Source organism: Delphinapterus leucas, chromosome 10 (genome assembly GCF_059928025.1).
Source record: "Delphinapterus leucas isolate spDelLeu-1000000601 "Yukka" chromosome 10, BTC_Dleu_Yukka2, whole genome shotgun sequence".
Taxonomy (NCBI): Eukaryota; Metazoa; Chordata; class Mammalia; order Artiodactyla; family Monodontidae; genus Delphinapterus; species Delphinapterus leucas.
Window position 1 is genome coordinate 5,100,467 of NC_143138.1, and position 286,839 is coordinate 5,387,305.

At 44.1% G+C, this 286,839-nt stretch overlaps 7 protein-coding genes, 3 long non-coding RNA genes and 1 other non-coding gene across 18 annotated transcripts; 5 read left to right on the plus strand and 6 right to left on the minus strand.

Moving 5' to 3' along the window:
• Positions 1-2,213: 2,213 nt before the first annotated feature.
• On the minus strand, positions 2,214-4,555 carry LOC149748122 (uncharacterized). The gene is made up of 3 exons (XR_016394525.1): positions 3,495-4,555; positions 2,936-3,028; positions 2,214-2,734 (listed from the first exon to the last, which is right to left on the minus strand). It is a non-coding gene; the product is annotated as an uncharacterized LOC149748122 (long non-coding RNA).
• Positions 4,556-5,208: 653 nt separating this feature from the next.
• LOC115802034 (uncharacterized) lies at positions 5,209-33,078 on the plus strand. Of its 2 annotated transcripts, none has more exons than XR_016394524.1 (5): positions 5,209-5,261; positions 18,625-18,737; positions 18,855-19,018; positions 20,367-20,474; positions 27,776-33,078. It is a non-coding gene; the product is annotated as an uncharacterized LOC115802034 (long non-coding RNA). The 2 variants fall into 2 exon arrangements; XR_004022396.2 differs by lacking the exon at positions 5,209-5,261 and adding an exon at positions 5,320-5,589.
• SSR1 (signal sequence receptor subunit 1) lies at positions 19,778-41,708 on the minus strand. 2 transcript variants are annotated; one of them, XM_022586615.3, is made up of 8 exons: positions 41,522-41,706; positions 38,712-38,824; positions 35,456-35,543; positions 33,891-34,153; positions 31,898-31,974; positions 31,058-31,136; positions 28,707-28,800; positions 19,778-23,000 (listed from the first exon to the last, which is right to left on the minus strand). In XM_022586615.3, the coding sequence occupies exons 1-8, from the start codon at positions 41,598-41,600 to the stop codon at positions 22,933-22,935; spliced, it is 861 nt and encodes a 286-aa protein (XP_022442323.1). In that variant the 5' UTR covers positions 41,601-41,706; the 3' UTR covers positions 19,778-22,932. The 2 variants fall into 2 exon arrangements, with proteins under 2 accessions (XP_022442323.1, XP_089774396.1); XM_089918270.1 differs by lacking the exon at positions 19,778-23,000 and adding an exon at positions 23,007-25,167 and having other exon boundaries at positions 41,522-41,708.
• Positions 41,709-48,944: 7,236 nt separating this feature from the next.
• Positions 48,945-92,460, minus strand: LOC111181340 (cancer-associated gene 1 protein homolog). Its single transcript, XM_089918271.1, has 7 exons — positions 92,380-92,460; positions 74,230-74,379; positions 72,248-72,358; positions 70,247-70,327; positions 69,927-70,034; positions 53,499-53,603; positions 48,945-52,423 (listed from the first exon to the last, which is right to left on the minus strand). Exons 2-7 carry the CDS (start codon positions 74,368-74,370, stop codon positions 52,379-52,381), a joined length of 591 nt encoding a protein of 196 aa, XP_089774397.1. The 5' UTR covers positions 74,371-74,379; positions 92,380-92,460; the 3' UTR covers positions 48,945-52,378.
• CAGE1 (cancer antigen 1) lies at positions 76,405-77,325 on the minus strand. Its single transcript, XM_089918172.1, has one exon. It carries the CDS (start codon positions 77,323-77,325, stop codon positions 76,405-76,407), a length of 921 nt encoding a protein of 306 aa, XP_089774298.1.
• LOC149748124 (cancer-associated gene 1 protein-like) lies at positions 77,500-92,205 on the minus strand. Its single transcript, XM_089918168.1, has 2 exons — positions 92,085-92,205; positions 77,500-88,396 (listed from the first exon to the last, which is right to left on the minus strand). Exons 1-2 carry the CDS (start codon positions 92,203-92,205, stop codon positions 87,816-87,818), a joined length of 702 nt encoding a protein of 233 aa, XP_089774294.1. The 3' UTR covers positions 77,500-87,815.
• A 9-nt stretch (positions 92,461-92,469) lies between the features above and the next one.
• Positions 92,470-124,586, plus strand: RIOK1 (RIO kinase 1). 4 transcript variants are annotated; one of them, XM_022586610.3, is made up of 17 exons: positions 92,472-92,762; positions 96,149-96,353; positions 97,886-97,976; positions 98,857-98,926; positions 100,101-100,143; positions 102,741-102,833; positions 104,182-104,294; positions 104,406-104,486; positions 105,560-105,646; positions 106,061-106,198; positions 106,614-106,717; positions 106,935-107,041; positions 109,735-109,800; positions 110,807-110,926; positions 111,740-111,793; positions 113,647-113,814; positions 114,886-124,586. In XM_022586610.3, exons 1-17 carry the CDS (start codon positions 92,692-92,694, stop codon positions 114,994-114,996), a joined length of 1,722 nt encoding a protein of 573 aa, XP_022442318.2. In that variant the 5' UTR covers positions 92,472-92,691; the 3' UTR covers positions 114,997-124,586. The 4 variants fall into 4 exon arrangements, with proteins under 4 accessions (XP_022442319.1, XP_022442318.2, XP_089774394.1 ...); XM_089918268.1 differs by having other exon boundaries at positions 92,475-92,762; positions 96,149-96,237; positions 114,886-124,585; XM_022586611.3 differs by lacking the exon at positions 114,886-124,586 and having other exon boundaries at positions 92,470-92,762; positions 110,807-110,952; positions 113,647-113,815.
• Positions 124,587-125,022: 436 nt separating this feature from the next.
• On the minus strand, positions 125,023-133,377 carry LOC149748125 (uncharacterized). The gene is made up of 3 exons (XR_016394526.1): positions 130,349-133,377; positions 129,843-130,087; positions 125,023-129,224 (listed from the first exon to the last, which is right to left on the minus strand). It is a non-coding gene; the product is annotated as an uncharacterized LOC149748125 (long non-coding RNA).
• A 56,011-nt stretch (positions 133,378-189,388) lies between these two features.
• On the plus strand, positions 189,389-231,950 carry DSP (desmoplakin). Of its 3 annotated transcripts, none has more exons than XM_022586617.3 (24): positions 189,389-189,926; positions 201,886-201,985; positions 203,320-203,468; positions 204,176-204,350; positions 207,329-207,457; positions 209,227-209,277; positions 210,175-210,336; positions 210,852-210,956; positions 212,813-212,908; positions 213,237-213,362; positions 213,904-214,056; positions 215,249-215,403; positions 216,207-216,333; positions 217,112-217,313; positions 217,567-217,793; positions 218,460-218,626; positions 219,309-219,447; positions 219,966-220,159; positions 221,292-221,454; positions 222,537-222,620; positions 223,181-223,288; positions 223,868-223,966; positions 224,736-227,030; positions 228,031-231,950. In XM_022586617.3, exons 1-24 carry the CDS (start codon positions 189,733-189,735, stop codon positions 231,253-231,255), a joined length of 8,625 nt encoding a protein of 2,874 aa, XP_022442325.2. In that variant the 5' UTR covers positions 189,389-189,732; the 3' UTR covers positions 231,256-231,950. The 3 variants fall into 3 exon arrangements, with proteins under 3 accessions (XP_022442325.2, XP_030616144.1, XP_022442327.1); XM_030760284.2 differs by having other exon boundaries at positions 189,392-189,926; positions 224,736-225,701; XM_022586619.3 differs by having other exon boundaries at positions 189,698-189,926; positions 224,736-225,233.
• Positions 222,673-222,776, plus strand: LOC115802119 (U6 spliceosomal RNA). The gene has a single exon (XR_004022511.2). It is a non-coding gene; the product is annotated as a U6 spliceosomal RNA (small nuclear RNA).
• Positions 231,951-232,037: 87 nt separating the features above from the next.
• SNRNP48 (small nuclear ribonucleoprotein U11/U12 subunit 48) lies at positions 232,038-257,681 on the plus strand. Its single transcript, XM_022586620.2, has 9 exons — positions 232,038-235,751; positions 238,514-238,627; positions 238,877-238,937; positions 240,303-240,377; positions 245,021-245,209; positions 245,669-245,790; positions 247,639-247,727; positions 248,043-248,207; positions 251,100-257,681. Exons 1-9 carry the CDS (start codon positions 235,596-235,598, stop codon positions 251,146-251,148), a joined length of 1,020 nt encoding a protein of 339 aa, XP_022442328.1. The 5' UTR covers positions 232,038-235,595; the 3' UTR covers positions 251,149-257,681.
• The last annotated feature ends 29,158 nt before the right edge of the window (positions 257,682-286,839 follow it).

The window sequence follows — 286,839 nt, forward strand, 5'->3', positions numbered from 1 at the left end:
AACTGCTTGTAACTCAGAGGAGTCCTGAGTTAGTCTGGACAGGCGAGTGGCCTGGAAAGGATGGTGACCCCAGGGCTGGGGGACAGAGCAGGTCAGAACCCATGTTTGGGGGATCTGCCATCGTAAAGCAGCAAAAGGGCAAAGTCCCGAATCCTCTAAGCTGGGAGTGCATCTCAAAGCAGCCCTGGAGGAACGGGGAGCTGATTGCAGAAAATGCTTCCAGCGAGTTGACCCTGTTACAGTTCTGAGCGCCAGCAGGACAAGAGTTGATTGCTCCGGCCCTTAAGGCCTCCGGGCCCCCCATACACACAGCAGCCCCAGGAGACAGACTGGCTTTGGTGAGGTCCAGTGAGGGGTCCTGACCGGTGTTAATAAAACAACCAAATAACTCAGGAATGGTTGTAACATAAACAGGCAGCTCACAGGAGACAAGCCCTCGTGGGCGTGGGGTTGCCACTAGCCACTGAGGAGCCACACTTAAGAGCCCCTCCCCTTCCCCGTGGATGGGGTCGTTCCTGGCAGGGAACTGGGACTGCGCGTGGTCAGTGTGAAGGGCAAAGGGGCAGCCCCTGTGGAATAGGATGCCAAAGACGCAGGGTGCAGACCCCAGGGAAATGCCCCTCTGCCCACCAATGTCTGCGTGTGTTGGGTACAACCCCTGGGGGTCTGGGTGATGCTGGAAGAAGGATAGAGGAGGTGAAAGATGGAATTTATCAAAAGAGTAATAAGCCTGTTACTTAGGAAGAGGAGATGAAGTTCATCTGCCCTGTCACCTCCCGTGCTTGGAGTTGTGAGCCAACCGGGGCCCCCTCCCCCTGGGGAATGAGCTGCGGGGCCCTTCCTCCCAGGCCACCTCACCCCCAGGCACCCACCCCCGCCCCAGGCTGAGTCTCCCGTGCTGCTAACCCCGGGCAGACGGGGAGGACTCTCAGGCTGGCTGGCATCCGCTCGCCCAGGCAGCTGTCCTAGAAGAGGGAGGCCGTGGGCACATGCAGAGTGGGCGTTTCTGGCAGAGTTTATATTTTGGCTCTGATGGCGAGTTACATAAGGAGCCTTAGCATCAAGAATGATGGGCGGTGGGGGGGGGGGGGCGCTGGTCTTCCTTTTTTGTTGTTTTTTAAGATTTTTTTTTGATGTGGACCATTTTTAAAGTCTTTATTTAATTTGTTACAATATCGCTTCTGTTTTAGGTTTCGATTTTTTTGGCCACGAGGCATGGGGGATCTTAGCTCCCCGACAAGGGATCGAACCCGCACCCCCTGCAGTGGAAGGTGACGTCTTAACCGCTGGACCACCAGGGAAGTCCCAAGAGTCATGCGTTTATCAGGTAAACACGTGGGCTTGGGTTTTCTCTTCTGTTGTCTCTTCAAAGAATCCCAGTCAAGCACAGGTGACCCCAGAGAACCACGGGCCATCTCCCCCAAGGCCGTGCTTCACCTTCGGCTTGCTCCCGTTAGAAACCCCCTTCGCGATTTACCATCCCTATTAGAAGATGGGGAAATGAAAGGAGTTTATGTTTAAAAATTAGTTTTACTTTTGTAGCTGTCAAAACATGGATAAGGCCTTGAACTGGATGGAGCTTTGGGGGTGTTTTGCTTGTTTTTTCCCAGGATCCAGTTACCCCGACGGTGCCTTTACTCAACAAGGTGTAGCCTGGGCCGCTGCTGTGCACCTGGCACTGTCCTCAGCATGGAGAACACAGTGAGGAAAAAGACAGAAGACTCCTTTCCCTGCGGAACGAAGGTTTGTAACAGTGGGAGACAAACGGACTAGACCAGGAAGATACGGAATCAAGGCAAGTCCAAGGGAAGAGGAGCCACGAGGGGGCGCAGTGACCTGACAGGTCTCAGGACATCCAGCACTAAGAAAGTCACTCTCCCAGACCTGCCGAGTCAGACACCTGCGTGGGAGGGTGTGAGGGTCTGGTCCCCACCTCAGCGGGAGGGAGGCGAAGCCCAGGCCGGGTGTTGGACTGTGTGGATTCTGGGCCCTTCTGGCGTCTCCTCCCACCAGGCACTGCTCCAGCCACAGCCTGAACACGAGCCACCCAGAAATCTCGCTTGAGTTTCTGCATTGGTGCCCGACTCTCAGATTCCAAAGGCTCCTTGAAGCGGCCGAGGAGTGAGAAGGGCCCTCCAGCGCACGGCCCCGCCGCCAGCTCCTCGCCTGGGTGCCAGGCCGCCTGGGCCCCCTTTCCACCAGCAGCTCCCGGGGAGGCTGGGACCCGGGGAGAGGACCGGGTTTATTTTAAACTTGAAATTGAAGGTTACTCTTTAACGATGACAAAACAGGCCCCTCCAATTCTCGGCTGCCAAGTCAGTGTCCTAAATAAGAAACCAGCGGGCACTCCTTTCCCGTTTTGCTTTTCGGGGAAGGAAGCCACAGCCCAAGGAGGGAGGGAGGTACCTGCCTGGCTGCGGGCAGCCTCCACCTCGCCCGCAAGAGTCAGGGAGGCCAGCGAGGCTGCAGCAGCTCCCCAGCCTGCCTTGGTCCAGGGCCGGGGGCGGCTCTTTTAAGTAAAAGTTTGGAAAATTTGGGAGCTGCAGGAAAATATGAAGAAAAAAGTGAAAGCGGTCATCTTGCCTCTCAGCACTGTATTTATTGAATGCTGCCGTTTTAGTCGGGCCCGACTTCCATTCCTTCCTCGCTCTCGGACATGTTTATACAGCACGTTGCATGTTGCAACTTGTTTTCCTGTGGGTTTTGTCTCTCATCTTCACCCACGTCCAGTGAACTGGGAAGGAAAAAAAAATCCTTATCGCCTTGGAGCAGAGACGAGGGTGAAATGACTTGCCCAGGTCAGCTGGCTAATGGGTGGCCTTGTTAGAATGAAATTGCCCACCAGAAAAATGTTAAAACGGAAGGTGGGTGCCGTGGGGGTCTGTGATGCTGTGCGGTGTCCACTGAAACGGCAGTTACAGAAAACTGGGAGCACCTGCTTCTCAGACGTGGAAGAAGATGCGATGTGGGTGCTGCCCATGTGTTCCCAAGGTTACTCAGTGCATTCCTGACTGTTCCAGCTTCTTTGCTGCAAAGCAAGTGACACCAGAACTTAGGGGCAGGATTCTGTGGGTGGCAGGGCTCTGCAGGTCTGGCTCATCTCTGCTCCACAAGGCGTCTGCCGGGGCAGAACCTCCAATACGGGAGGCCCTTCAGCTCCTCGGTGTGGACAACCCACGCCCACTAAAGAGAGTTCCTGGGTCGCTCGTTAAAAATTCCGGACCTACTGATTCAGAAATTTTTCTCAGGAGGGAATTCCCAGAGAATTCTGAAGCCCAGGAAAGTTCGAAAACCACTGTCCCAGGAATGACAGACAGTCCCGGGCTCCTGCCCGTCGGCTGTGCCGTCAGGAACACCAAGGCCGTCGTCTGGGCTGGAATAACTCTGAAATCTAGGAAATGCGCCAGGACCTTCCTTCCAACACCCCGCCTGCCCTCTTCTCTAGCCCGTGTAGCTACCCACCCACCTGTAGCGGCACAAGGACCCCACCTCACCCGGGAACCAGGCCCCGGCCCAGGAAGCGAAGCTGCGTGAGTGCTGCATGGGCCCGACCGCAGCTCTGAGTTCTGAGAGCAGGCGCCTCCCTCCTGGACCTCCGGGTCCCTGTCTTCTGATACCTGCTTGTCCCTTCGCCAGAGCTGGCCGGCAATTGCGGGACCCGGAGCAAAACGAAGACGTGGGGTTGTGGGGGGCCTTGTTCGAAATGCAGGGAGAGCCTTTCTCCTTTCCTCTCTCTCTCTCCTCCCCACCTCCGTGGTGTTTCTTGTTTGCTGTTTAAGATGGGCTCTCTCGGGCACGGGGACCCTGGCGGGGGGCAGGTGCGCCCAGGCGCCCGGGGCCTCACCGCAGCCCCTGGGCGGACCATACACACACCCCGCGTCCCGACCAGGCCTCCCCCAGGACCAAGGGGCCGCGGCCTCCGGGGGACGGTGGGGAGCCGGCGTCCACCGGGACGGCGGGAGTTGGCTAGAGGCATCCCCAGAGCTGCCCAGTCCCGCTGCCCTAAAGCAACACCTGCCTAAGCACCCCCCACCCCTCCCCAGGGGCCCAGAACCCAGGGCTGTGTGTCAGCCGACTGGCCGCGGGTCGCTGGCAGCTGTCCCACAGCCTCAAGCGCCCACTTATTTCTCCCCGGGCTCTGCACAGTCGCAGTGGCCGGGGGCTGCCCGCCGTCCTGCCGTGTCCTCCACAGCCCAGCCCCACCCCTGGTGACAGCCGGGCTCTGCCCCGGGTGGCCTGTGCCCTGTCCCCCGGGACGCCGTCCTCCCAGCTCTGGGCCTCAGGGCCCTACCAGGCAGCAGCAGGGCCGGCGGCCTGGCCCACGTCCTTCTGGAATCTTCCAGATCATTCCCACCTGCTTTCCCTCCCCGCTCACCAGCACCAGGGCCCAGCCCTGCTCCCCCTGAGGTTAAGTGCTGACTCTCCAGAGTTTGGATCCTGCCGGAGAAGGTGGGGCTAAAGGTGCCCACATGGTGACCCTGAGTGAAGGGACAAGGGGCCCGTCAGCCTCAGTGGGACTGGAGCCTGGAAGCAGAGGCAGCGGGCTGTGGGCAGAGGTGGGTGGAGGCGTGGCGTGAACAGGAAAGGAGGGAAGCACCTCATCTTTACTGAAACTGAATTGCACCCGAGCCAGTTTTTCCTGTTTTTTTTTTTTTCCTTAAGACTAGTTTTAGGTTCACAGCAAAACGGAGAGGAAGGTTTTACTCTCTGTCCCCACCGGCCCCATCCTCACATCCGCAGCACGCCGGGGCGGGGGGCGTCCACTACAGCGGATGAGCCTGCACGGCCCCTGTCCCTGTCCCCCGGAGGCCGCGGTTGGCACGAGGGCTCCCTCTCGGTGGCGGACGTCCTGTGGGTTTGGACAAACGTCCACGACGTGGATCCGCCATCACAGTAGGTGACAGACTAGTTTCACTCCCCCCAAGTCCTTGGTGCTCCACCTTGTCATCCCCCCCATACCGCAGGGGTTTTTTAAGATTTTGTTTAATTGGGGGAGAAAGAAAGGAGCCAGAAAGGCGTGCGGATTGGCTTCCAGGAGGTGAGCTTCCCGACGATATCACGCTGATCTCCAGCCCCGGAGGGAGGCTGGAAGCGGGGCGGGGCGGGGCGGTATCACGCTGATCTCCAGCCCCGGAGGGAGGCTGGAAGCGGGGCGGGGCGGGGCGGGCGGGGTGGGGAGGGCCCGGGAGGCACGTGGTGGGTGGGTCCCTCCTTCCTTCGCTCAGGCATCACCTGCGGGCGTCCGGGGCCTGCGGAGCCAGGTAGGAAGCCGCAGGGTGAGGGAGGCGCAGACTCCGCTGCCCCGGGGTCTGGGGGGCCCGGGGGGGACGGAGGCGCAGGCCAGTCGCCTTCGGAGGGGACGACGCCGTTGAGTGGCCCGGGCCGGGGCGCTGGCGGGGACAGCGAGAAGCGCACGTGAGCCCGCGGATTAGAGCCCGTGGTCGAGAGCGCGGTCCTGGAGGCAGGAGGGGGTCGATGAAGGTCGATTGTCGGATCAGAGCTGGTTCTAGAAACATCCCGCGGCGGAGCGCAGGGCGGAGCGGAGCTGGGAGGCCCAGGGAGGAAATGGCTGAAGTCGTCCGGACCCAGGTGAGGGGGTTGGAGGGGGATGGAGGGGTGCAGCGGGGCGCGGGCGCCGCGGGGGGACGAGGCGCCGGGGTGCGGGTCGGGGCGGCCACCATGGCAGCCGGGGGGCCGGCCAGGTGCTGGTCGCTTGGAGGCCGTGGGCTCATCTTGTTCGAGGAGCCTTTGATGGCAAAAAGGGACAGAAGCCAGCTCGGATCGGCTCATGCAGACATGGGACAGTGTTAGTGGCTGCACCGGGAGGCCGGGAGGGCTCCTGGCGCTTGGCGGTGCAGGCGCCCCAGGGCCGGTGCTAGAGCCGCCTTCTCCGCGCTCTGACCCCCGTCCGCCCCCCTCCTGTTCCCCAGCTCAGCCACTCCGCTGCTCCTTTTCACCAGGGACCCGGGAGTGACCCGTTCTGGCCGGAGCCTCATGCCCACCTCTGGCTCACATGCCAGTATTGGAGCAGAGGGCCAGTCGGCTGTCCCTGAGCTGCCCGGATGGAAAGTTCCGCAGAGGAGGACTTGGGGGTGGGGCTGTCGCCAGGAGCAGGGGGAGTTTGCGGGGCCCACTGCGGGCGTCCAGTGGGCAGGCATCCAGGTGGGGCGTCTGCAGCTCAAGGCACAGGGGAGCGCTGCAGCCGGATCTGAGTTGTGTAGGAGCTGAAGCTCTGGGGATCACTGAGGTCATTGGGGAGGGGGAGAGAGAGAAGAAAGGGGGTTCCAAGCAGCTTTATGGGGTTACCCCTGGGGCAAAGAAACCACGCCCCGTGTGCCAGCAGAGCCGCGAAACCTGGCCGTGCAAAAAGGTTAAACTACTTCACGCTGAAGCCTGGTGGGGGTGGGGGTGGTGTGTGTGTGTGCGCGCGCGCGCGTGCGTGCGTGCGTGCGTGTGTGTGTGTGTGTGTGAGTGTGATCAGGAAGGGCTCACAATCAGCCCGTCTCTCGATAGCAAACACCTGTCTCTTCCTCCCTGTGCCCACCGTCGCTCGGGCCCACACACCCGATGGGGCACCCCCAGTTGGGCACTTGCTTGGTTCTTTTTATATGGTGGAATGTATTTGTCCTTTTTCCCCATTTCTTTTGTTTAGCTGAGCTGTGTCTCCTCAGCTAGACTGGAGGACGCGTGGGGCAGTTATCCTGTGTCCCCTCCAAACCTCAACCCGGCGCCTGCACGTTGGGGTGTGCGTTTTGCAGATGGGGACAGAGCCCGGGTGGGCAGGCCCTGTGGCCATATTGTCTGGGACACAGTTTTGGGTCTCATCCGTCAAGCAGGTCAGCAGCGCCAGGACTGGGGCTTCTGCCCGGGCCACGTGAACATGCGAGTTCTCAGTGAATGAGCCCACCCACTGGCGGGGGGCAGGGGGCATATGCTGTGGCTCCGACCTTCGCAGGTGCTGCGCGTGGCAGGCCGGGCTTCTCCCTGGGCGGCTCATTACGGTCACCTGGGGACTGTTCCAGCTGGTGATGGGGCCTCACCTGAGGCCCATTAAACGGTCTCTGGGGGTGGGGCTCCACGCGGAGAGTTTTTAAAGCTCCCCGGAGCTTCCTACTGTGCCGAAGGCTGGACCTGCCCAGCCTAGGGTGTCCTGAGGGCGACACAGGGACAGCTGATGGGATTCGGAGCCAGACAGACCTGGGTTCAAATCCCAGCCCCACGGTGACTCGGCTTCTCTCGATATGATGTCTTTATCTCCAGAATGGGTGTTAAGTGCCCATTTCCCAAAACATCAGGTACCTACAGAGCTTCAAGTACATAGAAGCCACCTAAAATAATAGTCCCCACGCCTCCCTGAGACCTGAGGCCTTCACCGAGTAGACCCTCAGCTTCTGTACCAGGGACATGTGGGGAGAGGGAGGCCCCTTCAAGGGTGCCATGACCGGGGCAGTGGCAGCCGTAGTCACACGGAGCTGGGGACGGAAAAGCCTTCCTCCTCCTTTTAATTATAGAGGAAAGGATTCATAGTCTCCCGGACGTGACCTCTGTGAGTGCTTCCACACACTACACAAAATTGTCATCCATCATCTATTCGTTTGGAGACTTTCCATTTTCTGAAAGGCAGCGGGGACCCTGAGTCGGGGAGGGGGCATCGCAGCTGGCACTGCTGCTGCCAAGCCTGCGCCGCGTCCCTCCCTCCGACAGTGGCTCCCCACCTAAGCGCTGGCCTGGCGGGGCCTGGCCTCCTCTGCGGTCCGCGAAGAGCCATCGAGGGAGGCGGGAGACGCAAGAGGCCCAGTGCGTGGGTGGGGGGCGCTCGCTGATGAGGGTCCTGGTTTGCCTTTGGAGTCCCAGGGGTGCTGGGCAAGGCCTTCTGCATTGTCACACTGCAAGGTTGGCGTCGGCTGGGAAGCTCTGGGCCCAGGGTTTAATTTTGTGTTGATACTAGAGTTAGAGGCTCACCAAAAAGCTGCTTAGAAATCTAAAAATTTCTGCAAATGCTACATGTTTATCTGAAGATAAAGCTAATTGGACCACGAGGAAAGGAAGGGCAGCTTCAACTTGAGAGATGGTACTTAGACGATCAAAGCCCTTAACCATGTATATGATCAAGGTCATAGCTAAGGAAATACTGCCTGTTATGGGCTGAATTGTGTCCCCCCCAGCGCCTTGGAATGTGACCGTATTTGGAGAGGGGCCTTTCAAAGGGTGATTAAGTTAGGGTGACCCTAATCTGATCTGACTGGTCTTCTTATAAGAAGGGGAAGTTTGGACCCAGACACCAGGGATGTGTGTGCACGGTCCGTGTGAGGACACGGGGAGAAGATGCCCATCTATGTGCCAAGGAGGGGGAGGCCTCGGGAGGAACCAACCCTGCTGACGCCTGGATCTCAGACCTCCAGCCTGCCCGGCTGGGACCCCTGGGCAGCGTGGCTCGGGTGCCTCACTTTCAGATCCGGGAGCACCAGGTATTTCGTGATTGTATTAAGCACCGTGCTCCTGGGCCTGAGACCTAGGATGGGTGTGGAGAGAAGGAAGGTGCATCTGGTCATATCCGAGTGCCCCAAAGATCACGACTGTCTGCTCCCCAGAGCCTGAGAAGAGCCATGGGGCTTCCTTCGCTCTGGCTGGAATCTTCCAAACCTGTGTCCCAGCAGCAGCCTCACCCACCGGGGAGCTTATCAGCAAAGCAAACACCTAGACTCCAGGGCGGAGGCGCAGTGTGGGAGAGAGTTAGCAGGTCAGGGGGGCCGACGTGCTCTGAAGTGTCTCTTGGCTCCTGAATGACCCCGACTCACCCACCCCCTGAAAAGCACTGCCTGGCCCCCTGTCACCCCCTCCCCTCAGCGAGTCTCAAACTTTGAATCCACCTGTAGAGTTTGTTTGAAAATGCAGATCCCTGGGCCAAGCTCCCCGAGACTCTGCTGTAGGTCTGGGGGATGTTCCAGGTGATTCCACACGTGAGGTTTACGGGCCACCCCTGAGATGCGCTTCCTCCGTGCGAGTGTGTCTCTGCACGTCCCCCCTGCTCTGCTATTGCAGGCTCAGCTCAGAGCATCTCCCCCGACAGTCCCACGTCTCTCGTGCCCCCCTCCCAGCCCACCCCCGGCCCGGCATGCTCTTGCCACACAGTTACGGCCTGGTCGGTGCAAAGACAGGAACCAGGGACGGTCCTGTGCATCCCTGACCCCCGGGGCCTGGCACTCAGCAAGAGGTGGATGCTTGTCGGTAGCCTTTCAGTTCAATTTATTTCCATCCAATTCGATTCAGTGCAGTTCAACTCAATTCACGTCAGCATAAGAGCCTGTTGTGAGCCCAACACACAGACGCGGGCCTCCGCTTGGGGGAAGGGCCCCGTCACCTGGATGCGTGCCCACACGAAGCATCACTCATCTCTAGGCACCAAGCCCTCCCCGCCCGGCTCGTCTCTGAACATCCGCTAAGTCGACACCGGCGGCCGCTAAGGTGTGTGTTCCAGCCACCACGTCACGGGCTGGCATCCTGCCCGGGTCACCGTCCCCATGACGGGGAAGCGCAGGCCAAACGGAGGACCCGGCGGCGTGGGTCCGCGGGTTCACGCGTCCTCGCCGGTGGGGACGGTGGCCCATCCTCCCGCGGGCAGAGGCCGCTGAGCCCTGCCACGCAGCCAGCCCGGCGGTGACTCCTCCGCAGATCCCACCGAGGGGCCAGCGCCGTCCCAACCTTCACAAGGAGCAGAACGGGGCAGGAGGGAGGCCGGCGTCTTTCTGCAGCAAGCAGCTTCGGTGGCGGGGCCCTGCCCGCATGGCAAGGGATGGCAGCACTGCGGGAGGGCTGGTGACATCAGTGCGCCTCCCCCTTCCTGCGTCTGAAACAACAAAGGGAGATGGTCAGCTTCTGGGCGGCCTCCCTGCGGGGTCGGGGGCGCCGGGAGGCCGGGGCGAATGACACTTCGTGCTGCTTTTTCGGGTCCAGATGCCTCTCAAGAAAAATGCTCCAGAAAATCCCCTTCCTCCCACCCCGCCCCCCATGAAGAAACAAATGGAAAAGTCTCGGATTGGGGTCCAGTTTCTAAAATTATCTATTCTGCGACTCCCAGAAGAAATCTTTATTGGGATTTAGTCAGACTTTCATGCTCTGAGTGAGAATCCGGCATGAAACGAAGCCCGAAGCGTAGCCATGCTCCAGGCGTAAAGCAGAAACGCACCCAGGCTCGTCCGGAGATTTGGAGGGCTCTGCTTTGTAACTAGAGCGGCTCCCGGAGAGCCTCACTCATTCTTTCATTCACTCAGCGGACCTTTGTGGAGCACCCGCTCTGTGCCAGGTCTGGACTGGGAGCCCGAGGGAGGGCAGGGCGGCCGGTACCCGGGGCGTGATGGTCCAGGCCGCTGACCTAGCCCCGGTGCCGGGCGTGGGGAAGCTTCCCTCGAGGAGGAGGGGCCGGGAAAGCACGCAGGGCCCCACCTTTGCCCACGGTCCGCACCCACGTCCCAGGGACGGACAGGAAGGGCCGGGAGCCCTGCCGCGTGGCTCCTGCCGAAAGGGCGTGACCTGAGCCCAGTCACGAGGACGCAGCACACAAGGCCCAGCCGCGGACACGCGGAGTTACCGGCCCGCACTGCCTCAAGGTGCCCGTGTCCTGAAAGGCCGAGGAATCGTCCAGACCCAAGGGGACCACGGACACGTGACAAGTGCACGGAACGCGTGAACCCGGACGGGCTCCCGAGGCAGGAGGACGGGCCGGGGGCGGTGCTGGGCCAGGTGCTGAGCGCTGGCCGTGGCCTGTGGCTTGGCAGTCACTGCAGCAGTGTGGCTTTTCCCCCGGTCAGAGAGCGTGCCTGTTCCCGGGAGGGGTCAGGGACGGTGCGCGTCTCATGCAGGTGTGTCCGTAGCGAAAGTCAGCAGTTGAGGGTCTGGGTGAAGGCGGAGGGTGTGGGGGAATTCCTTTGCAGTGTTTCGCAGCTTCTCTCCAAGTTCCAAACTATGAAAGTTAAAGGCAGCTCCCAGACTCGGTGCCGACAGGCAGGTGAGGGCAGGGCACTGGTGCCCCCGTGTAGGCGGAGGGCGGGCGTGCGAGGCTGGGGGCGGAGACGGACCGAGCAGCTCAGCGGGGGCGGTGCGGGCTTGCGTTCAGAGGTGGGACGGAGACGCGCAACAGAGGTTTGGGTCCGGCTCCTGCAGGCCGTGGGAGGGACCGGGCCATCGCTGAGGGTCCCGGTGGCGCCTCGTGGCCGGGGTTCGGGGAACTGGACCAGCGGTGGCACCGCGGGCACGGCCACCACGTGGGCGCCGCGTGTGTCCCCTGCTCACCGACCGTGGGGAGCCCACCCATTGGGGGCCAGTGGCAGGGCCGCGTCCCACCACCATTTTCAGTTGGCCTCAGGCATCCAACACGAGAGGAGACAACGGTGGGGGGGGCAGTGAAGCAGCCCCATTTCTGTACAAGGACGGGGGGCCACTCAACACGAGAGGAGACAACGGTGGGGGGGGCGGTGAAGCAGCCCCATTTCTGTACAAGGACGGAGGGGCCACTCAACACGAGAGGAGACAACGGTGGGGGGGGCGGTGATGCAGCCCCATTTCTGTACAAGGACGGGGGGGCCACTCAACACGAGAGGAGACAACGGTGGGGGGGGCGGTGATGCAGCCCCATTTCTGTACAAGGACGGGGGGCCACTCAACACGAGAGGAGACAACGGTGGGGGGGGCGGTGATGCAGCCCCATTTCTGTACAAGGACGGGGGGGCCACTCAGATCCAGCCTGACAACACTGGCTGTGGCGCGTGCACTGTCCTGCCACAAGCTAGTCCGGGGCTTCCCGAGGGCAAGCAGGGCAGGCCGGCTCACCGCTCTGCAGCCAGCAGGACCATCAGGCGAGACCCAGACTCTCCTGGCGACTGTTTTGCAGTGCAGTTGTGGGAGCACCGGTGGCTGGTATTAAAATGCAGATTCCTGGGCGCCGGCCCGGAGCGGAAATCGGCCGCTCTGGCCACGGCGCCCTAAGCAAACCCCCCCTCCTCCACTCCCAATCCTATGGGCAGCAAGGTTGGTGACGCCGCCTAAGAGCAAGAAATAACTGTTGAAGTGGCTCGTTTGGAGGGAGAAGGAATGGCAATGATTTCATCCTTTATCTCAAGCAATCATTTTGGACCCTTTAATTTCCATTATTCAATAAAATAGGTAAAGATTTAAGTGGGCAGACAATTCCCATCATTTTAATAAAGGCACTGTTTCCTTGGGAAAAAATTAGGTTGAGGTAGTTGTTATTACTTTGTACTTGAGCCTGGATAAGAGATTTTTGACAAAGGAAGGAGTGATAGAGGTCTTCACATACACACACACACACACACACACACACACACACACACACACACACGAGACAGTTGTAAGGGAGAGAAAGCAGATTTTTTAAAGATGATCTGGAAGGCAGAACTAGGACACAGACCACAAGGCAGTCGATCTGGGCTCCAGCGAGAACTGTCTGCTAGCTGAGCTGTCCAAAGATGGGATAGGCCACCTGGCCAGGTGGCCAGAAAGCTGGCCTAGATGACTCTGGATTCTTTCCAGCTCGAATATTATATGAGGCTCTATTAAGTACAGGAAAAATATCAGGACCACACCTTTTAAACAGAATTTCACAGTTCTAGGGAAAAAAAGTTGATAATGATGGTGTTCAGTTGGCTGACAAATGAACATTGTTTATGGAATGAGGAAAAAAATACATTCCTAGTAGTGAAAATTAGGTTACTCTGGGCCAGGCACTGGGATCAGCTTTCTTTTCGCATGCAGTATCTTTAACAAATCCAACCAAACACTTGGCGTATAGTGAGGGCTTTACTTTCATTGAACGTTAATAACTAATAATTTTAGTTACAATTATCCCCATTTTAGAGAAGAAGAAACAGGTGGGACCAATTAGGTGACTTGTGTAAGATTGCTAAGTGGGTGAGTCTGGATTCAAACAAGGGCTGTTAACCATCATACTCCTGTCCAATGAGAGAAAGTATTTCACGAGTGCATCCGAAGTAAACACGTATGTGTGTGGACATGACGCAGGCAGAGCAGACGGGCAGTGGCTTTGTCTGAGACCAAGTTTCTCTTGGGAGACAAGGCTCCAGAGAGCACGTGCTGTGTGTGGCCAGCTCTCCAGGTGACATCACTCAGCTGAATCCAAGTCACTTCACTGACGTCTTAGCAAAAGCAGTTATTTTCACTTTAGTCCCACGTTTGGTTTGGGGCGGGGGTGGAGCACAGGATGCCCAGGCCGGTGGGTTGCAGTGTCTGGAGTAGTTGGCTTGCTTTAGGGGAGGACAACTCCTAAGTCTTTCTGGCGATGCCTTGGGAGTGAACCGTCGCGGCTGTACCACCCGTGTGCAGCAGAGGGCAGCAGAACACACCCGCGCAGGCAGGTTTCGGGGGCCTGGGAGTTAGGGTTCTGCTTTAAAATGTTTCCCTGTCATTTGGAGGATTCTTGCAGAGGAGGAATACTACTGATTTAAAGTTATGATGCAAATAGTGAACTATTCCCTTATAAGAAAATTAGCAACATTTTTTTTTTAAGTCTTAATGACATAGCTAGCCTCCTGACTTGAAACTCTCCTTTTGGAGCTGTCACCTCTGATAGCTTATCTCATTGTCTCAACTTGACATAATTTGCCAAGCTTGGATTATACGTTTAACGAAAACTATTTAAGGTTACAGTTCAGTCACGATTGGGGAACTAACTTGACTGTGTGAAGCTCGGCTGTGACACCCCTATTGTTTCACTTCCTTGTTCTGGAACTCGCCCACGGGATTTCACTTGAGCCACCTTCCCGGCAACTCCTGGGCACTCGCTCGCTTGCCAGTTTCCTTGGCTCTGTTTGGTAAATGCCTCCTGGTGGAGCTGCAGCCCCGGTCCCTCCCTAGAATCCTCACTGCGCACATGAGGCCGGCAAGTCGACCTCCTTTCTCCAGGGTTTTCAGTGAATGGGGACTGGGCGGCCACCAAGAGAACCTCTGTATTACGAGGGAGGCAACAGAATTCTGTGAAGGCTCTGGACACAGACCAGCCTGCGTTCCAGTCTCAGCTTTGCCACTTCAGTCAACCGCGTCTCAGTACGTCATTGGACTCGTACATTGTTTCCTCATCTGTAAGACGGGGGTGTTACCTACGTCACTGCAGGGCTGTGAGGTTAGCTCGTATTTATTAAACACCTACCACATGCCAGGTACCATCCCAAGGCTTGGGGACCCAGTAACTGGAAATTCTTGCTGTCACGAAGCTTAAGCTTCGAAAAGGGGGTGACGGGCAGCAGAAGGGCCAGGGAGCGGGGAGGGATGAGGCCGACGCCCAGGGTGGTGCGAGGCGTCGGGAGGCAGGCGCCCTTGACGACGGAAGGCTGCGGGGAGCGCCGATGCAGGGGGGCGTCTGGGCAGAGGGAGTCACTGCCACGGCGGGGGGTGGGGCCGTGTGGGCACCAGGGCTGGGAGGGCCGGCAGTGCCGAGCACAGGCTGGCACAGGCCCAGATGGAGATGCAGGTGGTTTATTAATGTGAAGGCGTAACAGATGAGAAGCAAACCTGGGTGCCGTCCAAGGAAACATCTTTTGAGGATTTTCTACCAATCTGTCTTGATTTTCTCTGAGTATGTAAAGCGACAGAAACATCTTAAGTTTTCGAATGGGCTCACTTTCTTTCTGGGCTACAGCCAAGCTGCCCACAGCCATCGCGATTATTATACTCATCGTAGGAGGCTCAAATAAATTTAACACTTATATTTCTTCCATTCTAAAATATAAGCACATTACAAACACTTTGAAAAGGAAAAAAAAATCCACCACTCTACCACAAAAGCTGCTCTAGCATTTTGTGTATTTCTTTTCAGACTCTGGACTAATCTGAAATTTACTGAATACTGAGTGTTTCAAGCATATTGTAGAGGAGAAATTAAAATGCTGGTTCTCACTGCCCTAATATTTTTTGATTCATTTCCTTTCAGCAAAGACTAAAAATATTACATAGTTATGCACAGATAATGCACAGAGTATGCACAGACTATGCACAGCTTCTAATCCAAAGTTCCTGTTTCTATGAAGAACACATTAATTCAGCTCTACCACTTACAACAAAATCATGAAAAGAAGGAAATGTTCGGTACTGACTCAGTGATATACTGATGAAGTTAAATCAAAGAGGCATCTCTGCCTACTTAAAAACGTTTAAACGGTCAGAGTATGCAGTCTCTAATTACTGGGAACCGAAACTTAATATGCGCACACGTGTGTGTGTGTATGTATGTGTGTCGGGGGGGTGTCTTATGACCATCATTTGAAAAGTCTAAAGAGCTCACAGCCAAACAGCACATGTAAAGCTCATCTTAAATCTTCTTCATTCTAAGACAAAACTTGTTACTTGAAATGTCTAAATACAAATTCCAGAGGGAAATTAAGATCAAGATCGTAGCTTCCTTTCTTTGCTTAATATTTTAGATGCACTTTGTGCTTCGCAAAGACGAAGACGTAGCAGTAAAATGCACTGGCGCTTTACAAATCTTTTTGTATTGAACGCAAATCCTTTCAAGATCAGCCTTAATTAGGGATATGCAAATAAAGAGATGCGTTTAGGGGCTTCCCTGGTGGCGCAGTGGTTAGGAATCCGCCTGCCAATGCAGGGGACACGGGTTTGAGCCCTGGTTCAGGAAGATCCCACGTGCCGTGGAGCAGCTAAGCCCGTGCGCCACAGCTACTGAACCTGCGCTCTAGAGCCCGCGCACCTAGAGCCGGTGCTCCAAGGCGAGAGAGGCCACCGCTGTGAGAGGCCCGCAAACGGCAATGAAGAGTAGCCCCCGCTCACCGCAACTAAAAAGAAAGCCCACGCACAGCAACGAAGACCCAACGCAGCCAAAAATAAATTTTTTTTAAAAAAAGATGCGTCTGAAGACGAGTTTAGGCAGTAGGTTGGACCAATGGAAATAACCAAGAAAAAAGGGTGTTCTTGGGTTTACCAAACTGGAAAAACTGATTTCCAGATAACTCACTGAGCAGGAACTTTTCTCAAATGTTTCATTAACTAGTCAGTCCTAAAGGTGGCCAGATAACTTTCTCACAGTCACCAGATAAAACCCACACTGCAGAAGAACGTTTTGTCATAAACAGCCTGACTAAAATACACTGCCCGCTAGAATTAAAATAGCAAACACCCAAGACCTCTTGCAGCGCAGTAGAAGATGTAAAAAGAAGGGAGGCTTTTGAACCAGCGGTATTTTTGCCTATACTGAATAGATTCGGACTTCTTTAAAGTTCTTAAGTTGTTAAGATTTTGAAATGGAGAGAACTGAAATCTAATTTAATTCATAGCAGAGGTGAATTAGTAAGAATGTATTAAATACTTAAAGGGCAAATCACTGTACCTGGTGGGCCTCTTGAAGATTTAATGTTGGATAAACAGGAGTCATGTTACTGAAGAAGGACAAGAAGTCAGATGGAGAGATTCATGGAGGAAATAAACCTATCTGTGCCTTGTCGGTTTGGGGTTACGGTAAAACATTTAAGTGAAAGTGAATCACGGGCAGTTAGAAGGGCAGGGGGGATCCAAGGGCCGGCGTCCAGGGGCTAGACGCACAGCTCAAGGCCCGGGGAGCGGACACGCACAGGCTGGCGAGGAGGGAGCAGGGATCCCAGGAGAGGCCTTTGGGGCAGAAGCTGGGTTGAAAAGCAGAAGACTGAAGGCCCAGTGAAGGGGAAGCCAGCAGAAGACTGAAGGCCCAGTGAAGGGGAAGCCCGAAGCCCAGGAGGACCGGAACCGGAACAGCCAGAGGGGCAAGAGGACACGCCGGACTCTGGACGGGAAGGTCTCCGCCCAGGGGCACGGGAGGACAGAAGCCGGGACGAGGGAACGGAGGCCAGGCCGGGAGTCTCCCGAGGAGCTGCAGACGGGACTTGGTGCCAGGAACAGAGGCGCCCCGGGCAGCGGGCGCGGGAAAGCCCTCGAGGCACAGACACGGCGGGGCGGCCACGGCCTCTCGCCGCTGGTCCCTGAAAGGAGAGTCTTCAGGCGCCACCAGGTGTGCTGTCCGGGAGGAATGGGACGAAGGCAGGTCCCCCACTGGAGCCACCCTCGCGCCACCGTGCACCCTGCAGCTTCAGGATGGCAGCCTCAGCTGCTCCGGGTCAAGCTTCCACTCCGTGGGGACAGAGGCCACCCCTCGCAGGGGCACATTTTAAAAACGTAGCGGTGCTTTAACTGTGAGACGGTCACTCGGTCATGAGCAGGATGAGAAAGTCACGCAAGACTGGAAAGTACTGCAACTCTGACACTGAAGTGCCCGGCGCCACAGGGGCCGCAGGCCTGCTGCCTGCTGCCCGCTCTCCGGGGCGCCGAGGACCCTGCCCCGCGGGCAATGGCGGCGCGTACTCGGGAGACCCGAGCCGGCGGCCGGGCGGTCCCGTACGCTTGACAGGTACCCTGACTTCCCCCGAAGGGACCTACCTCAGAGAGGAACTACCAAGCAAATCCTACGTGGCGCGACCAGAACCCGGTAAGGTACCTTGTGCGTCCCCCCACGGTGCAGCCCATCTGCAGGATCCGGACTGGAGCCGGCGGGCTGGGCGGATGAACAAGAAGGCGTGCGGAAGAGGAAGCGTGGCGACCTGACGCGCATCCGCTCCCCAAGCGCCGCTCCCCGCCAGCACGTTCTCACACTCCTTCCTAATGTGCTTTTAGAGCCTGAGCACCTATTTTGACAAATGTGATTCAGATGGATGATCGGACCAATGGGTTTCTGAAAAAACGTCCAGACCGATTATCTTTGGGTGGCTCAGTCTGAGGCTGTAAGAAATTCTGACAGGCGTTTCATAAATGTTGTTTGAACGGCGGGCGATGGCATCACTGGAACGTGGGCAGCCCCCCCAAGTGTTCGGGGAGCTGCGTGTGCAGGCTCTAACGCCCCGGGCAGCCCCGTAACGCTGGTTCATTAGTAGACCCATTATTAGAGCTGGCCCCCTTACATGTCCATCTTAAGGTGTTTACTCTTTCATTAAAGACGAATACTGTTTCACTTTTCTATTCGGTCCGGTTTAACCATCACCCCACAACGAAGCCCGGAAGGCACCACCCGCACCTGCCTTGCGCGCTGCACAGGCTGTTCCCGCAACACGGCGTTCGTGGCAGCACTCACCCAACGTGCCAGGCCGTGTCCTCGGCACCTGGTAACCCCGGGGGTCAGGCACCCCAGGCTGAAGCCCAGTGCCTCCAACTCAGAAGAGGGAGCTGGGATTTGAACCCAAGCAGACCGACACGAGTCCATTCGACACCTCGGTCCTATTTCTTTTTGCTAAGTAAACTAGATTTAAGAAGAAAAATCACTTAACGTTGTATTAGGCAAAGGTACGAATCAAACTGGGACTTCCAGGTATTTCTCAATGTAAAAAAACACACCGAGACGCCAGAGATGAGCTGCCTTCTCACCGTCACCACTGGTTCCTGGCCAGGGCCGACTCCGTCCTGATCCCCAGGCCAGCACACCACACACGACCCCAGCTCTCTCTGTTCAACCTCACAGAACTGCCAACAGTAGATACTGGGTTATCAGGAGTCCAGTCCTCTGGAAGAGGGCCAGTGAACACTGGCCCACGTTTTCTTGTCTTCTTCAAACCCTTGCGTTAGGTTTCCACGTGAGGGCTGTGAGCTAGAAGCCGGGGACAAAAGGCCAGCAAGACAAAGATCACGGCCCAGCAGACAGGCCAACGAGACGGGATGAGGTGATCAATCGTTCACAGGTACCGTAACAGAAACCTATGTGAGGGGCAGCAGGGGATCAAGAAGGGCCCAGCCAAATCATCTCTGGCTGTGATTTCTGAACTTTAAATAAGGGCTGTCCTTCCTGTGTTCTCCAGGTGATGCTAGGTTTCCTTTTCAATGCTCCACTCTGCCCTACTGAGGGAAACCGCTGTCTGAACAGGAAGACTCGACAGATGCCTAACCCGCTTCCCAGCTCCATCCCCCTGTGTGTGTGTAGCCCAAGAACAGGGAGCTCATCCCTCTCACCTCTAACACGAAGGTGAGTCTTTCAGTCCTTGAAAATTCAATCAAACTAGAAAAGCCACCTTGAAGAAAATGTTTTTAACCGTGATTTTGAAATAACCATGCGGTTATTTGAACTTGCTAGTTGCTGGATTCTAGAAAACCAAGTGTTTGTTTAAGCTGCCCGAATGCCTGGTTTCATAAAGTCTCCATCTTAAACCTGGTGCAGGGAAGAGAGTGTGTAAGATCCAGAGTAAGACGGGTCTGAGTCCAGTCAGTACGAAACCTCGCACAAGCTTCTTAAACTCAGAGGTTTCGGGTTTTCCCACGTGTATAAAATGAACAGTATCACCTTCTTTCAGTGGTTGTTGTGAAGGTTTGTGAGCCGATAGGTGGAAAGGCCCAGTGGAACACAGTACATGGCTGACGTTTAATAAATGAGTTCCTTTCCTACTGCCTTAAAAAAAATAAAAAAGCAGCTAAATGGTACCCAAACCCTGATCATATTCCTTTATGATTCCAAAATCTCAAAGAAAAAAAACTCTAAAACTTCAGGTTATGTAATTAACTACTATTTAAGTCCAGCCTTTTGTGGACATGAAAAAGGAGTAAGAGTCCTGAAGAAATTATTTAGATGTTCAGTCCCCAAGTTTTGTTCTTCCCTCCTTTTCTCTTCTAAGGATGATGATCTTACAGATACAGATCAGCCTGACAACAGAACCTACATTCCACTCACTTGAATAACCAGGGTCTTGTTTATGTGTCAGGTTGCTCTTCACTAAGCTGGAGATACTAGTCCAAAGAAAAGTAAGATTTTATTTAATAAAATTAGAGCAAATTTATTCATTTTACAGCTTATAAATGATGCCATCCAAAACTGTGGTAAATTACTTCAAGTGTATCTGGAAATGTCTTCAAATGCAACGGTGTAATTTATCAAAATCTTGCAGAAATGATGTGTACTGCCAAGCTCATTGGTTAAAAAACAAATTACGTTATTTAAATGCTCTAGCCAAATAAATTTTCCTTCATCCCAAGGGTATGGATATCATTGTACCACTAAAGATGAATGCTATATAAGGGCCTCACATACTGTTAACATTTGTGTAGTCCTGTACCTCCAAAATAGCACCAGTCATTAAGGAGAGGCCTCAACATCACATCACCACCGTCTGCTTCTTCCCAACAGAGCCAAAACACACTTCCAGGCTCATGAACTGCAAATACACCTTCAGGGCAGTGGCTTTTTAAATTTTTTTTTTTTTAAGATCTAAATTTGCCTTTTCCTCCTATCAAAGTCACTATTCTCTGAAGTGTATTTAAAATGAAAAACTTCACTAGAGTCAAGTCAATGATCCTTTCCTTCTGATTTCTGTTTTCCTCAGGCTTCTACTTTGGAGGTACCATTTCCCTCTTCAAGGGGGCAGGAACAGTCTTACAAAGTCACTTACTACGTAAGACCATGGAATGAATGATGCAGCTGCACAACCAAGGTGAGATCCATGCTTTATGAACACATTATTCTCACATGTCCCAGTGACAGGTTTAATACACAAGATTCTCAGTTCATTTTACAGACTCTGGAACCAAGTTGTTCAGAAGATGAATTCTGAAACCATAGTTGGTGTAGCAAATTAATATATCAAAACAAATAAAAACTTCAAATATTTACATTTAAAAAAGACATTTAAAAAACAGGCTACTTATTAAGTAAGTGTGCTTGAACAAACCATGTGTGGAATTGAATTCCATTCATTATGGAGTTAGTTTCTGTTAAACACTGACACTACAGAGACCCCTGGCATCTGAGGACTCAAGAATTTAAGTGTTCCCAATCTATGCTAAAAAACAAAACATGACAGATGATTTCCGTGCGCTAATTTGAACCTCAGATATGGAAGGTCTAGTACATATAAGGCAGATTACTCAGGAGTCAGAAGGCCTGGCACTTGTAACTCAGCGTGGCTTTCCCATTGCCTAAGTATCACCAGGAATTCAATAAAATGCTCTGTAGAGGTCATTTAAATTTTTTGATTACACCTTACTTCATTATGTCCTAGTAATTTCACAAATTTGGACATTCACAAAAATGTTTTGAAATATATCGATATTCCTTGAGAAGGTGGAGGGTCTCCTATATTACATCAAATAAAAACCATGCAGTTTCTTAGAGCTCACAGAGCTTTCCAAAATAAACTACTGATCATACAGCCCAATTAAAAACTCAAAACACTTTATATTACAGGTATAGAAAGCTTCTTTAGCTCAGCATTGCCAATATAGTTAATTTGACACCTTAGCCCTACTTCCAAAGCGGTTAACAGCTTTACAGTGACTTTTTTTTTTTTTTTTTTTTTTTGCGGTACGCGGGCCTCTCCCGCTGCGGAGCGCAGGCTCCAGACGTGCAGGCTCAGCGGCCATGGCTCACGGGCCCAGCCGCTCTGCGGCATGTGGGATCCTCCCGGACCGGGACACGAACCCGTGTCCCCTGCATCGGCAGGCGGACTCTCAACCACTGCGCCACCAGGGAAGCCCTACAGTAACTTGTTTTTATTGTCATTGTCTTTGGCTCAGATGAGGACTTAAGCAACTTGGAAAGGTTTTTCACTTGTGTTGCTTCATTGTTTTTTGTGTGGGCGGGGGTGCAGGTGGGGATTATAGCAAAGAGGGATCAGTTCATTATAATGAAGACAGATCAGGAATTACACAGCTACTAAAATTTCATTTACCATTATTCCCTTACAGAATGTATGTGGGAGAATATGACTTGCAGACAGAGGGAGAAGCCTTGGATGTGTGCGTACTGTTTACTCTGCTGCTTATCCAGCCTGACAGTAGCGCCAAACTTCATTTACTACCGAGGGCAAGGGCAACTAAGAGGGATTTTATGAAGCCCAGTTAATTTTGGTTCTGATATCTTAAGTGCTTAAAATTTTGGAGTTCTTCAGATTAACTTGAAAAAAAATCAACAACCAAAATACCCCAAAGATTAGATAAAAATCGGTTAACAACTGGTTAACCATTAAAAGTTATCCAACTCTTTAACAGGTTTAGGATTAGTTGGAATTTCGCTTAGTCTGTAGACCAAGGCAACGCTTCTAAAGCAAGATGCTTCTATTAAGGAGAGGAAAATGCTCTCTTAAACAAACAGAGTGGTCTAAAAATCCCAGAGCTTTATCTCTTGGGTCAGAAATAGAACAGTGGACAACTCTTGGGTCAGAACAGTGGACAACTCAAGTTTCCACATATGTACCTTTTTTCTTATAAAAAAAGAGAGTGAAGTTGGTTTTACATATCAAAACCAGAATTTTCATGTTTCACACTTTTGGTGCTAGAGATCCCCAAATTCCTTGAACTTATTTGGGAAGGTTTCGGAAGGTGCGCATTATAGTAAACAGCAGCAAAATACCAAAACAGTTCTACTGCCAAAAAGCAGCTAGGCCGGCTCGTGCCTTTAGAATACTAGTTGTAGAACAGCAACAACATGCAAATTTGTGCCATCAAGCGGGATTTGCGCTATTCTAAAGAAGAAACATTGTTTTCTTTAAAAACAGTCCAAGGCAGGACGTCTACAGTCATACCGGGCAAATGCTGAGTTTTGGGGGAAAATGCCAGAAAATGTCCAAAAGGAAGAGACAAGAGCATTGTATTTAGTGTTCTAAAGGCACGCTTCAGATAGTTCAACAAGGATTCTGGGGAGACCAACTGCTCACATACATACACACACACTCACACAGATTTTAATGGTTTTAAAAAAACCAAATTTGTTACTTTAGAAAAATAAATGCAGTGCATTTTCAGCAATGTTACCGCCACAGACTCTGATTGCTCAGTCCACACATAAGTAGGAGTTGCCTTCTATGGTGATATGGCTTCTCTGCACTAATTCCCATCAGGCCGTAAAACATTAGGGCGGGTTAAGTAAAGACCGAATTGTTGCACAAAGAACATTTACTCATCAGATCCCACCGATCTCTTCTGTGCCCGTTTCCGGGGCAGCCTTCTGGGTGAAGCTTTATCTGGAAGAAAAGAGAAAGTTCTGACTTGCCTGGCTGTCATGTACGTGTTCAATTCAAAAGCATTTTCCTTCAACTTTACCATTAAGAAAACGACGCACATGCAAGAAGACCACCTAATAATAAATGCCTCTTACCTAGCATAGGTTTTTTAACTAACCTTTAAAATAATCCTTCAAGAGGTAACTCAAAATGAAACTCTACATACTTGTAAGCTGCTAAGTAAATCTTAAAAGTTCTCATCACACACAAAACTATTTTTGGTAACTCTGTATGGTGACAGATGACTTACCGTGGTGACCACTTTCCAATGTGTACAAGTTATCTATCATTATGTTGTATACCTGGAACTCATGTGTCATTCATTATATGTCAATTAAATCTTTTTGCAATTAGGGTGGGAAAAGATCTAATCTTGATCACTGTAATGTTGAAGCTACCATACAAAATGTTCCTGAATTCTACAGCTCAGCATGTTTATACATGATACATGCGTAAGTAAACTCTTTACAAATAGCATAAAAATTTTATATTGGTTACAAATTAAATTAAAGACTTAATATTTATAAAGGCAGCACCATGTAGTTTGCATAATTTTTGGTAATTTCATAAATTTACCTGAAATGAGCAGCAGGTTAAAAGAAATTATACAGTACATCAATATTAAAAGCATCCTACACACGTAAGCAGTATCTTTTTACTTTTTTCTCTTATGTTAGAGTCTTAGTGTGGTCCATTAAGCAAAAAATAAACTGGTGGTGAGTTTCTTCCACTTCTATCCAGTAAGGAGTCATCTAGAAGTTTCTTTAAAAAGTGAAAGACTGTCTTCTCTCTGACCATTGTCTTTTTCATATTTTCTAGGAGCACCTAACCTATTAGGAACGTTAAGTTCCTTGCGGAATAAGTTACACATTACAATTATTTTTCCAGCTTAAAAAAATATAGAGTAAATGTTTACAAAGAATATTTAGAAGCTAAAAATTCTTTTTAAAAAACTGCTTAAGACTTAATGACTGAAATATCACGTGAGAGCCGGCCTCAGCGCTTTATTAAGTAGGTTGGTAATGATGTGTTTTGGGGGCTCCAGTGCCTAAAGCTGAGCAAAGAAGCACTGTTCTGACAAAGAAAGCCTACAACTTTCATCAAATTTTCAGAAAGGTTCGCCTACGAATTACTGCGTCTTCTACTCCTAAATAATTTTTAAATATAAGCAGCAGCTGAATAATCTTTTTTTCTTTTTTTTTCAAAAAATGCTTCACAATCTAACAGCCACCTGTGTGGACACAGCTGTTACTATGGATGTGAAATGGTCATTACTGACTCCCAACAATGTCAACCCCCTGCAGCAGGGTTTTAAATACAGGAATATACAAAAAAGAGCCTCGGAGAACCTGCAAAGCCTGTTCGTCCAACACACATGAATTTCACTCCATCAGGAAGACAGCCGATCCAACTTACCTTAACAGTGAGCCTAAAACCTTCCCCTCCCACATGTCTAGCTCATCAGAGTTAAGCAGCAGACAAACGAGACAGAGAGCAGCCTGGAGTCATCCAGCTTTGGGGAAAATGGCTCCAAATGCCTCAACAGCCTAGAAAGTGGCATTTCATTTCAGCAAAGAACAACGAAATGTGTATAATGGTGCTCTCAGTCATCAAAGGAAACCACCTCCTTCTGACCCCCCCAAAACCCTAAAAAACTTAAAAAAAAAAACAAAACAAAACAGAAAACCTTAAACATGATGTCTCATATTGAATAAATAGGGCGGATCCGAAAATGCCTCCCTGCCCATTTAAAAAAAGACTAAATTGTAGTAAAATGGTAACTCACTGCAACTTTTTTCATATTAGAAAAGAGAAAGTTAAACTGGTCCCTTTCCACTTTCTCGGACTGCATAATCTAATTTCCTACCTCACCTGTGGGGAAATATTATATAAATAACTTTCAGATGGATTTCTTTTTACTTAATGAGATACATGTCACAGTTTTCTAACAGATCCCTGAGTTAAAGTCACATTACACAGAAGACTTCATAGTTATAGCTTCTGATGAAGGTTTCCCTATGTACACATATGAAACAACATTTAGCGAAGATCCTATAATTTTTCTATTAAAATCAGCTAACCTGTCACTTACAGTTAAAAGACCTCAGGGAAGTTGAAGCACCCTACTCTGAAATGCAAAACATACAAGAAAAAACTTCTTAGTAATGGGCTCAAATTGTTTCAAACCACCCTTCTTCCTTTACACTCCGAACGAGACTCATCACCTGAGACACGTGATATTCTCTCCTTCAACAAGACTTCCTTTGACTCTAAATACGATCCCCCTTTCCTAACTTTTAAGTTGTCCACATTATTCATTCTAGCACATAATCACATACTATTTCACATATGTGCTTTACTTTCCTCAAGCAGAAATGTAAACTCTGAAAAACAGTAATACATATATTCTTAGCTTCTTTTTAACATACCGCTCAGGACCTAGCAGTGTTATGACACTGTGGGTAATACTTACTGAATGAAAGCACAGTTATACGTGATTGGAATTTTGCTCAGCTTTTAAGTTCCTGAATAACAGGTCAGGGAGAGAGATACTATGAAACCAGTCTCCCAGTCTACACAAGCAATCCTGCTGCACTGTAGAGGCCGTGGTCTACACTTCCGCCCAACTCCATGTCCCGCCACACGGAATGCCGGATGGTGTGGGAAGCCTGTCCTTGCAGAAACCCTCCGCTGTCGCCAAGGCTCTGCGCCAGTGTCTCCGCATCCTGGCCCGCCTGTGCTCCGAACACGCTTCCACACGCTCACTGGGGTTGCACGGGCTCCTGGCACCCAGCACATCCAGCGCACACCCCTCTCTCCTTGTGCACAGACACTCCTCCTCCTAGAGTCCCTGCTGTTAATGGGACCACCTTCCATCCAGCTGCCCAAACTCAGAGCAGCCTGACTCCTCCCTTCCTGCAACTACCAAAATGCCACTGAAAGCCCAACCAGCTCCACTTCTGAAATATCTTTCTCTTCCCTTTTATTCCCATTCACTTCTGCCTTAGCTTAGGCCCTAATGGTTCCTCATACGCTTGGCTGAAATCACCTAGCTGGTATCCCTGGGTCCACTAGCTCCCACTTGTTAGCCAGCCTCCGTGAGACTATCACATAGTTTTAAAAAAAAAAAACATGAATTTGTTATTTCTCTGCTTTAAAGTATCTGATGGCTGCCATTTGGCTAGAAGGAAAGTCAGAATGCTGTAGCAGAGCACATAAAAAAGACTCCCCCTCACAGAACTCAAGAATCGGCCAATGTCAACCCTTTCTGTGAATGATCTCCCTACCCTCCTACCTGGAGAAGGCCCCTCCTATGCTCTTATACTAAAGAACCTACCAGACTGCACCTGCATTTCAACATAGAAAGACAAGTCAATTTATAAACCTGGAAAGAACATGAACAGCCAATTCACAGGAAAAGAAATAATAAGTAGCCAATAAATATGCATAAAGAAGCCAAACCTCATTCTTAACTGTAAATGAAAATGAGATACCATTTTGTAACATACTGGCAGATTAAAACATTTTATTATACTTAACACGTGAGAATGATTAGTAAGAGGGGAGGAGAAACAGGCAATATTATACATTACTGAGAATGTAAGTTGGCACCACCTTTCAGGAAGGAAATGAAACACTTTCCATAAAAATTAAAATGTGCATAATCTTAGACCTAGCTATTCTACTTTTAAAAAATTATCCTAGGGACTTCCCTGGTGGCACAGTGGTTAAGAATCCACCTGCCAGTGCAGGGGACACAGTTTCCAGCCCTGTTCCAGGAAGATCCCACATGCCACGGAGCAGCTAAGCCCGTGCGCCACAACTACTGAGCCTGCGCTCTAGAGCCTGCAAGCCACAACTACTGAAGCCCGTGTGCCTAGAGCCTGTGCTCCCCAACAAGAGAAGCCACCGCAATGAGAAGCCCGCGCACCGCCATGAAGAGTAGCCCCCGCTCGCCACAACTAGAGAAAGCCCACACACAGCAACGAAGACCCAACGCAGCCAAAAATAAATTAATTTTTAAAAAGTTATCCCGGGTAGGAGAGTGGGCAAAATAGGAGTAGGGGGTCAAAACTGATAACTTCTAGTTATAAGTCACAAGTATTTAATATACAACATGGTGATTATAGTTAACAACACTGTCCTGTATATCTGCAAGTTGCTAAGAGAACAGATCTTAAGAGTTCTCATCGCAAGAAAAATAAAATTTGTAACTGTGGGGTGCTGTTGGCTAGACGATGTGGTAATCATTTCACATTTTACACGAATATCAAATCATTATGTTGTACATGCAAAACTAATGTTATATGTCAATTACATCTTAATTTTTTAAATTAGCCCATAATTTTATATATTAATAATATTCATTAGAGTATTAATCTTAAGAGCAAAAAACTGGAAATAACAAACATCCTTCAATATAGAATAGGCTTAATCCTGACACATTTATGTAAAAGAGTTGTAAAAGAATACTATGTAGTTATTAAAAAGAATAAGATAAATATATAGTTATCAAAAAAAGACATCCAAGGCACAAGAACTCAGGTTGTAGAACTGTGTGTCACATGATGCCATCTGTGTAAACACACAAAGACACAATAGACATATGAGCTGGTACACGTATAGAAAACACTTAGACTAACATGTAAGTACCAATTATTTATGGAAAATGGGACTCGTGGAGCCAGGAGGTTATCTCTGAACTTTTTTTCTTCCCCCCACCGCCCCAAAAAAAGGACAGGACCTCCTGGTGGTGCAGTGGTTAAGAATGCACCTGCCAATGCAGGGGACACGGGTTTGAGCCCTGGTCCAGGAAGATCCCACATGCCGCGGAGCAAGTAAGCCCCTGGGGCACAACTACTGAGCCCGTGTGCCACAACTACTGAAGCCCGTGCACCTAGAGCCCGTGCTCCACAACAAGAGATGCCACTGCAATGAGAAGCCCAAGCACCGCAACGAAGAGTAGCCCACGCTCACCGCAACTAGAGAAAGCCCACGTGCAGCAACGAAGACCCAACGCAGCCAAAAATAAATAAATAAATTTTTTAAAGTTGTTTAAAAAAAAGCAATGAAGCCATACTGCTTTTATGGTAAATGTTTTTAAAAAGTCCAATTACAACTGGAGAAAAAAATCTATATTCTTCTATAAAGATTAATATTTAACCAACTGCATATATAATAAAAACTGAAATATACGTTAGGTAAACTATCAGGCAGTACTGTAGGTTATTCTTTCAAAAATGGTGGGTAGGTGGCAGTTTTTCTAATAAATATGGTGATAGAAAACTGTTCCCTTATTCAATAAATTTACTGTAAAGTATTCACAAACAACAGCTCCCAACACCACAACAAACACCATTAAAAAGATGAATTGCCTCACCTCTCCTACTCTGCACTGAAGCAACAGGAAAGAAGAGAGACAGGAAAAAGGTTAGGAATATAGAGAATTCACACATTTGTATACAAAATGCAGATGTGGAAGCATTTCTAAATTAAAGCATAAATATAGTGCACAGAATAAAAATGTGATGCATTCATTGCTCATCATATTAGATTCGTACAAGCCATGAAAAGATGAGTGTTGACCAAGCATTTTTTGCCAAATCTAAGATACTTAATTTCCATTTAAGAGAAAAGCTTCCCAGGCGAGCCTGTAAGCGTACTTACTGATCTGATTCAAAGTTTCCTGAGGAATCCAGCTCATGTCAACATCACTCTGACTCGAGGTACCCGTCTCTACCTTCTGTATGGGTCTCTTGCGCTAAGAGAACATAAAAACATTATTGTAAAGGAGTTCCATTATATTATTTACTATAATATTAAAACCGCCCATCAAGCTACCCACTTAAATATATTAATAAACATGTTCTCTTTTAGTCCTAAAACATATTCCTCAAATATTTTTTTAACGAGATGGGAAAATCATGTCTACACGAATTATAAAGAATAAGGAATAAATCTGCACAATTACTTATTTTCAGTCTCTAACGGCCTTTTCCTCTGCTATAAAGCTTCATATGTTATTATACAATTGGTAGACCAAGTAAGAACTTCTCCTTTTACAATGATTTTCATTTGGGGAATCAAATCTTAAAGAATAAACTTATTTCCACATTAAACAAAAGTTGGGATAATTACTGAAATGTTGCATGCAGGCAGATCCCTGCATTATTAGCTAAATACACTTAAACAGCTGGCATAAATAAAACAGAAACATACAATCCCATTTAAGCTAACAACCTCAAACTTTGTTCCTTGAGTATTTGCAGCCAAACTGCTAGAAAGTAAGAAGGTGATTCAATTCCACTGGTCCTATTCTTTAAAAAAACAAAACAAAACAAAAAAACCCATCTAATTATTTACATAAGAAACAGAATATTAATTTTACAGTCCAAAAATTGGACTCTGAATACACAGAGATAACTGAAAAACTGGCTTATACCTAATACATAAACTTATAGCAAAAATGCTGATTATTATGAAAACAAGGTAAAGAAAGTTATGAAAATTAACATTCAAGCACTAAGTATTTTTCTTTTAAAAAGGATTTATTAATAACATTTACTGCTAATTTTACATAGATTTGATTGCCTGACTTACTGCTTAATAAATAAAGATTAACCAAAATGTCCAGCAATTGTTTAGGGTCTAGTACACATCAGTGTATTTGACACAAATCACGTTATATACTGAGAGCAATAGTATGGGTTATTTTGTTTGGGGGTTGGTTTTTTTTTTTGGCAGGGTAGGGGAGAAGAGGGACATGAGGATACAGTGACAGGATTAGCTACCGAGTTCAGAGACAGGAAACCATGATTACACCAGGTGCTTCAATGTTGCCACTCCACAACTCTAACATGAAACAGAATTCTGACTTAAATACAGCCAAATTCATTCATTCTTTTTCAAATGAAGACTCATTTAATTGCTAATGAGAAGTCAGCCCTATAGTCAAGAGTATTAAAGCAAATACATAAAAGCTGCATTACTTATAGATAAAATACATATCCATGAAAGAGTATGATAAACAGAAGAATGAAATTTAATGTCTGAGTTTTAGGAATAAAAAATCTAGACTATAGAGTTACGTAACAGTGAGAAGGTAAGTGTCATCCTGGAGAATGCAGACAAAGGACACCAAGTGCACGCGGCAGCAGAGTCTAAACAAATCCGAATCAGACACCCAAGGTCTCCTCTTCAGGCTTTTATTTATTTACTTATTTTTTGCGGTACGCGGGCCTCTCACTGCTGTGGCCTCTCCCGTCGCGGAGCACAGGCTCCGGACGCGCAGGCTCAGCGGCCATGGCTCACGGGCCCAGCCGCTCCGCGGCATGTGGGATCTTCCCGGACCGGGGCACGCACCCGCGTCCCCTGCACCGGCAGGCGGACTCTCAACCCCTGCGCCACCAGGGAACAGGCTTTTATTTTTATTGTTGTTATTATTTTTAAAATAGGTCTTCGCTGGAGTGCAACCGCTTCACAATAGCGTGCCAGTTTCTGCTGCACAACAAAGCGAATCAGCCACATGCCCACACAGCCCCGACCCCCCGGGCCCCCACCCTCCAGGTCATCGCAAAGCACGGAGCCCATCTCCCTGGGCTATGCTGATGCCCCCACCAGCCAACCACTCTGCACTCGGTAGCGTATACATGTCCGTGCTACTCTCACTTCATTCAGGCTTTATTTTAAGAAGGTGCAACAGGGCTCCCCTGGTGGCGCAGTGGTTGAGAGTCCGCCTGCCGATGCAGGGGACGCGGGTTCGTGCCCCGGTCCGGGAGGATCCCACATGCCGCGGAGCGGCTGGGCCCGTGAGCCATGGCCGCTGAGCCTGCGTGTCCGGAGCCTGTGCTCCGCAACAGGAGAGGCCACAACAGTGAGAGGCCCGCGTACCGCAAAGAAAAAAAAAAAAAGGTACTACAAACCCACAGTGAGAGCAAAAAGCCACAAATAACTAGACTGTACTCGGTACTGTAACCATTTTTGAAGTAAGGCTATAAGAGCTGTTTATCGATATTTACCTTTCTAGATTCTAGGAGTTGATGAAGGCCAACCACCACCAAAAGCCCAAGACCAGCAAGGAACATATACATAAAGATTCTGATATAAAAGGAGAAAATATAAACTGGCTTTAGTTCATAAGAAATAACACAGCTAATTAAAACTATAATTGTGCTTAAACTCCTAACAGGTATGAGTTAATTACAATGATTCTAACAAAATATAATTTTTCCAAATAATTTGTGGGGAAAAGGAACAAAATATTTTAAATTCAACGTAGAGCCAGGTAACAGTTTTATAAATTTACCTTTAACAACAGTCAGTCCCCACCCCCCAAAAAAGGCATATGACCTACAATGAATTACTTCATAATTTGTTATAGTCAAAGCTCAGTTAAACAGCTGCATTAGGCGCTGTCTTCCTCAAATATTAGACTTTGCACGATTTTATTTGAAAGTTACTTTTAGTGAATTATATAAGTATATAGTGAAAAGTGATTCATCATTCGCAAAGGACACATTTTTCAAGATAAAATCTTATGGTTTATGTTTTCAATAGTAATTTTGGAGCCATGCAACTTAGATGAGGCTGATGACCAACTTAAGAGGGCGGGGTGGAAAACAATTTAAAGACGGGAAGAACAAAACGCAAACTTTCTAAAACAATTTTTTGTTAGTTTTAACTATCTTTCCTAACTTGGTATTAATAGTTGTAAGAATCATCTAAAGTATGAATTTAAGTAGTCAGGATTCCACCCAATCTACACCTAATCTTGCATCATTAAAAGCTACAGTGACGGAAGCAAGCCTCCCAGCCCTACCTTCTGAGACCAAGACCTACACACTGTGACTTTCACTTACGTCTCTCCATCTAGCCCATCTTCTCTCTCAATAACTGTAACTGTTTGATTGAAGACAGCATCTTGGAAAACATTGCCCTGTTAAAAAAATAAATCACAAAAATCGGAAATGTGTTGAAAGAATGAAAGCTTAAAAGATTTCTTAAAACTGTTACCCTACAGATACCCTACCGATACCATACCGCTTTCTCATCACTTAGAACATCAGTAAGACTCAACAGGGTCATACGTAAGTGCACCAATTCAATGTCAGGGACTCAACGTTATGATGTTACTTTCTCCTCAAAAATAAAAAAGGCCTCCAACTTTGCTAAAGTTGTCCCCACTTTCTTTGACGGGGATGAGAGGTGTGAGAAACCAGGGAAGTGAAGTAAAAACAGGATAACTTGCAGAAAGAAACAGAGCCCACAGAACACTCTTCAGCTAGAAGCCCTGGCTTCTGTTGTAGGTAATCCTCCAAACGAGAAAGGAAGACCATGAACATGCACACAGGAGCTCCAGAGAACATCATTTTAAGAACTAGACTTGAACAAAAGTCAAATTCATGTTCTAAATTGGCAATGGATTGGAAATCAGTTTATATTAAATGGGTTAATGACTTTCAGTATCAAAATCTTTTTCTGTGGTGGTCTCCAAATAATTCTGTCAGCTCAACACAATTTCAGTTTTCAAATACATGACAATCACTGGGACAACACACAGCTGTATTGTGTTTTGTGTGAAGCATCGAGGTAGTACTTTTTCAAAACTGTCACCACTTATTGCTGAACTGTGACGATTTAAGTCTTATTCCAAGATCTTTCAATTAGCATTCCTCTAGTGACAATTCCAAGATGAAACAAACATTCAAAATGGAACTGAAGCTATATATATGCTTGTTGGATTAAGTTTAATTCTCCTTGAAAACTTGATGAAATATACAATCCTTCAAGCTACTAAACTATAACGTTGAGGAGGCTTAATACATTGTTCTGAAAATAAGGACGGGGACTTCCCTGGTGGTCCAGTGGTTATAGGACTCGGCGCCCTCACTGCAGGGGCCTGGGTTCAACCCCTGGTCGGGGAACTGAGATCCCACAAGCAGTGCAGTATGCACCGCCCCCCCTCAAAAAAAAAGAAAAAAGATGAAAACTCTTTCCCACTTTCCACTAAGTAGTTTTAAAAAAAGACACAAAAGGAAAACTTAAATGCAGCATGAGAAATTTAACTCAGATGTAAATATGTTGATACTGGGGTGATGAAAAGGTTGAATAAACTTCCAAGAGAGGATGAAATTTCCTTCTCAGAAAACTTTTTCAACAGGGAATGGTTTACATGTGCTTTCTATCTGAAGGAGGACGTGATAGTTGGCATCTAGAGGTCAACTCCCAGCAGTAAAATTCTAGTAGGCTTCTCTCATTCATTCACTGGATATATGTATCCTATAGAAAGATAGTAAAATATCCTAAGAAAGACAGCAGAGCTTATATTAGGCTATTTGGTTCTCATAAACCATAAGCCTTACTAACATCCTAAAAATAATTTGGTTACATTTTCTCTATGAGTGTATAAAATGACATAAAAATAGTCACAGAAAGTCCTTAAAACTTACCAACAGAAGCAGTAAAACGGGCAAAATGCAAGCAACAAAAGGAGGTACAAAAATTACTTTATATTAACATCTGAAGAAGTAGCAGATTCCACTGTGCGGCTTACCGTTCCTTTTCAAGATCCAGCTGGAGTCACTTTCACTTTCCTACCCCCGCACTTACTTGTCCCTAGTATGTATCACTTATGCTGTGATGTTGTCTGTCTACAACCATCTGCCCCACTGGATTATAGACTTGAAGACAGAGGTGTACAATTTATCTTTGCCTCCCTGCTGCCTATTTTCAACCACAAAATAGGCACCTGAATGAATAAATATAAGAATATTCATTAAACAATGTCAACTGTCCTCATCCATTCTTAACTTAAAAAAAAAAAGAAGAAGAAGAAGGTTTAGAGAGCCTTACGTTCAAATCTTTGTAGTTCAGATTGATGACTAGACCAAAGGGCCGGCCACCCATGGGCTCTGCGGGAATGAAGGAGTACTCAAAAGTTGCCTGTCTCTGGGGCGGCACTACAGTGTTCAGAGGAAGAGCCGTGAAATTCTGGATGTAAAACTGGTAGTCCTGAGGATAACGGAATGAGGCATCTAGAGATTCAACGACAAAATCTTCTGTACCCTTGTTTGTAAAGCCTACCAGGAACTTCACAATGTTATTTGCTGGAAAATCTAAGAAACAAAAAAGAGACAGGAAGATTAGAAAACATTCACAGGGTACAAAATAAGCAGACATTACAAATGGATTCTGGCACCCTTTCCTGCTATGTATGGATTTGGTTTCAGAACCCTTTTCAGTAGAGCACTCCAGCCATCCACTAACCAGCAACTTGGGAGTTCGTGTGTAAGCTGAAACCCTTGTCCCCATGGCAGCATTCCAACTTAAGAGTTGAACTGAGCACCTCAATTTCAGACCAGATCACTTCCAAGTTGTATGTATACTGGAAGGAGCTGTATACTTCCAGGAGTGAGATTATCTTGCAGGGGGGCTACGTGTCTTGGTGAAGTCACCTTCACCTCCAACTCAGTATCTGCAACCTGTGCAGGTAACGGAGAGGAAAATGACAGAAAGGTAAAGTCTCAGAGGTTCACCTGAAAACTGTACTATCTATTAAAACATAACAGAGAAAAAAATCAATCAGGCAATCCTTATTTGCAGTTAGTCAAAATGCAAACAAACGTGACCCAAGGAGGCAGCTACAAAAATAAACGGGAAAAACCAACAACAACAAAAACCTCCCAAATCATACTTTCTGTAGGCACAGAGCCAGAATGTATGTGGGAATAAAACAGAAAGCTTGAGAAGACCTAGAGAATGCATAATCTCAAATAATAAGTCTTCGATAATTATCCTGTGGTCTACAGGGCTGCTTCATCCAGTAAGTACAGGTTCTGGAGTCGGACACATCTGGGTCTGAATCCTGTCTTCAGAATCTGTTTATTAACTGAGTAACCCTGTTCAAGTCGTAACCTCTCTAAACCTCAGTTCAACAACAATAACTCTCCTCTTAGGGTTCCTACTAGGATTGAATAATACATGCAAAATACTGAAAACAGTGCCTGCCACATAGTTCTCAATAAATATAAGCCATTAGTTAATTTTCTTCTAATGCAACACAGGCTCTAATCAAGGCCTAACTGTAAAGATATAATATTTCACTAATGTTTACACTCAAAATATGAATGTTATTTTACTGTGGCAGTTTGAAAAAAGTTTAAAAATAGTATCTTTCAAAAGGACGTTTGATTTCTAGTTAAAATAGATAGTATTTATTTTTTCCCCGTAGTTTAAATGCCAGAAATGCTACCTTACAGATATGGGTATTCATACATGTAAGTGGGTTTTTCCCCAAAATGTGTCTACCCTATACTTGTAAAATAAAGACCTTAATCATTATTAATGCTTCCCCCAAAACTGAGCTAGCCATTTATAAAATTCCTGTATTTGAATTACAACCAACATTCCCCTCTCACCTTCTCCTTTCACAAACAGGATGGTTGTATCTGCACTTGGTGAAGCTTCAGGTTCACCAGATACATCTTCTTCCTCTTTATCTTCAGCCTAAGAAAAATGTTAAAAGCAGATTACTATGGAAGAAAAACAACATCGTTTAAGAATAATGACTTCACTAGATTTGGGACAATATATACATTGCTTCTCCAAGGCTGTGTTGGGATTAGTAGTGGAATGAATTTCATTGTAACTCATCGGTGAAAATAAAACTTGAAGAGCAGTGCATCTCAAAGAGTAATGTGCATGCTGATCCCCTGGGGATTCTGCAGCTGTGACTCAGGTATAGGGTGAAGCCTGAGATTCAGTATGTATCTGAAATGCCCATGCCAGGAAATGCCCATGAAGCTGGTACTTAGATAACACTTTGAACTGCGAGGTTCTAGACTGTGGGTTGGTAAATTTTCTGTAAAGTTTGAAAGAAGTTTAAAAACAGTATTTTTCAAAGGGACATTTAGTTTCTAGTTAAAATGGGTAGTACTTACTTTTCCCCTTAGTTTAAATGCCAGGAATACTACCTTCCCGGAAAAGAAGAATTCTCATACTACTTTTCATGCCACCCCTCCCCGACAAAGGGCAAAGGGAAGGAGACTCCAAAGGAGTCGCTGGCCTGAGGACGCAGGTAGCAAGTGTCTTCCGCTTTCGGGACCACAGGTCCCTGCTGCAACTATGCAACTGCGGGGGCAGCACAAAAGCAGCCAGGGACAACACGGGGCGGGGCAGAGCTGGCTCTGTCCCGCATCCACATTCTGCCGAGCCGTGCTAGGGCCTGGTTATTGGTCTTTCCATTCCAATTAAGAATTGCCCCATGGGCTTCCCTGGTGGCGCAGTGGTTGAGAGTGCGCCTGCCGATGCAGGGGACACGGGTTCGTGCCCTGGTCCAGGAAGATCCCACATGCCGCGGAGCAGCTGGGCCCGTGAACCATGGCCGCTGAGCCTGCGCGTCCAGAGCCTGTGCTCCGCAACGGGAGAGGCCACAGCAGTGAGATGCCCACATACCGCAAAAAAAAAAAAAAAAAAAAAGTCAACAAACTTTAACTAAAAATTTTAAACCCCAGTGCAGCATTTCTCCAGGCATCAATGAGAATTACAGATACTCTTGTATTTGAAATGTCCAGGCCCTTAATAAATCGAGATGCTTAAGGGCACCACTGTTTACTGGCATTTAACTTTTCATTTATGTAAATACTCTCTCTCCCAATACAGACCTCTCAAGAGCAAAGCCTGTCTTACATTTTAAAAATTCTCCACACCCACCTCATATGCTTAAGGCACTCAAAACATTTCTTCAGTGACTGTTGTACAATTCGTTCAATTGTATTATAAGTTATATTTTAAGTATCTTTAATGATACCTTCATTTACAAAAACTTAGTGAATTTCTACTTTTGGGAAAAGAGACCCACAAACAGGAAAAGAGACCAGAAACAGGAAGGTAGGAACCATAAGCTGTCAAATAAGGAGAAAAGGATATACTTGAGAAACAAGAGAAAACATCCCTAAGATTTGATTAACAGGTTGTGTAATAAAAAGAAATGAAAGCAACAAGGTAAAAGCTTGAAGCACCGGAGCCTTATCAAAACAGAATTAATTTATGGAAGTAAGATGGATGGTAAATGCTGAATTCCATTTTGGACAGATAAAATTTGAGGTACTTATGGAACATCCAGATGTGCTATCCCATAAAGAGCTAGAAACAGAGGAATGGAGCTCGGTAAGGTAGGCGGCTAGAAACGAGATCTGGAAGTCATCAACGTAAGGTGGTGGTTGTTAAAACCACAGGTGTCATCAACATTAAGGGAGTGAGCAGGGGGAGAGAAGGCAGTAGAGACCAGGCAGCAGCCGCTGAACAGAGAGAACCGATGGGGGTGCCACAGAGGTCAACGAGGGGACTCAAGGAAGGGGTACTCAGGAAATGCTAAAGAGGTCAAACAGGGGAGGAATGGTAATTCCAGGCCAGGAATTTGGCAGTTAGGTCACTGGTGAGTTAGCGAGAACAGTTTTACTAGATACATGGGACCAGACCAAGCACTGTTAGAGAACAAATGTGAAATGAGCAGAAGAGAAAGTGGTACAATTTCCTCTTTCAAGAACTGTGCTGGTAAAAAGAAAAGAAAACGTGTAGCAACTTCAGATGGAGGAACACAAAGTGGAGGATGTGAGCACATCTGCAGCTTAACAGAATTAAGTCACCGAGAAGGATCAATGCTTAAAGTTACAGAAAGAAAGAGGATAATAAACAAGATCTCACAAGACCAGATGGGGAGACGGTGGTGGTGGTAGGGCCGGCCTTAGAAGAGAGTAAAGACAACTCACTGTTAAAGGAGAGATGGAGAAAAGATGAGTAAATAATATATTCCAGAAGTAGAATGCAGAAAATCTGACAGAGTCCACACTCGATGGCCTTCACCTTCTGATATCAAAGACAATAATACTGTTGCTTAGATTTCACAGAGGACTGATTTTGGAGTTTAAAAGTGGTTAAAAACCAATTCTATGTAGGATAAATTACAGTAGTCTAAGAGAGAAAATAAAATTAGCTAGAAGCATGCCACAATGATCTTGATTCTAGCCCAATATTCTTACTGTCATACTATAATTTTATAGTAAAAGTCTCAGTGTTAGCTTCTAAGAGATCTTCTCCAAGCCCTCCTTCTAAGCGGAATCTTCACAGAACATACTTTATATATTGTTTATTGTCCGCTCCTCACCCCCTGCCACCAAAATGCATACACACTGTCCCAAGAACATAAACTCCATGAGAGCAGAGAGAATCTCTGGTTTGTTCACCAGGGAAATCTAAAACAGTGCCTGGCACACAGTAGGAACTCAATAAATACTTGCTTATTGAGTGAAGGAAAAAAAGAAGAGGAAACTGACCCAGAAAGATAAGTTGCCCAAGACCAGAAAGCAAAGTAGTCATTATCCCAAACCCAACAACAAATGGTCCAGTGGTCCTACTATAATGCTACCCTCACAGACTCACGTTCATATCACCTTGAACTGTTATTTGTTTCACGTCTCCCTCCTTGGCGCCAGAAAATACTTACGGATCATCCTCAATGACTGGCCCCATTCTCCCAAATTCAATCCACTTTGATCCCAGTAATAAACCTCTAAAAGCAAGAATTTTAATACCAAATTTGTCTATATAAGGGCTAAATACATATATATATATAGATACACTATACATATGTATTAAATCAAATACGGCACTAACCAAATCTGTGGGTTCATCTTCTTCCACTTCTGCTTCATCATCTTCATCTTCAATTACAGAATCTTCCACCGTTTCTTCATCTTCTGTAAGATCTTGAGCCGCTGCCAATGAGCCTAACAATAAAATAAAGAACAAGCAGTTAACCTTTACCCTGGAATACCAATGTTTCTAAATCTCAGGTATATAGGCAACGAAAATTTTCCCTCGGAATAACTCAATCTCCCAGCTCACTCAAGTGATGCCAAATTACAACGTGTCTAAGAATACTCATATGATTTTATCTTACTGCTAGTCTTACCAATTGCACATTAATTTTAGTGAGAAATGCTGTTTAATTTTAAAAAGCAACTGGAAAAATGAACTGCTAAAACTAAAGATGCCTTAAAGCCCAAATAAAGAAAGTCAAGCAACTCTGTTAAGCATATTAAAGAAAGTAAGTTTGTTTTAAAAGTAAGAAACTCCAGAATTTAATCTATCATTAACCACATAAAACAAACCAAAAAAATCCAGGTCTAAAGGAAAAGAGCAATCTAAATATCTAGGCAAGAAATCCTGTTATTAGAGTTGACTACAGCTCAAAACTCTTAGTACTCGATAGCATGTAATTCCAAGGAACAAATATCTGTATGACATCCATAGTGAAAACTAGCTCTCATAAAACACATTTGGTTTAGTAAAAACTATATTGGTAATTTCAAGTTTGAGAGCTGAGAAAGCATGCATTTATTTTTGCATACAACTTCAAACATGTTTTAGGATACTTTTTATTTCCCCTACACTTAACATCATAGTGAAAGTAAGCATAACTATAACGCCAAGAAACTATACATCATAATTTTATAGGCAAAAGTACATGTCACATTAAATCTATTTCAGGCAAGACCCTCAAAAGAAATTTCAAAGTTCTAGTGACTCTTCCAACATTTCTCAGAAAGAATGATGATGTGGCAATTAAGTAGAGGGAAAAAAAATATGGGAAAGGAAGCACGTGCACACGCTGTAATGCTCAGGAGAAACAGTATATACTAAAGGGACTGCATTTTAAGTCTTTCCCACTTCCTTGAGTTCTTACTGCCCGTTAAGACTTATGCCAAATATTAAAGAACACTGAACCACACTTTATGAACTGAAAATCAGCTTCAGCTGCTGGCTGAACAGACTAAACAGTGCATTTATAATTTACAAATCATTTTGTAAAACCGGTAAGAATACCTACAACTGACATAATAAAGTTGTACTCAGTTAAATTTCAAGACTTCTCAATATATACAATGGCTTTCACCCTACATTTATAAAACAATGTTTTAATGCTAACCAGTAACAATTTTGTGCGTAAAAAAAAACTTACACTTTTACATTGGAAAAATTAAGAGAAAACATCTGTTGAAAGACAGGCCATTCTGCACAAAGTGTTCAAAGATACCCAGTTAGATACTGATGTTTCTTAAGGAAAGCAAGCCTGAAAAAATATACTTTAGATTCTAGACAAGTACGATTACCAAATTTTCTTAAAGAAAATGAAAACATCGACCAGCAAGCAACTCCTAAAGGAAAAGCATTCCTATTTAAACCTGCAAATGAATTAACGGTTTTGGTTAATTCTCCCACTTGGTTTTCTATCCGTTAAACAGAAGCCAGTCAGTTCACTTTTCTTTGCAAAAGAACTCGTGGATACCTGTCACTATCGTTCATTTTGCCACACAGCTTGCTTAAAGTTACAGAATAAAAGGAACTCGAGCGATCATTTAGTCAGACTGAATTCCACAGAGGAGAAAATGGAAGTTCACGATAGAACCAGGGTAAGAAGCCAAGTTTCCACATTTCTGACGTCCTGCTACCTATTCTCACACCAGGTTAACTGTTGGAATAAACCTAGATAAAACACGTACAGCTCGGGCTTCCCTGGTGGCGCAGCGCTTGAGAGTCCGCCTGCCGATGCAGGGGACGCGAGTTCGTGCCCCGGTCCGGGAAGATTCCACATGCCGCGGAGCGGCTGGGCCCGTGAGCCATGGCCGCTGAGCCTGCGCTCCGCGACGGGAGAGGCCACAGCGGTGAGAGGCCCGCGTACCGCAAAAAAACCAAACAAACAAGCACGTACAGTTCGAAGGAGACTACATTTTTTTCAGGACAATGCGATGCTTCCACAAAACAAAACGGGAAAAATAATTACAAAAAAAGGAGGGCAAAAGGAGGGCTCAAGTACCGGACATGCCCAGGGATTCTTCAGCCCGCCTGGGAGCAAGGCTAGACAGACGGGTGAGTTCTGGGGAAATCAACACACCTGGGAGCACAGAGGGATGTGCTGATAATCGGGGAGAGGACCAGCAGCACGGCTCAGAGTTCAGGCTAACAGAAAACAAGGCTTTCAGCAAATGAATGGAGAACTCCTGGCGCGGACGCTAAAGACACGTCAGCCCAGCGCCGAGGGGCGGGGACGGGGTGGAGCGGCGGCCGCTGGAGCGCCAGGGGCCGCAGCGCCCTCGGGCACAGCCTGTCCGCCGCCCCTCGTTCCTCGCTCCGGCCGAGGCCGCGGCTGCAGGCGCGAGCCCGAGCCGCCCGCCGCCCGCCGCCCCCGAGCAAGCTCGCCGGCAGCGTCCAGCGCTCGCGTGCAGGAGGCGGGGGCCAGGCAGGCTCTGGCGCGCTGGGGGCCGCCCTGCGAGCCGGGGGTCGGGGGCCGCGGAGAGAGGCCGGCGAGGCGGACGCCGGACCCAGGAGCCGGAGCCGCCGCCGCGGCCTCCAGCTTCAAACCTGCGGTCGCGGCGTCTCCCACCCACCCGCCCGAGCCCTGCCACCCACTCCCCTCGCCTCACCTCCAGGGTGGCCTCGGAGCAAGAGAGTGGCGGGTAACACCAGCAGGAGAAGCAGCAGCAGGCGGGAGAAGGGCTTCATGGCGCGGCCGGTCCGGCGTCCAGTCCCCGTCCGCAACGACTCTCGGCGGCTCCGGCGGTAATGGCGTTACTCTTCATCCGGGCTTCGGGCGGGGAGGAATGGGGCACGTACCACGCACGGCCTTCGCCACGCCCCCTCCCCTGGCAGACAAACGCCGCCAACGTGGCTGCTGGGCTCGGAGCCTGGGGAAGCTGGGCGGCCCCGGGAGTCACGTGGCCGGCCCCGGGAGTCACGTGGCCGGCCCCGGGAGTCACGTGGCCGGTTGCTAGGGCCTCTGAGATTCCCGCGAGAGTCCGCCTCAGTTACAGTCGCGCGCTGGTGACCTGCCGTTTGCCGCTCGCCCCGCCCTCCGTCCCTCCCTTCCAATTAATTAGCGTCGTTAGTGTTTACTTTATTTGAATGACGATCCGCCGGGTGACCGGCGCAATAAAGTCTTCGTGTAATTTTAAATTGTGGCCTTATAAGGAGCATGAACTGCCAGTGTGTGGCACTGAAAAGCAAGCATATGTTTTGGAATATATATAACAGTTAAAGAAAAAAAAACCAAAGCATAAAAAATATACAGTGGAAACTCTTGTCCCCCCTCTGGAGACACCCTCACCCACAGTTAAACAGTGACAGTTCTTAACTTCTTACCTGACATTCCAGAGCTATAAGTCACCTAGAACAGGGCCTGGAATAGAGTAAGCATTTAGGAAACACAGAATGGGGTCGGCAATGGCTGGACACTTTCCTTCTCATCTAATGTGCATTTCGGGTTGCTGCCAGTAACCTGGCATGTCATGCAATTAAACAATGTGAATTCCAGGTACTGTTGCGCTAGACCAGCGTGAGATGTCATACGAATGATGAAACAAATAAGCTAACACGTGGTGTGCTTACTATTGCCAATTCCTGTCATTTAATCTCTGAAAATCCTTATGAGCTGGGTATTATTTACTGGGAAGAAAACGGAGAGACAGAAAGTTTTGTAACTTCCCCAAGGCTTAAAAGCTAGTCTATGACAGATGCAAGATTCGAACCTGGCAGTCTGATTCCAGACTGCGTGCTCCACTGGCCTAGGACCTCTGCTGCTCTACTCCTGCACGGGCTCTGCTCAAGGCCTCCTTGCCCCGGGGCCCCTGGAGAGGCAGCTTGTGGCTGCTGCAGGCACCATCTAATTCTGTCTGCTAACCCTGACAGTGCTGGGCTGAACCAACGCAGCTCCACTCCACCAGTGCCGCCAGGGCTGCGGCTCCTAAGGCACCTGGCAGAAGGGGAGGGTCTCCCTGAGAAGGCTCCTCCCAGTTAGCTGCTGCCTCCACGCTTGCGCATGGCTATCAAAGCTGCCACTCTGTGCGAAAAGACATCACGACTGCGCACACCACTTTGATGTGGCTGAGCCTTGCTGAGTTCTCTACAGGCGTGGGAAGACTCTCCCTCCCCAACTTTGAGGCACCTTCTTTTCCATGAGTTTCAAATCAGACCTGCTCTGAGCTCCTGATGCCTGACAGGGTTTTTTTGAAAAACACGTCCTACTATTTAACTTGCTGCTGTCTCCCAGCACCGGGAAGAATCTGCTGTGGACTGCAGTAGGAGACATATACATGTAATCATGCTGTACACTCAGAATCACCTCTTCTCTCTTTCACTGGACCAGGGCTGTCTCCCTCTTCCCTTCAGAGGGCTAGTTTCTGGCAGAGAAGATCCTCATTCCTTATGTTAAAGAGATTCCTAGTAGGCCTGTCTCTTCAGTTCTCAGAACATGTTTAGATAGAGCCTGAACATATGAGGATAATCCAGTTTAGGCTTAAACTGGGACTTCCATTCCAGTTTTATTATTAAATGATTACTAATAGATTTTATTTGGGACTTGAATTTTAGACAGCCAGCCACTAAAGGGGCAACAGGAACAAAGTGTGCCTGCTCAGGACGGGACTGATGTGAAAATGAAAACGTACAAACAGAAAACAGAGAGAGACCTGTGTGACTGTCCAATTAGTACAAAAATCAAAAGCGGTAGCCCAGGGAAGTAAAACCCTTGCCCTGGTCTTGGTGCCCACTCTGCACTACTGTGATCTCCATTCTCCCTGTAATGAGCAGCGTTCCCTGGGTGCCCACCGAGAGCTCTCCCCCTTGCTGCCCCTCTCCATGTTTTTTTCTCTCTCACCTCTGCATTTATCTCCTTGTAGATCTGTGTTTTCCAGAAATATACTACATCCCAGTTATTCTCATTCTTACAGCTCAGGCAAACCCACACTTGATTCTCCACTTCTGTCATTTTACTTCCTTGGAATTTGTAAGAGCAGAGCTTTCTTTCCTTGAATTTCTCAAGGTTTCCCTCAGCATCATTAGCAAATGTGTCTATTAAGCCCCAGTTTTTGTTCTGGGTGTTCCCCCAGGTAACCCAGTAGATAAGGAACTTCCTCATGTCCTTAAAACCTTGCTCAACAGTCACCTCCTCAATGAGGCTCACCCTCACTCCCAGTTTAAAATTACAACCCCCAGCCCCTCCCTTGTACTCTCTATTCTCTTTTTTATAGCACTTTTTATCTTCTAACACAATATATAGTTTATTACATCTCCTGTCTGTCACACTTCAGGGATCTTTGTGCCTTTAGTCAATGTTATAGAACAGCGCCTGACACCAGTGGTAACTCAGAATATGTTGAATTTGTTATAAGTTACATCTTTCCCCACAAATTTGCAGTCTAACTTCATTTGTAGACCTAATAAGAAATGAAAAACTGTCAAGCAAAAAAAAAAAAGTTGTGTTTATTATATGCCAGCAAAGACTTCTGTGTTCTTTCACCTAGCAAGGGCTAAAAAAAGAGTTATGGTTTTTGCTTTACTTCCGAAAGAAAAAAATTCTTTTGTGATCTTTATGTAAAAGGAATACTATGGGGGGGGGGGAGACTGTCCCCAACCTGGTCCTCTTCCTTCACAACTCACAGACTCCCCTGCCCACCCTTGCTCAGCTCCTGGAAAAGAACAGACAAAATCACATTCACTGCTTTCCTCCAACTGTACACTCATGCTCTGCCCTCCTTTCCGTTCCAAGAAAAAACTTATATGGGCCTATCAAAGGTCAGCCATCATTTGTGGTTTGGATCTCATCTCCTGCTCAAAACCGTGTGATTTTGAAAATAGCCATCTCTCCTCTACCTCATATGAATTTCTACTTCTCCGATTCATCGCTCCCGTCCACATACAAATATACTATAATATTGCCCATCTTAAAAAACAAAATTCTGGGACTTCCCTGGCGGTCCAGCAGTTAAGACTCAGCGCTCCCACTGCAGGGGGCGTGGGTTCAATTTCTGTTTGGGGAACTAAGATCACACATGCTTGGCGGTGCGGCCAAAAAGTAAAAAAAAAAAAAAAAAATTCTCCGTGGCCGCTGGTACCCTCAGCAACAGCCTCGCTTGTCTGCCTCAGACACGGTAAAACTTCCCTATCTCACCTCTCGATTTTCTTCTCCACTTATTCCACTGGGCTGTTATTTTCACCACTGCACTAACATATCTCATCTTGCTGAATCGGAAAGTCCTCATCTGGGCCTCCCTCCCCACTTTTAAAAGTTTTTTTTTTTTTAATATTTATTTATTTTGGCTGCATCGGGTCTTAGTTGCAGCATGCAGGATCTTAGTTGCGGTGTGCATGCGAGATCTAATTCCCCGACCACAGATCGAACCTGAGCCCCCTGAATTGGGAGCGTGGAGCCTTATCCCCTGGACCCCCAGGGAAGTCCCTCCACCCCCTTTTTTAACACCTGTTTCTGGAGGCTGGAGGACAACATACTCTCCTGGTTTTCCTTCCACCTCACCGGAAGGAAATTTCATCCCCACCCTCCATTCTCCAGAGAGGGTAGAGAGGCTGGAAATGAAGTTAATGCTTAATCATGATGATGTCAGGAAGCCTCCGTAGAAATTCTCAAAGTACAGGATTCAGGGGGCTTCTAGGTTGGTGAACAGAATCCAAGTACTGGAAGGGGGACACACCCCAACTCCAGGGGGACAGAAGATCCTGTCCTCAGGACCCTCCCAGACCTCGCCTTATGTCTCCCTTTATCTGGCTGTTCATCTGTATCCTTTAATAAACTGTTAAATGTCTGTGTTTCCCTGAGCTCTGTGAGCTGCTCTAGCAAATTAATGGACTCGGAGGAAGGGGTCATGGGAGCCTCTGATTTACAGCTGATCGATTAGAGGCACAGGTGACAACCAGGACTTGCTGAAGTGGGTGGGAGCGGTCTTGTGGGATCTGGTGCTACCTTCAGGTAGCGTCCGGACCGAGTTAAATCGTGGGACCCCCAGCTGGTGTCGTAGAGAACAGCGTGTGGGGACCCAGCGCGCTCCCGCGTCAGACGCGCTGTGAATGTGGTCGGGGAGTGAGAGTAGGGACACAGGAGGGAGAAAACGGAGTTTCCCGAAACACTATTCTTCCAGCACCAGGGTCTTCGATTAGGGATGTTCAATTCCTCGAGTCCAAACTGAAGCAGAACCCATCAGCGGGGTAGCTGTGCTGTGAAATCTTGAAAATTCTCTTCTTGTAACATATTTGACCTTGGCCCTATAGGAATCCCCAACTGTGCTACAGAACCGTCGAGTTTCCACCATAGGGTGCTCGCTAGGATTTCTTAAACGTGTATTCTAGTTGCTGTTGCAAGCTTGCGCTTCCGAAATACGGGAAGACCCCTGTCCAGTTTCACAGCTTACCTCTCACTCACTCGTCCCAAGAGTTATATTTACACAGGCAAATGTTACAGTCTTTTAACTACAGACATAATGTACAAAATACTGACATTTTGACATTGATATAAGCGCAGTCCTGTAATTCTTCTTAAAATGCTGTGACAGTGAACTCAGTTCTCACAGCAGCTAGCATGGAGGAGCCTGGAAACTAAGTCATTTTTTTTTTTAATTTTATTTTTGGCTGCGTTGGGTCTTCGTTGCTGAGCGTGGGCTTTCTCTAGTTGCGGGGAGCGGGGGCTACTCTTCGTTGCGGTGCGCGGGCTTTTCATTGCAGTCGCTTCTGTTGCAGAGCACGGGGTCTAGGCACACGGGCTTCAGTAGTTGTGGCACATGGGCTTCAGTAGTTGTAGCATGCAGACTCAGTAGTTGTGGCGCGCGGGCTCTACAGCACAGGCTCTGTTGTTGTGGTGCATAGTCCCAGTCGCTCCGTGGCATGTGGGATCTTCCCGGACCAGGGTTCACACCCGTGTCCCCTGCTTTGGCAGGTGGACTCAACCACTGAACCACCAGGGAAGCCCTGGAACCTAAGTCTTACGATTCCGTGTCGAGTGCTCTTTGTGCTGTGGCCTGATATCACCCACGAGCTATAATTTAGGGAAGAACGTGCTAAGAACCCTTAGAAAGTCACAGATAGAGGAGATACGTATTACTTTCAGATAAGGATGAAGGTGACATTTCAATTAAGCCTTGAAAGATGCACATGTTTCAAATATGAGGAGCTGGGTGGTGGAGGTGGAGAAGAGAGTTTAGTTGGGGCAGGAAAGGGCATTCTAGGACAAGGAAACCACGTGGGCAAAGGCAAATGCACCTAACTTGGGGCCAAAGCATGTAAGGCAGTGACTTCTGGGCTACCAGTAAGAACTGGAAACCCTGTCCACAAAATATAATTCAATAAGTTATTTCAATTATATATAATGAAATATCACGCAGCCTTTAAAAATGAGAGCAGCAAGTTGAGACCGGCAATATTGAAAAATATTTATCAGAAACACTATGAATCACAGGACTCCCCTGGTGGTCCAGTGGTTGGGACTCACCTTCCAGTGCAGTGGGTGCCGGTTGGATCCCTGGTCGGGGAGCTAAGATCCCACAAGACTCCGGGCCATAAAACCAAAACTTAAAACAGAAGTGATATTGTAACAAATTCAATAAAGACTTGGTTAAGATAAGACATGATAGCTTTAGAGGAAAAGAGGGTTGCAGGAAGGATTCTTTTAAGGCTAGGGTAAGAATTCAACAAAGAGTTGTAAATTAAAGGTGTGAGAGAGTAAGAATGATCAACGGAGCAAGTCCTCAAAAAGATGCAATGGGTCACAGTCAGGGAAACAAGGAACAAGGTGGGAGGAGAAGAAAGTGGATAAAAATAGAGGAACGGTGAGGTGGAGAGGAAACTGCACCTCCTCCTAGTACCCCGTGGCAAGAGCCCACGCTCTGCTCCCTGAGAGCAGGGGCTGCAGCTATTTCAGACCCTCGCCTCTCCCGCCACGCCAGCCTCCTCCTGCAGGAAGAGGGCCAAGCTTTCCGCCGGGGTCTCCAACACCGTGCACAGCTCAGAGCTGCCTTCCTAACCTCCAGTCTCAGAGGGAGGGGTGTCTGAGCCTACGCTTCTGGGGACCCGAGGCCCTCTTTCTGCCTCTGAGACCTCAGTCATCAATGACCCTTCTCTCCTCCTTGTCTTCAGAACCTCCCTGACCACTGGATCCTTCTCAGCATATATTTAACTGCTTATTAAATATGTCCCAGGTGTTTCACAGCAACCTCATCCTCATCCTATCTTTCCCGCAAACTAGTGGTCCCTCCTGTGTTCTCTACCTCCGTGAAGACGACCACCCAGACCCGTGCCAGGCTTCCTAGACCCCTCCCCCTTCACTCCCAGACTCCTTGCCCTTCACTCCCATAGCTAACAGTTACCTGTCCTTTTCACTTTGCCTCTGAAATCACTGTGCATCCATAACTTCCTCATTATTTCCTCTGTCACTATTTTAGTTTCTGGCCTTGGTTTTTCTTGCACGGAGCACTGTAGTAGTATCTTATCTGGTACTTTTGATTCTAGCATCACCCACCATCAACCTACCCTTTATATCACTATTAGGGTGATCTTTCAAGACGCATACTTTTTTAAAATTTATTTATTTATTTTGGCCGCGTTGGGTCTTCATTGCTGCACGCTGGCTTTCTCTAGTTGCGGTGAGCGGGGTCTACTCTTCGTTGTGGTGTGTGGGCTTCTCATTGTGGTGGCTTCTCGTTGTGGAGCACGGACTCTAGGTGCGCGGGCTTCAGCAGTTGTGACACACGGACTCAGTAGTTGTGGCACACAGGCTTAGTTGCTCCGCGGCATGTGGGATCTTCCCGGACCAGGGCTCGAACCCGTGTCCCCTGCATTGGCAGGCAGATTCTCAACCACTGCGCTACCAGGGAAGTCCCATAATTTTTTTTTGGCCACGTGGCTTGCAGGATCTCAGTTCTCTGACCAGGGATGGAACCCAGGTCCCCGGCAGTGAAAATTTGGAATCCTAACCACTGGACTGCCAGGGAATTCCCTCAAAATGCATAATGGACCCCATCATTCCTCCACTTAAAAGCCTTCAGAGCTTCTCAGGACAAAGTTGGCACTTCTTCACAAAGCACATGAGACAATTCACGATCACCTTCATCTCCTGCCATATGAAGAACATGGGTTTTAGATTTTACTTGTGGTTCAGAGAGTATCACAGGATACCTCAGGCCTCTGTGCTGTGTGGGAAGAGCTTCCCCTTCTATCTACCTGGGGAACACCTAGTCAGTGATGAAGATCTGGCTCAGGTGTCATTATTTCTGTAAAATCTGCCCTGAGGTTTTCTCCCCTAGTCCAGGGCCATTTCATCTATGCTTCTAGAGCACCCCCGACAGTTAGACCCATGCACCAATCTAGGAAAGAGTCACTAATCTATCTCCCCCACTAGATTACATGGTCCTTGGTGATCTCTGCCTGGTTTTTCGTTGTACCTTTGGCCTCTAACACAGAGGCTGTCACGTGGCTTATTGAACGTCACTAAATGTTTATTCCAAGAAGCACTGACTTAGATGCTGCATCCTTGAGCTGTGCACCAAAGGAGGTACGTTCACTGTGAGACAACTTGTAGGTAAAAGATCATAAACGTCTAATAGCGCACATGGCAAATGTAGCACTTATGCACACAGCCCTGCTTGTGGACAAACTGTGTTAATCCTTCCAGTCCAACGATTTCACCATGTTCGTGTGCAGATTCCAGACGCTGCACTATCCATCTTTTTTGTTTGTTTCTTTCTGGCGTGGGGGCTGTGTCAGGTCTTAGATGCAGCACGCAGGATCTTCATTGCGGTATGTGGGATCCTTCGTTGCGGGACACGGGCTCTTCGTTGTGGTACGCGGGCTTCTCTCTAGTTGTGGCGCGTAGGCTTAGCTGCCCCGCGGCATGTAGGATCTTAGTTCCCCAACCAGGGATCGAACCCGCGTCCCCTGCATTGGACGGTGGATTTTTAACAACTGGAACACCAGGGAATTCCCCCCGCATTAACCATCTTAATGTTTGTCTTTCTCCTATCATATCTTAACTTTCCCTAGAGAATTCCGTGAAACTAATAATAATGTCTCTTTTTAAAACCTGAATCACTTCCAAAGCTCTCAGGGCTTAATTTTTCAAATGAAACACTATTATAGCTGTAATTTACTGTGCATTTCTCATGGTTTGTCTTAAACCGTATCGCAACTTTTTGAATTTGAGAAATTAACAAATTTTGCTTCAAAATTCATAATAAAATGTATCTTATAGAATTCCTCAACAAAAATAACATCAATAGTAATAGCTTTTACTTATTCAGCACTTCCTTTGGGGCCAGATATAGATTCTCCAATATTTCCCTCTTGCACTTACCTGACTAATTTAAGTGAGATAGAATAATTTCTTCCCTTCCATTCAAGGTATATCTTGATTCAATAATTATACTTTCATCCTGGCTCTGGGATTTATCAAAAGGATAATATGTTATGTACATTCATTTTTCTGATACATCTTACAAAATTAGCTATCTCTGGTTCCTTTGTTTAAACTCAGAACTAATTCCTCAAAACTATGTTAAGGTGGAAGTTATAAGGGCAAAACCTCCTTTCACCTGGGTTTTAATTCCAAGGGATTTCAGTGTTAGTGTCTTTTTAAATTTGGTTGATGGTAGGAAGAGCCTGCCTGCCCAGAGAGGAAAAAAGAGTTGGGGTGAGACACAGGAAATTTTCATATGTTACTAAAGGCCTGGCAATACAAGAGTGGTATTCTGTGAGAATGAAAATTGACAGATATTTGGAAAAGAAGCCACTGCATTCGCTTGTTTATGTTATGTTAGAATATGTTTGATTGTTCACAGGAAGAAATTAGAAGAATAGTAATCACATTTTTTGGAATGTAAAATTTCACCACTTATACAGATTTTAACGTATCACTTGTATGGACGGATCTGGGTGCTATACTTAGTAATGACTCTGTTCCTGGAGTGGTTAACAAAAATGGTTTAATTGTTAATCTTCAGTCCTGTTTAATCTAAATCATTTCTATTTCCTTCTAAGATATCTGGCATATAAAAATGGAAGGAAAAAATTGTTTCTTCAGTTTTCAGGAAAGACATTCAGGGACAGAAGAGCTGACTCTTGATTACATATGGAATTCCTATTCCATAAGCAGCGAGTTCTCGACTACATATGGAAAAGGGGCACAAGGAAAACCTACAGATAAACTCCACAGATAATACTAATACTATATTTTAATCAATATTTTTGTTTGTTTCAACCTTTTTCCTATTAAGGAATATGACAAGGAGCAAGGTTGGTTGAGTTTCATCTTCCTTGGTTTGGTTGCCAGCCGGCAGAATGAAGAAGAAGGACCAGAAGCAAGGATCTGAACAATTCATGAAGTGACTCAGCAGCGCAGCATAACTAAGAATTCGCAGTGTTAAGGAGTCCTCATAACTCAACTATTACAACAGCTGGGTCTCAGTGGGACAGATAGAGACAGGCCCTTTGACTGTACCCCCTCTTCTGCAAAGCTGTGTCACAAATGGGCCATGGTATTCATGAACCCATACCCATGGCCTGGCGTGGGACAGGGCAGCAGCAGGTGTATCTTCTACTAGGAATTACTCCAGCAAGGATAGCATTGGGCCTGGGTCCCGAGTCTGTCTAATATTTGACTCCTATTTAGTACCGATTATGGGATAGGTGCTTGGGGCATGCCAAAATGAATATGAGAATTCCTGCACTAGAAGAGTTCTAGTGAGGTCAGGGGACGTGCAAGCAGAGAACTGTAATGACATACCATAGGTGCTATTTTATCAGAGGGTGCAATGAGGACACATGGGAGGAAGCAAGTCAGCTCCACCTGGGTGGGAAAGGCTTCGTGGAGCAGATGGAGCTCCAGCTGGCAGGTGTCTGTGAGGCGGGGACTGAAGTAACGGGGAGAAAAGGACTTGAGAGCGAGCATTCCAGGTGGGGGAGCTACCCGGGCAGTAGCCAGCAGGCACAAAGGTAACACGGCACGTGCAAAACATTGCAAGTGTTAGATGTGGTTGGGGTGTATGATGAGAAGGAGGAAGCAGTGAGCGAGAAGCCTGTATAGGAAGGCAAGGGCTAGACCACAGAGGACCTGGATGCCAGCTGAGGAGTTGCATTTGATTCTGAATGCAACTGGGAAGCACTGAAGGGTCTCATGTAGCGGGGGAGTATAACCAGATTTTGTTTCTGAACAGTCACTCTGTCTACTCTGTGGAGGGTGGAGCAGAACTGGAGGCACAGCCACGAGTAAGGAGATGACTGTGACAGGTCAGATGAAAACGATGAGGCCTTGACATGAAGCAGGAGCTGTGGGGATGAAATTAAGGCTCCCGATTACAGAACCAACTACAATCAGGGGCAAAAGAGGCCCTCATCTGAGGGCAGAGGGGAAAGCTAAGCTGAACATGACTGAAGCGTAACTTTAGGAACTCATCTTTAATTTTGTGTAATTTGACAATTACATGGTAATACAGCATTCTTTATAATGATCATCAGTATGATCTACCACAGTCATGGGCTTCGGATGCCTTCTCAGTCTGCAGGAAACAGAAGGAGAATAATGTGAAACAAACAAACAAACAAGTGGGGGGTGGTGAGGACTAAAATAGCAACATAGTGAACAAGGATGCCATTATTTAAAGTTTTCTCCTCCTCACTTTTCAAAGAGAAATTGTCATTTGCGATAGAACTAAGAGACCCTAAAAGATTAAGATAAAGCTTCTCAGTATGTAGAATATGGATCATTCTCAACTGCAATTAAATAAAAATATTGAGCCTCAGCCTTGTTACGTTTTAACATTCTCCTAGATTTACTTAGGATAAGATTCTGGCTATGACTTGAAAACCTAATGAATCTCCTTGAAGCGATAAAGAACTAGAGGACAAAAAAAAAAAGGAACTAGAGGCCCAAACAAGACATGAGACTATTAAAGTGCTCACTTTTCTCTCCTTATTTCTCACTGTTTCCACTTCTGAAGACAACTGGCAAAAGCAGCACCAGAATTCTGAGACGATGCAGAGGTGGTCTAAAGAGTGTTTGCATGCTGAATTGACTGAGGCCCATCGGTCAAGGGGAGGCTCATGGATGGTGCGGGGCTGAAGGCTGATGCAAGCCTGAAGTTCTCTAAGAAACGGTCTTCTCAGCTAGAAAGGGCCTGAGAGCTCTTCCTCTCCACCTCACTCCTTTGCTTCAAGGCCACTCTAAATCTATATAAACGGGCCTCAAATCTACTGTGAAGATAGGCCAAGTATAAGTAAACAAATATCTGAACTAGTAAAATGTGTGAATTTAGAAGCAAAGTTTCTTATTGTAAAATAATTCCAGAAAAAAATATTCCACAGTTTCTTTCACCAACTCAGAGAAGATTCGCATTCAGTTTAAACTAGCAATTACTGAGCATCTGTAATATGCCAGGCATCAGATCATACTCTTTCATATTAGGGAGAAAATCATAGTTAAACTATCACTTTGCAAATAATGGTGTAAACCTTCTAAAGGCATCAATACAAATGTATTACATCATCCCTCAGATCCTTTTCAGCACCAAAATTCTACCGTTTTAATATTTCACCATTTTAAAGAGACAAATATTTATGTAAGAAAATTTGTACCTTATTTATTAAGTTGCCTAAATGTCTTTGATACTTGTCATTTTCTTCAATGAGTCTGTTGCGGTGGTCTTCCTTTAACTCTAGAAGATTTCCCAATTTTGCAATCTATGGAGAAACACCAGTAAAAATACTAACCTGGAAACTTCCATGGAAACCACGTGTGGATGCTAAGAACAAATCAGAACAGTGAGCTATACTTTATTCCAATATTCTCTTAACCTAATTTGTACCATAGGTGAATCAAGAGATGCTATGAACCAGGTCCTAGTTTGATTGCACTTAGAACTGATGAGCAGAAATTAAAACGATGTTTCAGCTTTTCTACAATTTAATACCATCAAACAGCTTTGCAAATAATTAAACGCCTGTTAGTGAATACAAATACTTATTAGCCCCAAATTTTCATTACCTTCTTTCCATATATAAACAATGTAGACATATTTGATTCTCTCTGAAGCAAAGCACTGATGTTGGGCTTGATGATGCATTTTCAGGTTTGATAAATATTCTCAAATATGCATAAATGAGAGGTGTTTTTTTTAAGGTTCTGCTCAATGTATGTCACATTCTGACTTATGGTCCAATTTTTATTTGCAAAAAAAATTTTAACAATTTAAAAATTGTATTTCTAAAAGTGACATCTAGGATTAATAATCAGGAAAAGGTATTCACAAGTCCCTGAACAGTTACCTTAATTTTCAAAGCAATTGTAGAAAAGGACAGAAATGTTCCCATTAAATAACAATGATAATAATGGCCATCAATCTTCTAATGCTTATTTAAATATTCTTATTTACACATGCTTACATGTCTGTAGTGAGATACCCTGGAGGAAGCAATGGCAAAACAAATTTGCTGCAGACACAGCAGCTTTCTTGTTCTTTCTCTTTACATAAATATATTAATGGGGACAGTATCAAATCAGGGGTCCCAGTCCTCTGACAACACACATTATTTAAGGGAGGGAGTATAGATGTCACCTCAGTTTAACAGACCCAAGGTGAAGAGAATTTTTAAAAGATTTTTTAAAGGACGTGTCTAGAAGTAGAAAAGACTAAAATCTCTACTTATCAACTATTAGCATTGGGCTTTTCCCATTCCATTCCTTTGCATCTCCTCACGGCATCCTGGAGGGTGGGGCTCCTCTCTCAGCTTTACATACATACCTCATGACAGCTTACTGAAGCAACATGGAATCCCTTCTCACTTCTGTTGGTTTTTTTGTTTGGTTGTTGTTGTTTCTTTTAATTACAGACTTAATGGCACATCTTGAATTTCGTTACTGGCTTTCAAGATCAAAGTAATAACCCTTTTAAGTCCTCAGATTGATTTTTTTTTTTTTTTTTTTTTTTGCGGTACGCGGGCCTCTCACTGTTGTGGCCTCTCCCGTTGCGGAGCACAGGCTCCGGACGCGCAGGCCCAGCGGCCATGGCTCACGGGCCCAGCCGCTCCGCGGCATGTGGGATCTTCCCGGACCGGGGCACGAACCCGTGTCCCCTGCATCGGCAGGCAGACTCTCAACCACTGCGCCACCAGGGAAGCCCTGTTTATTTTTAATTTATATTTTATTGCATATATTCAATCTCAAAACCTTTGTGTAAAGAATTGGGGAATCAATCAATCGGCCAGCCTTCAGATATCCCAGTCTCCAGGACTGTTCATAATGATGACTGATGCATCGCTGTCATGGTATTATTTCTACCTTGACACACTTTTTCTTTTCTTTTAATTAGAGTATAATTGCTTTACAATGTTGTGTTAGTTTCTGCTGTACAGTGAAGCGAATCAGCTATATGTATACATGTATCCCCTCCCTCTTGGACCTCCCTCCCCACCCCATCCCACCCATCTAGGTCATCACGGAGCACCAAGCTGAGCTCCCTGTGCTATACAGTAGGTTCCCCCTAGCTACCCTGACACACTTTCTCTGTGAGTTGACACTAGCAGAGTGTAAGACAAGCAAAAGCCTCTTAGGAAACATGGAATCATGAACTAGGTAGAGCCAGATACCCTGACTGTATAGGCCAGGCTGTTGTACCTCAGGTCACAGCAGCCCTCAGTGCCCCTCTCAGGGCACAGTGATGGCCTCCCAAGATGTCCATGCCCTATTCTGGGAACATGCAAAAGAGACTTTGCATCCCTTAATGAAACAAGGAAGCTAGCAATTATGGCTAAAGGGACGTTGTAGGCATGATGAAATCAAGGACCTTTAGGTGTGAAGATAGACTATCCTGGATTATCAGGATGTGCCCAGTCTAATCACAACTACCCTTAAAAGTGGAGAAATCTTCCCAGCAATGTCATAGAGAGACATAGCATTGCTGGCTTTGAAGACAGGGAGGGACCCAAGCTGAGGAAATGTGTGCAGCCTTTGGAAGCTGGAAAGTCTCCCCTAAAGCCTCAGAAAGGGACCAGCCCTGCCGACGCTTTGACTTTAGCCAAGTGAGACACCTGTCAGACCTCTAAGCAACAGAACTATAACATAATAAATGTGAATTGTTTTAAGCCACTGAGTTTGTGATCATTTGTTACAGCAGCAGCAGGAAACTAATACATGATATGCTGACCTCATTTTCTTTAGTGATTTGGATTTCAGTGTCCCATAATATATTGGGGCAAGTCCATATATTATCAACATGGAACTATGTCCACAAATCTATAATACGGGGGACCACAGAGGGGACCCAACCTAAGAACTCCTCCTCTACAGGAATTCACATCTGAGCAGCCCGCCTGGACCCAGCAGACCTCCTCCCAAACCAGCAGCCACTGCTCTGCTGCCTCTCAGTGCCTGCTGTTCTCACAGTGCAGGGGGGCAGCTTTCCAAGAGGACTTCCTCCACTACGGTCAAGTGCATGTTGCTTTGGGCAGGGCCAGGCACGGAGCTCTTCCTCCACCAAACTCCACCCTGCCCTTGGAACCCGCTTCTCCTAGATGACTGACAAGGCCCATCCCAACTTCTGTGGGTCTGCATCTGCACCACGGCCCCGGCACTCACGGGCAGACCCCTCAGGAAAGGGGACCAGAGGGGCTGGGAGAGAGTGCTGCCACACCTGCTCTCAGCCCTCAGGCACCCCAGGGTTGGAGGTGGTCTTGTTAGACCTTGTTTATTAAAAAGTGCCTTTTTTTGTTAATAGATCTTTATTGGAGTACAATTGCTTCACAATACTGTGTTAGTTTCTGTTGTACACCGAAGTGAATCAGCCATATGCATACATAGGTCCCCATATCCTCCCTCCCACCCTCCCTATCCCACCCCTCTAGGCAATCGCAAAGCACTCAGCTGATCTCCCTGTGCTATGCAGCTGCTTCCCACTAGCTATTTTACATTCGGTGGTGTATATATGTCAATGCTACTCTCACTTTGCCCCAGCTTCCCCCTCCCACCCCGTGTCTTCAAGTCCATTCTCTATGTCTACATTAAAAAGTGCCTTTTGATATGCTTTCAGAAAAATGTTTTAGACTTTTCCAGTGATTTGATTTTAATAGACTGTCTTACAAAACTTCTATTTTGAAATACTTTTTTTAACTTTAAAATAATGAGCTCTTAATGAAAAGACAAGTCATGGACTGTGGGAAAATATTTGCAAATCACAGATCTGATAAAGGACTTGTATCTGGAATATATAAAGACTCCTTGAAAACAAACAACCAAATTTTATAAATGGGCAAAAAGGTTTTAATAGACACTTCACTAAGAAGATACATGAATGGCAAATGAGCCCATGAAAAGAAACTCAGCATCATTAAGAGGCAAATTAAAACCACAGTGAATACCACTACACCCCTGTTAGAATGTCTGTTAAAAAGACTGGCCATACCAAGGATTGGTGAGAATACAGAGCAACTGAAGGTCTCATCCACTGCTGTTGGGAATGTAAAATGCTACAGCCACTTCGGAAAACGTTTCGGTGGTTTCTTAAAAAGTTAAACATGTACTTAACCATCATTCTACTCCTAGGTGTTTTATTTACCCAAGAGAAATGAAAGCCTATGTTTATACAAAGGTTCCTAGCTGCTGTATTTATAATAGCCAAAAACTGAAGGCAACTCAAATGTCTATCAACAGATAAATGGATAAACAAATTGTGGTACATCCATACACTGAAATACTACTCAGTAATGAAAAAGGGGTGAGTTGGAGATTGGTTCAAGATGACGGAGTAGAAGGATGTGCCCTCACTCCCTCTTGCGAGAGCACCGGAATCACAACTAACTGCTGAACAATCATCAAAAGGAAGACACTGGAACTCACCAAAAAAGATATGCAACATCCAAAGGCACAGGAGAAGCTGCAGTGAGATGGTACAAGGGGCGCAATCACAAGAAAATCCTAAAACTGCTGGGTGGGTGACTCACAAACTGGAGAACACTTATATACCACAGAAGTCCATCCACTGGAGTGAAGGTTCTGAGCCCCACGTCAAGCTTCCCAACCTGGGGGTCCAGCAACGGGAGGAGGAATTCCTAGAGAATCAGACATTGAAGGCTAGCGGGATTTGATTGCAGGACTTCGACAGGACTGGGGGAAACAGAGAGTCCACTCTTGGAGGGCACACACAAAGTACTGTGTGCATCGGGACCCAGGGGAAGGAGCAGTGAACCTGGGGGAGACTGAACCAGACCTACCTGCTAGTGTTGGAGGGTCTCCTGCAGAGGTGGGGAGTGGCTGTAGCTCACTATGGGGACAAGGACACTGGCAGCAGAAATTCTGGGAAGTACTCCTTGGTGTGAGCCCTCCCTGAGTCCGCCATTAGCCCAGCCAAAGAGCCGGGTAGGCTCCAGTGCTGGGTCACCTCAGGCCAAACAACCAACAGGGAGGGAACCCAGCCCCACCCATCAGCAGACAAGCAGATTAAAGTTTTACTGAGCTCTGCCCACCAGAGCAACACCCAGCTCTACCCACCACCAGTCCCTCCCATGAGGAAGCTTGCACAAGCCTCTTAGATAGCCTCACCCACCAGAGGGCAGACAGCAGAAGCAAGAAGAACTACAATTCTGCAGCCTGTGGAACGAAAACCACATTCACAGAAAGATAGACAAAATGAAAAGGCAGAGGACATTCTACCAGATGAAGGAACAAGATTAAACCCCAGAAAAACAACTAAATGAAGTGGAGATAGGCAACCTTCCAGAAAAGGAATTCAGAATAATGATAGTGAAGATGATCCAGGACATCGGAAAAAGAATGGAGGCAAAGGTCGAGAAGATGCAAGAAATGTTTAACAAAGACCTAGAAGAATTAAAGAACAAAGACCTAGAAGAATTAAAGAACAAACAAACAGAGATGAACAATACAATAACTGAAATGAAAAATGCACTAGCAGGAATCAGTAGCAGAATAACTGAGGCAGAAGAATGGATAAGTGACCTGGAAGACAAAATGGTGGAATTCACAGCCGCGAAACAGAATAAAGAAAAAAGAATGAACAACAAGAACATCTGCATTATAGGGGTCCCAGAAGGAGAGGAGAGATAGAAAGGACCTAAGAAAATATTTGAAGAGATTATAGTCAAAAACTTCCCTAACATGGGAAAGGAAATATCCAACCAAGTCCAGGAAGTGCAGAGAGTCCCAGGCAGGAAAAACCCAAGGAGAAACACACTGAGACACATAGTAATCAAATTGACAAAAATTAAAGACAAAGAAAAATTATTGAAAGCAACAAGGGAAAAATGACAAATCACATACAAGGGAACTCCCATAAGGTTAACAGCTGATTTCTCAGCAGAAACTCTACAGGCCAGAAGGAAGTGGCATGATATACTTAAAGTGATGAAAGGGAAGAACCTAAAACCAAGATTACTCTACCAGTGAAGGATCTCATTCAGATTCGACGGAGAAATCAAAAGCTTTACAGACAAGCAAAAGCTAGGAGAATTCAGCACTACCAAACCAGTTCTACAACAAATGCTGAAGGAACCTCTCTAAGTGGGAAACACAAGAGAAGAAAAAGACCTACAAAAAACAAACCCATAACAATTAAGAAAATGGTTAATAGGAACATACATATCAATAATTACCTTAAACATGAATGGACTAAGTGCTCCAACCAAAAGGCACAGGTGCACTGAATGGATACAAAAACAAGACCCACGTGCATGCTGTCTACAAGAGACCCACTTCAGACCTAGGGACACATACAGACTGAAAGTGAGGGGATGGAAAAAGATATTCCATGCAAGTGGAAATCAAAGGAAAGCTGGAGTAGCAATACTCATATCAGATAAAATAGACTATAAAATAAAGAATATTACAAGAGACAAGGAAGGACACTACATAATGGTTAAGGGATCAATCCAAGAAGAAGATATAACAATTATAAGTATATATGCACCCAACATAGGAGCACTTCAATACATAAGGCAACTGCTAACAGCTATAAAAGAGGAAATCGACAGTAACAAAATAATAGTGGGGGACTTTAACAACTCACTTACACCAATGGACAGATCATCCAAACAAAATTAATAAGGAAACACAAGCTTTAAATGACACAATAGATCAGATAGATTTAATTGATATTTATAAGACATTCCATCCCAAAACAGCAGATTACACTTTCTTCTCAAGTGTGCATGGAGCATTCTCCAGGATAGATTACATCCTGGGTCATAAATCAAGCCTTGATAAATTTAAGAAAATTGAAATCATATCAAGCATCTTTTCTGACCATGAGGCTATGAGACTTTGAAATCAATTACAGGGAAAAAAATGTAAAAAACACAAACACGTGGAGGGTAAACAATACATTACTAAATAACCAAGAGATCACTGAAGAAATCAAGGAGGAAATCAAAAAATACCTAGAGAAAAATTACAATGAAAACATGACTATCCAAAACCTATGGGATGCAGCAGTTCTAAGAGGGAAGTTTATAGCAATACAAGCCTACCTCAAGAAACAAGAAAAATCTCAAATAAAGAATCTAACCTTACACAGAAAGGAACTAGAGAAAGAAGAACAAACAAAACCCAAAGTTAGTAGAAGGAAAGAAATCATAAAGAGAGCAGAAATAAATGAAAAAGAAACAAAACAATAGCAAAGATCAATAAAACTAAAAGCTGGTTCTTTGAGAAGATAAACAAAATTGATAAAACTTTAGCCAGACTCATGAAGAAAAAGAGGGAGAGGACCCAAGCCAATAAAATTAGAAATAAAAAGGAGAAGTTACAATGGACACCACAGAAGTACAAAGCATCATTGACTATTACAAGCAACTCTATGCCAATAAAATGGACAACCTGGAAGAAATGGAAAAATTCTTAGAAAGGTATAAGCTTCCAAGACTGAACCAGGAAGAAATAGAAAATATGAACAGACCAATCACAAGTAATGAAATTGAAACTGTGATTAAAAATCTTCCAACAAACAAAAGTCCAGGACCAAATGGCTTCACAGGTGAATTCTATCAAACATTTAGAGAAGAGCTAACACCTGTCCACCTCAAACTCTTCCACAAAAGTGCAGAGGAAGGAACACTCCCAAACTCATTCTACGAGGCCACCATCACCCTGATACCAAAACCAGACAAGGATGTCACAAAGAAAGAAAACTACAGGCCAATATCACTGATGAACATAGATGCAAAAATCCTCAACAAAATACTAGCAAACCGAATCCAACAACGCATTAAAAGGATCATACACCATGATCAAGTGGGGTTTATCCCAGGAATGCAAGGATTCTTCAATATACGCAAATCAATCAATGTGATATACCGTATTAACAAATTGAAGAAGAAAAACCATATGATCATCTCAGTAGATGCAGAAAAAGCTTTTGACAAATCAACACTCATTTATGATTAAAACCCTCCAGAAAGTAAGCATAAAGGGAAATTACCTCAACATAATAAAGGCCATGACAACCCACAGCCAACATCGTTCTCAATGGTGAAAAACTGAAACCATTTCCTCTAAGATAAGGAACAAGACAAGGTTGCCCACTCTCACCACTCTTATTCAGCATAATTTTGGAAGTCCTAGCCATGGTAATCAGAGAAGAAAAAGAAATAAAAGGAATACAAATTAGAAAAGAAGAAGCTAACTGTCACTGTTAGCAGATGACATGATACTATACATAGAGAATCCTAAAGATGCCACCAGAAAACTACAAGAGCTAATCAATGAATTTAGTAAAGTAGCAGGATACAAAATTAATATACAGAAACCTCTTGCATTCCTATACACTGACAACAAAATATCAGAAGGAGAAATTAAGGAAAGAATCCCATTCACCACTGCAGCAAAAAGAATAAAATACCTAGGAATAAACCTATCTAAGGAGGTAAAAGACCTGTACTCAGAAAACTGTAAGACACTGATGAAAGAAATCAAAGATGACACAAACAGATGGAGAAATATACCATATTCTTGGATTGGAAGAATCATATTGTGAAGATGGCTATACTACCCAAGGCAATCTACAGATTCAATGCAATCCCTATCAAATTACCAGTGGCATTTTTTACAGAACTAGAACAAAAAATCTTAGAATGTGGATGGAGACACAAAAGACCCCAAATAGCCAAAGAAGTCTTGAGGGAAAAAAATGGAGCTGGAGGAATCAGACTCCCTGACTTCAGACTATACCACAAAGCTACAGTAATCAAGACAATATGGTACTGGCACAAAAACAGAAATATCAATGGAACAGGCTAGAAAGCCCAGAGATAAACGCACGCACCTATGGTCAACTAATCTATAATAAAGGAGGCAAGGATATATAATGGAGAAAAGACAGTCTCTTCAATAAGTGGTGCTGGGAAAACTGGACAGCTACATGTAAAAGAATGAAATTAGAACACTCCCTAACACCACACACAAAAACAAACTCAAAATGGATTAGAGACCTAAATGTAAGACCGGACACTACAAAACTCTTAGAGGAAAACATAGGAAGAACATTCTTTGACATAAATCACAGCAAGATCTTTTTTGATCCACCTCCCAGAGTAATGGAAATAAAAACAAAAATAAACAAATGGGAGCTAATGAAACTTAAAAGCTTTTGCAAAGCAAAGGAAACTAGAAACAAGATGAAAAGACAACCCTCAGAATGGGAGAAAATATTTGCAAATGAATCAATGGACAAAGGATTAACCTCCAAAATATATAAACGGCTCATGCAGCTCAATATTAAAAAAAAAACCAACCCAATCAGAAAATGGGCAGAAGACCTGAATAGACATTTCTCCAGAGAAAACATACAGATGGCCAAGAAGCACATGAAAAGCTGCTCAACATCACTAATTATCAGAGAAATGCAAATCAAAACTACAATGAGCTATCACCTCACACCAGTGAGAATGGGTATCATCTGAAAATCTACAAACAAATAAATGCTGGAGAGGGTGTGGAGAAAAGGGGAGCCTCTTGCACTGTTGGTGGGAATGTAAATTGATACAGCCACTTTGGAGAACAGTATGGAGGTTCCTTAAAAAACTAAAAATAGAATTACCATATGACCCAGCAATCCCACTACTGGGCATATACCCAGAGAAAACCATAATTCAAAAAGACACATGCACCCCAATGTTCATTGCAGCACTGTTTACAATAGCCAGGTCATGGAAGCAACCTAAATGCCCATTGACAGACGAATGGATAAAGAAGATGTGGTACATGTATACAATGGAATATTAGCCATAAAAAGGAACGAAATTGGGTCATTTGTAGAGACATGGATGGATCTAGAGACTGTCATACAGAGTGAAGTAAGTCAGAAAGAGAAAAACAAATATATTTTAATGCATGTATGTGGAACCTAGAAAAATGGTACGGATGAACCAGTTTGCAGGGCAGAAACAGAAACACACATGTAGAGAACAAACATAGGGACAGCAAGGGGGAAAGTGGCGTGGGGTGGTGGTGGTGGGATGAACTGGGAGTTTGGGATTGACATGTATACACTAATATGTATAAAATAGAAAACTAATAACCTGCTGTATAAAAAAATAAAATTTAAATGATAAAAAATAAAAAGAAAAGAAAAAAGAGAAGAAGGCGTGAGTTACTGTTACATGTGCAGCTAGATGAATCTCAAAATAATTATGCTGACTGAAAAGAGCCAGATAAGAGTAAATACCCGTTGGTCCAGTTACATAAAATTCTAGAAAATACAAATACCCGTTGGTCCAGTTACATAAAATTCTAGAAAATACAAACTAATCAGTCATGACAGAAAGCAGATGGGTGTTTGCCTGGGGCCGGCATAGAGTATGGGAGTGAGGGAAGGACAGACAGGCAGGAGGGAGGGGTATCTAGAGGCAAGAGGAAACTGTGGTGGCGGAGGGTGGGGGTGGGGCAGGTGGATATGTTCATTATGGTGATGGTTTCACAGTTGTATTCATAGATAAAAACATATCAAACTGCATACTTTATAAATATATGCAGTTTATTGTATGACAGTTATGTTCTTAAAATGGTTAAACCCTATACTCTTTAGCAGAAACTTAAAATTTTGGATTACTTTTCACTGTAATCCCCAAAACTGGCTTTTACGGAGCAATTCTTTTATCGCTAAAATAAACAATCTTTAAGAATTCCTTTGCCCTTATTTCTTTAATCTGAGGCTAGCAAATTTTTAAAAATCAATCTGAGGGGGCTTCCCTGGTGGCGCAGTGGTTGAGAGTCCGCCTGCCGATGCAAGGGACACGGGTTCGTGCCCCGGTCCGGGAGGATCCCACGTGCCGCGGAGCGGCTGGGCCCGTGAGCCATGGCCGCTGGGCCTGCGCGTCCAGAGCCTGTGCTCCGCAACAGGAGAGGCCACAGCGGTGAGAGGCATGCGTACCTCAAAAAAAAAAAAACCAATTAAACCAGAATGTACGGAACAGACGGATATGAAGCCAGTTAAGCACCGAGCTACAGCACCATGCTTTTGGAACTAAACTTCCTGGTAGCCAAAGCAAACAGGAACCTGGTCAGTTACATGATTTTCATTTTCATGCAATGAAAACACACCTGTTTCTAAGAAAAGCTTTTCCTAGTATGCCTGAAGTCTCAAAGGACGCTCTCATCCAAGTGGCACTAAGGGAAGCAGCAATCTTTTTAGAACAAATGGAAAAAGATGTTTCCTAGGATTGTTGAGGGCATAAAACACCAAAACACAACTCAGTAAAAGCAGTTCTCTGAGGGCCAAGATAGCGTGTTCCAAGCCGCAGCTTTCTGGTAACAAACATGATCCAGGTTGTGACTCGATAAGTATTGAAATGAATATATGAACAACACGCACACAAAAAATGGAATAGAACATGATAGAATATGAAACTGGTGTTACTTCTGTGTGTGGGCATATAGGTATCTGATCAAGATGTAAAATGTGTTTTTACTGCGGGTTACTGCTAGAGGAATGACAGGATGGCACACATAACCCTTCAGAGATACAGCAGTCCTTACACACGCTCCTCCTAAGAGCTGGTCGGCAGATAGATTGAGGTTATATCCTCTGAAAAGGGTCTGCAGCGCAAATATTGTTTCTTGCACTGGCTTTAGAATAGGATTTAGGGAAATCAGAACCAGGAAGGTGAGGAATAGGGTCAGAGCATCAGAGGAATGCCCAGGGAGCTTGGGAAAACAAGGAAATAGGTGGTAAGGTTGACATCTTCTCTGGAAACCAAGGAGCTGGGGTTCCACCTGGTGGGACAGCCCTCTCACCTGTATGACCTGAATCCTAGTGAACCCAGACCCTTCCTCAGGAGATTGGTCAGTAACACCAATGTAAAGTATACTCAAGGTGATACTGTGCCCAAATCCAGGAGCTGACAGGTATGGTTCATAGTTCAGAGGGATCATGAGACAAGGGACTACAGTTCTTTTCTTTTGGAATACTTAGAAAAATTTTCCTAGAGTAGTAATTTTCTGCTTTACCTAATTGTTGTTTTCTTATTTTTATGGCTATAGGACATAACATGAAAACAAAAATAATTATATATATATATATATGATGCTTCCTTCTGAGTATTTCTTTTTAAGTTAACAAACTTCTAATTTCAAAGGCTACCAAAAGAATAAATTAGGTAAATGGGTTTTTTGTTTTTTGCTTTTGGCTGTGCTGGGTCTCCGTTGCTGCGTGCGGGCTTTCTCTAGTTGCGGCGAGCAGAGGCTACTCTTTTCTGTGGTGCACAGGCTCTAGATGCGTGGGCTTCAGTAGTTGTGGCACACGGGCTCAGCAGTTGCAGCTCACAGGCTATAGAGCACAGGCTCAGTAGTTTTGACGCACAGGCTTAGTTGCTCTGCGGCATGTGGGATCTTCCCGGACCAGGGCTTGAACCCGTGTCCTTTGCATTGGCAGGCGGATTCTTAACCACTGCACCACCAGGGAAGCCCAAATTAGGTAAATGTTTTACGTAATATATAGAGTGCTAAAGTGAAGTGGTATATTTTAGGATAGTATTTTAGTTTTTTGGTTTTTTCTTTTTCGGTACGCGGGCCTCTCACTGTTGTGGCCTCTCCCATTGCGGAGCACAGGCTCCAGATGCGCAGGCTCACTGGCCGTGACTCACGGGCCCAGCTGCTCCGTGGCATGTGGGATCTTCCCAGACCGGGGCACGAACCTGCGTCCCCTGCATCGGCAGGCAGACTCTCAACCACTGTGCCACCAGGGAATCCAGTATTTTAGTTTTTAATCTTCAACTATTCTACAATAATGGTTAAAGGATATCTTCTATAATACTGGTTAGAGAATAGATTTTTTAAAAAAATATATTTATTTATTTGGCTGCGTTGGGTCTTCGTTGCTGCACGCAGGCTTTCTCTAGTTGCGGTGCACGGGCTTTCTCTAGTTGCGGTGAGCAGGGGCTTCTCGTTGTGGTGGCTTCCCTTGTTGCAGTGGCTTCTCTTGTTGCAGAGCACAGGCTCTAGGTGCACGGGCTCAGCAGCTGTGGCACACGGGCTTAATTGCTCCACAGCACATGGGATCTTCCCGGACCAGGGCTCGAACCCGTGTCCCCTGCATTGGCAGGCAGATTCTTAACCACTGCACCACCAGGGAAGTCCAAATTAGGTAAATGTTTTATGTAATATATCTAGTGTTATAGTGAAGTGGTATATTTTAGGATAGTATTTTAGTTTTTAATCTTCAACTATTCTACAATAATGGTTAAAGGATATCTTCTATAATACTGGTTAAAGAATATCTTATTTTTTACGTGTATACGTATAACTGAATCACTTTGCTGTTCACCTGAAACTAACACACTGTTAATCAACTATAGTCCAATATAAAATAAAAATTAAAAAAAGAATATCTTATTTTTATAAAAAGGTTCCTATTTTACAGAAGATGGGATCTAGGAGGAACTTGAGGGGTCAATCTTATTAGCCCCCCTTGAACCCGGAATGTCAGCAGTGTTAACTGGACTCTTGCCTCTTCCCTCTGACCAAATCCCTGACTTTGGTGTACCTTACCAAGGCCTTATAGGACCAGGAGACAGTCTGCACTTGAAAGTTAAACATCCAGCTGGCTAGAGCCAGCAGGAAGGCAAAGCTGGGGTCCTGTCTCAGGATGGAGGAGGTCAGGAGGTTCCTGGAACAGCCAACAAGATCAGAAATTGTGAGGGAGAACCAAAGGCAAGGGGTCAGAAGGACCACAGGAGCAGTACCTGAGAAAGCATGAGAGGAGGTGCAAGCCACCAAATTTAACTCTGGCAGACCCAGTCTTCCTGGCCTAGAGTTCCTTGGAGAATGAGGAGTGAGCCTTCTAGAGCACACTTCGGCATTTCAAAACCAAAGAACAAAACTAAAGCCCTTTTTCCTTTGGAAAATTCCAGAACACATACAAAAGTAGAGACAGTAGTATAACGAACCTCCATGTACCCATCACTTAACTTCAACAATTATCAACATTTTTCCAGTATTTTTTCATCTGTCTCCACCTTCCCACCCCCCACTCTCACTCTGCCACCTTTTAAATTTCTTGGAGTATTTTAAAGCAAAGCTAGCCATCATGTCAGTTCACTCATAAACACTTCTCAGTATGTATCACTAACAGACAAGGGCTTTTAAAAACACAATGATACCACTATCACATCTATTAAAATGTGTCCCCTGCATTAGCGGTTTTCTGCTGCTGTCTCACGAATATCTTTGTGAAGTGGGTGTGTTCAAGCCAGGAGCTACACACAATGCGTCTGCTTGATTTGTCTCAAGTCTCTAACCTCTGAGTCTAGAACGGCTCTTCCTCTCCTCTCCCTCCCCTTCCTTGTGCCAATTGTTATGGATTAGAATTTCTCACGTTCCGGATTTTTATCATGGTCAACTTAATATGGTTCTTTATCCTGTCAGCTGGTCCTGTGGTCTAGAAGCTTGCTTTAAGAACAGGTGGTTCAGGTGAGAACACCTCACGTACAGTGCCCCGTTCCCTCCTGCATCCCGTCAGGGGCATGTCTCACCTTTCGTGCGGTTGAGGCAGACGAGGGGGCTCTGGTGTTGGTCATTAACGGGTTCCTATGAGCCTTGAACTTACAGGTTTTGGCAGCCATTGTAATTGCCTGGATTCCTTATTTTATTCAGGGATGCAAAATGTAATTTTCTGCAGGTGTGTCTTCTCTTGCTTTTAATAGCTTACATTCTTCCATGAAGACCTCTCCCTCATCAATTATTTGGTTTCTCTGAGATACGGTTTGTACAAGAAAGTCTGCAGCACGTGCTAAAAGCGACACAGTGTGTCTGAGCGCTTCCGTTTGTGTCCTTTTCCTCACTCCAGCTTCCCACCCGGGGAAGATCAAGGTCCACTCCCATCCTTTTTATGCCTGAAGCACTGAAACTGGTGATGGAGCCAGAGCTTACTGCGTGCCCTCCTCTCATCCACCAACAGTCCGGTCACCGTCCTCTGTGCTTCTCCCACCAGGACGCCATCGGTTCCTCCTCTGATCTCCTCTGACGGATGCTTGTCACTGTATATCTCTTTTTAAAAAATGTTCCCTTTAGTCCTCGTAAATAATTACCTATATATTGCATCTACTTTTCTAGATTCCTTGGAAGCAGGACTCATGTTATTTTTTTAATAAATTTATTTTATTTTTGGCTGCATTGGGTCTTCTTTGCTGTGCGTGGGCTTTCTCTACTGCTGCGTGGTGAGCGGGGGCTACTCTTCATTGAGGTGGCTTCTCTTGTTGCGGAGCATGGGCTCCAAGCGTGTGGGCTTCAGTAGTTGTGGCTCACGGGCTCTAGCGCGCAGGGTCAGCAGCTGTGACTCACGGGCTCTAGAATGCAGGCTCAGCAGCTGTGGTGCAAGGGGCTTAGTTGCTCCGTGGCACGTGGGATCTTCCCGGACCAGGGTTCGAACCCGTGTCCCCTGCATTGGCAGGCGGATTCCCAACCACTGCGCCACCAGGGAAGCCCAGAGCTCATTTTAATCTTTCTATCTTCATAGTGACTAGCCCTGCTTAACCTTTCGTGGGAAGTCAACAATTACTTATTTAATTAAAAAAATGAACAAATTAGAAAAGAAGAAACCTTTAAGCCCTCACCACGTTGGACTTTTTTTTCTCTCTTAAAGATGAATGGGTATGTAATGAATTTAGTACAGAATGCCGATTTTAATGAATCATTAATTATTAATTAATTTTAATTATTTATTTAGTTTGCCAGACTGCTCGGCTCGCAGGATCTTCGTTCCCCGACCAGGGATTGAACCCGAGTCCTTGGCAGTGAAAGCACTGAGTCCCAACCACTGGTCTGCCAGGGAATTCCCTGATTTTTAATAATTCAGAAATATGATAGACTTCTCTATTTAAAAATAAATTATGTTAACCACTTTTTAATTAAGGTGGGATCCAAATGGGCTGTAACTCTCTAGATACCAAGATATTTTTATGTTCTTCCCACGTATTTTTCCTGTTTTATCTGCCTTTATCTGAAATTTTCCAGCTTTATTGAGATATAGTTGATATAACACTGTGTAAGTTTAAGGTATACAACGTGTTGATTTGATACACTTATATATTGCAAAATGATTACCACTATAGCTTAGCTAACACCTCCATCCCCTCACATAATTACCATTTTCCTTGTGATGCCTTTATCTTTAGATGCCATCTAAAGTATGAGTGCCATTTTCCAAAGCACATCCCTTAATCATGATTGCTGTAGATACCTGCTGCTATAAGAATAGTGGTAGCACATACAACAATATAAATGTGCTCCATGCACTATGAAAAACTGCACATATTTGAAAATTTCTGCATTTTGAAAGAAAAAAAAATCTGATTAAACAGAAATCAGGTGGGACAATATTTAAAATTTCAAAACCTGAAAATGCAAACTTCAATTGTATATTTTTGTGGGTGAATAATGCTGCTACTATGCCAGTGTGTGACCATTTCAATGAGCAAAATTTTTGAAGGTTGATAATTTCCTGAACTTGTTAATAAAATGGTGTTGTATATAAAAATGCTAGCAAAGCAACAAAAGGTGTTTCTTACCAAGAAATCAAGCTCTTCATTTAGGTGGTGGTACTGATCCAGTTTGGCTCCCAGTAAGACAGGTACCTCTCCGGCATTCTTGGCTTCATTTGAATCCAAGTCTGTAACCTGAGATGAAACATATTTGTACTCACTTCCAGTATGTTCACACTCCTTGGAACATTTGACAATGAGTATGTTATTAGTTTAACCATCAGAGAGATCTCCAGTGGTTTCAATAACAGATGTGTAGAACTTGGAGTCAGAATGACTTCAATGTTAAGTATCTAAAATTGTATTTTTGTATGTTAAAGACAGTACATAGTGAATGTTTAACTCACCTCTGTAACCTGATCTTGAAATGATTTTTCATTAGCAATTAACTCTCTGAAAGCTGTGATTCTGTCTTTATGTTTCAGTAGCTAAGGAAAAAAGCATTTTCTATTTCAGAGAAGGAGAGGAAATAAAACTACATTCCGTAACATTTATAATAAAATCACCAAACCATGCACAGTCCAATCCCTGGTCTCCAAAGGTGTCGTTTTTAAAGCTCTTGTGTAGCAGAGAGTTCACACAGCAGGCCTGAGACTGCTGTCCTTAGAAAGGCCTGCTCGCCAGACTGCCCTCTGACTGGCATCTAGGAACTTGGATTGTGGGAGGGTTTCCATCATTTCCTGATATGAAGGCTCACTGTGCCTAACCTATTTGTACAAAGAACATTTATACTGAACACCCCTTTCCTTCGGGAGGGTCTGGAATTTTGGTACGTGGCAGGCAGAGGGCACCTACCCAACCAGCCTCCAATCAAAACCCTGGACACTCAGTCTCCAATAAGCATCCCCGGGAACATTTCATGCATGCTGCACAGGTCACTGCTGGCGAAAGGAAGTGCACCCTGTGTGACTCACTGGGAAAGGACTCTTGGAAGCTTGGATCTGGTTTCCTCTGGACTTCGCCCTACGTGCTTTTTCCCTTTACTGATTTTGCTCTGTATCCTCTCACGGTGATAATACATCATAGCTATGAGAACAACTATGTGCTGAGTCCTGTGAGTCCAGTAAATCATTAAACCTGAGCGTGGGCTTGGGATCTCCAGAGAGCTTATCCTAATATTCAATTGTTTTTACAGCCAGGCTATTAAAATTCTTCTTTAAAGAAAAAAAATTAGCCAACTTTTTCTAGATGCAATTTATAGTCATTTCTTCTTTGTTCATTTGTTTGTTTCATGTAATAACAATAAATTGTAACATTCAATATTCTAACTCCTCCAAATATTAGTGAGGGCTGCACAGAATATTTTTGTTTTTACTATGAACACTTTCCAAAAAAGAGGAAAAACTTTAATGGATGCCCATGTAACTATTATCCAGTTTCAACTACTAACAGTTAACGGTCAGCCTTGTATCGTTAATACCCCAGCCACTTCCTCCTCCCTGGAACTCCCTTCACTGAATCAAATTACACGCATCATATTATTTCATCTGCCAGTATTACAGGAATGACACAGAAATTTACCAAGAGAACATAAATATCTGAAATGGTATTTTTGTAACATCCTGCTCGAATCCTCAACTGGGCTTATTTCTGAAGACTAGTTTAAGAAGTGGAGGCCAGTAATTTCTCTGCATGTCTGTTTATTCCTTAGTCCTTTTCTCTAGAGGTTAGCTAAGAGACAGAGATTCCGCAGAATACCTGCAACAAATTTTCTAGCCACCTCAGTTCAGAGAAGTCATTTCCTGATAATGCAGCACTGAAATTGAATCCCAGATTTAAATACGTTTTTATTCCTTTAGCCAGATAAATTAGTCACTTCTGTATTCCTTTCAGATTAAAAGCACACACCTTCACGACCTGCTACCACTTTCTCTGTATAACTGACTCTCTTCATTCTCTCTCTCCATCTCTGCACCACTACATCAAGAAAAGAATGATTGAAGAAATTCCAAGAGCCTCTTCCCTTACCTTTGTCCCACTTGAGAAATAAAATTTGTTTCCAATGTATTCATTATTCCAAGTGATAAAGTCTGTAATCACTATAGAAATGTCAAAATACTCTCTTCTTCAGGAATCAGTAGTACCATACAAAAGTGAAAAAATAATCATACCAGTTTTTTGGTAGATGAATGAGATTTTCTAATACACACTTACGTTATAAAACAAGTCAAATGTTGAACAGTGTATCTCCTTAGTGAGGGCCAAAGTAAAGCTAATCTTGTCCCCAAAAATAATTTTTAAAAAATCCAAAATTTTAGGAGCCTCTGTATACTTTTACATGACCTTTTTCTTTGTCTTTTTTTCACTAAAAATGATACAATTTTTAGAATGAAGAATACATACAGTACCTCTTTATCTAATTTTCTCTTTTTAAGATGAAAACTCTTCAATTTTTGTAGCGTGATACCATTAACTTTCTCACTCTCTTTGAAATGTCTGGCATCGGGATTGGTGATGTCCTAAGGGTGACATTTTGAGAAGCTATATTAAAAAGTTATCGGTAAAGCTAAAAGGAGGAAGGAAAGAACACAAATGAAATAAATCTCCCTTCCAAAATAAGTGGCTGAACAAAAGGAAATAGAATCATATTGAGCTCAATTCTTCAGTTACTCGTCATAAGCCATCTAATAAAGGGTTAATGTGGAAAGAATTCATATAGATTCACACTTATATGTAAATCGTCATCAGGACAGATTAGTATAATCACTGGGAAGTTAATAACTACACGTGCTTATACACTTATACGTACATCTGCTCTTAGCCTAGTCAGTTTACAAATCCAAACTTTAGACAAATTGTTATACCTGACACCGGAACAATCAGACATCCTCAACAATACTGAAACTCTAGATATTTCAGTGGCACCCACATTCCACAAGAATGAAGATACTTGTGCCAATATAACCCAAGGGTCAAAAGTGCGTGCATTACAGTCAGACTACTTGGGTTTGTATCTGAGCTGTCTGTCACTTGACCATCTGAGTTCTGTCACTTAACCACTTGACTTTGGACAAGAAACTCAGTAATTCTGAGCCTCGGTTTGTTTTTCCATGTTAGAAAAAAAAAAGTCTGATAATGTAAAAAATGGTGTAAGAATTGAATGAGATAACCCATGAAAAGCAGGGTCAACTTAAATGCCTCCAAGGACAGGTTGGGAAGTCAGCAAATAGTTTTTGAGTGCCTGGTAAGGGCTTACCCTGCATTAGGCAGAGGGCCTCTGACATATCGAGTCTCTGATCTTGAAGGCTTAAGCAAACAGATATTTGTTTGGCCTGGGATGAGATCTACTAAGAAGAGGGCTGATGACTCACTCCCTGACTGAGAGGTCTTGTAGAGAAGCAGCAGCCAGCAAATAAGCCTGAGAAAGAACAGCAGCCTCCAGTGAGACGAGAAAAGCCAAGCAAATATGATAAGAAAGCAGATGTCTGAAGGGGCAAGGTGGGGTGGAAAAGGTTACAGCAGAGAGTTTGTGCCATACTCAAATTCAAATATTAAAGACAAAACTTCAGGCGGATACAGTCTATGGGCCACCACTTTGTGATCACTGCTAAAAATGCTTAGCTTGGTTTCCAGCATTCAATAAATGCTAGTGCGCAGCAAATTTTAGCTAAAAGAAAGTAGGAATAAAGGTTGTGTTGGACCAGGAACATCGCAAACTCATGTCCCCAAATTTTGGCTCAGAGGAGTGCACTGAAGCTCAAAGAAATGTACAACGATCAGAGGGAAGAGGAAGAAACACAGCTCAATAACTGAGAAGCTATCAAGCGTCATATATGCCCTTAAAAGGTTCTCTCATTCAAATACAGTGTTTGCAACCTCCCAGGGCAGCAGCAAATATCATTTCAGCTAAGGCTGAGAAAGGAAAATTTACTTGGCCAGGTCACACAGCAGTGAGGAGGTGAAGCCATGCCTTCAATTCACCAGACACTAACTTCATTTTTCATTCTACTAATTAATGTACACAGCTCTGGACTGCCCGACCCCTGCCCCAAAGCTGTATTTTTAGATCGGGTAAACAGCTCATTTGTGTGAACAATCTCTCATCACAGGCTGCCCTGAAGCACAAGACTATTACTCTGAGGGAGTTTTCCTGAAATGTGGAAAGCACTGAGGGAAGGGTTTTGCCTCAAGTTTTTATTTTTTTAATCTTATCATCTTACTATAGATTTGTGAGAATTAGGTGTTGAAGAAAGAAGCAGTGGGAAGAAGGAAGGGCTGATTGGTTGGTTTAAGGATCTGTATTTTTACTTCCATTTTTTTTCTTTCACAACTTAATTGTCCAACCTTGATATTTCTTCTCCCAGTAAAAAATATGATTTTTTATAATTACCTGGCACATGAGAAGTCGTACCATCAGAGCCAGAAGACTGCGAATTTTGGAAGTCAGCTGTGAAGTTCTTTTCACGTCTGGGGGATTCGGGCTCTCTCCTTCACAAGGTGAGTGATTCAGGAACAAATTAGAATGTATCATCTTTGCATCCTACATGTACACAATTCAGATTTGTCACAATAAAGACAAAGAAGCTGGATTACTTTTTAGGTAAAATGCTGAATAAAATACCACTCTTAAAAACTCAGAGCAGTGGGGTTCTCAAACTTTTTGATTCTCAGGATGCCTTCATACTCTTAAAAATTATTGAGGATCCCCAAAACTTTTTGTTTACTAGGTTATAACTATCAATACTTATTGTATTAGAAATTACAATATTTATATTTATCAGTTATATCAATATTTATTGTACTGAAATTACAACTGAGAACATTCAAAAATATTTGTTTACTAATTCAAGTAACATTAAATCTATTATGTGTCAATGTAAGTCACAATTTAATACAAAGTTGGCACATTTTCCAAAATGAAAAATTAGTGAAAAGAGTGGCAGTGTTTACACTTTTTGCAAAGATTTTTAATGCTAGCTTAATAGATGATAGCTGGATTCTCATATGTGCTTCCCACATTTCAGCAGCCATGAAAAGCAATTACACCACCACATGTCACATAGCTTCTGGAAAACTCCACTGTACACTTGTGAAAGAATGAGAGTGAAAAAGGCATTAATGTCTTCGTATTTATTACCATGAAAATGCTTTTGACCTCAAAGATACTCCCAGAACACACTTTGGGAAAGTGGACCTAAAGGTAATGAAAAGCAAAACTAAAAGCAGAGTAAAGAAATTGATTAGTCAAGATAGAACAAGGAACTTCGTTGCTTTTTAAAGAAGAAAGCTCAAGAAAAAAATTGTATGCTGGATAAACTTCTGCACAGTTACAGTAATTTACTCAGCGTTTACTAATTCAAAACTTGCCATGATTTGGCTAACAGCTAAACTTAAGGTCATCTTTGTTTAGGTTAGTGGTTCTCAAAGTGTGATCCCTGGACCAGAAGCATCAGTGAGATCCAGGATCTTCTTAGAAATGCACATTCTCAGGCCCCGCCGCACACCTACTGAATCAGAAAATCTGGGTGGACCCCAGCAATCTGCATTTTCACAGCTGATGCTGATGAATGCTAAAGTTTGAGAACCACACTGGCTTAGATAGTCCTTCCTTCTTTCTGGAGAAAAGATCACAGAGAGAATTTTTTAATAAGAGAACAATATTTTTCTGAGTCATTAAAAATAATAGAATTATTTACTTGCAAGCAATACTTATACTGATTACAGATTCATGAAAGAGAGTCCCCTAAGGACATCTTCAAGCAACAGATCAGCTCAGCCTAAGTTATTACGACAAATATAAAAATAAACATACATTTTTGTAGTTTAGATTAGCCTTCTTTCTAAGTAGTCAGAGTTAATAGGATTGCATACTATAAATACTTTAAGGCAGGCCTACAAAACTGAAATAGAACAGATATGCTCTGGCTTGTGAAGATTATCACTACCAGGCCATGCTTCCAGGCTGTCTGCCAAAAATTACATTTGAACTGCAAATACAAAATTACAGCCTTTCCAAACACATTGATATGAGGCTCTCATGTTGTTTTTAACAAATGTTAAGTAGATATATCATGATGATCATTTTGCTATACAAATATCAAATCTTTATGTTGTATACCTGAAACTAATATAATGTTATATGTCAACTACATCTCAATAAAAATGTTTATAACTTTACAAAATTACTATGTGATACAATACAGGTTTGTTTTACCTTGTAAACCAAATATTCAATTGTATTATTTAGTTTGTTGAATAGGTAGATGTGGTATGAAAAGATTGCGACCCCCACTTAGAAAATCTTTTCTCAAAGGATGCTCCGGATGATTGGTCATAGGAACCCACAAAATTCCCACATTAATTTTCACCACTACCAAAATCATCACGAGAGGCCAGGAATGGCTGTTCTTTAATGTGAGTACCCGAGAACCAAAGAAACTTCTCCAAACTTGTGGTGCATTTTCCTTTCTCTCTTTTTCGTTAATGACTCTCTGCCAACAAATTTGTATGTGGGCCATGCCCAAATATGCATCAGAAGACTACTAGAAACTCCTGAAATTCTGCATTAGAGATTCTGAATTTGTGATAATACCTTTGCCATATCTGACTCTGTTCCTTCCTCTAAGTTCTCCTTGAGTTGAGCTGTCTCACATTGAGGAACATAATTTTGCTCCTCACTCCTTGCAACCTGCTGCTGAAGTTTTGAGTTTTCATTTTTTACTTTGTTGATCTGCTGCTGGAGTTCTGTATTCTTAGCCTTTTCATTGTCGGATATGAACTGCAAAATTTGAACTTGAGCGACCAATTTCTCAAGTCTAGATTTCAGTTTCTGTCTTTCACCCAGGTTTTCCTTTTCATGTTTCTGAAATTCCTCCTGTAAAGACAGGAACTCTTGTTCTCGGGTCTCTTTTTCCTTTTTCAACAAGTCCAGAGCAGAAGTGGTGGCCTTTTCCAGTTCTCCTTTGAGTTGCTGCAGCCTCTCTACCTCTTCTTCTTTCTTGCTTAAGGCTCTGTCCATCTCCATGCACTGATTTGCAGCTTTATTTTTTTGTTGCATTTCAGTCATGTACCTTTCCTGTAGACTAACATAATTGCCCTTGATCTTCTTAAACTCTAGCTGTAAGGTTTCCTTTTCATTCCTGGATTCCTGAAGATGTTTTTGGGTGTTAACTAAAATCTCATGCAAATTCTGCAATGTCTTCTGTGTATCATTCTTCTCTAGCATTACTCTGTATTTGTCTTCAATTAATTCTTCAACATTCTCCTTTAGCTTATTGATGATGTCCACGAACACGTGCTCTTTAGTTGTCTTCTTCTGCAGTTCTTCAACCTTCTTCTCTAAATACATGTTACGACGCTGTAGGTCTTGGATCAGAGTTTGCTGTTCTTTGTTAGTACGCTTTAATTTTCGTAGGACTTCGTTTAAAGCCATGTCCTCTTCCAGAGGCTGTGGGCTTTCCAAGCTCTGCTCTCTGTCGGGTGTCATGCAGTCCTCCCAAGATGCTCCACCGCTCCAAGAAATGCCTGTTGGAGACCAAGTTGAGACAATCTCTGGACTCTCCCTCCCCTCCACTGCAACTTCCTTTTGGTGCCTGACTGACATCTCAGGAATATCCGTAGAATTCTGTATTCCTTTTGAAGAATGTGCAATCTGTAAATTATAGTAAATAAAATAAGTATGAAAGAGTAGAAAGGTCATGAGCTTTGAGGTCTGGCCTTGAATCCAAGATCCCTAGTTTGGTATTCTCTGTTCTGAAATAACAATGACAACATCTACTTCCAATACTGATGTCTAATTAACAAAAATACTTAAGTATTAATTGCTGAATGTATGTACAGCACCTAATAGCACAGCAGAGCACAAACAGTAGGTATATGATAGAGATATGTATTACACTTACTTTTACAGAGGAAAAATTAAACTTGGGTACTCTCACCATTTTCTATGACACAAACTTTTCTGAATACATATAACTTTCTTTGACTTCAAATGAATTAAAACAGATTTGTCCATCACCTTAGTCTGCAAAGTCTTTTTTAAAAGTTTATTTTCTATTGAGGTAACACTGGTTTATAACATTATGTAAGTTTCATGTGTACAACATTATATTTCTACTTCTGTATACCCTACAGCATACTCACCACCAAATATTTAGTTTCCATTCATCACCATACAGTTCATCCCCTTTACCCATTTCACTTATTCTGTTCATTTATTTTGAGTTTTTTCCATGTATGAGTGAAATCATATATTTGTCTTTCCCCATCTGACTTACTTCACTTAGCATAACACCCTCAAGATCCACCCATCCATGTTGCTGCACATGGCAAGATTTCATCTTGTTTATATGACAGTAGTATTCTATTGTAAACATATAAAACATTCTCTTTATCCATTCATCCATTCACAGGCACTTAGGTTGCTTCCATATCTTGGTTATTGTAAATAATGCTGTGATGAACATAGGGGTGCATGTATCTTTTCAAATTAGTGTTTTCGTATTCTTTGGGTAAATACCCAGAAGTGGACTAGCTGGACCGTATGGTAGTTTTATTCTTTATTTTTGAGGAATCTTCATACTGTTTTCCATAGTGGCTGCACCAATTTACATTCCCACCAAAGTATAGGAGGGTTCCCTTTTCTCCACATCCTCTCCAGCATTTGTTTTTTGAATTTTTGAATTTATTTTTTTGTACAGCAGGTTCTTATTAGTCATCCATTTTATGCACATCAGTGTATACACGTCAATCCCAATCACCCAGTTCATCCCACCACCCCCACCACTTTCCCCCTTGGTGTCCATATGTTTGCTCTCTACATCTGTGTCTCAATTTCTGCCCTGCAAACCGGTTCACCTGTACCATTTTTCTAGGTTCCACATATATGCATTAATATACGATATTTGTTTTTCTCTTTCTGACTTACTTCACTCTGTATGACAGTCTCTAGATCCATCCACGTCTCTACAAATGACCCAGTTTCGTTCCTTTTTATGGCTGAGTAATATTCCATTGTATCTATGTACCATATCTTCTTTATCCATTCGTCTGTTGATGGGCATTTAGGTTGCTTCCATGACCTTGCTATTGTAAATAGTGCTGCAATGACCATTGGGGTGCATGTGTCTTTTTGAATTATGGTTTTCTCTGGGTATATGCCCAGTGGTGGGATTGCTGGGCCATATCTCTCCAGCATTTATTATCTGTAGACTTTTTGATGATGGCCATTCTGACTGGTGTTAGGTGATAACCTTGTTGTGGTTTTGATTTGCATTTCTCTAACAATTAACAATGTTGAGCATATTTTCATGTGCCTGTTGGCCACCTGCACGTCTTCTTTGGAAAAATGTCTATTCAGCTTCTCTGCCCATTTTTTAATTGGATTTTTTTGTTGTTGAGTTGTATGAGCTCTGTATATATTTTGCATATTAACCCCTTATTGGATATATGATTTGCAAATATCTTCTCCCATTCGTCAGGTTGTCTTTGTATTTTGTGGATAGTTTCCTTCACTGTGCAAAAGCTTTTTAGTTTGATGAGGTCCCATTTGTTTGTTTTTGCTTTTGTTTCCCTTGCCTGAGGACACATATCCAGAAAGATGTTGCTAAGGCCAATGTCAAGGAGTATACTGCCTATGATTTGTTCTACAAGTTTTATGGTTTCAGGTCTAACATTCAAGTCTTTAATGCATTTTGAGTTTTGTGTATGGTGTGACATAGTGGTTTCTTTTTTTCTTTTCTTTTTTTTTTTTTTTTTTGCATGTGGCTATTCAGTTTTCCCAACACCATTTATTTTTATTTTTTTGCGGTATGCAGGCCTCTCACTGTTGTGGCCTCTCCCATTGTGGAGCACAGGCTCCGGACGCACAGGCTCAGTGGCCACGGCTCACTGGCCCAGCCACTCTGCGGCATGTGGGATCTTCCCGGACCGGGGCATGAACCCGTGTCCCCTGCATTGGCAGGTGGACTCTCAACCACTGTGCCACCAGGGAAGCCCCAACACCATTTATTGAAGAGATTATTGTTTCTCTATTGTACATTCTTCACTCCTTTGTTATAAATTAATTGTCCATACATGTGTGGGTTTATTTCTGGGCTCTGGATTCTGTTCCATTGATCTATGTAACTATTTTTCTGCCAATATCATGCTGTTTTGATTACTATAGCTTTGTAATATAGTTTGAAATCTGGGAGTGTGATACCTCTATCTTTGTTCTTTTTTCTTAGGATTGCTTTGGTTCTTTGGGGTCTTTTGAGATTCCACATAAATTTTAGAATTGTTTGACCTATTTCTGTATAAATATCCTTGGGATTTAATAGGGACTGCATATTTGATAGGGACTGAATAATAGGCATTGAATATGTAGATTGTTCTAGGTAAATGTTAATTTTTCTGATCTATTAGCATGGAGTATCTTTCCATTTATGTCTTCTTCAGTCTCTTTCAACAATGTCATAGTTTTCAGTGTACAGATCTTTCACCTCCTTGGTTAAATTTATTCCTAGGTAGTTAATCTTTTTGTTGCAATTGTAAGTGAGATTTTCTTAATTTCCCTTTCTGTTAGCTGATTGTTAGCATATATAGGTACACCACAGATTTTTGTATGTTGATTTTGTACCCTGTAACTGTATTCATTTATTATTTGACAGGTTTCTTTGTGAAGTCTTTAGAATTTTCTATCTATAAAATCATGTAATTTGCAAATAGTGAGAGTTTTACTTCTTCCTTTCCAATTTGAATGCTTTTCATTTCTTTTTCTTGCCTAATTGCTCTGGCTAGGATTTCCAATACTATGTTGAATAAGAGTGGCAAGAGTGGGCATTCTCATCTTGTTCCTGATTTTAGGGGGATAGCTTTCAGGTTTTCAAATTTGAGTATGATGTTAGCTGTGGGTTTATATAGCTTTTATTATATTGAGGTATGTTCCTTCTATAGTAATTTTATTGAGAGTTTTTATCATAAATGGGGGTTGAATGTTGTTAAATGCTTGTCTGCATCTATTGAGATGATCATACAGTTTTTATCCTCCATTTTGCTAATGTGATGTATCACGTTGATTGATTTGCAGATGATGAACCGTCCTTGCATCCCTGGAATAAATCCCACTTGATCATGGTGTATGATTCTTTTCCTGTATTGTTGTATTTGGTTTGCTAATATTTTGTTGAGGATTTTTGCATCTATGTTCATCAAAAATATTGGCTTGCAATTTCTTTTTCTGTGTGTTGTCTTTGTCTGACTTTGTTATCAGAGTAATGTTGGCCTCATAGATTGAGTTAGGAAATGTTCTCTCCTCTTCAAGTTTTTTGAAGAGTTTGAGAAGAATAGGTATCAAATCTTCTTTGAATGTTTAATAGAATATATCAGTGAAGCCACCTGGTCCTGAACTTTTTTTGGGGGGGAAGGTTTTGATTACTGTTTCAATCTCTTTACTAGTGATTTGTCTATTCGGATTTTCTAGTTCCTTTTTTAAAAATTTATTTATTTTTATTAATTTATTTTTTGGCTGGATTGGGTCTTCGTTGCTGCACACAGGCTTTCTCTAGGGGCGGCGAGCAGGGGCCACTCTTTGCTGCGGTGTGCGGGCCCCTCACTGCAGTGGCTTCTCCTGTTGTGTAGCTTGGGCTCTAGGTGTGCGGGCTTCAGTAGTTGTGGCATGCAGGCTCAGCAGTTGTGAATCGCGGGCTCCAGAGTGCAGGCTAATAGATGCTCCACAGCATGTGGGACCCTCCCAGACCAGGGATCAAACCCATGTCCCCTGCATTGGCAGGCGGACTCCCAACCACTGTACCACCAGGGAAGTCCTTCTATTTCTTCTTGATTCGTCTTCGAAGGTTGTATGATTCTAAGAATTTGTCCGTGTCTCCTAGGTTGCTGATGTATAGCTGTTCTTAGTATTCTCTTATAATCATTTGTATTTCTGTGATATCTGCTGTTAATAGTCTCTTTTGTTTCTGATTTTATTTAGCAGAGTGCTCTCTCTTTTTTTCTTAGTGAGTCTAGCTAAAGGTTTGTCAATTTTGTTTATCTTTTCAAAGAACCAGCTCTTAGTTTCATTGATCTTTTCCATTGTCTTTTTAGTCTATTTCATTTACTTCCACTCTGATCTTTACTTTTTCCTTCTACTGACTTTGGGCTTTGTTTGTTCTTCTTTTTCTTTTTCCTTTACGTGTAAGTTTGGATTGTTTGAGGGCTTTTTTTTTTCTTTCTTTTTTTGGCTGCACCATGCAGCTTGTTGGATCTTAGTTCCCGAACCAGAGATTGAACCCGAGATCAAACCCATGCCCTCTGCAATTAAAGCATGGAGTCCTAAACACTGGACCGCCAGGGAATTCCCTGAGATTTTTCTTTTGTCTTGAGGTAGGCCTGCATTGCTATAAACTTCTTTTAAGAGCTGCATCCCTATATGCAGTATTTTTATCTTCATTTGTCTTCAGGTAACTTTTTATTTCTCCATTGATTTTTTCATTGACCCAATAGTTGTTCATAGCATGTTGTTCAGTCATGAACATTATCTGTGATTTTTCCAGCTTTCTTCTCCTAGTTGATTCCTAGTTTTATACCATTGTGCTCGATATGATTTCAATCTTCTTCCATTTATTGAGACTTTCTTTGTACCAACATATGGTGTATCCTTGAGAAAACTTCATGTGCACTTGAGAATGTGTACTCTGTTGCATTTAGACAGCATGTTCTGTACAAATTTATCAAATACATCTGGTCTAATGTTTCATTTAAGGCTGATGTTTCTTTGTTGACTTTCTGTCTGGATGATCTATCCATTGGTGTAAGTGGGTGTTAAAGTCCCCTACTATTATTGTGTTGCTGTCAATTTCTCCCTTAGGTCCATTAATAATTGCTTTATATATTTTGGTGCTCCTATGTTAGGTGCATACCTATGAATAAATGTTACATCTTCTTCATGAATTGTCCCCTTTATTATTTTTATATGTCCATCTTTGTCTCTTGTTACCTTTTTTGGCTTGGAGTCTATTGTCAGATATGAATATAGATACACTTTCTTTTAGCTCCCATTTGCTTGGAGTATCAGCTTCCATCCCTTCATTTTGAGCCTATGTTTATCTTTAAAGCTGAGGTGAGTCTCCTGGAGGGAGTATATAGTTGGGTCTTGTTTTTCATATATATATTTTTTGGGGGGGAGGTTCTTGTCTTTTAATCCATCCAAACACTCTATGTCTTTTGATTGGTGAATTAAATCCATTTACTTTTAGGATGATTATTGACAGATGAGGACTTAGTACTGCCATTTTATCTTTTGTTTTCTGATTGCTCTCTATCTCCACTGTTTCTTTTTCGTGTTTCTGTCTGCTATTTTTTTTTGGTGGTTTTCTATGATGTTTCTCTTTTTTATGTCTCATGTATTTGCTCTGGATTTATGTTTTGTGGTTACCATGAGGTTTGTATAAAACATCTCATAGATAAGACAGTCTTTTTTCTGCTGATAGCATCTTATCTTCATTTGCCTATACAGGTTCTGTCCTTTTCCTCTTCCCCTCTTGTTTTTGTCTCAAATTATCCCTATTTATGTTGTGAGTCTGTTACCAAATTGAAGTAGGTATCGTTATTTTTTTCTCCCTTGATATTTCTGCTATATTACAGTGTTAACAATCTATTCTAACATAGAGTTGCAATTTTCTGATTCTATTTATCACCTTACTCGAAATTTTGTGTACTTTTCCTTTTTGTTTTTGGCATAAGAGCCCCTTTCAACATCTCTTGTAAAGCACGTCTAGTGTTGATGAACTCCTTCAGCTTTTGTCTGAGAAAGCCTTTATTTCTCCTTCATATGTGAATAATAACTTTGCTGGATAAAGTATTTTTGGCTGACAGTTTTTAATCTTTCAGTATTTTGAGAATGTTATTCCACTCCCTCGTGGCCTATAGAGTTTCAGCTGAAAAATCTGCTGATAGCCTAATGGGGGTTCCTTTGTAGGTAACCATCCTTTTTTCCCTAGTTGCCTTTAAAATTCTTTGCCATTGACTATTTTTTTTGCATTTTTGATAAAATTTTTATTAGTTTCCCTTAATGTTAACATCTTACATACCATGGCACATTGTTAAAATTAAAACAAAACAACACAAATGCATTGCTATTAACTAAACTCTAGATTTTACCAGTTTTCCCACTAATGTCCTTTTTCTGTTCCAAGATCCAATCCAGGGTATCACATTGTATTTAGTACCTCTTTGTCATTGACTTTTGACAGTTTTAATATAATGTGTCTTAGAGAAGACCTTTCTGCAATGAGGTGATTAGATGTTCTCTTGGCTTCATGGATTTGTATGTACAGTTCCTTCCTCAGGCTTGGAAAATTCTCAGCTATTATTATTATTTTTTAAACCTTAATCTTTTTACATCCCTGATATGCTGTTGGTTTCAGTAATCTTTATTTTTATTTATTTTTTTCTGAAAAAATCTTTATTCCAACAGGGCTCTTTATAACAGTTAATTTTAGAATTAAAATGAGCAAAAATTCAAAGAGTCATGCTCCAATTATAAATCTCTGTTGTCCTCACAATTTGGTCATGATTAATATTTTGAAAAATGAAAAATCTTTATCTCCAAGAAAATTAAGCCAGGTAAAGAAAATTAACTTGAAGTGTTCTTTGAACTTCCTATTCACTTGAAGACATCATCTTATTTTTTTCCACTTAGTTTTGTTTTATTGTGACAGATACCTTATATACAGAAGCATGCACAAAACACTGGAGTTTACTTTAAAGAACAGTAATTAAGTACCTGTGTAGCCGCCATCTTTCTCCCCCTGTGCCTTTTCCCAAAGGGAAAAGGCCCACGGGTATATATATGTTTTTTAATTTATTTTTTGACCGCCCTGAACAGCATGTGGGATCTTAGTTCCCTGAGCAGGAATCAAACCCATGCCCCCTGCAGTGGAAGGTCAGAATCTTAACCACTGAACCATCAGGGAAGTCACTCAGCTATTCTTTCTTTAGGTAAACTCCCTGCTCCCTTCTTCAACTCTTCTTCTTCTGGGATAACCCATTACCCTACTGTTGTCCCTCCTAAGAGTTGTATAGCTCTCATAGAATTTCCTTATTTTTTAAAGACTAACTCTCCTTTTCTACCTGTATCATTTCTCGATTTCTATCCTCAAGCTCGCTAATCCTGTCTTCCATAGGGTCTGCTCTATTTCCAAGGCTTTCTAATGCATTCTTCATCTTGTTTATTAAGTCCTTCAGCTCCAGAATTTGTTTGATTCTTTTTTAGAGTTTCAATATTTTGGTAAAATATTCCTTCTGTTAATTAATTTGATTCCTTAGCTCATTGAACTGCCTGATTTTCTCATAGCTCCTTGGGTTTCTTTATGACAGCTATTTTGAATTCTCTATCAGTTAGATCTCAATATTCCATGACTCTAAGTTTGGTTTCTGGAGAATTATCATTTTCTTTTTGTGATACAGTGTTACTGTGGCTCTTCTCTTCCTTGGTGCTTGATGAGTTGCTCCTCTGCCAGTGCATCTGAAGTAGCAAATACCTTTCTTCTTTAGATAAAGTGTTTTTTCCCTCTCTTGATTCTAATGATTCAATAGGTTAGCAATTAGAGGTCTTTCGTTTTCCAGCAGGTGGCATACATAACACAAGTTTTTGGTTTCTCTTACCTGTGCTACCTCTGGTTACATTTGAGAGCTGGCCCTTTCCACCCTCCAGGGCCTCTGACAGGTGCCCTTGCTATTGCTGCTTGTGCCTCTAGGGTGGTTGGTGCCTTGTTGCTGCTGGTGCTGCTGGGGCACTGGGACGGTGGTGGGTGCTTCTGCCACATCCAAGATCCCCTGAGTCGCAGGCTCTGCCAACATGGGGGGAGGGGAAGACAGTGGGGATCACAGGCACCCTGTTGTGCCTGGTGGTGTCAAGTTCGTGGGTGCTGCCATTGCGGGCTGGATTTGGGGGGGCAGAGTTATGGGTGCCTCTGCAGCTGGAGAGATGAGGTTGTGGGCCCCACTGCCACTGCTGCCTAGTCACCTATGGTTGGCTAGTGCTACTGTGGCCAGGAGGCTTGAGTCACGTGTGCCGCCTCTCCTGCTGCTACTGGGTTCTCTGAGGCCGTGGGCTCAGCCACCATGGCTGGGGGACCAGGACTGCAGGCACCACCTCCACTGTTCCCCCAGTTCTGCCTCCTCTATGCATTCCAGTCCACCCTCCTTTAGATGTACAGCTGCGTGGAATTCTCCAGCACCCTGGTATGTTCAGCAGATGCATGTTTGTTGAGCTGTGGATGTTTTACTAGTTGTAGATTGAAGGGCTCCATCCACCATGATGTGGACGACACTCTCTTGTGAGGCCTCTTTTGAATAAAGACTTTTTTATTCCTCATTAAACGATTACCTCACTATGCTATGACTCCTGTGAACATGAGAAAGTCAGACAAACATACCTCATGATTGACTTTCTGCCTACAATACAGTTTGGGGGGTTTAAAAAAGGACAGTAAGTTGTAGTAAGAAAACACTGAAATGAACATGACGTAACAACCCAGTAAAAGATCTCTGAAGAGGTGGGCTAAATAACTTTCTAGAATTTAGGGATACTGGAACCTTATATTTAGTGTTTTTTTCATTGTTCTGAGATAAAAACAACTATCCTTACTGAGGCCTACAAGGTCCTGATATTGACCTTGATATCTAATCCATGTTACCTTTCCATCCTCATCAACAACATCCCTCTTCTCCCTCCAACCCAGCAACATTAAGCTTCCTTCAGATCCATGAATGAAGGTACCATGCTCCCTGCAGCCACAGGGTTTTTGCACTTGTTGTTACTTCTGCATGGAATGCTCTCCCACCCATTGTTACCTAACTACTCCCACTCATCCTTCAGAGCTGAGCTCAATTACCACTACACTTCAGGGAAGCCCTACCCAAACTCCCCGACCAGGACAGGAAGACTCCCATCTTACTTTTAGTCACAGCACCTATCATAGTTGCAAGTTTATATGTAATTTTATATAACATTATATACAATTTATGTGTAGCTTTTATTCACAGCACTTACCACAGTTGAAAGTTTACATTTACTTATGTGATTATTTAAGTCTATCTCCTCTACTAGGGTGTTCTTTTCATGAGGACAAAACCCACATCCTTTTGGCTTTGGTTTTCTTTTTCAGCCATTTTATAACCAACACATAGCACAGGGCCTAGGACATGATAGATGCCTGAAAGTTTTTATTGACTGACTGAATGGCTAAATGCAATGGGAAATAGGCAGAACTCAAAACAGGTAAATAAAGTTCTCTTGTAAATGCTCCTTCCAAATAAATGAACAAAAAACCTGCTTATACTTGTAAATGATACATAACAGCCATAGCCTTCTCACCAAACTCACAATGGTAAGGCATTGGTTATGCTATTCTTGGATTGTTATCTACTTGCCCACACAAATTCTTAAGTTTTTTATTTTTTTATTCAGAGCGTACATAGACTTTATACTGTTGGCATCTTCAGTGCTCCTAGGATACTACATACCCAGAATCAACAATTCAAAGACAAATTAATGTTTTCACTTTTGCAGAAAGATAAACATTTTTTGCTTGTCAGTAGAAATCCCACATGATAGAAAAACCATAAACTTTTCTTGTCAAATAATTTAATTAATACCTCGGTGCTTCTTCCTCTTCTAACCTTTTCCTTAGTGTAAACTCTGAGTTCCAATCAATATGATTCACCAAATATAAAAGCTTAGTATATTCAAGGCATCATGCAGATGCTAGGGTGCATAAAAGGATAAGTAAGACAGAGCCCTGACCCTCAAAGAAATTATCATTTGGTAGAACTAATCCCCAAGTATGTACTTGATTTTATTAGAAAAAATTGTTTCTAAATTGAGTAAGATCTCAGAAGGCATTTTCCCCAGAGAAGCAATGTCCCTCATGCTGATCAGATGATTTAGCACTACTTACAAAAATCTCAGATTACATACAGTGTTTTTTGTTTGTTTTATAAAAACACATCCTTTAATACCCTACAGGCTGTACTAACCATTAAAAATCTTACCTCCTCTGTTTTATAATTAACTCTCAGATCAAGCAGGTTAAAGCTATTCTCCTTATAAAGTGCTTGTTCAACATCACTGTGTAAATTTTCCTCACACAAGAAGCCTTGAGGTTGACTAGGGTTGAGGGAATATTCCATGGCAGTACTATCAGCCAGTGATATTTCCATGAATTTCAGCATCTCTCCACTGCAGTGGATTAGAGGTGGCCTTCTAGGAGGCTGTCTGACACACTTAAGAACAAGTTGATCTTTATTTGTGGAAGTGCTAGTTCCCTTTGGATTTTCTTCCTTAAATGAATCTTCCTGTATATTGGTGTCTTCTACATAATTATATACATGACGTTGGAATTCTGGCTCCTCTGTATAAGATAAGCCTTCTGTCAGATTTTGAAATGTTACCATTTCATTATTAAATGCTTCTGGCTGATGAAATTTGCAAAGGGGTTCAAATTGTCTGAAGGAAGAAATGCTGGTGTCAACTGGCTGAGTTAGTACATTCTGTGAGTAATTTCCAATGTTGACATCTCATTAGAAAGAGAAAGATGAAAATAAGAATTAGCTGACCTGAAATTTATGACTTAACAGTTACATTTACATTTATGAAATCAACTGTTGGAGGCTTTTATGAATTATATATATTTCAACCTTTTTCATTGAGTATACTTGTGCTAGCGGATACAACAAAACTTTTCTACGTGGAGGAAAAAGTCATCAAGGGACTGCTACAAAAAAGCTTGTTATATATGATTCTTGTCAAATACCACTGCAACAAATTCCAAGGCATTTTCAAAATTCTTTCGTTGTACTGTAATTTTAAAATGTTTCAAAAAACAATACACACACACAGCACATAGTATAATAGCAAACACACATAAACTCATTTAATCTCACAACAATCTCATGAGCTAGGTACTGCTTTTACCCCTGTTTTACAGATAAGAAAACTGAAACATAAGAGATGTTAAGTCGCTTGCCTAAGGTCACAGAGCTGGTAAGCAGTGCATCTGGGATTCCAGAATACTATTTCTAAATGCTATGCTACACTGTTTCTCAATATGACAAATTACCCAGATTTAATACATTTTAAAAAATCAGAAGCAAATAAAGACAAAATGGAAAGAAGTGTTACAAAATTAATAAATGACCCTTCCCTTCTACCTAAATTCCCTCCTTTTCCCCTCCCCCGAGAGAACTACTATACTGAAGCTGGTAGGTATTAATTCTTCCCATCCACATTTTTCTAATTTTACTACTCATTTAAGTACCCTAAATAACACATATCAAGTTCACAGACTTTCTCATTTTGTGACACCTTAAAGTCTGTAATTTTTTCACAGCACCCCTAGACCAAAAGAAATACTTCACAGTTCCATTTATTAAGTAGTTGAGCTCAAACAACTTAACTATTTTTCCTAACAACTTAGTAGCTGTTTAAAAATACACATAAGCTGAAAGAGAAAAATATTTTATTTCATTCTTAAACAACCAAACTTGCCTGCTAGTTGGGTACACGACTAAGCACAGCACAATGTCTCAAACCTTGGAATTAAGCTGGAATCCAACCCTCACTTCCGACTTCACACTGATTTTCAGGAAGTACTTGCTTTCTATCACAGCAACCTCCAAAAACCCATGTTTGCAAACAAGGCAGTATAGAAAGGATTATAGTATGGTTTTTATACTGAAATAGTGAACTATCTTAAGCTAGTAGCTTGTGGGGTCCAACAGATGTCCAGTATCACTGTTTTCTTCAAATTTCAAAATATCCTGCAGCACCCTGGGCAAATTGTGGGTATATACACCATTATTTTGTTTTAAATTTTTATATAAATAACATATTTTATATATATCCATATAAATGTCTATTTCACTTAAATTTTTGCTTTTCAGACTTAGCCATGTAAATACATGTAGATCTAGTTCATTCTAAAGGATTACACTTTATTCCCTTTCTGTTAGATATTTGTTTCTAATTTTGCTATTAAAAACAGCACTGCAGTAAACATCTTTATACACATATCCTTGTACACTAATTTAAGAATTTTGGGGGGTTCCCTGGTGGCGCAGTGGTTAAGAATCCACCTGCCAATGCAGGAGACACAGGTTTGAACCCTGGTCCGGGAAGATCCCACATGCCGCAGAGCAACTAAGCCCACGTGCCAAAACTACTGAGCCTGAGCTCTAGAGCCTGCAAGCCACAACTACTGAGCCCATGTGCCACAACTACTAAGCCCGTGCCTAGAGCCCATGCTCCGCAACAAGAGAAGCCACCGCAATGAGAAGTGTGCGCACCGCAACGAAGAGTAGCCCCAGCTTGCCACAACTAGAGAAAGCCCGCACACGGCAACAAAGATATACAAACAAAAAGCTGTTTTCCGTTTCCCTCCTCATATTAAGAAGGCAACAAAGTTCACTACCCTAAATTTTAAAATATCATTTGTGAAGTCATTGGAAAAATATAAAATTAGTCTGAGTATGTTACAAAGTCATGGTAACTTTACATGGTAGTAAATACTAATTTGGACAAAAAGAAGTCAGTATGTGTGGCTACCATCCAGTGATTCCCTAAAAGGTTTGGGACCCAGAAGGTGAAGGGATCTCTCAATTAATCAAAAGATATTTACAAAATATTATCAGAGACCTATTAGGGTCCACAAAACACTGTATTTCTACTTACCTGATACTTTCTATTCTAATACCTCATTATCAAGTCAAATCCAACACTGAACATCAGTTTTCCCTCCCTTCCCTATGCCACACTTATTCTCTCAGGCACCTGGGTTTGAAAACCAGGAGACATCTTTGGCATCCTTCTACCTCATCACCCATGAGCTACTCAGTTACCAAGTCCTGTCCAACTCTCCTTTAAAAAACGTTCTTCATAACACATGCTTTCTTTCCCTCCCTACGGCATCATACTGGTCCATATTCTCATGACCTCCTCAGGTCCATCAGGGGATGGGAGTAGAAAACAGGTCCAAACACAGAGTCCAGATTCTTCTGCTTGACTTCCTAGGTCTTCCATAGCCTGAACCCACATTACCTCCCCAGTCCTCCTCTGCTCAAGTCAGATCAGGCTTCCTTCCCTGCAAATAGATCATGCTCCTTACCATCTCAGTAGTCTGCCCTGGTTAGTGCTTCTCCCTCCTAAAACTTTCCTATCTACCTATTCACCCAGTTTTTAAATTCCTACAACGTCTTTAGTCTAAACTTCCATCTCACAAGTCAGCACCTATTCATTGACTGTTTTAGTCTTCACCATTCTTTCAAGGGTGTTAGTGTCTGCACTCACACACTATGCAGACCTCAGGAGGAGCCCATTTACAGTTTTTCAATATCCCCTACAGCAAACCAACCAGTGTTGTTCAGAGAATATATCGAATAAATCCTGCACTTAAATGATTTATTTCTATTAAAACTTTTCAATCTGCAGTCACTTAACCACTCCCCTGGAGTATTTTATTGAGTTACCAAATTAATAAGTAATTCACCGAGGTTTAATTTTTTTTTCAAACCTGTCATCGTTTGCTTAAGGATCAATATAAAAAAAGTCAGGGAGCCAAGCCAGCTGGGCAGGATTGGTGAGAGGCCAGACTTTATGCTCGCCTTTTCCTCTGTCTTCCAAATACATAAATACTGCCTGGGCTGTGGTGAAGGGGATCTGAAACATCCTTCTTTTGTTTTCCAAATACAAAAAAATCGCCAGGGCCTTATTCCTTCAAAATTTTTTGTTTGCAAACCTATAACTCCCAATTATAACACTCTTACAACTTTGTTCATATGGCATAATCTACCAATTTCCTTTTTTTTTTTTTAAGTTAGGCTTCCTTTTTTCATCTTTCATTCTGTCCTGACCCGATTTAGGCTAGACTTAAAAACAACAACAACGAAAAACTTGTTCCAATGTTTGGACAGATATTCCAGAGACACTCCTAAGCTGTTTTAGAATGGGTGTTAAAAGAGGTGTCACTGGGGGTACTGGCAAAAATTCTCAAATTTTTTTTTCCTTAAATTTTCAGTCGTATGTCAAATTTTAAACTTCTGAAAAGCAACTGTCTTATTTTCACCTCACAACAACGCAACAAACTTTTCAGGTCGCACAAGTGTGCTCACTTCCAGGGACCATAGTTGCTCAGCTCCACAGTAAGGATTTCGGGCGGCCTCCCTCCGCACTGGGTAACGAGAGAGGGGGAAGAACGCTTTCAACCTTGCCCACGCACGGCTTTTCACACCTCGCAGCGGGGATGCGGCAGCGCTGGAACGTCCCAGTGTGACGTCGGCCCGGCCGCGCCCGCCCGGCTCCGGCGCTCTCTGACCCTCTCGAAGTTTCCATGCGCAGAGCTGGGAGGTTACACGGTGTGAGACCCTCACGTCCAGCAGCCCCGGGCTAGCTGACGACTCCTTCCAAGGGAGGACACAAAGCGGGGAGCAGACTCGAAAAGCTCCGGAAGGAACAGTCAGCCCAGCCTCGGCGGGGAACGACGGGATACACGAACCTCCCACATACCTCGATTCCCTCTCGCGTCCTCCGGGACGCGAGCTTCCGGCGCTCAGCCCGGCGCGGGGGCGGGGCTTCCGGTGGGAAGACGAATTCCGTTCGGGGCGGGGCTTCCTGTCCGGGTGGCTCGGTTGCTAGGCTTGGAATTCCATCCCCCGCACGTGGCGCGCGCTTTGGGCGCGGGGGCTTCTGAGCGGTTTGCTAGGCGGACGTCACGCGCAGAGGCCGTTGGATCGGCGGATAAAACTGTCCCTGTGCCGTTCCTGCCCCGGCGCAGGGCGAGCGGCCGCCGGTGGCGCTGAGGCTCGGCGCGCTTCCGTCATGGACTACCGGCGGCTGCTGATGAGTCGGGTGGTTCCGGGGCAGTTTGACGACGCTGACTCCTCGGACAGGTAGGCAGCCGTGAGTACACCGACGCTGTGCGCACGGTGCTCTCTCTTCCGCCGCCGCGGTCCCTTTGGGGAGTTGACGCTTGTTTGTGGTTTGGAGGGAGACTGGTAATTCATCACTCGGGGCCTCTTTTCACAGCCTTTTGCTGCCTTCTCCATCCCAGCCAGGTCTTTCTGTTCAGGTGCCGGCAGATTTAATGAAAGCCGCTTGTCTGTCCGGGGAGTCCGGGGTTCCCAGATTGTTAGCATCGCTGAAAGGCAGAGTTGGAGAGAGCGATTGGGTAACAGGTGTTTGCGCTTTAACTACATTTAGCGTTCAAAAAATATTGGAGCACCTATCGTGTGCCTATTTCTGTCCTCGGCGCTAAAGATAGCGATGAACAAGACAAACCAAGGCCCTGCTGCCATTGAGTTCTGCCTTCTACTTGGGAGGGAGGGCACACCATTAGGTACATAGAGATATATTTTTTTTAAAAACCCAGATGACATATTTACCATGCAAACAATTAAAATCAGTTGATAGACCTAAGTAGTGGCTTAGTTGTAAGGGAAGGGCTAAGTCCAAATCTGGGGACTTAACTTTGTGGTCCAGCGGTTAAGACTCCGAGCTCCCAATGCAGGGGACCTGGGTTGGATCCCTGGTCAGGGAACTAGATCCCGCATGCTGCAACTAACGATCCTGTGCGCAGCAACAAAGATCCCTCGTGCAGCAACCAAGACCCGGTGCAGCCAAAATGAGTGAATGAATAAATAAATAGTCCAGATCTAAAGGACTCAGGAAGAGCAGCGGGAACAGCAATTCAGGACAGGGGACAGCAGGTGCAGAGGCCCTACGGTGGGATCCCTTTTGGCTGTGAAAGGAAGATCTAGAAGCCATTGTGCCTAGAGCACAGTGCTTGTAGTTGAGGAGATTGGTTGGTAATGATACAGAAGTGAGAAGGGGCCAGAGCATGAAGAGCGTTACAAGTGATGGTAAGGTTTTGAGATATTATTCTAGGTCTTATAGAAAGCCACAGGAGGGCTTTTAGCAGGGCAGTGACATCACCTGATGTATGATTTAAAGGAATCATTCTGCTCTGGAGGAGATGGTTTTGGAGGGCAAAGGTAGACACAGTTCAAAAGTACTTCAGGTAATTGAGTTCAGAGATGATGGGATCAAGCTAGGGATGTTTTGGAGGGCGAAGGGACAGGGTGTAATGGTAGGTTAGATGTGAAGTGAGAGGCAAAAGGAATTAAGGATAACTCCTACCTGAGAGCAAAATGAAACATAGAGTTCATTTTGGAATTCCAAGAAAATGGTTTTTACTTTATAGTAAGGATTCACTACACATAGATTTTATTAATTTCAGTAAATATAGGTTGGTCACTTTCTGTGCGTCAGATCTCTCTTTTTTTTTTAAAGCACATTCTCTGCATTCAAAGACCTTATTCTTTTTTTATTATTGTTATTAATTTATTTATTTTTGCAATGTTGGGTCTTCGTTTCTGTGCGAGGGCTTTCTCTAATTGTGGCAAGTGGGGGCCACTCTTCATCGTGGTGCACGGACCTCTCACTATCGTGGCCTCTCTTGCTGGGGAGCACAGGCTCCAGACGCGCAGGCTCAGTACTTGTGGCTCATGGGCCTAGTTGCTCCGCGGCATGTGGAATCCTCCCAGACCAGGGCTCGAACCTGTGTCCCCTGCATTAGCAGGCAGATTCTCAACCACTGCGCCACCAGGGAGGCCCTGTCAGATCTCGTTAGTTGATCGTGATACATTGGTAAATACTCCCCTGAATGACACAGAACTTGCACTCTACCAGGGGAAGCATATTGAATAATTAGACAAATTATTTGTATTAGATTTGGGTAAGTAGTACAAAGGAGAAGTGGGTAAAGAACAGGGCAGACTTTCCTGAGCAAAGATAGTAGGTCAATACTGGAAGAATACGTAGGATTTAGCCAGAGAAATGAGAAGGGCATCCAGAACCACGTTTTCAGATGAGCGTACAGAAGGCCTTAGGAACTAAGTTAAGTGGGAAGAAGAAACACAGCCAGTGTGGCTGGTGAGTAGTTAACGGTCATGAGTATACACTAGACATTGTGAAGATAGAAACCGGTGGATTTTGCCCACTCCTGGGACTCTGGAGACATTTTTGTTTGTCATAGCTGGCGGGGCGGGGGGTGGGGGGTGTGCGCTGGTGGCGTCTGGAAGGCAGGGACCAGAGATGCTGCTGAACATCCTTGAGGCACAGGACAACCGCCCTCAACAAGGGATTGTCCAGCCGAGGTGGGTAAGCCGTGGCACAAATGAAGGTATAGCTTTATCATGCCACTCTGGGTTATTGGCAATTGAAGGATCGACTTACGGATTGTGTTTATGAAATCCTAGTCAACAACAGGGGTTTACTGATTATTTGTTCTCTTCCCACCCATATCCGTGGAGATTTGGAGCCCTCTAAGCCATGGCTGGTTAATGAGTCAGGATCGATCATCTGAATTTACTTAAACCACTGTCTGACCGTGTTTAATCTGGTAGGGCATATCATCGTGTGTTTTATGTGGTTTCTGTACTCGTTCTCCACCTGAGGGCTCAAAACTGGTGGTACTGCCTCTGGAATCTGACCTGCAGACATGTTGTGTTTGGTGTGCCCCGTGGTTTGTTCAAATTGAATATACCAGGTAAGTGGGAGATTTTACACAAAAACCCAGAGATCTGGCTTCTCTTGAAAAACTAAGAAGATACAGTAACACTCGTCTGAATTCTCACGTGGCATAAAAAGACCCTGTTAGTTGTGCTCCCTTTACTCTGGGCCAGTTCTCTGGGTTTGACAGTCTCCGCTTCTCCTCTTTAATTATACCCAGCTTTCTTCTCTCATTTGTGCTGCTTCTCTTCACCGTCCTTCCCTTCATGAGCAAGGGTGATTTGAAGTTCTTTGTGTAACACAAGTCTTGATACGGCTCCTTTTGTTGCAGAATGATAATTGAGTTCAAGGTAAGGCTTGAAATAAGGCTTTAGACTTATTCCCAAGTTTGGTCAGAAAGTTTCCCCCACCCCCTCTTAAAGCAGCTCTGTGAATGGTTTTCCTGAAGTTCAGGTCTGGTGTACACCTCAGAGTTAGTTCATTCAGCAGAGAAGATAATAATATAAATTCTAACTTCATTAAGGCAGGGGTGGATTTAACCACCTTATGTACTTCTTCCATGGTAGGACCTGGAGAATAAGTGAACAGCTGGAACAGAAACCTGAGAAACAGGAGAACTTGGTGTTAGGTTTGAGTTTATTGGGAGATGTTGTAAGGGAACCTTTTAGATTTATTGGTATAGATGTAGCCTACTATATCATAAATAAATACATATGCAAGTCCAATTAGAGTATGTGTAAACATGCCAAAACATTGTTATTTCCAGTGAAAACATTGACTTGAAGACTGTCAAAGAGGAAGGTGATATTCTGTTTGAAGACCTTCAGAATAACGTGGATGAGAAGATGGGTGAAGGTGAGATGGAAAGGGAGGAAGAGGAGGATTATGACGACGATGATGACTGGGACTACGATGATGGATTTGGAAAACTGGTCAGGTGCTCAGCCTCAGGTGGAGGGAGTAACCTGCAGGTATCTGATGAACCATCCTGTACATCTTTGCATTGTTTGCTTATGTCTTCTTTTTTTTTTTTTTTTTTTTTTTTTGCGGTACGCGGGCCTCTCACTGTTGTGGCCTCTCCCGTTGCGGAGCACAGGCTCCGGATGCGCAGGCTCAGCGGCCATGGCTCACGGGCCCAGCCGCTCCGCGGCATGCGGGATCTTCCCGGACCGGGGCACGAACCCGTGTCCCCTGCATCGGCAGGCGGACTCTCAACCACTGCGCCACCAGGGAAGCCCAATGACAGGCCCTTTTAATCTCTCTTCTCTTATTTACAGGTTCTGGATATTGTCTCCCCTCTCTTCCCTTTTTTTCCCATTACTTCAGTTTGTGCATTGCACCAGTCTAAGTGCTAAGCCTTGTACTTAATCTTTCCCTCTCTTGAGACGCTAAGCCCAAAATGAAATTCCTGGAACCAGTTTAACGTTGGTCTTAGCTCTTTATTATACACTTGGGGGTAAATGAACATTCTCACATTTTAAATCTAGAAACCAGTCAAATTAGAAAAATGCATTTAATTTTAATTTGTTATTTATAATAATGAAAAATATGTTGTAGAGAGGTTAGAAACAAAAGCAAAAATGCAGATTATATAGACTTTATTTTAGCCAGTGACTTTGTCCTATTTCAAATGCCTTTTTAAAAAAAATAAATTTATTTTTTTATTTACTTTATTTATTTTTGGCTGCATTGGGTCTTCGTTGCTGCACGCGGTCTTTTCTCTAGTTGCGGCGAGCGGGGGCTACTCTTCGTTGTGGTGTGCAGGCTTATTTCTGTGGCTTCTCATTGCAGAGCACGGGCTCTAGGCGCACGGACTTCAGTGGTTGTGGCTCGTAGGCTCTAGAGCGCAGGCTCAGTAGTTGTGGCGCACAGGCTGAGTTGCTCCGCGGCATGTGGGATCTTCCTGGACCAGGGCCCGAACCCTTGTCTCTCCTGCATTGACAGGTGGATTCTTAACCACTGTGCCACCAGGGAAACCCTCAAATGCCTTTTTAAAAAACTTCTTGGGCAAATTTGATTGATCCTTCCCTTGCCTTATGGTACTCCCCTAAGTATCGATACTTTAATAGTTAACTATGGGACTTCCTTGGTGGCGCAGTGGTTAAGAATCCATCTGCCAATGCAGGGGATCTGGGTTTGATCCCTGGTCAGGGAAGATCCCACATGCCTCAGAGCAATCCCACATGCCCATGCGCCACAACTACTGAGCCTGTGCTCTAGAGCCCGCAAGCCACAACTACTGAGCTCACGTGCCACAACTACTGAAGCCTGTGTGCCTAGAGCCTGTGCTCCGCAACAAGAGAAGCCACCGCAATGAGTCCACGCACTGCAACGAAGAGTAGCCCTGCTCACCGCAACTAGAGAAAGCCGCCACGCAGCAACGAAGACCCAGCGCAGCCATAAATTAATTAATTAACTAATTAATACTAAGGGAGAAAACGTTATGAACCTTAGGCTTGTACTTATAATTAGAGCTTTAGTCTCTGGAACTCATTTCTTCCAGGCAAATCGACAGACTCCCAGTTGCAATTCAGCCAAAATGTCTACTCCATCAGACAAGGTCTTACGGAAATTTGAGAACAAAATTAATCTAGGTGAGTTTTTAAGATACATTTCCTCGCTGGGCTATGAGAAAATTCTTCAAAAACCACAAAGTGTTATAACATTTTATTAGATTAGGCAATGGATATGTTCTGTGTTACTGACTAAATACCAATGCTTAGAGAAACTTAGAAACTTAGTCATTTAAAAACATGGCTTCAAGGAAAGACTTTAACGTATACATTTTTAGTTGTGTTTTCTCTCCCGTTGTAGAAATACGAAGTTACAGATACCCATTCAAGTTATTGTCTGTTTTGTATTCGATTTTGTCGTAAGATTATCTCGTGGTAGGGTGTTGAAAACGCTAGGTATAACTGCGTTTTGTTTTACGCGAAACTTTCTGTGTGGCATTAATCATTTAGTGAGATGTTGAAAGCAAGGAATCAGAATGTGGATTTGAAGCCACTTGGGAAATGCAGGGTCATCTTTCTCTCGTAGACGCTGACTATTACAGACCTGGTACAGCATCTCTCATATCTCATCGTTGCCTATCATAGGCCCGTAATTTGAAATGAAACTGACATTTTTAGAATTAACCTGGAATACAGGCAGTTATATTATGTTAGTCGTACAAAACATTAAAAAAATGTCTGAACTTCAACATACGCAGGTAAAGTAGTTTTGAGAGATTTCTGGATCTAGATTTTTATGGCTCAGAAATGACGGCTGTGGTGATGAAAGTGACAACTCTTGATAGTAAGGAAGCACAACTTAGCGCTTGCCCTGAAAAACATTAAACACTTTTTTCATTACTACAATAGATACTATGTATAATAAAATATTTAGAAAATGGAGAAGGCGGAAAGTATGCTAGTCAGAAACTTTTGTCTTACATGTTGTTTATGTTGTGGGGTTTTTTTGTTTTTTTTTTAGAAAAACTAAACGTTACTGATTCTGTCATAAACAAAGTCACGGGAAAGTTTAGACAAAAGGAAGCAGATATGTAAGTAATATTTCAAGTATATAAAATAAATAAATAAATAAAACAAAACCTGGCTGGTAGGAACTAATTCTAGACAAAGTAGTAGCATCTTTGTCATAATTCTTTTGCAAAGGATGTTCCCTTGTGTACCTGAACCAATTCTTTTTTTTTTTATTTTTTTAAGTTTAAATGAGGGTATCCTGTGCCTTTGTAGGTTGAAAATATTAAATGAGTTTTCTTAAGAAATCTGTGCTAAAACTATAATCTTGTGAAATTCACAAATGTGCTCTCAGGAGGGGAACAGTGTTTGTACATTACAGTTTGAACTAGAATGTTAGAGTATAAAAATGTTCCCTTTTTAGAACTTATTAAGAATTGTTCCCTTCCGTGGAATATTTTTAAAAATGTAAGGGCAGATTTAAAACTAAATAGTGATACAACAGAGAACAGTTTTCATTTACAACTCTGTTCCCAAAGCCAAATGTTTAAGATCTGGCTAACCTCCTATTGCTAATGGCTCTAAGGCATTAACAATATATTATAGAAAGTGACACTAAGGTCATATAAATGGCAGTGTTAGAACTGAACTTAACCAGTTTTCTTCTAGTTTATTGTTATGCCCAAGGGATACCGGCTTTTTGAGAAACAGCATTTCTTATTTCATTCAAGTGTCTGTTTCAATCTTTGTTAATAGTTTAGGTTAGTCTGTGAATTGAGTCACTTAGTGTGAGCCGAAGCCATCAGAGCCTGCGTTTTAATGCAGTAACTGTCCTGAAATGATAAAAACTTGTGTCTTTGTTGAAAAGGACTCTGAAGAGAAAGCCTTGTATATGACTTTAATTCTATACTAATATAATCATTAAAGGTCTAAGGACAGTAGTTAGACTTGATGTTTTCTTTTTTCTGACATAGTTCAGTTTATCCCACTGCTCTACTTATTTAATGCTTCTGAAACATGGATGGCGTTTTTTTTTTTCTTACTGCAGATATGCTCCTTTTGCCCCTAGGGAACTGAATTGCTTATTAAGGGGAAATGAAGTTTCACAAAGTGATGAAACTATGATGAGGTCGTGAAGCGTGTTATTGAAGGAACTACCTGCTTAGGAATTTCATGGAACGATGTACATTTAGAAACTTTTGATTTTGGCTTCTCTGAATTTTGAATGTCACTTCTGTTCTTTTGGTTCTGCCTTAGGTATCGCATCAAAGATAAGTCGGACAGAGCAACTGTAGAACAGGTACAGTTGAAATGTGTTGCAAGCTCTTATTTTAAAGTAGCATTTCTTCTGTCTTTGAGTTGTAATTTGCTTTCATTCTTCTTGCTTAAGGCTAATGTCACCTAGAACTGCTTCTATGTAAAATTGCTCCTTCTTTGAGTTTAGAGAGCTACATTTTGCTTTATTTCTAATAGGACTATTAATAGATAAATTAGAATCATGCCACCCTTCTGTGGCCCTGTGAAGCCAGCACGCAATGCTTTCATCTTCTGGGGGGAAGCAGAATTGACTATAAGACCAGAAATCTTTTCTTTTGTCTTAAACAAGGTCTGCAGGGATTTTGTGAGCCTTTCCAGGTGGTGAGTCAGGTATCACCCACAAAGCGTGTGTGTGTGAGAGAGAGGGGGGTAGACAGATAATGCCTTCAGATTTTCAATTAGAATCCCTTACTTGGTTTAGAAGTTATGCTTGTTTTATTCTTTATTCACGAATGGGGAAAAATCAGCCCCTGATTTTCCCACAGGTAGAGGGTTGTAATTGGGTATTAGGATTGGCCCAGATTTTGGTTGTGAAGAGCGTGATAAAAGAGGTCAGAACGTTGCTGCTGCTGCCTACCACGCTCCCCGACCCGTACATATATGCACAAACACGTTTCGAATGGTAGCCTCTTTGCCCTACAGGTTCTTGGTTTAAGACACAAGCACGCATTCTCTCCACCTCCATCCCAAGGGAGTCACACCCAGCCTGAGCTCCAACCCATTTGTGCAAATGAAGAATTCCACCCTCAGTCTGGCAGGAGCAGGTCAGGTCTGGGATCTGTGTCTTTGTTTTCCTCTGATTTATTTATTTTGTGTATTTTGTGACTGAGAACAAAGTGTGGTCCAACTCAGAGAGATGAGGCAGCTTTCATTTTCAAAGACCCTGAAATCCTTTTTCTCTTGGGAAATTAATTTTGAACAAGAGTGTGTATCTTGAGCCTTAAACTGTCTTTTAAAAATCTATATTTGTAAGTTGACTTGCCTCTCCTGTGTCTCTTCCCCTATTTTGTTTTCAGCTCTTTGGGCCCATTGCTCCTTCCTGGGCCTCTCCCCTGGCTCCCCAGCGATCTTGCAGAAGCCCAGGTCTCTGCACAGACTCCCGCTCACCCAGCTTACATGCCCTCTGTCTACCTGCGCGCAGAGGAGCAGCGGCAGCTACTGCCTCTTTACGCACTTTCCTCTCATTCTGCTCTAGTTGCCGTGGTTGTAGTTTGCTGTTAGTCCTCCAGTCTTACAAGGTTGTTTTGTTTCTGTTAACCTTAGGTTTCTTGTGCGTCCACAGCCACCTCGTTGAAGGGTAGGCCCTGAACTATAGTTAGTTCTGGCCACTTTCACTGTCCCCTGCCTGGAGCTGGAGGGCTGCCTGCGCCCAAGGAGCTGCTGGCGCAGGCCCTGGGAATTGCATGTAAATGTGCAGCTGCCTTAGTTTCCTGTGTGAACAGCCTCAGGCTTTAAATTCGTTGCCTTCCGTTTGTTAAAGAGAATTTGAGGGTCCTTTGTACTCAAGATTGACTGCTTTGACTTTGAAGGAGAGCCTTTCCCTGATCTACTCATCTCTAGCAGGGGTCTGTGAACTCTTTCTTGAAAGGGCTAAATAATAAATACTTTAGGCATTGTGGGCTACAATTTTTTTAATAAATTTTTTTTTTTTTACTTATTTATTTTTGGCTGCGTTGGGTCTTCGTTGCTGCGCGTGGGCTTTCTCTAGTTGCGGCGAGCAGGGACCACTCTTCATTGCAGGGGCTTCTCTTTGTTGTGGAGCACAGGCTCCAGGCGCCAGGGCTTCAGTAGCTGTGGCACGCGGGCTCAGTAGTTGTGGCTCCCGGGTTTAGATGTGGGATCTTCCCAGACCAGGGCTTGAACTGTGTCCCCTGCATTGGTAAGCGGATTCTTAACCACTGTGCCACCAGGGAAGTCCCTTTAATAAATATTTTTAAAATTAAAAACCATTTTCAGCTTTCAGGCTATAGAAAAACAGGCTGTGGCTGATTTGACTTGTGAGCTGTAGGATGCTGGTTGCCTCTTTAAAGCTTCTTATCCAGTGCAGCCGCCACGGAGCTTGTGTGGTGCGGCTAGCATGACTTGCAACGTGCTAGAAATGCACACGCACACCAGGTTTTGAAGGGTTTGTGTAAAAAACAGAGGGTTAAATCTCTCCCTAATAACTTTTTATATTGATTACATATTGAAATGATAATGTTTCAGATGTATTGGGTTAGATAAAATCTATTCAGATTAATTTCACCTGTTTACCGAGGACTGGAAAAGACAATTTCTTCTGGTTTGATTGTATTTCTGTTAGCTAACATTGGTCTAGAGTCAGTTTCAGCTTCTCTTGGACTTGGTAGCCTTTGATTGCACGACTGAGTGAACTTGCTGGTTTCTTGTCTCTTTGGTTCCTTTGGTCTCACCTCACATTTTATTCACTAAAAATGAGAGTGAACAAAAGCACCGCAATAGTGACTCTTCTTTAGTCGAGCAGGATTGCATAGTGCCTTTGCTCTTCAGTCTCTTGTCTAGCGCTTCAGTGAGAAATATTTGGTACTCTCTGAACTTTGTATTTCTTGCATTTCTTTTTAGGTGTTGGATCCCAGAACACGAATGATATTGTTCAAGATGTTGACGAGAGGAATCATATCAGAGATCAATGGCTGCATTAGCACAGGAAAAGAAGTGAGCAATTCTTGGGATGCCTGATGCTTCCATGTTAGTTTTCTGATTTCAGATACCAGGTGAAACTAAGGCACTTAGTAAATAAATCGTGCCTTTAAAAAGAAAAGAAAAAACAAAAACCCCATATACAAGCCAGGATAGTTTAATCAGTGCCATTTCTTAAAAATGGCTTTATTACATGCTATATAAAATAGATAACTAATAAGGACCTGCTGTATAGCACAGGGAACTCTACTCAATACTCTGTAATGGCTTATATGGGAAAAGAGTCTAAAAAAAAGTGGATATATGTATAACTGAATCAATTTGCTGTACAGTAGAAACTAACACAACATTGTAAGTCAACTATACTCCAATAAAAATTTTTTTTAAATGGCTTTATTAATGTTTATGGCCGGGTAGGAAGTTGGGCGTGTAAGGACTTTGGTCCTGGGTCATGGAGTCCATCCAGGTGTTCCCAGCAGTGAGTTCAGATGGTCAGACGGTTACTGCTGGGACAGGGGGTCATGGTCTAGTTTCTGTTAGCCAAGAAATGTCCTTCTCATTGTTTTCTTTATGTATATCATGCTGCTTTTCTATTAGCAACTCATTCTGTGGGAAGCAGTTCTCAGTAAAATTCACTTTACAAATCATGAGATGTAAGAATGTCTTCAGATATTTTCCACGTACTTGAAATACAGAAATGTTTGAAACCACTTCTCACGTGTATGTATGTATGTGTATATTTATTTAATTTGAAGACATATTTTTTCAATTTATTTTTTATTGAAGTATAGTTGATTTTCAGTGTTGTCCTAGTTTCAGGTGTACAGCAGAGTGATTCAGTTATATATACACACACACACACACACATATATTTATATATATTTTTATATATATACTTTTTCAGTTTCTTTTCCCATATAGGGTATTAAAAATATCAAGTAGAGTTCCCTGTGCTCTACAGTAGGTCCTTGTTGGGTATCTGTTTTATATATAGGTAGTGTGTATCTGTTAATCCCAAATTCCTAATTTATCCCCCTCTTCCCCACCTTTCCCCTTTGGTAACCGTAAGTTTGTTTTCTGTGTCTGTCCTCACGTGTGTTTAAATTGGCCTTTGCTATACATGCAAGTTGGAGGTATACTTACTGTACCTTTTGGTGTGATGTTTTATATTTTAATTCACATATTCAAAAGAGGATGGTGTTCCTTATGCACAGAGTTTCAGTTCCTTATGCACAGAATTTCGGTTCACTTGACTTTTTTTTTTTTAACCTTTGAGGATAGACTCAAATAGATTGCAAAAGTAAAATACTACTTATAGCTATTTAACACAAACTTAAGTTTCTTTGTTTTTGACTTAAAATAGGCTAATGTATATCATGCTCGCACAGCAAACGGAGAGAGCAGAGCAATCAAAATTTATAAAACTTCTATTTTGGTGTTCAAAGACCGGGATAAGTATGTCAGTGGGGAATTCAGGTGAGCTCAGGGTTCTTTTTTTTCTTCCCCAGGTGACTTGCTTTCTGTATCCTAAAAATAAAAACTAGAATAATGGAATGATTGAAATAGCAAATATTTTTCTCATTCAAGGTTTCGTCATGGCTACTGTAAAGGCAACCCCAGAAAAATGGTGAAAACGTGGGCAGAAAAGGAAATGCGGAACTTAATCAGGTGACTGTCCGGGGGGGGTGTGTCGGTGCTGTGTCTGCATGTCAGCCTCAGAGCTTTCCTCCCAGCAGGTCCTGGTGTGGTTCAGTCCAAAGATAGGGTCTTGCAGAGCTCCGTTAGATCTGCAGAGGTGAGCAGAGGAAACGCATCCCCAAGCGAATAGGAGCTACCTTCTCTCTCCTGTTTTACGAACCCATTACAGGAGAATTGTGCCCCGACTTACATTTATTCTGCAAGGCTGGGTCATGTGAAAAGCCTTGGGAGCCGTGTGAAAAGGTTTAGAATTCATACTGAGGATGATAAAGAGCCGTTACAGGATTTGAAGCAGGGAAGTGACACAATCAGGTGGTGAGAATAACGTGTCATTTTTTTTTATAGGTGTTGGAGTTTTAGGCAATTTTGTTAGGCCCTAAGCTCTTTATCGTAGTTTCCTCTTCTTCAGTCCCATTTTGGACACATTTCTATATTCTTTGTTTGCATTGGCACCTTTGTATCAAGTAAAGGCATCTGAGATCAAGTTTCCTCAATTGAAGTTTTAAATTGGAAGGGTTTTTTTCTCCCTTTCAAATATCTTTTAACTTTTTATATGCTATACATAGGTGCCATACGTTGGATATTGTAGTAGTATTCAGCAAAGGTCACTTGTTTTGAAAGTCCTTCTGAAATCTCCTTACGCTCAGTTTGCGACTGGCTATGAGTTCACTATTTTTATTCATCATTGTTGACACTGATCAACTCAAAAGATAATTGCAGACATATCTGCTGTATTTCATCGGTTCTAAGGCGCCCGTTTCTTCACAGTTTGACATCTCTGGCATCGAACTATGCCATGGAGGCTATGGGATGTCCTAGTTGAATTGCTGGTGTTTTGCCATTCTTGGTGACGCGTTAACGGTGCCGCTTAAAATCACGGGTGCCTTAGAGTTTGTGAAATAAAATAATACGGTCGAGAGGCCTGGGTGCTGTTTCCTCACGGCACTGCTAGTCTTGTGCACTGCAGCTGTTGTAAGTTGTTTTAGATTAGGTGCTTTAGATGACTTGTTTCAGCTTTTCGTTTATCTGTTTTCATATCACAGGCTAAACACAGCAGAGATCCCGTGCCCAGAACCTATCCTGCTGCGAAGTCATGTTCTCGTCATGAGTTTCATTGGCAAAGACGACATGTGAGTGTGTAGGACGCCTAATAATTACACGCCCAGAACTGTATTTTTAAGAGCTTTGAATTATCCAACATATGAATATTTCCCATTTAAATAGCTCCTTGCGTCTTGTAATATTTTTAATGAATCTTTCCCACTCTATTAGTGCATAGGGTCACTAATTTGTTCTACTGTTTTTAAGTCCCAAAATGCTTCAGAATAACAAAGCTCACCTTGTTTTTTGGGGAATGTCTCATACAGTCAGCTGGAAAAGCATCTGTTTGTGGACAGCTTTTTATTGATAGAACCGTATCTCTGGAGCGAAGCACATTGTTCAGTGATGACTGGTAGAAGAAAATAACGGGTAACAATGTTAGGAAGCAAGAAGACTTGTTCTGGGTCCGTTTATCTGAGTTGTTCACTTTATTTTTGTTCAAGGCCAGCGCCGCTCTTGAAAAACGTCCAGTTATCAGAATCCAAGGCTCGGGAGTTGTATGCGCAGGTGATCGAGTACATGAGGCGAATGTACCAGGACGCCAGGCTCGTGCACGCGGATCTCAGTGAATTCAACATGCTGTGAGTGTGTGGCCCACGTGCACCTCCCAGCAGTCACCTCGTGTCCTTTGGGGAAATGAACTAAATCCCCGTCCAAGAAGTCCTGCTAAATTCCCCAGTTGTAGAGCTGGCTTCCACAGGGTCACAGGATAGGATGTGTTCCCTGCCTTTGGTGGCCTTAGTCACAGAATTGACCACTCTGATCGTTAGCAGAGCTAAAGGACTTGGGAAATTTTCTCAGTTTTCATCTCTTGTTAGTCAAAGTGGCTCTTCTTACCCACCTCATTCATTTTATTAGTTATTTCCATTGCTACTAAAGTAGAAATGTTTAAACGAGAGTGTGGGCGAGCCGCGGTGCGCCCTAGCCCCGCGTGCCCGGCCCTCATGCCAGCCTGGAGGCAGCGTGCAGCTCACCCCCGGCGCGCCTGGCCCGCAGGTACCAGGGCGGAGGCGTGTGCCTCATTGACGTTTCTCAGTCCGTGGAGCATGACCACCCGCATGCCTTGGAGTTCTTGAGGAAGGACTGCGCCAACGTCAACAGTGAGTGGACACTGGGATTTTCCCCCAACTTGTTTGCGCCGGTGCTTTTCACTCTGGTAAACCGTTGATAGAGAATCTTAGCACTAAATCGTTTGATGCAGTGATACCGACACCAGTGTGGGTCATGGGGTATTTTTATCTGTTTGTTTTTCTATGAAGGGGTTGGATTAACAACCTCTTCCCTCGCAAAGCTCTCACGAATGTCTTCCCGTGACAGGTTTCTTTCTGAAGCACGGGGTCGCCGTGATGACTGTGCGAGAGCTCTTTGAATTCGTCACGGATCCATCAGTTACACACGAGAACGTGGACGCGTATCTGGCAAAGGTGAGGTGGGGCCAGCACGGGAGGAACAGACAATAGCGGTAGCGATTGCACTTCTGAGGGACTCAGGGCTATTAGGCATGACTTTTATTCATCATGACAGCTTCCAGAGACTGTCTCCTCATTTCACAGGTGGGGAATCAAGCTGTAGTAAAAAGCCGTTGGTAAAGCCAGGTTTCTTGACTTTAACCGTCAGCAAGATACACAGGCTGTCAAATTTGTGAATGTATAGTAAGAAACCTGTTAGCTTTGGGTCATTAATTCCTTTCCCTTGTTTCTCAGAGGCCTTTTTGCATCACAGAACTTTTAAAATTGTGGTAAAATACACACAGCATAAAATTTACCATTTTGACCATTTTTAAGTGTGTGGTTCAGTGGCATTAAGTACACTGTTGTGTGTCCATTACCACCATCCATCCGTGGAACCTTTTGCATCTTGTAAAACAAATTCTGTCCCCGTTAAACACTTAACTCACAGTCCCTCCCTTTCCCAAGCCCCTTCTGCTTTACGTGTATGACACCTACTCTAGGTACCTCGTATAAGTGGAATCGTACAGTATTTGTCTTTTTTTGGCTGACTTATTTCACTGAGCGTAATGCCCTAAAGGTTCATCCGTGGTGTAGCATGGCACCGCATTTCCTTCCTTTTGAAGGTTGAATAATCTTCCATTGTGTGTATAGACCACATTTTGTTTATCTGTTCATCCCTTGATGTGTACTTGGGTTGTGTCCACATTTTGGCTGTTGTGAATAACGCTGCTGTGAACATGGGTGTGCAAATATCTCTTCAAGACCCTGCTTTCAGTTCTTTTGGGTGTATACATGCAAGTGGGATTGCTGGATAATATGGTCATTCTACTTTTAGTTTTTGAGGAACCGCCATACCGTTTTCCCTAGTGGCTGCGCCGTTTTACACTGTCACCAGCAGGCTGCCTGGGTTCCAGTTTCTCCACGTTCTTACATCCTCACCAACACTCGTCATCTTCTGGTTTTATTTTTTGGTTTTTTTTGAGTAGCTGATGGGTGGGAGGTGGGGTCTTGCAATTTTGATTGACATTTTCCTAATGATTAGTGATGTTGAGCATCTTTTCATGTGCTTGTTGGCCATTTGTATGTCTTTGGAATGTCTATTCAGGTCTGCCCATTTTTTAATTAGATTTTTTTGTTGTTGTTGAATTATAGAAGTTCTTTATATATTTAGGAGATTATTAACCCCTTGTCTGATATATGATTTTCAGATGTTTTTTTCCCGTTCCATGGGCTGCCTTTTCACTCTGTTGACCACACCCTTGGATGCACAGAGGTTTTTAGTTTTGATGTCCAGCTTATCTGTTTTTGCTTTTGTTGCCTCTCAATCGTAGAATACTGAACACATGGCCCCTGAACAGGTGTTCAGGTTCATCCCACCTTTTCACACTCTCCCCTTTCCCTGGAACGCCTTCCCATTTCTACCTTTCCTCGTCTTGCTCTGCCTAGGGAACTTCAAAGCTCAATTCAGAAAGCTCTCGAGGAGAAATCAGGCAGAAATCATTGTTTCCATAGGTATATTTTCTATATTATCTAACTCTGTAACAGACGTAGTCACACTGTATCCTGCTTATCACATTAAGTTCTTTTTAATTTTGTCACCCTCTGCTAGGCTATGAACTCTTAAGGGACAAGATTTTACTCTGTATCACTGGTAGCTACTCAGTACCTGGCACAGAGGAAATAATCACGTTAATTGAATAAGTAAATATCACATCACTTTTATTCTTAAACTCTTTTTTTTTTAAACATAACTTTCTTTTTATATAATTTTTAAAAATTTATTTATTATTTATTTACTATTTTATTTTTGCTGTGTTGGGTCTTCGTTTCTGCGCGAGGGCTTTCTCTAGTTGCGGCAAGCGAGGGCCACTCTTCATCACGATGCGCAGGCCTCTCACTACCGCGGCCTCGAGCACAGGCTCCAGACGCGCAGGCTTAGTAGTTGTGGCTCACAGGCCTAGTTGCTCCACGGCATGTGGGATCTTCCCAGACCAGGGCTCGAACCCGTGTCCCCTGCATTGGCAGGCAGATTCTCAACCACTGCGCCACCAGGGAAGCCCCCTTCTTAAACTCTTTAGCACTAATTTTAATGTGTGAACTTAAAAAACTCTAGTACCACTGTTGATTGCTTTCCTCTGTGTATTCTAAATAGGTTAGAGAACAAATCTTAAGTTTTACAAGCCAAAAGAATCTATAGAATCTTTGTCACCTTCTTAGTGTCAGTCATTGTTTGCTCAAAGAGCCTCCTTTGGGGCTCTGTCGTGCGGCGGCGTTAGAGCCGTGGACTCAAGGTGAGCGGGCCCTCCCGCTCCTCTGTGAGCCCCTTCGTGGACAGCTCAAGAATTGAGGAAGGGTTCTTGCTTTCGGTGTCAGTTTTCCTTTAATAAATATTTTTGTTAATCGTTTAAAAATTAGTCAAAACAGTATTACTCTTGAGGAAGAGTCTAGGGATGCCCTGAGGCTAGATGAGTTTGATTTATACTGTTAAGCTCTGGGTTCGATGACAGCCTTTTTGGTGAGTTCTACCATGGAGAGCTAACCTGTACCACTGGAGGACACGGAGGGTGAAGGGCTGTACCCAGAGAGGCTAGAACAGCTTTCCACTAAAATTGGGGAATGGATGTGGGTTGAATGTAAAGGAAAGTGATTTTTGTTTTCTTTCCAAGGCCATGGAAATAGCATCTCAAAGGACCAAGGAGGAAAGGTCCAGCCAAGATCATGTGGACGAAGAGGTAAGATGTATTATCTGTTTACTGACTTAGGAAACACTTGTGTCTTGAGGTCTTTTTTTTTATATTGCTGGGGCATGATCTTAATTTTAATAGATAAGCAGTTTTTTTAAATGATGATATTTCCTTGAGACATAACGTGTTACACGATTCAGCTGCACGAGGTTGTGTAACTTACATCCCATTACATCCTTCCACTCAGTGACCTGTTAGCCCCTCGTCCTGCGTGGAGAACATTTTTACAGAACCCCTTGGGGGACGTGATTCAAGAAGGAAGAGCCTGTTTTAGTTTGCTGATGTGAATTTTTTTTTTTTTTTTTCCCCCCGGTACGCGGGCCTCTCACTGTTGTGGCCTCTCCCGTTGCGGAGCACAGGCTCCAGACGCGCAGGCTCAGCGGCTCACGGGCCCAGCCGCTCCATGGCATGTGGGATCTTCCCAGACCGGGGCACGAACCCGTGTCCCCTGCATCGGCAGGCAGACTCTCAACCACTGCACCACCAGGGAAGCCCGCTAATGTGAATTTTTAAGCGATTTAAATGTTGCTTTCAGTAACACTGTAGATTTTAAAGACTCATGTTTGGTAAAAAGGAAGACTTTTTTAAAATCTTGGGAGTCAGTATATTTTTTTGTGAAGGTGATCCATAGTAGGCTTTTAAAAAATAATAATAATTCTCACAGCTATCGTGTGTGGTGTGATGGGTGAATATAAGATACCCGATACACATCAGCTGTGGCGCAGGGTAGATGATGCTCCCATGAAAGAACCCCTTCCTTTGTTAGGCATAGCCAGGGCGTGCTTGCTCACGGCAACTCCTTTCTCTCCCATCAGAAAGGCTTTATGGAATACAGACGAGGGGAGAGAAGTGTTATTCTAAGGGTAACCGTATATCAGAGCTGAGGGTGACGATGGTGATAAGTTCCTCTGTGACTTGATGGGGTGAGGATGCTGCGTGCACGGGAGAAGTATGTGAATAAGTCTCCATTGTACTTTTCCTCTGCGTCTGTTAGGTGTTTAAGCGAGCTTATATTCCTAGAACCTTGAATGAAGTGAAGAATTATGAGAGGGATATGGATATAATGATGAAATTGAAGGAAGAGGACATGGCCATGAATGCCCAGCAGGACAACGTGAGTCGCTGGTTTGTCTTCAGCAAGTAAGCTCACCGCGGAAGCTGCCGGCCCAGACCTGCCGTCTTGAGTGTCGGCCTCTAAGCTAGCGCGACGGCTCATTCCCTTCACATTAGCAAACCCTCTGCGCACATTGCTTGTAAAGGGAATCAATCCCCTGGTCTTTGTGAAAGGAAATGACACACTTGAATGAGTCCAACAGACTGTAATTGCAGGAAAAGGAAGATTTGTATAGAAGTCTAGACTATAAATGGTTATTATACTAGCTCCACTAACATACGTGTTTCAGAGTCTGGAAAATTTTTTTCTGCTTAAGGGCCGGATAGTAAATATTTAAGGCTTCGCAGGCCAAGAAGCAAAACTGAGGCTATTATGTGGGTTGTTATATAACAAGAGAGAAAAAACTTCCCCCAAATTTTTGATGAAATTAAAAATACTTTAATAATAATTGAAAACACACAACTTTTCATGATACAGGTCTACTAATGAGAGAAGAATGGAGTTATTTGGCGGGGAGGAGAAAACATTACATTTAGTTGAGATTCAGAGTTAGGGCTTTCTGCCATCAAATTGATTGCAACTGTTTATCCTTACAAACCACCAGGCCGCAGGTCAGATTTGACCTGTGGGCCAGAGTCTGCTGACGCCCGCTGTGCCTGTGGGTGAGAACCACACCCATGCTACACACTCTCTGTGTCCCATAAGATAATCACACAAGGTATCATTTAGACCACAGTGTTCTTTCTTAGTATTGCCGTGTACTTCCGTGTCCAGTTTTATGTTGATTCTTGTTTTTTTCTTTTTGGTTTCAAGATTCTATACCAAACTGTCACGGGACTGAAGAAGGATTTGTCAGGAGTTCAGAAGGTATGCAGAACATGTGTTACTGTTCATTTACTTGAAAACTCTTTCAAAGGATATAAAATTTCATGTCAGGTATTATTGAATTAACAAGTGGTGTGATGTTACTAGGACAGATGCTTCCAAAGTCCATGGGCATTTTCAGAAATGCCCTTTTTATGTTCATTCTTCTTAACCATGAGACTGAAATGTGGAAATGCGTGGTTTATTCTTCATTCTGCCCCTGAATTGCTCTGTTATTGTAGCTGAGGCATCGATTCTTTTTGTATCATGTTCTTCATTTGTGAAGTTATTAACAAATAACCATGTGCTTGTTGATGTTTCTACAACCAACTTAAAGCAACAGTGAGGTCTGGTCTCATCCCAGCGCACAGGCTGTTGAAGGGCTAGCCATGCTGTCTCCCAGTGCGGATTCCTGTAGTGTTTTCTTCTTAAAGCAACTTTGTTTTGTCTTACAATTTCAAACGGCAGGGATTGATTCTTATTTAAGCAATAATAAAGGTAGTTCTTACTTCTTTTAATATTCTTTTTTAAAAAAAAAATAGTCGATTGATTGATTGATTTGGCCGCGTCAGGTCTTAGTTGCAGCATGTGGGGTCTTTTGCTGTGGCGTGGGCTCCAGGGAGCGTGGGCTCTGTAGTTTGCGGCATGTGGGCTCTCTAGTTGAGGCGCGTGAACTCAGCAGTTGTGGCACGTGGGCTTAGTTGCTCCGCGGCATGTGTGATCTTAGTCCCCTGACCAGGGATTGAACCCACGTCCCCTGCATTGGAAGGCGGATTCTTAATCACTGGGCCACCAGGGAAGTCCCACTTCTTTTCATATTCTTAATGAAAGGCTTGAATATGAAGGATCACGGTTTACATTCTGAAAATTGAGTGTGTTTTTTTGGTGGGAAGAATTGGACTAGGAGAATTCTGGGTTTTATGCAGCAGGTGTGATGGGGTAGGTGTGCTTTGAATTCCAGAGCAGGAAGATTGTGCTATAACTGGCTGGAAAGCCTTTCTGTACAATCGCCTTTTAAAGATCTGTTTTTTTCCTTATGAAAAGAAAACCTCGTGGTTTTAAAAATGCTTCCTCCTGCTTTAAAAACTGCTAAATTTGGACTTCTCTGGTGGCGCAGTGGTTAAGAATCCGCCTGCCAATGCAGGGGACATGGGTTCGAGCCCTGGTCCGCGAAGATCCCACATGCCACAGAGCAACTAAGCCCATGCGCCACAACTACTGAGCCTGCGCTCTAGAGCCCGTGAGCCACAACTACTGAGCCCGTGTGCCACAACTACTGAAGCCTCTGCGCCTAGAGCCTGTGCTGTACAACAAGAGAAGCCACCGCAATAAGAAGTCCGTGCACCGCAACAAAGACCCAACGTGGCCAAAAATTTAATTAATTAATTATTTTAAAAACTGCTAAATTTCAGGGGAAAAATGAATGTTTCTCTTGTTTAAATATTGTGTTCCCTCTTGATTGGATTAACAAGTGTTAAATGAAATTTAATTCGTAGGAAATCCACTGTGAAGTTATCCAAATAACTTCACTTTTTACTTCTATGTGTATTTCGCCTCTTTCCAAATCCCAGCTCGACCCTCCTGATTTCCTGCAGGAGGTAGAGCGGTCCTGTTGTTGATCTAGGTCACCCAGTGAAGCCCCAGTCCCTGTGTTTGGGTACGTCCTTGAGCCGTCCGGGAACGGCTCCTTGAGGCGTCCTCCCTGATGTTGATTCCATTGTTTTGATGTTTCAATACAGGATGTCATTTTTCAAAGTCTGTCTGTAAGGCTGAAATCTGATTTTTGGCCTTAACACATTTAATACCAATAGATAACTGACTGGTTTAGAATAACATGGTCCTCTGATATTTTCAAGGTCCCTGCACTCCTAGAAAATCAAATTAAGGAAAGTCGAGTTAAGGAAAAGACTTGTTCTGATTCAGAAGATGCCAGAAGCTCTCAGTGTTCTGACACAGACTCTGAAGACCAGGGAGACAACGCCTGCTCCAGAAAGCCCACCGCTGACCTTGAAGTTGATAAAAAGGTTAGCCACAAACTTAGATTCCCTTGTTTGTCAGTACGACAGCACAGCCCCTCAAGGCTCTCTGCTCAGATATCTGGATCATAGTTGCTGAACACATTGGTCAGTAAGTCCCTCCACCTGAAGTTTTAGTTCCCAAGCGTGAACTTTGCTTTTGGTGGTAACATCAGCTAGAGATTGGGCTTCTACTAAAAGCTCCTTGGGCACTGCCTAGAGAGAGGGCACACTAGTTTCAGTGCATTGATGAGAAGTGATTGTCATGCACTTGAAGAACAAATGATGCTGGAGTTGCCCCATGGTGAAATACCAAAAAACCATTTCAGGGGCGTTACAGCCCAGCTCCCTGTTTCCAGAATCTCTGTTTCTTCCACTCCTGGCCGTGGATACAAGAGACGCTACTGATGAAACAATCCATGATGGCTGTTACTCTTTAGTCTTAGCCTGATCCTTTAAACCTTATAGAGTGAGGGTTCCAAGACTTCTGAGAGACATACCCAACTCCCTAGCACACGTTCTCTTTGGCTCTCTTCAAATTTCTATTAAGAAACCTTAAAGATAATTTTCATCCCAAATTCTACCATGAAACCATTATCATTTTCAATTTTTTTTCTGTGATGCTCACTTTTTACCTTTTTACATATATTTTAAAATTTAGTTCTGGGGCTTCCCTGGTGGCACAGTGGTTAAGAATCCACCTGCGCCAATGCAGGGGACACGGGTTCGAGCCCTGGTCCGCGAAGATCCCACATGCCGCAGAGCAGCTAAGCCCGTGCGCCACAACTACTGAGCCTGTGCTCTAGAGTCCATGTGCCACAACTACTGGAGCCCACACACCTAGAGCCCGTGCTCTGCAACAGGAGAAGCCACTGCAGTGAGAAGCCCGCACACCGCAATGAAGAGTAGCCCCCGCTCACCACAACTAGAGAAAGCCCGCACGCAGCAACAAAGACCCAACGCAGCCAAAAATAAATAAATTAATTAATTAATTTGTTAAAAAATTTAGTTGTAATAATATGAATACTCAGAATGAATTAAATTTGCAAATTTTTTTACTTTTTGTTTTTGTTTTTACAGGAAAGAAAAAAGATGGTCAAGGAAGCCCAGAGAGAGAAAAGAAAAAACAAAGTTCCTAAACATGTGAAAAAAAGAAAGGAGAAGACAGCCAAGACGAAAAGGGGCAAATAGAACCAGAACTGTATGATATACAGTGATTTCCCATCACCTGCTCTCTGAGCTGCATCTGGAGGATGGGTTATTGATTTTAACTGAATGGTTATTACTGCAGTGTCCTCGTGGACAGATTCACGTGTTTTCATGTAATTATGTAAACAGCTCTAAGCTCTAGTGTCTAGGTCTAGTCCCTAGCTCTTTATGGTATTGATAGAGGATTGTTTAAGCTACTATTTTAATAAGAACTTTATACAATTTTACTTTTGTATATATTTTCTCCTGCAGTTTGGTTTTTGAAGCATCGTAACTGTTTAAATGTATTGAGCAGTTATGTAAAGGCACTTTGGACAAACTTGGGCAAATTGTTTTTGCTTTGTTTGTAATGTGCCAAAGACCCATCTGAAATCATTTGATCATAAGGCCACGGTTTCTATAAAAGGGGGTTTCATTGATTTAGAGAATTCAGTCGTTGATATAATCGTTCATCACAACTTTGTCCTATGTATATTGATGATTATTTACAATAAGTTACTCTTCATCTTTCATATTCTTTTTTGAGCTAGGACCTCCTAGTTTATAAGCTATTTCACATTCAACTATGAGATCTGTTCATTCATTCATCAAATATTTGAGTATTTTAGGTGCGAGGGATACAGCAGTAAATCAAAAGCAATTTCCATAGATAAACCTAGTTTCCCTTAAACCGAAGCTTGCACCTGCTTGTTTGAGTCAGTGGGTTATTGAGGGAGGGGCGGGTCTACTGGATAAAGCAGACAAAAGTTACTACCTTCAGCTGGTTTGCGTTTTAATAGGAAGACAAGGCATTAAAATAAGTAAAAAGTAGTCTATCAGCAGGTGATATATTCCAGGAGAGGGGAAGAAATAATGTAGAGAAGAGAATGCCTGGGGCGGTGGGAGAGCGCAGGTTTAAAACAGGCCACGCTGAGAGGCCATATTTGGGCAAATATTTGAAGGATGTGAGTCATGTGCATATCGGGAGAGAAGAGCATTCCAGGCAAAGCAAACAGCAAGTGCAAAGGCCCCGAGGCAGAAGTGTGTCTGAAATGTTCCAGAAACAGGGAGCTAGAGCATCATAACCACGGGGGGAAGTAGATCAGGTGCTGGTATGTGCCTGGAAGGGTTTGAGCAGAGGAATGGTGTAATCTGACTTCTGTTTTGAAAGGGTCGCGATCCCTTTGGCTTCCAGGGAAAATGGACTAGGAGATGGGTGAGGATGGGCAGGCGGCTGGGTATGTACTGTGGTACCCACATGACAGGTGACGGAGGCTCGGTCCAGGATGGTAGCAGTAGACATGGAGAGAAGCGGTTGGATTCTAGGTAAAGCAGGCACGGTGAACTGGATGTGCCATGAGAAATGCCGATTTTAGTCCTTGAATCAAAGGCAATTTCCATAGATAAACCTAGTTTCCCTTAAACTGAAGCTTGCACCTGCTTGTTTGAGAATCTGTGGGTTATTGAAGGGGGGGTGGGGTCAATTGAGCTTTTAAAGTTTTAAGTCAAATTTATTACGTTCATAATAGCCTCTCTTCCTGACTTGAAACAAGTTCAAAATATGAAGTATAGTTTCAGTGAAACACAATTGTATGTCCTCTAAAATATTCTACAGTTAACACAACCAAAGAGAAAACTAAAAAGGAGGCTGAGCAATCCAGTACACCTTGGGGGATTCATCTTCAGGACCCCCCGGTTCTCTCATGGGTTGGGTCTTACCTCCAGCCAGGCGTGTTTGAATCAGGTTGTCGGGCTCCGCAGTGCCATCTTTGGTGAATCGAATGCAATCACTAGGCTTGGATTCAGTTTCACTGGGCAAAAGTGGTGTCGGCAGGACGGACACTCATTACCTGCTACCGGGAGGAAGTGGCTTGTGACGTGCCGGGATTTGGGACTGTGGGGGATTCTAATTTGAGGAACCTTTTTCTGACAGCTTGCTCATGTGGCTGTTTCCCCGTCTGGGTTCTGGACTGTAGCTGTGGCTGAGTGGGAACCACTCGTAGCATTCTTGCCAAACTGGTCTGAAACCGTTTGCCTTGTTTGTTTCTTGCCAGGAGGTCTGGAGGAGCCTCTTTGTAGGCAAACTTAACAGGGCTACTTTCTGGCTTTGACTGCAATAGAATTTTGAGCACTTGACAGGTTTTAGTGTCCCTGGATTATTGGTTGTGCAGTGACTTTCCATTTGGAGAGGTGAGCTTTGGGGTCTCTTGATCCAAAGGCTGGGACATCATTTTGTCGGTTATTGATGTATCTGGTTTTCTGTCCTATTTTGTTGATTTTCTAATCCCTTCAAAAATGCAGGTGTTTCTAAAGTTTACTGTGAGGAATCTGGTTGATTTCGTTGAAGCACAAAATCACAGCTATTTCCTCTGCGCCTCTACTTATTCTTCCTTTGATGAAGCAGTTTAGGAACAGAACTTTCCCTGGCCCAGGAGCTGCAGCATTTGAGCCTGGCCTTGGAGTGAAGAGGTGGGCACAGTGGCAGCTGGCTGCCTGGGTCTGATCAAATGCGAATCCACGTTTGGGGCTGACATCACTTTTTCTTTAGCTTTCTCTACTCCTTGATGAAGACGGACTCAATCGGTTGAAGAACTTTGTAGTTTGGTACTAAGACTTGTTGGAGAAGAGCTCTCCTTTTCATGGGTTTCTGCTGAATTCTGTGCAAGCAGCTTGTTTCTTGGTTGCAGGCCTATCCTGTTTTGTGGCTATGATTTCATTCACCTTTTGGCTCAAAATGAAGAGATGAAGATGTTCTTCTAGAAGCTGGTAAAAATTCACTTGAAGGACATCTCAAATGTCATGGACTCTGAATGTTGACATTTCTAAAAATCCTTTTGGTTTTCAAGAGCTTGACAGATTTTCTAATTTTTAGTTGTTTATACACATATAAGTAAAGACCAGGAACATTCATTCAGAGCTTGACTTTGACTTCTGGGGTTTACTTTTTGATGATGAAAGGGTCGCATGAATCAGCAGGTATGGTCTGCTGGTATGGTCAAGGTATGTATGGTCTCCTGTGAAGATTTCCTGTGACCACATCAAATGGCTAAGATTTTCAACCTTTGGTGATCATAAAACAAGAGCTCTCCATGTTCTGTCTCTTGAATTGGATTAGGTTATTACATTCCTAATCCATTTTGGTTGGAGTTTTTGGGGTTTTTTTTTGTTTTTTGGGGTTTTTTTTGCAGTACACGGGCCTCTCACTGTTGCGGCCTCTCCCGTTGTGGAGCACAGGCTCCGGACGCGCAGGCTCAGCAGCCATGGCTCACGGGCCCAGCTGCTCCGCGGCACGTGGGATCTTCCCGGACCGGGGCACGAACCCGTGTCCCTTGCATCGGCAGGCGGACTCTCAACCACTGCGCCACCAGGGAAGCCCTTGGTTGGAGTTCTTAACTTCCATATCCTTTGGGTTTGTGTTACCTTGGACATCAGGGCTTTTATTAGTGCTCCAGGGGAAATTACAGTGTTGTGTCTGAAATCATTTAAGCTAGTTTCCAAAGGAAAAGGTACCTTTCTTGCGTCTGTGTTCTCCAGAGATCTTAGTCACGGTTGGTGGTGCTGTGGGAACCTCTGGGCTTGAACTTGGAGAATGAAGACTTGAACTCGCGGAATTTTTGCTTTTTGGCTTTCCTTCATTTTCTGTGTCACTCCACATCCTGCTTTGACTGCTGGCAGGCCGCGATCGTGAGGAGGTGGCCCTCGTACCGCCTGGAATAGCCACACACCCACAAAATCCTTTCTTTCTCCTTTTTTCCCAGAATGGCAAGGGCACATCATCTGTGTGTGAGCACAGCTATTTCTAGCTCTCTGAGAGCTTTCTACCCCTCTTATCAACGCACCTTAATAATTTTAAGGCCGAGCAACTTAATCATCTCGGGGTGAAATTTTAACCTTTACACATTTTCTGCATAGCTACCTTGGAGTCCTAAGCTTGTCAGTGAAAAAGTGGTGGGTCCTTGGGGTCCCAGTGCAGCATCTGGAGAGGCGGGCAGGCAGAGGATGGGCTGTTTAAAGTATGCATGGGGGTTGCCCTTGAGGGTAGCAACTGCACTACAGCCGTGGGCTTGAGTGGCTGCACAGGGGAGCATCAGAGGCTTAGGTCAAGGAACTGAGGCCAGGGTTTTGGAAGAACCATCTGTGTTAGGACAGGGCCTAGTTTTAGAGTGTCAGTGAGTGACATGCCTGAATCTTCAGTGGGCTGGGAGAGAGGTGACGCGGACGCCTGTAATGTAGTGGGGAGGTGAGTGGTGTCGGACGACGTCAGTGCCCTCCGGAGAGCCAGGGTTTAAATGGGGCAAGGAGAGGGGAACCCTCAGAGAAGACGTTGAGGATACGAGGTTTCTTGCTGGTGTCTGACCCCACGTGGGTTCCAGACGGCACTGGGGGGAGTGTTTCAGGATCGAGCAGAGTAGGAAAAGCCCCGTTGTGGGGTTGGATGCTTCTGGGTCTGAGGACCTGACCCCGTTAAGTAGGCAAATGCCACAAGCACATGGAGATAAAGAGTAGGGCCTGCCTCGTGGAGTTACTGTGAAGGACACAGGAGAGCTACGGGGAGCTTGGCAAGGGCTGGATCAGGTTGGTGAACCTGGACTCAGTCATTCAAGATGGAACAGTCCGACCCCTTGGTGTTCCTGCAGTGATGTGAAAAGAGGTTCACAGAACCTAGAAAGTATCTTGCCTCCCCCCAGAAGCGTTGAACCTCAACCCCTGTGGCCGCCAGCTATAATTAGCAGTTTACAAAGTATACAGCTCACAGGGACAGGGTAAATGATGCTGGGAGAACATAGTCAACCGGACTCAGAATAAGGGGGAGAAAGAAGAGGGAGAGCTATGATAACGAGGTCTGAGAGACATATTTCCCAATGCTGTGGATTTCACTTGGATCCTGATTAGATCAAACCAACTGCAAAAAGATGGACTGTTTGGGGCTTTCTTTTTAGACAAATAGGGAAAACTAAAAATGGAGGAGGTGTTATATGATAGTACGGGATTGTTCATTTTACTGGATGTGATAGTGGCATTATATTTAAAAGTGGTTCTCTCAGAGTATGGACTGACGTCTTTATGGGTGGGATGGATAGAAAGCCTGCGACTGTTTCAAAATTCTCCATCCTTGACCAACTCCTAAAGGAAAGTGGTGGATGCAGCAGAAATAGCAGGAGGTCAGAAGTTGCTAAAGCAGAGGAAGGGGTATGTAGGGATTTATTATACTCCTCTCTCTGTAACAATTTCTGTAAGAAAAAAGGGTGTTTTTTTTTTTACTGAGTCAAAGTAAATATATTAAGTACTTAAAACAGGGCTTGTCACATAGTAGTTACCGTATTACACGAGTATCTATATCTTTATTTTACTCGTTATTCTTAAGTAACTTTTTTTGCCCAGGCATCAAGGTTTAATCATCTGGGCCAAAGAAGTCGGCCTAGGGTAGAACTGTGATGGCTTCTGGTACTGGCCCAGCTCGGCAATGTCACTTGAAATGTCACTTGAATGTGAAGGCAGTTCGAGAACTTGTGTATTGAACAAATGCTGACAGAAGTTTTAGTGCTGCCAAGCCTGACCCTTGTTTTAACATACGTCACCTTCTCAGTGACCTGTCCTAACCACTCTGTCTGGATTTGCAGTCTGCCCCCTTAACTAAGGCCCCTACACACCTTATTACCTTGGCTTTGCGTAGTTTTTCGAAAGCGCCTCTAACTAACTTACAGGTAGACCTCGTTTTATTGCGCTTCACAGATAATTGCGGTTTTTACAAATTGAAGGTTTGTGGCAACCCTCTGTTGATCACGTCTGTCTGGGCCATTTTTCCAACAGCATTTGCTCACTTTGTGACTCTGTGTTACATATTTTGATAGTTCTCAAAATCTTTGAAACCGTCTACCAGCAAAAAGATTACATCTCGCTGATAACTCAGATGATGGTTAACTTCTTTTAGCAATAAAGGATTGTTTAATCACTTTTTTTAGACACAATGCTATTGCACACTTATAGACTACAGTCTAGTGTAAAACATCACTTTTTTATGCACTGGGAAACCAGAAAATCCATGTGACTTGCTTTATGGCGCTACTCGCTTTATTTGGTGGTCTGTAGCCGAGCCCACGGTATGTCCGAGCTCTGCCTGTACTTACATGCTGAGTTTTCTCATACGTATTGTGTGTCTTCCCTCACCTCCCAACCTCTTCCTAGAATGTAAGCTCCACAGGGGCAGGGATTTTTATCTTGGTTCAGTCTTGTATCCCAGCACCTAGAATTGTGTCTAAAATACCGTAAATGCTCAATAAATATTTAAGGGAATAATACGTTGTGTTTTTAAAGGTGGAGCTGTGACATCAATTGGATACACACACCACCACCACCCCATGAGGATAAAAATGAAGACTAGAGGTTGATGTGCATTGACTTGTGCCCTCTAGCCCTCCCTTCAGTGACCGGGGGTGCCCACTGTAAGGTGACCGACCTACGCCTGGGGGCTACAGCGCTGCCCCTGCACAGCCTTCTGTCCTCAGACCCTCGGCATCAGTGCAGCTCTCCAGCCAATGGAACGGGTGCATTTTAAACTGGATTGTTGTTTTGACTTTGACCACGTGAGACCGTTTGACTGTTATCCAAAGTGCTTGGGCAACAGTGCATTGACCGATGAGTTCTTCAATCCCAAATCACCATAATGTGGGAGAATGGGAGACCTGATAGAAGCCTAGGCTTACGTCACGCATTTTGCCAACTCTTCCCAAATATGGACTGAAAGTTTTGAAAACAAGTTGATCTTAAGAGGTGGTTCTGGTGGTGGTCTGTGAGAACTGTTCCAGATACAGTTTTTTTTTTTTTTTTTTTTTTCTTTTTGCGGTACGCGGGCCTCTCATTGTTGTGGCCTCTCCCGTTGTGGAGCACGGGCTCGGGACGCACAGGCTCAGCGGCCATGGCTCACGGGCACAGCCGCTCCCGCGGCATGCGGGATCTTCCCGGACCGGGCACGAACCCGTGTCCCCTGCATCGGCAGGCGGACTCTCAACCACTGCGCCACCAGGGAAACCCCAACAGATGTATTTTTGATGTATTTGTGGGGGGAGGTGGGCTCCACTTCCTACTCCACCATCTTGACCTCCTCCTCAAGGGATGGTTCTGAGTTTGAACTAGGCCTCTGCTTCCTTGAGAAGCTGACCAACTCCCACAGTGAAGCACAATCAACAGGGCATAAAACAGGACCTCAGCCCCAGGGGTGGGCATGATTGTCAGTAGGTGCTTGGTCTGGCCCAACCTGGTTTTTCAGTAGATGATACCAATATTGGCGGTGATGTTGGGAGCCTCCCTCCTGCTGCTGGGCACGTGAACGTGGTCAAGGCTAGCCGGGGCAAGTTGCAGGAATGGATAAGGCACTTGCTGTTGGGGGAAGATTTCTCGTCTGTGGATTGCGGCAATTGGACCAGATAGCCATCAAATTTCTCCTTTACAATTCTATTATTTTAAAACGTGTAGCATGGACTTCCCTGGCGGCTCAGTGGTTAAGAATCCGCCTGCCAATGCAGGAGACACGGGTTCGAGCCCTGGTCCAGGAGGATCCCACATGCCGCAGAGCAACTAAGCCCATGTGCCACAACTGCTGAGCCTGTGCTCTGGAGCCCGCGAGCCTGGAGCCCATGCTCCGCAATGGGAGAAGCCACTGCAATGAGAAGCCCGTGCACCGCAACGAAGAGTAGCCCCCGCTCACCACAACTAGAGAAAAGCCCGCGCGCAGCAACGAAGACCCAATGCAGCCAAAAATAAGTATAAAAAATAATAAATAATTAAAAAAAAACAAAAACGTGTAGCACAGATGACTCTTATTGAAAGGAGTTGCCAATAGGTATTTTTGGGACTTCCCTGGCCATCCAGTGGTTGGGACTCGGCTCTTTCTCTGCCAGGGCCCGGGTTTAATCCCTGGTCGGGGAGCTAACATCCCGCAAGCTACGAGGCATGGCATGGAAAAACGAAAAATAACTTTCAGAGAGAAGGAAAGGGGTCTCAGATGAAGGCTTGAAGAGGAATACAGAATGAAAAATAAAGCACGTGTGAGGGCAAATAAATAACAGCCATTGATTGTTAAAAAAAAAAAATTGTGTTTTACAGGAGTCCTGGGTATTGCTAAACAAAGTGCTGTGGTTTTATCAGGATGCCCAAAGGCCTCAAATTTCGTGCTCAAAGAAGTTTTTCTCATGGATGCTGCACATTGTGTGTTATCTATTTGTGATTATGATTTCTGGCTTTATATAAAATTAATAAAGCAACTGACAGAGTGAAAAAAAAAGTAGCATATCAGTGATTTAGAAAAGGCCCTTCAGAGGCCAAAGGACCAGGTTAGAATTACATCTCTTAAAACAGTTTGGTTATTAAAATACAATAAGTGTGTTTAAGGTGCCAGTTATATCCCACAGGCCAGGTTTGCTTTTTACCTGTATCATAGTCTCATAAGGCAATTTTATTTTCTTTACCATGTGCCGTTTGAATTTAACGATGGGAATTCTGTTCATTGTCCTGCAATAATTTTTGCTCCTCTGGAGGGAGATATTTGCCTAAGTTCTTATTAATGTCCTGCGAGCTGCAGGAATGGCCCGTGGACTATTGATTGCACAGGAGGCATAAGACTAGTCAAGTTCATGTCTTTATCTTCTCCTTAAAGGATTAAATGAATGGATCCTTATGACAGCAGGTGCATGTTTGGTGGTTGATGTTTAAATTAATCCTTCGCAAGAGCTCCTGAAGAAAGAGCTCCTCAATAACATTTCCTAGAAGTTGTAATTCATTTAATCAGGAGTTGTTCGTTTTCCTTTAAAATTAGACACATACTTGAAGCAAAGAATATCAACTACACACAAAAAGACTCCTAAAGAGCCTTAGACTGGAAATCTGACCTGTTATTAACTTGTGACGCTCACTTCATCTTTCTGGGCCTCAGTTTCCTCATCTATGAAACGATGACATTGGGGAGATGAAGCCTGTGATCGTTCTTGAGCTGCACTTTCCACGTGGTATCCACGGGCCACATGTGACGGTTAAGTTTTTGCAATGGTGCTAGTCTGGACTGAGTGTCAAATACACACCGGATTTTGAAGACTTAGTATGAAAATTATATATATATATATATATATATATATATATATAAAGTAACTTTGTAATTTTTTTGATAGTGATTACTTGTTGGAATAATAATATTCTGCATGTATTGGGTCAAATAAAATAAATTAGAATTAATTTCACCTATGTTTACTTTTCTTGTGGGGTAGAAAATTTTAAATGACATATGTGAATATGTGGTGTATAGGACACAGCAACATACAAAGGAAGGAATGAGCAAGATGTTCCCCAGAATCTATCTCAACCCTTCTTCTACAAGAGAGTTTTAATATTTCACATTCAAAAATATATTATTTCTGAGGGCAAAATTGCCATTCTAATTGGCTTAAATACAGATCGTATATACGGTGTATGAGGGACAATAGGGCTTTTTAAAAATAAACAAGTAAAAGGAGACATCAGGACTTCCCTGGTGGCGCAGTGGTTAAGAATCCGCCTGCCAAGGCAGGGGACACGGGTTCGAGCCCTGGTCCGGGAAGATCCCACATGCCGCGGAGCAACTAAGCCCGTGTGCCACAACTACGGAGCCTGAGCTCTAGAGGCTGCGAGCCACAGCTACTGAGCCCGCGTGCCACAACTACTGAAGCCCGTGCACCTATAGCCCGTGCTCCACAACAAGAGAAGCCACCGCAGTGAGAAGCCCGCGCACCGCATCGAAGAGCAGCCCCCGCTCACCACAACTAGAGAAAGCCCGTGAGCAGCAACGAAGACACAACGCAGCCAAAATTTAATTAATTAATTAACTTTAAAAAGGAGACGTTAAATACTTGTTTTCTCCCCACAGTATTTTGTGCGCTTGTTGGTTTGCCTTCCTACCGAAAGGGATTCACCGAGACAGAAGAACATGGCCCCAGGATGCCTTCCACTCCACTTCCAGGCAGGCCTTTTTTTTTTAATCTCTTAAAGCTTAAGAGATTTTAGCTTAAAAGACAAAATCCATGTGAGTTTTGCATTCATAATAAATTTCTGTTAAGAACTTTGGGGAAAAGTTTTAAATTACCATCAAGTAATATCGATACTCCAGGAAGTGGTGCCTCACGTATAACCCGAGGTTTCCTTGGTCCACATCAGGACCATCATAATCATATTTTATTTTAAAGTCAGTTGTTGGTGACGATAGTGTAGCAGGATTATTGCTTGTAAATTGCAGAATAACAGTGTCCATTATATTGCAGTAAGGATTAAATGAGATTTAATGCAGACAAGTCATTCAGCACACACTAAATGTTTCTAAAATATAAGTATTGGCTATTATTCTCATTTGGTTCCTAATAGGTGCCGTTCCACATAAAATGAAGGACAGAGGCTAAAGCCGTTTCCTTAGAGGATGCTGACTGCACTGGGATGGCTCACATCAAGTTACAACATTGCATCAGGACTGCCATTATACCAGTGGGATGCAGGTTTCATTTACAGTTTTGTTCATATTTATGCAGGTGTTAGTAGGAGCCCATGTGTCCTAACTGAAAAAGTCTCAGATTTGAATTAAGAAACCCTGAAATTTAGTCCAGGATCTGCTACTCCTTTTTATTTTTTATTTATTTATTTATTTATTACGGTACACGGGCCTCTCACCGTTGTGGCCTCTCCCGTTGCTCAGCACAGGCTCCGGACGCGCAGGCTCAGCGGGCGTGGCTCACGGACCCAGCCGCTCCGTGGCATGTGGGATCCTCCTGGTCCGGGGCACGAACCCGTGTCCCCTGCATCGGCAGGCGGACTCTCAACCACTGTGCCACCAGGGAAGCCCCCCTTTTTATTTATAACTTATACCCTGTCTATGAAGAACTGTTAAATGGTCTTTAGTAAACAGCATATTCAATACTATCGATAAAAGGAACAAAGCCGTTTGGAGGAAGGGAGAAGTGAATACAGCAACAACCTATAGGCTGATATACTTGTTGCCTGGCTGAATTTCCTCGTGTGTTGGGCTTGGAAAAGTCATTTGACATAAGCCCTTGTCTCATCTCCTTAACGAGGGTGATTGCTAAGGCCTAAGCACTGAACTTGCAAGTCAGACAGCCTGACTTCAAATGCCACCTGGTTGGCATGTGAAGTCAGCCTAGTTTCACATTCCACCTCCACTATTTGCTAGTTGGACAAACTTGGGCAAACCAAACTTTCTGAACTCACTCCTTCATCTGAAACGAGCATGGTACTCAATTAATATTGGTTTCCCCTAAGAATTCGAGGAAATGCTAAGGCAAGTTCCCTTGCAGTGTCACTTTCTTGCTCCGTTTCCCTCTTCCAGAAGGAATACGTTTTATTTTACCAACAGGGTAACTGGGAACTTAAAAACAGAGAATTCCAGAGCGAGTCGTCTAAGTCCATGGACAGCCCTTGGAGAAGTGAGGAGAAAATGACCTTCACCACCAACAGGTTGCTTCTGGAATAGGGTTTTAGGAGCAGATGAGGGGTGGGAATTCCCTGGTGGTCCAGTGGTTAGGACTCCGCCCTTCACTGCAGGGGGAACGGGTTCCATCCCTGGCCAGCCAGAGGGTGGGGGATGCGGGAGGGGAATCTAGTTATAAGCAAATTACTGGAAAAGGAGCAGATAAGGACCAAATGTACATGGTGAATTTCTGTGGAAGGAACCTCGACGAGGCGGAGGGCAGGGGACTGCCGGAGGGGTGAGGTGGGAAGCGCAGAGATGGGTAGAAAGGGGAGGGTGGAGGAGTCCGAAAGCCAAACTCCCAGCCTGGACAGTTTCACTTGTGCCAGCCCCGCCCTAGCTTAAAAGGGTGGGCGGAGTCGGCCTCATCACCACTCCCTGTTTTGGGGCCTGGGATCTCTGCGTGATGCTTGGGAGGCTCAGGTGGCGCTGGTTCGGCACCCACCCTAGCACCTGAGCAGGAGAGGCCGGCCTTCCCAGCTAGGTGAAGGAGTGCGTGCTCACCCCAGGGGCAGGGCTGGGGCTGCGGCTGTGAGATCAGCTGAGCGCTGGACTCCCCGCCCCCTGGGACCCGAGTGTCTCTGGGCAGGCCGGCCATGTTGTAATTAGGATTCTGCAGGAGAGCCGTGGGTTGATTTGGGGGATGGTCGTTTTTCTGGTTTTGCTTTTTGGCTGCTTTTTGTGTGGTTTGGTTGGTTTTAGGTTCATGGCAGCCTGTGGAGCATCTAGTTACCCGGCTTAGTGGAAAGTGGAAAGCCGGTGACCCTTGCTTTCACCGGGAAGCCCACTCTGGTTAGGATTTCTCTGTCCCCTCCTGCAGGAGCTTCGCTGCTTCTTCCCCAGTTTATGAACGAGTCTGCTTTGTTTGCTGCTTTTAGCCTGTGCTCGCCAGGGAAGAAAGTGGCCAGAAAAGCAGTGAGCAGTCTCGGCCATTAGCTGGATTCACTCTCCCAGCATCTCTCTGAAATACCTTTGACCTTGGGGCATGGTTCTGTGGCCCTGGGATGGCCCAGAGGGGGCTGAAATCCTCCTGCCTCTGGAGTCTGGGCTCAGGGAACAGAGAGCAGGTTCTCTGGGGACAGTTCTCCAGGATGAGGCAGTTTCTCAAGGTGTCACAGAGATGGAAATCTAGCTCTCTGACTGGAATGGGCTTGTTAGTCCAGGAAAAAAAGAAAAAAATCCTTCAAGGATCTTAACAATGGGAAAACATTTTTATAACAAAGAAAGGGCAAGCCCCTACAAGAAGGCAAGTAACAGAAAAGATCTCCGAATGGTTGTATTTGGGGTTTGAAATTTCAGCTGCTTCTATCTTCAAGCCCAAGAGAGGCCCCACCCAGCCTCAGTGGGCTGTCCTATCCAACCACCTTATGCTGGGCACGTTGCCAGCCAGTATCAGCATCCCAGCATGCAGAGGAGTCTGTTTTCCAGACCGTGAGGATCGAGGGGGAGAAGAATCCGAGTAGACACATTAGGGGTGCTTTGGATACAGCTGTTGGAGGCTGGGTGTGGGTGAGGCTGCCTGAGGCCGCTGGAGCTGGATGCTGGCCGGAGCTGCATCACAGTGAGGCAGCGTGAGCACCACCTGCACGTGATGGAAACCCATGTGTCCCCAGAAAATAGAGGACAATGAAGAAGGGCACCCAGTGCTTGTGGACGGGGGTGGTGCAGGATCCATCTGGCCTTTTAGGAATGTGCGAGGCCAGTGTCTGTGGATGTTCCCAGTAGCAGAACCTGCAGACAGAGGCCAGCCCGACATAGCTGGGGTTGCCCGCTAGGTGGATGGAGGTGGTTGAGGATCAGGCAGTCTGGGATTTGGTTGTCTGTCCTCTCCGGCTGCTCTTAGTGGTGGTGTTCCCCTTCTTCAGACCAGCTCCTTGAAGCAGGCAAGAAAGATGAGGAAGATCAGGCCGTGGGAAGAACTTTGAGGCACCTCCTGGCCGAGGCCCACTTTGTCATCCCCAGCTCCGGGCAGGGCTGTCGTAGACTCTATACCCTGGATGTAGAAACAGGATCCACTTTCCCATGGCCCGTAAGGATCTTTCTTGGAGGGGTTTTATTTTTATTTTTTTTTTGCGGTACGTGGGCCTCTCACCGCTGTGGCCCCTCCCGTTGCGGAGCACAGGCTCCGGATGCGCAGGCCCAGCGGCCATGGCTCACGGGCCCAGCTGCTCCGCGGCATGTGGGATCTTCCCGGACCGGGGCACGAACCCGTGTCCCCTGCATCGGCAGGCGGACTCTCAACCACTTGCACCACCAGGGAAGCCCTCTTGGAGGGGTGTTAGATGCTCCCTGCCACACACAATTCCAAGAAGACCAGAGGAAGGAGGAAAGTCCTAGATGTGATGGTCAGCCCTGCTCTGGTTCTGAGGACGACAGTCCAGCTGCGGCAGTTTGACTGTCCCTCCCACGTGAGTGTCTGGGCTGCCCTGGGGCTACTTCCCGGCCTCCGCAGGCCACGCAGCTGCTCAGAGGCCTCTGAGGCATCCGTGAGTCTGTTCTGGGTTGTGTGGTGTTGGGTTTTTGAAGTAGGAAATGTAAACAGCTGAATGAAACACCATCCAGGGCCCTCCTTGCTCTGGCTTATGATCGTTCAAGCTCCATTCTTGGGGAGGCCTTGACCACACAGAGTCCAGTCTGAGGTCCCAACAGAGGGCAGTAAATTTTTACAATAAACAGAGATTTGCATACCTTGGATTCTCTTTCTGACATCCATGCCCCCATCGAACGAATCTCCCTGCAAATAAATAGAAAGTCAGTGAAAATCAACACTAACCATATAGTTCATTCTCTCTCTCCCCCCCCTTTTTTTTTCTGAATTGAATGTTATTCTAAACCTACTGATGATATGCTATTGAGAGATATCCAAGATTTATACTATAGCTACTGCCCTTAATGTTACTGCTTTCTTATGGAATAAAACACACACACACTGGCTGCCAGCATCGGGAAGCCTCGCGCAAGGGGGGAGCTTTGATTGCTTCATCCCTCAGTGTGTGAACGTTCAAGCCATCCTCTGCCCTCAGTACAGTCTCCTGACCCCTAACTGTGCCTGGTGTCCCCCGGTCCAGAGAGCCTCTCCTTCACCTTCCCCTGGCAATAGATCTCCCCGCTGTTGCCATGGGGGAGGAGCAGTCGTGGAGTGGGGGAGGGGATCCGTGGATCTAACTGCTTCTTAAACAGCTTTCATCCTCGACCTCCCGAGGAGGGAAGTCACACCTCCTTTACTGCTGGCTCCTGGGACCCCTGGTGCTGCCACCCCCCGCATCTTTTAAGGATTCTGGGCTGTAAGTCAAGCTGTTCTCAGCTTCCCCCGTTGGTTACTCAGTCTTTTCAGGTCGGCAAAGTCACTTACCGCTGTCCGTCTGTTTTCCAGCTTCCAGAGTTTTATTTTGTCTCCTCTCTCATTCTCCCTGGCCATGTGCCGGTTTTGTTTCTTTGGTTTTTAGCACTTCAGGAGGAATGAAATGAGTTGTGTATGCTCATCATGTATCTTTACCCTGAACTGCATCTCAGATTCTAACAGAACTGTTTGCTTAATGAAGGATATACGAACAGCAGAGATGGCCTGGAAATCTTTTATTTCGTTGGTGTGAACCCCTACGAGGAAAGGAAATAAAAATATTACATTTCGATGAATGCGTGATTCTTTTAAGAATCTTTTCAAAGCAGGCCAAGGAAGGTCAAGGAGAGGTAGTATTAATTCATCATGGACAGATTTCAGGTCTCTTTCTCTCTCTCTTTTTAATTGATAAAACTTTAAAGATCATACATATTTTCACTTATGACAATGGAAAAAAAGGATCACAAGAGGACAGGGTTACTTGGTGGGCAAAGGACCAGCAGAATTTTATCACTCACATTGCTTAGAATTGGCAGCACATGCCGGTAATAAAAAGCAGAGGGAGTTTTAATTGGCTTGTTATTGTCGTTAAAATCTTTGCAGGCAAACCCATCGCTTATTGTCTGTACCCTCGCTAATGTCTCCCTCTCCTAGGACAACCACTGCTTGGAGGTTCTGGTTGAGGATCCTGGGAAAAGAGACGTGTTGTGATGATGTGGAGATTTGAGACTTCAGGCAGAAAATGGCAAGTTTCTGGGCTTTCAGAAATTTTAAAACTTCAGGAACCAAAAATTGTTGGCGGTTCTTCATATTATTTCATCTCTATAAAATTCTGAACGTGGAAAGAACGTGTTTCCTTGTATTCTTCTTCAATTAGTCATGCATTTAATACATATTTATTGAGAACCAGTTGTGTGCCAGCCCTGCGCTGGGACTTGAGGGATGCAAAGCTATCTTAAGACTTGTCTCAGGGAGTTAGTCTGGAGTCCAGCTGGAGAGAGAGACGTCTTCTTAAAAAATGCACTAGAGGTACCATGTGAAACGTGATATAGTAGGGGTTTTCCCAACTACACAGTCCATAGGAGGCGCAGAGAAGGATGGTATCGATTTTGCCTGGGGGCACAGGAAGCCTTCGGCTGGAGAGGGTGTCCAGATAGCAGAATAGCTCCGACAGAGAAGGGGTGTCCCGGTGAGAAATGAAATCATTAAGGATGCTGAAGAGTAGGGTGAGTTTTGGTGTCAAGGTGCTTCAAAAGAATTTAAATTGATTTCAAAATCAGGTCCATGGCAGGGCTACCCTCTTACCACTCACTGGAGATCCTGACTTGGCCTTTCTTGGGTCCTCTGAGTCTCCATTTTTAAAAAAGCTCTCAGGTCTATTAACCAGGTTTAGAAACCACTGCTTTAGGCAGTGCAGTCCCACTGAAGGAATGTTAAATAGAAAGAGAACATAACAGATTGGCATTTTAGAAATATCCCTTTGGCCACAATGTGGAAGTTGGACCGGGCAAGAGACTGGAGACAGAAAAGCCGCTGTGGAGGCTAACGAGAAAGTGGGCCTTTCGGAGGCAGTGGTACTCGGGATGGAGAGGATTCGACTTGACAGCCCATGAAGATGCAGCCGTAGGGATGGGAGGAGAGCAACTCACTGACTCCCAGGTTTCCAGCGCTGATGGTGCCAGGGGAGACAGCGGCACAAGCCACCAAGATGGAGAATCAGGACACGATCAGGTTTGGGGAGACGGAACAAGATACTTTGGGGGAATAATGAGTTTGCAAGTGTGTAAGTCGATGTGGCGATGTGGGAGTTGCCACTTGGGGGAGGGGCAAAGAGGAGGGTTTGACATATAGGAATAAGTGAGTTGCCCAACAGAGTGTGAGGGGTAGACGCGGGAAGAGAACATTGCTTTCAACATTGAAGGCAGGCAGGACAGTGCACGTGGGGTGGAAGAAGGTGGAGGACACAGGAAACGTGGCAAGCAGGAGCAACCAGAGGGACGGGAGGAAGATGAAGGGTTAAGTGTCCCCCAAACAGACGAGGACAGCCTGGAAGAAGAAGGGTGTGTTCATCCAAGCCCCGCTCTCCCCCAAGGCCCCCTGGGAGCGGGTGGCCACGTGCCCAGAGGGGAAGGGAGGAGAGCAGAGCTGGGCATCTCCCTCAATTATTTTTAATCTCCTTGCAGATTCTGTCAGGACTCAGCAGCATTTTCTCCCAGAGACAAAAGCTGGCAGGTGCTTGGGGTCTGGGTGGAGCTCCCTCAGCCTTTTGCTGAGTGAGAAGCTCCTGCAAAGCTTTGGTGTCCTGGCTTTGAAGGAACTGGGCTTTCCAGCCTCTGGGAAGAGGCCAGCTCTGAGCTGTGCATTGCCGTATACATTTCTTCTGATTTTGGCAGGATACGCCCAGGGCTCAGTAATCATTCTAGACACTGCGAAAAAGAGAAATGACATTTAAAGGGAAAAAAATACATTTTCCCCCCATATCCTATGCTCTCCGCTCTTTGTGCTTTCAGTTTAAATGGGCCTTTATGGTTATTAATGAAGGGTAATCAAGGGCCCCTATTATGAGATAAAATATATTTTATTTTTTAAGCTTTTTTTTCAGCCACCAAGATTTAGTGGGGGGGTTTCTTAATCATATATATATATTTATTGAAGTACAGTCGCTGTACAATATTATATAAGTTACAGGTGTACAATATAGTGACTCACGATTTTTTTAGTGCTTCACAGTTTTAAGGATTTATAGTTTTTATAAACTATTGGCTAGATTCCCCATGTTGTACAATATGTCCTTGTAGCTTATTTTATACCTAATAGTTTGTACCTCTTACACCCCTACCCCTATCTTGCCCCTCCCCCCTTCCTTCTCCCCACTTGTCATCACTAGTTTGTGTTCTATATCTGTGAGTCTGCTAAAGATTTAGTATTTTTGATCTGAAGATTTCAGGCCTCATTAGGGACACAAATGAGTTCATCTATTCGGCGCTCCCTGTCGGGTAGGGAAGAGCACTCCTCTCCGTTTTGTGGAGCTGTTTTCTGGGACAGTTGATTTTGGATAGGTAATCAGGTGCTAGGAGTACATTCACTCACTTATTCATTCAGCAGATACTTATTGGCTGCCTACCCTGTACAAAATCGTGTATATGAAATTCTGCCCTGCCCACGGGGACACAGCCAGCCAGCGGGGAGACGAGATGTGCCATGCGCACAAAGTTTAAAAACGCTGCCGAGACGAGGCTTAGGCCATTGTTCTCAAAACGAAAGGCAGAAGGTAGGAGCTTCTGGTGTTAGGTCTGTCTGGCCTGGGGAGGCTGGTGGAGAAGACGGCCTGGGAGCGAGATACAGCAGAGTGGCCTCTGCTGTGTGCTAGCCCCCGGCCTCCTCTGCTCTGGAATGGGTGTAACTCTGCCTCCCTAACAGCTGTTGAAAGCACGAAGTTAAGTGTGCCTGATATTCTTCCCTGTCCCCCCACCAAACCCCTGCTCACACTGCGTTTGCAACAGCCTGCATCCTTGCCTGCCGCCCTCACTGGCTGCGTCCCCATGAAGTCCCACCGTGGCACATCGTGGGGACTTTGTAGATATTTGTTGAATGAGGAAATAAAGAGCATTGTGGACAGAGAGTAGAGTGTGGTCTGAGCAGAGGCTGGAAAGCGCTTGGGGTGCTCAGAGGAGAGAGCGAGTCAACCTGCCTGGCTGGGGTAGAGGGCGTTGGGGGAGAGAGCAGTGATGGGCAGATGCGGACCCCACTGGGCCACGTCCTACATGTCCGTGCATCAGGCTGAGGTGTTGTCCTGCTCGTACCAGGTGTGTGTGTGGGGGGGCGGACAGGGGGAGGGGGACTGACAGGGAGGTGTGGGGCAGAGGTCAGCCTGGGTCGCTGTGTGGGATGAGGGGAGGGGGCAGAGAGCAGTGAGCACTGTGACAGGATTCTGGCGGGGGGGGGGTAGGATGCTGGCCGCTCCCACAGGGCGAATACAGAGGCAGGGATACAGTTTAAAGAGATATGTGTCTGTGTTCCCCTAAAGAGCATTTTAGCCACTGAGGGGACAATGACATAATTTAAAAATCCAAACAAGTTTTATTCAGGCTTTACCAGAATGACCTAAGCTTCTGAGCAAGGATTGACCTGAAGCTCTGACCTTTGACTCCCAAGGACGCCTCTCTGGTAAACAAAGCCTATCTTCCTAGGAATTCTCTCTGGAGGCGGGAGGGACAGAGATGGCGGCAGAAGAGTCTGAGCTCTTATCTTTGGTGTTTACTCTGACTCCCAGGAGAGACTCCAGGCACAGAGGTTGCTCTGGGGTGTGTGTGTGTGTGTGTGTGTGTGTGTGAGACCTCCCTCCTGCTTCTCCAGATCTTATCTGCAGCCAAACACTGTCCAGTTGCTGCTGATCGTAATCTCTGTTACGAGAGTCTCTGGAGCTCAGTAAACCTGGGCTTAAAAAGACCACAGTTCACACTTGCAGGAGCAGCGCGGGTTTCAGCAAACCTCTTGGCCTGCAGATAAAGCGCTAATGGCAAATGTGACTATTCAAAGAAAGCTCCCGGGTGCCAGCTTTTAGATTTTTTTTTCCAGGTTGAATTAATTTGGAAACGATGATTGTACATGTTGACAAAGAGGGGGAATGAAAAAATGCCCAGTAAAGGAAGAAAGGTTAGTTATTCGGGAGGGAGAACGGGGAGGGACTGGGAATTCTGAGAGAGAGAGGGTAGAAGCAGACAGAGGAGGGAAGGAAAGGACAGAAGAAACAAGGCAGGTGGGTGAGAATGCAAGGTATGGGAAAGGGAAGATTTGACTTAAATGAAATTTTGACCTTTTCACAGTTGCGCCAGAATGTATTGTAAATGTGTATTAAAATGCGTACAGAAAACATCCACTTTGTAGCTGGACACGCTGCCCAGCTTTTATATTGAGTATTAGGAAATCCTGGACTTTAGTATGGATCAGATTTTGCATTTCTGCAGCATTATTCATGATAGCCCAAAAGTGGAAACAACCCAGCTGTCCATCAGTGGGTAAACAAAATAGGTATGTCCATACCATGGAATATTTTTCAGCAGTAAAAAGGAATGAAATTCTGACACATGCTACCACATGGATGAACCCTGAAGACATTTTGCTGAGTGAAAGAAGCCAGTCGAAAAGAACCACATATCGTATGATCCCATTTACCTGAATGTCCATAGGTGGCAGATCCAGAGACAGAAAGCAGGTTAACGGTTACCAAGGACTCGGGGGAGGGGACATGGGGAGTGACTGCTAACAGATAAGGGGTTTCCCTCTGGAGTGATAAAAAAGTTCCAGAATTAGACAGTGGTGATGGTTGCGCAACTTTCTGTGTATACTAAAAATCACTGAATTGTACACTTTAAAATGGTGAATTTCAAGATATGTGAATTATATCTCAATTAAAAAGATAAAAGAATTTTGCATTTCTGTGACTTCCCTTCTCAATTTTGGCCCTACTCATTCTGTTTTGTTTCTATTTAAACTTTTTCCCTCTGGAAATAGTATTATTAGTCACATGTTTCAAGATTCAAAAGATCTGAAAGGATATCTCACTCCCCTTCATCCCCCCAGCTACTCAATTCCCCTCTCCAAACGTAAACTTTAAAAGCAATAGTACCTTCTCGCGTGACTTTCACAGATTTTGTGCACACAGGGAAATCTGTATATAAAACTTGCCCCTCCCCCCTTTAAACAAATGATGGTATTCCGCAGCTCTGCGCCTGGCTTCTCTCACTACACAGCGTATCTGGATGAACGCTTTCCCACATCAAGGGGAAACAGCTGAGCTCCTCTCGACCTGCCAGGGATGACCGCGCCTTGTCAAGGGAGAACGGGAGTGCGGGGGAGCGGCAGGCTGGGCTCAAGCAGAGTCAGGGCAGCGAAACGTTACAAAAAGCTGGTGAGGGGTTCCCTGGTGGCGCAGTGGTTGAGAGTCCGCCTGCCGATGCAGGGGACACGGGTTCGTGCCCCGGTCCGGGAAGATCCCACATGCCGCGGAGCGGCTGGGCCCGTGAGCCATGGCCGCTGGGCCTACGCGCCCGGAGCCTGTGCTCCGCAATGGGAGAGGCCGCAACAGTGAGAGGCCCGCGTACCGCAAAAAAAAAAAAAAGCTGGTGAGAGAGTTAGTGTAAACGCCATTAGGCCAGCTGTGTCCACTAATCGGCAGTTCTCAGTGAGGCTTCTGCCCTCCTACAGCGAATGGGAGCTGGTGGCCCTGTCCTTCTTGATGATGACACTTAAAAGGAATGGCTTTGAACCGCCTATATAAAAAAATAAATAAAATTAAAAAAAAAAAAAGAAAGGAATGGCTTTGAGGTCTTTGAGAAAAATCGTCCTGGGTTGTAGCAGAAACACACACATCTCAAAAGGACAGAGGAAATATTTACAATTGTTAAGTTTTGGGGGTTTTTTTTCAGCAAATGCTCCAAGAAAGGGAGGTCAGAGGCCTATCGGTAAGGGGTTGGCTGGAACACATGGTAAATTTCTTTTGGCAGCTTTGTGTTTTTCCAGAGAAGAACACTGACGTGGGAGGCGTGCGGGCTTCCCAGGGATGGGGGCTGAGGCTACCAGAAGCCCTGCTAGAGTTTGGTCGGGTCACTTAGTGAGGGGTTTGAATGGAGTCTTTCACGTGGAGAGTTTTTGCAGTTCTCACAGGTCAGTGGCATTAAGTGCATTCACGTTGCTGTACAGCCATCACCACCATCTGTCTCCCCAAACCGAACCCCTGTCCCCATCAGACACTAAATCTCCATCCTCCCTCTCCACAATCCCTGACAACCACCATTCTACCTTCTGTCTCTATGAATTTGAGACACCTCATTTAAGCGGAATTATATAGTATTTATCCTTTTGTGACTGGCATATTTCACTTGGCCTACTTTCTTCCAGTTCATCCATTTTGCAGAATATGCCAGATTTTCCTTTTTAAGGCCGAATGATTTCCCGTTGTGTGTATAGACCACATTTTCTTTATCCATTCATCAATTGATGGACACTTGGCTTACTTCCACCTTTTGGCTTTTGTGAACAGTGCTGCTGTGAACATAGGTGTACAAAGAACCCTTTGAGAACTTGATTTCAATTATTTTGTTTATTTACTTTTGCATCTTCAGGGCTGGCCACCTGTTAGTGCCTCAATAAATACTTGTTCAAAATCTTGTTGAAGGAAATTCCCTGGCGGTCCAGTGGTTAGGGCTCCACGCTTCCACTGCAGCGGGTACGGGTTCGATCCCTGGTTGGGGAACTTAGATCCCATAAGCCGCATGGCCCGGCCAAAAAAAAAAAAAAAAAAAAAAACCTAAAAAAATGTTTCTTGGGCTTCCCTGGTGGCGCAGTGGTTGAGAGTCCGCCTGCCGATGCAGGGGACGCGGGCTCGTGCCCCGGTCCGGGAAGATCCCACATGCCGCAAAGCGGCTGGGCCCTTGAGCCATGGCCGCTTAGCCTGCGCGTCCAGAGCCTGTGCTCCGCAACGGGAGAGCCCACAGCAGTGAGAGGCCCGCGTACCGCAAAAAAAAAAAAAGTTTCTGTTGAGTGAGTCCTTGACAGTGGGAATGGCCCCAGCAGCTCTGCCAAAGCGTACAATGGAGAGATTCCAGGAGGTCCACGTGGAGATAAGGGGCTCCTAGACCGGACCAGAGCATCGGGGCGCTGGAGACAACAGATCTACACGCTGTAATAAAGAGCCCTCCAGTCCTGGAGGAAACTGGGAGTTCAAAGTATAGTGGCTTTCCATTGGCTGAGCTGTGGCAGTCTCTCATTGGCTGGGCTGTTGCCAGGCGAGGAGAAATCTTTCTTCTTCCAGCTGGGTAGTAAAGAAGTGTGACTTCCTGCCGGAGATGCAAGGTAAGTCTGTTCCGGGGAATTTCCTCAAGGTCCAGTGGTTAGGACTCAGCAGTTTCACTGCTGGGGCCCAGGTTCGATCCTTGATCCCTGGTGGGGGAACTAAGAGCCCGCAAGCCATGCAGCATGGTAAAAAAAAAAAAAAAAAAGGAAAGGGAAGTTTCTTCCCGTTGGGATCTGTAATGATGCAGGGTGCTACGGTAGTGAGACCACCCCCTTCTGGCCTCCCGACTCCATTTTAGTGAGCTTTCCTTTTTTTTTTTTTTTTTTTTTTTTTGCGGTACGGAGGCCTCTCACTGCTGTGGCCTCTCCCGTTGCGGAGCACAGGCTCCGGACGCGCAGGCTCAGCGGCCATCATGGCTCACGGGCCCAGCCGCTCCGCCGCCCGTGGGATCTTCCCGGACCGGGAACGAACCCGTGTCCCCTGCATCGGCAGGCGGACTCTCAATCACTGCGCCACCACGGAAGCCCGAGCTTTCCTTTTATTAATTTAATTTTCACATTAAAAAAAGGCAGAATGAATAATGGTCAGTGTGGTTTCATGAAGAATGTTAAGTATCTCTGGTTGTAGTCTAAACAGCGATGGGGGAAAGGCAGTGACCCAAGACCCTGGCCGTCTAAGACTTCCCTGGCCTGGGGTGAGGGTTACGAAAGATCCCTGGAGCAAGCAGCTGAGTGGAACTCGGGCAACCAGATGATCTCGGGGGAGTTTGGGGGACCAGGCACAGGACACAACAAGGCCCCAGACTCCGGGATTAAGTTCAGCCACAAGATATTCATTAGAAGAACCAATGAGAGTGGACAGGACAGAGCCAAGAGGAGCCAGATGTGAGGCTGGAGTTCCGAGCCTGGGGTTGGGCCTGAGGAGAGCAGACAGAAGAGCCCGATGAGTGGGTACAGGGAATCGGTTTTGTGTGAAACCAGCCAGCAAGCTCTGTCTACTTTGATTTGGGCAGCGTTGGCCTAGAGCCTGGGTTGGGGGTGAACAGCCTTAGCGTTCTGATTTCAGGGCAACAGGAACCAGAAACAGGCAGGCCGCTATAGCAAGCATAGTATACTCAAAAAATGATGTTTCATGGGATATAAAAAACAAAACAAAACAAAAAAACCCCTCAGACCATAAAGGAAAGGGTGAAAAAACTGAATGAGTTGAAACTTAAGGGACTTTCTTGGCAGTCCAGTGGTTAAGACTTTGTCTTCTAATGCAGAGGGTGTAGGTTCGATCCCTGGTTGGGGAGCTAAGATCCCACGTGCCTTGTAGCCATAAAACAGGAGCCATATTGTAACAAATTCAATAAAGGCTTTAAAAATGGTCCACATCAAAACAAACAAACAAAAAAATCTTTAAAAAATAAAGTAAAACTTAAAAAAAATTTTTTTCATCAAAAGCATAAATAAAGCAGGGACTCAGATACTTGTACACCCATGTTCATAGCAGTATTATTCACAATAGGGAAAAATGTGGAAACAACCCCAGTGTCCACTGACAGATACATGGATAAAATGTGTTGTATACATACTATGGGTATAATATTATTCAGCCTTAAAAAGGGAGGAATGAGGAGTTATTGTTTAATGGATATACAGAGTTTCAGTTTTGCAAAATGAAAAGAGTTCTGGGATGGATGGTGGTGATAGTTATACAACAACGTGAATCTACTTAGTTTCATTCAATTATACACTTAAAAAGGGTTACGATGGTAAATTCCCTATTATGTGTATTTTACCACAATTTTAAAAAAAGAAAGGAAGGAGATTCTGACATAATGCCTCAACATGGGTGAACCTTGAAGACATTATGCTGAGTGAACTAAGACAGTCACAGAAGGACAAATACTGTGTGATTCCACTTATATGAGGTCCCAGAGTAGCCAAATTCATGCAGACAGAAAGTAGAAGGGGGGCTGGGGGACGGGGAGGGGGAGGGAGTTGGTGTTCAGTGGGTGCAGAGTTTCAGTTTTGGAAGATGAAACATTTCTAGAAATAGGGTTGATAGTTGCATAACATTGTGACTTTATTGATGCCAATGAAACCTACACTAAAAAATGGTTAAAGTGGTCAATTTTATGTATGTATATTTTACTACAATGTAAAAAAAAAAAAAGCATAAACAAAGGGAAAAGATAAGCTTCAGACCAGGAGAGGATACCAGTTAAGTTTTTATATCTATTATTCATTTAGTATCCTGACTGGAGGCATGAGGTTTCTGGATCAGAGAAGAGACCAATGATTTGCTGACATTATCAGTCTTACTGCCAGTTCCCAGCAGGCAACACAGTGAGGGCAGATGTGTCCTGCAGGTCCAGGAGCTTGTAACACAGGGAAGAGCTGGAGAATGATGGCTCTCAGAGCCGGTATAGATGCTGCCGGCACATCTGTCCCTCCCTTGCACTCTGGAGGGAGAGGGAGAGACCTTTGCTCTGTAACCTAAACCACTCCACTCTGGGGAGAGGAGAGGAAGTTCTCTGGGTTTTTACAACCATTTGGAATGTAAACAAATGGCTCTGGGTTTATCACCTTTAGAAAATGAAGAGAAAAATGGGTTTGGGGAGAAAGGAGACCATTTCTCCGTTTATAGCATGTCAATATCTGCTGCTCCAAAAGGTCTGGACAGTGCAGGGAACACTGAGAAATCCAGGGAGCATTGCCTTCCAGCAATACCTGCAACGTATTGAACCGATAATGGACACCTGTACAGAATATGTAACTAAGTCCTACAAATAAACAAGGAGAAGGCAAGCAATCTTATTTAAAAATGGATTTTCAAGAAGAATCCCAAATGGCCAATAAGCATATGAAGATTGTCAGAATTACTAGTAATTAGGGAAATTCAAATTAAAATGGGCACCAACCACATATTGAATCTTTCCCCAAATTACAGAAAAACACTAAGCAAAATGTTATGTGGTCAAGTTGTAGGAATTTGTGAAAAGAAAGAAAATGTGGTTCCTTCTTATATAAAAGGTCCAGAACAGATAAATCTATAGGGACAGAAAGTAGGTCAGTGGTTGCCTAGGCCTGGGGAGATGGGGAGGGAAGTATGGGGGTGACAACTTAAGGAACTGGATTTCTTGCTGGGGCAATGAAAATATTTTACAGTTGATTGTGGTGATGGATGCTCACCTCTGTAAATAAACTCAGAGCCATCAGATTGTACACGTTAAATGGATGAATTGTATGGTCTATGAATTATATCTCAAGAGGCTGTTTTTAAAGAGGGAGGAATATACCATTTTATTCCTGCTAGATGAGCAGAAACTAAAAAGTCTGATTATTCTATGTGTTGGTGAAGATGTGGAAAGATAGGAACTCTCCCCACTGCTGGTGGAGCTGTAAGCCGGTACACTTTGCAAAGCAAATTGGAAGCATCTAGCAAAAGGAAAGCTGTGCTATTCTGTGTCCCAGCATCCCTACTTCTAGGTAATGAATCTAGGACACGCACACAAGGGGACTTTACAAGTATGTTCATGGCAACTTTATCTGTAAGAGAAAATTTCAAGCAACTTCAGTGCCCATGAACAGGAGAGTAGGTAAATAATTGTTTTTATTCATGCAGTGGAATACTATACAGCAAATTTAAATGGATGAATTACAGTTACATGTGTCAACATGGATACATCTCATAAACATAATTTTCAGTGAAAAAAAAATTTTAAGCTGCATACAGTGGGATGCCATTTGTATAAAGCCATGCAAAACATAACATATTTGTATTATCACTAACGTATGAAGTCTTGATGTAAAATATGCATGGGAATGACAAATAGCAAAGCTCTGGAAAGAAGGAGAGAAAGGATTGGGTACAAGCACTCAGGGAATATCAACTCTACCTGGACATTTGTTTCTGTCAAAAATATTTAATGTCGATAATTGATAAAGCTAGTATATACGTATTTGCAAAATCATCTGTACTTTTCAGTACATTTGAAATATCTCCCAATATTAAAGAAAAAGGTGAATGAAGTTTTATGTTGGAATTTATGTAGGAATTTGTGGACAGAGTGAAAGTCTGCTGTCTACGGGAAGCTGGAGCTGGGGGAGCAGGCGGGACTCGGGGAGTGGAGCATGCTGGGCACGCTGCTGTCACCATCTCCACCCTCCTCCCCTCAGCGAGGCACGGGCCAAGGTGCTGGTGGGCAGTAGATGTTAGCAGACGCACGTTTGTCTCTGTCCTTGCTGTCTGGGCCAGAAGAGCACAGGCAAGGTTCCTCCCTCGGTGACTGTCTCCTGGTCCTGGAGGCTGTGGGTGGAAGTTTTAGGTCTGGGAAGGTCCTCGACTCTGCAGTACACCTAATTACTTAGAAATTGTGCCCTAGGGCCTCAACTGTCTCTTAGTTTATAGGGTGACAGGCTGGAAGACTAGAAAATGAGACTGCTCGGATGACTCCGGCATTCCATAGGTGTTGAGAAGCCACAGCTGGTTATCAGCGTTGCCGTGACAACCACTGGGCACATGAATAACTTGACAGAGGTGAAAGGTCATTTCAGACACTGTTAAATGTATGTAGTAAAACCTCTTATGTGCCTGGACTATGTTCTTGAGATGCACTGGATGGCTGGTTTGAAAGGTAATTTTTCTCTTCACTCTCAAATGACCTCCTATTAATTTAATCTCTTTTTCAGTCTATTGCATTGGAATGTTGCTTAGCAAACAATTTTACCTGGTAGTACTCCTCGAAGGAGCATGTCTATTAACTGTGTTAAGTACGATCAGAGATAAAACCATCTCCCTAGTTTGTACAGGCTTTAAACACCCATGACTTCCTTACCTCCATCCAGTGCTGTGATGAGCTAACATGGTTTGCAAATCAGACTCTTAAGAGTCAAGATAATTAAACTCCGAATAATTAAAGACTCAGACAATTAAGCTCCCAGAAAGTTGGTGTTGAGGGAAGCCATGGATGTGCTCTAAGTCTTATTTTTCGAGAGGGCAGTGTCCACAGGTGGCTTTCTCTGGCTGGCCCCCTACTACTCAAAGTGTAATCACTGGGCCGCCAGCAGCAGCTGAGGGTTTATTAGAAATCCAGAGGCTCAGGCCCCACCCAGGTCTATCGGATCAGATTCTGCATTTTTTTCTTTTTTAAATTTATGTATTTATTTTTGGCTGCATTGGGTCTTCGTTGCTGTGCGCATGGGCTTTCTCTAGTTGTGGTGAGCGGGGGCTACTCTTCGTTGCGGTGCGTGGGCTTCTCATTGTCGTGGCTTCTCTTGTTGCGGAGCTCTAGGCGCGTCGGCTTCAGTAGTTGTGGCACGTGGGCTCAGTAGTTGTGGCGTGCAGGCTCAGTAGTTGTGGCGCACGGGCTTAGTTGCTCCGCGGCATGTGGGATCTTCCTGGACCAGGGATCGAACCCGTGTCCCCTGTGTTGGCAGGCGGATTCTTAACCACTGCGTCACTAGGGAAGCCCCAGATTCTGCATTTTAATACAATCTCCAGGTGATTTTTCTGCACATCAAAATCTGAGAAACCATCTTAAAACCTGAGGTGACTGCCTTCCAAAAGACACTGGCATTGTAAGAAATAAAGCTTTCAGAAAGGGGAGACGCTCCCGGGAGAGTTCAGGAAGCAAAGCTATTCTAAAAGCCACACAGAGATTCTCTGGGCTGTCCTAAAGCACTGGATTGCTATTTGTAGATTATATTTTGTACAAAGTTGTTATTCCCTTTCCCCATCCATTGAAAATATGAGTTCGATTCCATAAAATATCAGGAAAAAGGGTGGGGGAGGAAGGGTTAAAAATAACATGGAAGTCCCAAGTTCTCGCTGAATCATCTTCTTGTATGATGTCCATCATGACCGTGACCCCACTGTGCCTTAGCTTCCCAGACTTTGAAAATAGCCCAGTCATTTCCCAGGGCCTGCATGGGCCTCATAAGCCAGTGCTTTAAGGACTTTGCGCTCCCCAATGAAAGGCGTGGCCCAGGCGTGAGGCATTTACTGGGGCCATCGCTGCAAGGCTGGCGGGCTCCTGATTCAGTAGCCTCCTAGCTCTCTGGGCCCAGGGTGCCCACTTTCATTTCCATCCCTGGCTTGTCTGGAGGAAAGGCTGGGCAGGGCACAAGGGTGAGAGGAGGGAGATAAAGCAGCTTTGTGCACGGATGAGTCAGAAGAAGCCTCGTTTGTCGTTGGCAGGCCCACATCATTCACCGACCCAAGGCTGAGAGGAGCAGGTGTTTCTCCCTGCACTTCCGTGGTGGGAGGGGGACCCCTGCCCGTGAGCCCCAGCTCCCTGGGGCGGGGCAGTTACAGAATGTCAGGCAGCAGGTTTGCCATCACACACCTGACAACACACAGCGATGGAGATGAGTAAATGGCCATGACTCACAAAGTGGTTTTTAGACATAAGCAGGAAATAAAATGTCTGTAAATGAGTGACTCTCACGGAATCTCCTGGAAGAAGTGATTGCAAATGGGCAGGTCCCTGAGCAAAACATATCTCAGGTGTGCCTGGCTTTAGAAAATTCGGTATACGTAATCTAAACTTCTCAGTAGTTAGGGGGAGGAGGTGTGATTCCTGACATTATTCAAAATGGGACTTTGCTTTACAGTGGGACTCATCTATGGCTCTCTTCATATTTTAGAATTTTGTAATGAACAGTACTAATTTTATAATCTGATAAAAAGATGCTGTTTTTAAAACATAAAAGGAAATATCAAAAAGAGGCAGGATGACGAGAACGTTATTTCATTGAAAAAAAATAACGTAAAATAGAATACTAGCAGGAGAAACACTCAGAAATGACAGTGGAGAGCTAGGATCATATGCCGTGCTTAACTTTGTCACACACTAAGGATGGTCCTAAGCATTTTCTATAATCTGTCATAAAATCAAGGAAGAGTAGACCTGAAAGAGACAGTGATTGCACGCTAACCCCTGCACACACTCCCTCAAGAAGAGGACGATGACTTGCTCAGACTCACACAGTACCTTTTTTTTTTTCCTACTGTGTGAGCTGTCATTTTATCTTGAAAGTTATGGAATTCTCAGGTAGGAAGTGGCATATGAGGGCTGGTAAATGTTGAGTGACAATTCTTAATTGTGACAGTTTAATTCATGAGAAGAGAAAGATTTAATGTCTCTAATGGGAGCATGACACATTCTAAAACAAAGGAAGGTCACTGCTACCTGAAATAGACGTTTTAGGTTTGGCTGGTTTGGTTGGAGGGAAGCTAATCTTCTAAAAAGACATGCATGGCTAGTCTGAAATTCAACTTCCACGAGTATCTGTGGGTAGGTAGGGAGAGAGATGGAAATTGTGTTTTGGGTGTATATCCTTGTTTTTAATACAGCTGCTTTATATTGGCCTCACGGGAAGGGGACCTGATTTTCTTTGTATCAAATCTCTAGACAAAAGAAGTAAAGTGTTGATCCCGCAAGTTGCCGCTTGTGTTGGCAGGTGAATGAATACGCTTTCCCTGGTGGAGAGCTGAAGCTTGCGGCTTCCCACACCCATTCCTGAACTGCAAGAAAGAAACCTACCCAGAAGCTGGAAGGAACCCAGAACACATGGGCAAACCTACAGCTGCTCCCTAGAGAGAGCTGCTCATTTCTCAGGTCTCCTGAGTCTTAAGATTAATGAGGGACTGCTTGCCTCGGAGGCATTTCACAGAAGCAGGCTTGGTCCTGACCAGCAGCATCCCAGGCTGTCAAGATAGACACAAACTGGGGCTCTTCTGTCTGTGAAATCCCCCAAATCACAGCTGCTGACCTAGAATTTTGTAGACCCTCTCAGCCTTTTAAGGCCGAAGGAACTCAGTGGCGAACACCCCTGGGAAGTTCTTCCTTTCCTTGTTACATCTGCAGATTAAATTAAGGTGAATGATCACAGCTAAATTTGAGAAATTATTAGCGCAACTGTCAATCAAATTCTCTAGATGGAAAATATTATTCTTTAGAACAGAATCTGAGTTCAGAACCCATCTAGGATGTTTCAGTACCCTTGGGATCAACTTAAAAATTCCATTACCTTTCTTTCCAACGCATATGTCCATCAGGGTAACGTGGTGGGGTTTTCTTCCAAGACACTCAACTTGACAAATCTGGTCACAGAGAGGAAAATATTGGTAAAGGTGTCAAAAATAACAGACAATGGCATTCAAAATATTTGGCCCATCTCTAACCTTAGTCACTTGCCCTAGTGAAGTAAAGCAAAGAACTAGTTAGTTGGGGTTTTTGGGAGGTAGATTTTTGGAATTAGTGTAGATAATAATTATTTAGCTCCTACATTTAGATCTAAGAATGAATTTTTGCATATAGTGGGAGGAAAGGTATCCTTTTTTTTTTTTTTTTTTTTTGCCTTGGCATCTTTGTTGGAAAGCAATTGATTGTGACCATAACGGCTTATTTCTGGACATGCCATTCTGTTTTATTGACCCATATGTCTACGTTTATGCCAATACAAGGTTGTCCCAGGGAATTCTCTGGCAGTCCAGTGGTTAGGACTCCGTGCTTTCATTGCCAAGGGTGCAAGTTCGATCCCTGGTTGGAGAACTAAGATCCCACAAGCTGTGCCTTGCGGCCAAAAAAAAAAAAGATTGTCCTGATTACTCTACCTTTATAGAAAGCTTTGAAACTAGGTAGTGTAAGTGTCCCAACTTAGTTCTTTTTCAAAACTGTTTGGCTCTTCTATGTTCTTTGCATTTCCACGTAACTTTTAGGGTCAGGTTGTCAAATTCTATTATACCAAAAAAGCCCTCCAGAGATTTTCGTGGGGATTATGTGGAATCTCTAGATCAATTTAGGGAGGACTGCCTCTTTAACAATAATTGAGCCTTCTAATTGATGTGCATGGTACGCCTCTCCATTTGATCAGACGTTCAGGTAAATATCTCAGCAATGTTTTAGGAGTTTTGTGCATAGTTCTTGCACTTTTTTGTTAAATTGATTCCCAAGTATTTTGTTCTTTTTGATGCTATTGTGAATGAAATTGTTCATTTCTGAAAAATGAACAAAAAACAATTCATTTCTGAATTGTTCATTGTTAGCATATTAAAATATAATTAACTTCGTATTGGTTTTGTGTCCTGTGGCCTTGCTGATCTGGTTTATTCATTCTAGTACATTTTTGGAGACTCCTTAGAATTTTCTACGTACAGGATCATGTTTTCTGTGAATAGAGACATTTCTACTTCTTCCTTTCCAGTTTATATACCTTTTATTTGTTTTTCTTGCATTATTTCACTGGCTGGAGATTCCAGGACAATGCTGAGTACAAGTGATGAGAGCGGATATCCCTGCCTTGTTCTAGGTCTTAGGAAAGCATTCATTCTTTCACTGTTGTATTTACTTATTTTTATTTTGAAAATTGTGGTGAGGCACTTCCCTGGTGGTGCAGTGGTTAAGAATCTGCTTGCCAATGCAGAGGACACGGGTTCGAGCCCCGGTCCGGGAAGATCCCACATGCCACGGAGCAACTAGGCCCGTGTGCCACAACTACTGAGCCTGCGCTCTAGAGCCCGCGAGCCACAACTGCTGAGTCCATTTGCCACAACTGCTGAAGCCTGTGAGCCTAGATACCGTACTCCACAACAGGAGAAGCCACGAAAATGAGAAGCCCGCACACTGCAATCAAGAGTAGCCCCTGCTCGCCGCAACTAGAGAGAGCCCGCACGCAGCAACAAAGACCCAACGCAGCCAAAAAAAAAAAAAAAAAAATTGTGGTGAAATATAAAATGACATAACATAAAATTTACCATTTTTACCATTTTTAAGGGTACAGTTCATTGTCATTTAGTACATTCGCACTGTTGTGCAACCGTCACCACCATCATCCGTGGAACTCTTTTCATCGTCCCAAACTGAAACTCTGTACCTTTAAACAATAACTCCCTGTTCCTCTGTCTTCTCAGACTCTGGCACCAACCATTCTACTTTCTGTCCCTATGAATTAGACTATTCTAGGTACTTTATATAAGTGGAATCATACAGTATTTATCTTTTTTGTAACTGGCTTATTTCACTTAGCATAATGACTTCTAGGTTCATGCATGGTGTAGCCTGTGTCAGAATTTCCTTCCTTCTTAAGCCTGAATCATATTCCTTCACACAGTCAGTCATTTTTTTTTGCGATACGCGGGCCTCTCACTGCCGTGGCCTCTCCCGTTGTGGAGCACAGGCTCCGGACGCGCAGGCTCAGCGGCCATGGCTCACGGGCCCAACCGCTTTGCGACATGTGGGATCTTCCCAGACCGGGGCACGAACCCGTGTCCCCTGCATCGGCAGGCAGACTCGCAACCACTGCGCCACCAGGGAAGCCCACACATTCAGTCTTTTACTGTTAAGTATAATGTTAAATTGTGGAAGCTTCCTTTTATCCTTAGTTTATTGAGCAATTGTATCATGAATGTAAATTGGATTTTGAGAAGTGATTTTTCTGAAGTTATTGAGATGACCATGTGGTGTTTGTCCTTTTTTTCTATTACTATAGTGAATTACATTAATTGAATTTTGGGTTTTAAAACAACCTTACATTCCTTGGGTAAATCCCACTTGGTCATGGTGTATAATCCTATCCTTTTTTTTTTTTTTTTTAGGAGTTACATAGTTCTAGCTCTTACATTTAGGTCTATGACCTATTTTGAGTAACTTCTTTTAAATGATGGAAAAAGGGGGTCCAAAATCTTTCCTTTGCATTTTGTTGAAAAGACCCTTCTTTCCCCATTGAATGATCTTCACACCCTTGTTGAAAATCAGTTGATTATAGATGTGAGGGTTTATTCCTGGACTCTCTATTCTGATCCCTTGATATATACATCTTTATGCCATGCCACACTGTCTTGATTACTGTAACTTTATAGTAAATTTTGAAATCAGCAAGTATGAGTTCTCCAACTTTGTTCTTTTTCAGTATTGTTTTGGCTAATCTAGGTCTCAGACTTCTCCAAGTCCTTTTTGACTTTACCTCACCTGGGAAGAACAGCCTTCACTCAGTTGCGATTTAGTGTTGTGCATGAGGCTGGTGACTCTGAAGCTTGGCAATATATAAGAACCACCTGAGGAGCTTTTTAATCTGCTGCTGGTAAATGGGCCTCATCCCATTATCAGAACCTCTGCAGTGTGAGGCCTGAGTGTTGGTAGAAGTGCCCAGCTGAGCTCAGCCCAGTTTGCTGACCCTCAGGATCATGAGCAAATAAAATGGTGGCTGTTTTAAGCTTTGGGAAGATTTGTTACACAGCAACAGATAACTGATACAAACTCTATATCCCAGCTTGAGAACCTCTTTATTAACCTTTACTACAGAGTTTTACTTTACTGCTTTTGCTCTAGGAATGTATGATATAGTTTCTACTCTGTCATGAGTGGGGCAGGTGGAAGCTAATATGAAATTGTGTATGAGGTATATAATTTAGAACCAAATTTTTCAAAGAGCTAAGCTTCCCTTGAGGAAGTTTCTTTTCCTAAGAATAAGGACTATGTAACTGACCATATTTTCCTTTTCAGTTTGGCTGGTAGTAAACAAAAAGTAAAAATTGAGGCTTAATTATGGCAACTCTATAATTCCTTATAGCCTACATATTTATGATTTTACTTTGCCTCTTCTGTTATTAGCTTTTATTTTATTTTAACTAGTCATGTTTAAGTTACCCATGATCCTATTATTTTATTCTTATTTGTATTTAGTCATGTTATTGTAGGTATCTTTGTGGTAAATCACTTTATTTTATTTTTAATTTAATTTTATTCTTTTTGGCTGCATTGGATCTTCATTGCTGCCCACGGGCTTTCTCTAGTTGCGGCGTTTCTCTACTCTTCGTTGTGGTGCGCAGGCTTCTCATTGCAGTGGCTTCTCTTTGTTGCAGAGCGCAGGTTCTAGTCACGCAGGCTTCAGTAGTTGTGGCACATGGGCTTAGTTGCTCTGCGGCATGTGGGATCTTCCCGGACCGGGGCACGAACCCGCGTCCCCTGCATCAGCAGGCGGACTCTCAACCACTGCACCACCAGGGAAGCCCAGAGAGACTCTTTTTTTGTTGCTACTGGTTCTCTGAAGAGTATGGTTGAGCTTTAAGTGTCTTGGTTCAGTTGCTCTTAGGACCACTCATTCGAACTCAATCGTATTTTACAATCCAGTAACCCAATTTATGTTGTGTATGTTAAGATGAAGATGAATTACCTGTTATTACTTATTGAGGATGGTAAAACATAGAACCCCCTGGCTTTACTCTGTATTTTCAGTCTCACTTCTTATCAGCTTACCCCCATATTTATAGCAATATAGATCTACACAGAGTTGTCCCAAACCCATCACTCTTTTTTGTGTTTCTTTGCACGTGCTGTTCCCTCTTGCTGGAGTGTTCTGTTGACTTTTGTAAGCATGAAAATGCCTATTCATTCTTCACTTTTTTTTTAACATCTTTATTGGAGTGTAATTGCTTTACAATGGTGTGTTAGTTTCTGCTGTATAACAAAGTGAATCAGCTATACATATACATATATCCCCATATCCCCTCCCTCTTGCGTCTCCCTCCCACCTTCCCTATCCCACCCCTCTAGGTGGTCACAAAGCACCGAGCTGATCTCCCCAGTATTCACTTTTGACTTTTACCTACCACCATGAAGACCATCACCACCCTTCATCCCCTACTCACTTCTTTTTGTGCCTTTATCACACTTTATTTTAATGATTTATTTATATGCCAGTCTCCCATGCTATACTGTGAATTCCTTGAATACAAAATCTCTATATTATTTATATTTGTATTTCCAACACAAATATAAATAATATATTCATGTGGGTGTGATAACACTTCTGCAATTTTACATTAAAGACAAAATATTCATGAGGGGAATTCCTGAACTTATTTTACACCAGCAGGTTAACAATCTACTTCTGGGGTTATTCCCATCTTAGTTATTGGTTAGAATGAAAATTACACCCTTTTAGGGACACTCCCAGAAAAGCTAGTAAATGTTCTCAGTCTTTGTTTATCTACAGGATGGCATGATGCCATAAAATAAATAATTATACATGTGAAGTATATAATATACTGTGTAATTAAAGATTTGATGATAATTGAATCTACTTCCCTGAAAGAGCTGTCTCTTAGCAATTAGTCTTTAGGGCAGCTGTGTGGTGTATCTGCATAGTATAATTTGAGCAGAACAGAGAAACCAAAATAAAGGAAAATCGAGCAAACTAGCCATCATATCAAATCTAACCAAATGTCACTTATACAGAAGTATGTATCTATTTTAAAGGCTCACTTTTCATTTTTAAGCAGAAATGTTGTTACAGTCACTCTTTTTTACCTGTGCTTTTCAGGAGGACCTTTTCATTTAGGAGGTTTAAATATTTGAGGACATGTCTGATTTGCAGGCAGCTCACTCTTAAATTCAAAAGTGGAGAGCCCAGAAAATCAGTTTCCTGACCCACCTGAAGGTTTAGAATCATCCACATGAAGTTGCAGAGATATTCAAAGAGGCCTGAAGTACATAAGGACCCTATGTGCTCTCTTTTAAACATGTCCCTCTTTAAAAGCTGAACTTAAACTTCCTTAGTATCCCAGGGATGTCCTTTCCTTTTCTCCTAACAATCACCTCTTTGTACTTCTTTCTCCATCTCATAGGGAGCTGGGATTCTCTATATATCACAAACGTATTTTGAGCATCTTCTGTGTGCCAAGCACTGCCACGCACATTATCTCAATGCTCATGCTTTTCTACAGATGGATCAGAACACTGCAGTGCCCCAGGGCCAGTGTCCTGCGGGGTCAGGGGAGGAGGGAACGTGACTCTAAGTAGCTTTCTCTTAAGGTAACAGAATTCAACATTCTGCTGAATAGGAAACTGACATATCTTATCCTGAAAAGTAAATTAAAAGGCTATGGAAGCCATAGTGCTTTTTTTTTTTTTTTTTTGACATAAGAGATGCTGGAAAATTAAACATTTTCTAGCTAAGCAAGCTTTCGAGCATCTGTCATCTGAGTTTTTTTTTTAAAATTTAACATGGCAAAGGAAGTAAGTACCACCAGAATAATAAAGCTTGCGCATAGAAAGTGAACTTAAGAGATCATTTTCTCAGCATCTTGGGGTGGCCCCAAAAGCCTGTGGATCAGTCTGCTGACTCCAAGGGTGAATCTTGCTTCTCCCAATTTGTTGAAACAAATCTTCTCTGCCTACGATTTTTGTGTATTTAGGCATATTTTGGCATCTAACTAACACAAAATGTCTTTGAAATAAAAGCCTGGCCATTACCACATACTCTCCCAATATCTACCCATTCCAGAGAGTGCCAGGTACACATTGCACCTTGCTTCTGCTCCTCGCATCTGCCAACTCTCCTTTTATTTTATAAAAAAAAAAAATTATTGCGGTAAAATATGTTTAACAGAAAATTTGCCATTTTAACCATTTTAAGTGTACAGGTCAGTGACATAAAGTACATTCACAATGTTGTACAAGGATCACTATCTATTTTCAAGACTTTTTCACCACCCCAAACAGAAACTTTGTAAGCGTTAAGAAATAACTCTCTTGGGCTTCCCTGGTGGCACAATGGTTGAGAGTCCGCCTGCCTATGCAGGGGACACGGGTTCGTGCCCCGGTCCGGGAAGATCCCACATGCCGCAGAGCGGCTGGGCCCGTGAGCCACGGCCACTGAGCCTGCGCGTCTGGAGCCTGTGCTCTGCAACGGGAGAGGCCACAACAGTGAGAGGCCCGCGTACCGCAAAAAAAAAAAAAGAAAGAACTCTCCATTGACCCCTCCTCCAGCTCCTAGTAACCCCTATTACACTTCCTGTGTCTATGGATTTGCCTATTTTAGATGTTTCATAAAAGTGGAATCATACAATATTCGGCTCTTTGTGTCTGGCTTATTTCATTTAGCATAATGTTTTCAAGGTTCACCCGTGTTGTATCAGAACCTCATTCCTTTTTTATGGGTGAATAATATTTCATAGTATGTATATAACACATTTTGTTTATCCATTCATCTGCTGATGGACACGGGTTGTTTCTACCTTTTGGCTATTGCAAATAATGCAATAAACGTTGGTGGACAAGTATCTGTTTGAACACCTGTTTTAAATTCTTTTGGGGTATACCTAGGAGTGGAATTGCTGAATGATATGGTTATTCTATGTTTAGCTTTTTGAGGAAATAGCAAACTGTTTTCCAAAGTGGCTGCACCATTTTACATTTTCACCAGCAATGTATCAGCATTCCAGTTTCTCCACATCTTTGTCAACACATTATTTTCTGGGTTTTGTTTGTTTGTTTTTGATAATGGCCCATCTAATCAGTGTGAAATGGTATCTCAATGTGCTTTTGACTTGCATTTCCTTAATTACTAATGATATTATACATTTTTTAATATGGTTGATGGCTCTTTGCATATGTTCTTTGGAGAAATGTCTATTTAAATCCTTTGCCCATTTCTTAAGTTTTGTCATTTGTCTTCTTGCTGTTGGGCATTGAAGTTCTTTATATATTTTGGATATTAAACCTTTATCAGGTATTTGACCTGCAAATATTTTCTTCCATTCTACAGGTTATCTTTTCAGTTTCTTGATAATGTCTTTTGGTGCATGAAAGTTTTTAATTTTGAAGTCTGATTTATCTTTTTTTTTCTTTTGTTGCTTGTGCTTTTGGTGTCATATCTAAGAATTCATTGCCAAATCCAAGGTCATGAAGACTTACCCCTGTGTTTTCTTCTAAGGGTTTTATGGTTTTAGATTTGATATTTAGGTCATTGATCCATTTGACTTGATTTTTGTATATAGTGTAAAATAGGGGACTGACTTCACTCTTTTGCATGTGGATATCCAGTTTTCCCAGCATCATTTGTTAAAAAGACTTCACCCATTGAATGGACTTGGCACCCTTGTTGAAAATTATTTGACCACAGACACATGAATTTATCTCAAGTCTCTTATCCTATCCCATTGGGCTATATGTCTATTTTTATGCCAGTACCACACTGTTTTGATTACTGTAGCTTTGTGGTAAGTTTTGAAATTGGGAATTATGAGTCTTCCAACTTTGTTCTTCTTTCTCAAGATTCTTTTGGGTACTTGGGGCCCCTTGCAATTCCGTATGCATTTGAGGATCGGCTTTTACCTTTCTGCAAAAATACCTGCCAACTCCCCTTTGTCCTCTTCTTATAAGTAGTATTCAAACAGCAGTGTTCCACCCCAAAGTTTGCCCTGGCACCAGCTCCCCTCAGGCCCTCTGTATGATCCTTATCACAGGCGTTGGTCCTACCTGCCTCCAAGGACAGGTTAATCATCTCCTTGGATGCAGACTGCCAAGAGTCAGTCGCTCAACCCTTTTATCAACATTATGCATGTGAGGATAAGTCAGCTTTGTGTTTCGACCCACGAAGCTCCTTTTGGAGGTATAAGGACTCCTCTGCCTTGGGGCTGATGCTTTTTTGAGCTGTATTAAGGAAGTAAGGGGAGAGCTGGTGCAGTTGTGACTTAAAGGCTATTTCTATGGATTGAAATAATATGCTTAAATTTTATCTCTACTACTTTTGTTACTAACCCCATTTCCTGGGCCAAGGGAAAAACCTCCATGGACTTCTGGGGTGTTGGCTACTGTCTCAGCATTAATTTCTTGAGCACCTAGTATGTACTGGATCTGGCAGGTAATAAATACGTAAGAAGTCCCAAATTTATAACCTCAAGGAGCTTAGAATCTCCTGGGGGAGTTTGCATGAATGTTCCAAACATCTTGAGCATTGTCATAATACATTATTTAATATCCTGGTGGATTTTATGGTATAAGTATGTGTGATTAGGATTCAGCCAAGGGAGAGTGCCACCTGAACAGTAATAATCACGAAGGGCTGTGTGGACAAGGCTGTGTATAAACTGGGACTTTAAAGATGGAGAGGATTTTCAGAAATAGGGAAGAGGAGAGAGGACAGCCTGGTAGGTGTAAGTGATGTGATGCAGGGAGATGACAACAAAATCCAAGGCACAGTGGAAGTGAGTTTAATGCCTCTGTGAATCAAGAAGAATCTGTTCTAGTGTAACCCACCCATCCTGTAGAGGAGAGAGCACCCAGCTGCAGAGCCAGGGCGGGGCCAAACAAACTGAGTGGGCCTTGAATCAAAAGGAATTATCTGGAATCATTGGTGTCTCCGGACTTATGAGCTCACCTTACATGGCTTTGGTAACCGCTGTCCTTCCAGTTTCTAGAGGACTCATTGTTCTCAAGGTGAAGGTGGAATGTGGTCCTCACAGTTGCATCAGCTGGTGCAGGTGCCTGGAACAACCACCAGGCACACCCATCCGTCTCCAGCTTTTATTCTGTGGCCACCACCCTGGTCAAGGCCCTTGTGACCCCACACCTGGAATGACTGAATTAGCCTCTCATCTGACCTCCCTGCCTCCAGCCTCACCTCTGCTCCAACCCACAAGGCAAACCAGCGCCTTCTAATGTGCCCGCAACAGTATCAACCACTAGGCATTCCTTTGCTCCAGTGTCTTAGAGCTTGAGCTGGACTTCTCTGTCCAGTGCTCAAGGCCCTCCATGATCTTTCCTACTGTAAGTGTCCCACTAACTTCCCACCGTTTCCACAAACAAAGCAAACACAATTTGCTTCACTCATTCAGTTTTTCATTTTCTCACCATTTATTACACTTCAGGTGTAGGCAGCATGGTGGGCTGAACTGTATCCCTTCAAAATTCATATAGTAAAGTCTTAACCCCCAGGACCTCAGAATGTGACTGTATTTGGAATTAGGGTCTTTAGAGAGGTAAGTAAGTTAAAACGAGGTCAGTAGGAGAGACTCTAATCCAATAAGACTGGTGTCCGTAGAAGAAGAGGAAGTGAGGTCAGGACACAGACACACACAGAGGGAAGAGGCCTCAGGGGAAACCAGCCCTGCCCACACCTTGATCTTGGACTTCCAGCCCCTGGAACTGTGAGAAAATGCTTTCCTATTGTTAAAGCCACCAAGTCTGAGGTACTTCGTTACGGCAGCCCCCGTAGACTAACACAGGCACCTTTGCCAGGCCTTGGTCAATGGCAGCCACCTCCCCTCACACGCTCACTCCCCCCGATTCCCTCATGCGTCTGCTCCTCCAGCCTGACCCACTCAGCCTTTTGTGCCTCTTCTCTGACCTTCCAGCCATCAGGATTTTCTCTCTTCCAATTATGACGTCTAGGCCAATTATTCAGTAATCTGCTTTTGTGCATTGTCTTGTTTCCCCAGATCATAAGACTTTTTTTAAAAATAAATTTATTTATTTTATTTATGTATCTTTGGCTGCTTTGGGTCTTCCTTGCTGCGCACGGGCTTTCTCTAGTTGTGGTGAGCGGGGGCTACTCTTCGTTGCAGTGTGCGGGCTTCTCATTGCAGTGGCTTCTCTTGTTGCAGAGCACGGGCTCTAGGCACGTGGGCTTCAGTAGTTGTGGCTCACGGACTCAGTAGTTGTGGCTCGCGGGCTCTAGAGCACAGGCTCAGTAGTTGTGGCACACGGGCTTAGTTGCTCCGTGGCATGTGGGATCCTCCCCCACCAGGGCTTGAACCCGTGTCCCCTGCATCAGCAGGCGGACTCTCAACCACTGCGCCACCAGGGAAGCCCTTCCCTCAGTCTTTTTAACAGGAAAACATTAATGACATTAATTTTATTAAAACTCCTAGAATCTATAACGTGAGTGAATATAGGTTGCCTTCAGAAAGTGAAGATGGGTTGGAACTCACACTTTCTATGGGAAGGACCACAGAAGCCACCTCCTGGAACTCCCAGATTTTAGAGATGCAAAAACAAAGGCCTGGGGACTTCCCTAGTGGTGCAGTGGATAAGACTCCACGCTCCCAATGCAGGGGGCCTGGGTTTGATCCCTGGTCAGGGAACTAGGTCCCACATGCATGCTGCAACTAAGAGATCGCATGCCACAACTAAGTTGTTGGTGAGCCGCAACTAAGGAGTCCACCTGCCACAACTAAGGAGCCCACGTGCTGCAACTAAGGAGCTGGTAAGGCACAACTAAAAGAGCCCGCGAGCTGCAACTAAGGAGCTGACCTACTGCAACTAAGAAGACCTGGTGCAACCAAATAAATAAGTAAATAAATAAAAACAAAAAAAAAGGCCTGGAGGATTTAATGACCCCTAAAATCATTCCCAAGGTAAATGCTCAAACCAGCAGAAGAATCCAAACCTCCAGGGTCATCCCCACTCTATCTCAGTGCCGCTGAAATGGAGGGACCACCACACCCTCCCCAGGGATTGCTATATGGGTTCTCTTCCATCAGCCTATCTAACAGTCATTTTTATAAATAAGGAACCAAAAAACAGAACTCAGTATGACTTTAGAGGTCAGTTGATCTAACCTCATCATATAGATGAGAAAACCGAGGACCCGCATTGACTGGGTAGAGTTCTGATTGTAATCAATATTTCGTGTAAATGAAATCACACAACATGTGGCCTTTTGTGTCTGGCTTTTGCTAGTTTCTCTCGGTGTGTGTTTGTGTATAAAATTTTGGAGAGTTTTTTTTTTTGAACCCCTTTTGCAGATGAGGAAACTGAGGCTCAGAAAAGCTGAAAGCTGAGTAACCTCCCTGAGGTCACACAGGTAGCGAGCAGGGTAGAGATTGGGGCTGCCTGTCGCAGTGCTGCTTGGGAAGTCCCGCCCCTGCTCCCGGGATGAGGATGGCCTGAGCTACCGCCTGCGAGGAAGGTTGAGAGAGATTTCAGACGCAGATTTGAGAGGACTTGAGTGTTGAATGAGGGAGAAGAAGGAATGTGGAGTCATTTCCAAGTTTCTGGCTCGGACAGTGAGAGATAGAGGCATCGCTAAGGTGGGGAAAGGAAGAGGGAGCACAGGCGATGCTGTGATACAGGGCAAAGCGGTGGGTACCACACGGAGCCCTGCCACACTCTGGGGCAAGACAGTGAGGCAACCTGGGTGAGGGTATCAGAGAAGAATCCAAGCGGGCCGTGTCATTTGAAGCAGATTTTGGATTAGGAGAAAAGAGCTTTGGGCAGGTGACATTGCAAGGAAAAGCTTTCTAGGGAGAAGAAACAGGCCTGCAGGTAGTGTTTGGGGAGAGGCAGTGGTAGACTTTGGGGAAGGGGCACCATCTGTGTCCTTGAACGCAAGCAGAGCAAGGTGTTTCAGGCAGAGGAGAAGACATCCTCGCCTGGGCTTGATGAAGGGAAAGCTGTCAGGGTTGACCTGGTTGATTTCAAGTGGTTATAGAGCCTGGAAGTGGGGAGCCCAGGTCAGGGCGCTTTGCAACAGTGCAGGGAAGAGGTGATGCAGCCTGGGTTGGGTGGGGACACGGGTGCTGGAAAGAAGAGGGCGGGCGTGGTAGAGAGATCAGTGGACATGGAGTCGATAGGCTTTGGTAACTAGATGTGAGGCTGAAGAATGGAGAGGTTGTCCAAGGTCATTCTGAAATTTGGGGGCTTGGGTTGAAAGAAAGAAATTCCGTTTTGGAAATGTTGGTTTATGACAGCAATCACCTGTCCAGGCAGTGTGGCCCAGGAGAAGGTTGAAATTGGTCTGGAGAAAGGTCAAGACTAGAGATAAACGTTTGGGATCATCCTCGTGGAGGTCGCAGCTGAAGTCTTGACAGCAGATGACCTTGTGAGGGCAGAGTGAAGAGGCAGGCAGAAGGGCACAGAGCGTCCCTTTGGGAAAGAGCCCCCTTAGGGGAGGAGGAGAAGGGGGAAAGGTGACCCCAAAGGCAGGTGCAGGAGAATTAGGGCAGGTGAGAGGCTCGGAAGTCTGGAAGAGGCATTTCAAAGAGGAGGTGACAGAAATAAAAAATTGCTTCAAAACCCAGAACCTGGATGATGTAGCATGCTGCCACTTCTATCATATTTTGGCCAAAGAGTAGATACAACCCTTTCCCTTTTTCTTCTTACTACTGCTGTGACATACTGAAACTTAAATTAAAAAAAGACTTTTCCAAGTACTAAACAGAGAACAGAAACGATACAGTGAATATCAGATTTGCAAGGTATATGGTTCTAATCCAGCACAGCCAGCTTCCTGGATTTCATCCCAAAGGAGAGCAGGGTTCTCCACACCCCAGCCTCAAAGGCGGTCCTTGCCGGGCATCCTCCTTCCAAGGACTGGATATTTCCACGTGACTGGCTCCCGTCTGCACCCCTCACACAGGCACCCCTGACTTTACAGCCGGCATCTGGAGTCTGGGCGGGAGGGCTGCCCACCCAGGACCTGAGTTCTCTTTTCCTTTGCCCATCGTGAGGGACCTCTTGTCCTGCCACCAGTGACACCAGGAGTCACGTCACTCTTCAGGTGAGACCGTGGCTATCCTCAGGGCTGAGAGGACAATCATAGGTTAAAGAGGTGACGGCTGTGCAGCCTCACATAGGCAGAGCGATGAAGGGTGGGGTGGGGGGGTGTGAGAGTGGAGGGCATTGCGCTCAGAGTCAGAGGGAGTGAGTACGACGGTGGCCCCCGGGAGCCGGGATGGAGGAGCCTCTGGAAAATGATGAGACGGCGGCAGTGATTTTTGGAAGAGCGTATCAGTAGTGAGGCTGGGTTGACCAGAGCAACCGCAGGGGGTTACAGAGGGAGCGTGGAGGGAAAGGAATCCACAGCCCCTTAGAGATGTTCGCCTCTTCCCTCCTGCTTTGGAAGTATACCGTTTCCTCTTTCCTTCATCCTGTGCAGTGGGGCTGCCCAGTCCCTGCTCTGCTGTCACTGGTGCTTAAACCAGGAAGAAGCAGAGGCCTCTCCGTTTCTCCCAGGCTGCCTGCCCTCTGCAGCGAGGGGGGGGCGGGGCTCTGCCTTTCTGAGCCCAGCTCTTGAGACCCAGTTGGAATATTCCTCCCAGTCTGGGTTTATACCTCCTGCATCTGTCCTTCCCTTGCCTGCTCTTCTGGCTTATGGCTGGCCATGTGTTCTCTCCTTTTGCCCATAAAAGTCCTAAACCAGGGCTCTGAGTTCAGCTGTGAAAGGACAGGAAAGTCACACTGTGGATAAAGGTGTGAGCATCAAAGTCCGTTTGCTTTTGTTTGGGAGCCACGTGCATCACAGGAAACAGTAGAGCAAGTCTGGTAATGCAGCCAAAATGATGGATTTTTCAGGCTACGAATCTTAGTTTCTTCTTACTTGTGGTCAATCTGTTTATCCCAAGTTTTCCAAACATGCCACATGTTTTTCTTTTTCTTTTTTTAAACTTTAACTTAATTTTGTTTTTTGGCCACACTGAGCAGCTTGCGGGATCTTAGTATCCTGATGTGGGATTGAACCCAGGCCCTCGGCAGTGAAAGCGCAGAGTCCTAACCACTGGACCGCCAGGGAGTTCCCTCCCCTTTTTTTTTAAGGGCAACCAAGCCTCTTCTTGTTGACGATATCACAAATACACCGTTGTGTCCACGTCTTCCTGTTGCATTCCACACAAATATGACAAAAACAGTGCTCATCCCTCAGCTTAAACTATTAGAGCAAATTCCAGGGTGGGCCTCATAGTGAGCAATCTCTTCCCCTGAGAACCTGTTTTCAAGATAGCTATTCACCTCTCACTCCCTGTTTTTACTGCAATTACACCCTCTAACATGGCTCTATTTTTTGGCAGGACGCTGGGCTGTGGGTAACAGGGCTGCGCTTTAGGTAGCCATTCACTGGACCAGGACAGAAAGGATTTGGATTCTGAATTCTGACACTAATTTATAGTGTGACCCTAGATGAGTCATTTCCCCTCTCTGGGGCTCAGTTTTCTTATCTATAAATAAAAGGCTTGTGTAAGATCAATGATGTTCTAGTAAATTTCTGAACACCCAGTTCTTGGTGGAGGAGGGGGAGAGAGGGAAGGCCTGATTTGGAGTGTTTGTCAATTTCTGTGGCGTGAGGATCCCACCAAAGGCCTGTTTCAAGCCACCAACTTGAAATTAACTGGTTCACACATTTCCTGAAAATTTAACAGTTGGTTCTGAGGAGACAGTGTAAGCCAGTTCCATCACGACTCTGGGTAAGATCAATACTGCACATTATTTTTATCCTGAAATTCTTTGATGTTATAGATTGAAAATCCCCTTCAGCCCTAAAATGCTACGAGTCTATGATTCCAACACTGGGTGATTATTTTTTATTTTTTCTATTGAAGTAATTGATTTACAATGTTGTGTTAGTTTCAGGTGTCCAGCAAAGTGATTTAGTTTTACATGTATCTATTCTTTTTCAGATTCTTTTCCATTATAGGTTACTACAAGATACTGAGTATAGTTCCCTGTACTACACAGTAAATTCTTGTTTATCTTTTTTTTTTTTTTTTTTTTTTTTTTTGCGGTACGCGGGCCTCTCACTGTTGTGGCCTCTCCCGTTGCGGAGCGCAGGCTCTGGACGTGCAGGCTCAGCGGCCATGGCTCACGGGCCCAGCTGCTCTGTGGCATGTGGGATCCTCTCGGACCGGGGCACGAACCCGTCCCCTGCATCGGCAGGCGGACTCTCAACCACTGCGCCACCAGGGAAGCCCCAATGTTTATGTCTTTTATATAGTGGTGTGTATCTGTTAATCCCAAACTCCTAATTTATCCCCCCCTCTGCCTTTCCCCTTCGGTAGCCATAAATCTGTTTTCTATGTCTGTGCATCTGTTTCTGTTGTGTAAATAAGTTCATTTGTATCACTTTTTTAGATTTGACATATAAGTGATATATGATATTTGACTTTCTCTGTCTTACTCAGTATGATAATCTCTAGGTCCATCCATGTTGCTGCAAATGGCATTATTTCATCCTTTTTATGGCTGAGTAATATTCCATTGTATATATGTGCCACATCTTCTTTATCCATTCATCTGTCATGGACTTTTAGGTTGCTTCCATGTCTTGGCTATTGTAAATAGTGCTGCTGTGAACATAGGGGTGCGTGTATCTTTTCAAATTTGAATTTTGTCCAGATATATGCCCAGGGGTAGGATTGCTGGAACATATGGTAACTCTCTTTTTAGTTTTTTAAGGAAGCTGCATGCTGTTCTCCACAGCGGCTGCACCAGTTTCGTTCCCAACAACCAACTGTGGGTGCTTTTTAACTTGTCGGCATGCACCCAAGCCTAATTGACTGCACTTGCTGACCACATTAAGGCCATCGGCGTCCTGATTGCAGCTGGCTTGCTTTGGTCCAGGTTGGCAGTGGTCCTCCTTCTGGCGCGAGCAGCTCTGGTCAGGAGACCTTTGAACAATAATTTGCTCTGAAGCTGTCACGGCTTCTGAGCTGGGAGCTTGGGTCCTGATTCTCCACGAGTCATTCTGGAGCTGCTGCTGCCTTCCCTGGAGTGGTCAGAGGGGCTGTGATTCATCACCATGTTTTTCCAGCCCCAGCTTCCCAGGGAGCCTGGAAGCAAGGAAGGCCTGGGAGGCTGAAGCCCACGGAGGGAAGACAGGGAGGAGGACAGCACGGCACGCCCAGGGTGGAGCCCCCGCCGCTGAGAGGTGAGCCGCTGTGAGTCACCCTCCTGCCCGCCTGGGAGCCACACCCTCTGCCCAGGTTCTGAAGGGCGGGCAGAGAATTTGCCTACACCAAGCTCCCGTGATCAAGTCCGAGCAGGTCTCCTGAAAGAGCATTCCCATTAAAATGAATGGAGTTAAAATTGGCTGATCTCTCCTGAAACATGATTTATTTTCTTTTCTAAATGTTTCCGGAGTGTTTACAGAGAATCCTGAGAGTGTAGAAAAGAGAAAAGAGGGGGAAGCATACTTTGACATCAAGGAGGCCGGGGGCTAGAGCGAGGGGGAGGCTTTATTTGATTCCACGCTGCCAACCTAAAGAAACCAAGCTGAGGGCAGAGAGGGATGGAATGGGCGTGGATCCTCAACTTCCCAGCTGAGAGGAGGAGGAGAGAAAAGAGCCATTAAGCCTTTTCTTTTTAAGAAGGAAAATTCTAGAAGGGAAAGACTTGGTATGGGTTTCAGGGACACACCTCACATCCATCAGGAGGGCTGCTATCAAAAAAATCCCAAACCCCTAAACAAGTATTGGCAGACACGTGGATAATTGGAATCCCGGCGCACTGTTAGTGGGAGTGTAAAATGGTTCAGCCCCTGTGGAAAACAGGATGGCGGTTCCTCAAAAAATTAAACATGGAATTACCGTATGACCCAACAATCCCATTGCTGGATATATACCCCAAAGAAGGCAGGATCTCAAAGAGATATTTGTACTCCCATGCTCACAGCAGCATTATTCACAATAGCCAAAAGGTGGATGTATCCCAAGTGGCCATCACTAGGTGAATGGATAAACGAAATGTGGTCTGTACGTACTATGGAATATTATTTGGCCTTAAAAAGGAAGGAAATTCTAACACATGCCACAACATAGATGGGCCTTGACAACATTCTTCTAAGTGAAGTAAGCCAGCCACAAAAAGATAAATACTGCATGATTCCATTTATATGAAGTGCCCAGAGTGGTCAAATTCACAGAGACAGAAAGAAGAAGGGCTGGGGGAGGGAGAGGGGGAGTTAGTGTTTAATGGGGACAGAGCTTCAGTTTGGGAAGATGAAGAAGTCCTGGAGATGGATGGAGGTGCTGGCTGTACAACAATGTGAATGTACTTACTGCCACTGAACTGGACACTTAAGAATGGTGAAAGTGGACAATTTTATGATACCTTTGTTTTACCGTAATTAATCTATTCACACACACACACACACACACATACCTTGGGGACAGACCTATGGGTCTGAATCCCTGTTTCATGGTTTGCCAGAAATATGAGCGTGGTCAAATTACTTGACCAAGCATGAGGTTTTGTCATCTGTAAACTGGAGTTGATAATGACGCACTTCTAGGGCTGTTGGAAGGTTTGAATGAGACAACTCAGGTAGGGCACTTGGCACAGAGTTTGGCGGATACTAAGTGCTCAATAGTGGTAGCTATTGTATGGTTGAGGCTTCGGGCATCACGGTGGAAGGTCAGCTAGAAGCCGGCCATGGGCAGTCTTGTTTAACGTGTCCTTTTTAACTTGATCTCAAAAATAAAACAATAATTTCCCACCACACGTATTTACATCCGTAAATACACGCACCATTAAGACCCACGTGGAGTACAGACAAGCTAACATCTCTAGTCAGCATATTTATTTCATGTATTCTAAAATTTGTCTTTTCCGTTAATATATCGGAGTCTTGCTTTAACCTTAGGCAGACTGCATTTAGGGCAGAGATGTTTTGCGTTCACTGACACCGTCAGACATTTGTTTTCTATGAGGAACTGCTGGAATCACGTCGGAGGTGTTACAGTGGTGTCCACGTGAGCCTCAGAGCAAGGCCTGCAGGAGTGAGTCAGGTCTGTAGTTAGGGCAGCAGCAACGGCAGAGCCCCTCCAGCCCCACACCCCAAGAATCACAGGAACCCTCTAAGTCCGTCCTGTGCTCCCTGCTGCAGCCGCCCGCATGCTGCCCCCTGCGGAGTGCCTGGGAAGTGATCTGACGCAGGCCCAAGAAGGCAAGGGCAAGGAGAAAAGCAGGTGAAAACGCTGGGGAGAGTTACCATGGAGGCTTGAGATCTTTGAGTTGGTATTTAGGGATGAAGTATGGCAAAATATGCATGTGTGGTATTGCAGTTCCAGCGAATAGTTCCAGAATACTTGTTCTTAATTGGGAGGGGCGGTGAGGTGGGGATTTCACCCTTCTGCTCTGCACCCCCAGGGGACTTGCAACCACATCTGAAAACATTTCTGTTTGTCACAGTTGGCGCCAGGGTGTTGGGGGTGTACAGGAGGGCGGAGGTGCTACCGGCATCTGGTGGGTAGACCAGGGATGCTGCGAAACGTCCTACAATGTTCAGGACAGCCTCACCACAAAGTGTTCTCCAGGCTAAAATGTCAATAGGGCCAAGGCTGGGAAATCCTGCTCCAGAATACCCAGAAGGGGTTAAAAGAAATCACTTCCCAGCTGAGAGGAGGAGGAGAGAAAAGAGCCATTAAGACTGGATGGTCATAGGGACTTCCCTGGTGGTCCAGTGGTTAGGACTCCGTGCTTTCACTGCCGAGGGCCGGGGTTCAATCCCTGGTCAGGGAACTAAGATCCTACAAGCTGCACGGTGCAGCCAAAAAAAAAAGTATGATTATAGAGGAAGCCCAGAAAAGAAGGTTGCCTTTTGTATACAATTTGGCATTTTTAAACATTCTTACCTTTAACTTTACACACACACACACACTGCTGACTAGAGGCTACATCTATTACGTTTATCTTTTTTTTTTACAATAGAGATATTGACATGTAAAATTGCATTTGGTTAGGAGGGGAAAGTTTCTTTATAAACCATTCAAGGCTTCTTTATTTACACCTTCACCATATTAGTCAGAACTTGTTTCTTATTTTGTTCAACCTTCAGAAGAAATTTGCCCAATCATGAAATCCTTTTAAACTTCACAATGAGTTATACCTGGGAAACAGCTTTATAAGCCACAGATTGAAGTGTGAAAAAGGTTCAGAAAAAGATGCACTCAGTTATCGGTGGAAAATTCTGACAGAATGAGAGGCTCCCCCACGTGCTGGGATCCTAAGCCATGTCATCACATGGCTTAGAACAAGAACAAACACCGTCCTTCACAGAACAAACAGCAAAACACTTACTAGCAGGTTCTGAGTCTGACTGCCTGGGTTTCCATCCTGTGGTCAGGAGACAAGCTGGGTGACCCTGGGCAAGTTACTGAACTTCTTTGTGCCGCTAGTTTCTCATCAAAAAGTAGGGATAACAATATAATGTACCTCGAGACTTCCCTGGTGGTCCAGTGGTTAGGACTCTGTGCTTCCACTGCAGGGGGCACAGGTTCCACCCCCGGTCCGGGAACTAAGATCCCACATGCCTGTGGTGAGGCCAAAAATAAACAAAGACAAAACACAGTAGAACGTGCCTCATAGTGCTGTTGGGTGGATTCACTGAGATAATGAACACAGTACTACATGGAGCACAGTGCCGGGGCCACTGCACGCCCTCTGTTAGCTGTACAGTTAGGATGAGAAAACAGGACACTGATACATTTATACAGGCTAAAGGACAGCATAGAGTTCCTTTTAAATACAATCAGCTTTTGATGTCTCTGTGGCTCAAAATAATCCTTAAGTTGTTTTTTTACTAACTGTTCATTTTATTTTATTTTATTGAAGTATAGTTGATTTACAATGTGTTAATTTCAGGTGTACAGCACAGTGATTCAGTTTTATATATATGTGTGTACGTATATATAGAGAGATTCTTTTCCAGATTCTTTTCCCTTATAGGCCATTGCAAAATACTGAGTATAGCTCCCTGTGCTATACAGTAGGTCCTTGTTGGTTATCTATTTTATATATAGTAGTGTGTATATATGCTTAAGTTATTTTAAAACTGGACAAAACATAATTAATTTTCTTTTCCTGTTTCAGGAAATAATAACCCATAGTTATAGTGGCACCAATGAATGCTTACAAAATTAGAAAAGAGGATTCAGGGACTTCCCTGGTGGTGCAGTGGTTAAGAATCTGCCTGCCAATGCAGGGGACACAGGTTCGAGCCCTGGTCTGGGAAGATCCCACATGCCGCGGAGCAACTTAAGCCCGTGTGCCACAACTACTGAGCCTGCGCTCTAGAGCCCGCGAGCCACAACTATTGAGCCCACGTGCCTAGAGCTTGTGCTCCACAACAAGGAGAAGACCCCGCAATGAGAAGCCCGCACACAGCAACAAAGAGTAGCCCCCTCTCACCGCAACTAGAGAAAGCCCCTGCACAGCAGTGAAGATCCAATGCAGCCAATAAACAAATAAATTTATTTTAAAAAAAAAGGATTCATGAAGAACGAGCCCAAGAAAGAGCATTTAGATAATTTACTGCAAAAGGAAGTTTAAGAACAGGTTTTGTGTTTATGCAAATTCTAGATGCTCAATAAACATTTATTGACAAAGGAAACTAGGAGGTATTTTTTGGAAGAGGAAAAGTAATACGATAAGGGAAGGTTGAGTAGTAAAGAGGAGAGAAATCACTGTGTAGGTGAGACACTGGCTTACAAAATACTGCAGGAGTTAGTTTTGAAGCTCTCAAGCTAGGATGCTGAGCAAATGGTTCTTATCCCTGGCTGCACACTGGGGGCATTTTTAAGAATTCTGGTTCTCAGACTGATTAAATCAGACTCTTGGGGGCTGGAACCCAGGCATCTGTATTTTGGAGTCCCCATTGATTCCTAAAGTGCAGCCAAGTTTGAGGGACGATGCTCTAGACCAATCCTTCTCAAAGTTGAACGGCATGAGAGTTGCCTGGGGATTTTATTAAAACTGATTCAGTGGGGTGTGTGTAGGGGGAGGGAACAGAGGGAGGAAGCAGGAGGCTAAGATACTGAATTTCTAAGAAATTCCCAAGAGATGTCAGTTCTGCCGTTCTGGGGGTCCCATTTGGAGCTGCAAGTCTCACACGCTTTGAAAATGGCTCCATGTAAATAAACATATGTTATCGTTATAAAGTGCTACCATTCTTCTTTGAGAGGAAATTCACTTGTTCAACAAATGTATAAGAACCTACTCTAGGGGACTTCCCTGGTGGTGCAGTGGTTGAGAATCCGCCTTCCAACGCAGGGGATGCGGGTTCAATCCCTGGTCGGGCAACTAGGATCCCACATGCCATGGGGCAACTAAGCCCATGCGCCACAACTAGAGAGCCATCGTGCCACAACTAGAGAGAAGCCCGCATGCCACAACGAAAGATCGCGCATGCTGCAACTAAGACCTGATGCAGCCAAAAATAAATAATTTTTTAAAAGAGTAATACTTGATAAAACATTTAGGAAAGATAGAAAAATATAAAGGAGACAATAAAAATCACCATAGTCCCTCCATGCCAAGATAGGCCCTGTTAATAGGCTGATAAGTGTCTTCCCCACCATGTTTATTCCAGATGTGGCTTATGCAGCTTAGACAGCTTTGCTAGCCTACTTGTTCACTTATCATTCTTGCTAAATAACGTTTAATGGGGGAATCAGTTTTCTTAGTCACTCAGGAAAATAGCTCTTCTATGGTATGAATTCCCATTGGTGGGTCATAGCCTTCGTTGTAACATCCTTTGTTGCTCACCTACGGGGCACAGCATCTGGTAAATGAATTATCCTGTTCTCCAGAGCCTTGTGGCAGGATTGCCATTAGACTCGGTCAAGAGTGATTCTGCCTGTGATAGGAATTAGTTAAGGTGGGTGGAATTTGCTCATTTCCACTCTCGAAATATCCTCGGAAATAAGGAGATGCCAGGCTTTGGAGAGTAGCCTCTACTGCCCCCCAAAGTGCCACCTGTGCGTTTGTAAAATAACGTCGTAATGTTTGCTTGACTGACTGCATAACATACCCCCGGGACCTTTTCATACTAAACGCTCGTTATTTCTTAAGCTTGCCCTTTCCTTCTCACCTGTCCATTAACATCGAGCCTCCTTAGACAAGTCTATCAGCAAGCCTTTATTGCGCTTTGACAGCTCTGGAATTTTAGGAATGGCAATGATCAGGTCCCTAAAACTTCCTTGGGAGATAACTTAGACTAGAGCTTCTTGGTTCAAGGAGCCCATGAGCACTGGTTCTCATCCCTGGCTACACGATGGAGTCACCTGCTTTTGTGCTGAGACTGAGCCTCAGACTAGGTGAATCAGCCTCTCTGAAGATGGGACTCAGGCATGTAGCTTTTAAAGCTCCCCCGAGTGACTCCAGTGGGTGCCCAGGGGGCAGAACCAGAGCCGTGGAGCACTGATTTTCATCTAATTAGCTGCACCTGACGATGTTTCTCTAAAAATTAAAATGCCTGGGCCCCACCCGAGAACGAATGAGTCGGGCTCTCTGGAAAAGGAGTCCGAGAAACTGTATTTCTTTCCTAGCTCCTTCAGATGACCTGATACACAGTGTGGGTTGGGAATCACTGCCATCGGCAACCTAGCAAATGAGAAAATCTAGATTTGAACCCATTTTTGGCTCTTTGGCTTTGCAAGCCATGCATGACTGTACGGTGATGAGTTGCCTCAAGGAAGCCACGTGGGGTAATGGACACAACCCTGGGCTGGGCGGGTCGGACCCTGAAGGCATGACTCATGTCTTGCTCTGTGATGTCAGACAAGTTACAGAACCTCTCTGGGTCGGGAGCCCCTGTCTCTCTACCTATGATTTCTACCAGGCCTTGTGTTTTCAGACTTTCTTTCCTCTTTAATTGATGTTTTACTGGTTTTCATTTGGTGAGCAGTATATATGCATGATGATCAATTTCTATATAGTTCTTAATGCAAGCATTGAAAAATTTAAAAGCTATATAATTTTTTTCCAGTTATTCTATTGACTTTCCAGCTTAAAATTTGGAGACAAATTGTTCTTAAAAAGAGGTTCTGCAAGGACTTTGAGGGCATTCTGCTAAGTGCAATAAGTCAGACAGACAAATATTGTATCATCTCACTTATCTGTGGAATCTTAAAAAAACAGACATAGAAACAGAGCAGAGAGGTGATTACCAGTAGCTAAGGAGTGGGGGTAATGGGGAGATGTTAGTCAAAGAGTACAAACTCCAGTTATAAGATGAATAAGTTCTGGGGACGTAATGTACAGCATAGTGACTATAGTTAACAGTACTGTATTATATACTTGAAAGTTATTAAGAGACTAGATCTTCAATATTCTTACCACACACACACACACACACACACACAATTATACAAGGTGATAGAGGTGTTAACTAACCCTACTGTGATAATCATTTTGATACATATGCATGTATCAAATCAGCACATTGTACACCTTAAACTCACACAGTGTTATTGTCAGTTATATCTCAATACAGCTGGAAAAATATAGACCATGATTTTAAAACATTGATAACTTGTTAACTAAAATTCTACTAGGTCATCATTTAATATCATATACACTACATGCTCAAAATTTTCCAATTTTTCACAGCACTTTAACAGCATTATTAGGAAAAGCTGGGCTGAGAACAAAGTTGTCACAGAGAGCGCCCAATTCTATTAGGAAGAGCAAGGGTCAGGGAACAGTTTTATACATAATTCCACCAAAAGACAACAAGGAGATAAAGTAAGTCATAGAAAATGTTTACAACAAGTTAAATGCGTGATTATGACTTCCAGTTGCCATTTGGCTATGCTTCTTGTTACATTAAAAACTGCCAACACACTCTCCCCTCAGCCCCAGCCTATGATCAAAGCCTCCTTTAAATTGATATTTCATTAATTTTTGGTGGTACTGAAAACAACCAACCAGCCGATGAACTCACTTCTTAAAAAATGTATTTATACTTATAAAAAAATTTTTAAGGCAGAGTGGGTATCCTACTTCTTAAAAGTGTATTTCTAGAACAATTAAAATCTTGCATTTACAAAATAGTTGATAGAACAATTCCTCTGGACTGTACAAGAAGGGGGGCACCGGGACAGCTGGTGAGACTCCCTTTATGTTGATCAGATTCGGCTTCTTTCTCCCCTGCTCCACAGAGGCTGGCCTTTCCTTATCAGCTGTATTTCTGCAGGTGCGTCTTCTTTCATTTCTTGGTGGGTCACTTTGGCTCGTTTTCCTTTCGCATCCGCTTTTCCTTTTGTCTGCATGATTTTTTTTTTTTTTTCACATCACTGTTTGCAGGATCAGATTTGGATGACATTTGGTGGGTCTCTCCTTGGGCTCAGTATCAGGGAGATTCATTCCAGGACCCCTGGAAATGCCAAAACCCACAGATGCTCAAGTCCCTTATGTAAAGTGGTGTAGTATTTGCATATAACCTACGCATATCCCCCTGTGTACTTTAAATCATTTCTAGATGACTTTTTTTTTAACTACTAGATGACTTTTAATACCTAATACAATGTAAATGTTATGTAAATAGCTGTAAATACAAAGCAAATGTTTTGTAAATAGTTGTTGGATGGCAAATTCAAGTTTTGTTCTGGGGAACTTTCTTGAATTAAAAGAATAATTTTATTTTTGATCTGCGGTTGGTTGAATCTGCAGATGTGGAACCACGGATACAGAGGGCCAGCTCTACTGCCTTTTGAGCTGAACTGCTGTCTCTCCTGGGCATCTTGGCAGAGGCTGGGGTGGAGTGCACCTGGGTGTTTGTGGGGACAGCACAGCAAGAGCCTTCGCAGAGCTGAGTGGCTGGACATTGCCACTCTTGCCACTCCCGAGCTGCTGGGACTCCTGTTGTCAAACTTGTAAAAGCACCAGAACTCCTTTTTATTCATGAAATCTTGCTCAGAATCTGACACTTATTAGGGATAGAGGTGGAACTGTCTCTGTGAGCTGGGGGTGCTCTTGTGGAATGCAGATACATTTAACTTGAAAATCTCACTGCTTTTTCATGCAGTGCTGCAAAGACTTTTACTTGGGAGTATGAAAAATAATAAAAAGCCTTTTAGAGTTTTTTTTTTCCGTAAATGGGAATTACTTGTCTCTTCCGCCGATTCTCGGGATTGGGGAAAACAAGGTAAAGGGTGGATGCTGGTAGTGAAGGCTTTGGGAGCTAATGGCTCTTACAGTCCTGACACCGATGCCAGTGAAAGAGGGGTGCTGGATGGCAGGCCTCATGGGGCGGGGGAGGGCAGGCAAATCTGAAGGCCTAATAGGCACGGATATGGCCCCTGTGTTCCCATGTGTTTTGCTTTCTTCAGCCATAAGTGCGGGTAGAGAACGAGAGGGGCATATCCTTCTGAGACAGAACATGGCTAGAATGCAGCTGTGCTCGACCTGGTCACCCTGATGACCCATCAGGTGCTCAGCCCAATAGAAAACACCAACTGAGCCATCCTATTAAGTGACCCAAGACCTTGATTAATGACCACTGATCTGTATTCATTGTTTACCAGGAGGTGAATAAGGCCTTTAATGATACCGGAGAAGAAAACATTTAGGAAAGTACAGGCTAGATGACCATATGACCTGCAGAGCCTAGACTTTTATCTGGCCGATCGTTTTGGGCTCTGCAGTAAGCGTAGCCCCACTTTTAAAAAATAAATTTATTTATTTTTGGCTGCGTTGGGTCTTTGTTGCTGCACCTGGTCTTTCTCTAGTTCGTTGCGGTGCACGGGCTTCTCATTGCGGTGGCTTCTCTTGTTGTGGAGCATGGGCTCTAGGTGCACGGGCTTCAGTAGTTGTGGCATGTAGGCTCAGTAGTTGTGGCTCGCAGGCTCTAGAGCACAGGCTCAGTAGTTGTAGAGCACGGGCTGAGTTGCTCCGCGGCATGTGGGATCTTCCCCGACCAGGGATTGAACCTGTGTCCCCTGCATTGGCAGGCAGATTCTTAACCACTGCACCACCAGAGAAGTCCTGAATTGATTTTACTATTTATCACACAAAAGCGATGTACAACCTTGGAGGATTCCTTTTCTACTTGTGCTTTTGATGTAAAGACTAAGGAATCCAGACTTGGAAGGGGAAAACGATAGTAAAACCAACTGTTAACCTGTGTGGCTTTTTGATGATCAGCCTGAGGGTCGAGCCTGAGTTTTCCTTGAATGAGGGTGTCTGTGTTTATACATTTGTTTGCTGAAACCACAGGCATCTTGTTTATTAACTCATTCATTATTTTATTTCCTGAGCCCTTTTATGTGCCAGGCATTGTGTTAGAGGCTGAATTTTCCAAGGGGGAGGTCTGTTCTTCACACCCGGGGAGACTTGGGAGCCCAAATAGAGTATTTATAGATTTCACCTTCAGAGTTCAAGAAACACCTAATTTCCTAAAATAAAATATTACTGCTTTTAATTATGCCATGTACATAATAAGAACTCTAAATGCATTTTGGGATAAAGATAATATAGTATTGTGCATATTTCTCTAGAATAAATCACAACAAACTCTGGATTGGTTAGATTGTCATGAATCCAAATCATTATCACTTTTTAAACTAAACCCAATCTCTTTGCCAGTTAATTAACAGCAATGCATTGCAGTGTTTCGTGGCGGGGGGCTTCTCTTCCTGGGAGTAACAGCTGACTGACATTTAGGCTGCCCCTGTCCTTTTAGCTCTACTGCAAGAGTGAGAGTCACCACCGACGTCTGTGCATTGCTGTGAGGTTTAAAGTCTCATGTCAGAAGGATCTCTAGGCTTCTTCAAGGAAGTATTCGGTAGGTGTATGAAAAACATATTGAATAGCCTTTTCTTTTTTTTTTACATCTTTATTGGAGTATAATTGCTTTACAATGAATAGCCTTTTCGAGCTGTGCAATAAGTTGTCAGTTTTTTGCTTCAAATGATTTCCTGCAAGCTCATGGCCATGTCACAAAGAAGAGTGACAATATAAGGTTCACCCAAGGGCACAGGGGTGGGGGGTGATTCTCTCCTTCCCGTGGCAAACATCCTCTTAGCGGTTGACCGTTGGCTCACTTCCAACTTTGACCGACCTCGTATCTGCCAGCTCAGATTCCTCTGAGGCTTGGACTGCGGAGAGGAAAGAGGCAGGTAAAATGAACTCCCTCAATTGTATTTAAATTCATCCCACTGAACCCACTACTGTAAATGCCATTAACACCTGTAGTAATTACATTGTGTAATCTGTGAGGTGAGACACCGGCCCCCAACCCCGCAAGCCCCCACTTTGTATTCTTGTTGAGTGTGGAAGAGAGAGAAATGTCAGAGCTCTGCCCTACATTAACATTCCACCCCAAAGAGAATTCTGGACTCAGAAGGGACAAATGCCCCTTTACAAGGTGCCATCGTCCTGCCCACTCTTAGCTCAGGGTCAGCAAACTCACAGATCAGTGGTTTCTAGTCTCTGGGACGTGCATGCCTGAGGAGGTGAAGAGTTTCGTCATGGTTTGCGTCATCTATAACCACATACATCATGTTTTACACCTACATCTACTATTTTTCAAAAGTAGGAATATGTGCTTGTGATTCATAAAGTACAAATTTGTTTCAAGGTATCGTTAAATGCACGGCAGTGTTTGTCACTACGTTCTTTCCTCCACTGGTTGCTAAAAGAAGCATAACTTTGTTTATGAGCAGATTTGCAATTTTTAATAATAAAATGGTCCTCACAATTTAAAAGTTTGGGGGTCACTGTTTGAAAGTGTTAGTGATCTATGTTTAACTCATGAATGACTTCTAGTTGCGTAAAATATTGAGGTGTTGACATTACAAAGCTGTTACAACTGGAATATGTGAATCCTTTTCTGTAAAAGTCGCAATATTCTTAACTGCATCCTTTTCCAACTTACCCTCTCTCTTGACATTTACAAATCTAATTGGGGAAATACAAGCACACAAAAAATTAAAGTTAAGAAAATGCAAAGAGAAAACATACAGTGTTTGATCAATTACCAAATGCTTTGAATTCAGAGGAAAGAGTGGGAAGAGGGGAAAGAGAAAGAGGTGGGGGGAGAGGTGAGAAGGAGTGTCACCCAGGAGCCCGGGCATCAGGGCAGGTTGTTATAGACGCTGCTAATTACCGTCGGAGTAACCATGGACAGATAACCTGACCCCACTGAGCCTCTGTTCTACTGTCAATAACATCAGTAATTTAATGCCTCCCTCACAGTGTTACTGTGAAGATAATTTATAACAACGTGTTTTAAATGCCTTGTACTACATCTGGTACAAGGTGTGTGCAAACTAAATGATGGACTGTCAATCCCATCAGCATGGAAAGCATGACATTTATTTATGCTTCCCCAGAACTCAGCGCCATGCCTGACTCATAATAGGTACTAAAAAAAAAATGTTTGCTGAATGAAAAGATGGAAGGAAGGATGGATAGATGGTTGGATGAATTTAAGAAATGAACCATGGGCTTTGGTGACCTGGGAGGGCCTCACGGAGAAGCAAGGCTCAAGGTGAATCTAGCAGATGTACGGAGAAGGTGGGAGAGTGTTGCAGTGGGGGGAGGGGCATGGATCAAAAGTACAGAGGCAGGAAAGCGCAGTGTGAGTAGAGGGTAGATTGGGACACAGTTGTGGAGGGCTTTGGATGCCAGGCTGGGGAGCTGCCAGTGGGGAGTCAGTGAGATTTTGAGATGGTGAATGATATGAGGAGAGAACCTTTCCAAAGGTTAGTCTGGTGCTGGCGTGTGGTGTGGAGCTGGGAAAGGGACCGGACAATTCATTCTAAGCAGGACATGGTCAAGTCCCTGACCAGTATAACAACCAAGGAAATAAAGAGAGATAAAGGAATGATTAAGGAGGGCATAGCTGTCGCAGTGTCTTTTCTATTCTCTATGAATTCTTAATGTGGTCATTTAAACCATTTACCACCACGCATACTGACGATTTTGAAATATACAAGATGACATTTTAAAAGTCATGGCATGGACTTCCCTGGTGGCGCAGTGGTTAGGAATCCACCTGCCAATGCAGGAGACACGGGTTCGAGCCCTGCTCCGGGAAGATCCCACATGCCACGGAGCAGCTACACCTGTGTGCCACAACTCCTGAGCCCGCGTGCCACGACTACTGAGCCTGTGCTCCATAACAAGAGAAGCCACCACAATGAGAAGCCCGTGCACCCCAATGAAGAGTAGCCCCGGCTCGCCACAACTAGAGAAAGCCCGCACGCAGCAACGAAGACCCAATGCAGCCAAAAATTAATTAATTAATTAATTAATTAAATAAAAAATAAAAATCATGGCAGGTGAATGTTTAGCTGGAGAGGAGACATGCTGAAATCGGAGGGTTGGATCCCCAAGGAGTGTGGAGCATGTGGCATCAATGGAGACAAGCAGTAAAGGTGATTTGAGGTCTAGGCTGGGTTTTTTTCTCTTGGCGACTTGGAAAGATAAACAGTGGTTATATTAGGGTGGGTAGCAGAAATGGATTAACCCAAGAAATGTGAAACTGAACTGAGCAGCTAAATTGCTGAAGTTGCAAGGAGAAAGGTGAATTGGATGAGGTGCCGTGGGAGCCCATTGGCGGTGGGACACAGGGCCGACAGACTGAGAGAGATGGAGGAAGGAGCTGGACGGTTCCCCCAGCGGTGGAGAGCACAGCTGAAGCCTGGTGGGATGGAGCCAGATGTGGCCACTCCTCCTCTGTCACCTGGGCTGGCCTGGTGGACCTCCCCCTGTCACTCCACTTTCACTTGACTAGGAGGAAGCAGGTGGAGCAGGCTGCCTGTGTGTGTTTCATTTTCAGGAAAGAGATCTGACTCTCTGTGGGGGAAATTATTCTTCCAGATGAAGGAACCATTTCTGGAAAGGGATACAGATGAAAGAGAGACAGAGAGAGAAAGAGAAAGAAGGAAAGAAAGAGAGAGAGAAAGAAAGAAAGAGAGAGAGGGAGGGAGGGAGGGAGGGAGGAAGGAGGGAGGGAAGGGGACTTCCTTTCTCCTATTCTTAAGGGGAATTCATTCATTCATTTACCATATTTATTACATTAATAAAAAACAACCCACTTTCCTTTTCTTCCCATAACCGCCATGTTTACTGACTGCTGATCTACCACAGGAACTCTCTGCCACCCCTAATATACTTGTTTTCTCCTGCACTGGGGACCAAGCAAAAAGGGTGTTTAGGTTGAACCCTCTCCCCCACAAGTTTTATGTTCTAGAAATGGTAGAACATCCTGATTACTGAAGGTTTCATAAAATGTACAAAGAACCAGAGTGGCTTTTGACCTCTCAATGGCAACTCCACAAACAGAAGACAATGTCCAACCAACACTCAACAGGCAACGGGAACCCTTAGTGGGAAGATGGAGGAAACTTCCACATCAACAGTGGAGAAGCAGGTCTGGAGAGCAATGGGCTCAGATTAGAGCAAGTCAGAAGATTCTAGGGAGGATTTCTTTCTCCCTTTCCCCCTTTCTTCCTTCCTTCCTTCCTCCCTCCCTCTCTCTCTCTTTCTCTCTTTCTTTCTTTCTCTCTTTGTTCTTGAAGCTGCAATATCTTTTTTTAAAAAATTAATATATTTTTGAGTTAAAATTGACATATAACATTATATTAGTTTCAGGCATACAACATAATGATTCGATATTTGTATATACTGTGAAATGATCACAATAGGTTGTTGTGCCTAGTTAAAAATTTTTCTTCTTGTGATGAAGAATTTTGATTTACTTTTAGCACCTTTTTTTTTCTAATTGAAGTATAGTTGATTTACAATACTGTGTTAGTTTCAGATGTAGAGCAGTATGATTCAGTTTTATATATATGTGTGTGTTTTTCAGATTCTTTTTGATTATAGGTTATTATAAGATAATGACTATAGCTCCCTGTCCTGTATAGTAAATCCTGTTGTTTATCTATTTTATATATAATAGTATGTATCTGTTAATCCCATACTCCTAATTTATTCCCCTCCTTCCCCTTTGGTAACCATAAGTTTTTTTCTATGTCTGTGAGTCTGTTTCAGTTTTGTAAATAAATTCATTTGTATTTATTTTAATTTTTTTTGTAGTTCTCTCTTTTTAATTAATTAATTCATTTATTTATTTATTTTTGGCTGCGCTGGGTCTTCTTTCCTACCTGCAGGCTTTCTCAAGTTGTGGCGAGCGGGGGCTACTCTTTGTTGCGGTGCGCAGGCTTCTCATTGCAATGGCTTCTCTTGTTGCGGAGCACAGGCTCTAAGTGCATGGGCTAAGTAGTTGTGGCTCGCAGGCTCTAGAGCGTGGGCTCAGTAGTTGTGACGCACGGGCTTAGTTGCTCTGAGGCATGTGAGATCTTCTCAGACCAGGGATCGAACCCGTGTCCCCTGCATTGGCAGGTGGATTCTTAACCACTGCGCCACCAGGGAAGTCCCTGTATTATTTTTTAGATTCCACATATAAGTGATATCATATGATATTTGATATTATCATATGATATTTGTCTTTCTCTGACTTACTTTAATTAGTATGATAATCTCTAGGTCCATCCAAGTTGCTGCAAATGGCAGTATTTCATTCTTTTTTTATGGCTGAGCAATATTCCATTGTATGTATGTACCACATCTTCTTTATCCACTCATCTGTTGATGGACATTTAGTTTGCTTCCATGCCTTGGCTATTTTTTTTTTTTTTTTTTGCGATACGCGGGCCGCTCACTGCTGTGGCCTCTCCCGTCGCGGAGCACAGGCTCCGGACGCGCAGGCTCAGTGGCCATGGCTCACGGGCCCAGCCGCTCTGCGGCACATGGGATCCTCCCGCACCGGGGCACGAACCCGTGTCCCCTGTCTTGGCAGGCGGACTCTCAACAACTGCGCCACCAGGGAAGCCCTCTTGGCTATTTTAAATAGTGCTGCTAAACACTGGGGCGCATGCATGTCTCTTTTCGAATGATATGTTTTTCTTTTCTGGATATATGCCCAGGAGTGGGATTGCTGGATAATGAGATAACTCTATTTTTAGTTTTTTAAGGAACCGCCATACTGCTTTCCATAGTGGTTGCACCAGTTTACATTCCCACCAACAGTGCAGGAGGGCTCCCTTTTCTCCACACCCTCTCCAGCAGCATTTATTGTTTGTAAATTTTTGGCCCTTCTAACTGGTATGAGGTGATACCTCACTGTAGTTTTGATTTGCATTTCTCTAATAACTAGTGATGCTCAGCATCTTTTAATGTGCCTGTTGACCATATGTATGTCTTCTGCCCATTTTTTGAATAGGTTGCTTGGGTTTTTTGATATTGAGTTGTATAAGCTGTTTGTATACTTTGGAAATTAACCCCTTGTCAGTCACATCATTTGGAAATATTTTCTCCCGTTCTGTAGAAATGTCTTTTTGTTCTGTTTGTGGTTTCCTTTGCTGTGCAAAAGCTTTTAAGTTTGATTGGGTCCCATTTGTTTATTTTTGCCTTTATTTCCTTTGCCTTGGGAGACTGCTCTAAGAAAATATTGCTATGATTTATGACAGAGAATGTTTTGCCTCCTAGAAACTCTTCTAGGAGTTTTATGGTGTCATGTCTTATATTTAAGTCTTTAAACCACTTTGAGTTCATTTCTGTGCATGGTGTGAGGGTGTGTTCTAACTTCACTGATTTACAGAGGGCTGTCCAGCTTTTCTAATACCACTTGCTGAAGAGACTGTCTTTTCTCCATCATATATTCTGCCTGCTTTGTCGAAGATTAGTTGACTGTAAATGTGTGGGTTTACTTCTGGGCTCTCTATTCTGCCCCATTGATCTATTATGTCTGTTTTTGTTAGCAACATTCAAATATACAATACAGGATTACTAAGTATAGTCACCAAGCTGTGCATTCCACCCCCATGACTTACTTATTTTATAACTAGAAGATTATATCTTGTGGCCCCTTCACGCATTTCACCCACCCTCATCCCCCAACCGGGAGGGATTTCCTCGAGCAGACGAAACTCACAGAATACCTGATACGAATGTTTGTGTTGTGAAGAGATTTACTCAACTCAGGAAGAGTTTGGGAATAAATTAATGATAATTACCAACAACTAAGCCAAAGCAAAAAAAAAAAAGAAACACAGTTATTAACTCTGGGAGGAGTGGAAGTTCTAAAGGAAAAGTCTATAATAATTTTACTACTTAAAAAAAACACAACACAGCAGCATTATTCACCGTGTCCAAAAGGTGGAAGCAACCCAAATGTCCATCAACTGATGAGTGGATAAACCAAATGTGCAGTGGATATACTGTGGAATATTATTCAGCCTTAAAAGGATGAAATTCTGTCACACGCTACAACATGGATGAACCTTAAAGACATTGTGCTCAGTGAAACAAGACAAATACAAAATAACAAATATTGTGTGATTCCACTTATATACGGTACCTAGCATAGTCACATTTATAGAGACAGACAGTAGAAGTTCCCAGGGGCTGAGGGTGGGTAGGGGGAGAGATTTGTTAGTCTTTAATGTGTACAGTCTCTGTTTGAGATGATGGAAAAGTTCTGGAGATGGGTGGTGGTGATAGTTGTACAACTTTGTGAATGTACTTAATGCCACTGAACTGTACACTTAAAAACAGTGTAAAGAGTGAATTTTATGTTATGTGTATTTTTTTCACAATTAAAAAAAAAACCTTGTCAGTTCCTGTACAAATGAATTGGATTATAATTATTTTTCTCATACTGATAAATATCAGGTTTTTAACATTCAGCTGTTAGGGATCTCACTCTCATTTTCAAAACTAGGCACAAAAGCCGTCCTTTTCTTTAAGAATTGCATAGCTCTATTTAAAAGGACTAGTATTAGAAATGTCTATTCTAAAAAATAGGTCTTCATCGACAACATCTATGCCTTAGATAGTATGTCTCTTATAACACATAACTTTTAATATAAAACAACTGACCGTACTATATATATATATATATATATATATATGGCTTAAAAATTGCCTTTTTTAACTTTACATTTTGCCTTCTGTCTATATAAACACACCCATTTTCTTTAAATGTCTAAAAATTTTAGATTTACACACCCATTTTTTTAACATTTATCTTTTTTTTTTTTTTTTTTTTTTTTTTTTGCCGTACGCGGGCCTCTCACTGTTGTGGCCTCTCCCGTTGCGGAGCACAGGCTCCGGACGCAGGCTCAGCGGCCATGGCTCACGGGTCCAGCCGCTCCGCGGCATGCGGGATCCTCCCGGACCGGGGCACAAACCCGTGTCCCCTGCATCGGCAGGCGGACTCTCAACCACTGCGCCACCAGGGAAGCCCCAACATTTATCTTTAATGATAGCTCTGAGATCAAGATGTATTTTTTTGTCTTATTTATTTATTTATTTAAACATCTTTATTGGAGTATAATTGCTTTACAGTGGTGTGTTAGTTTCTGCTGTATAACAGAGTGAATCAGTTATACATATACATATGTCCCCATATCCCCTCCCTCTTGCGTCTCCCTCCCACACTCCCTATCCCACCCCTCTAGGTGGTCACAAAGCAAGAAGCTGATCTCCCTGTGCTATGTGGCTGCTTCCCACTAGCTATCTATTTTACATTTGGTAGTGTATATATGTCCATGCCACTCTCTCACTTCGTCCCAGGTTACACTTCCCCCTCCCCGTGTCCTCAAGTCCACTCTCTATGTCTGTGTCCTGCCCCTACGTTCTTCAGAACCTTTTTTTTTTTTTTAGATTCCATATATATGTGTTAGCATACGGTATTTGTTTTTCTCTTTCTGACTTACTTCACTCTGTATGACAGACTCTAGGTCCATCCACCTCAGTACAAATAAGTCAGTTTTGTTTCTTTTTATGGCTGAGTAATATTCCATCGTATATACGTGCCACATCTTCTTTATCCATTCATCTGTCTATGGACACTTAGGTTGCTTCCATGTCCTGGCTATTGTAAATAGTGCTGCAATGAACATTGTGGTACATGACTTTTTTTGAATTATGGTTTTCTCAGGGTATACGCCCAGTAGTGGGATTGCTGGGTCATATGTTAGTTTTATTTTTAGTTTTTTAAGGAACCTCCATACTGTTCTCCATAGTGGCTGTATTAATTTGCGTTCCCACCAGCAGTGCAAGAGGGTTCCCTTTTCTCCACACCCTCTCCAGCATTTACTGTTTGTAGATTTTTTGATGATGGCCATTCTGACTGGTGTGAGGTGATACCTCATTGTACTTTTTTTTTCTTTCTTTTTTTTTTTTTGTGGTACGCGGGCCTCTCACTGTTGTGGCCTCTCCCGTTGCGGAGCACAGGCTCCGGACGCGCAGGCTCAGCAGCCATGGCTCACGGGCGTAGCCGCTCCGCGGCATGTGGGATCTTCCCGGACCAGGGCACGAACCGTGTCCCCTGCATCGGCAGGCAGACTCTCCACCACTGCACCACCAGGTAAGCCTGATTTGCATATATCGAAGCATCCTTGCATTCCTGGGTTAAACCCCACTTGGTCATGGTGTATTATCCTTTTAATGTGCTGTTGGATTCTGTTTGCTAGTATTTTGTTGAGGATTTTTGCATCTATGTTCATCAGTGATATTGGCCTGTAGTTTTCTTTCTTTGTGACATCTTTGTCTGGTTTTGGTATCATGGTGATGGTGGCCTCGTAGAATGAATTTGGGAGTGTTCCTCCCTCTGCTATATTTTGGAAGAGTTTGAGAAGGATAGGTGTTAGCTCTTCTCTAAATGTTTGATGGAATTCGCCTGTGAAGCCATGTGGTCCTGGGCTTTTGTTTGTTGGAAGATTTTTAATTCACAGTTTCAATTTCAGTGCTTGTGATTGGTCTGTTTATATTTTCTATTTCTTCCTGGTTCAGTCTCGGAAGGTTGTGCTTTTCTAAGAATTTGTCCATTTCTTCCAGGTTGTCCATTTTATTGGCATATAGTTGCTTATAGTAATCTCTCATGATCCTTTGTATTTCTGTAGTGTCACTTGTTACTTCTCCGTTTTCATTTCTAATTCTGTTTGATTTTAGTCTTTTCCCTTTTTTTCTTGATGAGTCTGGCTAACGGTTTATCAATTTTGTTTATCTTCTCAAAGAACCAGCTTTTAGTTTTATTGATCTTTGCTCTTGTTTCCTTCATTTCTTTTTCATTTATTTCTGATCTGATCTTTATGTTTTCTTTCCTTCTGCTAACTTTGGGTTTTTTTGTTCTTCTTTCTCTAATTGCTTTAGGTGTTAGGTTAGGTTGTTTATTTGAGATGTTTCTTGTTTCTTGAGGTAGGATTGTATTGCTATGAACTTCTTTCTTAGAACTGCTTTTGCTGCATCCTGTAGGTTTTGGGTCGTCGTGTTTTCATTGTCATTTGTTTCTAGGTATTTTTTGATTTCCTCTTTGATTTCTTCAGTGATCTCTTGGTTATTTAGTAGTGTATTGTTTAGCCTCCATGCGTTTGTACAGTTTTTTTCCTGTAATTGATACCTAGTCTCATAGCATTGTGGTTGGAAAATGTACTCAATACAATTTCAGTTTTCTTAAGTTTACCAAGGCTTGATTTGTGACCCAAGATATGATGTATCCTGGAGAATGTTCCATGAGCACTTGAGAAGAAAGTGTATTCTGTTGTTTTTGGATGGAGTGTCCTATAAATATAAATTTAGTCCATCTTGTTTAATGTATCATTTAAAGCTTGTGTTTCCTTATTTATTTTCATTTTGGATGATCTGTCCACTGGTGTCCACTGTCCACTACTATGATTGTGTTACTGTCCATTTCCCCTTTTATGGTAATATGTATTTAATATTAAGTCCCTCTTATAAGCCAAGTCCCTCTGTAGTTAAAAAAGAGGTTTAAAAACCCTCCTTTTGTGTATTAACATTTTTTCTCAGGGGTACATTAAATAGGAATACTGATTTTCGTTTTAAGAACACAGTAATTCCAGTTTTAAATCCTTAAATTTTTTTTTTCCTTATTCAGTAAAGGAAAATAAAAGCTTGTTTAGAGATGATAGCTGACATCTCTTCTGAGTGCCTGGGTGGGAAAAGACTACAGATGCTTTCCTAGATTCTGCCTGGAGCCAAACTGTAAGCAGTCACAACTCCCAGGGGCCGTCAGGCAGGTTTAACGAGAATAGAGAATAAAGTGTAGCTCTCCACACCCACCTCTGCAAGACAGAACAGCTTCAAGGTTTGCTGAAACTGCTTCGGAACTGTGCTATAACTTTTTCCTGAATGTGAAACGTTTCTGGCTGATGTCAGCAAGGTTTACATGTTTCAGTTTAAATACTACAAATCATTAAAAAAGAAAACAACGCACAAACCAAATCAAGTTAGATTTGTTGTCAAGGGCATTGATTTACAGCAGAAGAAACAATCCTCTGTACTCTCCTCTTGATTTTGCATGACTTTTTCTTGAACCCAGCTCTTGCTAAAGGGAAGCTAGGGCTAAGGAAGGATCGCTGGGAAGACCCTACAAGGACTTGCCTGCACCCTTTGGGGCAGGACTGTTTTCCTAAACACCGTTTGGTGATGGTTGTAGCTGCCTTCCATGAAGGATTGCTCCCCCCTCCAGCCCTGCCTCGCCCTCGCCCACTTGCTACCCATCCACAGGGGCTGCTGTTTGCCATTAATGTGAAAATTCTAGAAAAGGGGTGGATCGCTTGTATGGAAACCTCCAGCATCTGCCCCTTGCCACTTTCAAAAAGCCTTTTTAAAAAAACAAACAGGGCTTCCCTGGTGGCGCAGTGGTTGAGAGTCTGCCTGCCGATGCAGGGGACACGGGTTCGTGCCCTGGTCCGGGAAGATCCCACATGCCGCGGAGCGGCTGCGCCCGTGAGCCATGGCCGCTGAGCCTGTGCGTCCGGAGCCTGTGCTCCGCAACGGGAGAGGCCACAACAGTGAGAGACCCGCGTACCGCAAAAAAAAAACCAACAAACAAAAAACAAATAATAATAAGAGTAGTTTTTCTTGATGTACCTTCTGCAAAGCATGCTGATTACTTTATAGTCACTGTGTTTCCAGACATCCTATGTGTCTAGTGTAGGAAAATAACAATTGATCAGATAGTTTCTTGGTTTCAAATTAATACCAATCATTAACTCAGGGAAGTTTCTTAACCTTTCTGGGACTCGCTATTTTCTTTTATTAAAATGTGGCTTTTGGTTTATACGGCTCTTCCGTCAGGGAAATGGTCCAGAGCCCGGGTGCAGTGGGTGGGTCCTGGGCTCCCAGCAGGGTACAACCAGTCTGCCCCCTGCCCCCCCACCATGATCTGTTTTAGCTACTGGGTTTCATTGGTAGAAGGAGTTCCAAGACTCTCAATGTTTTGAAAACAATTCGTATAAAAGTTCTTGAAGGCAGCTTTCGTTTCTGAAATTCTTTATGGAATATAAATTTTTAATTCTTTCGGTGAAGGCTGAATAGCAATTCATAATTTTCTTCATGGAGCTCTTAGCACAATATACATCCATGTGGTATTGGCTGATAACAGGGTTTACCAGCAGTAACGTGTATCTGACTTTATAGAAATTTGAGTACGTGTTCCAATCCCAACGTGGCAGAAGGACAATCTACTCACAATGACAGTCCCTCACAAGCATAAGCTTAAAAAATTCCTTTGAGAGTATATTTTAAAGGCTAGCTTATTTGGCTATTCAGTGACTGTGTGCTTGCCCAACAAAATTAAGGTGAGTTATTGTTTAGCTTGGTGGGTTAGAAGTCACTTGGCTAAGGGTGTAGGTGTCTTCTGTGTAGCCTGTACCTGTACATGCCATCATCCACGCCCTTAACTTCCAGCCTCCCTATCTTGCAAACTTGGGCTCTTAATGAAAAAGAAGATCTGGCAGGAAAGTATAGATGAATCTCCAATATCTATGCTATCCAATTAAATGTAGTCAAAAAACATACTCAGAACACAAAGGATGGACTTCCCTGGTAGTGCAGTGGTTAAGAATCTGCCTGCCAATGCACATGTTCGAGCCCTGGTCCGGGAAGATCCTACATGCCGTGGAGCAACTAAGCCCGTGCGCCACAACTACTGAGCCCACGCACTGCAGCTACTGAAGCCCATGGTCTACAGCCCGTGCTCTGCAACAAAGAGAAGCCACCACAATGAGAAGCCAGCGCACCTCAACCAACGGCAGTCCCTGCTCGCGGCAACTAGAGAAAGCCTGCACGCAGCAACGAAGACCCAACGCAGCCAAAAATAAATTAAAAAAATTTTTTAAAGTCTATTAAAAAAAAACAAAAAACCACAGGGCTTCCCTGGTGGCGCAGTGGTCGAGAATCCACCTGCCAATGCAGGAGACACGGGTTCGAGCCCTGGTCCGGGAAGATCCCACATGCCGCGGAGCAGCTAAGCCCGTGCACCACAACTGCTAAGCCACAACTACTGAGCCCACGTGCCGCAACTACTGAAGCCCACGCACGTAGAGCCCGCGCGTGCTCTGCAATGAGAAGCCACCGCAATGAGAAGACCGTGCACTGCAACGAAGAGTAGCCCCCGCTCGCCGCAACTAGAGAAAGCCCGTGCACAGCAGCGAAGACCCAACACAGCCAAAAATAAATAAATAAATAAATAAATTAAAAAAAAAAAAAAAAACCCAAACAACTAACCACCCCATATTTAAAAAATTTTAAAAAAACCCCACAAAGGATAGCATGATTTATTGGATATTATCTGTGCCAAAACAATGGAACAACTCATCAGTACAGAAACAGAAAATGTATTTGAGATGTTTCTTTCAGCTATTCAATTTCTGAAAAGTTAATCACCTTTCTCTGGCAAAAACGAAAAACTACTACAAACAGAAATTCTTCTGTCCCTGAAGGACGCTTGAACCAAGGAAAATAAAGAGAGTTCTGGGCTAATGTATATATTTCACAAACACCTTCCCATTTCTGAAATGGAATTTCTGTGGTTTATGAAACTGCTTTCTTCATTCAAAGTTTTGAATAGTTTCAACAACTTTAGGAGAGATCAATCGTATTTTTATAATATTGAGAACACAGATTTTATGATTTCTGAAAGATTCTAATTTATTCATACAAATGGAAAAAATAAGGAAGTAAAAAATATATATATTTATTTATTTTTACAATTCCAATCCTAGTGTCTGTAGTTCTAATTTGTTAAAACACTACTTCCCTGGAAATTCCCTGGCAGTCCAGTGGTTAGAACTTGGCGCTTTCGCTGCTGGGGCCTGTGTTCGATCCCTTAGTCGGGGAGCTAAGATCCCGCAAGCTGCACGGTGAAGCCAAAGAAAAAAAGGTAAAAGAAAAAATAATACTGCTTCCCTGGCCAGCAGAACAGGTATTTTAGCTCACGGGCTGTAAATCTTTTCTATGGTAAAGCATTATCAGTTACCAACAAAGAGATAGGAGAGATTTCCCATAGGATTCTGAGCAAGTAAATGATTCTTCTTAATCTCACTGAAATCAAGGTGCTCTGTTTCATTTAAAAAATATGTTCAGGATACAACTGATGCCTCTTTCCTCACTGCAAGGTCATTTTTAAGTTCAGCCAGAGAGAAAGTGACTTGTCAGTGATGTGTCTCTAAAAGTACAAGGGTAGGTATCTACAAGTGGTAGGGAAAAAATAGCTGACCTTAGGTCAGCTAGCGAGGACTTTGCCAGACCTTGGACTCTAAACTGTATAAACCTAGTTGTAAGAAAAAAGCTACTTTTCAACCCCTCTGCTGTGCCCCACAACTCTGAAGACCTACCTTTTTAACAGCAGACCTAACATTATATTGCGATTATTTGTTTTCCTACAGAGAGTGACCGGCAGTGAGCCTGCTGTGTGACACAGTAGATGCTTAATAACTGCTTGAATGAATGTTAAATGTCTCCAAGGGGGAGTTATACCGAGTCACATAAAGACAGAAGCACTAGAGCTAAAAATTTCACACCCAGCAAAGAGCTTTTGGTTTAATGAGTGGTGCCATTGCTTTATATGTTTCCAAGAATGTTCACATATTTTATCTCACTTGATCCTCACTGTAGGTCTGGAAAGTTGGCAGGACAAGTATTATTTCCATCTAGCGCCTGAGGAGATGGAGCTCTTCCCAAGTAAACTGCAGCAGTTATATCAGTGGATGGTCTTCTGATCCCCATCCTTCACTGGGGGGCCTCTTGTGAGACAGTCAATTTAGACAACGAATGCATGTATGTCTGGATCCCATCTGTCATGTCGATCTTTTATTTCATCCTCCTGTCTTCCTTAGAGGAAGGTAAATGAAAGTCGTGGTCTTCCCAGACCCGGCATGTTTGGCTAGCTGGAAGTCGGTCGCCTTCTTGGGAACATCTTAAGAACAGGAAGCAGCAAGGTAGGCCGGGAAGCAACGGGCAGCCAGAAATGTGTCATCGGTGGGCTGTGCTCTTCACCGCTACCCGTTTCGTAAACAGCTCTGCGGGTCTGGGTGATGTTTAGGTCTGTGAGTGCCTGGGCTCCTGACTACCCAGTGGGAGCTCTCAGAGGGACCCCTTGGCTGAGCACAGCTTTCGCCACCACTGGGAGGTGGCTCACAGATGTGTGCTGTGTTTAAGGAGAATTCTACTGTGCAATTGTATGACCTTCTATTTACACATCATTGGACTGAAGGAATCCCTGAATTTTTAAAATTGAAGTTTTACTATAATGTTTTCAAGGACATTCTGTGTATATTCCAAAGTCTAGCATTGGTCCTTCTGTATAGGAGGTTATAACTACTTGCTGAACAAATGAGGTGCATAGAAGTATTTTGCATATTAGGGACTGACACCCCAAACGGCTTCCCCTCCGCCGACCCATGAATATCTGGGCCATTGGTGCAGACGCTGACTTCCAGCCACTGATTCGATTTCAGAAGAAATGCCATTCTTGTCTATGCATCAGCGCTTGTGAAATCATTTGAACACTTTATCCCATTAGCCTTTACCAGAAGAGGAAACAGAAAATGATGGGAATTATTGAGTGCTAACAGTGGTAAACTTTCCTCTCATGGTATCTTTGACTCCTTGGATTTAGGCTGGTCAACTCTGTGCACCATTGTAGAGAAAAATGACATTTTGTTAAAGATTTCTGCCTAAAATTTGAGGCGTAACTTGGGGTGCTATAATCTGGGACCTTTTAGAGAACTCCCTCCACTCCCTTTACAACATGCAAATATAGTTTGAGTTTTGTTCTTTTCAGTTTATAAACATTTCAGAAATATACTGTATAAGAAAGTGAGTTAACTGTCATTGTTTAGGGAGATGACAAATGTTTATTATAAAGATCTTTAAATGGTGTTTATTAAAGAGTAATTGAACAGTTTTTCCAAATTATAAAAACAGCTTTTTATGGATGTTGTGACTGGGTCTGGATCTAAACCCGAGTCACAGAGACTGCGGTGTTGTTCGCAGGCAGCCACTAATTGGGAGGGGCCCTAGATCAGGTGGCTGGAATGTTCTGGCTCTGAGTTACTCAACTGTACCCAGTGGATGATCTCTGTTCAGGGTTCTCTGCTGCTCTCAGGTAGACTGAAGTCCCAGGAAGGCCACCACCACTGACTTGTGGGAAAAGCTGTTTCAAAAGGGATGGGTCCGGGGAGAAGGTGCTCAGGGGCACGCAAGAGAGGAGTGGTCCCAAGGTTTTTTTGTTTTTGTTTTTTTGGTACTCGGGCCTCTCACTGCCGCGGCCCCTCCCGCCGCGGAGCACAGGCTCCGGACGCGCAGGCCCAGCGGCCATGGCCCACGGGCCCAGCCGCTCGGCGGCATGTGGGATCTTCCCGGACCGGGGCACGAACCCGCGTCCCCCGCATCGGCAGCCGGACTCCCAACCACTGCGCCACCAGGGAAGCCCCCAAGGTTTTAAAATAAAATTTGGAAGCGGTCTGGGGTGGAAGTCTTTGCCATTTCTCGTTTAAGATGACTGACCGTCACCAGGCAAAATAAAAGACACTGCAATTTATAGTTTCATGGTACCCTATGGGAACTGACTGTAGTGGATTCCTCTTTATCTTCATGCTAAAGAAATTAGTTATTTACGGTGAAGACTTCTCCAGAAAGCGGTGGTTCTGGGTAAAAATCGTTTTACACGTCGGAAAACATACTTCTGAGGCAATCTTCTGAATTACTGGAATAAAAGAAAATTCAAAAAGAGTCTCCGAACAAAACCTCATCATCTAAGCATTCTCTCCTCAACTGTTTCTAGCCAAAGCTTGGCTGGCACCGTTTTCAGGGATAAGCAGAAATAAAAGTTTAGTAAGTAACTGTCCAATCGAATGACTTATTTTTTAGCCTATTTCCACCCGGGGGCCGTAGAAATCCTCAAAAGCTGGGGCCCTGCTTTCCTGGCTACGGCGGCGACGCGCTGAGCGCACGCCCCGGCCAGCGCATGTCCACCCCTCGGCCGGCCGCGCGCTGGGGGCGCGCGGGTGCCGGGCCTCCGCCCCTTGCATGTTACTCAGGCCCCGGCGCGGAGGGCGGAGCCGGTGGCGCAGGTGGGGAGGGGCGGCCGGTGCGAGTCGGTGACACCCGATGGGGCGGGAGGCGCGGCGGTCGCACCCCGCCCTGGGAAAAAACCGGCCAGGTGTGGCTTCGGCAGCGTCGGGTGCCAGCGGGGAGGAGACTCGAGCCCCAGCCGACCAACACCACCACCCCGCCACGGCCCTGCTCCTCTGCGTCCTCGCCGCCCTGAGAGCCTCAGCCCTCGCTCCCCCTTCCACTCCCGGCCCGTCGCTGTCCCCGGCGCCCGACGCCCGACGCCCGCCCGCCGTTCCGCGCTCGCATTGTCCAGAACGGCCGCGGTGGAGAGGCGCGTCCTCGCGATCCTTCTGCGCCCCCAGCCCAGTCCCCGGTTTGGGCCTCTCCTGGGAGCCCCTCGCTCTCTCCGAGCCGGCCCGCCCTCGCGTCCGCCTCGGCGCTGAGCGGCGCTCCGAGTGCCAGCCAACATGAGCTGCAACGGAGGCTCCAGCCCGCGGATCAACACGCTGGGCCGCATGACCCGCGCCGAGTCCGGCCCCGACCTGCGCTGCGAGATGACCGGCGGCGGGGGCGGGGGCGGCAGCAGCGGTGGTGGGGGCACCAGCAGGATGTACTACTCCCGGCGCTGCACGGTCACCGACCACAACTCGGACGGCTACTGGTGGGTACCAGGCCGACCCGGAGCGCGCGGTGTGCGTGGGCTGGTGGGCCGGGGTCTCTACACTCCCCTAGCACCCTGGGACCGGGAGGGACCGTCGACCTCTGACCGACGAGGAAGCTCAGGTCCAGAAAGGGGACAGTCACTTTGTCCGAGGTCATGCACGCATTTCCTGTTCGCGCTGGGGCAAGACCGAGTGTCCCGGCGCACCGCGCAGACCGGGTGGGCATGTGCGCCAACCCGCAGAGGAGCGTCTCCTTCGCTGCCGGCGGGGACTCGGGCCCCCCTTCGCTCTTCCTGCGTGCCGGGGCCCGAGGCCAGCCAGCGAGGGTGCAGGCAGGGCGCGGCGGACGGCGGGGGTCCCGGCTGTATCCGGGACTGTCCCCATAGAGGCCTCGCCTTTGTCCCGGGCCGCAGGTGGGAGGTCAGGCGGGCGTGGCTGCGACCACTAAACCTAACCTCTCGAACTGTAACCAAAAGTAAAACAGCGAGGGGAGCGGGGCCTCCGGCCTGTCGGGTGGCCAGGGTGGACGTGGCTCTCGGCTTTGGCTAGTGGCTCATCGCAAGCTCGTGGTCACCCCGAGACCACGTCCGCAGCGGCGCCTGGGCTGCTCGGCCACCCGGGGGCTTTTGTGCAGAGGCTGCGCGTCCCGGCAGCTCGGGGTCGCGGGTCGAGAAGGCCCCGCCTCGGCCTCGCCTGCTACCCAAACCAAGTTTCCCGGCAGGAGCGGCTGCCTGTCCCCCCATCCCGGATCAGCCGCGCGGCGGCCCCCGCCAGCGAGCACACCTGTGGCCCCGCGCCTGCGCCCTTTGTTTTCCGGTTTTTAAAAAGCATCCGAGGAACAGCCTCAGTGTCTCGGTGGCAGAGCGCGGGCGCAGGGTCTTGCGCTCTGAGCGGGATAGCGCGGGCAGGGGCCCGTGGCGGGGAGGCTCCGCGTACCATCCCGGCTGGCCCGCGATGCTGGGGGCGCCCTGGGAAGAGGGCGGGGTCTGCCTCTCCAAATCATCCGAGAAACCCAGGTTGGGGAGGGGGAGGTCAGTCGGGTTCGGGTGGAGAAAGATAATGAACGTACCTTTACCCGGTCCCCGGAGCCGGACTCTCCCACGTGAGCCGTGAGAATTTTGCGGCTCTCACCCCCCTTTCCCGCCCCTTGCAAGTCCTTCCCTTGTAGGGCTTCGGGGGAAGAGGCCTGAGTTCCAGAACTTTGTCGACCTAGCCTTGTGGCCTTAGGCTGGGGAGGAGCAAACTGAATACACTCCAGGGGTTTTTTGTTTTGCCAGCAGTTTTGGGGGCCGGGACGGACTACTCGACTTGCAACCTGCTTTCTGCTTCGATTTATTCATTTCTTTATCTTCCCGGAGCACCTTGAACATTTATTTTCTCTTTCTGAGCTAGCAAAGAATTGTCTCAATCTTGGAGCTCTTTCTTTAATGAACAAAATGCACCTGGGGGTTTCCAGGAAAAAATACGCCAAACCATTAGGGAGACTGGGGAAAAATTTTTGCTCGTTTTACACTTTGGTTTTTAAGTTTGTTTGAAAAGTTGGCCAACCATTTAAATCTGAAACTTTACTTTTCCCTCCCAGTCTTGCAGTATTTGGAAAGCACATGCTTTTGAATCCACACATTTATATCCAAGTCAGAATTTGCAAGGTTGCTTCTTTCCTGCATTTATGAACCAAGTGGTTTTTTTGTTCCTTTTTCTTTGAATATGCTTCTGTTATCTTAGCGTCCCTATGTTTTAAGTTGACAATAAACATGGCTGTTAATGGAATATTTCACTCCCTTGGCTTCTTGTAGAAGTAAATTTGTAATTAATACCTGGGTTAATGAACTGCATAAAGATACCCGGTTTATAAGGATGCTTCACCGAACGTTAAATTTGGGCGAGGCTTGATGTTTTCTCCTAGTATAGCGTCATTTCTTGTGTTCGGTTTTTCCAACCTAAAGGCTGTTGATAAACCTGTCAAGTTTTAACATCTCCCCGGGAAGGGGAAAGAGACTCTAGTGAAAAGTGACCTAACTTGGAGGGAGGTTGTTTTTCTGCGCGTTGCTGTCGAGCTGCCAGGGCCGCGGGGCGGCAGGCTGGGGGCTTGAGTCAACATGTGGCCGGCGTTCTTTCTGGATCCAGGTACTGGAGTTTCCCCAGGCCTGCCCCGGCCTGCGCTGGTGCTACTTGCCCTTAGAAACGAAGCGTTGTCACAATACACAGTAGCCCGCAAACGCTGAGGTCTGTATTTTAAAATAAGGGCGACTGACTGGAGAGGGTCGGGGCCCGCACCGCACCTGTTTTCCTAGGGTTTTTAGCGTCTTGTGCGGAAGGATTTGTTTGGCCCTGGCACGCACTTGGCAGAAGCAGGATGGCAGCTCTGACTCGACTGCCCGCTGCTAAGTGAATGATGATGAAGGATTTTAAAAGCACTTTTCTGACCGAAAGCTTTTCTAAATAGAGGTGTTTTGTTTTTAAAGCGACAAAACCAAAAAAAAAAAAAAAAAAACCCCTAAAAAACCAGTATGAAAGCGACTGGTTGCATCTAAACTCCTTTATTTCTAAAACTCCCACTTTATTGGTTGAATCAGATTGGTGATTTTTTTAATGATCAATGTGTGTATTTAGCCCTTCCCTAAATAAGCTAATTTGAGTGTGTACAGAGCCCAAATCTTATTTTTCCTTTGAAAGTGACTTTACAGCCTCTTGCCTTTGTCTGTCCTTTATTTAGTAACACTTGTCACTGTTTAGGACCGGATATTTCTCACTCCGATTATCCCTCGTTCCCCCACCTGTCTTTTGTGTCTTTGTTTTACCCTGCATGGGATCTGCAACTACTTTATTTATCTTTTTCTGCTGCTTTTACTTGATATGTTAAAGTTTGGCACATGTTTCGTGCTTGATAATTTAAGATGTTTATTTTTGAAAATTTAAACTTTGGATTTTTCTTGTATGAGATGCTATATTGTTTTCAATGATGGCAGAATTACACTGGTCTTATTCCTGTAGTTAAAAGAAATTACAAATCTGTAGTGAAATTTGGTGGCCAAGTGACAAAGTCCCCCAGTTAGATCTTCCGCTGATCAAAGTGTGGAATTTATAGGATTAGAAGCCAAATACAGTCACTAAGCCTCAGAAATATGTGCATAAAATGGTAATGCTTACATTTCTCCAGAACTCTTGATTTCCAAAGCGAAATATGTGTGATCACTATTTGATACCTATTTTAAAGTTTGCTTTAAACTACCTTTTAAAAGAAGCCTGTTTCTCAGCATGAAGTTAAACAGGCGCATTTACATTTAATTTTAGAGTGGAAGGGGGTCCTGAGGAGGACAGAAACCTCCCTTTTCCACTTTAGAGACAAATTAAGACTTGCCCCAAATCCCGGAGTCCACCATGGCCGAGCTGGCATGAGAATCAGGGGCTCCTCCCTCTGCCCTCTGGCATCCTGTGCATTTAAACCATGTACTTGTGTAGGAGACTGGACAGCCCTGTACTTACAGGATGAAAGTACCTCAAGTCCATGTATTCATTCATTCATTCAGCCAATGTTTCCTGAGCGTCTGCTGTGTGTTAGATGTTGGGGAGATTCAAAGGTGAAAATACAAAGACTTCTGGAAGGGAGCAGATGCTCTTTAGAGGAAGATAAGTACATGAGTACTATAATACAAACGGATAATGCACAGGAGCGGTACCCATGACTCAGAGGCTTCGTAAGGGGACAAGATAACATCTGTAGTGGCGGCACTAGTAAGACTTTATTATAAAGGAAGTGGTGTTGACTTGGACTTTGGAGAATTTCAGTTGGTAAAGAGAGTGGGCAGGGAGTGCACCTGAAGGAGAGAAGAGCACGAGAAAAGTGTGAGAAGTGGAAAAGCAGGCGCAACTTCAAGGCCTAGAGAGTGGTCTCCTTTTGGAGCATTCGCTTAAGTGGGGAAACAGTGAGACGGAAGGAGGAAGGACAGGCTGGGGCCAGAACCTGGGAGATCTCGAATCCACAGTGGTGGGTTAGGGTTAGGCACAGGGGAACCCTTGCAGGTCTCATCCGAGCCAGTGAAGGTCTCCTTTGAAGGAGCAGAGAGATAAGACCGACGCAGGGGGCCATAGGATTATGGCTGTGGCCAGCAGTGTGTGGGAGGGGTTGCCTTAAGGAAGCAGTTGTACCAGTGAAGGAGGGAGGTGATGAAAGTCTGGTCGAGGTTGGTGGCAGTGGGACAGGAGGTAGATGTGATGGAGTGACAGCTTCAGCTCAGAACTGGATCAGAGAGGCAAGGGAGAGTGAGAAAACAGGCTTAGAGTTGGCTGACTCAGAATGGTTATTCTAAATATTTTTCTGGGAAACGATAGCAAAGTAAGATTCAGTGTAGCTTAATATATGGCAGTAGTAACACTTACATAGTGACTAAGTTTGAGTAGGTTATATATTTTATACAAACATCAGATCTAGTGGTTAATAATAGTTACCATTGCCTGGCCAACACCCACCATGTGCCAGGTATATTGTTATCTCAAGCCTCATGACAAACTTCCCATTTCACAGGTGGGAAACTGAGGTTAAAAGAGTTAGATGACTTGGCTTATGTCAAGCAGCTAAGTTAGTAATTGAGCTGCATTTGAATCCAGTATACCACGATGGTGCAAGAAAAGATCTAACTTTAGTTATTAGAATTCACCTCTTCTTGTAAACTCTTCTATCCAATAGGAGTTTTTACTTCTTTTTAAATTGTTGCATTCCTGGGAAATATTTCATAGCCATTGTGTTCTTGCATTCACACTCCTGTAGAGTTTCCATCTGCTGAGGAATGAAGCACAGTGGGTTGCTGCGTTAAGCCCACTGAATGTCAGGCACGTCTACAGAGCAGCTTCCAGCAAGTAGTTAATCTTTTCTGTAAACATGGGCGTAATTTCATTGTTGTCCAGGTGCCTGAAATGTCTTGGGAAAGACAAAAAAGTGCTGATGCCTCCACGCTGACATCTTCGGGTGGAGCTGAGGAGGGTTTGGGTGTGTCTTGGGGAGTCTTAACTCAGCCCTCAGCCAGCCAGTCTTTCCAGACTTTTCAAAGGTTCTGGAAGAAGCGCCTCAGTCCCGAGGCCTTGGTGCCTGGGGCCCTGCCGCCCCGCCCTTTGCTTTTTCTCCGTCTCCCTCTGGCCCTCCTGGGAAAATGGGCAGGGGTGGTTCTGATGTTGAAGCCACTGCCCCACGGACCCCAAGCCTCAGCATGCCATAAAATGCCAGGGCAGCCCCATCACGTGCACCTTACCACCAGCACCTTGGGCTGGGAGGGTCCAGGACCTTCAGAGACCTCAGGAATGTGAAATCTACATTTCATGAAAATGAGGACACCAGAGTGAGAGGCTGCAGGCCATAGGTCTGAGTTTTTGCCTGGAATTCAAATGTGTGACATGCAAACGTAATATCCCTTGCTTCGTAAGGTACCTGAAAAAAATTAAAAAGGAGTTGGCCTCTTGGTGGATAACCAGATAACTTGTAAACGATTTTTTTTAGGCATCAGAATGAATGTAAGTTTTCACGTAGGGAAGGAATTCAAAACAGAAATCCCTGTTTTGGCCTTGAATTTGTAAGGGTCAAATATTCATCCCCATTTAAGAAAGGAAAGGAAAGCATCTTTTTCTGAATTTTCTTATCCCTTCAAAAGATGTCTTTCACGCAGTTAAAATGTATCTCTGTCTTTGAATTGTCTCAAACCTTTTTTAGGTCTCGTAGATAATTTTAGGAATTAAAAATTACCTGAGAAAGTCTCAAATGCCTCACACTTAATACCCAATCATCATTTCTTCTTCTTTCCTTTTTTTCACTTCTCACTCCACCTCCAGTGTGCTTTTGCAGGATATCCTTAAAATTGTGAACTGGGTGAACTGCAAAATCATGAACTGGGGCAAAAAACACCAAATGAAAAATAAAAGCAAAATCTAAGAATCATGTCACAACAGCAGCTTCCCCTGTACGAACGATCTCGCAGCGAGGATTTAGTTTCTGCCGGGCTTTACAGACCTCACTGGCTGCTTCTCTCAACATCAGGCCAGCCCCGAGAGGTGACTGTGTTCCTGCAGAAACCCTAGGCCCCGCGAGTCTACTAACTTGCTCCGTGTCACAGGCTGTCCAGCCGGAAGTGGCTGAGAACGGGGTGGACCCCAAACTCTTTATGAAGTTAATGATCTGTGATCAGGTTGCCCTCCCCGGCCCCCACCCAAGCCACCAAAAACTGTGAAAATAGCAAACATGGAAAGGCAGTGGAACTTTTATTAGAGCACCGCTTCCAAAGCTCCTGGGTGAGGACAAGATGAAGGTCCAGAGGAGGCCTTCTTCCTAAAATTGATAGAGAAAACCTTTTTTTTTTTTGGCGGTACGCGGGCCTCTCACTGCTGTGGCCCCTCCGCCTGCGGAGCACAGGCTCCGGACGCGCAGGCTCAGCGGCCATGGCTCACGGGCCCAGCCACTCCGCGGCATGTGGGATCTTCCCGGACCGGGGCACGAACCCGCGTCCCCTGCATCGGCAGGCGGACTCTCAACCACTGCGCCACCAGGGAAGCCCCCCTTTTTTTTTTTTTCCACTATTGATGGGGAATTGGGGTGCAGTAGATGCGCTACCTGATTGAGCTTTGGAAATCAGGGTAATGAGTAGTAATATCTTCGTATCAGTCTTCGATTTGCCTTTGTTTTTCTTCTACTTTCCTAAACCAAACAAACATACGTTAAGGACCTTCTGGGTGAGGAACTCTGTGCTGTTAGGTGCACGTAGGAGCCGAAAGTGACTAAGGTGTGAGACTTTGCTCTCCAGGTGTGGGCAGACAGGTGTGTAAATAATTCGTGCGGAAGGAGGGCAGAGATGTGCCAGGAAAACTCTATGGAGGCGGAAGCACTTGGTGTGTAACTTCTGATACGTGACATTTCCACTGATGTGTTTAGTGAGTCTTGGAGGTAGGGTATTGTCCTTAAATGAAGACGTAAAATTTTTTTTTTTTTACAAACTCCATGGATGTTTTTCTTTTTACTTAAGATCTTTTAAAGAAACTCAAAATAACGTATGGAACATGTTTTAGACATTGTAAGGAGCTCAGCAGATAGGTTTTAGATCAATATGAATGCAAATAAGTTTTAAGATCAATATTAATGCATTACATAATTATCATATTCCATGAATCCGAATACACGTGAGACATAATTTCCGGCACACATCCAAGACCTTATGTTGATGGAATGAACCAAAAGAAGAGAGAGAGAGTGGGAGAGAGAGAGAGAGAAGGGGCAAAGGAAAGAGGAAGGAAGGAAAGAAGGAACCCAATGGGAGAGAAAGTATTGGGTTGGCCAAAAAGTTCCTTCTGGTTTTTCCATAGACTCTTACGAACTTTTTGGCCAACCCCGTGTACATACAAAAAGAAATCCAGAGTTACGTGGCACCAGCCAAGTGTCTAATGAACAGAATAGATGATTGTAAAATGACTTTTATAAAGCAAGGAGAGTAACTATTAAAAAATATCTTGTAATGCTTCAAGACTCTCTTCAAAGTATTTGTCTTGTATTTTTGTCTATAATATTCTTGGGAAAAGTGTGAAACTAGTGGCTTCACAGTTAATTTTGGGGTCTTATTTTTTTTAAGAAAAGACGTTATTTGGAGGTAGTAAAATAAAACATCGAAAGCTCTTTAATACTGTTCACACGTTCATGTGGACCAGACCATGTTTTCCTTTTAACCTCTGATGAAGGGATCTTTATGTAAACTGTTGGAACCCTTACTTGTTTAAACAAGTTTTAGAATGAATTTTCAAAAAAAGTGTAGGCAGGTTCTTTGTTGTATGAATAATTTGTCTTTGTAAGTTTGAAAATAAGAGAAGATTTCAGAAAAGTTCAAGACTTTTAAGGACAAATGTTATTTTTTCAAGGCCAGCTATTAATTTTAGTTTAGAAGTCAATATTTTTTGATTGATTTGACCCAAATGAACTTTCTTTTCTTTCTTTCTTCTTCTTTTTTTTTTTTGCATGACTTCTTTCATCTTCCATGACACGGAAATGGGACTTAAAAATTGAACTCTGACCTCGTTAGTTCAATTCCTAACATGGTTTAAAATCTCTGCACCCCTAATACCAATACGTACCAGTGTTGAAAATTTCTTTGAGGCTAGGGATTTTTAAAGTCCTTATATGCTTGTTAAATAAGTATTTATTTTAAAATGATTTCTTCCTATATGATGGAATTTTGCATTTTCCCAAATGGCACTGTATGAAGAGGAAACTTCACCACCTTTACACAGAACATAGACTTTTAGATTATTTTCAGTAGGAGGAGTGAGTTTGGTGGTCTCATAAAATAAAGTTACAGATCAAAGAAGCTAAGGAAATCTTAGATAGCACCTAGCCCAAAAGATGAGAAAACTGAGATCTAGAATATTTCTGAGGTAAAAGACAAAAGACCTAAAATTATGTGAAAAAATATGATTTTTGACTTAAAAAGTTCTGAATGACACACAAAATGCCCGTGTTCCCTGAAGCATGCTCTCCTGGCTCTCCTGCTGAAGGGTCCAGCCCTGCACAGCATCTGAGTGAGTGTCTAGTGAGTCGAAATCCTCGCCACGGACACTTCCTTCTTGATTTAAGTACAGTCATTTCTGTGTGCATCCTTCACTGGGCGGAGACAAGCAAGCTGAAATGTGAAGGTGGATTCTCTTTTCTCATCAATAAACCTCAGGGGCGTGAGTTGTCCTTCCACCTGCTCGATTTGATGGTCTGTTTCCCAAGGATGTTCAGACTGAAGTGAGATGCTTACAGATGACAAACGGGATATGTAGATCTTGCTTTAAGGACCAGACACAGTCTTGAAAAGTTGTGCCTAAGGAAATTTGGTTAATTAGATCATACTTTCCTACGGACAAATCACAATACCAAAGATTCTTCATTACATTGTTCTAACACTTTAGCTTTTCTTTCTTTTTACTTTCTTTTGACTTTTAGAAAGATTAGATTTTTGTGCAGACGGTTGTTAATCTATTCCTAAAATGCCAAGGCAAACACATAGGGTTTTAGTGGCTGTCAAGGGCGTGTATGGTGAACATAGGCAGGTCTGTTGGTGAAGCATGAATAATTCTTTTCAGTATCATTAACAGCGTATGAAGTTACCGTTTTGGTGTTTTTTTGGTTTTGTTTTTTTTTACCTTTTTGTTTTTTAAGTGCAAGTCCACCAATATTTTAAGCCAGCGTTTAGTTGCCTCACCTCTTTTTCCTTAGTTCATTTCTAAGTGTCATGTAACTAACTACTCTAGTAGTTGGGTAAAAAGAGCTGAAGAGTTTCATATTTTGTTGGCAAATGAATTTAGTGTCATAAATTCATTTTTAAAAGACTTGTATATACACTTTGGAACTTTCATTCACAAGTGAGTTTGGCCTCTCTGCTTCTTTTTTATTTTTTGTACATTTTTATCCTGGAATAATTTTAGGATTATAGAAAAGCTGCAGAGATAGAGGGAGCTCTCATACACCTCACCCAGTTTCCCCATCTCCCTCTGTCTTAGCACTCACTGTGTTAGTTTTTACAGTAGCACACGTTATTAAATCATTTCAGAAACTCTTGACTTTCCATTGTGCTAAGAGAGAGCCCTTTCCTTTGTATGCAAGGGACTGGCATTCTCTGTGGGAATCACCCTCTGAACCCAACTGCTGACCAGAATTACTAAATGTTTCAGAAGAAAGGGCCTCTCATGCCCCTTCATTAAAGAAAACAAATCTAATTACACAGGACCTCCCTAATTACTTACCCATCCTAGACTTCTCAGTGATGTTTCTGTATTTCTCCCTTTGTCTCTCTTTTTTCTTTTTTTCCCTTTGTCTCTTGAATTTCTTTCCTCCCTGTTATAATGGGTGCATTTTGGAAAGTGTTCTAAGTCAAGTGGAATTTTGCACAAGTTTTGACAACGGATGGAGTCCTGTTAACATCTCAGCAATCCGAGAAGTGTGCCAGGTTTCCTGTCTGATTCTGAGTGGCAGGCAGAGAAGGGCAGCATTCATGCGGGGGGGTGGGGGTGTGCGGTGCCCTGGTGTTGATGGGTGGGCAGTGCCAGGGCCTGCCTGGAGGAGCTGCGGCCTCATCTGGCACTGGTTCCCAGGAGAGCTGGTTTCTCACCCACATACTTTCAGCCAGGGCTGGCTTGCAGGGAAGCCTGGCCGGCAGAGAGAGAAAGCGCCTGTCCGATGTGAAATGAGGCAGAATCAAGGGGCGGTGGGAGAAGTTTCCCACATTCTTGTGACTTTACCCTATCTCTGCCTAGTACAGCCTGTGCTTTTCAAACGTTTTTTTTAAACAGTGAAATTCTTTCTTCATTATTTATTTATTTAAAAAATTTATTTATTGGGACTTCCCTGGTGGCACAGGGCTTAACACTCTGAGCTCCCAATGCAGGGGGCCTGGGTTCGATCCCTGGTCAGGGAACTAGATCCCACAAGCATGCCGCAACTAAGACCTGGCGCAAATAAATAAATAAAATAAAAATTAGAAAAAAAAATTTATTTATTTTTGGCTGCTTTGGGTCTTCGTTGCTGCACGTGGGCTTTCTCTAGTTGCAGAGCACGGGCTCGGTAGTTGCGGCTCGTGGGCTCTAGAGCACAGGCTCGGTAGTTGTGGTGCACGGGTTTAGTTGCTCCGCCGCATGTGGGATCTTCCTGGACCAGGGCTCGAAGGCCCCCAGGACCCGTGTCTCCTGCATTGGCAGGCGGATTCTTAACCACTGTGCCACCAGAGAAGTCCGGAAATTCTTTCTTTAAAATGCACACAGACACCCTTCCCGACACAGACACACATAAAAGAAAGTTCAGTACATTGAACAGGCGTCTGTTTTATCTGAAAGCTCAAGCCAGCCTGGCTGGTAGCTCAGAAGCCCTGGAGGAACTCAGCTTTCTTGTAGGACATTCATAAGGCCTTTCCTGAACGTTAATAATTTAATGTGCTTTAAATCTCTCTTAAACTAAGCCGTAGCGGGCTGTGCTGTAGCATAATGTATCCTGGCAAATTAAAAAGTAAGACTTGTTTTATGATAGATTACTCTTTTTACTTGTATCTGGAGCAAACTGAATTTCTATAATCTCTTTCTTTAAAATGTAGAATATCTACAACATTCTTCTCAAATACCACGGTCGTTTTAAGGTTTCTGCTACCTGTCTTCCAGAATAGTGCTACATTTGATATACACATGTGGATGAGCATCATTGTACAGGATAATATTCTGGGGTCATCCTGAAAGGAAAAGTGGCTTCTTTTTGCATTAAAGATATTTAAATTTCCCATCACTTTCTTTACCCCATCCTTCCTTTACCATTATCAGCTTTTTCTGGTTGCAGAAAATATTTCTGCAGAATAAGCTTTTCTTTCGTCTCCTACAATTGTCCTCAGCCAGACTGGTCAATGAAACCCTGCAGCTCTGGGTCTGATGCCACCTTTCCCAGGACTGGTGATGGCATTGATGTGGGATGAAGGGAGAGGGGTGACAGAGAAGATGCTGGAAATGTGTTTTCACAACTCAAAAGAATATTCCTGGATTCGATTTTACACCAGAAAAAAACAAAAACAAAACAAAACTTGGTGTGAAGGTTAGTACAATTTGAAAAAGTTCTGTAGATTAGAAAATAGTATTCCATCATTTTTAAATGTCTTGCTTTTGGTAATTGTGCTGTGGTTATATAATGGAATGGCTTTGTTCTTAGGAAATACATGCTGGAATATTTTGGGATAAAGAAGCGTGATTGTTCTCAAATGGCTCAGAAAAATGTATATATACTATAAATAGATATACACACATACAGGGGGGAGGGGAACAAAGAGACATGACCAGTGTGAACAATTGGGCGGTCTGGGTGAAGGGCCTACAGAAGTGTTTTTGTCTTGTTTTTGCAGCTTTTTTGAAAGTTTAAAATTAGTTCAAAATTGAAAAAAAATTTTCATATTTTCTTTCTTTGTGTTTGCTCATCAGTCAAACTGGAACGATGTCCAGGCAGAACCAGAACACCATCCAGGAGCTTCTGCAGAACTGCTCGGATTGTTTGATGCGGGCCGAGCTGATCGTGCAGCCGGTAAGCTTTCTTTTTCCCCTAAAGTACTGTCCACACCTGGTTTTGTACCTGGTTTTGCTCCTGGTTAACTTAGACTCATAGCCCTGACATGTGCATTCTCTCCCCGCCCTCCTAGTGTTTAGAGATGCTTTTTATCAAAACAGACAAGAGCGGGATGTCTATCTTCCTAACTTACTTGCAATGTTGGCTTAACAATGGGAACCAGTTTTCACATAGTTTTTTTCCCAACAAATATTTACACTACAGATTAACACCCTTTTGGAATTGCAACAACCTGTTGTCATTTCTCTGATTTTGTAATGCTTTCTTTTCCTAGAGGTGCAACCTGACATGTTTATGTCACTGGATTGTCATGGGTTGTGTTGTACACCATCAATTTAATGTCTTTTTTCAGAAAAATTTACCATCTTGTGAGAACAATTCTACATGAGAAACATTACAAAATATGGATAAATAAGCAACTGAAAATTGAGGGGAAATGGTAACATTCGTGAAAGCCTCACAGTATTTCTTGATGTTACAGAGATAACTTAGGATCTTATTGAAACAGGCCTAGAAGGCACGAGACCCATGATATTTTCCGAGTATCCATCACCCAGCTCCCCCCAAAGGTGGCCATCTCTCTAAGTATCACCCATCCTCAAAACCAGGAAATTGATTGGCTCAATACAATCAACTAGACAGCTTTCTTTTTAAGAACCAAAAAGTTATCTCCCACAAGTTGCAGGAAGAGCTCAGTTTGTGTGTAAAAAAGACCTCATCTGGGGGCTTCCCTGGTGGCGCAGTGGTGGAGGGTCCGCCTGCCGATGCGGGGGACGCGGGTTCGTGCCCCGGTCCGGGAGGATCCCACATGCTGCAGAGCAGCTGGGCCCGTGAGCCATGGCCTCTGAGCCTGCGTGTCTGGAGCCTGTGCTCCGCAGTGGGAAAGGCCACAGCGGTGAGAGGCTTGCGTACCAGAAAAAAAAAAAGACCTCATTGGTACAGTGTTCTTATCACAGTGAAATTACAGTTAGACGAGTGTCCTGTGAAAATAAGAAAGATAGGCATTTAACGCTGAAGCAAGGGAAAGGTCAGCACTCTGTGAATATGCTTTTAAAGGCGTCTGAAAATTTAAAATATAGGCTACAAATTTTGCTTCGTGAATCTCCCTAATTTACCTCCCTATTTCAAATTAATAAGACAATTTTCAGTTAGAGATTTTTTGCACTTACGTGGAACGGGGCAGGGGACTTATAACATTTAAGTTTATAGCAGAAGCTTTTGCTTCTAGTAATACGCATGAAGCTTTTCTCTCCAGTATTATGTGTTTCCTTCATGTGACTTCTTTCTTGTAGGAACTGAAGTACGGAGATGGTATACAGCTGGCGCAGAGCAGAGAACTGGATGAGTGTTTTGCCCAGGCCAACGATCAGATGGAAATTACTGATAGCTTGATTAGAGAGATGCGGCAGATGGGCCAGCCCTGTGATGTTTATCAGAAAAGGTATTGCCCGCAGAGCGAGCGTGGTGCCCGCAGGCCTCGTGGAGTTGCACTGAATCCCCTGACCCAGGTCTTCCCTGAAGAAAGCACAGATATTCCCCAGAAAGGGCTCCCTTGCTTGGTATTTTGCAGCTTAATGTGTCTCTAATACAAATTGACTAAACCCACTACCTTCATCTGTTGTGGAATCCCAAAGCTGCCATGCGAAGAACTAAACAGACCTGCCCAAGAGGGCGTGCTTCTTTTGAAGAGTTGAGCTTGCTGTGAGATGTTCACTGTGCTTCCACTTAGGGGGCAGCAAAGACCTTTGGCACAGCGATTGACTTTGAAGAGTCTAAAATTGAGTCCAGCTCAGTTTAATGCATACAGAAATGAGACTCACAGAGTTGAAAATGCCGTTTAAAGCAGAGGTGTGTAGTCTGATTTTGAGATCACACTACCCAGGGCGCATGGTCCTAGGAAATTCCCAGGGTGGAACTTGTGAGAAGGTACAGGATGCTGCCAGGCTGGGCAAAGGCAGTTACACTTGCTGTGATGCTTCAGGCTTGGAGCGTCAGAATATTTAAGGCTTTGCATGTGATCAAGAAAAAAAAAAATCTATGAGTAAAACATTTGTGATCTCTGTACTGACACTGAGGGGGCCATTTGGCTAGGACATGTTTCATGGGCTGTTTTCCGGCAGTGGTGTGATTGTTTTCCTTTCCTTTCAGACTGCTGCAGCTCCAGGAGCAAATGCGAGCCCTTTACAAAGCCATCAGTGTCCCTCGAGTCCGAAGGGCCAGCTCCAAGGGAGGTGGAGGGTACACCTGCCAGAGTGGCTCCGGGTGGGATGAACTCACCAAGCGCCTCACCAGCGAGTGTCTGGGCTGGATGCAGCAGCAGAGGGTAAGCAGCTTCCGGTGGGAGGAGCTTGGTCCTCAGAGATCCTGGCCAGGTGTGCAGACCTGGCGGGATGGGGGTCGGGACGTCAGCTGACAGCAACCACTTGCTGTTTTCGGCATTTCCTCATCTTCTTTTACTTTGAAATAAGTGAAAATTCAGGGATTTTTTTCTTCCCCGTGTGGCTTAGGGAACCAGCCTCATTGCTTTATAGTCGTACTTTATCATGTAGGTAATATCTAACACGTATCACTGAATTGGTAGATGGTGAAAATCTAGTTCTCACCGTTCACAGCTGGAAGATCTGTTATGGGAGTTCATGCGCTAAAAAACTTCATCGCTGAGCTCTTCAGGTGTTAATGAGAGGTACTTAAGAGAGAAGAAGGGAACATTGTGGAGGTTCATTTAAAATGTTAACAAATTGGAGGAGCTGGACACGCAGTAAAACTGGACCTTCTGGTTTGGGCTCGTTGGTTGCCTAACCTTATATTTTTGAAGTGTCAGTTGTCTTGTGCAATCATGACATCACTGATGCGGGAGAGAAGTGAAATACTGGCACCAGAGGTGCTGAGCCTTTCCCTAGAACTGGAGTTTCTACAAAGGATGTTTCAGTGCTAATTATTGTTTTGTTGTTTTATGTAGTAATTATGTGCTGTAATGAATGTAGATGGGAATTTTGTAATGAAAACTCGATCCTGATGAGCTGTCCTTCTCGTGAGGAGTTGGGCGTGTTAGAATGATCAGTTGTGCAGAGATGCAGTTGTCGTTGTTGGAGATAGTGGTTTTATCACTTGTTGTTGGACCAATTTAGCAGTGGTTCTGAAGTTTCTCAGCCACTTGAAGATTTTTGTAGGTGTTCTTCGGCAAGTGTGAGGGCTTATGCAACTAAACATGCATGTGTGCATTCATTCATTCAGTTAACCTTTTCTCCCACGTATTATAAAGACTTTATAGCACTTACAAGAAGGTGGGGTTTATAGAGGAGGAGAGTCAGTTGTAATCCCAGAAACCTAAATACAAACCTATTTGCATGTTTCCCAAGTCCCTTCTAATCTTTGAACACACATTTCTGGAGTATTTACTATGTTTTGGCACCATGCCAGAAAATGAGGTTCAAAGCTTATGTCCCATAGCCCTGAAAAGGAATATTATTGAAGAAAACAAGATACATACAGCCAAATGCTAAATTTTTCTGTATGAGCTGTACTAAAACCCCGCTCAGATGGGAGTGGGGGAGGGCTGGCACTCCCGTCCCTGTGGAATGGAGCCAGCAGAGAAGGCTGGGCCAGGCTCATGGGGCTTGAACTGCATGGGGAGGGTCAGTGACCAGTGACAGACGTTAGGTGAAACAGCCTTTGAACCAGATTACTTATGAAATGGCAAATTCCCTCATTTCTTCTTAGTCACTCTGACAGTTCTATAACATGACAGCTCATAATTTGTCATTTTCTGTATTCATGTTGGGTGTAGCTTTGTAAGAATCTTTTGTAGCTCAGCATTTAAAAATTTTGGAAAACGGCATTATCGCGTGGACTCAGTTTTCTGTCATGGCGGGGGGTCGGGGAGAGGGGGTGGGGTGCACCCCTCTTACAGATGCAACTGAGGAGCCGCTGCTTTTCAGATCAGGTAGCCCCCAGGGTTTCAAAGGGATTAGAAGCAGTTTTATCACTTGCTGCTTGTTTGCTCTGGCGTTCCTCTTATCCCTTCTTCCCCTAAGCATAGCCTGCATTCTTCCTCTCACTCCCAGGGGACTGAGCTGTAGGGCCAGGTGATAAGGGAGAAGTGTCCCCAGAGGCACAGTCCCTACGCAGTCACACAGCTCCTGGGCCAGGATTGTGTTTCCCTGATTTGTGTTTCTGCTGATGGATGGGGCAGATACTGTACACCTGGCTGGTAATGAGAGGTGGGATCGGGAGCCTGGTCATCTCATTAATTTCCCAGTGTACTCGCTTGTTTCTGCTTTAAAGTCGAAATGAGCCATGGGAGAGAAAGGTCAGAGTCCTGATGGCTGCCCTTTCTGAAGGCTCGCCAAGTACACGAGAACATGGATGTGGCTTAGAACAATGTGTGTTATGTTCTTGCTGCAATACCAGTCTGGAATGTTTGCCCTCAGCATGTCCGAGAGATGACACAGGTGATTTGGAAATTTACATGAGCTCATGCAAAAGAAAGACAATAGACTCGCCACAGTACGAATCTTGTGAAATAATATGTTTGATTCTTACTGTGTGGCATTCTTAAATTGAAGTAGTGGAGACTCAAATTAGAAAGTTAGATTTAATTTTTAAAAAGCTAACATAAATCCACCATCTTCATATTGCCAACATTCATTGAAATGAAGGCATTGGGTATATATTGTAACTTCTCTTTGAAATGGGTCATAGGGAGTTTTGCATCCCGAGAGGCAATGCTAAATTCTGGATTTAAAGAGTCAAAAATCACATTGCTCATGTTTAAAGAAATAAACAATGAAAACTTCTCTTGGGTCAACTGTTTAGCTTGGGAAGTAGTACCTGACTGAGCTTAATGAACTATTATTAATGCACATTTAAAAATAACTGAATATTGAAACGTCTATCAGCATCTTATAACATTGTATCATACATAGGTGCGCAGCCACAGCTATATATACACACAGGCCACTTGCATGTGCACAGGTAGATTTTTTTTCTTTAGATCTAGAGGACACGATCTAGGTTTTAAGGATCTCATTTTGGAATCATCTCTCCTCAGCCCATCTTGAGCTAGGGACACATAAGCTGAGGGGACCCCCAACTTATTACTGTGTTGGGCAGCCCTCACTAGCTTTTTGGGAATTCCAAGCCTTTACAATTTTTTTTTCATTTCAAAAATATTGACTGTTTACAGCTTCAGTTGTATCTCAGTGGAAGCTCTGTATGTCCCTGTGTATGTACCCGACCCCTGATGATGCTGTAGGTGAGGGGGGTCAGACACTGAAGGGCCCGCTCTCTCTCCCTTGGCAGGCGGAGATGGACATGATAACCTGGGGCGTGGACCTGGCCTCGGTGGAACAGCACATCAGCAGCCACAGGACCATCCACAACGCCATCGGGGACTACCGCTGGCAGCTGGACAAGATTAAAGCCGACCTGGTACTTCGGAACATTTCCTTGTAGAGTCTTCCAGGAGTGTACTGAAGGATGCTGTAGTTAGTTGATCCCAGGCAGTTTGGGCTGAAACATGAGTCTGGGATTTCTTCCCCAACAGACTGGAACATTTTTTTTTAATCTTGGCATTTTTTTAAAAAATTGAAGTATAGTTGATTTACAGTGTTGTCTTAGTTTCAGGTGTACAGCAAAATGATTCAGTTATACATACATAGATATCTGTTCTTTTTCAGATTCTTTTCCCTTATAGGTTACAAAATATTCAGCATAGTTCCCTGTGCTATACAGTAGGTCCTTGTTGGTTATCTGTTTTATATCTAGTAATGTGTATCTGTTAATCCCAAACTGCTAATTTATCCTTCCCTAGAAATTTTTAAAAATCCCATTTCATAAATGGGGATGTGGAATCAGAAAGACCGACTAGGGATCGTGCTAACCCTCCAGGACTAAACACACACACACACACTCGTTTATGCCACTGGTAAATGCATGTTTTGAAGGGTGGTAGTTCTTTTCTGCACAAAGCAGACCATCTCTTCAAATAGAGAAAATGCGACAATCCTCTAGTTTTATTTTGGTGAATCCTTGGTGCAGTCCTTGGTGAAGCCTTTCCTATGTGGTAATTAAACTGTATTTCTAATAAGGAAATCGTGTCTCATCCTGACATTTTTCCTTTGCTGAAAGGACTGACTTGAAGCTGGGTCCAAGATTACAGCGTAAAATATTCATCTGATTTTAAGTACCTGGCCACCCGATCTCTACACTTTAAATCACTGACTTTTTAAAAATTGAAGTATAGTTGATTTACAATGTTGGGTTAATTTCTGCTGTACAGCAAAGTGACTCAGTTACACACATATATACACATTCTTTTCCATATTCTTTTCCATTACGGTTTATCACAAGACGTTGAATATAGTTCCCTGTGCTCCATAGTAGGACCTTGTTTATCCATGCTGTATGTACTAGTTTGCATCTGCTAATCCCAAACTCCCCCTCCAGCCCTCTCCCACCCCTCTCCCTCTTGGCAACCACAAATCTGTTCTCTATGTCTGTGGGTCTGTTTCAGTTTCGTTGATAAGTTCGTTTGTGCCATTTAAATCACTGACTTTTGGGGCTTCCCTCGTGGCGCAGTGGTTGAGAGTCCGCCTGCCGATGCAGGGGACGCGGGTTCGTGCCCCGGTCTGGGAGGATCCCACATGCCACGGAGCGGCTGGGCCCGTGAGCCATGGCCGCTGAGCCTGCGCGTCCGGAGCCTGTGCTCCGCAACGGGAGAGGCCGCAGCAGTGAGGGGCCCACGTATCGCAAAAAAAAAAAAAAAAAAAAAAGTAAATCACTGACTTTTGTACATGGCCCGGAGATGCTCATCCCCACTTTTTCCACCTTTTTTTTTTTTTTTTTGCCTACTTTTGTCTACCTGAGTATCTGATCAGATCTCTCCCTCTTTTCTCTAAGATCTGAGGAGTCCTAAATGATATTTTCAAACTTTTAAAAGTTTGTTTAACAGTGATTCTTTAAGCGACAGTGATGAGCCCTTTCCTTTTAGAGATGCCACCACCAGGCCAGTGAGGTTTGCCTCCAGATCAACTGAGAAAGGTCCCTGTGGGTGAAAGATTTCATAGAGCAAATTTTTCTTTCCACCAGGGAATCTGAAGTTAGTATGTATTTGACAGAAGGAGATTTAGAAGGGCTGTTCTTTCTATATAAACCCTCAAGGGGAATTAAATAATTACTCACTGTTGGTCTTCTTCTAGCGTGAAAAATCTGCAATCTACCAGTTGGAGGAGGAGTATGAAAACCTGCTGGTAAGACGACTTATTTCTGAAGGCTCTGTGTTCAGTGCAATTCGGTTGTATAAATGTGGACCTGGGGATAAAGCACCTGCTTGGCATTATCCCTAAGGACCCAGGAAGTGCCTGGAAGTATACCAAGGGGCTTATAGATGCTGATTTTATTTCTACTGCTGTGTTCCCTTTAGAAGGAAATTTGAAAAGAATTTTTTTCTGAAGACAGTACTTAGTTTTTGCAAGTTTAAGTGTCACATAATTAGCACTTGTTAAATACTTGCAGTTAAAGCCATAAAGCTTTTCCACTTGTGAATTGTAGCCTTTTTAGGAAGTATAAGCAAAAGTAAGACTTGTTTTCCTTAGAGAGAGGTTTATCAGACTATCATCACCATTTTATGACAGACTGAATCAATTACTTGACTCATAAGAAGAGATATTTCCATTCTTCTGACTATTTGTGTCACCCTGTCTTCACTTTTCCAGTACTTCCTTGTTGGCAGTGATACTATTTAAATAACATGGCTAGTGGTGACACAGCTATTTTCCAAGGTGATGGCACCTTGAATTTTGGGGATGTGGGAGAGGGCAGAAAAAGCTTGATTTATCTTTTTTAATAATCTATTTTCTCTATATAATCTAAAACTAATTATTGAAGCCAAACACCAGTGTCTGAATCAAGACCCTTCTGGATTAGGCTATTTCTTTGAATCTAAAATTGACCCCTTACTCATCCTAAGTTTGGGTGGGTCCTTTTCACCTACCAGCTGATCAGTGAATGCAAAAGATGAACATTTGACCGATTCTTGGGATTTTTGTTGGTAAAAGGGATCACCGAGGGTTTATCTGTGAAATCTGCAGGGAGCATCATTCATTTGCATATTGTTGTCCTAATGCTGCTTTGACCTTCCTGTGCAGAAAATATCCTTTGAGAGGATGGACCACCTGCGACAGCTGCAGAACATCATTCAGGCCACGTCCCAAGAGATCATGTGGATCAATGATTGTGAAGAGGAGGAACTGCTGTACGACTGGAGCGACAGGAACACCGACATCGCTCAGAAGCAGGAGGCCTTCTCTGTAAGCCCCGGGAGTCGTGCGGTGCTGAAAGCACTTGTGAGCCTTTAATCGGCCACCTGTGATGCAGCCTCAGTGGGGTGGTCGTGAAAAACCATTCCTTTCTGAAGGCTTTTTTCCGTGACCTAAGAGAGGCAGTGCAGGGTTTAGCATCTCAGAAGACAGCAGACGGGGTGAGATTGGTTCGGTCAGACATCCTCGAGCGTGTGTACCGCAGAGTGTGGTGGCTTAGAACCGAGAATTAGAAAATCTCACCGTGTGTTGTAGCTCTGTCCCTTCACCTGGGTGAATTCAGACAAGCCGTGTCACCAGTCCGGCCTCAGCTGCTTACTGGATGATCTCAGACATCCTTTCTGGTCTTAAAAATGCTAAGATTCTGGAGGAACACATAATGCAGTTCTTTGACATTGTTCATTTCCAAAATGCAGTTTTGTGTTTGACTTCCTTTAACAATGGCGGGAGGGATGGAAGGCTGCCGGTGACTTGTTCTACGGGACTTGTTTTTCTTTTATTCGCAGATACGCATGAGTCAGCTGGAAGTTAAGGAAAAAGAGCTCAATAAGCTTAAACAAGAAAGTGACCAACTTGTCCTCAGTCAGCATCCAGCTTCAGACAAAATTGAGGTGGGCTTCGTGAGATTTATATTCTTATCAGGGGAAAATAGGGAACCCTTTTCAAAAAATAAGACTATACAGATGAGTGGTTCTGACCCAGCATAAAGCCGTGACAAGTTGATTTTATCAATACCCTAGACCGGGGGTTGGCAAGCTTTTTCTGGAAAGGACCAAATAATAAATATTTTAGACTGGCAGGCCATTTGGTCTCTGTTGAAATTAACTCTGCCATTGTAGTGTGAAAGCAACCATAGCAACATGTAGATGAATGGTTGTGGCCGTGCGCCAGTGAAACTTTATTTATAAATGCAGGTGGTGGCCCGGATGTGGCCCTTGGGCTGTAGTTTGCTGACCTCTGCCCTAGACTGCCATCTCTGGGCTGTGCTCAAGGCTGACATTAGCTGGTAGCACTGGTATAACCATTTTGATTGTTTAAAAAAATCCAGATATTTCCGTATCAGTTGGTAAGCATCACCGCCTTCGTCCCCCACAGGCCCTCTTCATGGCAGGTACCTTTGTAACTGAAAGTAGGGGCGGTCCAGCTGTTTGCTGCTCAAAAGCTAACAGAAGGTCTTCCCTGGTGGCGCAGTGGTTGGGGGTCCGCCTGCCGATGCAGGGGACACGGGTTCGTGCCCCGGTCCGGGAAGATCCCACATGCCGTGGAGCGGCTGGGCCCGTGAGCCATGGCCGCTGAGCCTGCGCGTCCGGAGCCTGTGCTCCGCAACAGGACAGGCCACAACAGTGAGAGGCCCGCGTACCGCAAAAAAAAAAAAAAAAAAAAAAGCTAAGAAAGAGGCAAGGTTGGTGGAAAGGAAAGTGTCCTTTATTTTGGATGCCGGCAACCTGTCCAAAGGCCACCTCCCCCCATTTAACAATCAGGGGCCAAGAGCTTTTATCGATGCGGGTAGGGGGCTACCTGTCGAAACAGCACAGTCAGCTCTGACAGTCATCTTAAAATTTGTCATGCCGTGGTCTGATCAGCGTCACCTTGATTGTTTTAAGTGCAGTTAGTCTTTAGTTCCAGGATCGGTTTGTCCCCATTTCTTTGAAGCCAGTTCTTAGAACTGTGGCAGCTTATGTCATGGGTACAGTCTGGTCATCATGTAGTTCACTTCTTCCACCTGGTGTGGGTTTCAGTATCTATTAGACAGCTCACAGGATATTGTTCAGAATATTATCTATAGCCCTTGAGGAGGAACTAAAGGTCCTTGACTAAGTTTAATGAATAAACTATTGTTATTTAGTCTTGTTGGACTGTTCCTTTGTTTCTGCATTTTCTCACTTCTCTGATTAAACTTATTCTTTGGCTAAAGTTTTTTCACAGACAAAAGACAGGTTGAGGACATGGGAGGCAAGGACCATTGTGTCCTGCTCTGTTTCACCTTGGACCTCCGCATGATCTAGCAGCGGTACAGGAACAGGGCTTGATGCCCCAGTGCTATCCCTGTTCTGACTGGTCTGTTTTGATTGGTCAGTAGCCATGCCATTTGGATGAATATTTTGACTAATACTCCTAATTATATCCATTTGTTAAAGCTGTTTTTTGAGGTTTTTTGGCCACCCAGCTAGCAGGACCTTGGTTCCCCGACCAGGGATTGAACCTGGGGCCACGGCAGTGAAAGTGCTGAGTCCTAACCACTGGACCACCAGGGAATTCCCAAAATTGGTTTTAAAATTTAATTTCTACCATACCAAGAGTGCCCTGTTGGGAAATTCTGGTTTCAATTTTTAGAAAAAAGTTTGCTTGATTTGGAATTAGATAAAAAATGCTTCATGGTTTTCATTCAGGCTCACCTATCTATGAAATAATGGATGCCTCTCTATGGCTGAACGGTGGAGAGACAGCTGCTGTTTTCTTGTTTCAGGCATATATGGATACTCTCCAGACACAGTGGAGCTGGATTCTTCAGATCACCAAATGCATTGATGTTCATCTCAAAGAAAATGCTGCCTACTTTCAGGTTTTTATACCTAGTAATCATTTAACTGTCTTTTGGGTCTTCACAGCTTCTCTTCCGAATGTGTTTGAAAAAGCACTGAAAACAATCTTCACACTCTGGCGTGAAAACTATTTATTGGTTTTTAGTTTAGAGGAGCACAGATTGGTCACCAATCATTCAAGTAGCCTCTTGCTCTCAGATAAGTTAATATACTTTCTGCTCAAATTCTTTCCTTTAACCACCTATCAGATAGACTCGTAGGGAAGATAATCCTTGAAGTTGAAATAGTAGGTGATGCTGCGTATTGAGTTGCTTTTAATTGACACGGGGTCACCCGCATCCTTAACAGTTTTTTGAAGAGGCCCAGTCGACGGAAGCCTACCTGAAGGGCCTCCAAGAGTGCGTCAGGAAGAAGTACCTGTGTGACAAGACCATGCCCCTGCAGCGTCTGCTGGAGCAGATCAAGGTGCTAGAGGTACTGTCTCAGACCCCGGCCCTTACCCGGGAATAAAACAAATGCGCCCACCGACTCAATTCAGATTATCTGCATCTGTATTGCTCTATAGAGCAACGAGTGCCCAAAGCTCAAGCAAGTGTTGCCTTCATTGTCAGGGGCTTTTCTCAAAATACATTTCTTTGCCCGATCAGCTGCTGTGGCACGCTACTTCTGCTTCAGTAGTTACGGGTGCTCAGAACAAAACCGGAGAGAGCACTGATGACTTAACGTGAAAATCCCTTCGGAAGAGCGTACTTCACATGTTGTCAGCATAGCCTTTTTGCAGAGTGATGTTCTTTCCCGCCCACCGAATTCATGGCTCTGTTGCCTCTCTAGTGGCTTCTTATGAAAGGTACCTGTGGCCCCTGCAGACAGATGAATGGGTGGTTTGTTACAGCTAATGCGGCTACAGCGGTATCTAATTTGTAACGTCACGATAGCTATAGTAATGCCATTTGAAGGTCTTATCTCCCTTTCAGAGAGTATCTGTGATCGAGTATGATTTTATTTGCAATTGCAGAAAGAATGGGAGAAAATCCTTGAAAACAAGCGCCAGGTGCAGAACTTGGTAAACAAGTCCAAGAGGATTGTACAGCTGAAACCTCGGAACCCGGACTACAGAAGCAATAAACCCATTATCGTCAGGGCTCTCTGTGACTACAAACAGGACCAGGTGTGTACTCGGCTAGTCAGAATGCTGCCAGAGTTTTCCCTTTCTTCACGGATGGATTTTTGTCCAGGGCAGAATTTAATTTAGGTTTCGGTGAGCACCCTAGTAAATGTCTTTCTTTTGTATACAAAGTGGCAAAAGCTGTTGAAAAAAATGCAGTGGTTTTTGTTCTGAGTTGCATGATAGTTGCAAATAAGTAGGACAATAGTTATTTTTAAACTATTCTAATTCTGTTTTAAGGCTGAAGCCTTCTTTTCTTCCAATATGCAATTAGCATCTGTGATCCCTCTTTAAATTTCTGAAATTAAAAAAAAAAAAGAGAGACGTGGCCATTATGCTGCATGTAAAGGGAATGTCATTGCGGATTTTATGCATTAAATGAGCCACATCAGTTCTGTACGCTCAGTGGTAAATACAAACATTTCTATAGGAAGGTGACTTGGTTATAGTCATTATCTATGTAATTCCCACAGCTCTATTTTCTTATAAAAATTATGGAGGACTTAAGAAATCAAAAATGTGATGAGTTGGTGAGATGGACATTATAAAACAATGGAGTTTATTCTACCATGCAGAAATGGTTTTAGAACTCGGGTGGAGAGAAGTAAGAAATCTAAAGGGAGATTGAGATACCTCCATGTCAAACTTGTTACATTTTAGTATTTAAGATTTTAGTTGGCATATTTTAAATACCCATTTTAAGAAGCTATATAGAGTTAATTTAGAAAAGAAGCTATTTAGATGCTGGAGTTAATTTAGGAAGTTATTTTTCTGGGGACCTGATACCAAAATTTTTTTGTTTTTATTTAACAATTTTAAGAGCAAATGAATGAGACAAGTGACGCCCATGCACTGAAATCTACGATATAAAACACAAACTCACAAAAATAGAAAAGCCAGGGGGTGAGTTTTTGCTTTACAGAAGGATGGCTCACTTCACCGGGGGACTCCCCTGGCTGTCCCCTGGAAAGTCACTCTACCTAATTCCCTTCAGACACACCTTGTAGGCTCACCTGTCTTATTTAAAGCATCAGTCATGTTGGGTTGTGTCAAGATCAGCTTCAATTGAGGCAAAAAATACTAAGAGCAAAGCTGAAACAGCACATCATCACTGCTGCTGCTTCTGTTCTTGAGCAAAAAGATAAAAACGTGGGCTCGTGGATAAAGCCAAAACACAGTGCTGCTTGCCTTGCAGAAAATCGTCCACAAAGGGGACGAGTGTATCCTGAAGGACAATAACGAACGGAGCAAGTGGCACGTGACTGGCCCGGGGGGCGTGGACATGGTCGTGCCCTCCGTGGGCCTCATCATTCCTCCACCCAACACTCTGGCCGTGGACCTCTCAAGCAAGTACGTCTTGAACTTCCTTCTGGCCGTGACATGAAGGCGGGTGGGGAGAAATAGGGCAGACGCTGATACGAGACGTACCGCTTCTTATTGCTGTCACCTCCCCCCAGAGGGGGACCCGGTGAAGGTCCCTTTGCCTTGTCTTGAGGTTTTCTGTTGCAGATACTGTGGTTATCTTGGGAAGATGAAAAAGAATATCTGACAGTAGAGGAGCTCATTCTGGCCATGCACTTTAAAGACGTTGTTCTGAAATTCTTTTGCCTTTTAGACCATCAGTAGTTTGGCCGGTAGCCACAAATAGAAAATGCACTTGGCATCAGTATTTGGCCATCAGTAGGTGGCGCATTCATTTGACAGATTGTCTAGGGCACATTTTTCCAAACCTTTTATGATGGAAGTCTTCAGCCCGCTCAGGGTGGGGTGAGAGTAGCCCAGTGAGCCCGTGTCCAAGCTCCAGCAGGCGTTCTGTGACCCGAGACCCATTTCTCACTGTTGCCTGCACGGCGCCAGACCTCCGTTAATTAAAAAGTTGTTGACAAACAACCCAACGACCACAAATTGTACTGCCTGTTTTGACCGAAATGATTCCAATGTATCGAAACCCATGTCGGTCATGGAGAATGTACTTTTGGGTATTAGTCTAAATCCATTGAAATGTTGAATGTTTTGCAAATGCTCCATTCACCCATTGCTCTGTTAGTTCTCCTTTGAGTTTTCTGTGCCATTGGGGGAGCGTGGCCAGGTTTCCCGTTTGGGATGAACTTGGAGAGCCGGGCTAGTGTGCTTTTTCCCTCTGCACCTCCTAGGATCGAGCAGTACTACGAAGCCATCCTGGCCCTGTGGAACCAGCTCTACATCAACATGAAGAGCCTGGTGTCCTGGCACTACTGCATGATCGACATCGAGAAGATCAAGACCATGACCATCGCCAAGGTACGTCCTCAGAACCACCCGCTGCCTGGAGGGGCCCCCCAGCTGCTCCCTGACGTGCGGTTTCTACCAGGCAAACCTAGCTGTGTGGCTGATGCTTTTGTGTGTCAACACGGGAGTCGGCTGAGCCTTCCTTAGAGGTTCTAGTCCGTCCAACACAGGATGGGAGGGATTCGCACCCGGCCGGTTAGGAGACAAACAGAAGTACTAATTAAAGTTACCAGACAAGCCAGAAGCCCCTGTGGGAAAGGCATGAGGTCCTGTGGTACTCAGGGTCCCACTCTCCTTAGACGTAATGGAAAGTGAGGGCATAGGTATTGACTGGATAGCACAGAAGTAAAAGGTGGGGTTGAATTCTTGGAAGCATTAGTTACCCTAGATCAGTGGTTTTCAGGTAGTGGCCCAAGAATCCAGGTGAGGGAGTCCTTTGGGATGACAGGGACAGCAGGGAGGAGAGGGGCAGGGAATGGGTAAGTTGGGGGCTTCCCTTTACCCCTTTAACTCTTTTCAGTCAGAGCAGCTTTGCTGTGATCTGCTTGACATTTGGGGCTTCTGAGTCCTATTTCCTTTGAGGAAGAAAATTCCATAGGAAGAAGAAAATTGACAACCCACTGCTTTGGTTCTTAGGCGCAAGCTCTAAATCATCAAAGACCTTTTCTGCCTTAATGGGTCTTTGAGGGGCGTTGCCTCAAGCGCCACTAGGGTAGTAGTGCATTTCCCAGGAAGCTTTCTTGGCCACGCTCTGGGGCCAAGAAACACTCCCCGCCTGGTTTATTTCCAGCTGAAAACGATGCGGCAGGAAGATTACATGAAGACAATATCTGACCTTGAGTTACGCTACCAAGACTTCATCAGAGACAGCCAAGGCTCAGAGATGTTTGGAGATGATGACAAGAGGAAAATACAGACCCAGTTCACGGATGCCCAGAAACACTACCAGACCCTGGTCATACAGCTCCCCGGCTACCCGCAGCAACAGACAGGTTGGTTTAGAGCCAGTCCTTCTTTGTAACCACCATACATGCCGTTTTCAAAAGAAAGTACGTAGTTTGCCAAAAACTAGTTGCAGAACCACTTCTTTGAAAGATCGTATATCAAAAGTCATTGAGATGCTAGGTTTTCAGAACCAAATCAAAGGAAGTAGCGACACTTTCATGCAGCATGGATGTTTTCTTGAGGCCTTGCGCCCTTCTAGCCAAGAAGTCTCTGATTTTTGTGGTCCTAATATTTTTACAGTAACCACAACTGAAATCACTCATCTTGGTTCCTGCCAAGCTGTCAACCATAATAAAGTAACTGAAACCAACAGAGAAAATGACAAGCAGGAAACGTGCTTGCTGATGGAGCTCCAGAAGATTCGCAGGCAGATGGAGCTCTGTGAGAGCAAAATGACCCTTAAAAACATCCTTCTGGCAGATCAAGGGTCTTTGCACCACATCACAGTGAAAATAAACGAGCTAAAGGTAGGTATCCATTAATGTCTTGCTTGATTCTAGGTATATTTATATTTAACTGTGAAGTAGTAAAAAAAGACCTCCTGGTTTAAATATTTATAGGCAAGAAACCTTCATTTTCAAGAAAAGAGGCTTCTGGCACAATTTCCTTTGTTCTTTCCCATGCTGCCGAATCTGTGGAAAGATACCAGGCTGGGGATTAAACCGCCTTTGCTGTTAGTTTGTGGGCCACTCAGTCCGGCTGCAATGTTTTTCCTTTTCTGCAATGTAGTGCTTTGTAGATTTCGAAAGTTTTCACAAACATTAATTTGGCTTCTTCCTGAAACAGCCTATGATGTGGGCTAGACAGGTAGAATGATCTTACTTGTAGACAGTAGGGGGTGGGGTAAGAGCTGCAAGGCATCGGCCGAGCTGGGACTGCAGCCCAGGTGTTTCAGTGTCAAGCTCAGCCATCTCTTCCGCTCAGCCAGGCCCGGGCGCTGCGCTGGAATCTACGAGGTATATATTCTAAGGAAGAGGGTCACATTTACCCAGTGCTGGTAAGGCCTCCCTGATGAAGGACATGAAAGGTCAACTCTCACTTGAGTCGTTCACATTTCGTGGGCCTTTTGAGGACATGAATGACGGTGAGAAGCATACAGCTAAATCAGAAGCGCTTCCCTTCTTTTCGGACAGGGCTTACAGAATGATTCTCAAGCAATTGCTCAAGTTCTCAACCAGCTGAAGGACATGATGGCTAACTTCAGAGGTTCGGAAAAATATTGCTATTTGCAGAATGAGGTATTCGGATTGTTTCAGAAACTGGAAAATATCAATGGCGTCACAGACGGCTACTTAAATAGGTAAACGCGACTGACACTGATCTCAGATATTTGGCTTATCTCAAGCTTCGTTTTCTGAGACTTCATTTGCATTATGTGGTGGTTGCTGGAGCTCTTGCCTTATGGGTTCTCTTTTCATTGGAGCCTCACTCACATTCTTCTGTGCTTTTGAGAGAGGGTCCTCCAGCCTAGGGTGCCAATCCCATTGTTCTGAACTCCACTGTCTCTTCCAGCCAAGGCATCCTCTAAAGACCAGAGCTTAGAATTCTTCCATTGATGCAAGATGGTGTTCTGAGTCATGAAAGAGGGAAAAAATGAGGGCTTCCCTGGTGGCGCAGTGGTTGAGAGTCCGCCTGCCGATGCAGGGGACGCGGGTTCGTGTCCCGGTCAGGGAGGATCCCGCGTGCCGCGGAGCGGCTGGGCCCGTGAGCCGTGGCCGCTGGGCCTGCGCGTCCGGAGCCTGTGCTCCGCAGCGGGAGGGGCCACAATGGTGAGAGGCCCACGTACCGCAAAAAAAAAAAAAAGAAAGAAAAAAAAAAAGAGGGAAAAAATGTACTGCTCCGTAACTTATAAAATAAGCAGAGTAAATTTTTATCTGCTTTCATATTGTTCCCTTTTACGAAGAGTGGCGAGAGCCCGAGAGAGTTTCCAAGTCTAATTATGTCGCCGGCAATTTTATTTTTGCCTCTTCGGCACTCGACAGCTTGTGCGTGGTGAGAGCACTCCTGCAGGCCATCCTCCAGACGGAAGACATGCTGAAGGTTTACGAAGCCAAGCTTACTGAAGATGAGACTGTTTGCCTAGATCTGGATAAAGTGGAAGCTTACCGCTGCGGACTGAAGGTAAGGAGAAGGGTTGAACAGAGAGCGGCCCGGCTTATGGGAAAGAATACAGGACTACTCAGCCCCCGGTGGTAGAGCCTCACTAAGTCTTCATGGGTTTGGAGGATTACTGGATTTCGTTGGCCACACGTGGTTGACATCACCCGTTATCTCTAGAGCACTGTTGTCCAGAGCGTGTTGGCAGGACCTACGTGAGAAAGTCCGTTTGTGGTGAGATTAGTCTGGGGAACGCGAGTTAACCACAGTTAAGCTGGTACTGTAGTACTTCTCAGGACCTTTAATAGGTTAATAGATTTTCTAATTTTTCAGGAACGGAATGGAGTGTGATATGTAGCATTTCTCAAACTAATTTACACATCGAATCCTTTTTTTTTTTTTTTTTTTTTTAACCGAGTTGGCACAAGGAACTAGGTCACTGGCACAAATATAGGATATGCAATCAGTAGATATATTTTCCTTGCGGTGTAGCATCAAGCGGGAATGCGGTTAATTTGTACTTTTTTTTCCTCCTGTGACAGAAAATTAAAAACGACTTGAACTTGAAGAAGTCCTTGTTGGCCACCATGAAGACAGAATTGCAGAAAGCCCAGCAGATCTACTCCCAGACTTCACAGCAGTATCCAATGTACGACCTGGACCTGGGCAAGTTCAGTGAAAAAGTCACACAGCTGACAGATCGCTGGCAAAGAATCGATAAACAGATAGACTACAGGTGTGCCAACCTCCTTCCGTACTTTCTTCCCATTTGGTTGTTCCCAAGATAATGTCGCTTGAAGTCATCACTGTAAAAAACAGTGGTTTTGTTTTGTGTGTAAGTTCAGCATCCTGGGAGCTCTCTTCACGCACTGGCTGTGGGCACCTTTGTTGACAACAGGAAGAGAGTACATCCAGTAGCCGAGCTTGAACCAACCTGTGTCAGAGGCCCTTCAGGTTCTTAGGGAAATAATGGAAGCCATTGATCAAGTTCTTTTGTGCCCTGTAAACTCCTATTATGACTGTTGGAAGGAGTAGCTCCTTTGATGGAGCATTTTCCAAAAGTTTGTGAAAATTAAATCTTACACAAAAGAAATGCCTTACTGCAAATGAGGGTTTAAAAATATCTCCTGAATCTTGCTTATCGTTTATTTTACAAGCAGTGCTTCTTAAAAACATCTCTATTGATATATAATTCACATGCCGTATAACCCACCCACCAAAAGTGTCCAAGTCACTGGTTTTTAGTATATTCAGAATGTGTAACCATCACCACAGTCTAAGTTTAGAACATTTTCATCACCCTAAAAAAAAAAACCCCATATCCACTGGCAGTCCCTCCCCATTTCCTCCCAACCGTCCAGCCCCAAACCACCACCATTCTACTTGCTGTCTCTATAGATTTGTGAATTATTCTGGACATTTCCTATGAATAGAAAGATACAATATGTGGTCCTTTGTGAATTTGTTTTCACTTAACGTAATGTTTTCCAGGTTTATCCATGGTGTAGCACGTGTCAGTACTTCATTTCTTTTTATGACTGTATAATATTCCATTGTATGGCTCCATGGTGTAGCACGTGTCAGTACTTCACTTCTTTTCATGACTGTATAATATTCCATTGTATGGCTAGACCACATTGTGTTTATTCTTTCATCAACTGATGGACATTTGGGCTGCTCCCAGTTTTTGGCTATCGTGAAAAGTGTTGCTACAAACATTCATGTATAATTTTTTGTGTGGATGTCTGTTTTCAGTTCTCTTGAGTATGTGCCAGGTGGAATTGCCGGGTCATGGGGTAACTCTGCGTTAAATACTTTTGCAGAGCAATAGCGATATTTAATAATTTTATTATCTCTGTTTGCCCCAGATTATGGGACCTGGAGAAACAAATCAAGCAACTGAGGAATTACCGTGATAACTATCAGACTTTCTGCAAATGGCTCTGTGATGCCAAACGCTGCCAGGATAACTTAGAATCCATGAAGTTTGGAGATTCCAGCATGGTCATGCAATTTTTGAATGAGCAGAAGGTATAAGGCAATTTGTCATTGCATAGATGTCACTGGGTGTAACCTGTGTTTTCCTCTGGTTTTCGTAGCAGTACTTAGGTTTAAAATGATAAGTTTTTTAAAAACTTTATTGAAGTGTAGTTGATTTACAGTGTTGTGTTAGTTTCAGGTGTACAGCATGGTGATTCAGTTATACACATATAGACATTCTTTCTCATAGTCTTTTCCCTTATGGTTTATCACAGGATATTGAATATAGTTCCCTGTGCTACACACTAGGACCTTGTTGTTTGTCCATTCTGTGTATAATAGTTTCCGTCTGCTAACCCCAAACCCCCAGTCCATCCTTTCCCCCTGCCACCCTTGGCTACCACAAGTCTGTTCTTGCTGTCTGTGAGTCTGTTTCTGCTTCATAAATAAGTTCGTTTGTGTCATATTTTAGATTCCACAGATAAGTGATATTATATGGTATTTGTCTTTGTCTTTCTGACTTACTGCCCCTAGTATGATAATCTCTAGGTCCATCTACGTTGCTGCGAATGGCATTATTTCACTCTTTTTTATGGCTGAGTAGTATTCCAGCTGTGTCTATATACCACATCTTCTTTATCCATTCATCTGTCAATGGACATTTAGGTTGTTTCCATTTCTTGGCTATTGTAAATACTGCCACTGTGAACATGGGGATGCATGTATCTTTTCATGAAATGATAAATTCTTACTAGTCCATTTTATGAATGCTTAAATAGTGTCCAGAGGAAAAGCAATTGAGAAATTTACAAAGAAATGCAGTTGTGAACATGGAAATAATGTAACGACCGTCATAGTAAAGTATCTTTATAAATTGAGGTGATAGGACCAGAAGAGAGTGCCAGCCAGATAGTAACCTCTTAGATCATAAGAACTTGAAGATCTTTCTTCTATTTTCTGAATAGAAAACACGCTCATCTCCTAAGGTTTAACTGTGAGACTATGGGGTCTGAACGTGTAGTCATAAACTGAGGGGAAAAAAAAACAAGTAACAGTGGTTAAAGAATGAAAAAAACATTTATTTTAAATATGTCTACATTTTAACATTTGTAAATATTTCCTTTTCTGTATAGAACTTGCACAGTGATATAAGTGGCAAACGAGACAAATCAGAAGAAGTACAAAAACTTGCCGAACTTTGTGCAAATTCAATTAAGGTCTGTACGTTTCACAAAGAATGTTGGTGTTTCATCAAGAATATTATTAACCATGTTTGCTTCGGCAGCACATATATTAAAACGAACGATACAGAGATTATTAGCCTGCCCTTGTGCAGGGATGACATGCAAATTCATGAAGTGTTCCATACTTTTTTTAATAAAAGAATGTTATTAGCTACATTATTTTCTGATTCACTTTAAAGATTACAGACTTCTTGAGGACAATGGTTATGGTGTTTATATAATCTCTCGTGAACAAACTGTAAATGCTGTTATCCATTAGCTTGAATTGATTATACATTGGCAGTATCTACGGGAATGGGCCGGTCTTCATCCTTTAGACTGGTGGCGTGTGCAGAGATCTCCATTTTGCATATAAAGTGGTGCTGCTTGGTTTAATAATGTCATATGTTGCTTGGACACTAGCAGCACGTGATGGCCTTTGGGGTTGGACGTTAGAACTACAGCTTGGTGATTTAAAGCTTGGGAACTGTAGCCATCAGTGACTCCTTTTAAGTCAATTAAGTATGTTTTTCTGAAACATTATTATTCTGCAGGATTATGAACTGCAGCTGGCGTCATACACCTCAGGACTGGAAACTCTACTGAACATACCTATCAAGAGAACCATCGTTCAGTCTCCTTCTGGGATGATTCTGCAAGAGGTAGATATGTCATTACCCATCTCTTAGAGCTCGCCCCTCTCTCTGCATCTTCTCTTTTCCCTGTCTTTCCTACCCTCCCTGAATTCATCTCTTGCCATAGGGTATCCATTCAAAAAGGTTTAATAGGTTATCCTCTCTCTAGTGTAAGTCATCAGCATAATGCATTTTAGGGAATGATCAGTGAGAAGTCTGGGTCTATTGCTCATACATTAGAATCTTTGCAGAAACTGGGCTTAAATTCTGGGTTTAGTGAGGGGGACATTTAAAGAGTGGAAAATATCCAGTCGATTTCTAAAAGACAACTTCTTCTCAAAGGTGTCAGAGAACATCACCCATCAGATGGTTTAGGGGGAACACCCTGGAGTGATGAGGATGAAGTGTAAGGTTTTGGGCCCTTTGTTTTATTGTACTTTATTCTTTTATTGGGTTTTGGAATTAGCACAGGTGAAAGAAGGGAATTCACTCTTTAAAATATAATTTCACTACTGGATCGTTTTAGAAAACAGAGTTGGTCAGCTTGCGTAGGACTTCTTTTGAACGCAGGACCTTTGATTTTTCCTTGCACTTCTTTTCTCCAAGGCTGCAAATATGCATGTTCGGTACATAGAACTTCTCACAAGGTCTGGAGACTATTACAGATTCTTAAGTGAGATGCTGAAGAGTTTGGAAGATCTGAAGGTAACTTACTTTATTTCCTTGGAGGATCAAAAAAGAAAATAGAATGGAACTTAATTATTACTGCCTCGTTATAACATGAATTTGGACATACTCATTGGCAAAACTGTATTTCCTCTAAACAGTTAGTATGATATAGTTTATTCATAAATCAGGTGTCAGTCCTATTCTCCAGTACACTGCTCGGAATGCACTCAGGTAGTATTTTCAAAATTATAGCTATTTTACCTTGCCATAACCCCCAGTAATTTCATTTAATGTTTGGTCAAGGAATTTGCTTTCTTCCTCTCTTTGTGTTAAATCAAGAAGAACGTCCAGGGCTAGCTGGATTTGAATTTTCCATGTCGAATGGTTGTTTAACTTAATCCTCATTTCTAGTATTCGAATTGAGTTTATATGGAAACTTACTTGATACCTGGAAATAAAGGAAACATAATTTAGGAGATCATAAGCTTTTGGTCTTGGAAGAAATTCCCTCATTCACGGATGAGGAAGCTGAAACTCAGAGAGGGTAGATCCCTTACTAAGATCGCGCAAGCAGTTGACGGAAGAATTATGACAAGAATACAGATGTCTTGAATTTTTTGTCTAGTAGCTCTTGCCTTGTATCAGTGTCTACATGTGTGCTCGTGTGTGCGTGCTTGTCTGTGTGTGTGCAGGTGTGTAACAGGAAATGAGAAAGCACGTTGGTCTTGGGGGGAGGAAGTACCACTTCTTTCTTATGATGTGAGGCATCTTTCTTTCAACACGCTTTCTGATTTCCCTTCCACAGCTGAAAAATACCAAGATCGAAGTTTTGGAAGAGGAGCTCAGGCTGGCCCGAGACGCCAACTCTGAAAACTGCAGTAAGAACAAATTCCTGGATCAGAATCTGCAGAAATACCAGGCGGAGTGTTCCCAGTTCAAAGCAAAGCTCGTGAGCCTGGAGGAGCTGAAGAGACAGGCTGAGCTGGATGGCAAGTCAGCCAAACAAAATCTAGACAAGTGCTACAGCCAAATCAAAGAGCTCAATGAGAAGATCACCCGGCTGACTTACGAGATTGAGCATGAAAAGCGAAGCAGGAAAACCATGGAAGACAGGTTTGATCAACAGAAGAACGACTATGACCAGCTGCAGAAAGCGAGGCAGAGCGAGAAGGAGAGCCTTGGCTGGCAGAAAATAGAGTCTGAGAAAGCCATCAAGGAGAAGGAGTTCGAGATAGAGAGGTTGAGGGTTCTTCTGCAGGAGGAGGGTACCCGGAAGCGAGAATATGAAAATGAGCTGGCAAAGGTAAGAAACCACTATAATGAGGAGATGAGTAATTTAAGGAACAAGTTCGAAACAGAGATTAACATCACAAAGACTACCATCAAGGAGATATCCATGCAAAAAGAGGATGATTCCAAAAACTTCCAAAACAAGCTCGATAGATGCATGAAGGAGAATCGAGATCTGAAGGATGAGATTGTCCGGCTCACCGACAGCATCCTGCAGACCACGGAGCAGCGGAGGCGGGCAGAAGAGGATGCCCTGCAGCAGAAGGCCTGTGGCTCCGAGATGCTGCAGAAGAAGCAGCATCTGGAGATGGAGCTGAAGCAGGTCATCCAGCAGCGCTCCGAGGACAGCGCCAGGCACAAGCAGTCCCTGGAGGAGGCTGCCAAGACCATCCAGGACAAAAACAAGGAGATCGAAAGACTCAAAGCTGAGTTTCAGGAGGAGGCCAAGCACCGTCGGGAATATGAGAATGAACTGGCTAAGGTAAGGAGCAATTATGATGAGGAAATCATTAGCTTAAAGAACCAGTTCGAGACGGAGATCAACATCACCAAGACGACCATCCACCAGCTCACCCTGAAGAAGGAGGAGGACACCAGCGGCTACCGAGCCCAGATAGACAACCTCACCAAGGAAAACCGGAGCCTCTCGGAAGAAGTAACAAAGCTGAAGAACGCTCTAGCCCAGACCACGGAGAACCTCAGGAGGGTCGAAGAGAACGTCCAGCAGCAAAAGGCCGCGGGCTCGGAAATGTCGCAGCGGAAACAGCAGCTGGAGGTGGAGCTGAAGCAGGTCACGCAGTTGCGGATGGAAGAGAGCACACGGTACCGGCAGTCTCTGGATGATGCCGCCAAGACGATCCAGGATAAAAACAAGGAGATAGAGAGGCTAAAGCAGCTGACAGAGACGGAAGCAAAGCAGCGGAAGTGTCTGGAGGATGAGAAGGCCAAGTGGCAGAGGGCACAGTGTGAGCTGCAGAAGGCCTGCAGCAGTGCCACGGAGACGGTCAGCAAACTGAGGGTGCAGGAACAGGAGCTGATATGCCTGAGGACGGACTACGAGCGGGTGTCCCAGGAGAGGGCCGTCAGGGACCAGGACATCGCCCGCTGCCAGAGCTCCCTGAAGGAGCTGCAGCTGCAGAAGCAGAAGGCAGAGGAGGAGCTGGTGTGGCTGAAGCGGGCGGCCTCCGAGGACTCCTGCAGGAGGAAGAAGCTAGAGGAGGAGCTGGAGACCCTGCGGGGGTCCCTGAAGGAGCAGGCGATCCAGGTCACCAGCCTGACCCAGCAGCTGGAGCAGGCGTCCATCGTCAAACAGAGGAGCGAGGACGAGCTGCGGCAGCAGCGGGACGCTCTGGACGGCCACCTGCGGGAGAAGCAGAGGAGCGAGGACGAGCTGCGCGGGCTGGCCTCCCAGGTCGAGGCCCTGCGGCGGCAGCTGCAGCAGGAGCGGGAGGACGCCAGGCAGGCGCAGGGGCGGAGCGAGCATTTCCAGAAGGCCGTTGAGGACAAGAGCAGGAGCCTGAACGAGAGCAGGCTTGAAATCGAGAGGCTGCAGTCGCTGACCGAGAACCTCACCAAGGAGCACCTGCTGCTTGAGGGGGAACTGCGGAACCTCCGGCTGGAGTACGATGACCTCCAGCAGGGCCGCAGCGGGGCTGAGCACGACAAAGACGCCACCATCTCGGAGCTCCGGAGCCAGCTGCAGATCAGCAACACCCGGACCCTGGAGCTGCAGGGCCTGATTAATAATTTACAGAGAGAGAGGGAAAATTTGAGACAGGAAATTGAGAAATTCCAAAAGCAGGCATTAGAGGTATTCACAAATATTTGATCGCCGCTTCACTTCCTCTCAACTAATTCCCTCCACGGTCCTCCCAGCTGGGCTGTGCTCTTGCTGCTGGGCTGGATGCTTGCATACGTTTCGCTTTTCTTTTTGATGCTGTGCTGCTGTCTGTCTTAATCCAGACGCCGCTTCAGGGTAATTTCAGTGCCATTTGCCCTTCTCTTCTACTCCCACAACGAGTGCCCGTCCCTGTGTAACCCGCACTTGGCTCCGCTCTTCCAACTTTGGCTGGGGTGTAACATCTGAGGTCACTTCCTCTCAGTGTTCCACTCTGTTTTCTAGAAGGTGGCTCTTTGTGAGCTGTGACATAATGTTTGTAATTGAAGTTTTCCTAAATAAAAGCCACATTAAATGGGTTTTCTGTGCAGTTTTTAAATCGCTTTCTTGCTTGCTTATGTGATTTTTCTGCATGCGTTATTCTCTGCGCTTTTCATCGTGGCCCTAATATGTTTCTTTTTGTTTGACTTTTCTTCTTTTAACCCCTAATTAAAACACTCAACCTCTTTAACTTCTAATACGTTTGACTTCTTTAGACAATATTTGTGTGGGGCTGGGTGAGGGGTGTGCGTATGTCTGTAGATTTGTATTGCTTTATTAAACATGTGAGTATAGCTGTAACAGGTGAAATGTGGGTACAGCAGGTGGGATAACCTGGAATAAAACTCCCCATATCTGTTCAAACCATAATTACTATTAAGGGTAAGCCAGGTCTACAGCTGCTCCTATTTCCTTCTGTGGAAAAATATAGAAAGTACAGAAGCCATTTATCAAAGTGGCAACATGTATCTACAGAATTTTTTTCAGGAACTTGTAAGATAACAAAATTAACAGTATGCTCAAGGAAAAGAAAAGGGCCGATAAGTAAATATACTTTTTAAAAAAATATAGGAAAAGAAGTTAAATGATAATGGTCCTGTGATATGATCACATCATTATTTTTCCCCATTTCTTTCTTTTTTTTGCATTCTAGGCATCTAATAGGATTCAGGAATCCAAGAATCAGTGCTCTCAGGTGGTGCAGGAGAGAGAGAGCCTCCTGGTGAAAATCAAAGTTCTGGAGCAAGACAAGGCCAGGCTGCAGAGGCTGGAGGATGAGCTGAATCACGCCAAAGTGACCCTCGAGGCAGAAAGCAGGGTGAAACAGCGCCTGGAGTGTGAGAAACAGCAGATCCAGAACGACCTGAACCAGTGGAAAACGCAGTGTTCCCGCAAAGAGGAGACTGTTAGGAAGATAGAGTCCGAAAGAGAAAAGAGCGAGAGAGAGAAGAATAGCCTTAGGAGTGAGATTGAAAGACTCCAGGCGGAGATCAAGAGGATCGAGGAGAGGTGCCAGCGGAAGCTGGAGGATTCCAGCAGGGAGACCCAGTCCCAGCTGGAGACAGAGCGCTCCCGGCTTCAGAGGGAGATTGACAAACTCAAGCAGCGCCCGTATGGGTCCCACCGCGAGACCCAGACTGAGTACGAGTGGTCCGTTGACTCCTCGAAGCTGGTGTTTGACGGACTGAGGAAGAAGGTGACGGCGCTGCAGCTGTATGAGTGCCAGCTGATTGACAAAACAACCCTGGACAAACTGCTGAAGGGGAAAAAGTCAGTGGAAGAAGTTGCTTCTGAGATCCAGCCTTTCCTTCGGGCAGCGGGCGCTATCGCTGGAGTTTCCACTTCCCTTAAGGAGAAATACTCTTTGGTAGAGGCCAAGAGAAAGAAATTGATCACCCCAGAATCCACAGTCATGCTTCTGGAGGCCCAGGCAGCCACTGGTGGTATAATTGATCCCCACAGGAACGAGAAGCTGACTGTTGACAGTGCCATAGCTCGGGACCTCATCGACTTCGATGACCGCCAGCAGATATACACAGCAGAGAAAGCCGTCACTGGGTTTGATGACCCATTTTCAGGCAAGACGGTATCTGTGTCCGAAGCCATCAAGAAAAATTTGATCGATCGGGAAATCGGAATGCGTCTGCTGGAAGCCCAGATTGCTTCAGGGGGTGTGGTGGACCCTGTGAACAGCGTCTTTTTGCCGAAAGATATAGCCTTGGCTCGTGGGCTGATTGACAGAGATCTGTATCGGTCCCTGAACGATCCCCGAGATAGTCAGAAGAACTTCATGGATCCGGTCACCAAAAAGAAGGTCAGTTACATGCAGCTGAGGGAAAGGTGCAGAATCGAACCACACACCGGTCTGCTGCTGCTGTCAGTACAGAAGAGAAGTATGTCCTTCCAGGGAATCAGACAACCCGTGCCCATCTCTGAGCTGGTTGATTCCGGTATATTGAGACCATCCACTGTCAATGAACTGGAATCGGGTCAGATTTCTTATGACGAGGTTGGTGAGAGAATTAAGGATTTCCTTCAGGGTTCAAGCTGCATCGCAGGCATCTACAGTGAGACCACAAAACAGAAGCTTGGCATTTACGAGGCCATGAAAATTGGCTTGGTCCGACCTGGTACTGCCCTGGAGCTCCTGGAAGCGCAAGCAGCCACTGGCTTCATCGTGGATCCTGTTAGCAACTTGAGGTTACCGGTGGAGGAAGCCTACAAGAGAGGTCTGGTGGGCATCGAGTTCAAGGAGAAGCTCCTGTCTGCGGAACGAGCTGTCACCGGCTACAACGACCCTGAAACAGGAAACACCATCTCCTTGTTCCAAGCCATGAACAAGGAACTCATCGAAAAGGGCCATGGCATCCGCTTGTTGGAAGCACAGATTGCAACCGGTGGGATCATCGACCCGAAGGAAAGCCACCGCCTGCCCGTTGACATAGCGTACAAGAGGGGCTACTTCAATCAGGAGCTCAATGAGATTCTCTCGGATCCAAGTGATGATACAAAAGGATTCTTTGACCCAAACACTGAAGAAAACCTTACGTATCTGCAACTGAAAGAAAGGTGCATTAAGGATGAGGAAACGGGGCTGTGTCTTCTGCCCCTGAAAGAAAAGAAGAAACAGGTGCAGACATCCCAAAAGAATACCCTCAGGAAGCGCAGAGTGGTCATAGTTGACCCGGAAACCAACAAGGAGATGTCTGTCCAGGAGGCCTACAAGAAGGGCCTCATAGATTACGAAACCTTCAAAGAACTGTGTGAGCAGGAGTGCGAGTGGGAAGAAATAACCATCACTGGATCAGACGGCTCCACCCGGGTGCTCCTGGTAGACAGGAAGACGGGCAGTCAGTATGACGTTCAAGATGCGATTGACAGGGGCCTCATTGACAGGAAGTTCTTTGACCAGTACAAGTCCGGCAGCCTCAGCCTCACTCAGTTTGCTGATATGATCTCCTTGAAGAATGGTGTCGGCAACAGCAGTGGCACCGGGAGTGGCGTCAGCGATGATGTCTTCAGCAGCTCACGACACGAGTCCTTAAGCAAGATTTCCACCGTATCCAGCGTCAGGAATTTAACCATAAAGAGCAGGTCTCTGTCCGAACCCCTGGAAGAATCAAGCCCCATTGCAGCCATCTTCGACACGGAAAACCTGGAGAAGATCTCCATTACGGAAGGGATAGAGCGGGGCATTGTTGACAGCATCACTGGGCAGAGGCTTCTGGAGGCTCAGGCCTGCACGGGCGGCATCATCCACCCAACCACTGGGCAGAAGCTGCCCCTCCAGGATGCCGTCTCCCAGGGCCTGATCGACCAGGATATGGCCACCAGGCTGAAACCTGCTCAGAAAGCCTTCCTCGGCTTTGAAGGAGTGAAGGGAAAGAAGAAGATGTCGGCAGCAGAGGCAGTGAAAGAAAAGTGGCTCCCCTATGAGGCCGGCCAGCGCTTCCTGGAGTTCCAGTACCTCACGGGGGGCCTGGTTGACCCCGAGGTGCAAGGGAGGATAAGCATGGAAGAAGCCATCAGAAAGGGGTACATCGACGGCCGGGCAGCGCAGAGGCTGCAAGACCCCAGCAACTACGGCAAGATCCTGACCTGCCCCAAAACCAAGTTGAAAATATCCTATAAGGATGCCATGAATCGCTCCATGGTGGAAGACATCACCGGCCTGCACCTTCTGGAGGCCGCCTCGGTCTCCTCCAAGGGCCTGCCCAGCCCTTATAACATGTCTTCTGCCCCAGGCTCCCGCTCCGGCTCCCGCTCTGGCTCCCGGTCCGGTTCCCGCAGTGGGTCCCGGAGAGGAAGCTTCGATGCAACAGGGAATTCTTCCCACACCTACTCCTACTCCATTAGCAACAGCTCTATTGGGCACTAGTAGTCGGTTGGAAATGGTTGCTAGACCTTGGCTTTCATTTATATGAATTTTCACTTTACTAAATAATAGAGAAAGAAAACCTTGTGCTTGTAGGATAGTGATAGAACTTTCTAGGCTTAAGAAAACGTAGCCACGGGGGGAATCAAATGGTAAAGGCTGTTCTGGCTTTTTATCTTCTTAGCTTACCTGAACCAATGTCATACACTGGATGTAGCGTATAGGAAGTAGTAATCAGTTGTAAGGAAAACACAAATTGAATCTAGAGTTTGTTTCTTCTCTTCTGTCTTTAGATTTTTGAGTGATGCTTCTTGAACTTCTTATGGCCTATAACCCAGATTTCTGTTCTTGGAGATAAAAATGAAATTGACCTTGTAGTCATCAGTCTGCATCTCATCTAAATATTTCCATTTTCTGTATGAGGAGAAAATTACCCTATCCCCCCGCTCCCCCCCACAAAAAGAATCCCCCTCAAACCCAAGCATTTTGGAACGCGTCTCCTTGGATTGCATGACCCATATACTCTTAAGTGTACCTGTTTGGTTTGGTATTAATTTGACTGTACGTGCATGATAGTAGCAATCTTTGCTGTCCTTTAGTCAAAGTTTTCTGTTCATCTTGCTTGTCATTTTCTATGTACTTTCAAAGGTGTCTTTATGAAGTTTGCTATTCTGGCAATAAAGTTTTAGACGTTTGAAGTTTTTGCGTTTTGATTTAATAATATGTTCCTACACACAAGGGCATTTAGCAGAAGCTTTTTATTGTAAAATGGGTCTGAAACTGTTTACTAAACATCTATTAAGGAAGACCGTTAAAAAACTGTTCTAGTTCTGAGTCCTTGTTAGAGGTTGGTCTCCTGAAGGTAGTTTTTTCAACATTTATGTACCGGGTAGAGTCCTTGAAAGAAGCTGGTGTAAGGAGGCCAGGCAAGAGGTCAATACCCACTTCTGGCTTATTCTGGACAGTGAATAGCATGGGGAGAAGTCACTGTCATACCCTTTAAAAAACATGAAGTGGCTAAGATTCCATTTTGGGTAGCCTTAAACTACATGGTTGCATTTTTGTCCCCAAAGAGAAGGGAATTGACCTTGAATCTATGAAACTGATTCCTGAAGAGTTCTTGGTTCTCTGTTGAAGGACAACGAACTATAAGCCTATTCTTTGGATCAAAGAAAACTTGAAATTCGGACATTTGTTATTAAATTAATAGTACTTTACTGAATGCCTGGTGTGTCTAGTATTGGGCTGGGTGCAATGAGGATTCAGTAGAGTTTATAAGACCCTGACTTCAAGGCACGTACAGTCTGGATGGGTACAGAAGACACATGTAAAACAGTGAGTGGGACAACTTTCATATATCAGAAGCATATATTAATACAATCAGACACATTTGATGGTACAGTAGAAACTAGGAAGACAACTGAAATGCTAATTGTGTAGAACAAAAACGATCATCCTCTAGATAATCCTTAACTTATTGGTGGGGGGGGGGCTTTTGGCACTTAGGGTGAAAACAGCACTCGTTTCTTCCTTACCTCGCCTCTCTTTTTCTTCCTCTTGGCCCCCTCCCAATTTGGAGGATTTGTTATTAATTTCATTCACTGAATATTGAGTTCTGTGTGCCACACATGGTCCAGAAGCTGTGGATCTAATGGGAGAAGTACCTGGTACAAAAATAGCCCGTGTAGTTTAAAAGGAAGGAAAGTGCCTGGGAAATGCTATGTTGAAGGAAATGAAGGAGGATCCTTACGCCAGAGCTGGGGGGCTGCATTAGCTCGGGCTGCTGTGACGAGATAGCACAGACCCGGTGGCTTAAACAAACACTGATTTTCTTATAGTTCTGGAGGTCAGAAGTCCAAGGTCAAGGTAGATGCCACCAGGGTTGGTTTCTGGTGAGAGCTCTCTTCCGGGCTAACAGGCAGTGAAGGAGCTCTGGCATCTCTTCCTCAACTTAGAAGGACACTAGTTCTGTCACATGAGGGCCCCACCCTTATGACCTCATTTAACCTTAATTACCTCTCCAAATACAGTCACACTGGGGGTTTGGACTTTGAATTTTGGAGGGGACAGAATTCAGCCCAGAATGGAAGCCTAACCTAGAACGGGGGTCAGGAGACCTCTTTAGGAAAATGGTGATTGGACAGATTAACATGAATCAATGGAAAGGAGTTCTTCAGGTTGATATGGTACACCCCCTCCAAGCTGCTGCCACAGTTGTCATTAATTGAGAAATGAGAGAGCTGGATCCTGGAGAGAGGGCATACTTGACCTGGGCTGAGTTTTGATCTGGTTCACGTATACTGTACGTCCACAGAAAAGGGAACTGTATATGTAAATTTTCAACAACAGTCATCACTTCACACCCAAAAATAGACTCACATTTTCCAGGAGGCTTGGCAAACTATGTAATGGCAAACAAAAAGTAAGGATGCTGTGGGCAGAGTATGAATAGACTGCTTCTCGCCACACATCCACTTGTAGCTACTGGCCTGTTTCCATATTATCACCTTTATTTGTGTGTGTGTGTGAGAACTGTGCGATTTGCCTTTGAGAATAGTTGTTCACAAAAGTATACTCCACTGTATACTGCCTGATGGAAGCAAGTGCAAAGGAAAGCAAAGATTTGGCATCAGGCTTGAAAAAAAAAAACATAAGAGGGATTAGATTCTGGTAGTTAAAACCATTTGGGGAAACCAAAAGGGCTGGTTCCAGGTCCTGGGTAGGAAATGTACAGAGTAAACTTGGGTTAATCAAAGCAGGGAAGTACTTGAGGACTAACAGGGATGTGTCAAAGAGACACAGGTGGTTATAGTGGTTTCCACTGGTCAAACTTGGGACCATTTGAGCATCAACAAGAATTATGATGGTTAAAAAAAAATTAAGTCCAAGATACAGGATGGAAATGGACATTGATTATTAATGGGCTGAATCCATATAACAAATACTCATAGTCTTTAGTAAATGCCTCTTGCATTGTTCACTTTGTGTTGACAGCATCATTTAGGCTATGTCAAATACCAGTGATCTTACTATTCAGAAGTCCATGGAACCATGGAAAAATTTTTATTGATTTGATCCAATTCAATTTTCTCAAAAATATCAGTATTTTGTATTCACTTTATAATTTCTGCAAACATTTTCTGCTTATAAAACAAGAATTATGATGGTAATGGAGTATGTAATAACGAATTTAAAAACCTTTAATAATGATTTTTAAAAAACCAAACCGTGATTCCATAGTGAAACAAACAATAGAAAAAATGAAGGCGTGGTAAGAATGGCAGCTAATAAACGTGGGAGCATGACAGAGTTACAGAATCATCGGGTACGTAATCAGTAATGTAATCACAGATTCAGTGAAGGATTGTGTGAGTTTGCTGGGAACGGGACGTTCACATGGCCTCAAAGTAGCATCCCTCAGATTACTTACCAAATACCAAGAGGAAAATGTACAGTTACAATGGAGCCATGCAGTCACTGTCTTTACCGAGTGATCAAATTTAGCATTACTGACAGCAGGAGAATCTAAGATATGTGTCCTCTATGAGGTGTGATAAAGAGGTACACACGTCTTGCAAAAAAAATGCTTACACTGAATCTAGTCGTAAGGGGAAGATCTAACAAGTTCAGAAGGAGGAACATTCTACCAGACAACTGGCGGGGAGTCGGGACAAAATTCAATGACAAGTTACAGAGGAGAGTGGAGGAGACTGTTCTGCATTAAAAGAGCCGATTATAGCTCATGGGTTGAAAAAAATAATAAAACGGCTATCAAAGGAATTTCGGAGGCAGCTCGGGAAATTTGAATACGAATTATGTTAGATGATACTATGAAATCATTAATTTTCTAGGTTTGATCATATATTATGCTTATGTCGGGCTATGTCCTTATTCTTGGGAGATGCATACAGACGTCTGTGGGGGTGAAGTATCCGCAACTTTCAAATAATTCGTCAAAAATCAGTGTGCGGGGCTGCGTGTATGGAGACGGTGGGAGAGAGGCCAAATGTTAAGCAGTTAATGAACTGGAGGACGGCTATGCGAATGCTCATTGTACTACTCTTTAAACTTTTCTGTAGATATAAGCGTTTTTTTTTTTTTTTAAAGATTGGGGCGGCCAAGTGCAAAGGCATCCGCGAGCCTTACGAAGGTAAGCGACGTCGGGAAGGGACGGAAGAGACTTCTCAGAACAGCTTCCGCCCTTCCCGGGGCCCTTCCCTGTTGGCGGATCCAGTCACGTGGCTACGTGGCCCCGCCCACAGCTCCCAGAGGCCCGCGCGCGCCGCCGGCAGTTGGGCCGCTCCTTCCGGGCCGGCAGGCGGTTAAGTGGTCGTGCCGCGGCCATGGATGGCGATCCTCCCCCGGTGGAGGAGCGGCGGCGGCTGCGGGAGGAGCTGAGCGAGTTCGTGGAGAGCTGCTGCCGGACGCTGGAGGAGGTGACGGCGTCGCTGGGCTGGAGCCTGGACCGGCTGGACCCCGGGGAGGAGGAGGCGGCCGAGGTGAGGGGCGCGGGGGCCTCCCGGGGGCCCTCAGCCTGCGGAGCCCCTGGCGGCGGGCGCGGCCCCGCGTCTGCAGGGCCGTGGGAGGCGCGGGATCCGGCCTGCAGCGCCCGACGCCCCCGGGTTGCTCGCACCCACCCCCGGGCTGCGCACCCCTGCGGAACCTCGCCCTAAGGAGCCGAGGGATCGCGGCGGGTGCAGAGCGGAGCGGATAGCCGGCCTGGGGTGTGACTGGGAGATAAGCGGGCGGGTCTCGGGGTGCTGCTCGCGGAGGCGGCGGCGGCTTGCCCTGTCATCTGTCGCGTGGATTCCGCACTTGCACCAGACTCGGTGTCGGGAGGGCTTGGGAGTGCAGGTCATCTTGCTCAGCCTCCAGGCTGTGCACCGATTCCACGATTATTAAAGGATGTCAACCTAGAGTCGGTACTAGCAGCTCTCCTGGACGTTAGGAAGAGTATTGGGGTGAACAATCCTGATTTTTTTTTTTTTTCTTTTTAATGGGATGGGAGGAAGGGAAGTGCTCCAGTGTGGCATCATTATTCATGCGGTCGACTTATTCTTTCTGGGTTTACCATTTTGAAAAAACACTTTTGGGAATTCCCTGGCGGTCCAGTGGTTAGGATTCCGCGCTTCCGCTGCAGGGGGCCCGGGTTCAATTCAACCCCAGGCCTGGGAACTAAGATCCCGCGTGCTGCCCGGCCAGAGGAGAAGACAGCAGCAACAGTTTTATTATTTGTTTAGAGGTATATTTGAAGCTGTGAATTCCATTGAGTGGGGCCTTCCAAGCCTTTCCACACCACTGTTTACCCAGCGATTTAGTAAATTTAGATTTCTTTTAGTAACAGTTAAATAGAGCTTTGTATATGCCACTTACTATAATTACCTCCTTTAATATTCATAGTTACCCTATGAGGTAGGTACCGTTAGCCACTTTTTACAGATGAGGAAACAAACCAGAAGAGGTGATACTTTGTCCCAGGACACATTGCTGAGAGGTGGCAGTTGGGATTTGAACCCCCAGGCATTCTGCTCTGAGAGTCCCTGTGCCTAATTGGTATGCTGCCGCTCTAAAACTCCTCTCTGAAATTCCCAAATTCGGGCAATCGGCTGTGGGTGTGTATCTGACCTTTGCAAAACCAGTGTCTGATATTCAGGAGAGGAACTGGCTCAAACATCCTGGTAAGTGACATTCATACTTCCTAGACCAGGTGCAGTCCAGATAGGCAGTGAATCTTCACTTTTCTGGTGGAGTGTTTTCATACTGAAGTTGAGTGAACAGCGTCACAGTTCCCATCCTCACAGAGCTCAGCGGCTGGTGGTGGTGATGAGGGGGAATACAGAGAGATCAGCCGCTACATTGTAATGTGATAAAGTCTGTGAAGACTGGGTTGGAATTGCTGTAGTGCCGGTTATTGTAGGCTGTGAGGGGATGGCCAGGACTTCCTGGGTAAAGTGAATTCTAAGCTGATAAATGAAAGTGAGCTGAATTAGCTAGTGAAGCACAGAGAAAGCATCAACAGCATGTGTAGAAATCCAGAGACAAGGGTGTGGTGAGCAGATCAGGAAACCTGCGGTAGTTAAGGATAGCTAAGAGCATAGGCTATGGGGAAGGAGGGGAATGATGGTCAGTAGGGGCCAGACCTTAAAGATCCTTGTGTCAGCCGTGTTAAAGAATCTGGATTTTTTTTTTTTTCTTAATGAGAACAGTGGGGGAGGCATGGAAGTTTTTGTTTTTTTCTTTAATTTATTTATTTCTGATTGCGTCGGGTCTCTGTTGCTCCACATGGGCTTTCTCTAGTTGCGGCGTGCAGGGGCTACTCTTCGTTGCTGTGCGCGGGCTTCTCATTGCGGTGGCTTCTCTTGTTGCGGAACACGGGCTCTAGGCTCATGGGCTTCAGTAGTTGTGGCTCGTGGGCTCAGTAGTTGCTGCACGTGGGCTCTAGAGCGCAGGCTCAGTAGTTGTGGCACACGGGCTTAGTTGCGGCATGTGGGATCTTCCCGGACCAGGGCTCGAACCCGCGTCCCCTGCATTGGCAGGAGGATTCTTAACCACTGCGCCACCAGGGAAGCCCCGCATGGAAGTATTTTAAGCCAAGGCATATCATGATTATACTTGCCTTTTAATAAAATAATAATTGCTTATATTTATTGAATGCTTACTATTTACCAGGTCCAGTCCAAATTGCTTTATGTGTATAAACTCATAGCTCTGTGAGAGAGGTCCTGCTGTTACACCCCTTTTATAGATGAGGAAACTGAGGCTAAGTAAGGTTCAGTACCTTGACTAAGTTCATACAGTCAGTAAGTGGCAGGCCTGGGATTCAAGCTAGCTGCAGTGTGGAGAATGGAGAACAGCCAGACCGGAAGTGGAGGGAGCAGTTAGGCAGTGGCCGTTGTAACCCAGGAGGGAGGTGATGATCTCCTGCATGGGGACATGGCAGTGGGCATGGATTACGTGGAAGGATTTCAGAGTTCGTTAGGAGGAAAAAAGACTAGCTGATTGGTAGGTGAGGTTGTCCAGGCAGTGAGTGTAAACACATCTTTCAAGAGTTGGGCTTTGGTGGGTTGAAGAGGGGCAGAGACTGTAAGGGGGAGAGAGAATGAGGGAGGGTTTTTTTTTTTTTTTTTTCTGTTTTTCTGTGTACACTCACACAGGGGCGTTGGGAGAGGCCTACGGAAGAGGATATAAAAACATTTGATGGTATAATTATTTCCTTAAAAATTATGTACCTTTTTTCTTTGCTTCTGTTTGATCTTTACAGGATGAAGTTGCCATATGCCCGTATGATTCCAATCATCGCATGGCTAAGTCGTCTCTAGCAAAGCACGTGGTATCTTGTAGGTTGAGGAAACTGGGCTATACCAAAGGAGAAGAGGTACCATACACCTGTTATGTGTATGTTGTGTAATTCATGCCTTAATAAATTCACAGTATTTGGAAGGTACAGTGTGATGTTTTCTGACAGAATGATAGTCATTTGAGGGGTGCAATGGTACTTGCCTCATTTTTCAAATTATTGCAAGAAATGTTTAAATGATATTAATCTATTGTTGGTTTATCTCAAATCTTAAAATAGTCATATGATACTGAAAAACACTAAGATTTTGTTTTTTTTATTGTTTAGGGTAAAATGTATAATTCTGACTTTTTCTATGAGAATGCGAAGATACCTTCAGTTACCTTGAGTAAGTATTAATATAATTTAAAAATATCTTAGTGTAGCTGTACCTGTATAGGTATTGATATTTCTTTTTTTAAATTAATTTATTTTTATTTATTTTTGGCTGCATTGGGTCTTCGTTGCTGTGCACGGGCCTTCTCTAGTTGTGGCGAGCGGGGGCTGCTCTTCATTGCGGTGCACGGGCTTCTCGTCGCAGTGGCTTATCTAGTTGTGGAGCACGGGCTCTACGCGCGTGGGCTTCAGTAGTTGCGGCTCGTGGGTTCTAGAGCGCTCTGTAGTTGTGGCGCACGGGCTTAGTTGCTCCTTGTCATGTGGGATCTTCCCAGTCTAGGGACCGAACCCGTGTGCCCTGCATTGGCATGCGGATTCTTAAACGCTGTGCCACCAGGGAAGTCCTAATGTTTCATTTTTGAATTATCAAAAGAATGGACTTTATAAGTATACTTATGGTTGATTAAGAAGGGTTTTCTTTTTTTTTTTTTTAAGATTTTTTTTTTTTGATGTGGAACGTTTTTTAAAGTCTTTATTGAATTTGTTACAATATTGCTTCTGTTTTATGTTCTCTTGATTTTTTTGGCTGCGAGGCATGTGGGATCTTAGCTCCCCAACCAGGAATCGAACCCGCACCCCCTGTATTGGAAGGCGAAGTCTTAACCACTGGACTGCCAGGAAAGTCCCAAGAAGGATATTTCCTATAGTGACACTAGTTTGCTCAATCTGAAATTTAGAGACCAGGTTTATAATAGGCAATGAAAATCCTCCAAAGCCTTGTACAATAGGACAGATGCCTTCCTTCTTGATTATAACAAAAATCTGGCCACACACGTAATTTGACGATAGAACTGAGGATGGAAATGTGTTCCAAGTGTTCACAGCATACATAGAGGTTAAAATCTTGGACTTTGGAATCAGAATGCCCTGAGTCAAGTAATTTTGTCACTAATAGTTGTGTGACTTTCAGTAAGGTAACTAACCTGTTAGTTGCCTGAATTTCTTTATAAAATGTGGATGCTGATAATAGCACCCTTGTGAGGATTAAATGATGTAATGATATATGTCATATGGTTAGAATACTGCCTGACACTTAGCTGGGATTCACGACGTGTTAGATATTATGCTGGTTGATAAAATTTGTAGCAGCTACTGCTGCATGCTTGATTATCGTGTTTTCTGAATTGCTTGAAGTCTGGTTACTTACTGGATTCTAGGTAGATCTGAAAGAATTCTGCATTCAGAGTACCTTGGCAGCACTGTGGGTGTTAAGATTCTGGAAGGTTTCTCAATGTGCCCAAGGAGCTTGGATTGGAACCCAGTTAATTTCATTGTGGACACTGACGATTCATATTGTATTTATGGATTTTTTTGACAGATAAGGACTCACAATTCCAGATAATTAAACAAGCTAGAGATGCAGTTGGAAACGATGGTGATTATTATAATCAAAGTAAGTGGCATCAAAGTTTGAACTAATTAATAAAACTGTTTTTCTTCCATAGCACATGTTACTAATTTTCAAGAGAAATCTTACGAGAACAGTTATGAGAAAGGCTAAGTTTTACATTTGACATTAGACTCAGTGCTTGGTGTCAGCTTCATTTGTTAGATATATTCCACTGAGATACACCAATCTCACCAGAACACTGTTTTAGCTAGGGATTCATGCTTTGGAATTACCTAATAGGTGAGATTGCCTCGTAGATAATTTTTTTTAAATTATGATTATTTAGTAAATAAATCCCATTGAGTAGACTGTCTCACCCTGACGTTTCCCCTCTCTCTTGAGAATTAGCCCAGTGTTAAATGTAGGAATGTCGAAATGCAACGTAAGAGGAAAGGCTCGGGCTAATCTGTCCCCACATCTCCTCCTCGGTGAAGCACAAACAACGGTTTTATATAGAATTTCAGAGGGTTTGTGGATCCCTGCATGCCCAGGCTGGCTTAAGAGTTTCTGCCTGGGACTTAACTTCAGCAGAGACTAGGTTAGAATTTTTAAGTTTGAGCTTCTAGGAAATTGAAAGAAACCTTAATCCTTCAAAATCATAGAAGAAAACAAGTAAATGGAGTTAACAGATTTCTGACTCTAGGTAGACCATCCAGCCAAAGCTGACTGGCTCTGATAAGAATTCTCAGTTGACTTCTTTAAGCCTCCTGAAGGTAGCTTTCTCTGGACATCTTACCTTTTTCTCCCTCACTCTTCTTTTCAGCTGAATGATACTCACTAGCCCATAGTTAGGATTTCTTTTCTCCTGTGTTGATGTTCAGGGTCTTAATCCCGTTGTTCTAAGCCAGTATCTGGGCTTCATTTCTCCCTCAGTTGCCCTGTGGCTGCAGAAGGAAGAAGTCTTCTTAGTCTGCATTAGATTGGTTCCTCGGAAGAGCCAGAAGCATATTGCTTGTATTTCCTGTTTTGAAGATCCCATTTAGTACTTTTTGTGCTAAATTGCAGGTTTTATTCTTTGAGGGAGACATTTGACTCTCATCTTATTTGAAGAGATTACTGAGCTATAGTCAGTCAAGCCTTTTTTGACCCCTGTTCAGTTAGTGAACCAATTAAAAAAGTAAAGGATTTTGGTTTTGGTTTTGTTTTTTGGAGGGGTTATTTGTTAAAGGACTTTTTTTGACCTTAGCTAGTTAGATAGATTTACTGAATTTATTTTAGAGTTGAAAGAGAACTTGGAGATAATCTAATCCAGCTTCTGCTTTTTACAGATCAGGAAACAAATCCTGTCTGACAGAGATGATAAAGTTCTGGGGTGCTTGTTCTAAAGGTTCTCAGTGCTTTTATATTTGAGAAGAGAGTTTTTTTATTTTTCAAAGCTCTCTTATTCATTTCATTTCCCTTTGACAACAAACTTGTGATAGGTTGAACAAGTATTTGCTCTTTCATATTAGATGAAGAAATAGAGGCACACAGAAGTGAATTAACACCCCTTTGCTATGATATAGGAAAGCTGGATTGAGAGCCAAGTTCTGAATTTTGCAGATTTGCACATTGAGTTTAATTCTTTACAAAAGCAAATAATTACTTTGAATGAATAGTTCTTTCAATAGATAGTTAAGAGGAACTTCTATTTGATTTTGAATTTTTGTATTATCTTAAATTAAGACTTCATTGTTAAGAATAACATGTTATATGATCTGTAACCCTCTTTTTAAAACTTTTTTTCATCTGTGTAGCGTTCTGCAATTTCTCAATAGAGATTAATTTTTGTGGCGCACTTATGTCTTACACATCTAAAATTTTTTACCCCAGGACAAAAATCTCTTTAATACTTTCTTATTGATGTTTACTTTGAAGGAAGAATAACTAACATTAATAGTTTCACATTTTCCATTTCATTAATGTTTTGTTTGTTATGTACTAAATTGTCAGTTTTTTATGTTTTCATTTCATCAGTCACGTCAGGTCTAAACTCAAGGTATAGAGCTCTCAATTCGTTAATCTTTGTCAAAGCTTGAACAGCCATTAGATCTACTTATTTATTTTCGGATATAGTTACTTTGGTTAATTTTATAACCAAGGTACTAATTTCAGTCATAAACAATCATTTTATATAGTTGGTGGTTTTATCTTTTTCCTTCAATATTAAAAATTCAAGTTGCTCTGCTTCAATTTCATGGCATCTGTTTGGGTGGTGGCCATGATTTGAACATCAGTGTACTATGGTAAAGAACCCCAAAGAGACAGGAGATTATGGTTCTAGACCTGATCTGTTCCTACCACTTGTGAGATGTTGGCAAATCGTTTTACTTCCAAGGACCTCATTTCTTCATCTCCAGCGTTAGGAAATTGACTCTGTATGAATTCTTCGCAAAATTCTGAATTTGTACCTTTAACACGAGTTAATGTTTAATATTGTTAAATATATTATTATTTAATATTAATGTTTATTATTAATATTTAATATTGTATCTCACACGTTTTCTTGAGATGCCCTGTGTTGGCAGAAAGGACCAACACAGAAGAAAGAGAGTTCAAGTTACTGAAAAAGTAGATTAGAGTTTCAGTTTGGGATGATGAGAAAGTTCTGGAGACGGATAGACATGATGGTTGCACGACAGTATGAACGTACTAAGTGCCACTGAACTGTACACCCGAAAATGGTTAAAATGGTAAATTTCATGTGTATATTTTACCACAGTTTTTAAAAACTACTATAAAAAAGGTAGATAGAGGGTCACAGAATTAGTATGATTACAGCTCATTCAGATAAACCTCTAAATTGTATAGAAACTTGCGTTTGAACTTTTACATTTTGTGGAAATGTAAGCTTATTAAAGTGTGTTTATTTTTTTTTTTTTGTCGGAAATATCTATGTTCTGAATGATTTGAATGCAGCTTGTTTAACTTTTCCTGTACTTTTTCTTTTTCAGTAATTGGGGTGAGTATAAAGAGGAATTAGGAACCTGAATGTACTCCTTATTTAAAGATATGCAGTATCCTTTTTGCAAATGATATCCTTTTAAAAGTATCACTCAAATTTCTAAACTTTATCTTAATCACTGTCACAATATTATAGTCTTGATTTGGAATTTTAGTTGAATTTCAAAGAATTTAAATATCAGTCTTGACCATACAGAAATTTAAGATGAATAAAGAAAACTCCAAAATATTTTAAGGAGGAAATTATACTTCTTTGTTTAAAAAGAGCAGAGAGAGGTTTATATGGAGCTTGTTTATAATACATCAGTGTTTTCTAATCTTTTGTATTTTTCTCCTAGAATATATAACCTATATTCAGATAAATTCAGTTTATCAAAGCCATCTCATTTTTATATTATAAAATTAAATGTTTTAACATCTGGCTTTCCCTAGCGTCTACCAGAATTAGAGTAAGATTGATTGAAAAGGAGGGAACCCTCCTTCCGCACTAATTCAGAAGCCTTCTGCTAGTACAGGTGCTTATCTGTAGCTGTTACCCACGGACTCAGATTCAGTGTAGCTCTCCTCTTAATTTGTAGACAAGTGTAAAGTCATCTCTTTTCCTGTGCTGTAATGCTTAGTTCCTATGGTGCTCTCATTTGAATTTTTGTTTTGCCTCTTTACCTAGGAAGTCAGTGAGATTAAACTTTATCAAATATAAGTATTTGAGAAGAGCTACTGATTTTACATTGTTCTGTGAACCTAAGTTATTACTTTAGGGTACCTAGCAAACATTAAAAGGATTCCTTTCCTTTAGTAGCTCATGTTCTTTGTTTGCATTTGTGAATAATGAAGTCTAGAAAGAATCATTTTAAATTGCTTTATTTACAGTTACAGTAATTTTTTTGTTTCTTTGAGAAAATTTGAATCTCAAAACAAATTTTCTTCAATGTTTAATACATCATATCAAGGTATTGTATTTCCTTTTTTTCATTAATGAGCAGATTTTAGAAAGTTCTATGACCTTGGTGGTGGGGGGGTATTGTTAACGTTTTTCACTTAATTTGGTGAAGTCAATATGCTGCTGCTTCCGCAAATTAAATCAGGGTTAGTCTCAGTCTGTCTTTCTCTGGTCTTTCTTGGGATTTCTGCTACTTAACTGTTTCTTGGTCCCTAGCTCCAAGTCATTGCACAAATGGGATGTATTTTGACTATGGAACATCTAGCTTGATGTCTCTCATAAAAAATGATATTTTTTACACATTTTCCATATTTCTGTAATTTATCTTCAAAGGGACTGTAATGTGTATTACCTATTAAAAACATTTTTTCCCCAGCTTTTATGGGGAAAAGCATACAGACAGAAAGAAAGTTAATATCTACCTTTACAGTATGGGTAGCCTTTTAAAAGTTTTTTTTCTTAGCAAATTGTCTCATGGTTATTACTGCCTGCCTTCATGGGATCTGTCTTAACGTTGTTGGAAAGAATAGCAAACATCCACAACAGCAAACATTCTGTGGATGTAGCATTCGGGATAGAGTCAATGTTGACCGTTATCACACAGATTGATGTTTTGTATGTTTAGGGATTACTATGAAAACAGATTGCTTGTGTTAATTTAATGTTGCATTATTACAGCGCATGTTTAAAGATAAGTATAGTAGATCATAAATCCACAAAGCTTCATGTATTGTTTATCCTTGTGATTTTATTTTTACTCTAGGGATGTATTCTTCATTGCCTGTTGAAGTTCCTCTGAATCACAAACGGTTTGTTTGTGATCTAACCCAAGCCGATCGTCTTGCCCTCTATGATTTTGTAATCGAGGAGACAAAGAAAAAACGGTCAGATTCTCAAATTATTGAAAATGACAGCGATCTCTTTGTAGACTTGGCTGCCAAAGTCAATCAAGGTTTGAGACGAATATCATCGTTTTCTATTTCTTAATTGTCATTCCATCCTTTGAGTGTTATTAAGATGACTTGTCAGGCCACTTTGACTTGGAATAGGATGGTTTTGTATCATCTGTCATTCACGTATATATTAAGATGTTTACTTAGTACTTGAAATTTTGCTCTCTGATTGTTACATTAAGCATACCTTACTTCTGTAAGAATGTTCCTTGAGCTGGGCTGTTACTTTAATCTCTGTACCTAAGCACTGTTATGTTCCATTAATGGTTAGAGAAAAGGAGCGATATAAAACTTAGTCCACTTATATAACAGAATTTTCAGAATATTTTTGAGTGCTGTATTATTACAATACATTAAAGCATGTTGGAATATCGGATGATTATGGTGTTCCTTCCCACTAATTCATAAGAATTTATAGCTTCTGAGGATGTAATAATTTTATTTTGTTCTTTTATTAGATAATAGTCGAAAAAGTCCAAAATCTTACCTTGAAATCCTGGCAGAAGTGAGAGATTATAAAAGAAGACGCCAGTCCTATAGAGCTAAGAATGTTCACATAACCAAGAAATCATATACTGAGGTATGTTTTGCATAATTGTATGGAGCTTTGTTGAACACAGAGATTTCCCTTAGATACTTGTCCTCTGTCCCATGGATTTCCACAGTTCCTTAGAGGTTTTCTGAGCGGAAGTGGCTCCACAGTGGCCACACCTGCTTTGTATTTGCTCCATCACTCTCAGACCCACCCTTTACCAGACAAAGGCTTTTCAGGGTACAAAGCCCTTCTATGAAGAGGCTGTGCAGGGCTTCCCTGGTGGCGCAGTGGTTGAGAGTCCGCCTGCTGATGCAGGGGACAAGGGTTCGTGTCCCAGTCTGGGAGGATCCCACATGCCACAGAGGGGCTGGGCCCGTGAACCATGGCCGCTGAGCCTGCGCGTCCGGAGCCTGTGCTCCGCAACGGGAGAGGCCACAACAGTAGGAGGCCCGTGTACCGCAAAAAAAAAAAAAAAAAAGGTTGTGCAGTCTTACAAAAACACTGCTTTTGAGAAAGTGGTATTACATCACGTGGTATTACATCACGATGAGGACATAGATTTTGGCTTTAGACAGACCTGGGCTTGAGTTTTGATTCTGCAGTTTATCATTGGCTCTTTGACTTGGGCAAATTATTTGAGCTTTTCAAGATTCAGATGTTTTCATTTTACAGTAATACAGACTGCAGGGTTATTGTGAGAAGTAATTGAAATAATGCTTATGGACAAAGAAATTGTTCAGTGAATATCTTTTTTGGCAGAAATTTTAGTGTGCGTTTATGTACTTTACTAAACATTTGGGCTTAAGAAATGTCTTGGTATAAATTATTTGTAATTTATATTATAAAATAATTTTATGTATATTATAAAATTTAAGTACATTAACCTCTTGATGTATATCTAGACTTATTTTCAGATGTCATTTAGTGGGTAGAGTTGATGAATTTTTGGTACATGAATCACCTTGCCTAAACACTGTAAATAATTTCCTCATTGAATCTCTAATTGTTCCCATGTTATTTCTTCCTTCCTTTTATGATTTTAGAGACCTTCCATAATCTGGCCTCATTTTACCAAGCGTTTTCTTTTGCTTTAGTCAAGCATGTCTGTTAAAGTGTATCTGATCACACGTATTTATTCTTACCTCAGTATCCTAATACATGCTGTCTCATCTGCGGTGCCTTTTGTTTTGCCGTTTAGAAACTTGATGCCCACTCACTGTTTCCATGAGGTGTTGATGGCTCTGAGCCATCTGCTGGCTTACCGCACTCATGCTCTGTACCGACAGCTTAGCACTTGGTTTTATGCTGTGCTTTTTACAATTAAAGTACATGTTTTAGACTTACCTTACTCGGGCATTGCCCTAGTGAGTCTTACAGCCCCTCAAATCCTTGGTGGTTCAACACTTGTTTCTTCTCTGGTCTCATGACCTTGAACTCAAGTATAAGTGTCGTTACTAAGTGCTCTTTACAATTTTATGGTTAACTTTTTTTTTTTTTTAATAAATGTATTTATTTATTTAATTTTTGGCTGCATTGGGTCTTCGTAGCTGCGCACGGGCTTTCTCTGGTTGCGGCGAGCGGGGGCTACTCTTCGTTGCGGTGCACAGGGCTTCTCACTGCGGTGGCTTCTCTTGTTGCGGAGCATGGGCTCTAGGTGCATGGGCTTCAGTAATTGTGGCATATGGGCTCAATAGTTGTGGCTCGCGAGCTCTAGAGCACAGGCTCAGTAGTTGTGGTGCACGGGCTTAGTTGCTCCGCGGCATGTGGGACTTTCCTGGACCAGGGCTCGAACCCGTTTCCCCTGCATTGGCAGGCGGATTCTTAACCACGGCGCCACCAGCGAAGTCCCTGAGCAGCTCTCTTATCTGAAATTCGGTACTTAACTCTCTGTAGGTGATTCGGGATGTGATCAACGTGCACATGGAGGAACTCGGCAGCCAGTGGCGGGAGGAGCAGGAGAATGCAGACGATGATGCGGAGAAGTATGTCAGTGCGTCAGTTGGTGAAAATAGTTCTGTTTTTATTCTGTCACCTGTAATTGTTCAACTGAACTTTAGCACCTCCAAGACCATTAGTAGCACGCCGTAATTCATCAGAACGCTTACTGTTCTTGATTTTACCACAGTTGTGAAACATGCCATTAAGAGCTAAGTTTCTTTGCCTGCCCTCTTATCTGGAGTGCAGGGTTATACGTATTTAGTCTCTGTCTGTCACTGGTCTGATACAGAATATTGAGCTTTAGGCTGGTCTGTACTGGAGACCATAGTTAAAACTGTTTACTGTTCTTTCTGTTTCAGGAATGAAGAAGGGCGGTCGGCTTCAGTAGACTCACGGCAGTCTGGGGGAAGCTACCTGGAGGCGGAGTGTTCACGACATAGAAGGGATCGGAGTAGGAGCCCGCATAAACGCAAAAGAAACAAAGAGAAGGACAAACACTGGGACTCAAGAAGAAGGAAAGAGAGGTAAGCCCGGCACTGCGTCATTCGCTGTCGAATTGTTGATGCTTGAGAAGCAAAAGGCCCTTCTGTCATAGGCCATGCTGAGGACATGGCTTGTAAGTAAATTAAGGTGAGGAGAGTAAACAATTGATGACGATTCTTAACATTCATCCTGTCTCAGTTCAGATATCCACAGCTCTACCTGCCTGATCGGTACGGTTTCCCTTTTTTATTACTTGTTTCCTCACCAGGAGATGGGAAAGTAATGTCTAGGTAGAAAGTTAACCATGTTAAAAAGGTGTTTGCCTAGATCTTTCTTCAGTCCTTTCTGTGTCCCTCCCTCCCTTTCTTGTTTCTCTTTCTCATCCTTTCTTTCTCTTGCTAATTCATCAGATAAAGGATGTTATAAAGTCAGAGAGAAGGTCTAAGCTTTAATGGCAGTCAGTTTTGCCCTTGTTGGTATTCCTGATAAGATTCTGAAAGCTGCGGAGATATAAAGTAATACTGAAATAGTGAATTCAGATCGACCGAGGTCTGTTCCTGTATCCAGCTGCTTACTGGGCATCTACGTGGATCTCAAATTTGTCAGGTCTACGCCTGAACTTGACTTTTTCTTGGTCTGCTCCTCTTCCGCCAGTACTCCTGTCCTGGTTCATGGACGGCCATCATCTGTTCACCTAAGCCAGCAGTCGAGGACTCATGCTCCCTTTTACTCCTTACCGTCTGGTCCTAGTCGTCAGTTTTGTGTGAAGATGCCTCACATGCGCCTCCTCTCTCTGTCCTTAAGGCTGTCATCTGGAAAACGATGGCTGTGTTCCTCATTGTTCTCTCTGTAGGCTTGTCCCACGTGGACCCATCCCCGCCCCGCTGCCAGAGTGGACTTGCACCTCTTAAAACTCCTCAGTGGTAGAGTTCACGTTCTTCGGAACAGCTCTCGACACCTCCAGGAGCAGGGCGCCTGCCTACCTACCTTGTATTTGCCCCTGCCCCGTGAACCACACAACTTCTGCTCTGGCCAGCCCGGACTCCTCACAACTTCCCATCCGCACTGGGCCTCGTCCGTGCCTTTCCACCTGGTGTCCTGCTGCCTGGTTGTTGTTGTTGTTGAATATTTATTTATTTATTTGTTTGGTAGCACTGAGTCTTAGTTTCGGCATGTGGGCTCGTTAGTTGCAGCTCGCTGCCATTCGAACTCTTAGTGGCGGCATGCACATGGGATCTAGTTCCCTGACCAGGGACCGAACCGGGGCCCCCCTGCATTGGGAGCGCGGAGTCTTACCCACTGTGCCACTGGGGAGTCCTTTAAGCCTTCGGTAAACTCATCCTTTAAGACCCAGCTTAGTCATGTCCATGAAGCCTTTTTCACTCATTCAGACAGAGCTGATCTTTCCCATTTTGTTACCACTCTACCCAGCACCTACTTTTTATTGAACGTAAGTTATTTCTCTCTCTACTAGACTCAGCTCGTTGAAAGCAGGTCCATGTCTTATTTAGTATTATTTGCACAGTGCTTGTCTAGCAATAGGCTTTTTTTTTTTTGCGGTACGCAGGCCTCTCACTGTTGTGGCCTCTCCCGTTGCGGAGCACAGGCTCCGGACGCGCAGGCTCAGCGGCCATGGCTCACGGGCCCAGCCGCTCCGCGGCATGTGGGATCTTCCCGGACCGGGGCAGGAACCCGTGTCCCCTGCATCGGCAGGCGGACTCTCAACCACTGCGCCACCAGGGAAGCCCTAGCAATAGGCTTTTAAGTGACACCTCTCCAGGGCCAGTGGCGATCAGGATATTAGTAAGACTTACTGGTTCAAAAATTTTGCTCATCTTATTATCACTCAGTTCATAGAGTTAAAGCTAGCTATGATTTAGTCCTTCTCTTATAAAAATGAAATATTTGCTTAGTAAACCCTTTTGATTCATTTAATGCATGATAATCTGTGATAATTATGCACACGTTAACTTTTTTTTAATATATTTTATTTATTTATTTTTGGCTGCATTGCGTCTTTGTTGCTGCGAGCAGGCTTCCTCTAGTTGCAGCGAGCGGGGGCTACTCTTCGTTGCGGCGCGCAGGCTTCTCACTGCGGTGGCTTGTTGTAGAACACGGGCTCCAGGCGCACGGGCTTTAGTAGTTGTGCGGGCTCAGTAGTTGTGGCTCGCGGGCTCTAGAGCACAGGCTCAGTAGTTGTGGCACACAGGTGTAGCTGCTCCGCGGCATGTGGGATCTTCCCGGACCAGGGCTCGAACCCATGTGCGCTGCATTGGCAGGCGGATTCTTGACCACTGTACCACCAGGGAAGCCCCTGCACACGTTAACTCTTGATTAGCTATCAGAAATTGTGCTGTCTCACTTCTTCTGGTTGTCAGTGCTTCTTCCACTTAAGTAATTTTTGACATGTCCAGTCAGTCCCTATTGACTAACATATGTTAGATAACCTCAAAATCTAAACATGAGTAATCTTCCTTTAGAGAGGATAAACTGAGTATTAGCAGGAAACACTTCTCACTAGGCTAGTCTTTGAGGGCCACCCTTGAGAGGGAATGAATTTTGGGAGTTGAGATGGGGGCCAGGGTGAGTAGATCAGACATCTGAACTCCTCCTATGACTCCAGCATCCTGTTTGCAATGAACTCTCAGGTCATCGACCGGGTACATATAGTCAGAGTTAATTTTAAAGTGTAACTGCAGAGAGCAGGTAAAGAATCCGCTTTCCTTATCCCCGTCTCAATTTTGTCCTGTAGTTCTAATGATGCATTTTTTATATCTACTCCTAAAAAAAGTCACTGATCAGTTTTAAGGGCATGTTTTAACTTTTTCTGGTTTATATCTGATGTCATTATATTACTGTGAATTATTATTTTAAAGCTTTGATATTAAAGTGCCTGTCATTTATAATTTTTTTTTTCACCCCTTTCATTTCAGGGATGGGGAAAGACATCATAGTCATAAAAGAAGAAAGCAAAAAATATAAACGAAGTATTTGTGTGTGTATTAATTATGCTTATGCCATGGTAACCAGTATGCTGATGTTTTTATCATAATTGCTTTGAGTAGGAGAATGTGCTTATATGAACTGTTCAGTGCTCAGATCATTATTTTTCAACCAATACTTACATCTCAAACCATGAGTACATTGATTATGCCCGAGAAATTTGTTTTCCTTATATTTTAATGGATGATTGCCTCCTATTACTGATTTTGTCTCATTCTTTTTTTGATAATTTATGTATCAGAAAATTCTTTAATTAAAGTGAATATTTACACTACATAGCTAATACATAAATGCATTCTTACTGTAAAAAATTTAACCTTGGGCTTCCCTGGTGGCGCAGTGGTTGAGAGTCCACCTGCCGATGCAGGGGACACGGGTTCGTGCCCCGGTCCGGGAGGATCCCACATGCCGCGGAGCAGCTGGGCCCGTGAGCCATGGCCGCTGAGCCTGCGCGTCCGGAGCCTGTGCTCCGCAACAGGAGAGGCCACAACAATGAGAGGCCCGCGAACCGCAAATAAAAAAGAAAAATTAAACCTTACAGATAAGGCTAAAGAACGCTTGGAGCACCACCTGTGATCCCTGTGGCCACCCCAGGGGGTAGCCACGGGTGAACTGTAAAAGGGAAAAACAACCCAAATATTCATCAGAAGCAGAAAGGCCTGGCTAAATAAAATGTGGTATAGTCACATGATAGACTACTATATTGGATTTAAAGAAATAAACTGTATTATCATGAATAGATCTCAGAGACATGCTAAATGAAAATAAACAAGTTTCAGAAACATATGTACAAGTTATATCTGTGTACAAAACAATACTGTACATCTTCTCTGGCTGTATATGTATGTAAATATATTTTTAAAGGTTCAGAAGAACTCATCCCAAACTCCCAACAGTGATTATTTGAGGGAGGAGGTATAAATGGGAGAGAGAAAGGATGGAAACCAGGATTGGGAGGGTGGTCAGAGGGAACTTTAGCTTTATCCATTATGCATTAATTTTTAAAAAATAAGGTAGTATTTGTGTTTCACTTGTTAATTAAAAATATACTGTCGTTTTGTTTTTTGTAAATAAATTTGATTGAGGTACTGTTTACATACAGTAAAATACATTCATTTTAAGTGTACATTTCATTGAGTTTTGACAAACTTACACCCCCCCCCCCACACCATGTATCCTTCATCTCAGTCAAGATAGGGAACATTTCCGTCTCCCTCAGAAGTTCCCTTATACCCCTTTTCCCAATCAGTTTATCTACCACCAGTCCTAAACAACCACAGATCTTCTTTTTGTTACTGTTGATTAGATACATCTTTTCTAGAATTCATGTAAGTGGAATGCTACAACACAGTACTTGCCTCTTCACAGACTGATCCATGTTGTGTGTGTCAGTAGTCTGTTCCTTCTCGTTGCTAGTAGTATAGTATAGTCTGTTGTATGCCAGATTGTTCAGTTGAAACTTTGGCATTAAATGTTAAACATCTCATGTCTGAAGAGCAGTATCTGCGAAACCCAGGTTAAGGATTCCAAGGTGGGTTCCAAATAGAAAGGAAACCTTGATTATGTGAGTAAGTAACTGACAATGCCAGAAAGGTTGACTGGTTTTAGATCAGATTGGCTGCTAGGTTCAGGTGTGGAAGAAGCTCTCCAATTTATAAGGTGAGAATCAGCGGGTCGCTTGCCAGTATGAAGCCCTATTAGTGCCATTGTACTTAATTTCTAAGTATATAAAATTCAGATTGAAAAGTCTTAAAAACAAGGACTTTGGAGTTACCATAATGTTGAAACGTATGACATTGCTGCTTTTGTAGGTCAAATCCATTTGAATGATCAGCAGTTTCATATAGTATAACTTAATTTATAATACTGTTTTTCATTATGATTTCAATGACTTTACTAACTAGAAGATGGACTTGGGCTTTTAGTAGGAGAGAGAGAAGGGGAAAGGAATAGGGTGGTGGGATCGGGGAAAAACAGGATAGTGTTTCTTTAATGTCTTGCTAGATTCACTTGTTTGCAAAAATTTGCCAAATTTTTGTTAAGGTGTCTCCGTTCATGAGGTATATCGGTCTGTAGTTTACTTGTAATGTCTGTCTGGGTTTTGGTATCAAGATAATGATGGCTGGGAAAGTTTCCTTCCTCTTTTTTTATCTGGAATTGTGAATAATTGATACTATTCCTTTTTAAAAGGTATTTGGTAGAATTTACCAGTGAAGCCATCTGGGACTGGAGTGTTCTTTGTGGGAAGGTTTTTATCTATGAATTTAATATACTGAATCTATTTCAAGGTATCTGTTTCTTCTTGAGTAAACTTAGATAGAAAAAGAGATTGAATTAAGCCCACATTAAGCAGAAGGAAGAAAACAATAAAGAACATAAATCAGTGAAATAGGAAACTGGAAAGCAATAGAGTGAAAGAAACCAAAAACTAGTTTTTCAGAAAGGTGAATAAACTTGATAAGCCTCTAGGCAGATGACTCTAGCCAGGAGGAAAAAAAGAAATTAGTATCAAGAATGACTGTGGAGGTGTTGCTAAAGATTCTACAGACTTTAAAAATGATAGAAAGGGAATATTATGCCAGTAAATTCAACAATTTAGATGAAATGGGTAAATTCCTTGAAATACACAAATTACCTAAGTTTACTCAAGAAGAAACATACCTCGGTCAATGTAATTTACCATATTGATGTGCTAAAGAAAAACCATATGATCCTCCATAGATGCAGAGAAAACATGATAAAGTTTAATACCTATTTAGGGCTTAAAAAACACAAGACACTCTCGGCAAACTAGAAAGGGAAGGGAACTGCCTCACCTTGCAAAGGGACATCTACAAAACATTGTAGATGTTTTAAAGTGAAGGATTGAATAATTTTTCCTATGACTGGGTGCAAGGCAAAGATGTCTGCTCTTGCCACTTCTATTCAACATTGTACTGAGGTCCTAACTGGTACAATAATGCAATAGAAAGAAAGAAAATGTGTATAGATTGGAAAGGATGAAGTAATAATTGTCTTAATTCACAGATGACATAATCACCTATGTAGAGATTTACCCAAAAAAAACCCTACTAGAACTCATAAATTTAGCAAGGTCAACTGATAAAAATCTATTATAACTTTTATATGCTAGTAATGAAAATTGGAAATAGCATCAATAAGCATAAAATACATAGGAAGAAATTAAATAAAGTGTGTGTGAGACCTGCATGCTGAAAACCACAGATCTTCCTGAGAGAAATTAAAGACATAAATGAAGAGGTGCTGAAACTGAGGGTGCTCATCAGTTAGACCCATTAAACTGTAGCTTGCTTAATAAATAATGAACTGTAACTGCCTTCACTGATCAAGCTGGCTTTAAGAAAAACTCCCTGCCTTCCAAGCATCAAGTAGCCTGGACAGTAAGATGTCTGCCCGAGTTGGTTTTCAGGAACTTGGTGTCAGCTGCGTCCAATTCAAGTTTGAGCTGGTTAAGATGGGTTGGGACCCTTGAGACCCTCCAGCTGGACTTGGGTGAATGTCCAATCGGTGACCTTTTGACGTCAGAGAGCTGAAAACTCCACGCTCAGAGCGTGTAGATGCTGCAGTTTTCTGAGTGTGAGTCCCATGGAGAAGCCTGTAGCTTAGTGGCGCCTGCGCATAACCACGATGACCTCACCTTTTTCTTCTTGCCAGTCACCTTTCCCACGCTCCCCATGCCTCAGCTTTCTCCTGTAAGTATCCCAAGCGCTGGCCTTCGGGGAGGTGGATTTGAATTGTTCTCCCGGCCCCTCGTGAATAAACCTCTTCTCCACTGCAGACCTCAGCATCTCAGCGTTTGGCTGGCTGCGTGTCGGGCAAACAAACCTGGTCTGGTAACAGCACCATGCTCACAGATGAGAAGATAACATGTTTAAGGTTCCCGTTCTCTCTAGATTGAACAAGTTTCAATGCAATTGCGGTACATTCCCAGCAGGCTTTTTTTTTTTTTCTTTCTTGAAAGCATAATGCATTTTAAAAACTGATAAAGTATACATAACATAAAATATATCATTTTAAACAGTGTTAAGTGCACAGTTCAGTGACCGTAAGTACATTCACATTGTTGTACAACCGTCACCTCCGTCCATCACTAGAACTTTTCCAGCTTCCCAAACTGAGACTCTGTCTCCATTAAACACTCCCCATCCCGCCCCATCCCAGCCCCTGGCAACTATCATTCTCCTTTCCCTCGCTATGAATCTGACTATTCCAGGGACCTCACATAAGTGGAACCATGCAATGTTTGTCCTTTTGTGTTTGGCTTATTTGTCAACAAAAAAATCTCATGAGAGTTGTGCGTTAAGTTTTATTCGGGGCAAAATGAAGACTATAGCCTGAGAGCATCTCAGATAGCTCTGAGAAACTGCTCCAAAGAGGTAGGGGGAGAGGTCAGCGTTATATGTGATTTCAGTGAAGGGGACTCTGGCAGATGCTGGCTGCTGGTCACGAGGAGCAGATGTCACCATGAATGACTTCAGTGCTTTTCCAAATATGAGGAAATGCAAGAAGTGGGCTCATAAAATCTTCTCCTGAAAATATCTATCTGAAGGCGTGTTCTGCCAGTTTTTCTCGGAGCACAGAGGGCCTCATTCCTGATCTCCACCCTGAGCTCCTTCCAGGGCGTGTTGAAGGTCAGTGGCTGTAGTTGCTTTTGTAGAGGCAGACGGCAAGTGCCAATTTTTAGCTGGCACGCTTCACCTCAAAGTTCACCCAATGTTGTAGTATGCCAGCGGGATTTTTTTTTGATAGAAATTGACTTAAAAATTTATATGGACATGCAGTGGATCTGAAAGAGAGCAGTTTAGGGAGGAAAAAGAATAAAGTTGGAACACTTATACTACTTGATTTCAAGATTTATTACAAAGTTACAGTAACTAAGACCGAGTGGTACTGGCACCAGGGTAGCCATGTCGATGAATAGAACAGAAAAAAAAAAAAATCTAGAAACAGATACACAGATATGTGATCAGTTGGTTTTCGACAAGCCACTGAGGTAATTGAATGAGGAAAGGGTAGTTCTACCAGCAAACGGTGCTGGGACAACAGGACATCCACATGGAGCACAGTGAGCCTTGGATTCTACCTTCAGCGATATACAAACAGCCTGGAGTGAACCCTAAACTTACATGTAAGAGCTAAAGTATAAAATTTCTAAGAGAGAACATAGCAGAAATTCTCTGTGACCTTGGGTTAGGCAAAAATTTCTTAAATAGGACACAGAAAGCATAAACCATAAAAGAGAAAATCCCTCGGTTGGATTTTATCAAATTAAACTTTTGCTCCTCAAAAGACACTGTTAAGAAAATTAACAGCAATTCCAGTTTCCTTCAGGGAAGGAACCTAACACTGAGGCTTTCCTATTAACAAGTCATGGCAGGCTTTCCTGTCTCACTTTTTTCCATCTGGAAGGACTCTGGGTTCTTCTTTGACTCTGTAAGGCAGTTTAAAGCACCTGTGTGTGGGTTTTTTGGTTTTTTTTAAAATTTATTTTTATTTTTGGCTGTGTTGGGTCTTGGTTGCTGCACGTGGGCTTTCTCTCTAATTGTGGCGAGCAGGGGCTACTCTTCGTTGCGGTGTGCGGGCTTCTCATTGCGGTGGCTTCTCTTGTTGCGGAGCACGGGCTCTAGGTGCGCGGGCTTCAGTAGTTGTGGCACGCGGGCTTCAGTAGTTGTGGCACACGGGCTCAGTAGCTGTGGCTCGTGGGCTCTAGAGCGCAGGTTCAGTAGTTGTGGAACACGGGCTTAGTTGCTTCACGGCATGTGTGTTCTTCCCGGACCAGGGATCGAACCCGTGTTCCCTGCATTGGCAGGCAGATTCTCAACCACTGCGCCACCAGGGAAGCCCCGGCCTCTTGACTTTTTCACCAATACATTCGATTCATTTCCTCCTGACTTAAATTTCTTCTTTCCTTTAAAGGAAATCATGTTCATCCTTTCAGTCCCACCTGGAAATCTTCCCTGGTTACTCCAGCTCTCACTTTTTATGGAAACCTTAAAACACCACCTCTATGTATGCCTCTTCTTATAAGGACACTAATCCTATCAGATCAGAGCCCCACCCTTATGACCTCATTTATCCTTAATTACCTCCTTATAGGCCTTATCTCCAAACACAGTCACACTGGGGGCTAGGGTTTCAACATATGCATTTTGGAAAGGACACAATTCAATCCATAGCACTAGCTGGTGCATAGCAGAACCTGGTCTAGAATCCAAGCTTCCTAACTCTTATTCCCAATCCCTTTTCTGAATACTCATAAATATTGCTTCTCTTGACCCTGCTATTGAAATGACACACTTACAGATTTGAGGGAGTATTAGAGGCTTCTTTAGTTTTCCATACTGAATCTACTATACTCTAAAGCAGGGGTTGGCAAGCTACAGTCCACAGGTCAAGTCCAGCTGGCCACCTGTTTTTGCTCAGCTGCTGAGTTAAGAATGGTTTTTACATTTTTAAATGGTTGGGCAAAAAAAAAAAAAAAAAAATCAAAAGAAGAATAATATTTCATGACACATGAAAATCATATCAAATCCAAGTTTGAGCACTTATAAAAAATGTTTCTTAGAGCACAGTCATGCCCATTTGTTTACATATTGTCTGTGACCGGGTTGGAGCTACAAGGGCAGAGCTGAGTAGTTGCGGCTGAGATGCTGTGGTCTCCAAAGCCTAAAATGTGTACTGTCTGCCACTTTACGTAAAATAATTTGCCCACCCCCGATCAGAAAGCCTCGGTTTTGTTCTCTTTTCTAAAAGAATGATAAATCGTGTGTGTATTTTAAGATGAGTGACAGCATCCTGCAGCTTTTATTTTGACAAATTTTTGGATGTCCTAGTACCATGCAGCATAGTCCTATAACCTGGGGGCTCTTATGGGGCGCTTCTCACATGTCACACTCAGGTCTGTGCTCAGAAGGGAGCCTGGGCTTGGGATCCAATGCTCTGCTTTTGCCGTCTTGGAATTCTTAATGATTTATCTTTGAATTTGTGTCTTGGGAGTGCAGTCAGATGGGATAATGGAGCACGTGACGGGGCGAAGCATCTCCCCCTCCCACCTCCCACCTCCCAGGGATGGTCGTTAGTCCCCACTCCTCGTCCCTGCTCGGCGGGGGGAGCTTGGGCACATTTACCCCAGGGGAGGGGGTGTCCGGTGGGTGTCCGACACTCCATCTGTGACCATCCTCATGCCTGTCGAAGCGTGACATTAAAAACAAATAAAACCCACCATGACAGGTCAGGAGAGATCATGGAAGAAAGGAAAAGCCTTTTTTGTTTTCCTGCTTTTTGAATAAGGGGCCCTGCATTTTTATTTTGTTCAGGGCCCTGTGAATTATGTAGCTGCTCTGCTCTTCTGACCCATAGCCTGGTGGTTTTATTGAATAACTATACGGATCTATTTGTCTGCATTAGAGAGTGTTGTTAGCACATAAAAAGGGAGATAGATGGCACTTGTCTTTGCTCTTTTATTTTCACTCCCAGTATTAGCATTTTAAGATAATCACTCTTTTGATGTACTAACATTCTTTAATATCTATTTGGCAAGGAAACAAGGCATTCGTTCCGGAATTAAAGGCTAACATGGTCAAAAGTTATGAATTTTCCGTTTGGTGCAGAGTTTAGCCATATTACAGATACTTAGTGAATGTTTCTTTTTATGGTCTTTCCATTTAAGGATGGCCAAGTGTTAGAAGAATGTACTATTCTGAGGAAAAAATGCATAAAATTTTTAAAAAGTCAGTTTTGCTGAGACAAGCTATGCATCCCTTGAAGGGCAATTGTTTTTTAATAACAATTTTGATATATTACAGATCAAATGGAGTGCCCCAAACAGGAGCACAGCACATTTATACATGTAGATACTAGGCCCCCCCACTCTCATTGTCACGGAGCCCCCAGGTGATTCTGATGAAGCCGGCCTGGTCCTAGTTCATAGCCTTGGAGAACTCCCGCCCGATCCATTGGCTTAACGCAGTCAGGGTTGAATACATTTCATCCTCCTTCAAGGGTCTTAAGAAATTCTGATCTTTGAGGCAATTGTTTGATCAGTGGTTTGGGGAACATGAGGCTGGAATTGTCTAGAAGAAATTTTATTTCATTTATTTCTTAGCGGGGAAGGGGTATATAATGAGTAGAAAGGATTTCTTTTGATGAAAGACCTACGTGAATAAAATGGTAGGTTTCTGCTTTTAAAAACATGTTTAGATGAGTTCATTTCTGAATAATTTTGATATTGAGTTTTACTCTTATGTTAGAAGTTCATATCTTCCTTTATTCCTTGGTCTTGCAGGGAAGAAGGCAACGATATATGAGGATTCTTGGTTATTCTTGATTATTAGGCAGTTGGGAAATCCTTCTTGATTATTAGGCAATTCAAGACCTTATTAGTCAATTTACAGTTGATATACATTTCCTGCCTCTCCCCCCAGAGCCCGCTCCGCTCTCCTAAACATGTCCTCCATAAGCAGGAGCAAGGGATTAGCAATGAAGTACGAGCACATGCAGTGCTGCTGTGATCTGCTCGATGTATAATTTGGGGATGCACTGAATGTACTCAGTGCCCTTGTGGTTGTTAATGCTCTCTGACTTTAAAATGAAATGCAAACAAAACCCCAAATCGGATAGCAGCAGTCAGTCACTCCAATGAGAGTTTGCGTAAATATATTCCCTCTGCTGGGTTTTGAAATTTTGAAAGTACCTCTCGTAGAGTGAAAGGATTTGTTTACCTTAAAGGAATTGAAAGTCTCAGAATGCAGATGAGGGGGAAGGTTGTTTTTTCTTTTTTTTTGAGGGGGATTTTCTGATATCCCAGTAATCATACTACCCTTGTTTAGTCTGGCTCTGAGCCTGCTTTGTCATTCTAGGGCTGGAGCAGGGACTGAGGTTTCTTCTCTCAGTCATCTCTCTGCCTCCATGAAAAGACAGGGATGGGAAGTTGGGGGCTGGAACATCAGGAAATAAAGAGCTCTTCTCAGAGCCAGCTGGGACCTGGTACTTGCCCTACCTGAGCACGGAGGTCCCCTCCCTCCACCATGATTCCGCAGCTTTAGGAAACCGCTGTGAATCCAACCTTCTATCCTCCCTGAAGCTGAGCCTGGATCTTTTCCCCACCCTGTGCCTGAGGGTGGGGAGAGTGCCTTCCTTGGCTTGCAGGCCAGTTAGGGCTGGAGGATGGAGGGCTGGTACCAAATGTGACCAAGAGAAGCTTAATTTTGGGCTCTGGAGGTAGGTTTCTAGGGAACTCTGGATTGGAGGAGTTGAACCCCTCAAAAAATGTGTGTTCGCTACATGGCATTAAGAGATGTTATGGTTGGGACTTCCCTGGTGGTCCAGTGGTTAGGGCTTGGCCCTTTCACTGCCGTGGGCCCTGGTTTGATCGCAGGTCGGCGAACTAAGGTCCCACAAGCCGCGTGGCTCGGCCAAAGAAAAGAGAGCGATGTTATGGTTGACTGTGAAGCCCACATTTCAAAAAAGAAGACTCAAGATTTAATCGCAACTCTTTCACCAACCAGCTGTGGCTTTAGGCAAGTAATGTAACTTGAGTCTTAGTTTCCTTATCTTTAAAAAAAGGGACTTTCTAAGATCCTTCCCAATAATGTGTCTTGGGTCTCTGATCCTCTTAGGAAAACAGTCATTGTCACCACTGATTAGAAATACTGTAAAATTAACAGAGCATGAAGAGAAAAATTGAAGATATAGTTTTGTTTGTGTGCTGTAATAAGCATATACCTGGTTTTGGTCCTCAGTTTCTGGCAAAGCCTCAAAAATGCTTGGAATTTCCTGAGACAAGAGTGTCTTTGATATGCTAATGAGGCGACGCAAGGTGGGCCCCTAGAAAGCTTCAGGATGGCGACTGGTCGCCAGAAAGACCACATGATTAGAAGGTTGGAACTTTGGGCCAGCCTGACCTCCAGGGAGTGGGGATGGGGTAGAGATTGAGTTCAGTCATGTGGCCATTGACTTAATCAATCATGCATAGTAATGAGGCTCCAATAAAAGCTTTGGAGACCGGTTTTGGTGGAGCTTCCTGGTTGGTGAACACTCTCATGTGGCTGGGAGGGTGGTATGACCAGATTCCACGAGGAGGCGCCATGGAAGCTCTGCTTTCCCCCAGACCCCACAGACCCTGCCCTGTGCATCTCTTCATTCGGCCCTTTCTGAATTTTATCCTTTATATTATAATATACTGTAATCACAATAAAGTTTTAAATGATCTCTGTGAGTCATTCTAGCAAATTATTGAGACTGAGGGGGTTGTGGGAACCCCCCAAATGCATATAGCTGATCGATCAGATGTGCGGGTGGCCTGGGGACCCCACTTGTGGCTGGAGTCTGAAGTGAGGGTTGTATTGTGGACTCAGCCCTGACGCCTGTGGAGTACGATGCTCACCCCAGGTAGTCAGCGTCAGAACTGTGCTGCAGGACATCCAGATGGTGTCAGAGACTTGGTTTCAGAACCCTGTTTGCCTAGAATTAATATGAGTTATAATTATATGGACTGCCCACCCTTTATGCCTTATTACTATGGAGCCGAATACTAATTGTATTTGAATATGTCAACTTAGACTTATTTAATATACAATTATTTGACTACAGTCCTAGACTCTGTTCATGGATACTGCAGCTTCACAGTTTGCTGCCCATTTATTTTGGTCATCTACTCACATGGTATGTTCGTGACTTGAAAAAAACAACATGCAAATGAAACTGAAGGAGTTCTTTCATTCATTCATTCTTTCTTGTTTCTTTTCTTTTTTTTTGCTTTAAAAAGTATTAAGTCATCAGGTATAAATACAAAATCATTGATAATTCAAATGGCAGATCTCAATGTAGACACTTGACCTTAGCTGAAAGGCTGATTGGCAAAAAAAAGCTAAAAGGCAATTCAGTTGTCAGTGTAGAACTAGAACCTAGAAATGCTCAGGTAGAGTGTCCAGATTCTGACGATTAGAGGAGGAAAGTGTACACGATAGAAAGTGTGTGTGATGGCTGTGCTCATCATACAGGATTTTCCTCTACTTCCTGAGCATGTGGGAAGACTTCCCCGATAGCTCACAGTTTTGCTAGCGCCATATCACCAGTTCTGGCCAATGGGCTGTAAGCAGAGGGAACAAGTGTCACTTCCAACCAGAGGCACTTATGAGCAGGTGTGAATATTCCATGTCCCATTAAACGCTGAAGCTATGTTAATATGGTGGCACCACAAGATGGTACAGCCTCCGTCAGCCTGGGTTCCTGAGTGACTGCAGAGCCTTCTACTGAACCACACTGGATGTGCCCCGTGAGGAAGAACTAAATTTCCATTATGTTAAGTTACTGATAGTTCAGGATTAATTTGTCACCACAGCCCATCCTCGGTTACCCTATTTAGTGACTCTGTGTCCTTTTTTAGTATAGAGCTAAGTACCAGTCCTGGGCTGGGCTCCTGAATGAATCTGATGACTTTGAAATTCTTGGTGGAAGATCTGAGCCTTGTGTAAAGAGAGAAGTCCTCTGACATCTTACATTAGAAATAAGGAGCACTACTTAGCCAGGATTTCATGTTGCCTTTTCACATAGTGACTGCGTGTTGGAGCTGCAAAGACCCTTAGAGATCATTAAGGTCGCTTAGCAGACACCATTTGTTGCATATCTAAATCTATCCCTTACCCTTTCTCTCTTGCTTACAGAGCCCATGTGCTCAGGGATAGGGCCTCCCTGAGCTCAGAGGTAAATCCTCATTGGTCTAAGCTAGTCATGTGATCTCATCCCTCTTTCTAGTGATTGGTTTAAGACTGAAAATGTGACACAGGTTCTGGCCAACGGTACATGAGAGTCAGTCCTCTGGGGGCTTCCTGGGAAAGGCTTTCCTTGCTTCTAAAAAGAGATATCTTGGGGGGGAAAAATGCACTTTTTACCTCAACACATGGCTGTGTGAAGTGTGATGCTTGGCTCTGGTAACCATTTCTGATCACGAGTGGAATCAACAGAAGAAGAGGAGCCAACAGGCTGAAGACTGCAGGGTGGGGAGAACTTTGGTTCCTGATGACGTTGTTGAGACTGAATAAACTAACCCTGGGAGAGCCCCACACCTGGACTTCTTAATACGTGAGATAAAATGTCCTTACCTCTATAAGATGTTATGGAAAAACCCGAATGAACTTTTTTTTTTTTTTTGCGGTACGCGGGCCTCTCACTGTTGTGGCCTCTCCCGCTGCGGAGCACAGGCTCCGGACACGCAGGCTCAGCGGCCATAGCTCACGGGCCCAGCCGCTCCGCGGCATCTGGGATCTTCCCGGACCGGGGCACGAACCCGCGTCCCCTGCATCGGCAGGCGGACTCTCAACCACTGCGCCACCAGGGAAGCCCCCGAATGAACTTTTTGGTTAACCCAACATTAAAATTTTTTTTAATTTAAAAATTAAAAAAATATTTTACCAGCTCTATTGAGGTATAATTGACATATAACGTTGTGTAAGTTTAAGGTGTACAGTGTGTTGATTTGATACATTTATGTATTGCAAAAGGATACCACCATAGCGCTGGCTCATACCTCCATCCCCTCAAATAATTACTATTTCGTTTCTGTAGTGACAGCATTTAAGATTTACTCTTTTAGCAAATTTCAACCGTATTTCAGTGTTATTAGCTATAATCACGAGGCTGCACATTAGATCCCCAGAACCTGTTAATCTTATAACTGGAAGCTTGTACCCTTTGACCAATATCCCCCCATTTCCCCCACCCCCTCGCCCTTGGTAACCTTCACTCCACTCTCTGTTTTTCTACCTGAAGCTGAACTGTTTTTCTGCTAATTATACGTTCTCTTTTGTTTGACCCTATGTTGTATTGTAATCTTTTAAAAATTTCTTACCATCCTGTCTCAGCTATGCTAAGAGTAAGCAAGGATCTGGGTGTCTAGGAGCAGCAGACATTAGTGGTGGAGGCATTGATACTTGAAGGAAAAGATCTCCAAGGAGCAGCTGAAACTCACAAGAGTTGGAGTTGCTCAGTCACCTGACCCAGGTATGCTTTCAGAAGTTCCTGGGTTATTAGAACAACGGAATTCCCATATGCACAGATAAAAGCATTTGTTAAAAACAATGGGATTTGGACAAATTAATGTACACTCATTTCTTCCAATGCCCAGACATCCTGCCAGGCTGGCTGGGGAGCTGTAGAACACAACAGTCTTTGGGGCAGCTCAGGTTGTGCGAACTTCTGGGGTACCCATTGGCTGTGTGGTAACTCGTGGTACTTCAATTCCTCATCCACTGATCCAGCATCAAATGAAACAGGGATCACCTATTTTAAAAACATATTTTCAATGAACCATGGCGGGCTGCTCGCCCACTTAAGAGTGCTGTACCGTATTTGGCTGATGAAATAGTCATTAATCAAGAACGGTAATGGTTGGCTATTTTCGGCAATACTGAGATCGGTTTGTGGGAAGAGTAATCTGTCTCCTAATTATTTAAAAACAGGCCAATCACCAGCAGAGTCTTAGAAGGCTTGGTTCTTCTCTGCCTGCTGCCTTCTTATCTCCCTGATCCCAGCACCTCCAAGATTGCTGCGCCACAAATGGCAAAGGAAAGACAGGAGGGAAACAAACCTTCCAGCTTTTTTCATTTGATAAAAGATGAATATATATGTATAACTGAATCACGTTGCTTTATAGTAGAAATTAACACAACACTGTAAATCAACTATACTTCAATAAAATAAATTTTTTTTAAAAAAGCTTTTTCCCATGTAAAAGTGAAACAACATGTAAAACATTGCCCAGCTTAAACTGTTCTTGGCTCCTTAAATAGGTTGATTAATCAAACCTTGAGTTATTTTAGAGACAGCACTGCACATGTGCAAGACGGGAACTCAGGAACCAAGAACCTTCAGTCCCTGGAACTCAAAGGAAAGAAGCGTTGCCACTGGAGCCCTTTACAAAGCAAGGGGTCCCTCAATAAGGAAAACCTGGCTTCCAACAGCATGAGTACCTTATATGGAATGATTGAAAACTAACCAATCAGCTTCCAAGTTTGGAATTCCCCTATCTCCTTAAATTTCGCCCCAAGCGCTGGGTCACGGAGACGGATTTAAGAGCTTTGTCGGCCAAGCTTACAAGAAGGCTCTCTTCTCAAGAGCCGGTGCCATAGTGTTGGCTTTTATGCAAGTCAGACAGGGAGCCTTTGCTCTGTTACGAAAAGTGGTAAGTGCTCAGATTTTATCCTAGATGTATTAAAAAAGGAGAAAAAAGAGACTTCCAGGTCAGTAAAGATGATAACGTTGATTTTATATCTAAAGAAATTGATCAGGTTGTAAATCTGTGACTTCTTTTGTGCTTCTTAATAGGACTGAGTGCTTTAGAAGGAAATTTTTATTGTATTTTTGAGGCATTGAACGCTAAAAACGAGCTAAAAGGGAATCCCGTCATTGGAGCGCTGTGGAATCAGATGCAGCCATCGGCGCTGATGGCTTTCGGCTCCCTCGCTGTGAGAAGCGTCCAGAGTGACCGAGCTGTGTTGGTGGTTCACGCCAGTGGGGCAGCCCCTTTAACCAGGGCACTCCAACTCCTGCGGCTGTGGAAACCCAGAACCATCTTGGTGGAACTAACCACGGCCCATGCCGGGTGGGGGAGAGAGGAAGCCAAAAAGAGATGATAGGTAAGAGCGGCGTTTATCAGGCTCCGCGGAGATGACTTTAAGTAACGCTTCCCACCACAGCCTGGCTCTCATAAAGGGACCCACAAGGCCTCCATCACTCCCCTTGACGCATCCCTTATTTGGTGTTTCCCATTTGCCTCAGAGCCGCGTAACTACGTACAGGGTCAATGTTTCCATCCTTTTGGAACAGTTGGGATATTTGAGATCATTGTGTGGTTAAGTGCTGATTGGAATTGGCAGTAATATGAAATTTGCTTTTTAAAAATGGGGGGAAAAATCCGCACCCCATGATTTGGAAGCAGCTAACGTAATTGAACAGATCTGTCCTGCCTGGTGAATCCCTTGACAACTGAGGAGTCCTGGGATCCCCGTTGAAATGGAGGTGGTGGCCCAGACACAAGAGCAGATTTGAGATTGCCGTTCAGAAACTGGAAGCCTGCTCAGGGAGAGCTTCCAAACGTCCTTTCACACGAAAAACACTTGAAGACATTTTCCTTCTCGTTTTACGCCATCTTTCATTAATCTCATAAGCCCCCCTCCCCCACGTGATCTTAGTTAAGACTCTACTAGGCTTAGCACCTGGCATCAGAACCCTCTTGGAAGGCACGGAAGCCTTTCCTCTGAGCTCCCACAGCATTTGGGCTATCCTTTTTAAAGTTTTTTGATTAATTGTGGTAAAATATAAGTGTTAGTGTTTTAACCAGTTTTAAGTGTACCGTGCAGTGGCATAAGTGTATTCACATTGCTGGGCAACCATACCGCCATCCATCTTCAGCACAGTTTTCATCTTGCAAGACTGAAACTCTATACCCGTTAAAAATAACTCCCCGTGCCCCCCTCCCCTCACCCCCTGACAACCACCATTCTACTTTCTGTCTTTGAATTTGACTACTCTGGGTCCCTAATTTAAGTGGAAACATACAGTGTTTATCCCTCGGGTCTGGCTCATTTAGCATAACGTCCTCAAGGTTCCTCTGTGTTGTGGCATCTGTTGGAATTCCTTTCCTTTCTAAGGCCAAATCGTACCCCATTCTCTGTGGGTACTACAGTATATTTCGGCCTAAATTTTTAATCTAGCACTTATTAGCTGCTGTCGCTTAGTTTATAAGCTGCATGGGGACAGAAAGCCGTGAAGGATTCAAACTTTAAATCCATTCACCTTGGCCTGTGGCAGAGTATCCAGCCTACCATAAGTACTTATTATTCAAATAGGCCCGTCAAGGCTAACTTTACACAGACTCCCCAGAGTCAGAGTAGGGGCGTGACTGACTGCTACTGTGAGTGAGAAGGGATAACCTGGCCCAAGTCGGAGATTGATTGCCTGACTGATTGGCTGATGAAATAATTCATTCACCCAGCAGATACTTTATGCGCTCCTGTCGTATGTCAGGCAGTTTGATAATGACTGAGGCCACAAGGCAGATATAGTACCTGCCTTCACGGAGTTTTTTTTTTTTTTTTTTAACTGACATAGAGTTGATATACAGTGTCGTGTTAATTCCCGGTGTACAGCACAGCGATTCAGTTATATACATATATATTCTTTTTCAGATTCTTTTCCCTTACAGGCTATTACAAAATACCGAGTATAGTTCCCTGTGCTGTACAGTAGTAGGTCCTTGATGGAGTTTCTGACGGAGAAGAAATTAAAACATAACTTCCCAAATACATACATATAATAAATATAAGCTGTGACAAGGACTGGAAAGGAAAATTATAGATAGGCTTGTTGTGATACAACAGAAACATATACTTCTTCTAATGAGATTTTAAAACAAAACAAAAAAAACGTTCATTGGATTTCTGACCTTTGGACTTCCCTCTGTCGATTTCAATCAATCTTAAAACCTTCCTCTAAAACCTAGTAGTGTGAACAACCAAAGGATAATAAGAGTCTGCAAAAATCCCCAGCTGCAATAAACAAAGGAAAGAGCTGATTGTTAATCGAGGTAAGAAATGAGTATCCAAGACACAGCTGAGCAGCTCTGTCCTATTGCCCAGCAACGCCTAACTCCGCCCTCCCAGAAACAGTATCTGGGAGGAATGAGCACGTGAGACCCGGACAGATCATACAGGTGATATCCAAACTGTAGAGCGGCAGAAGAGAGGCTGCTCAGGAGGAGACGGTGCCTCCAGCAGGTGACCTACACACGAGACTGTCAGGACAGTGGAGGGGGAGGGCTGAGCTTGACAGACGCCACCACTGAGAGGTCTGGTAGGGGTGGGAGCCAGCAAGGGAGAAGAGTGGCCAGAGACAAGGCAGAAAACCAGGTCATATCACGAAGCCAGGAGAAGAGGGTGTGCCAGGAGGAAGGACGCATCTGCTGGGACGAGCTGGTGAGTCCCTGGATGATTCTGGGGGGCGCGCTCTGGGCACTGTCACTGGATGTGGCAAAATGGAGGTGATGGTTCCCTCACCACGAGCAGTTTGAGTGGAGTCAGATGCTCCAGCGAATGACACCCAGCGCTTTGGCCAGGGGAGGCCCCACTGCCGTCCATCCACAATGGTTGGCAGAGATACGTAGTGACTGTCCGTTGAGATAGTCTCACCAGCATGAGTCCCAGTCATCACCGTGAGCGTGGAGTTGTATTAGCCTCCTGCACCGCACGACGCAGCCTCGCCATCCCGGTACCTGTAGTTTCGTCATCGTCTCCGTCTGAGTCTGGCTTCTACTCTCTGTTGCATGAAAAAGCTGAACATCTGAGATTAAAAGGACGAGTCTATTGAGAGAAGCCCCGTAGCCCCACCCGGTCTGCTGTGGCCGTGGACATGACCCCACCCCGCTCTGAGGAGGGGCTGCCTGCCTTCGCCTCCCCCCTCGGCTTCCACCAGGCCTGGTTGAGGAAGCTGGCTGATTCTGGGGGAGCGATTTGAAGGCCACTCGGCGGGGCGGGGCGTCTCCTAAAACGTGTCTTCGTCTCGAAGGCGGAATGTGAGAAAAAGGTTAATCCTTTTTCATTTGGCAGCAGTATTTCTAGTAGTTTTGTGTGTTCATCTTGTCATCTTTTAAAAACAGGAATTACTATGAACCATGTTAACAAACGATACTCTGGCAGGATGTTTTGTAGTATTTGTTTTCCTTCCTTGTGGCTTTCTTTCTCCTCTCCAAGTAGCTAGAGGTTACTTGGGTGGAAAGGAGACCTGATCGCCCAGAAATTTTCTTTCTGCTTTTCATTTACAAACCTCTTTGGGAACTGTGTCCTGCTCTCAGGGGCGGCAACGTCTCAGAGGGGAGCAGGGTACAGTATCCCCAGCCTTGTCAAATGTCCCCGTGCCCCAAGAATTTCGTAGGCGCATTAGGGCGCTTGACATTTGGAATCTGCTTAGACCAACAGGGGCTTCCTGTCATCAGTCCTCTAAGATTAGCAAAAATAGCCTAGTGACTCTCCAGTGCAGTCAAGTGACCTGAGGACTGGTCACTCGCTGTCCCAGAGGTGCTGGTGACCAAGCACTGCAGGACCCATCCCATTGCCTTGGTCCAGCGAAGACCTGCCACCTTTTCACTTCCCTGTAGACGGGAAGAGCGCCCTACTAGGGATAGAGGTCAAGTTCTCCTCCAGCCCAGGGAATGTGGGCACCAAGTCGAAATGAATTTGATCTAAAGAAAGACTTCAGAATCCGTTTTCTCTGGTGTACTTGAATTTGAGGTCTGAGCGTAGTCATTCCATCTCGCGTTATGTTAATTTGCAGAAATCAAGGTACAGTCAGCTCTGGATTTTGTGATCCCTGGGAAGGAATAGCACATAGAAGACCCCACTGTTAATCCCAAACTGCTTTTCCTCCTTTAAAGCCTTTTGGGGGGCTTGATCTTTCCTAAACAATAGCAAGATATATATCTCTTCTTTTCCCCCTTCCTCTCGTAAGTTAAAAATCATATACAGCCACTTTGGAAACACAGTCTGGTGGTTTCTTACAAAGTTAAATATACGCTTACCACATGATCCAGCAATCCCACTTCTAAGGTATTTACCCAGAAGACTGAAAACGTTATGTCCAGACCAAGGCCTGTACTTGACTGCTCATAGTAACTTTACGCCAATAGACAAAAATTGGAATCAATCCAAATGTGCCACTGGTAAATGGCACCCAAATTTAGTATATCTAGACACTGGAAGAGCACTCAGCAAACTGAATGAAGTATTGATACAAGCAACCACGGATGAAGCTCAAACGAATAATGCTAAGTGAAAGCAGCTTAGGTGGAAAAGAGTACGTACTGTATGATTCCACTATATGAAATTCTCCACAAAGCAAAACTACAGTAACAGAAAGCAGAGTGCTTGCCAGGAGTGGGGTGGGGATTGACTGCAAAGGGGCACGAGGGAGCTTTTGGGAGAGCTGGAAATGTTCTGTGGCATGAGCTTGGTGATTGGTACCATGACTGTGTACAGTTGTCAAACCTCATCACACTGGATACTTAAAATTGATGAATTTTATTGTATAGAAATTATATCTCAAAGAAGCTGACAAAAATCATGAGAGAGGAAGAAATAAAGATGAAAGTAGGGGCTTCCCTGGTGGCGCAGTGGTTAAGAATCCGTGTGCCAATTCAGAGGACACGGGTTCGAGCCCTGGTCCGGGAAGATCTCACATGCTGCGGAGCAACTAAGCCCGTGTGCCACAACTACTGAGCCTGTGCTTTAGAGCTCGCGAGCCACAACTACTGAGCCCACGTGCCACAACTACCGAGCGTGCTCTCTAGAGCCCATGTGCTGCAACTACTGAGCCCACGTGCCACTACTGAAGCCTGTGCTCTGCAACAAGAGAAGCCATCACTGCGGAAGCCAGGCTGTCTGGGTCCAAGTGAGCCAGTGGGAGCCCTTCCGCGTGAGTCCTCCCCTGAGGCAGGGGAGCCGCACATGCTGAGCTTTCCCTTTTGTGTCTGCCTCTCACTCTCACAGCTTTATTGCTGACCTTGGGCAATATTTATGACCTGTGTGCCGTCAGGGTGCTCAGGCTAGATAACAGAGAAACAGACCACTAGGAGGGAGGTATAATGTGAGAGAGAGAGAGAGATTTATTTATTTTAAGGAATTGGCTTCTACAGGTTTTTGGTGCTAGCAAGTCTGAAAGCTGCTGGGCAGGCCGGCTGGAAATGCACAAGAGTGGATGCGGTCTTGAGTCTGAAGGCTGGAAACTCAGGTAGAATTTCTCTGTTGCAGTCTAGAGGCAGCTTCTAGGGAACCTCAGTCTTTGCTCTCATGGCCTTCAACTGGTCAGAAGAGCCCCACCCACATTATGGAGGGTGATCTGCTTTATCTAAAGTCTACTGGTGTAATTTTTTTTTTTTGGCTGTGCCACATGGCTTGCGGGATTTTAGTTCCCTGACCAGGGATTGAACCCGGGCCACTGCAGTGAAAGCGTGAGTCCTAACCACTGGACCGCCAGGGAATTCCCCAAAGTCTACTAATTTAAATGTAAGTCACATCTAAGAAAAAAAGACAAAAACCCTTTATGGCAACATCTCAACTGGTGTTTGACCAAACAAATGGATACGTTAGCCTCTGGGGCCCCATTTCCCCCAATATAAGCCAGGGGCAACAGTAGCATTGTTAATAAGGATTAAATGAGTTAATATAGTACATTCAAAGAACCTAGAAGAGTACTCGGCACTTATAACCTAATTACTTTGTGCCAGGCACTATTCTAAATTTTACAAATATGAACTAATTTTCAAGAAAAATTTCTAACCATCTTAAAATTACATTTATTGGTTAAGAAACTCCCCAATCGTGGCCAATGAATGACTTGAATTCAGGAAAGTGGAGGGAAACCATATGTTTGAAGTAAATTGGACACGATAAATTGGGTTTCAAATCCAAATGTTCAAAGACAAAACACTCCAGAACCTTCTCCTACTTACTTCCTAATTGACATTTTCAAGTCCTACCACTTAAGATAATTTTTAAAAACTTCTTACTCAGTGATACTCTTGTTTTGCTGTTTTATTTAATCATTAGTATGGCAGAAAGCCATAGATGTTTCTTTTGTTGGTAGTTTATAAAAAGCATCTTTTCATACATTATACTTTAAACATACATTTGTGGGCTGGTGGGAACCCAGTCACTACCAATCACATTTCCATGGGAAAATGTATTCTAAGATCTAAGCAAATGACTTACAAACTTTTAGTAAATAACCTGTCTCAAATTTGCCGTCTATTTTAAATACAGTCAACATAACGAAGTGGGTAAGGACGAGGGTTTTGGAGCTTTCAGACAGCTTTGAGACCCAGCTAGGCCATCTGAAGTGGTGTCCTCATGGGCAAATTGCTTAAACTCCCAGAGCCTCAGTTCCTCAACTTGTTAATGAAGGTAACAAACACAACCTCACAGATTTGTTGAGAGGATTAAAATGAATTTTTCTAGCACATAGTAAGTGCTCAATAAATGAAATTATTCTACTCTAGAGATCATAGTATTCATAATATTTCAATTATTTGGTACCCAATATCCTTATATCAATACCTTGTTTCCCAAATGAAAGAAGTAGGCAGAGATATTAATAATTCCTCTTCCAAACTCTCTAGGGATATGCCTTTATCCACTTTTCTCCAAAGAGTATTTGTTTCCATTGAAGAACTTCCCATAACCCACTGTCATCTGGTTTTAGCAAGCACCACTGAGGTCAACCATGATTTCTGCATCACCAAACCCAAAGGACACTATGCATCTTTAAATTACTGGGTCTCTGTGCTGTGTTTGACTCTATCATACCCACTGTGACAGTCTGAATTGTGTCCCCCCAAATTCATATACGGAAGTACTAACCCTTAGTGCTTCAGATGGTGACTTATTTATTTGGAGACAAGAACTTTTAAGAGGCATTTCAAAAAGTGGATATATGTGTATGTATAACTGATTCACTTTACTGTACACCAGAAAATAACACAACCTTGTAAATCAACTATACTCCAATAGAATTTTTTTAAAAATTAAAAGAAAGGGGGTCATGAAAGTGAGCCCCAACCCAAGATGACTGGTGTCTTTATAAGAAAAGGAAATTAGGACGCAGACACAGAGGGAAGACCATGTAAAGACATAGGGAGAAGGCGGCCGTCTACAAGCCAAGGAGGCCTCAGATGAAACCAACTCTGCCACCCACTTGATTTTGGACTTCTAGCTTCCAGAAACATGAGAAAATAAATTTCTATCGTTTCAGCCACCCAGTGTGTGGGACCTTGTTATGGCGGCCCTAGCAGATGAATACAGCCTCCCTTTCTGAAACTCACTACGGCCTGGATCCCCACTCCACACTCTCCTTCTGGAGAGTGTTTCATCCTCTGCTCATCCTTAAGTATTGATGGTTCTCAGTGTTGATGTTCCTTCTTATTACATAGGCTCTGCCCAACAGATGTCACTTATTCTTAGGTTTTAACTATGTTGACAGTAACCAGTTCTCTTGTATTTTAACTAATGTTCACAATAATTACTGAGTTCCGCCTAGCCCTCTCTTCCAGGCACCATGTTTATGTGTAAAATTGCGCATCTTCCCTGAATACTCTCCACATATTTCAGACCCCACTGTCCCAAACCATGCTCTTCACCTTTCCTCAAAATTGGCTCTGCCTCCCCCGTTCTGGTCGTCTGCATCCTTTTCACGCCAGCGTCCTCCTGTTCACCCACAATAGAGACCTGAGAGCCAGTCTCCGGGTGTCCCTTTCCTATTACCTCCTAAGTATGTGTTAAGCCCTCCTGTCCTTTCTATATTTACCGCCCTGCTGTAGTCCCAGGGGTGGGGGGGAGGGTGGGCAAGCATCTCTTGGCTAGATTCCTGCCACCATCCTACTCTTTCTGCCCTCAGCCTGCTTCTCAGATCAGTCCCAGTTGTAGTTGCCTGAGTAACTGCCTGGCACTTACCCTCCCCCATGCTCTTTCCCGGAGAGCACCACACATCCTTTGGGTCTGATTGGGTATCACCTCCTCCAGAAAGCCTTGCGGACCTACTTAGGGCGAGATTGGACAGGGAAGGACTGACCGAGAAGATGCTATTTAAGAAGAAGCTGGAAGGCTGGAGGGCAGTGTGCTCCTTCAGAGGGAGTCTTACTTTTTATTTTTTTAATTGGCTTCGACTTTTGCCATTTTCCTAGAGGTGTTCTTTAAGGCTCGTTGGGTTTATACGAAGCTGTCTACTGCCACCTTATGGTAAAAAGTTGAAAAGAAACTCCCAGGCATCTCCGCTGTTGCAGGAGAGGAATTATTCTGTGCTCAAAATAAGAATACTGCCTCTTGCTATGCGCTGAAACTCTCCTCTCTCACTCACCCAGAGACAGTGTTGGGAATATTTCCCTCTGTCTGGCATTGTCATTTCTTCTCTCTCTATTAAGTCATTTATCATCCATCTTAAAACAAAACAAAACCAAGGAAAAACCAAATACCTTACATTAACACTAGACCTCTCTCTAGTTACCACCCCACTTCTTTGCACTCCTTGGTGGTGAACCTCTTCAAAAGAGTTTTCTAGGTTAGTGCGCCACGGCTAGCTGGGAGGGAGTCCGGGGAAAAGTCTGGACCTACCGAAGAGGCAAGAGGCTTTTTCTTCCCTCTTTGTTTCCTGGTACGCGAGGAGAGGGGATTAAGAGCGCTGCTTAAAGGAGCTCCAGAGACGACGGGCGCGAGCCGCGGCTAACAGCGCGGAGCCCAGAGACGGGCATGAGACGCTAAGCCTGCTGCTGCCGCCACCAAGAAGCCTGTGTGCGAGCACAGGTCACTGTCCATACCTCCCTTCTGGGAGCCTGTGCAGCCTGCCACTGCCAGGGTCCCGGGATCCAGGGACAACTCCCCCGGGAGAACGCACGGTGCGCCTCAGGCTGGTGCAACGGCACGCCGGCCTCTGACGCTGCAGGCTCGACCTGCGCTCCGTGCCCCTCCCGCCCCCGCGGCCTGACTGAGCCAGAGCCCCAGAATCAGCGGCTCCTTTAACCCCGTCCTGTCTGAGCGAAGAACAGACGCCCTCCAGCAACCTACACGCAGAGGCGGGGCCAGATCCAAAGCTGAACCCCTGGGAGCTGTGCAAACAAAGAAGAGAAAGGGAAATCTCTCCCAGCAGCCTCAGGAGCAGCGGATTAGATCTCCACAATCAACTTGATGTACCTGCATCTGTGGAATACCTGAATAGACAACGAATCATCCCAAATTGAGGAGGTGGACTTTGAGAGCAAGATTTATGATTTTTTCCACTTTTCCTCTTTTTGTGAGTGTGTATGTGTATGCTTCTGTGTGAGATTTTGTCTGTATAGCTTTGCTTTCACCATTTGTCCTAGGGTTCTATCCGGGTTTTTTTTTAACTTAAAAATCTTTTTTTTCTTAATAATTATTTTTTATTTTAATAACTTTTTATTTTATCTTACTTTATTTTCTTTTCTTTTATGCCCTTTCTTTCTTTCTTTCTTTCTTTCTTTCTTTCTTTCTTTCTTTCTTTCTTTCTTTCTTTCTTTCTTTCTTTCTTTCTTTCTTCTTTTTCTCACTTTTATTCTGAGCCGTGTGGATGAAAGGCTCTTGGTGCTGCAGCCAGGAGTCAGTGCTGTGCCTCTGAGGTGGGAGAGCCAACTTCAGGACACTGGTCCACAAGAGACCTCCCAGCTCCACGTAATATCAAACGGCGAAAATCTCCCAGAGATCTCCATCTCAACACCAGCACCCAGCTTCACTCAACGACCAGCCAGCTACAGTGCTGGACACCCTATGCCAAACAACTAGCAAGACAGGAACAAAACCCCACCCATTAGCAGAGAGGCTGCCTAAAATCATAATAAGTCCACAGATACCCCAAAACACACCACTAGACGTGGACCTGCCCACCAGAAAGACAAGATCCAGCCTCATCCACTAGAACACAGGCACTAGTCCCCTCCACCAGGAAGCCTACACAACCCACTGAACCAACCCTAGCCACTGAGGACAGACTCCAAAAACAACGGGAACTACGAACCTGCAGCCTGCAAAAAGGAGACCCCAAACACAGTAAGATAAGCAAAATGAGAAGACAGAAAAACACACAGCAAATGAAGGAGCAAGATAAAAACCCACCAGACCTAACAAATGAAGAGGAGATAGGCAGTCTACCTGAAAAGGAATTCAGAATAATGATAGTAAAGATGATCCAAAATCTTGGAAATAGAATAGAGAAAATGCAAGAAACATTTAGCAAGGACCTAGAAGAAATAAAGATGAAACAAGCAACGATGAACAATACAATAAATGAAATTAAAACTACTCTAGATGGGATCAATAGCAGAATAACTGAGGCAGAAGAACGGATAAGTCACCTGGAAGATAAAATAGTGGAAATAACTACTGCAGAGCAGAAGAAAGAAAAAAGAATGAAAAGAACTGAGGACAGTCTCAGAGACCTCTGGGACAACATTAAATACACCAACTTTCGAATTATAGGGGTTCCAGAAGAAGAAGAGAAAAAGAAAGGGACTGAGAATATATTTGAAGAGATTATAGTTGAAAACTTCCCTAGTATGGGAAAGGAAATAGTTAACCAAGTCCAGGAAGCACAGAGACTCCCATATAGGATCAATCCAAGGAGAAACACGCCAAGACACATATTAATCAAACTATCAAAAACTAAATACAAGGAAGACATATTAAAAGCAGCAAAGGAAAAACAACAAATAACACACAAGGGAATCGCCATAAGGTTAACAGCTGATCTTTCAGCAGAAACTCTGCAAGCCAGAAGAGAGTGGCAGGACATATTTAAAGTGATGAAGGAGAAAAACCTGCAACCAAGATTACTCTACCCAGCAAGGATCTCATTCAGATTTGATGGAGAAATTAAAACCTTTACAGACAAGCAAAAGCTGAGAGAGTTCAGCACCACCAAACCAGCTTTACAACAAATGCTAAAGGATCTTTTCTAGGCAAGAAACACAAGAGAAGGAAAAGACCTACAATAACAAACCCAAAACAATTAAGAAAATGGGAATAGGAACATACATATTGATAATTACCTTAAATGTAAATGGATTAAATGCTCCCACCAAAAGACACAGACTGGCTGAATGGATACAAAAACAAGACCCATATATATGCTGTCTACAAGAGACCCACTTCAGACCTAGAGACACATACAGACTGAAAGTGAAGGGATGGAAAAAGATATTCCATGCAAATAGAAACCCAAAGAAAGCTGGAGTAGCAATTCTCATGTCAGACAAAATAGACTTTAAAATAAAGACTATTAGAAGTGACAAAGAAGGACACTACATAATGATCAAAGGATTGATCCAAGAAGAAGATATAACAATTGTAAATATTTATGCACCCAACATAGGAGCACCTCAATACGTAAGGCAAATACTAACAGCCATAAAAGGGGAAATTGACAGTAACACAATAATAGTAGGGGATTTTAACACCCCACTTTCACCAATGGACAGATCATCCAAAATGAAAATAAATAAGGAAACACAAGCTTTAAATGATACATTAAACAAGATGGACTTAATTGATATTTATAGGACATTCCATCCAAAAGCAACAGAATACACATTTTTCTCAAGTGCTCATGGAAAATTCTCCAGGATACATCATATCTTGGGTCACAAATCAAGCCTTGGTAAATTTAAGAAAATTGAAATTGTACCAAGTATCTTTTCCGACCACAACGCTATGAGACTAGATATCAATTACAGGAAAAGATCTGTAAAAAATACAAACACATGGGGGCTACACAATACACTACTTAATAACGAAGTGATCACTGAAGAAATCAAAGAGGAAATCAAAAAATACCTAGAAACAAATGACAATGGAGACACGACGACCCAAAACCTATGGGATGCAGCAAAAGCAGTTCTAAGAGGGAAGTTTATAGCAATACAATCCTACCTTAAGAAACAGGAAACATCTCGAATAAACAACCTAACCTTGCACCTAAAGCAATTAGAGAAAGAAGAACAAAAAAAGCCCAAAGTTAGCAGAAGGAAAGAAATCATAAAGATCAGATCAGAAATAAATGAAAAAGAAATGAAGCAAACAATAGCAAAGATCAATAAAACTGAAAGCTGGTTCTTTGAGAAGATAAACAAAATTGATAAACCATTAGCTAGACTCATCAATAAAAAGAGGGAGAAAACTCAAATCAATAAAATTAGAAATGAAAAAGGAAGTAACAACTGACATTGCAGAAATACAAAAGATCATGAGAGATTACTACAAGCAACTCTATGCCAATAAAATGGACAACCTGGAAGAAATGGACAAATTCTTAGAAATGCACAACCTACCAAGACTGAATCAGGAAGAAATGGAAAATATGAACACACCAATCACAAGCACTGAAATTGAAACTGTGATTAAAAACCTTCCAACAAACAGAAGCCCAGGACCAATTGGCTTCACAGGCGAATTCTATCAAACATTTTGAGAAGAGGTAACACCTATCCTTCTCAAACTCTTCCAAAATATATCAGAGGGAGGAACACTCCCAAACTCATTCTACGAGGCCACCATCACCCTGATACCAAAGCCAGACAAGGATGTCACAAAGAAAGAAAACTACAGGCCAACATCACTGATGAACATAGATGCAAAAATCCTCAACAAAATACTAGCAAACAGAATCCAACAGCACATTAAGAGGATCATACACCATGATCAAGTGGGATTTATTCCAGGAATGCAAGGATTCTTCAATATATGCAACTCAATCAATGTGATACACCATATTAACAAATTGAAGGAGAAAAACTATATGGTCGTCTCAATAGATGCAGAGAAAGCTTTCGACAAAATTCAACACCCATTTATGATAAAAACCCTGCAGAAAGTAGGCATAGAGGGAACTTTCCTGAACATAATAAAGACCATATATGACAAACCCACAGCCAACATTGTACTCAATGGTGAAAAACTGAAAGCATCTCTACTAATATCAGGAACAAGACAAGGCTGCCCACTCTCACCACTCTTATTCAACATAGTTTTGGAAGTTTTAGCCACAGCAATCAGAGAAGAAAAGGAAATAAAAGGAATCCAAATTGGAAAAGAAGAAGTAAAGCTGTTACTGTTTGCAGATGACATGATACTATACATAGAGAACCCTAAAGATGCTACCAGAAAACTACTAGAGCTAATCAATGAATCTGGTAAAGTAGCAGGATACAAAATTAATGCACAGAAATCTCTGGCATTCCTATACACTAATGATGAAAAATCTGAAAGTGAAATCAAGAAAACACTCCCATGTACCATTGCAACAAAAAGAATAAAATACCTAGGAATAAACCTACCTAAGGAGACAAAAGACCTGTATGCAGAAAATTATAAGACACTGATGAAAGAAATTAAAGATGATACAAATAGATAGATATACCATGTTCTTGGATTGGAAGAATTAACATTGTGAAAATGACTCTACTACCCAAAGCTATCTACAGATTCAATGCAATCCCTATCAAACTACCACTGGCATTTTTCGTAGAACTACAACAAAAAATTTCACAATTTGTATGGAAACACAAAAGACCCCGAATAGCCAAAGCAATCTTGAGATCGAAAAACGGAGCTGGAGGAATCAGGCTCCCTGACTTCAGACTATACTACAAAGCTACAGTAATCAAGACAGTATGGTACTGGCACAAAAACAGAAATATAGATCAATGGAACAGGATAGAAAGCCCAGAGATAAACCCATGCACGTATGGTCACCTTATCTTTGATAAAGGAGGCAGGAATGTACAGTGGAGAAAGGACAGCCTCTTCAATAAGTGGTGCTGGGAAAACTGGACAGGTACATGTAAAAGTATGAGATTAGAACACTCCCTAACACCATACACAAAAATAAGCTCAAAATGGATTAAAGACCTAAATGTAAGGCCAGAAACTATCAAACTCTTAGAGGAAAACATAGGCAGAACACTCTATGACATAAATCACAGCAAGATCCTTTCTGACCCACCTCCTAGAGAAATGGAAATAAAAACAAAAGTAAACAAATGGGACCTAATGAAACTTAAAACCTTTTGCACAGCAAAGGAAACCATAAACAAGACCAAAAGACAACCCTCAGAATGGGAGAAAATATTTGCCACTGAAGCAACTGACAAAGGACTAATCTCCAAATTTTACAAGCAGCTCATGCAGCTCAATAACAAAAAAACAAGCAACCCAATCCAAAAATGGGCAGAAGACCTAAATAGACATTGCTCCAAAGAAGATATACAGATTGCCAACAAACACATGAAAGAATGTTCAACATCATTAATCATTAGAGAAATGCAAATCAAAAGTACAATGAGATATCATCTCACACTGGTCAGAATGGCCATCATCACAAAATCTAGAAACAATAAATGCTGGAGAGGGTGTGGAGAAAAGGGAACACTCTTGCACTGCTGGTGGGAATGTGAATTGGTACAGCCACTATGGAGAACAGTATGGAGGTTCCTTAAAAAACTACAAATAGAACTACCATATGACCCAGCAATCCCACTACTGGGCATATACCCTGAGAAAGCCATAATTTAAAAAGAGTCATGTACCAAAATGTTCATTGCAGCTCTATTTACAATAGCCCAGAGATGGAAACAACCTAAGTGTCCATTATTGGATGAATGGATAAAGAAGATGTGGCACATATATACAATGGAATATTACTCAGCCATAAAAAGAAACGAAATTGAGTTATTTGTAGTGAGGTGGATGGACCTAGAGTCTGTCATACAGAGTGAAGTAAGTCAGAAAGAGAAAGACAAATACCGTATGCTAATACATATATATGGAATCTAAGAAAAAAAAATGTCATGAAGAACCTAGGGGTAAGACAGGAATAAAGACACAGACCTACTAGAGAATGGACTTGAGGATATGGGGAGGGGGAAGGGTAAGCTGTGACAAAGTGAGAGAGAGGCATGGACATATATACACTACCAAACGTAAAGTAGATCGCTAGTGGGAAGCAGCCGCATAGCACAGGGATATCGGCTTGGTGCTTTGTGACCGCCTGGAGGGGTGGGATAGGGAGGGTGGGAGGGAGGGAGGGAGATGCAAGAGGGAAGGGATATGGGAACATGTTTATATGTATAGCTGATTCACTTTGTTATACAGCAGAAACTAACACACCATTGTAAAGCAATTATACTCCAATAAAGATGTAAAAAAAAAAAAGTTTTCTATACTTGGTGTCCTCACTCCTCTTTTCTTGTTCTCTCTTTGGTCTGTTTCCAATCAGGTTTTTGCCTCTAACACTCCATCTAAACTGCTGGGTCAGGGCCACAAGTGACTTTCACTCTCCAAATCCAATGGCCAAGTCTCAGTCCTCATCTTGACCAAGTGTGGTTGACATCGTTGCTGAGTCCCTTCTTGAAACATGTTCCCCACTTCCAAGACCCTGCTCTCCCCTGGTTCTCCCTTCTATGTCACAGGCCACCCCTTCCAAGTGTACATTGCCCATTCTTTTATCTCTGAGCTCTAAGCACTAGGATGCCCATGGCTTACTCTTCCCCGTCTACATCCACTCCCTAGGCCATCTCATCAGTCCCTCCATGTTCAGTACCCTCCATATGCTGACCACTCCAAACCACTCCAGCCGTTTCCCCTGAATTCCAGACTTGACATCACCCCTGCATGTCTAATAGGGATCTCAAATCAAGCACAGTTAAAATTAAACTTTTGGTTTCTTCCCAACTCCCCATTCCAACCAGCCCTTCTCTGGTTTTCCTCATCTCGGTAAATTGCCACATCATCTTTCCAAAGGCTCATCCTTCACTCTTTCTCGTACTCACATCCAACCTACTGGCAAATCCTAATGACTTTATCTAGCTTTTTACCAATTCTCACTACCACCACTACCATCAGCCTTGTCCAAGCCAACATCACCCTCAGATTATTGGAAAAAACTTCCCACTGAGGTCTCCATGTAACTTGCTCCCTTAAGGCTTATTTCTCCAGGTAGGAGCCAGGGGCCAGCATGGTCCTTTTAAAATGGAAGCAAGACCATATCATTTCCCTGCTCAAACCATCCAGTGTCTCCCCGTATGACACAGAGTAAAATACAAAGTTCTCACATCAAGGCCCTGCACGTTCTGTGCTCACCCCAAGCTTCTGATCTCACCTCCCGTCACTGTGGCCCTCCCTCACCCTGCTCCAGCCTCCTTAAGCACATTCTGTGGGGTCCTGCCCTCTGCCCTCCCTGCTCCTTCCACCTGAAAAGCATTCCTTCCATCCTCCAGGTCTCTACTCAAAAGTCATCTTATGAGAGAGCCCTTCCCAGACCACCCTATGGACCACTGGGCTCTTCGCTCCCTCCCCGACTCTGATATATCCCTCTGTTGCGCTTCAAGACCTCACATAGCTAATGAGAATGTAAGTTTCACAAGCGCGGTGGTCTTGGTTTATTTGCTCCCTGCTGCATCCCCAGTGCTTAAAGCAGTGCCTGCCACGTAGTAGGCATGCAATAACTACTTATGGGTTGAATGAATGAGGACCATTGTCCAAGGTAAATCTAATTCTGAAAGAAGAAATATACTCTCTCTAACCCATCTACTTCTGCTTGAATAAAGCAATGACAACGGTATCTTTACTAATCAATCATTTATTTATTTAAAACATTTCAAGATTTTATTTTTCTTAGAGCTATCTTAGGTTCACAGCAAAATTGAGAAGGTGCAGAGATTTCCCCTAGACCCCCTGCCCCACACATGCACAGTCTCCCCCATAGCCCACCAGAGTGGTAAGTCTCCTACACTGAGGAGCCTATGTTGATACGTCATCATCACCCAAAGGCCATTGGTCACATTAGAGTTCCCTCTTGGTGTTGTACATTCTAAGGCCTTGAACAAATGGACAGAAGACGTTCCTTGACTTACAGTGGGGTTATGTCCCAATAAGTCCATTGTAAGTTGAAAATGCACTTAATACCCCTAACCTACTGAACACCACAGCTTAGCCTCACCTACCTTAAATGTGCTCAGAACACTTACATTAGCCTACAGTTGGGCAAAATAATCTACCACAAAGCCTCTACTATAACAAAGCATTGAATTTCTCGTGTCACGTATTGGGTGCTGTACTGAAAGTGAAAAACAGAATGGTTGGGTTCAGAATGGTCTAAATGTACCGGTTTGGTCGTTTACCCTCGTGATCGCATGGCCGATGGGGAGCTGCTGCTGCCTGACAGCATGAGGGAGGATCGCACTGCATATCCCTAGCCCAGAAAAAGTCAAAATTCAAAATCTGAAGTATGGTTTCTACTGAATGTGTATTGCTTTTGCGCCATCGTAAAGTTGAAAAACCGTGTCGAACCATCGTAAGTCAGGGACCGTCTGTATGATGACACGTATCCATCATTATCGTATACAGTACTTTGACATCCCTAAAAATCCTCTGTGCTCTACCTAATCATCCCTCCCCTCTAACCTTTAGCAACCACTGATCCTTTTACTGTCTCCATAGTCTTGCCTTTTCCGATATGTTATATAATTGGAATTATATAATACGTGGCCATTTCAGATTGGCTTCTTTCACTTAGGAATAGGCACTTAAGGTTCTTCCATATCTTTTCACAGCTTGATAGCTCGATTCTTTTTAGTCCTGAATGATATTCCATTAATCTGGATGTACCATAATTTTTTTATCCATTCACCTATGGAAGGACATCTTGGTTGCTTCCAGGTTTTGGCAAATACGAATAAAGCTGCTATAAACATATGTAGGTTTTTCAAGTCCTTTAGGTAACTACCAAGGAGCATGATTGCCGGATTGTATATTAAGACTATGTGAGTTTGTAAGAAATTACCCAACTGACTTCTAAAGCGGCTGTACTCTTTTGCGTTCCCACCAGCAATGAATGAGAGTTCCTGTTGCTCCACAGCCTCAGCAGCATTTGGTGTCGTCAGTGTTCTGGATTTTGGCTGTTCCAAAAGGTATGCAGTGGTATCTCACTGTTGTTTTAATTTGCATTTCCCTGCAAAGTAAACAGTGTAATGTGGAGCATCTTTTCACGCGCTTATTTGCCATCTGTATATCTTCTCTGGTGAGGTGTCTGTTCAGGTCTTTGGCCCATCTTTTAGTTGCGGTGTTTATTATTGTTGAGTTTTAATCAATTTTTAGTTTAGTGGGTTTTTTTTTTCCCCGTGGAGAGAAGCTGCCATTGCCAGTTATTTTTCTGCCCTGTGGAGGTGGGGCAGGCCTTTGTGGTGACTTGGTTGAGGCCACCCATGCCTCTCTTCACCAAACTAGAGGAAGATAAAGAACTTCCCTTGCGGAAAGCAACGGAAACTCTAGTCTTTTCTCTTTTGAGGTTGAATGTAATTTGGATCTTTACCGATTGAGAAGGTTCCTGAGTCAGGTCAATGGAGAGATCCCTCCAAGGTCTTCCTCAGCCCCCAGCCACAAGGAGAAGGAGACCTGGACTCAGTGGGATGATCTAGGGTGTCATGGGGAGAAGATGGTCCTGAAGTAGTGTTGGGTGGGGACACCTCACTGCCAGCTACAGGGTGTGTGTTTGCAGTGGGACCTTGGGGGTCTGGGCTGGTTTGGGGTAGAGTTATCCTTGGAAAGTGGGATTCCGCTTGAAGAATTGCTCCATCTTGAAACCCACAGTAGCATCAATGATTTCTTTGAATCAGACAAGATGAGTTATTTGCTTGTAGCTCTTGTGATCCCCACTGCCTGGCCGGGCAGCTAATTCTGGAACAGCTGCGTTCTGGGGGTGACTGTGGTTTCCTTCAGCCCCAAGGGCATTTGTCTGGTTTTTGCTTCATGACTGGATGGGACTGGCCTTGGAGACACTAATAAGCCCATGAGCTTTTGGACAATGATAGGAGGTTGGTGGGAAACCGCAAGCCGGGGATATTTAACTTTCTACTAATCTGGTGTGTTAGAGCCTGAGGCGGGTTCAATTTGAAAAATACAAGTGATGCTGCCCTCCTTGTGCCCTGAGCCATGGGGATGCCCCTTCTAGTTATGTAAAAGCCTGGTGTCCTCTATGGCATCAGGCCGGGCACCGCACTCCTGTGTATGCTTCTTCTGTCACATGGCCATGTTATCACCCATGTCCCTGGATCCTACAACCTTCCATGACACCCAGGTGAAACCCGGATGGGACTAATCCAGGTCTTCCTTCTGCCCCTATGCTGTGCCCTGGAGAACATCACAAGACCCCAGCCCAGTGCTGCTAGGGGTGTATGGACCCCAGTCACTACCATCCATCCCGTTCACGTCTCTCTTTCTTCATATCTTCTTTGCTTTCCTCAAAATGACCGCCTGACCATTGCCCCTTTCTCTCTGAAAGCAGAAACCAGCCGACAGAAACTCCTGTCACCAAAGTTGTTCCCTTATCAGCATCTGAAATGGTAACAGCTGATTTGTACTGAGAGCTTATGGCCACTCAGGCTGCCTTAACCCCTTCACTTGCTGACCCGTTTCATCCAGTGTTTGTCTTGTTTTACGATGAAGTAACTTGGCTGAGGTCACACAGCTAATTAGGGGCAGACCTGGGATATGAACTCAGGCCAGTTGACTCCAGAGGCCCAGCACCTGTTACGGTGCCTGGACACATTGGTGCTGAGTGAACACGTGTTGAGTGAATCAGCACATGAATAAATGAATCTGCAAAAACGGGGGTTGAGCTCCAGCTTGAGTTTACAATGCAGGTCACCTCAATATCAAGCGCAAGTAGAAAATGACAATGATTTGGGGGACAGGAAGCAGTGAAACCCAGTAAGTTTATATTTGTTTATTTATTTTATGTATTTATTTTTGGCTGTGTTGGGTCTTCATTGCTACACGTGGGCTTTCTCTAGTTGGCGGCAAGCAGGGGCTACTCTTCGTTGCGGTGCCTGGGCTTCTCATTGTGGTGGCTTCTCATTGTGGAGCACGGGCTCTAGGTGTACGGGCTTCAGTAGTTGTGGCGCACGGGCTCAGTAGTTGTGGCTCACGGGCTCTAGAGCGCCGGCTCAGTATTTGTGGCACACGGGCTTAGTTGCTCTGTGGCATGTGGGATCTTCCCGGACCAGGGCTCCAACCCGTGTCCCCTGCATCGGCAGGCGGACTCTCAACCACTGTGCCACTAGGGAAGCCCCATTTACACCTTTGACTGGATGAATTTCAGATCCCTTTTAAACTGACTGTAATAAATGTTGAAGGTTAAGGGTGCTAACTGCTGGTCCCGTTCCCCTCTCTATTTGACAGAGAACAGACTTAAGGGGTCCAAATGGGGTCTAGGCGTTGATTTTATTAATGGTAACAAAGCAAGTACCCAGTGACCCTCAAAGCGCGTGGCCCTGAAATGCCAGGTCAGAGAATGTTCTGGATCTCCCACTTCCTGCCCCGAATTGAACCTGTGTGGATGGACAGGAAGGCCAGGCCTGGTTTACCCATGGGATCAGTCAGGGTTCTCCAGAGAAACGGAGCCAATAGGATGTGTGTAGAGAGATACACATCGAGATATCTATGTAGAGAGACGTATTGTATTTTAAGGCACTGACTCACACCATCATGGAGGCTGGCAAGTCCAGAATCTGCAGGACAGGCTGGCAGGCAGGACCCCCAGGGAGGAGATGAGGCTTCAGTTCAAGTGCAAGGGCGTCTGCTGGCAGAATTCCTTCTTGCTCGGGGAGGAAGGCATTTGTTCTATGTGGGCCTTTAATGAGATGAGGGCCGTCCACACTAGGAAGGGCAATCTGCTTTCCTCGAGCTCTATGCATTTAAATGTTAGACTGACCCACAAAGCACCCTCACAGAAACATCCAGAATAATGTCTGACCAAATGTCTGGGTACCACAGCCCAGCCAAGCTGACACACAAGATGAATCATCATGCCCACCTAGCCTCAGTCATCAGTGGGGGAACGATCCTCCTTCCCCAATAAGGGGTCTGGTTGACAGGGAGGGGCCTTCCCTATGGGGGAGGGGGTGGAGAGCTCACTGTCCTTTGAACTCCACAGGCCTAAAGGGGTGAGAGGCAAAGGCTCTGCTGGACAGGGCAGGTACTACCTGGAATGTATTAAAGAGAACTGGCGGCAGATTCCATGTTTTTGGAGCCCTCTTTAAGAAAAAAAATG

Excerpts from the sequence above, each read along its gene's own strand:
- SSR1 (XM_022586615.3), bottom strand. The coding sequence starts at position 41,600 with ATGAAGCCCTTCTCCCGCCTGCTGCTGCTTCTCCTGCTGGTGTTACCC. Across the intron at positions 35,544-38,711 it reads AAGATGAACCCACAGATTTG|GCTGAAGATAAAGAGGAAGA; the intron begins GTTAGTGCCGTA and ends CATTTTTCTTAG. Across the intron at positions 28,801-31,057 it reads AACTCCTAGAATCTAGAAAG|CGCAAGAGACCCATACAGAA; the intron begins GTAAATATCGAT and ends ATGTTCTCTTAG.
- DSP (XM_022586617.3), top strand. The coding sequence starts at position 189,733 with ATGAGCTGCAACGGAGGCTCCAGCCCGCGGATCAACACGCTGGGCCGC. Across the intron at positions 204,351-207,328 it reads GCTGGATGCAGCAGCAGAGG|GCGGAGATGGACATGATAAC; the intron begins GTAAGCAGCTTC and ends CTCCCTTGGCAG. Across the intron at positions 212,909-213,236 it reads AAAATGCTGCCTACTTTCAG|TTTTTTGAAGAGGCCCAGTC; the intron begins GTTTTTATACCT and ends CATCCTTAACAG.
- LOC149748124 (XM_089918168.1), bottom strand. The coding sequence starts at position 92,205 with ATGGAAACTTCGAGAGGGTCAGAGAGCGCCGGAGCCGGGCGGGCGCGG. Across the intron at positions 88,397-92,084 it reads GTGTGAAAAGCCGTGCGTGG|ATGTCAACATTGGAAATTAC; the intron begins GCAAGGTTGAAA and ends CTTTCTAATGAG.
- CAGE1 (XM_089918172.1), bottom strand. The coding sequence starts at position 77,325 with ATGACACCCGACAGAGAGCAGAGCTTGGAAAGCCCACAGCCTCTGGAA.
- LOC111181340 (XM_089918271.1), bottom strand. The coding sequence starts at position 74,370 with ATGATACATTCTAATTTGTTCCTGAATCACTCACCTTGTGAAGGAGAG. Across the intron at positions 53,604-69,926 it reads ATGAAGAGCTTGATTTCTTG|ATTGCAAAATTGGGAAATCT; the intron begins GTAAGAAACACC and ends GTTTCTCCATAG. Across the intron at positions 52,424-53,498 it reads TAGGCAACTTAATAAATAAG|ACTGAGAAGGCATCCGAAGC; the intron begins GTACAAATTTTC and ends TGTTTCCTGCAG.
- SNRNP48 (XM_022586620.2), top strand. The coding sequence starts at position 235,596 with ATGGATGGCGATCCTCCCCCGGTGGAGGAGCGGCGGCGGCTGCGGGAG. Across the intron at positions 235,752-238,513 it reads GGGAGGAGGAGGCGGCCGAG|GATGAAGTTGCCATATGCCC; the intron begins GTGAGGGGCGCG and ends TGATCTTTACAG. Across the intron at positions 238,628-238,876 it reads GCTATACCAAAGGAGAAGAG|GGTAAAATGTATAATTCTGA; the intron begins GTACCATACACC and ends TTTATTGTTTAG.
- RIOK1 (XM_022586610.3), top strand. The coding sequence starts at position 92,692 with ATGGACTACCGGCGGCTGCTGATGAGTCGGGTGGTTCCGGGGCAGTTT. Across the intron at positions 106,718-106,934 it reads GGACTGCGCCAACGTCAACA|GTTTCTTTCTGAAGCACGGG; the intron begins GTGAGTGGACAC and ends TTCCCGTGACAG. Across the intron at positions 107,042-109,734 it reads TGGACGCGTATCTGGCAAAG|GCCATGGAAATAGCATCTCA; the intron begins GTGAGGTGGGGC and ends TTTCTTTCCAAG.